The sequence below is a fragment of the Talpa europaea genome, assembly GCF_964194135.1.
Source record: "Talpa europaea genome assembly, chromosome: 10".
Lineage (NCBI taxonomy): Eukaryota > Metazoa > Chordata > Mammalia > Eulipotyphla > Talpidae > Talpa > Talpa europaea.
The window spans coordinates 30,129,069-30,361,044 of record NC_140077.1 but is presented as its reverse complement, the minus strand read 5'-3'; the positions used below and the strand labels follow the sequence as shown (position 1 = coordinate 30,361,044).

The following is a 231,976-nucleotide window of genomic DNA, read 5'->3' as shown; positions in this document are numbered from 1 at the left end:
GAAACCATGGTGAATGAGCCATCCCAAGTGCCAGCAGTGGGAAGGGAGATTAATCCAACCACTCTGCAGGGCATTTAGTAATATTTGTCAATACTGTAAATGTACGTTTCATTTGCAAACTCAACTGTGAGAAACTAACCTCATGGACATTTTTGCAGAGGCTTACCCAAGCTTATAAAAAAGATGCTCACTGTAGGGCAGTTTTTCCAGTAGTAAAAAACTGAAAGGCTTCAATCAAAGTATCCATCAATAGTGGACAGATAAGTAAGTTGAGGTTCACACACAATGGAAAATCAGCTACATATCTGTGCAAAGGAAGGAGGGTGATCTGTGTATGCTGATACTCATCACTCATCAAGAAAATATTCTAAAAAGCAAAAAATGTGAAATAGTTGTTATCCTCTAACTGTAAATAGGTGCAAAAAACTATATATAATTAGAACATAATGAAATAGATACTATATAAATATTAAATAAACATATTCACATAAAGCATTTATATAAATATTATAGAATGAACATATAATATATAGTAGTATGTATTATATATATATATATTTTAAAAGATTTATTTATTTATTTATAAAAGTACTGGGTACAGTCAGAAGCACGGGAGGGTGAGAGAATTCACCAGAGCCAGAGCGGGGAGCAGAGCAGGCAGAAGGACCGAAGTACACTGCTGAGGGGAGCAGCGGGCGGCAGGAGAGGTCTGCGCGCCATGTTGGACCCTCCTCCAGTGGCCGGGGAGCAGCAGGGGATTGAACCGGTGCTACAGAGGCTGAGGGCAACTTTGCAACCCAGCGCGCAACCGCTGCGCCACTGGGGAGGCCCTGTATTATATGTTTTTTATATTCTTTATCTAGAAGGAATCACAAGAAACTTAATAGTGGTTGCTTTGAGAAGAAAGTTTTAAATAGTTATTATTTAATCATCAGTTATTTTTATTTAGTCAGGGAAATTATTGTCCATTTGGGGGGGTTTTCCCCTCTCTACTATTGTTTTTTGAAAAAACTAATAAACTTTACATAATGTTTCACAAAATTTCTTTTTCCTGCTTAAAGCACTTGCAACCTACAATAGCTAACAATGCATTTTACAGTATTTGCATCAATCTAGTACTGTTTCACCTAAATCTGTCTCCTCATCAGATCCAAACTGGAACCTGATAAAATGTAAATTCCCCAGCAGCACTACAGAGCTGAACCTCATTCCCTGAGAGAGGGCCAGGGGCATCTTCACTTTAGCAAGTGCCTAGGTAATTTTCAAGTAGTAATTTGTTTATGATAATGGAAGAGTCCCAGACAGAGAAAGGGAACTCAGTCACGAGGCTGGCTCATAGCAGAACAGAGAGCAACACCTAAGTTACTAAACACAGCAAAGGCTGGTCTTCTTAAAGTAACCACCACCTTCACCTTTTTTTTTTTTAACAAATATTGGCACTCAGCAGCAACCCCCTTCTATACTTATCTCTGCTAAGATTTCATACATTCAAATTAAATTGAAGAAAAATCCTAATGCACTATTTCAATTTTTGAATTTGCATATTATTTTAAAATTCAATTGTTTCACTTTCAAAAGCCATGTTTATTCATATTTATTCCAGCTCTTGGAATCAGGATATATAATCAAGTGGAGTTAGGGCGGAGCAACATGGCGGCGAGGAGACGCTGCGAGTAAGATCTCCCATTAAAAAAAAAGTTAATAGGGAGGAAAAGCGGCAGGTCCCAGTGAGAACTGGGACACGGAAGATAAACGGACGACTCCAGCAAACTGCCCGAAGAAGAAAGTTGCCATAAAAGAGGACGAGAAGGGAGGGAAGCGCAGAACCCTGCTCCCCTCCCCCGCCCACAGAGGCGGCACTCTCCGACCGGCAGAGACAAGGGAAACAACAAACCAAAACGCCCAACAAGAAAAACGGATGCAGCAAGCGGGACTGTGAGTGGAAAGGAACTATTTCAGCCACCACACCCCGTGAACGGGAGCTGAGGCGAACCCTGCAGGATCCACCGCGGAGGTGAGCTCCATGCGCCATTGAAGAGAGCCCCGCCCACCAGGAGGAGACCAGCACCAGCACACAGCCCCGGCCGCCCGGTAAGCTTGCGCGCGGAAAGCTGCGCGGAGCCTGACCGGATCGCAGCTGCCCAGGTCCCCGCGCCTGCAACCTAGGCTTGCGGGGAGACGGCTGAGGCCCTCCCTGAGTGAGCAGGAACAAGGCGCCCAGGCAGGGGAGCGGGATTCAAAAGGCGCCATTCCCGCGCCACTGATCTGGGCTACAGCCCGCATCCTGGAACTGAGGGCTTTGGAACTGAGACCCGGGCGGAGGCCCTCCCTGAGTGAGCAGGAACAAGGCGCCCAGGCAGGGGAGCGGGATTCAAAAGGCGCCATTCCTGCGCCACTGATCTGGGCTACAGCCCGCGTCCTGGAACTGAGGGCTTTGGAACTGAGACCCAGGGCACGAAATTAGGGGCGTGGGTTCCCCACGACGGTGGGGCACAAGGCAGACACAGCACCCCAAAGCCGTTGAGGTGTACCCTACTATCCCCGCTCTGCTCCCTGTCCCACGGGGTGGAAAATCAGCTCCCCAAGGGCTCTAGGAGAGATCTCTGGTGCCACCTAGCGACTTGACCCCAGCACAGGCTACTGAAGGAGCTAGTGGCCAGCTGGGGAGTTAGCCCACACCGGGCCCCTTCTGAACAAGTAGTCTGAGCCCACAGGGAGAGCGAGCACCCACAGCCGGGGCAGACCAGGCGCGCAGAAGAGTGTGCCTGAGACCAGAAGCGCAGGGAGTGTGTCCCACATCACCATTTTAGAACAGGGACATTTCTTCAGTAAAGACTACCTGCAGAAGGCTTCCTCAGGAGCCAGAGGTGAGCAGGGGAAGTTCGCCCACGCCAGACCCCCTCTGGCCTGCAGTCCAAGCCCAGAGGGGAGCAGGAACCCACCGCCGGGGCAGACCAGGCGCACAGGGGAGTGTGTCCCCACATCGGCATTTTAGAACAGGGACCTTTCTCCAGTAAAGGCTGCTTGAAACTGACAGATGACTCCTGGAAGAACCAGAGGGGAACAGAGAAGCCCACCCAAGATGCCGGCAAGTCCCAACAACACAGTGTCCCAACGCATACGGCAAATTAGAAAACAGACAGTAGGGAGGAGAAGAACCACACGCAATCTAGCAACTCTCCAGAGAAAAAGCACACCACAAAAAGAAAGCCAGCCCCCAGATTGCAACGACAATAACTTGGAAGAATTTCTGAGCCTTCCAGAAAGAGAATTTAAAATTGCCGTGATTAAAAAACTGACAGAAGTCATAAAGGAAAACAATGATAAGGGAAAAATAATCAACGATCAGAAGAATGCAATTGAGTCCCTAGAGAGGGAAAACAATGGTCAGAAGAAAGAAATTGAGTCCCTAAAGAGGGAAGTAAAAGAAATGCAGGAGATCAAAGAATTAATGGAAGAACTAAAGAATTCTGGGAAAAGCAATGAAAGCAGAATAGATGAAATGGAAGAACGAATAAGTAATCTTGAAGACACAGAAATAAAAAGAACCAAAACAGAAAAGGAAAGAGAAGTACGAAGGAAAAAGAACGAAGAAAGACTTCGGGAACTATCTGACTCCATGAGGAAAGGAAATATAAGAGTTATAGGAATACCAGAAGGAGAGGAGAGAGATGTAGGAACAGAGAAAATATTCAAAGAGATAATTGAAGAGAACTTCCCAAATGTGAAGAAGGAGCTGAAAATTGATATACAAGAAGCAAGAAGAACACCAAACTTCCACGACGAAAGGAAAAATACAGCAAGACACATAATAGTAAAGCTCCCAAGAATCCAGGACAAGGAAAAAATAATGAAGCTGGCAAGAGGGAAGAAACAGATAACATTCAAAGGAAAACCAATCAGGCTGACATCAGACTTCTCCGAAGAAACACTACGGGCAAGGAGAGAGTGGAGGGACATAGTCAACAGACTCCAAGAAAACAGATGCCAACCAAGAATACTCTATCCCGCAAAGCTCTCCTTCCTCTTTGAAGAAAGAATATGGACCTTCCCAGACAAACAGAAACTCCGGAATTTCATTGCAACTAAACCCCCACTCCAAAAAATACTACAAGGAGTCCTAAAGCCAGAACCTCAGAGCGACGAATAACAATGAAAGAAGGCCAAAAAAAAAAAAAAGTTATTAAAAGAATAAATAAATAAAATCAAAGGAAAGACAAACACAATGGCAAATACAGATGTTAACATATCAATATTAACTCTAAATGTAAATGGACTAAACTCTTCAATAAAAAGACACAGAGTTGCAGCCTGGATTAAGAAACAAAACCCAACCTTTTGCTGTCTCCAGGAAACACATTTAGCTACAAAAGATAAAAATAGGCTCAAAGTTAAAGGATGGAAAACAATCCTACAAGCAAATGGACCAAAAAAGAAAGCAGGAACAGCTATACTCATATCAGATAAAACAGATTTCAAACTCAAAAAGATAAAAAGAGACCCCAATGGTCACTACATTATGATCAAGGGGACAATACTTCAAGAAGAAATAACACTCATTAACATATACTCACCAAACGAAGGAGCACCAAAATATATCAGACAACTGTTGTCCTCTCTGAAAACAGACATCAGAGAAAACACATACGTAGTGGGAGACTTCAACACACCACTATCAACAATGGATAGATCAACAAGACAAAAAATAAGTAAAGAAACCAAAGCTCTAAATAAAGACCTAGAGCAATTGGGCTTAACAGACATCTATAGAACACTAAACCCAAAAAAAATGGAGTACACATTTTTCTCAAGCGCACACGGATCATTCTCCAGGATCGATCACATACTGGGGCACAAGACAAACATCAACAGATACACCAAGATTGAAATCATATCAACCATCTTTTCTGACCATGAAGGCATCAAACTAGAAATAAACCATAAAAAGAAGGCAAGGAACTTTCCTACCTCATGGAGATTAAAAACCACACTACTGGAAGACCATTGGACTAATGAGGAGATCAAAGAAGAAATTAAAAAATTTTTTGAATTGAACGACAAGGAGGACACCAATATCCTAAATGTATGGGATGCAGCAAAAGCAGTAATAAGAGGAAAATATATAGCAATAGAAGCTCACATCAAGAAACAAGAAAGAACGCAAAGAAACAACCTAATCTCGAAGCTCAAAGATCTAGAAAAAGAACAACAAAAAAACCCCAAAACCAGTAGAAGAAAAGAAATAATAAAAACCAAAGCAGAAATAAATGAAATTGAAACTAAAAAAACCATCCAAAAGATCAATGAAACCAAGAGCTGGTTCTTTGAAAAAATCAATAAAATAGACAAACCCCTAGCTAGGCTCACAAAGGAAAAAAGGGAGAAAGCACAAATAAACAGGATCATCAATGAAAGAGGAGAAATCACAACGGACACAGCAGAAATCAAAAGAATAATCAGTAACTACTATGAACAGTTATATGGAAACAAGTTTAACAATCTAGAGGAGATGGACAAATTCCTACAACTCTACAATCACCCAAAGCTAGATAAAGAAGAAATAGAACACCTAAACAGACCAATTACAATTAGCGAAATTGAAATGGTAATCAAAAACCTCCCCAAAAACAAAAGCCCAGGACCTGATGGATTTACAAATGAATTCTACCAAACATTCAGAGACGAATTAGTGCCTATCCTTCACAAACTCTTCCAAAAAATTGAGAAGGAAGGGACAATACCAAACACGTTCTATGAAGCCAATATTACACTAATACCAAAACCGAATAAGGACAACACAAAAAAGGAAAACTACAGGCCAATCTCCCTAATGAACACTGATGCAAAAATCCTCAATAAAATTTTAGCTATCAGAATCCAACAATGTATCCATAAGATAATTCACCATGACCAAGTTGGATTCATTCCAGGGGCACAAGGATGGTTTAACATCCGAAAATCAATCAACGTTATCCAACACATCAACAAAAAGAAATATAAAAACCATATGATAATATCAATAGATGCTGAGAAAGCTTTCGACAAAGTGCAACACCCATTCATGATAAAAGCCCTTGAAATTCTTGGGATACAAGGAACATACCTCAACATCATAAAGGCCATCTATGACAAGCCAACAGCCAGTATCATTCTCAATGGTGAAAAGCTGAAAGCAATTCCATTAAGATCTGGAACAAGACAAGGATGTCCACTCTCACCATTGCTTTTCAATATAATACTGGAAGTCCTAGCCAGGGCAATAAGACAAGAGAAAGACATCCAAGGAATCCAAATAGGAAAAGAAGAAGTCAAACTATCACTATTTGCAGACGATATGATATTATACATAGAGAACCCCAAAAACTCCACAGAAAAGCTAATTCAACTCATCAATCAGTTCAGTAAAGTGGCAGGATACAAAATCAACACGCAAAAGTCAGTAGCCTTCCTATACACAAACAATAAATCTGAAGAAGAAGAAATCAAAAAGACCATCCCTTTTGTTATCGAAACAAAAAAAATCAAATATTTAGGAATAAATCTAACAAAAGAGGTAAAGGACCTATACAAAGAAAACTATAAAACACTGTTAAAAGAAATAGAAGAAGACACAAAGAAATGGAGAGACATCCCCTGCTCATGGATTGGAAGAATAAACATTATTAAAATGGCCATCCTTCCAAAAGCAATATACAGATTCAATGCTATTCCAATCAAAATTTCAATGTCATTCTTCAAAGAAATAGAACAATTATTGATGAAATTCATATGGAATCACAAAAAACCCCGAATAGCCAAAGCTCTCCTGAAAAAAAAAGAAGGGAATGGAGGCATCAGACTCCCAGACTTCAAACTATACTACAAAGCCATAATCATCAAAACCGCATGGTATTGGAACAAGAACAGACATACAGACCAATGGAATCGAATAGAAAATCCAGAAATAAACCCACAGGTTTATGGTCAACTAATCTTTGACAAAGGAGCAAAGACTATGCATTGGAGCAAAGAAAGTTTGTTCAATAAATGGTGCTGGGAAAACTGGGTTGCTACATGCAAAAGAATGAAGCTTGACCACCACCTCACACCATACACAAAAATCAGCTCAAAATGGATTAAAGAACTAGACATAAGACCTGAAACCATAAAATATATAGAAGGAAATATAGGCGAAACACTACGTGATTTGCACATCAAAGACATCTTTACAGACACATCACCCAAAGCAGTGATAGTGAAGGCAAAGATAAACAGCTGGGACTATATCAAATTAAAGAGCTTTTGCACAGCAAAAGAGACAATAACAAAAACAAAGAGAAACCCCACCAACTGGGAGAACATTTTTGCACCCAACACTAATGATAAAGGACTGATCACAAAAATCTGCAAAGAGCTGATGAGTCTCAACAACAACAAAGAAAATAATCCAGTCAAAAAATGGGCAGAAGAGCTTAAAAGAAACTTCTCTGAAGAGGAAATGCAAATGGCCAACAGGCATATGAAAAAATGTTCAACATCACTTGTCATCAGGGAAATGCAAATCAAAACTACCATGAGATACCATCTTACACCAGTGAGAATGGCACATATTAAAAAAACTAGCAACAACAAATGTTGGCGAGGGTGTGGAGAAAAAGGAACTCTTCTGCACTGTTGGTGGGAGTGCAAACTGGTCCAACCACTGTGGAAAGCTGTGTGGAGATTTCTGGACCTACTAAACATAGAGCTTCCATATGACCCAGCAATTCCACTCCTAGGTATTTACCCAAAGGACACAGAAACATCAATTCCAAAGAACACCTGCACCCCTATGTTTATAGCAGCACTGTTTACAATAGCTAAGCTTTGGAAACAACCCAAATGCCCAAAAATAGATGACTGGATCAAGAAGATGTGGTACATATATACCATGGAATATTACTCAGCATTCAAAAAAGATAAACACATGCAATTTGCTGCAACATGGATGGCGCTGGAAGGGATCATGCTCAGCGAAATAAGCCAAAAAGAAAAAGAAAAATACCGGATGGTCTCACTCATAGCAGGAATCTAGAAAACTTAAATAAGGGACCAGGAAAATGAATAACTATAAGAAAGTGAAAATCAAAATCAACAAAAAACTATGAACCAGAGACACTTTTAGGGGGGCGGGGGCGGGAGGGGAGGGATTGGGGTCAGAATGGGGGGCTGCAATTGTATGGGGAATATAACAATAAAATTTATAAAAAAAAAAAAAAAATCAAGTGGAGTTAAATATTAAAACAAAAAAAAATTCACCCCTTATTTTACACTTAAGGATATATCCAATGTCTAACTTGTCCTAAATTACAAATTCATTAAATCTAATATAATAGCTTTTTTATTTTAAGTAGAAGCCAGGACCTCTCATACATTGTTTCTGAGAACAGTAAAAATAGCACAGCTACTCTGGAAAACAGTTTGTCAGTTTCTTAAAAAACTAAACATATTTTTGCCAATATTTGAACTCCTAGGCATTTATCCCAGATAGTGGAGACGTCTGTCCACACAAAAACTTGTACGTGATTGTCAGTTTTATTGACAATAAAGTAAAAAACTGTTAACAATTAAAGTGTTACAGCAGGTGAATGGTGAAGCAAACTGTGGTACACTCATACCATGGAACCTACTTAGCAATAAAAATGAATGAACCATTGGTACCTATAACACTTGCATGGATCTCAAGGGTATTGTGCTGAGTGGAAAAAGCTAATCTCAAATGGTCACATATTGTATGACTATTTCTTGAAATGATGAAATTATAGTGATGTAAAACAGAGCAACAGTTGCCAGATCAGGAATAGTGGGTGAAAGGGTGGGTGGTCATAAAGGCAGAGCCCGAGGCAGATTTGTGATAGTGGAATTAAATCTGCATCTTACTTGAGGTGGTGGTGGCAACACAGTGGCATAGAACTCCGCACATGGGATGTACCAACATCAGATGTTTTGCTTTGATACTGCACTGCAGTTAGTTAAGATGTAAGCATCAGAAGAAACTGTGGGAAGGAGACATGGGGTCCTCTACACCACATTTGCATAATCATTACTTATTTCAAAAGTAAAAGTTACAGAACATATGGAAGAGAGGCTGTGTTCAAGAACACGTGGCCACTTAACTACACCCTTGCAGGATTGAAAGGCAGCAGCCCGAATATTGGCCCAATGGCCAGTCAACGTGTTCTGCCCTGTGGGATAGCAAAGATGACTGAGGCACTGCCCTGCCCTCCAGGGACTCCAATGCAGGTTCTTCTGGCGGAAGGATGACTGTGCTCCTATGATATCTTACTTATATGTAAATTCAAAAGATTCCTGACAAATCAGCAGGGACTGATTCCAAACTACACAGGGGAAAAGGCAAGACCTGGAAAACATTCCAGTCAGGAAATGTCCCAATGCTGCAGAAAGTAGGGGCAACTGGATTCAAATGTAGAATGCAAATATATGGCGCTACCCATCCCCAAATCCCTCATCTGACCCTATTTTGTGCAGCCTTAGCTCACCTGACTGCTTCCAGGGTCCAAGTGGCATCTTCTTTGCTCTTCTAATCACTTTTCTGAAATTGACAATTAAATCACTACCTGGCAACGTAAGCACTATGTGTCTACTGCAATTGCACTCACCCCTCGGCCTCTCGCCTATTTACCTGGGAAACCCCCACTCTGTATATATAGTTCTCCACCTACTGTACTCCTAAGTCCAAGCTACTGAAACAGGTTGAAGAATAGCACAATCCTGTGCAAACCGGTGCCACTCTCCACTCACAGTCACATATCTCAAGTAGATTTTACAATGCCCAATAATCCTGCTATATTTCCTTAGTCAAATGGCCTTCCACTCCACTAAGCCATAGTCACACCATCTCCTCCCTCTCCATGATCAGTCAATAGCCTCGGGCTTCACTGAGGAGAGAGAATCTGGCTGAGGGGAACCCCTCCATTGTTACAGCATATAATGTTTCAGTTTTCTGCTCTCCAGTCTAAGTTCTGAACAGGTTGTTTTCCAGACTGCCAAACCCAAAGATCAGGTCTCAGTGTTCATGTTACGTGATTTACAATAGCATTAGGTCAGTCCCTCTTCCTTGAAATACTTTATTCTCTTGGACTCCAAAATTAATACTGCTGACTTTCTTTAAACCTTGCAGGCAGATCACTTCTGCAATCTCCATGCTGCTTCCTCTCCCCCCACCCCTCCACTTCCACTGAGCTCTCTCTCTTTCTCAGTCCTCTTCTGTACTCATTTCCAGCATGGAATCTCAATTCCCATGTCTTCAACTACCATCTGCAGGCTGGTGAATCACAAATTCACATATATAAAGAGCCTCTTCTTCAACAATAAACTGGATTATTTGATCCAACTACCCATACATTTCCACTCTGAAGCCCAATGGGCAACTCAAACCTAAGCATATGTGAAAGAGGAATGTTAATTTCCAAGTTATCTTCTTCCTAAAAATAAACCTTCACTCCTCAGTCTAATTATGTCAATAAATGCCAGTAGCATCTATCCAATTGTCCTCCACATCTCACAACTAACGGATTGCAAACCCTACTTAGAATGTAGGATTTGTGTGCTCCATCCTCCCAGAAACCACCATAATCTGTCACCTGAACCACCGAAGTAGCTCCCTGACTGAGGGCGCTTCTCTCCCAGCAAATTCTGCACCCATCAGTTACAGCTGTCCATTTAAAAACAAAGGCAGATATTTTCATTTCCTTGATTAAGAATCTTCCTATGGATTCCCGTGAGACAGTAGCATAAAATCTGAATGTCTTAGCATGGTTCACAAAATTTCATCTGACCCTGGCTACATTCCCTCTCTCCTTTGATTTCTTACATTTTATTCATACAGGTTATTTTTGCCATTTTCTAAATTCCCCTTCCCTCTGCCTTCTTTAGGGCCCTGTATAGCAATTATCTTTTTTTTTAATTTAAAATTGTATGTGTATTGTGTATGTGTATTGACTTATTTTCTATCTCCCCACTGACAGATGTAAGCTATATGAGGACAGGGACATTATCCATCTTGCTTACTGTTTGCAGAATGTTTTCAGCTGCATGTGACAGGTGAAACTATAACAAGTGACTCAGACAATCAAGGACATCTGTTTTCTCACACAAATGTGCATTCAGCAGTTAATATCAGAACCTTGGGCTGACATCTCTCTGCTAACACTGAAGAATGGCTGCTGTGACTTCTTTTTTTCTTGTCCTGATCCAACCATGTCAGACAGGTGAGATCAGACTTTATTTCTCTTTGGGAATGTTTTCAGAATCCTAGCCAACTTCTCTGTTTATGTTATTGTCCAGATGCGGTCACGGACCCATCCCTAAGGTGGACGACAGTTCCTGCCCATCTTTCTAGATCACCTGCTCCTTGGCTTATGTACAAACTGGGGTTCTGAGACCCAGGAAGAAAGGGTAGTCTTTTTCTTAAGTGAAAAACCAAGAATGTTGGCTACAGTGCCTCACCTTCAGCACCAGGAACAGGGCCTGGATCAGAACAGGAGCTCAATAAACACCTTCTGATTGGATGATGGAATTTTGTAACTTTGCAGACACGGTGCGCGGGGGCGGGGGTGTGCGTGACAGCAACCACAATGACACTGTAGAAATGTGCTTTCTTTGGCCTAGTCTCACTTGCATCTCAAAACAACTCTGAGGTCAATGCCTTTTTATTATTTTTCAAAGAAGATTAGAATTCAGAGAAGCTAACTGAATTGGTCAAGTTCACCCATCTGGGACATAACAAGCTGATCAAACACATGGAGAACTTCCAAAGTGTCAGAAATTGCCTTCAAGAGCACGAATGAACATAAGTCTTACAGTGAGCAGGACCAGGAACCACTTGGTTTAACGAAGGCCTACTATCTGTCAAGTAGGCCTTCTACATATAGCATATGATTGTATATGCACACATATTAGGAGGTGGAAAATTTTGCAGATTAGGAAACTGAGGCTCAGAGAAGTCAAATAATTGCCCAAGGACACATGGCTAGAAAAAAATGATAGAGCTAAGATTTGAACCTAAAATAGCCAGACTTCAAAACCTGTGTTCCTTCCATTGAAAGAACCTATATAATGAAAATCTTTGGAGCAGTGGAGAGATGGTAGTTCTTTTATTTGCAGTAGAAAAGAGAGAGAAAGGATGAGTGAAAAAGGAATATGGGAATAATTTGAAAACTTTCATGTCAGGAAAGTAGCACTCAAAGTTATTTTGTATGATGAGGTCCAAACTTAAAAATGGAAATGACTGGGGTGAATACTAGGAAGTCTGAGATGGTGATCAATTTGAGAGGAACCATGAAGATGAGGAGCAGGACAATGCAGAGGTTTAAGAGTCGGGAAGGACAGAGGGAGGCCAGGGGAGGCAGAGAGTAACTGGGACAAGGCAGGGACCAATGCCAAAGATCTGCTCAGTGCCTGACACTGTATGTTTGGGGGGAGTTGGGGAGGAAGAGCATGGATTTTTTAAAGACTAGACACCCAGGCTTCAAATCTGGAGCAGATGGTGCCTGGTTAGTTTTGAAGAAGATTGAGCAGAAAGGAGGCTTTGTGTACCAAAAGAAAAAAGAAGAAAGAAAAGGATCCCACTAAATGTCAAAGAGGGGGCTGTTCCAGGGCCAGGCAGTGCTGAACAGGGCAGAGTCAGGCTGATCTGGATTTGTCTGTGACTAAAAGGATGTAGAGAACAGGAGGAAACAGAGCCAGGTTAGACTGGCAGACCAGCAGAAAATGTCAGGGCAGAGCCTGGGAACTGTCACTTCACTTAATGGCCTCAGGACTCCAGTTTCAAGTTCTGCCAGGATGACCTGACCGGTACATGGGCATCTGAAAAATGTTTGTGATTTGGAATGACTGTTTAGTTAGTATTGCTACTACCTGCTTAGATAAAATTTAGGCAATGTTTTGCTGTAAATAATAATTGAAAGAAAGGCACTGCCTTGACTAAGATTCCTGTGGTAAGCCCTTATGGTCCAACTCTGGAAGTCATAGGAGAAGGCTGAAAGAATGTCTTCATGACTCAAGCAAGACTACCTACCTCAGGGTCAGACCCTGTGGCTGGAGACACATTTCCCCTGCCAATGTCAACTGGGTGGCTCTCCTTTCAGGCGCAATGAGCTCAGTGGAATACTCTGGCCCAGGTGGAAAAGAAGACAAGTATGGGACTCAGAGACAAAGCAGCAGTGAGTTGTGGTCAGAATTCAGCTCTATAGACTGAGGAGGAGCAAACAAGGGTCCTGGGGATGCAGAGCATTTGGAGCTGGATATAGGTTAAGGCCACCAAAGTGAAGCTTGATGTCACTGAGCACATTACTTTCTTCTTATAGCAAATATTCCAATTGCTGGCAAGGTTCTAGGAAGAGACAAATGAACTCTTGAGTTCTCCATGGAAAAGGAAGTGTGAAATGCAGGAAAGAGACCTATTCTTTGATAATTTCTCTGCCATAACAAAGCGAGATTGGCCAGGAATATCCTTTGCTGTTGTTTCTTCCACATCCTAGGGAGCAAGAGACATCCTGGATTGCTCAGTAACAAAGGAGATGAACATACATCTTCTCACTGTTTCTTGCTCAAGTATTTTCCTTAATGAATGAGTCAGTTTTAATCTATATGTGGCCCACCATGGCTTTGGATCACATTCAAAGGTATTGTGTTACCACTTTGCTGAAATGCTTTCAGCCACACACACCGTTACACACCCCCACCCAAACACTCCTCCCCATGCCTTCAATAGCCCACTTATCTGGGAAAGAGAAATTCTGCCTCTCCTGGTCTTCCCTCAGCTCCTGCTATGGCCTCCATTCTGCCTATGATTTCATTCACAAACTAAGACCTGGCCTGACAAACATGACAATGATGAAACTTATCTCATTACTCATTCATCCATTCTATCCCACCACTCAATGGCCACAGGAACTTGAAGGAGTTACTTTACCTCTTGTTAAAGTGGCATGATCATGAGAATTAACTAAGCAGACATGGAAATCCCTGGTATAGTTTACATGCTTAATACAAGCTAATCAGTATTATTAGCATTGTTTATGTTATCATCATTATTATTATTTATGCAAACATTTGATGAAATCAATTCTGTGGCAGGTAGACTTTTACAGAGAGCAAAGAATAGAAAATGAGACTTGTGTTGAAATGGTTGAGTGGTAGAGAGATCTGCAACACCACCTCCCTGTATCTACCTTGATAATCCATTAACTGTAAAAATTTTTTAAATACAGCATTTCTTTTAGAAAGCTAGGAATGTTTTATATTCTCTTAGATTACGAACTCCCTATCAGTATGATTTCTTCCTCTGAACTAGAGGGTTCATCCACATGTGTGGAGGAGCCAATTCGAAAGAAAGAGTGATTTGAGTTTTCCGGGATATTTTTCTTTGCCCTTGACAAGTTGCTGAAAAGACTTTCCAAGAACAATGACAAGGCAGTCCCCATGTCAAACAATGCAGAGCCACCACCCATAGCTAACTGGTGACTCTGACACCTGCTGGTCATTACTGGAACTACATCCAGGTTCCTCAATCATGAATGCCACAGCTCTTTGTCAGGATGACCTTGAGGGCTGCTTGGTGAGCAATACTGCAGTCATTTAGAAATTAAAGAGAAAAACAACACAGTCCATGGAAGGCAGCATGTAGTGGTTATTACAGCCAGACCTGGGTTTCAACTCCAAACTCTTACCATTGAAGAGCTAGATGACCTTGAGCAGCCACTAAGCCTCTCTAAACCAATCTCTTCATTTGATAAGCGTCTTAATAGGGCTTGTCATACCACACAGTTGTTTGGGTGGCTTTTTCTCCTACTTCAGTTGGCCCCATGGAAATGAGTAGGTGCAAGTTAATACTCAGGATGGAGAAAGCAAATAATTTCAATACCAAAACTACCTTTATACTTTTTTTCCCTTCTTTACCTCTTTAGTTTCTTATTTCTGCCTCATTTTCTACAAGTATGTGTTGCTTGGACCCTATTTTCTCCTCCTACCCTTGAAGACAATAACATCTAAGCCAAGGGTACCAGCTCGATCATTCTGGAAACCTCCCTCCATCTGCCCAATAATTCACTTGACAGGGCCAAGGACTGAAAATGCCACAGTAGCCATAGTGATGGCAAAGAGACAATAGGTGTGGAGACGCTGGAAAGGAGAGGAATCATGCAAAAGAGAAGGTTTTTTAAAAGGTATTTAAGACACTTAGTTTGACAAGAGTGTTGGAGAGAAGGTAAAGAAAAATGCAAAGGACCCAAGATTAAGGTAAAACATGGGGTTCTAGTTCAATTAAGAATTTGATAAAGATTATATTAGCTCTCTAGGTTAATCTAGAGAGAACTAATGTTTGCAGTGGTGAGTCTTCCAATTCACAAACATAGCATATCTCTGTGTAGTTAGGTCTTTTCTTTAATGCCATTCAATCAAGTTTTATAATTTTTCCATAGTTACTTTTCACATAATTTGTTGGATTCATATCTGGGTACTTCATGTTCTTCGTGCTATTTTTAAATATCCCTAAATCATTGAGCATCTCTTTATTATCTGTTTGTTGCTGGTAATAACAGATATAATAACAATTTTTATATATTGTTATACAAATACATAGCTCACTTTGCTGTTAATTATATTGTTATACAAATATAGATAGATTGCTTAGTTTATTAATTATAACAACTCATTTGTAGAGTCATTTTGATTATCTACCTACATAAGCGTATAGTTTCTGAACAATGACAGCTTGAATAATTCATTTACTACACTTATAACTTTTACTTTTCGTCTTGCCTTACTATAATGGTTAAGGCATTTGATATTATGTTAAGTAGAAAAGGAAGAGGGCTTTCACATTTGGTTTCTAAATTCAGAGGGAAGGTTTTCAACATTTTGCCAATATATTATTTTCCTCCCATCCAATTCCCTTTAATCTCTTTCTCCAGCGGATAAACATGAGTATCTTCAATATCTGGGTGTGGATGAGAGAGGACAATTTAGTATAGGTACATCTAGTTTGCTGGAGGTGGTGGCATAATATTAGAAAAAAGAGACAATAATGAAAGAAATTGAAACACAAAGTGAGCTGGAAGGGATAGTGGGACAGATTGTCCTGTCAAGTTTACTCAATTTTTTTTTAAATAATAAATTTTATTTTTATATTCCCCATACAATTGCAACCCCCCCTTTCTGATCCCAATCCCTCCCCTCCCGCCCCCCACTCCCCCAAAAGTGTCTCTGTTTCATAGTTTTTTGTTGATTCTGATTTTCACTTTCTTATAGTTATTCATTCTCCTGGTCCCTTATTTAAGTTTTCTAGATTCCTGCTATGAGTGAGACCATCCGGTATTTTTCTTTTTCTTTTTGGCTTATTTCGCTGAGCATGATCCCTTCCAGCGCCATCCATGTTGCTGCAAATTGCATGTGCTTATCTTTTTTGAATGCTGAGTAATATTCCATGGTGTATATGTAACACATCTTCTTGATCCAGTCATCTATTTTTGGGCATTTGGGTTGTTTCCAAAGCTTAGCTATTGTATAGTTTACTCAGATTTTAAAGAACAGAAAATAAGTTGAATTTTAAGGCTGCTCTCAGTCTTGGCTGCACCTCAAAATCACCTGAGGGGTTTTGAAACAACTACAGAGATCTGAGTGCCAGAAGTGGAGCAAAGGTGTGAGTGGTTTTAAATGCTCCTAAGGTAATTCAAACAAACAAGTGAACTTGAGAGCAGGTGTCTTAGAACAGTGGTTCTCAAACTTGAGAGGGCACCAGGAATCCTCAAAGGGTTTGCTCAGCCCCTCATGCAAGGCTTCTAGTTCAGCATGCCTGGGTAAGTCTGAGATTTGCATTTCTAACAAGTTCCAGATAATGCTGATGTTGCTGGTCTGTGGCCCATAGTTTGAGAATCCCCACTATAGAGGAATAAATGATAGTTGTTTTTTTTTTTCCATGAGAATATGGGTGTGTAATTAATCTACAAGCTTGACTAGTTTGGTTATCTCTCTCGTGTGCACACTGAAGCCAGGGTGATGTGAGGGAAGTAGGATTAAAGGGAAGAAGGAAGTCTAAGGAAAGAGGTGGGTGCTATTAATCCTTCTAAAGTTCAAATCAGAGCCACTTTTACTTCCACTTTGTTCCATTCAAGTTGTGACTGATAAACAACCGTCATTTTTGGTCCTGTCTGACCCATGAGAAAATAAACCATAGTTCTACCAGTTGGAGAAGCCAATTTGCAATTTGAACATGAACACCTTTTGTAGGGTAAAGAAAATGTCAGGCTTTTCTGCCCTTCCGCCATCAGGATAGATGATGGATCCTTGTCCTGAATGCATGCCTGATGGCGGGCACCTGGAATAGGGTGTGGGCATAAGTAGATGAGATTCACCTGGGCTGAGACTGTGCTTTTAAGGGCGGCGTCACGGGGACGCCAGCAGCAGAAGTAGAAGCCGAAGCCAAAAGAGAAGCCGAGAAGCAGCAGAACGAACGCCAGAGAGCCCAGATAGAGTGAAGACTTGCTGGGGGCTGGGAGGCCTGCCAGCCTCCCAGCCCCCCAGCCAGCACCCCTGCCTGCCATATGCCTGGTGAACCCCAATAAAAAAACCTGCAAAACTACTAAGGACTCTGACTCCTCCTTTACCCGGCCTGCATGGGATCAGAGAACCTGCACTGTGTCCAGTCCTGCCTTTACACCTTTACCTTTTTATTTTATTTTATTTTTTTGTTAACCCCTCCTGCAACCAGGGCCTTAACTGCCCCCCTCTGGAGTGGGCAGGCTTTATACCTTGAAAAAGACTCAGAGCATTTGCATCAGGAGGTGGCTGACCAAGGTGCTGAACCTCTTGCCTCTTGTGGTTTGAGGGCTTGGTTGGGGAAACAGACTTGGAGGCTTGAAGGCAAGGCTAGAGGACAGTGGTAGAGGGGCTCAGGAGAGAGCATGTATTCTTGGTAATGCCCTTCTGCAGGCCTTAGAGCTAAACCCCCAATCCTCAATTCCTTGCTCTGGGATGACATCAGGGAACTAGGAAGTGAGATAAAGCCTCAACTTTTGGTTTCTGCTCTCTTAAAACAGCTTGGTGAGATATCTCAGCCAAAGGCCCAGTTCTATCACAATCTAGTATATATGTGTGATCTGAGGAGAGTGAGAAGGAAAGAGGTATCTGGACAGGTTACAACCTCTTCCTGACCATCACTCAGCATTCCAGCAGAGACTGGATTTAAGGGACCTATAGCTTTCCTGTCTCATCTTCCCCCATCCCAGCCTCAGAGAGACCCAGTCATGACATGTCCTTTAGACAACCCCTCTGAGGAAATAAGCCTGAATTCCTTAACATGTTCTCTTTTTCTGAGTTAAGCCTACTCAATAGGCTTGCAAGGATCCAAACAGGTTAACAAGAAACAATGCCATGAGAAGGAAGGAGGAGGCCCGGGGTCACATCTACGTTACAAAAATCATTTTGAATTTGCACAGTGCCAGAGATAATTACATTCAAACACAGGTAGTGAAATTCTTTCTGAAATTACACATGCACATTTACTAACATCTACAACAGGCAAATGTCCTTTCTGGATGTAGATAGTTGGAAGATGTAAGTGATTGACTAATGCTAAATAGGAAGTTTTCCATATTGAATGAAAGAGAAGCTGTTAATAGCATTACAGACCTAGGCATGGAACTTGGGAGCTCTGTTTTGGCAACACCCTACACTTCAAAACTGCTTTAATTATGTTATCTTTTGTTACCTCCAGGGTCTTTCGTTTTTCTAGTGAGCTGTAGGAGGTAACTGCCAATACTTCCACCCTTTCAACATAATTTTCTAATCAGTTGTATAAGATGTTTGTATCTTTTTGTACTGTGTGATTCATCAATATTTAGTGTCTGCATTCTTCATCTCCCATTCATTTCTCAGCCCTCTTTAATCTACTTCCAACTCTAGGTACTCTAGGGCTTCAAGCCCACTTTTATATTTGATATTATTCATCACTCCTTTCTTCGTAAATCCCTCACTCCTGTTTTTTCTTTACTTCCCTGTCAGCTCCTTCACAGGTTCTTCCTCCTCTCCATGACCATTCAATGCTGATGTTCTTCAAGACTGACTTCCAACTCTCTTCTCATTCCCTCTCCCTTCTTCCTCTGGCCTAGGTAATTTGTACATGTCCAAGGCTTTAAGTCATTATTAATCTGTCAGTGATTCATCTCTTATCCACCTGAGCCCAATTATGTCTATTTAACTTCCAACTTAATGACTCTTGTAGGCAGATCAAAAGCTTTGAAGACCCCACTCCTGCTCTCATGCCCCATTTTCTTCAAAGATTTCCATCTCAGTGAACCAGCACCAATATCCATCCTTGGTCATAAGCAGGAAACCTATGGGAGTTTTTCTGATGACTCTCTTTACTTCCTCCAGAAGTGGAGTCTATGTGTGTATAGTTTAAAAAAAGCTCCAACGGTGGTTTGAATGAGCAAGCAGACTTGGTGTCTTAGATGGTTCTCAAACCTGACTGGGCTTCAGAAATACTTGGTAAAAACACAGATTGCTGGGATTACCTAATTCATCACCAAGTTTTGTTTATTATATCTCCTAACTGTTCCCTTAGATCCTTCCTCTTACAGTTTTCATGACAACCACCCTACAACCAAGTCTCTGCCATTGGTTGTTGAGACAACTCCTACTTCCTCCTGGTCTCCTTCCAATAAGGAGTCTTTTCAAGATTTCATTTAGAGCATGTCACCCCTTCAAATGAAGCATGTCAGGGAGTCCCCGCTGCACTTAGGGATGGACAAAATTTCAACTAGGGTAACATGGCTGCACTAGATTTGGTCCCTTTCTAATCTTCCCAACTTTATCTCATAGTTTGTTCTTCCTTGTTCTTTCCTCTGCAATGGCCTGTCCTCAATTTCTCTAACTCATCCAGATCATTCTCATCACTTCACCCTTGCACACCTAACTACCTGTCTGAAATATTTTCTACCTAGTTAATTGTATTCTTAGCTCAAAAGGCAATTTTTCAAGTCTTTCCTGGATTTATTTATTCTATCAATTTGCTTCAGATACTGTGTATCTATATCATCTGCATTTTGTAGATATTATTTTATATTTGTTTATCGTTATTTCCATATTACAGTGATTAAAGTCTGTAACTTCCACCATACTGCAAGTGCTAACATAGTGCCTGGCAGGGAATCGGAATGCAATAAATATTAATTGGAGAAATAAAGGAAGGAATTAAAGAAGACTGAGGAGTGAGGGCATGGGAAGAAAAAAAATGAATGCTCACATTTACATTCCCTTTCAGAATCATTGGAACAGCTAGCCCAACACGGAAGAGTCTACCTAAATCCTTTCATTTATTCAACAAATATTTATATGTTCATAATTAAAGAAACCTATTTTTGAGTATGAACATAACTGTTCTATTCAGAAAGCACGGAAAAATACACTAAGTACAAAAGATAACAAAATCACCTCCACTCCACAGTCCAATGATAAATTACTATTAACATAATTTGGCATATTTCTTTCCAGTTTTTCCTATGCATATGCAGTAATGAAGTATGTTCATTAGATGTATAGTGTATCTTCTTCAGAAAGTTAAGAATTCCCAGAACACATGGCATTTAAATTGCTAAAATGTATGGATGTATGTTATTGAGACACCATTCCACATATTGTTGTATAATTAAGGGCTTGTCAATTTGTCACTTGAGCAGACACACGCACTGCAGAGCCCAGAGATAAAAAGGGTAATGCATTTATTACCCTATTTATTACTTATTACTGGCAGAAAGTGGATTTAGGGGAAACAGGAGGCAGCTTTCTCCAGGTGGCTGTAGAGCACACTTACTTGTTTGTGGTTTGCTGGGCCGGGGTCAGGTGTCCTCAGAAGGTAATTTACTTTTGGCCAAGGTGAGGAGCTCTTCAGTCAGGTGTGTGTCCTGCCAGCTGCGCGCTCCCGGGGCGGGTTTGGCTTCAGATCACCTGACTTTCCAACCCTTGGGCAAAGCGTTCTAGAGGCTTTGGCTCAGACTACGAGCCCGCCCCCAGTCAGACGCGGGGCGCTGGGGCCACGCGCCGACACGTGCCGGCGCAGGGCCCCGCCCCTCCCGCTCCGCGCCCCGCCCCTCGCGCGCGGCTCTCTGCGGCGCTCCCCGCAGCCCCGCCTCCAGACGACCTCCGCCAGCCGTCCCGGCCCCCGCGAGCAGCCCCGCCCCCGGCTGCGGGCCCCGCCCCCGCAATCCGGGCCCTGGGGCAGCCCCGCCCAGCGGGCCGCTCTCGAGGCGCGGGGGCGGGCCCTGCGCGATGACGTGGGCGGGCGTGCGCGGTGACGGCTCGCGTCCCTGTTACTCAGCGGAGCGCCGAGGCCGGACGACGCGGCCCGCAGCGCGGAGCCGCGAGCAGCCCTGGGTAACGGCCGCTGCAACCTCCCGGACGGCGCTGGTCCCGCCGGGGGGCTTTCCTGTCCGGGTTCGCTGCGCTGCGGGTGAGTGCGGCGAGCGCCTCAGGCCTGGGGCGGCGGGCGGCCCCGCCGTGTTTATGTTATTGTGCTGCTGCCGCCGCCTTCTCCTCAGCCGTGACCCCCTCCCGGGAGCGGGGGCGGGAGCTCGCGGCGGCGGGGGGCGCGCGGCGGGCGGGGGCGGCGCGGGAACAATAGCGGCCCGGGAGGCGGGCGCCGGCCGGGGGGCGTGGGGCGGCGGGGTCCCGGCGCCCCGCGGCCGCCCACCCGTCCGTGGCCCGCCGCCCCGGCTCTGCCGGGCTGCCCTCGCGCGGGTCCCGCGTCCGCGTCTGGAGAAAATGGAGCGGGGGGTGGGTGGCAAGTTCTGAAAGACTTCGGCGAAGGTCGGACGGCGGCGCCCTGGCGTGCCCGGCGCGGTGGTGAGGAGCCGCGGAGAGCGCGCCGTGCCCGGGTCCTCGGCGCCTGCTGGGACCGTGTTTTGTTTCTCGGTGGTTTCTTTGTGCTAAGGTCCTGAGCGAACGCAAGCCGAGGCGCCGAGGAAAGCTGGAACGGCCTTCAGCTGGCTGCGAGGGAGAGTCGGGGCCCAGGGCTGGGGCGGAAGGTGTCCATCAAGCCCGGCGGGAGCGTCAGTGGTCAGCGCACATTTCTCTGGAGGGTCACTCGGTGGTGACCTTTTGACTTTTTCACCCCACCCTCCAGTCTCTTTGTCTTGCACTTGTAATCCCAATCGTTCGATGGTGGAGTCAAGTCCATTTAAAGTATTGTGATGAGCACTTCCCATTTTAATTTCTCAAAGTTTCTCGTGAGATCCTTACTGTGAACTTAACGCGTTGATTGCAAGGTATCAGACAATGTCTGGGGCTTAACATTTTTACTCGGAAATTCGGTGATGTTTTCCACTAGAATTCTGTTCTGGCAGACCATTGTGTTTTGAAATTAGCATCCAGCAGGCACATCCTTGGCAATTAGAACATCTGTTTATTTCATTCATTCATTCAACAACTGTTAAGTATTGTACCCAAATGGAGAGTTTGGAGGTAATCAGAAAAAGCCTTTAATGGAAGATGATGCTTTGATTGAAATATAATGAAGGTATCTTTAAATGAGACGGGCACATAAGTGATGTGTGTTAAGTAGGTACAGTTAAATCATTGGTCATTTTATTGTTTTTTAGTAGTACATCTAGGACTATTTCTGTAATGTTATATTAGGCAGTAGAGTTAGATTTGGTTTAAATCTAAGCTTTTCTTATTTTCAATTTTTCAGTCTTAAGTCTAACAGTCATTTAAAATGTTTATCTTCGATTCCCCTGGTTTGAGTTAAACCCAGGAGGTCAGATGCTGTGCCTGACAAAAGCAATTAATCAAATTGGGACTTCCTGAAGGCAAGTGTCTCTTACATCTGTGTCTCTTAAACCTGATCTGGAATAGGTTTGTAAGTGCTCAATAAAAGTTAATCAAAAGTTCTTTACAATTAGTAATATTTAAAATCAAGTTTTGCATAAACTTCTAATGTTCTTTGTAAAGTTTTGAAAACCTCATGCAAACTCACTTCCAGGTGGCTAAATGATCATTTCATACATATATTATCTATCATGACCATAGCAGCATTTTAATCACTTCAGTATCTTTTTTTCTAATCTAAGCCATTCGTATCATAAAATAAAACCTTAGCTTGTCTTTTTAATGTGTGTTGTACTGTACAATGATCCTTGACAGGGTTCTACATTAATTGCATTTATCCTTTTGTGAACATAATTTGAAAAGTCTTTGGTGATTCCTTTAAGTGGAAAGAGAACAAAGGAATCAAGCTGAGTAAAAGTTTTATTGAAATGTTAAAAAGTTTTTCCTTGTGCCAATAATATTGATGCCGCTTATGGGCCTAAAACTGTTGATTTATCCAGGTTACATCTCCTCCATTTACTAGTTATAATATATTTTAGCATTTGTTTTTAAGTATGAATGAATCTGAGGTGAGTTTATTATTGACAGAGTAGAAATAAGAAAATGACACTTAACTAAGATAAAGATGAAAATCTTGAGGTACCAGATTGTTATTTACCTTAAGTTTATCACATTCCAATAAGGGTTGCTAATACAAGTTCTTTGGCAGGCCAAGTGTTGAAATAGTTTTTTTTTTTTCCCTCAATTTCATTGGTTTTCTTTCTTTCTTTTTTTTTTTTTAATAGAGGCATGTTTATTTATTTATTTATTTGTTTGTTTGTTTGTTTTTGTTTATACATGCACTGGGTACAGTCAGAAGCGCGGGAGGGTGAGAGAATTCACCAGAGCCAGAGCGGGGAGCAGAGCAGGCAGAAAGACCGAAGACCGAAGTACACTGCTGAGGGAAGCAGCGGGCTGCAGGAGAGGTCTGCGCGCCATGCGGGACCCTCCTCTGGTGGCCGGGGAGCAGCTGGGGATCGAACCAGCGCCGCAGAGGCCGTGGGCAGCTTCGCAACCCAGCGCTCAACCGCTGCGCCACTGGGGAGGCCCTCATTGGTTTTCTTAAATAACATCTTTATCAAAATATAATCCACATACTATAAAATTCACTCTTTAGAATGTGCATCTGTGTTTTCTGGTTATGTTTATAGGTTATGTGTTAATAACTATACCATCAGTGGTCACACCCCATACCCAATGGCAGTCCCTCCCATTCTACTCTAAATTATGTTTAAAGGAAGAGATAGTACTGATTCTGTTCGTAAGTATATATCATTAATGAATTTGAAAAGGACTCCCTTTAAATTTCTTGACAAGAAGGAAATTTTCTGCCTCATACTCCCTTTAAATTTTGGAAGAAATGCCACTTGGAAAAGAAATTTAAGAGTAAATTCTAGGGCCTCCCCGGTGGCGCAGTGGTTGAGCGCTGGATTGCGAAGCTGCCCGCGGCCTCTGCAGCGCCGGTTGATCCCTGGCCACTGGAGGAGGGTCCCACATGGCGCACAGACCTCTCCTGCCACCCGCTGCTCCTCTCAGCAGTGTACTTCGGTCCTTCTGCCTTCTCTGCTCCCCGCTCTGGCTCTGGTGAATTCTCTCACCCTCCCGTACTTCTGACTGTGCTTGTATAAATAAATAAATGAATCTTTAAAAAAAAAAAAAAAAGTAAATTCTACCCAAATCACTTAGATTAGATCTTAACTTTTTGTTCAATTTCTAGTTTTATAGAAATAACCTTGTGAAGATACTCAATGAAGATACCCAGTGAAACAATTGGAAGTGATTTGTTAAGTGGTAACTATCCTCGTGGTAATTAAGAAGTTGTTGAATAGAGAAGTCTGATTCTTGTTAGTCTACTTTGCCAGTGAGTTGAGTTTTAATATATTTGAGTCATCTGGATAGTTGAGATGCTTTTTGAACATGTAGAAGTTTAAAATAATGTCTGACATTAAGATGCCAGCTTTCTAGAGGTCTCATCAAGTCACTGGTGTAGGTAGTAGCCTTTCTGATTCATGTAATGTAGGGATGTCATTATAGCCACATACCTTTAGCTATGAATCATTTGTCTATTTCAGTGAACTGTGATGTTTATTGTCTTAGTCATGAACTATTTACCTCATCATTTAGGAGCTTTATTTTCGTGCTGTAATACAGATTAATTGGAGCTATGATTTCAGAAATGAGTTCAGAGTCAATAGATTTTGCTACCTAAAAGGTGTTAAAATGTTGAAATGAGTTGTCCTTATTCTGGATAGTAGGTGGAACTATAACTCGAGGAATCAGACTGTAGGGGCAGGAATGGACACGGTGCAGGTTTTCTAGGATCCCATGCAGACCGGGTAAAGGAGGAGTCAGAGTCCTCAGTGGTTTTTTGCGGGTCTTTTATTGGGGTTTAGTGGGTACATGGCAGGCAGGAGTGCTGGGGGTCCGGGAGGCTGGCAGTCCTCCCAGCCCCCAGCAAATCTTCACTCTATCGGGGCCCTCTGGTGTTCTCTGCTTCTTTCTCGGCTTCTGCTACTACTTTCTCGGCTTCTCTTTCGGCTTCTCCTTGGCTTCTGCTGGCATCACGGGGTGGCCCTTAAAAGCACAGTCTTAGCCCAGGAGAATCCCATCTACCTATGCCCACACCCTATTCCAGGTGCCCACCATCATGCATGCATTCAGGACCTCAAGGATCCATCATCCATCCTGATGGCGGGAGGGCAGAAAAGCCTGACATTTTTCCTTACCCTACACAGACCTAGGTTCACTTCTGAGTTATATCATCTGGATTTTGCCATCAAGTTCTAGAGCCTCAGACAAGTTGCTTCACCTTTTTGGTCTGTAAACTGAAGCCTGAAGCTAATGGAACTCTTTTATTTTTTTTCCCTCCTTCCATAGAAGGGTGGTTTCCTAGATAGGTCAGTCTTTAGAAAACATACTGGGGCAAAGGAGTTTTTAAGAGTCATATTTTCTGGGCCTCCCCAGTGGCACAGCGGTAGAGCACTGGGTTGCGAAGCTGCCCACAGCCTCTGCAGCGCCAGTTCTATCCCCGGCCACCAGGCGAGTGTCCCACATGGCGCGCAGACCTCTCCTGCTGCCCGCTGCTCCCCTCAGCAGTGTACTTCGTCAGTCTGCCTGTTCTGCTCCCTGCTCTGGCTCTGGTAAATTCTTTCACCCTCCAGTGCTTCTGACTGTACCCAGTGCTTGTATAAATAAATAAATAAAATCTTTAAAAAAAAAAAAGTCATATTTTCTGTAATAGACAAAAAATGCTTCACCGTAAGCTAAGACTAAGTTCTTTGAATGGTAGATTTTATTCATTTTATGGCACCGTGCTTACTATTGAGATGTGGTGCTCTCAGAGACTAAGTGGAAGGTGTGAAAATGTAGAGTTTAATAGACTCAAGAAGCCTACGTTAAGGCATATCTCAACAATGAGTCTCTGTTCTTTAAAAGATATGAGAGGGCCTCCCTGGTGGCGCAAGGGTTAAGCCCAACCTATGAAGCAATCTGCAGCCACTGCAGCACGAGTTCGATTCCTTGCCAGCTAGGGAGCAACCCACATGGCACAGCAGACCTCTCCTGACTTGCCCGCTGCTCCCCTCAGCAGTGCGTTTCATTCACTCTGCCTGTTCTGTTCCCCACTTTGTCTCTGGTGAATCCTCTCACCCCCCGCACCTCTGGTCTTGCGTGCATAAATACCCCAGCTCTTGTGTGCATAAATAAATAAATCTTTAAAAAAATATATGAGAGGACTTATTTCAGACAAACAAAGCCATACCCCATATCTCTGGGCAGGCCAGATTTATTGAAATCTAGTTTTTAATGGATTTTGTGTTAGTGTGTATGTAAGACCTTCTAGAAAACATTATCTGCCATTCGTTTTTCATGGTGGTGGGTTATATCACAACTATAGCACAAATAAACATCTGTGTCACCTGTTACCCTTTAGTAGTATGTTAGGTTTGGTTAAAATTACCGATTCTTTAGCAAGGTAAGGAGTTTAAGTGGTGGTTGCTAGCATGGGTTTTGGATCAGTCCTGAGTTCCAGTCTGCGCTCCAAATCTAAGTATTTGGCACAGGCTAGTTTAGGTGATATAACATTGTTGGGCCTCTTAGTATTTTTTAAGTGAGAAATTAATAATAGCACATAATCTCATAGGGCCAGGAGGTTTAAATAAGGTACTGCATATGATGTGGTTGACAATAGTGCGTTGCCTGGAATGCTAGATTTAAGTTCAGGAAATTTTAGCTATTGTTATCACTTATTTTTAACTTGGAACAAATGCAAAATGCCAAGTAAATTTAAACCAATTAGATGTACAATATACTTTCAGCTTCTTTAGAGTATGTCAGTTATTTCCCTTTGCATCTCAGGGGAGTTGATTATCTCTAAATTGACTGAAGTGACTTAACATTTGGACCAGTGATTCTGCCTTAAAATTTGGAAATGTTTTAAACACTTATTAAAGGGTAATTATTTGCCACATTCTCTGACACAAAATTGTTTTGGCCTGGTTACCTTTGCTATGGCAGAGAATTGCCTAAACTTTCTTAGGTTTATTCTGACAGATAATGTAAAGGAATTGGGAACCCAGAAACTGGGTATAGCTTTGTCATGTTTCCACATTTGAAGAAAATGGAATGCATTTGCATCTTTAAATTTAATCTTACTGGTATCTTTGGTTCTAGGTGAAGATTGCAAATTTGTCAGAGATCAGGTGTCCTCAGCAGTTCATGAAGCATTTTCTAGATTTATAGAAAAATGAGGGAGGTTATTTATAAGTGGCACCTGGAATTATCTTATGTTTAAGTTTGCTGTTTAGTGTTTGTATGATTACATTGGTACATCAAATTGCTTGCTTCTTTTTGAGGACAGCAACTATGAGGCGATACTGGTTTTGCAGTGTTTATTGAGAAGTCACTCTGTACCGACTTGGGGGTAATGTGGGGACCACGGGAAGGTAGAAGTCAGGCTCCACTTTCAGTGAGTATAACTTGTTGGAGATAAGGACAAGCATAAGTGCATTTATATAATAACACAAGAAACCAGATACTGTTAAGCATTTTATTTGGAATGTCTTTAGTCATCATGCTTGAGAACTGCACGTTGTGATATTTGGGAACATCCAAAACATAGATGCCCAGTTACTGTTGCCCAGTCTTTAAAATATAATGACTAAATAAGTCAGACAAAGGCAAATATTGTTTGAGTCCACTTATATGTGGAATTTAAAAAAAAAAACAAACAAAAAACCCAACAGAAAAAAGGGAACAAACTTGAAACCAGAGGCAGAGGATGGGATAGAATGATTAATTGGAGAAAGGTGGCCAAGTATGTACTTCACCAGTTATAAGATAATTAACTACTATAGATGTAATGTAGACCATAATGAGTATAGCTAACACTTCTATATGATATATAGGAGAGTTACTAAGAATAAATACCAAGAGTTCGCATAACAAGGAACTTTTTTCTTTTTGTTGTCTTTATATGAGAAGTGATACTATAGCTAAAGCGCTTGTAATTATTTCACAATGTACATAAATCACACCATCATGCTGTATGCTTAGACTTTAAAAATAATTTTTTTAAATACTGTCCTCTGCTGGACAATCTGTCAATCAAATAAAATATAATGAGTAGATAAACCACAAAAAGAAATCGTTATTACTAATTTCTTGTTAGAATTAAGAACATTGTACAAATCTAAATAATAAAAAAGGGCAAACCATAGTCAATCTAAGAATCTCTTTTTGGGTTTCTAGTAATCTTTTTTAAAGTTTTTTTTCATTTTATATATTTGTTTTTTGTTTTTCTTGCTGTTAGAAAGTTTATCTTTTAACTGATTTCTCATATAAAGAAAGCTTTATTTTTTGCATTTTAATATTTGTATATTAATAACTCCCCTATTTAAAATTCTATTGTTTGTAATATTTCAGTCCTAAAATTGAAATTTTAATTTTTTAGGCATAAATCATGTCCTTTTTTTTTCTTTCAATTTTTGCCTCCCCTGCCAAATTTTATCCCCTTAATGTTTTCTCTTACTGCATTGATAGCACTATTTTTTAAAACCATTCCTCCACAATGTGTTATACAAGAGCCAAGAGACATTTATATCTACAGATAATTTAAGGACTACATGAATAATAAGTGAAATTGGGGAGGACTATGGGAGTATTTGAGTAGTGTGAAATTTTCTCTAAAGTTAATATAAATGAATAAATGAATTGTGATTTTCAAAATGTCAAATAGACAAGTTAGTGATCATTTAACAGTTAGTGCAGAATTAGCAATTACCTTGTTATTTGAGTGTATATAAAGATTGCTTTCTACATGCAGAACACTCACAGGCAACTCCCATCCCAGAAATATAATATAGTCTGCTCTCTGGAAGCATATAGAGCATCAAGCTCTATAGAAATGAGAAGTGAATGGATGTGGAAAGGAAGGACTTAAGCTTAGAAAAATGATACTGAAAAAAATCTGCAAATGATGGAAATGTGGGAGTGTGTAAAGTAGTAGGAGGGACTGAGTTTGATTTGACTATTGGGTTTGAGGAAACTCACACCTGTGAAATTATGTGGTAGTTGATACTTGGCTAAAATTCAGTAGGAATCTCAGTGTCTAATGGAGATTTAATAATTTATTTGGTCTCCTCTCTCTCCCAACCTGAGGCAGTTTACTTAAGAACTCACAATATTAGATAAGTTAGAAATAAACCAAATCCAAGGGAAAACAATAATCCAGAATATTTTAATAGCTAATACTCAGTATTTACTGTGTACCAGCCACTGTTCTAGTGTGTTTTATGTTACATTGTGTAAACACCACACAATAACCCTAAGAATAGGCACTGTTATTCCCATTTATAATTAAGGAAGCAGGCAAAGAGATTATGTAGAAATAGAGCAGTTTTATTAAAGTGGAGAAAAATGACAAATTGAAGTCAGTTAAAAGATTAAATGAAAAGTTTTTAGAAAAAATGAATGAGAAGTGAGCAAGTGCAGGTTGTATGTGGACAATATTTTTTTTTTTAAAAGATTTATTTATTTATTTATTTATACAAGCACTGGGTATAGTCAGAAGCGCAGGAGGGTGAGAGAATTCACCAGAGCCAGAGCAGGGAACAGAACAGGCAGACGGACCGAAATACACTGCTGAGGGAAGCAGCGGGTGCTGCAAGAGAGGTCTGCGTGCCATGTGGGACCCTCACCTGGCGGCCAGGGATTGAACCGGCGCTGCAGAGGCTGAGGGCAGCTTCGCAGACCAGTGCTCAACCGCTGCACCACCAGGGGAGGCCCTGTATGTGGACAATTTTTTAAAGATTATCTATGAAGTGAAAATGGATTGGTAGATGCAAGAAAATGGAGGATCCAGTGAGTGCGAAGGAAAATATACAGGTAAGGGCATGGCGAACATGAGTGGAGAGATTTACCTTTATTAGAGAGCTGTCTTGCATCCAGCTTGAGGGAATGTATGCTAATTGTGTGCCCTTGCTAGGATGTTTGGTGATTGGAAAATGAGAGCATATCTTCCTGGTGTTTCATCTTCTCTGGTGGTTTCTGTTCTCTCAGTGAAGCATGAGATTGGTGTCTGGTATGGGCAGCGGGGAACAGGAGTGTGAGAAGTTTGAAGCAGTTTCTCAGAAGTATTGATTATTAATTTAAGCCTTGAAATCTTGCTTAAAGTGATTATCAGTCAGCCTGGTTTTGTGATTTCCTTCCCCTAGCCCCCAACTTTATAGCTGTTTAGATGCAAACCAGATAAGGTGACCCCATGGGGTCAGGTTTTGCCAGGTTTACAGAGTTCTCCAGAGAAACAGAATCAGCAGGAGATAGGTGTACCATGTACGTGTACATAAAGAAATTTCAAGCAATTTGCTTTCATGATTATGAATTCTGGCAAGTAGAAAGTCTGTAGGGCTGACAGGCAGGAAACTTGGGCAGGAGTTGATGCTGCAATCATGAAGCAACTCGTTCCTCCTCAGGAAAGCCTCAGTTTTTCTGTTAAGAACTTTCAATAAATTGGATGAGACCCCACTCACATTATTGAGGATAATCTTAGCTGATCATGGTTGTTAACCACATCTGTACATTCTCCCACATCTATAAAATACCAGCACAGCAACACTTAGTGTTTGATTGAATAACAATCTGATCATTTTGACACATAAAACTAACCATCACACTAGGTCAGTATAAAAGAAAGAAAAAGGGACAAAGAAACATGGATTTTTAAAGGCAGTGCTTGGAGGAGTGGTGACAAATCATGAAGTCTATCATGAACAAGAAAGGAAAGGACAGATGGTAAGGAAATGCACAATGCATTCTGAACTAAAATATAGATAATTGCCATTTACAAACAAAAAGTTTTATTTTTTACAATTCTGTATACCTTTTTTGTTTGCTTGCTTTGCAATAACTAGAACTTTGAGTGTGATATTGAATAGGACTAGTGAATTACAGTGTCCGGTTCTCATTACTAGGAATAATGTTAACTGCAGGTTTTTTGTTTGTTTTGGCACATGGTCTTTATCAAATTGAGAAACTCCCCCATTCCTAGTTTTCTGAGTGTTTTTGTCATTAATGGGTATATTTTATCAGCTGTTTTTTTTTTTTTTCTTTTTTCCTTTTCCATTGGTATGATTGTTTTCTTTGGCATTTTGATCTGTTGGGTTGCATTGATTTAAGAATCATCCTTGCATACCTGTAATAAATCCCATGGTTTTAGTGTAGAATTCCTTTTTAAACATTGCTGGATTTGATTGCTAATAATTTGTTGAAGATTTTGTATCTGTGTTTATAAGAGATTTTTCTGTAGATTTTCTTTCTTGTAATATCATTCTATGGTTTTGGTATAAGGATAATACTGCCATCATTGAATGAGCTAAGGAATGTTTCCTCTGTTTCTATTTTCTGGAAATGATTGTAGAGGATTGATAGCATTATTTTTCTTAAATATTTGGTAGATTGTACCAGTTAATGTATTTGGACTTGGTGCTTTCAGTTTTGGAAATTTAATAACTATTGATTCAGTTTCCTTAATAGATAAGGATTGCTCACTTTATTCCTAATTTCTAATTTTTTTTTTTAAGATTTATTATTTATACAAGCACTGGGTACAGTCAGAAGCGCGGGACAGTGAGAGAATTCACCAGAGCGGAGAATAGAACAGGCAGACTGACAAAATACACTGCTGAGGGGAGCAGTGGGCACTGCAGGAGAGGTCTGTCGCACCATGTGGGACCCTTGCCGGTGGCTTGGGATCAAACTGGCTCTGAGGCTGTGGGCAGCTTCGCAGCCCAGCACTCAACTGCTGTGCCACCAGGGGAGGCCCTCTAATTTATTTCTAATTGCATCTTTAACATAATTGGTTCATTTTATCTCTTGTCAAATTTGTGGGTGTGGAATTTTTCATAATATTCTTAATGTACTTGCAGTCAATAGTGATGATCCCTATTTCAGTATTTCCTTTTTTTTTTTTTTTTTTTTAAAGATTTATTTATTTATTTATACAAGCACTGGGTACAGTCAGAAGCGCAAGGAGGGTGAGGGAATTCACCAGAGCTGGGAGCAGCCTATAAGTAATTTGTGTCTTTTTTTCTTGCTTAGTCTGGCTAAAGGTTTATTAATTTTATTTATCTTTTTAACCAGCTTTTTTTAAATTGGATTTTCCTATTTTCAATTTCAATGTTTTGCTCCAGTTCTTTTTTTCTTTTTTTCCCCTGCTTGCTTTAGTTGTCATTCTTTTTGATGCTCAAATTGACTCAGATTTGGCTAGTGGGAATTTCTTGAGTTGACTGCTCTATCGTTTTGATCTGACCTGGTCGCTATTGAGTGTTTCCTTGTTTTCTGGCAGAACAAGATGTTTGCCTTCAGTCTGTACTTACACTGCCTTCACTTGGATATAACTTCATTTCTTTAGGAAATTGATTTAGTCTTGATTTTACATGAATGTTCATTTTTATTTTTTTAGATTCTTTTTTTTTTTTAAGATTTATTTTTATTTATTTATACAAGCACTGGGTACAGTCAGAAGGGCGAGTGGGTGAGAGAATTCACCAGCGCCAGAGCAGGGAGCAGAGCAGGCAGAAGGACCGAAGTACACTGCTGAGGGGAGCAGCGGGCGGCAGGAGAGGTCTGCGCGCCATGTGGGACCCTCCTCCAGAGGCTGAGGAGCAGCCGGGGAGCAGCCGGGGATCGAACCGGCGCTGCAGAGGCTGCGGGCAGCTTCGCAACCCAGCGCTCAACCGCTGCGCCACCTGGGAGGCCCATGATGATTGTTCATTTCTTTAAACCAAACTTCAAACAGATTTACCACATAAGATCAGCCTTTTTTTGCTCTTCTTTGGTAGTCTGCAGTACCAATGAGGCCTCTTCTCTATGCTAGTTTTTAATGTATTCTTCTTATTTCAAAAACAGAACATTCTCCTGTTCAGTTTATGTGGGTGCAGACTCCTTAAATTATATATGGGCAAACTTTTTTTTTATTATTCCTCAGAATTTTTTTTATTTATTTATTTTTCTTGTTTTAATTTAAATTTTATTTTTATATTCCCCATAAAATTACAACCCCTTATTTTTACCCCAAGCCCTCCTTTCCCTACCCCCCACCCCCCATAGAGTGTCTCTTGTTCATAGTTATTTGTTGATTTTGATATTTTCTTTCTTATAGTTATTCTTTTTCCTGGTCCCTTATTTAAGTTTTCTAGATTCCTGCTATGAGTGAGACCATCCGGTATTTTTCTTTTTCTTTCTGGCTTGTTTCGCTGAGCATGATCCCTTCCAGCGCCATCCATGTTGCTGCAAATGGCATGTGTTTATCTTTTTTGAATGCTGAGTAATATTCCATGGTGTATATGTACCACATCTTCTTGATCCAGTCGTCTATTTTTGGGCATTGAGTTGTTTCCAAATCTTAGCTATTGTAAATAGTGCTGCCATAAACATAGGCGTGTAGGTGCTCTTTGGAATTGATGTTTCTGTGTCCTCTGGGTAAATACCTAGGAGTGGAATTGCTGGATCATATGGAAGCTCTATGTTTAGTAGGTTGAGGAATCTCCACACAGCTCTCCATAGTGGTTGGACCAGTGTGCACTCCCACCAACAGTGCAGGAGAGTTCCTCTTTCTCTGAATCCTCGCCAACATTTGTTGTTGCTAGTTTTTTTAATATGTGCCATTCTCACTGGTGTAAGATGGTATCTCATGGGAGTTTTGATTTGCATTTCCCTGGTTACAAGTGATGTTGAACATTTTTTCATATGCCTGTTGGCCATTTGCATTTCCTTTTCAGAGAAGTTTCTTTTTAGCTCTTCTTATATGGGCAAACTTTTATATGAAGTTTTTGAAAGTGTCGTGTGCTTTCACAATGTGGATTTCTGCTTTGTTAAAAGACCATTGAGCACCATACTTTCATACCTTTTAAAAAAGCTAGGTAGGTGAATATACAGTATATGCTGAGTTCTCCAATTTGGCCTTTCTGCATTTCTCCAATTTTGTAATCATTTATTTTTAAAGTGTTTGAACTTCAAGTTCAGTGTTTTTTCCTTTAACAAATATTTACTATGAGCCAGCACTTTACAAATATTAACAAATTTAATCCTTTTAACAGCCTTATAAGTGATATTTATTATTCTGTTCTCTTTTCTAGATGAGGAAACTGTGGCAGAAGTTATTTCTTCAGGGTAATAGATTCTAAGTCCAAGCAGTTTATCCAGGGTCTGAGTTTTAACTACTGCTTGTGTTCCCTCTTTTTTGCTGGGTCAGTGGAAGGAAGAGATTCTGCATCATGTTCTCTCCCCTTAATTGGTGGCACTCAGACAGCCATAATGCGTGTTGTGTATTGCAGGCTCCAGTTATTTGAGCAGCAAAGCTTTGAGATCCCTAATTGGAAGAATTCTGAGTCTTATATATATTTCTTTGCTTTGCATTATTGGCTTTTGCTGCAATTCTTTTTTCCATGATAGACATTTTCATGAGTTGTGATAATCCAGTATCATTGGGGTCTTCTTCTAAAGAAAAGTTTGTTAAGTCCATTTAATACTGTATTCTCTGATGATATTAGATCAAATTCAGTGAAGTGAAAGTAGGCAAAAATACTTCATTAGGCACAAAGGGCTAAATATTTGTAACAAATTTATTGGTATACATAGTTCCTGCTGGCATTGTATAAGAAGGATTATTATTTTATGAGAAGAACCTATTTTGGAAATATTAGGTTCTTGGGTCAGAATTCTAAGGTCCACTTCTGTGCTATGTTGATTGGGGTAGATCTAACCTGCCTCTGTTTCCTGACCTCCTGTCTGCTGATATCATTCTCCTTAATCTCTGCCTCCTGTAGTTACTACGGCCTGCTCACTCCTTAAGGTCAGGGCTACACATCTGTTCAAAAGAATATCATCCAGTGCTAATGAGAGGAAGAGCATAGCAGGAAACTTTTTTCCTTGTATTAAAAAAAATTAAATGTAAAAACATAGAGAATATTGAAAAAAATAAATATAAAAAGATCAGAACTATCCATAATCCTGCTAGTAATATTTCCATATGTTTTGTGCATGCATGAGAGTTGAAATATATTGATATGCAGGGACTCGCATATACATGTGTATACATTTATAAGGTATCTAAAAATAACATTAGCATACATTATTTGAAGACTAGAGTTGTGATTGATATCTTTGGTTTGATTAGAGATAAAGCTTGAAATAGATTTTTCATAAATGTGTTCTTATAAAGTAAGATTTTTATAAAATAAAAATTTGCAATCTTGGTCTTTGTACCCTTCGGCTGCTAAAGTTTATTACCATCTTTTAACTTTACTCATGGAAGGGACTACAAGGGTTCCATGAAGTCAAAACTTTTCATAGTAATACTTAGATTTTATTTGCTTTTTTCATGCTTGTCCTCAAGAGTTATTTCGGAGGTCATATGACCTGACCTGTCATGTGGCAACAGAGTGAGTAAAAACTCGTAATAGAAGTTAACTGTCTCAAATTAAGCTAGACAGCAAAGGGAATTGTAGAAATGTAAAACAGGTACTATTCTCACTGGAGGTTTTTAGAGTTATTTTCCATCACAATGTTAGTTATATTAACATATAATAAGGTTTGTTATTTATAAATAATTTCTGCTGTTTTCAAGAGAAGGTGGTAGAAGACAGGAGGTCAGAAATAAAGGCAGCACACAGAAAAGAATGTGGTAGTAATAATAATTAAACAAATGTAAAAATATATAGAACTATGTGCAATAAATTTACCAGTTTACAAACGTGCATTTTTTGATATGTGGATTTGTAATACTTGACTCCAGAACAAATCACCCATTGAACAGAACATATTTCAGGTGTATCTCCAGTCTGTCCCTTTTAACTAGGATACATTTAAGGAAGGTAAATTAAGTAATTGGTAAAATAGATTGAACCAGAGTAAACAAAGATCACATGACATTTTCATTCTAATATAGGCTCCTTCAGTGACCACAAATAATGGAGAGGAATTATACTTGGTCACCTTTTAAAATTATCATATGTAAATGTGGTCCAGATGAAGTTTGGAAGCCGAGGGTAACAGATTTGCTTCTCTATATACACGTTTAAAACTGCACAGATTTTGTAGTTTTACTTTTGGATTTACAGATAGTGATACTGTTTATAACTCCCTATTGTCTTTATTCCTAAAGAGTTACCCTTGTTTAAGATTTTAGCTAGATTGGCCATCTGCTGTTGCTTCCTACTAGTCTTTAGTTTTTCTTCATGTAGTCAACCCAAAGCAATTCTTCTGTTCATTCCTGCTTTGGGAGTTTTACTTCAGGCCACTCGAAGAAACTGATTGAGTTTCTTCTCAGCATACATCTTAAACTACCAAACAGACTGCTTACTAAAAGCTCATTGTTGATAACAGTCTCTCCTGTCACAGTACTGCAAGATTAATTGTGCTGATTAATTTTAATTCCAGGTATATTTGTTAAATGTCTTCTCTCAGCAAGGCAGTGTACTAAATACTTTAGGAAACTTAAAAAAAAATAAGATAATAAAAATTTTAAATGTCTTCAGCCCATAGAAAGCATGTATGTAAATAGGCCAAAATCATGATATAGTTGCTATGAAACATGTAAAGTTAAAATGCAGGAATTCTGGGTAAGAGTATAATGTGATCACAATGTCTTTCTCTCTGCCCACTGAAATCCAGTTAGAAAACAAAATCTCAGTAGATGCTTTCTCAGAAAAATCACAAAGTGATGCACAAGATTAAAAGTTAAAAACAAATTCATGAATGTTCAAGAAAAAGATTATAAAATTGTAAAGGAAACCAATAATATTAGATGTAGAATTCAAGACAAACTTGTCAGGAACTTCCAGTTTCATGACTTGATCAACATTTCTGTGAATTCCCATCTTATTTCCTTATGTCATCTTTAACTACTAGGTGTCTTGTGGGTCAACCAGTATGCAAGTCTCAGGTTCTTTATTACTTTCTGTTAGAAAATTGATCCTAAAATTTTGTGAAAGAAGATTGCCAAGTACTTGTGGAGGTCCTTGGGAGCCATATGAATGGAATGAAGCAGAAACATTTCTTTGAGTCCATGATCTGATTCTTTTAAAACACACACACACACACACACACACACACACAGTACTCACACTCTCCAACAAACATAGCCTCTCCCTAAAAACTCTGGACATTATGTATAAAATAAATATAAAAATCTGAAAAGTAGGGAGAGGAAGTTAGTTCATCTTAGGCCTCAGAACCCAACTAATATGACAGGATAAAAAGAAGCCTGATTTTTCTTATTAACATATATATTCTACAGTGGGTGTAGGAGAAACTGGCAACCCAGAAATACAGAGCACAGACAAAAGCCTCAAGACAAGTCTATCTTCTTTAGCCAAGGACCAGGAAGGGATAGCCTACTGAGACAGAAAACTTTTAGATAATCACTATACTCCAGCCAAATACACAAAAAAAATCACCCTGATTTGCAAAAACCAAGTGGGGTCTTAGAACTTCGCCCTCCTCAAACACAACAAGGCAATGCCTCCCGATAAGATATAGGTGCAGGTGTTGTGGAAACAATAAAAAGGCACTCCTCCCAGCTATAGCTGTATCATTGAGGATCCTAGACTCCCACCTTAACCCAGTGTAACAAGGAATTCCCTCATCCTACCACCTGTGGTCAACAAAAACCTAGTAGGGTCCTGTACATTGACCTTTGACTGTGTCCATCTTTCCTCAGCAAAGCAGTATCAGAGGAAGCTTGCTGTAACAGAATATTTAAATAACATCCAGGCTTTTTAATATACCTCAAATAGCCATGTTTCTATTGAAAATATCTTGTATATTTCTGGCACAAGATATTTTCAATAGAAACGTGGATATTTGAAGTATATTAAAAGGCCAGAAAGAAAAAAAAAAATACCAGATGGTTTCACTTATAGGAGGAATGTAGGTGATCCAAATAAGGCCTCAGGAAAAATAAAAGTGATTATAATAAAGTAAAAATCAAATTCAACAGGCAACTATAAACAAGAGACATTCTGCAGGGGATGGGGGAGAGGAGATCAAGGGGTGAACTGGTGGTGGGAATTCATGGGGACTACACCTCAGATGATAAAGCATACATTGTATAAAAATGAAGAACGATGTAAAAACTATATAAAATAATAATAAAAAAATATCTTGTATCAAGAACCAGAAATGTTTCAACTTGAATTAGATAACACTGCTGTCAGAACCAATTATAAGCAAATTGAAACAAATGCAGAAATTTTCAACAAAATCTCACCTACTTTGATGATTTGGACCAATTAATTCCTTAAAAAACACATATCACAACTCACACAACATTGTATAGAGAATTTGAATAGCCCTATAACTTTTAAGAAAATTAAATTTGTAATTTTACTTTAAAAAAAAAAGATTTATTTATTTATTATTTATACAAGCACTGGGTACAGTCAGAAGCACGGGAAGGTGAGAGAATTCACCAGAGCCAGAGCGGGGAGCAGAGCAGGCTGAAGGACTGAAGTACACTGCTGAGGGGAACAGCTGGCGGCAGGTGAGGGCAGCAGGAGAGGTCTGTGCGCCATGTGGGACCCTCCTCCGGTGGCCAGGGAGCAGCTGGGAATCGAACCAGCGCTGCAGAGGCTGCGGGCAGCTTCGCAACCCAGCGCTCAACCACTGCCCCACCGGGGAGGCCCAAATTTGTAATTTTAAAATGAAAACCAGACCCAGTGGTTTCACTTGATACTTGTACCAAAGGAAGAATTTGCACTTTGTACGTAGTGTTGGCCAGAAAATACAAGATGAACTTTTCCTGTTTCATTTTATGAAACTAGTATTAAACTTGTTATCAAAATGCAGATCAAAACAGTACCCCCCCCAAAAAAAAAACACTACAGACCAAGATCTCATGAATAAAGATGGAAAAATTGCTTAAGTAAATATGACTTATATGTAACAATAGGTAAGCATTTTACAGAGTGACCCAGTGAACTTTGTCCAAAGTAGTCTTGAGTTATCACAAGAGTGTTAGAGCTTGAGTTAGAGTTCCCAGGCCACAGCAGTTGTGTTATATAATTCGCTATTATAGAACTGCCCATATCTAGCAGAGGTATTAACAGTATCACAGCAAACAATTATTGGGAGCTTCAGGACTGTTCAGTAGTAGAGGAGGAAGCTGGTTGGTAAAGATCCAAGGGTTACTTAAGCTGAATGTCCAAGGAACTCTGCATGGAGTGTGTTTATATAGGCAAAAGGATTTATGCAAATGAGGTTTTCATCAGTACAACTCTGGTTTGTCAAGTGGTGATTGGTCAAATTTCAATCCTGGGTGTGGCTTGCCAATGTGGTTTCATTTTCTTCCCTGCTGTGGACTTGCTGTGCATGCCTGGGCATGTCTCAACAAGCCAGGGGCACCTACAAGAGTAAAAAGTAGACAGTGGAAAGAGGAGAATACCCAGAACCACCCATCGCTATCACAGAACACCATTCAGGCCAGTATGGCTAGGGAAGATTTAGTAAATGGTGCCAGAACAATTGGATATACATATGAAAAATTAAAAATACTACAAATATCTGTTTCAGACTGAATAAAGACCTTTATTACATAACTTAAAGCTTTTAGAACATATGGTGTATGTATAACAAATGGTGTATGTTATATAATTGGGAAGGGAAGGGGTCTTAAGACACAGGAAGCATTGGTGAAGAAAATGATTAATCAGTTCCGCTAACATGCTGATCTCATTAATATTTAAAGAAATGCAAACTAAAACTGAGATACTGTTACTTTACATTAAAAAAATTCTGTTAATTCTAAGAGTTGGTGTTACCATTTTGGAAAATAGTTTGGCATTGTTTAGAAAAGTTGAACATGTGCTTATCCTATGACTCAGCCGTTCAGTGCCTAGGTAAATTCCCCAGAAAAGTATAAACATGTGTATGGAAGACATCTACAGGAATGTTGGTAGCAGCATATTTCATCATAACCCCAAATTGGAAGCAACCTAAATATCCATCAACAGTAGATTGGATAAACTGGCGTATGTTCATACAGTGGAGTATTGTAGCACAATCAACCCATACTGGGTAGGTTCATTACCGGTTCTAGCAGCTGTGTTGGTGTCTTCATGCTCTCCGCTGTAGCAAACAGTATATATCAAAATATAAGTTCAGTTCTCCTAAGGTCGGAAAGATAAAGAAGTTACTGGAACTGTTACGGAGCAGCCCCAATATAAAACGGGTTGCCTGGCTGTGGGTCCTCAACTGCACGCTTAAAAGGGACTTATTAATACTCCACTAGAGGCACACACAAAAGGTTAATAAAAGGTTTATTTACAAGGGAAAGGGAATTGAGGAAATGTACAACTCAGGGAGAAAATAGGGAAATAAAGTCTTTAATGCGTCCTACCTGTTTCGTCGATCTGGAAACCCAAGGCACTCTCAGAGCTGGCCGGAAGCTGTGAGCTGGTGGAGAGCCAAAAAAAGGGAATCCCCCAAAGCCCACGTGTCTGGTTTTATACCAAACCTGGCTGCTTAACCCCACCCTCAGGTTCCAGCCACCTTCCCTTTGGTGGTGACGGGATTTGTCTTTCCCAATGTCCTGATGGCTTTGGTCAGGAGTGGGGGTGGAGTCCACAAAGCCTGTATGGAATTAGCTTTAGGACATCCTTTTCCCCCTAACAGTACCAGCAACGGGAGATCCCTCCCATCTGGCAATATACACGCCATTTTTGTGTCTGAAGATAATATTGTAGCTGGCATCAGTGGCCTTCCAGGTTGTGAGTACCACACTCTCTTTGCCAGCGCAGAGGCATCAGAGGGCTGTACATGTAGCAAGAGTGGAGAGAGCTCATAATAGGTAACAAAGTCATCACAAATGTCCCCTTTAGGATTGCCTTCTGATCTGCCACCCCAGATCATGCATCCATGGCAGCCACTCTGCTGTCACGCATGGTGTTATTTGTAAATTGGCTTTCAGGCATGACCTCAAGGGGCTATCAGAGCCACCCAATGCATGTGGGGAGCCTTCACAGTCCAGGGCCATTTCCAGTCTACAGTCTGCTCTGGGTCCACTCCAGTCGGGGCTGGCAATAAAATGTTGCCCTGCTGTCCAAATCCAGGCTTTAATAAAATATCCGAAGTTTGTATCTGCAACTGGATGGGAGCAGCGGCACGATGCAGCAACACCTCCATTGGAGCCAGGGCTGCCCTTCCGGCTCCTCTCGTTTAGTGTTAATAGCACGTCCCACAGACGTGGGCTCCACCTGGCCAGCATCAGAACAGGGGCAGTAGCTCTCAGTCCTTGCTTTAGCAGGCCGTTATAACGCTCTATGATCCCTGCAGCTTGGGATTATAGGGAGCGTGAAACTTCCATTCAACACCCATGTCCGTGGCCCACTGCTGCACCTGGGCTCTTGTAAAATGAGTCCCTTGGTCGCTCTCCACTACCAGCAGATGTCCATATGCAGCACATAGGCATGCCAGTGCTGCCAAAACTGCCTTTTGGTCCACATGTGGAGCAGGGTAAGCTGCCAATAACCCGGTAGCAGTGTCCACACAGGTGACCACATACTATTGTCCAGCGGAGTGAGGTAGTGGTCCAATGATGTCAGTCTGCTAGCGTGTCAGGGGTACCTGCCTCCGCAACATCTGGCCTATGGATACAAAAGGTCTCCAGGGGTAAGTCCTGGAACACACTACACATTGTTCACAAATAGTCTGAAGCTCTTCTAAAGTTACAGGTAGACCCCGCGCATGTATAGTGGCCCACATTGTCTTTTGCCCTGCATGGAGCAAGCGTCTTTGCAGCCACTGTGCAGCATCCCGCCCCAGAGCAGTTTTAAGCCATCGAACCCGACTAGGGTGTCTGCTTCATTGTTGCCTGCTGAGGCCAATGGTGCATGTCCTGTGACATGATAAACAGTCACCTGCTTCTGATGCCCTAGATCCCATAGATCTTCCCATAGAGCCTGGCCCCACAATGGCCAATGCATAACTGTCCAGTCATTTAGATTCCACGTGGCAATCCAGCGTCAGGCCCCTGTACACAGCCCAACTGTCAGTACAAATTACTAGAGGGGAAGGCTCATGGGCCACCACCATCCATACTGCTCGCAGTTCAGCCCATTGGCTACTCTGTCATGTCCTGGTTTCAAACCAAATAGAGTCCGTTTCTGGGTGTACAGCCACAGCTGCCCAAGAGGCTGGCTGGCCCCCGCTGGAGCCTTCCGTAGACCAGGCCTCCGCCGGAATCGGTGCTCGTCCCTCCTTGTAGGGACTAACTTCAGGTCCGGCTTCCACACAGTTTCTGAAGTGGGTTCCATACTGACATGCATCCCCGGACCAAGAGCCTCCTGCAACTCCGCCCTGAGGGGGCTAGTTGACAGGGTGCAGCGCTGTTCTAGGCTGGCCCCCCGCTTTGCCAGGGTGGTCGTTTGACCAGTACCATTATGGGGCTTTGTCGTCCAGTTCCATACCTATCCGGCTTTTGGGTAGGTGGTCCTCACTAAGACAGGAGCTGTGGCAGTAATACTTCCAGTAGCTAGTAAGAATGCATATACCGCAACTTGCTGTTTTTCAATTAAGGAATACCTAATCTCAGCTCCCTTCCAGAGTTGGGACCAGAACCCAGTAGGCTATCATAGCCTCTCTGAGTTCTGCCAGAATCCCCACCCAAAGCCTTCCCGAGTCACATGCACATCTAGCTCACAGGGTCAGGCTGGGTCAAAAACCTGCAAGGCCTGAGCAGTCTTTATAGTTCATTTGGCTATGGCAAATGCTGCCTCAGCTGACCAATCCCACCTGGCCCCTTTACGTATCAACACATAACGGTGGGCGTAGGAGCTGGGCCATGTGAGGTATAAATGCCCTCCTGTAACCCAGCAGGCCCAGAAAGGCTTGCAGCTGCTTCACTATGGTTGGAGTGGGGAAAGCTTGTGCTTTATCTATTACAGCATCAGGGATAACCTTTGTCTTACCCAACCAAACAATTCCCAAGAACTTAACTGACAGTCCAGGCCCCTGCAGTTTGCTTTTGTTGATTGCCCAGCCACATGTTTTCAGGTGTGTCAATAAGAGAGGTATGCCTTTTCCAAATCTACAAGAGAGTCACTAGTCAATAAAATGTCTCAATGTAATGATACAAACACATTGAAGATGGCCTCTCCCACTGGGCCAGATCTGCTGCCACCAGCCCCTGGCACAGAGTAAGGCTGTTCAAGTATCCCTATGGGAGCACAGTAAATGTCCATTGCAGGCCTTCCCACGTGAAAGCAAACTGATCTTGACTCTCTGGAGCTATATCTATTGGGAAAAAAGCAGGGGAAGAAAAGCATTTGCCAGATAGGCTACAAAATGATACATGCCTAGCTCAAGGCTCAGATGATCCATCAAGTGTGCCACTGAAGGCACTGCAGCACGCAAGGGGGAAATTACCTCATTTAACTCACGATAATGCACCAGCTCTACTGTCATATGCCAAGAGCCACTTGACTTCTTCACCAGCCACACCGGTGAATTGTAGGGGCTGTGGGCAGTATGCACAATGCCCACTTCCTCCAATTCTGATATTGTGCCCGTAATTTCCTTGTGTCTTCCAGGCAACTGATATTGCTTGGTATTAGTCACTTGCCTAGGGACTGGCAGTTGTATGGGCAGATGTTTAGTGTGTCCTCGCACCACTGCCTTTTCCACATGCACTGTAAGGCAAAACTCTACAGCTGTGGTCTCTAGCCATAAGCCATGTAGTACATCCACCCCCAGGATGTACTCCAGGATGGGTGATACATATACTTTAGACTCTTTGAGGGGTAATCGCCCAATCCCCAGGGATAGTCTCACTGCTGTCACCTTGACACTCTGGTCTCCATAGCCATCAATGTAACAAGCAGACCCTTGAAATTTTTCTGGATTTCCATAGAGCAGAGTACAGTCTGCTCCTTTGTCTACCAAAGCCCAAACTCTGCACGTTAGCCGGGGACCAGTGGATGGCAAGCTCAACATGTGGCCTCCGGTCCCTGCCTGTCCCCTGTGAAATGCTTGTAGTTGTCAGGACCACGAGCATTCACGTTGAACATGGCCTGTTGCATCTCCAATTCCCGAAATACCTGTACCAGCTCGGCGTATGTCTGCCATCTGCTCACTGTTTCCGGCACGTCTCCTGCATCAGCCTATACTGTTCGTATGGCAGCCATTATCCATTCCAGCAGGGTATGATCTCCCTGGCCATACCACCACCTGTTCTGCAGCCTCTGTCTCAAGGATGGGTGTAAAGTTAATGAGGCCAGTCTCTCCATCTCTTGTGCCATACAGATAATCCCATCCACTCCCAGGTACCACAAACATAGCTGCTAGGCTGCCAAGGGTTCCCCTGGTTTCTGGTGGAACTGTTTGCCCAAGTCCCACCAGTTCCACTTGGGTGTATGGTGGGTACGTAGTAAATTCTGTCATTTGTGGTGGTCCAGCAGCCTCACCCCTGGGCAGGCCCAGAGCATGGGACCAGCCTTCTCCTCTCCAGAGGAGTCTGGCATCTCCGGAGTCACAGGTTGGTTTCCCACTACCGGCTGAGACTTGGGCAAGGGGCCAGCCTCCCTCTCCTCCTCTCCTGAGAAGGAGTCTGGCATCTCCGAAGTCGCAGGTTGGGTTGCCACCACAGGCTGCAATTCGGACAAAGGGCCAGCCTCCCTCTCCTCCTCTCCTGAGAAGGAGTCTGGTGACTTCAGAATGATGGGTTGGTTTCTCTGAACTTCTTCCTCCAGAATCCTCAAACGTTGTTGCAGTTTCTGCATCTCTTTCTGCATCTCACCCCTTACTTGCTGCATTCTGCATTGCTCTTTCTGACTAGATGCTCACAGAGCTGTGAGAAACACCCATCCCACAGCCCCTGCTGCCTCACAGGCACTGTATCTATCCAGGATCTTTTCTGTTTCGTATAGGGCCTGTTCCAACTGCACCGGGGATCCATCTACCTCTGACCATTCCTGGGGAAGTGCCCACTGGGAGTAGAGGCTGTCCACCCCGCAATCCCTCCCTAGGTTTCAAAGGGTTCCATATCTGTCTGCCACAAGTTGTCCTGCTTTGAACCATCCTGCCACCTACGCCAAATGTAGTACAACCAACCCATACCGGGTAGGTTCATTACCGGTTCTAGCAGCTTTGTTGGCGTCTTCATGCTCTCTGCTGTTCATACCTGCCCTCCGTCTCACTCTGCTGCACTCCGCCGCACTCCTGCACACCTCCATCCTCTCCACTGCACCTCACCACACCCCCGTGCCACGCCATGCATGCCACACCACACGGCCCCACGCCAAGTGTGCATGCATGGTGGGAGGGCAGGAGAGCTGAAGCTGATACTTCCCCCAAAAGTATCATTCTGTTGGGAGGAAAGGATGTCCTGAACAAACTCCACAAACAGGCTTAGTATATAACCAAACATATGAGCTTGGGGGTGCTTGGTTTTTCACAGGCTTTCAGTGTGTTATGGGGGTCTCAGCTCAGCAGAACTGGTAGGATGCGTTCACCAGTTTATCTCTCCCTCTCCCTGAGTTATTCCTTTCTTCATTTTCCCCTTGTTATAAAGAAACCCTTTATTAACCTTTTTTTGTGTGTGCCTGCCGTTGAGTCTCATCATAAGTCGCTTTTAAGGTCTTGGGTGAGAACCCACAGTCAGGCCAACCCATTTCACATTGGGGTTGCCCTGTAACAGTTCCATGGGGGTAACTAATGATCTACAGCTACACATATTGGTATCAGTTATTATATCAAAAGGCAAACCACATGAGATTATATGCACTGTGATTTATTTTATATGAAGTTCAGTAAGAAGCAGAACTGAAGAATATGACTAGGATAAATACCTCGATTTTGAAACTAAAGAAAGCAAGGGAATGATATTCACAGATTGTAGAATAAATAGTTACTTTCTGTGAATGAGAAAGGGAAATGGGTCTGGGGAGGGATTTAAGTAGTGGCAGTGGGTCGTGGCTACACTGGTGCTCACTTTGTATATCCTTTATACACCTTCGTTATTTGATAAATTTCAGAAGATGAGTTCTTTGCACTAGTAACTTTATTATCTTAATGAAATGGTTGACTTTTTTTAAAAAGGAAAATACAAATAACCAAATTGGACAAAAGGAGTAAAAGACCTGTATTACCAGTGTTATGGAAATGGTTTCAGGCTAGCTGCTACTAATATGTGAGTTGGAACCTGATACAGTTTTTAGAACTTCTGCATTTTCATAACTCTTAAACATGCCAACTGAACACATTACTGAGATCTCAAAATTGTCATGTCTGAAACTAGTCTTTTCATCTTTCTGTATTTCTATTATTACTAGTCTCACTAGTCTCTTTATTCTTTTTTTTAAGATTGATTTATTTACTTACGCATACAAGAGCTGGGGTACAGGCCAGATATGCAGGCAGTGGGGTGTGTGAGAGGACTCACCAGAGAAAGAGTGGGAACAGAACAGGCAAACTGATCGAAACACACTGCTGAGGGGCGCAGCGGGCAAGACAGGAGAGGTCTGCCACGCCATGTGGGTTGCTCCCTGGCCCTCCAGGAATCGAGCTCGTGCTGCAGAGGCTGCGGATTGCTTCATAGTGCAATGCTTAACCCCTTGCACCACCAGAGAGGCCCTATTCTCTTTATTCTTGATTGACTTCTTTTAGTTGATCTTTGATCATATTAAATAACATTTCCATTTCCCAAGCTGTCCTCCTTTTACTGCTCCACAGGACCTCGTGTCCTTTAACAATATCAAAATAGAGGTGACCAAACATGAATCTGTTCAACTTACCTTTCCTAGGCTTAAATGTTTCTGTATTATCACTTTCCCTCCTCTCTCAATTTTCAAGCCAGTATAATTTTTATCACTTCACACTGACCCTGCTCTCTTCTAATATGCTTCAAGTTTTTCTTCTTACCCTGATGACTCTTGTCATTATCTTCCATCATTCTTCCCACTTTTCCTCCTTCATCTTAAGGGAAACAACAACAAAAACCTTAAGTGTAGTTCTTCCCTAAGTGCTTTCCTTAAAATGTACCTTTCATCTTATCAATTAGTATGTAAAATGAGCATTTACATGACTTAGTATATTTTCTACTTAGGCTAATAATATTACTACCCTTTCAAACACAGAAAAAATTGGAATTTTTTCAATTTGAATGTATTGTTCCATGTATGTCCATGAGGTTAACAAATTCTGCTCATTTTTTTTAAAGATTTATTTATTTATATACACAAGCACTGGGTACAGTCAGAAGCGCAGGAGGGTGAGAGGATTCACCAGATCCAAAGCGGGGAACAGAACAGGCAGACGGACGAAATACACTGCTGAGGGGAGCAGCTGGCGTGGCAGGAGAGGTCTTCGCGCCATGTGGGACCCTTGCCAGCAGCCAGGGATTGAACCGGTGCTGCAGAGGCTGCGGGCAGCTTTGCAGCCCAGCGCTCAACCGCTGCGCCACCGGGGAGGCCCAAATTCTGCTCATTTTGCTCTCTAGTAATTCTCGTCTTCCCTCATTTCCATTGAGCTAGCAAGGACTTGCTTAAGAACTACAAATGGTACTTCATGGTCAGTGGTGCAAAAATAAATTCTTGGCTTCCTTGCTAGCTACATTTCCAGCAATAAATAGATCCATTATCTGTGAGACCTCTGTGCCCAACAAATGAACTATATTTTGCTATTTTTTGATAGTTGCCGAATTTGTTTCCCCTCCCCATTTACTCTTTACAAACATCCCCTCTCCCCTTCACCTCTTCTCCTTCCCTTAACAGTGAATCTCAGAAAAAAATTATACATAATGATAGATAAGCAAAAGTTGCCTGTTTCCAGGCTAAATTCTTATCTGCAAAGATTTCTGTAGCATTTCATGTGTATCTTTTATTACACTTGTTTCTGCGTAGCATTAAAATGAACTTGAATAAGTGTATTTCTACCAACTAGTGTTTGCTTATTGGGGTCAAGGAGTCATCTTTATTCCATCTTCGGAGTTTGGGGCATGATCTCTACTGTTAATGTGAATTAATGGGGAAAAAAATACAAACCAAAACAACACATTTTCTCTTCATTAACGTTTTTATTGGGGGTGTGGGGAGGAAGTACTAAAATTGAATTTTAGAATTAAAAATAGTCTTGCCAGTAATTTATTCCAAGATCATAGTTTTATGGATGGTAAAAATGTGCCTCCAAAATTTAACTGCCCAGTATTACACTGCTCAAATTGTTTGTGGCTTCTGAAACCTTTAGCTTTCATATTCTTTCAGAAGCAATGCTATTGATTTGAATACTTTTAAAAGTATTCATCCCTCCTTCACCCCTTAGGCCTGGGATGGTGGGAGGTGGGGAGGGAGATCCTAAAGTGTAGTTGCCACTACACTCATTGAATAGGAGTCCTTAAGCAGAGATGGCATCATTTTCTTCATATAGTCCCATAAAAATTCCTTCTGTTCTCATTTCCCTTTTCTTTCTAAGCAGAGTCTGCCCCCTTGTTCTTACTTTTTGCTGTTTTTCCTTAGTCCTTGTAGCTAGCAGGAAATCTTTCTTATTTATGCAATGTCTTTGTACATATTGTATAGTTTGATAGTTATTTGGGTTTAAGAAACTGTCATTAAGGAGGTGTGTTTGTCTTATATTTATCTTTATCCTTAAAATCTGATTTCCAAACAAATAAGTCTATAATTTACTATTCCCAAGGACATAATCTTTTTTATTGTTTTTGTAGTGGAAAATTAGAATGATAGGAAACTTTCCTTCTAACACTCAATTCACTCTTTTCTCTTATCCTCTAGATGGCTGAAGTGTAGACTTTGGTACCTCAAATTGACATTTGCCTGTTTTCCCTATGATTTGTGCTTTCTGAATACTACCAAATTGTCTGGATAAATACTTATCTGGACCATTTATTCTGATAATGCTTTACATGTATTGACAAGTTTCTCTACATTTTCTGATTACTTACTAACATCCGAAAAGCAGCTGAAGTGAATCTTATAAAAGTAGAGGGACCATATTACATTGTTTCAAAGATTTTTTTTTTCTTTCAAGAACTGTTTTGGACTTGAGTCCAGTTGCCAATAATCTGAATATAGATTCCCTCACACTGAACAGTTAATGACTCATCCTGTCCTTCCTTAGTCATTTTGGGTTACTTTGCAGAATACAATGGTACTTGAGTTTTTGAAACACATTAGTGACTGTGTGTTTCAGTTCAGTAGTAATATTTATTGATGTTTAGAATTATACTAGTCAGCAGGGAGAAATGCCAGGTGAAAAAACAGGACATGTTTGTGAGTAGGGCGTCTACTCCATTTTTTTCCTTTGAGTTTCTGAAGCCAAGTAATGGTTAGAATGAAATAACTGATGGAGATTATGTTTGTGTTTGTTGCATGAGGGTATTTTATCACTGGTTGACATTGTCCTATTGATACTGTTTGAACAATTTTTTTTATATCATTTAGAAATATTTTATGCTCATGGTTGGTGGTTTTAAATTATGAAGTAGAAAAATAAGTTTTGTCTAATGTTTATCTAGCATCCCTTTCTAAAATGCCTTTGGATTCTCTGTTGTTTAAGGATCCTGTAGTTCAACTGTGTAAAACAGGAAATACGGTTGTTATCTTTATTTGAAAGCCTCTTTATGTAAAGCTTCTTTAGGGAACTAGCCTGAAAATAAAACAAGCAATAGAAAGCTTAATTTTCTATAGCTTTGGTATCATTTTCTTTGACTCTGTAGTCTCTTCCTTTTTCATGACTCAGAAAATAGTTATTAGGTGCATATCCAAAATTTTTCAAGGTTGTTAATGTACTTTCACAATTATTAAAATAAAACAAAAAACCCCAATGACTCTGAACCCATTTATGTCATTTTGTGTCATCACATTTCAGTTAAACAATGTGATCTTCCTGTGACTGTAAATTTATCCCTATTATGTCACCTTTATAAATTATCCTACACACAGCTTAATTGTACTGACACATTCATTCCTTTTCATGTATTAAGTGTTGAAAGTGTTATTACCATATTAATAAAATGTTGCTTGCTATGAAAATTCCAAAACTTTGCCAAGCCTTAATAACCAAGATGATAAGGAGAGTCTTTGTCTATTTTTTGAGGGAAATGTAAAATCATTGATTTATCTGTAAAAAAAATCTTTCACAAAGGTATTTTTTTTTTAAAGATATTGAATTAACTTGCCCTTTTATTATTGACGATCCGTGCTTAATTCATCCTTTAGATTTGGAAAATTCTCAACTGTTATTTCCTTGAGTAGGGTCTCTGCTTCCTTCTCTCTCTCTTCACTTCTAAAATACACATTATCCTTATGCTTCCTCTTCTAGTTGTGTCTGATTTTCCTCAGAGTTTCCCCATTTTTACTGTATCTTGTTTCTTTCTAATTGGGTGATTTGTGCACTTGTGTCTTCTATTTCTGAACTACTTCTGCCAGTTTAATTCCATTTCAAGCACTTTATTTCTCTTCAGTTCATTCAGACTCCCTTTTTTGTATTCTTTGAATATTGTCATTCTCGTTGGTGGTGAACTCTGTTCCTGAATCGCCTTCCTAAGGTTTTGCACCTGCCTCTCTGCCTTTGACCTCCCAGTAGCTCATTTAGCATTTTTAGTATTGTTATTTTTTTTTTAAAGATTTTTTTTTATTATTATTCATTTATTTATACAAGCACTGGGTACAGTCAGAAGTGCGGGAGGGTGAGAGAATTCACCAGAGCCAGAGTGGGGAGCAGAGCAGGCAGAAGGACCGAAGTACACTGCTGAGGGGAGCAGCGGGCTGCAGGAGAGGTCTGCGCGCCATGTGGGACCCTCCTCCGGTGGCCGGGGAGCAGCCGGGGATCGAACCGGCGCTGCAGAGGCTGCGGGCAGCTTCGCAACCCAGCGCTCATCCGCTGCGCCACCGGGGAGGCCCCAGTATTGTTATTTTAAAGTGTTTTCTGATAGGTTTTCTGTTTCTCTATTCTATATATGTCCCAGAACTTCTGTTCTCACTTTGCCTCTCCATCTTGTGTTCACATTTTTTCCTTCCTTCCCAGGTAAGTGTGCAGCCTTATTTACTTCTTTATTATGGTTGGTCTGCTGCAGGTTTTGTTTGGTTTCTCTTTTTAGTTTACCTTGGAGTGAAGTGGGGGCGGTAGAGTGGGGGGCTTAAATACTTGATCTCAGTTTTGTTGAGTGGGGTTGGTCACATCTGCCTTCTCTCATATCAGGCTCTGTTTAGTGCTTCCGTTGTCCTTACTCCCATCCCAACTCCCTGTTGCTCCTCTCTGCAGTAGATTGTGATCTTTGAATCCTGAGTCGTGTGGTAAGCCTCAATCCTGAGGCTCTAGCTCTGGTACACAGTGCTCACACTCAGGGACTCAGGTGGGCCTGGTAAGCAGGATGCACCCAACGAGAAAGTGTGCCTGTTGCCCCATTATGGACATAGCCACCATGGCAGCTTCCACCCACACTGCCTCCTGCCGCGTAGGGACCTGGGCTGCAAGTGCTGCATGCCTGCTTGGTACTTTCCAAAAGAGCTGGTTAGTTCTCTCCCCGGGTCCTTCTCCATACTGTTGTTCCCTGTAGGGAGCCTCACGTGACTTTGCCTGGCAACTCTTTGATCTGTTCCTTCTGGGAGAAGAATGGAAGGAGAGCTTTCCTTGACCATGTTTGTTGGAGTTCCTAATGTCCTAGCTTACCCTCCCATCCACACGACTACACCCCCTTTCAAAAAAGCTCCTCCAGGAAAACTCACTGTGCCCTGGAGTTCCCTGTCAGTATGCTGTGGCTAGCCAGCCCTCAACCCATTCTGCTTCCACTGCTTGCCTTTGCCTCCTCTCTCTATTTCCCTGCAGCAAGACACCAACCTTAGTGTGTGCACTAAGTTGTCCTGGGGCTCTGCTGGGGAACTTAAGAATCTCTATGAGCAAATTTTTTTTATAGTTGTTTTTAGGGAAAACGGTAATCTCAGGCTCTATTTCACCATGAGTTAGGCAGCCATGTCATGTTTTTTGAAGTCGTCTTCCTGTCATTTGTCACATTAAGTCAGTTGACATTCAAGGTTCTTTTTCCTTCAAAGTAGTTCATTATGCTATGATTTAAAGTTGTTAAGAGTTCCTTTTGGAACAAATAAGTACTTTTAAGTTAGTTAACAGTTAACATTTATGAATCAAAAAATCCAAGCCATTTTATAACTTCTGTCACTCACTCAGCATGTTGGATTCCCATGTTATGTTTAAATTGTCTTCTAAGTGATTTCATGAGTTTTTTTCATGTGTAGGTGTTACCGAACTACTCCAGAAAGTAATAAATCTTTTGGGGAATGTGGAGTTGGAGAGGATTAGAGTATAAACACTTAAAATCTGCTACAGGTTTATGCAGGAAAGAAAAAACTACATTTTTAGTCTTTGACCGTTGTTGGTGGTAAAAAAAAAAAAAAAACCAAAGCTAGCTTTTTTAGCTCAAGTTTTGTTTTATTCCGTGTGCAGGGCAACTTGAAGATGAGTTAGAACTTAAAATTGAAACTGTTTCTGAATGATTGATTATAGGTTTGTAGCTGAACAATTAAGTCTTAAAGTTACATTTGTCATATCTAGTTACTGCTAGCAGATGGAAATTCTGTTTCTTTTCATCTTGCTGAGCTTTCAGATTGTGAAATGGTGTAATTTGCTCTGAAATTCGGTGATTTTTTTTTATCCCCTCTTGCTGGGAGCAGACACATTTAATTACAGAAAGCTGTTTGTCATAGAATTATTTTCTTCTAACACATCTCTAGCACTTTTAAAAATTCTGATCATAATTACATTGCTGGCAAGATAAACTGGTAGTAATTATATGCAGAATTAACTAATATGAGTAAAATCCTCTGTAAGATGCCTCTGAGACAATTCTCAATTGCTGTTCCTAATTTTTGATTTTAGGGTATATCTCTGGTGTTGGTTGAATGTGATCAATATTTCCTTCTTTTCTGAGCCTGAGAATCTTATTACAAAAAGACTTGGCAAAATTTATTATTAGAAAATGTCAGACATTTGAATATTTCTCAAGGAATGAGTTACTTTGTATCATCAGATTTTCAGATAACATGAGAGTTAACTTGGGTTATACACTGTAAAAAGTATGTCTAGATTTCTTGCATAAGAAATCATTAAAATTTCATAGGGATTTACTAGTGGGAATTTTTCTTAGCTTTAAGATGAAAATATCTTTTGAGTGCCTTAGGATGGTCTTTGTATAGCCTTACAAATTAGGTTACCTGTTTTTATAGAATTGAATGTCATTGAGAAAATATGCATTGCATTTTAGCCACTAACAATAATTTAGATACAGTTGGATGCCCAAAGCAAATTTTCTAATATTTTGAGATTTTTGCCAGAGAGACCATTTTTCATTCCTACTAGCAATGTATGAGAGTTGTAGCTGTTCCACATTCTTGTGATTGTCATTAAATTTTATGTAGTAGATGTATAGTGATATTTCTTTGTGTTTTACATTTGTATTTCCTCATTACTAATAATGTTTAGTTTCTTTCATAGGATTATACATTATTTATATATCTTTTGTTGGTTAAATAGCTGATTCTTAGTTCATTTAAAAATGTGATCATTGGTATGAGATTATGCTACTTATTTATACATACTGGATATACATGCTTTACCTGATGTTTTACAAATATTTTCTTCCAGTCTGTGACTTGACATTCCATTTTCTTAGCTGTGTTTATTAAAAAAAAAAAAAAGTTTACAGCAGCTCTCATCCCAAGACTGCTTGCCCACCTGTGACTGTGCAGGCAGTTCTTTTCACAAACCTTTTGTCTTTGCAAAGCAACAGCATCATCTGCTCCTGCCTGCTTGTGTCTATGCAGGCATCTTCTTCTCCTTTTCCCATTTTTTTTTAAATATAATAAACCTGTCCTTTTGGACATAAACAAGTAGTTTACATTAAAATAATTTTCCATTGACATAATTTTAGATTCACACAGAAGTTGCAAAAATTGTAAAGCATTTCTGGGTCTCCTTTACACTGCTTCACCCAGTGACAGCATTTGACATTTGTCATAATTATAGTATAATTTTCAAGTTCGGAAAGTTCCTATTGATACAACAGTTTTAACCAACAAGGAAACTGACATTATCACATAATTATTAACCAAACTACAAACTTTATTCTGATTTTACCAGTTTTATGTAAATTGTGTAGTTATATGTAAATTTATCACATGTAGTAGTGTAACCACCACAAGTATACAGAATTATTTCATCACCCCAGTGAAACGCCTTCATACTCTTTTATCTATTTAATCACACCCTCCCCGGCCATTGCGATCTGTTTCCTTTACTGTAACTTTTTTTTTTTTAAAGAAAATTATGTAAATAATATAACATGTAGTCTTTTGATTAAGCCTGCTTTCTAAGCAAATGAATAATGGTCATTAAAGTGACAGTTCTGTGTATTGTAGGTGCCATGAGGTTAGGCCAAACTAATGAAGTCAGACTACTTTCAGTAAAGAGTTTCTTTGCCTTCCATCTAAACCAAATCATTGTTCCAAAATTCATTGTTTATCATTGTTCCTTCTAAGTCCTCAGTTGGCCTCTTGAACAGCTCTCAGTTGTCATTATGTAAATGCATCTGTTCCATTTCCATGTATTTTTCACAGCTTATGTCCCAATTATATTTAAAGTAGAAATACATAGAAATACCACTGTGCACTAAGACCCACTCCAGCCTTAGTTGTCCACCATTTAACTGTGAAGTGAGAAGAGTGTAGCAATTTCTTACAAATTGTAACTTTGTATTATCAAAACTTATCAAAGTATATAGTTAAAATCTGTGAATTTCTTGGGGACTTTGGGCATATATTTCTTCTGTCTAAAAAGCTTTTGCTCCCTGCCTGATTAACTCATACTCAGTGTTCCTATCTTGTTCAGTGTAGTTAGTGTAGACTTGATTTCTAAAGCATTCTGCTGTTTTTTCTTTCATTCCTCTTATCACAGCCATAGATAATCAGGCAGGTACCAAACAATGTAAGATCTCCTTTGGCTCCTAACTGGGAGCTCTGTGAGGTGATTACTGTTGTGTTCAGGTGTGTCAGTAAATATTGTGTGACTAACTGTAAGTGACAGGAGTTCTCTGTCACCTTTTCATGAGAGTGGCAGCTGAGGCTTCAATGAAGAGGACCACTTACTAGTGGCTATCACTGTTTAGCCCCTGCCAGAGCTTCATTCAGATTTCTGTATGGGCACTATGGACCCCGCTCCTGCTGGTGGATCACCCTGTTCTGAGAATAGAGAAGGCTTGTTATTACTCCTTTAGCGGAAAGGGAAATCTGTCCTATATATGTTGCTAGAGCTATTCAACTTTTTCTTTGATTTCCAGCAAGTTAGAGAACTGAAAAACCTGTTAGCTAGCATGAAGCACCACAAAGTGCCCCTTTTTCTCCGGATTCTTCATCTTACCTCCTTCAAGTAAACTTTAGGAATTCTCATCTGCACACATAGTTCGACTACTTGAAATGTAGACACATTCAGCTCTGCACTCAGCCTCTGAGCCTATGTACAGATTATCAGAGACCATTAATAATATTGTTTCCGGGCCTCCCATGGTGGCACAGCAGTTGAGCACTGGGCTGCAAAGCTGCCCGCAGCCTCTGCAGCACCGGTTTTATCCCTGGCCACCGGTGAGGGTCCCACATGGCGCTACAGATCTCTCCTGCCACGCCCACTGCTCCCCTCAGCAGTGTGTTTCGTCAGTCTGCCTGTTCTATTCCTGGCTCTGGTGAATTCTCTCACGCTCCTGCGCTTCTGACTGTACCCAGTGCTTGTGTAAATGAATAAATAAATCTTTAAAAAAAAAATAATACTGTTTCCAAGCCCTGGGCAGTTTCCAGGATAAATATATAGAATATTTAAGAAAAGTCCTGATACCCAACACTTTCTGAAATTATTCTCTTCTCACTTCTGTTTCCCTACTCTGGTAGGAAATAGAGAATTCAAGTTAAAGTAGAAAATTAGTCTGTATTTCAGCATCCTATTAGTCTGTATTTCACCTGAGTGTTGCAGTCATTAGGAAATCTCTTTCCTTTAAACTATGGTCTGTCTACTTAGGCAGAATTTGTGAGACTTGTCATTTCAAATAGTGCTCTCCGGAGTGTTACAAGACTAATTTAGTTATTGATTTTGGAAATGTTTCTCCAGGCCTGCCTTTAATTCATTCAGATCATTTATTTAACTCAATTGCTTCAGATTTATTTATCTTCTCTTTTTAAATTACACTGTTGGAGTTCTGTTTATTTTTAACTCAACCCTAAGAATCCACATTAATTTTAATTGTATCTCTTTCATATAGGGTATTACAATAGCTGTCTAGTTTTCCTCTTCCAACTCTTATTGTCCCTCCTCTCATAGTATATAATCTTTGAGTAGCAGCCAGGGGTCTTACTCTCCATTGTGTGATGGCTTCCATTCAACTCTGTTCGAAGTCAGTTCATGAACCTCCAAATTATCCATCTGGTCCCAGGACACTATACAGTGCCTAACATACAGTAGGCACTTAAGATTTGTTGACTATTTGTTCATCAGATATTTTGCTGAATTATTTCTTTGCATTGTAATGTAAGTATTTTCAGGATTTTTGTTAATTGTGTTAGTGTTGTCTTACAACCACATATTCACACACACGAAACAGTAATTCTTTAGTCATGAATGGTTGGTTTATTGTGTGATGTCATGAGTAGATTGGAATTACCTTACCTGCTTTTTCGATAGGTCACTTTCATCTAGTAAGGATGGATAATAGATTTGTCAATAACCAAATCTCAAATGGGTAGGAAAAGCCTGCATTGGCTTTTAATCAGACATATAATAAAGAAATGTGATCAATCTGAGTTTATTTTTGATGTCCCCAATAGTTCAGAGCAGTGTTTTGTTTCATATCCTAATATACTAAATGCCTGTCTTATCTTTGTATTTTATATATATTTTTTAAAGATTTATTTATATAAGAACCGGGGTACAGGGCAGATGCGCAGGAGAGTGAGAGGATTCACCAGAGACAGAGTGGGTAACAGAACAGGCAGACTGACAAAATACACGGCTGAGGGGAGCAGCGGGTGAGACAGGAGAGGTCCGCCCCGCCATGTGGGATTCTCACTGGCCGGCAGGGATCAAACCCGCGCTGCAGAAGCTGCGGACAGCCCCACAGTGCGGCACTCAACTGCCTGCGCCACCAGGGAGGCCCTGTTTTATATAAATTTTTATATCTGTCGTGTATCGTCTTATTTTATTTTGCAAGAATATATGAGATATCCTGTTTCTCATCCTTTCAACCATTACAGCCTCAACATATGCATTATACCTGAATGTTACTGTTGGGGGTCAAAATGTTACAGCACTGATGCCCTGTGCTGCTCTGTATTTGTTAGGTAGGAGTGATTAAAGCCTATCAATTTGTTGCCCTTTCTTGTGCCACTAAACGCAGTTGTGAATTATTTTTGCATGAAAATTTATCTATTCCTAATACGAATTTAAGTTTTACTCTGTAAATAAACACATTAAAAGGACTGGCTTTAAATTTTAAGCTATGGAAGTGCCCTTTAAAACATTTTAGCTATACTTAATTTGCTTTTACTTTTTAGTCTTCCAGTAAGTGTGTATACTTATTAATACCATTGACTTCTAAATTAGAGAAACTATCCTAGTAAAAGTTTTTGTTTTTGTTTTGAACTATCGGTCATTTCCTTACATACAATGAAGGCCAATCAGGCTGTTTGGCTTTTTCTTCCTAATTGTGTTTTTTAATCAAGCAGTTGTTTAAACATGATCTAGCAGTCTGTGTTACTATCGTTTAACAGGGTGGTCACTCAGATTTTTAGGTTATAAGTAAATTCATTTTTTTAATCACATTTTTTTCCATTTTGCAGCACCTTGGTGATTTTTTGGATGAAGCCATTAAATTAGTTACTTGCCATCATGAGTAGAAGCAAGCGTGACAGCAATTTTTATAGTGTAGAGATTGGAGATTCTACATTCACAGTCCTGAAACGATATCAAAATTTAAAACCTATAGGCTCAGGAGCTCAAGGAATAGTATGGTAAGTTTTCACTTTCAAAGAATCATTAATTCTTCTCTCCTTTCAGTTTATCAACACCTTGGTAAATATTTAGCTTGCCTCAAAAAATTAAAGCTATAAAAATTACATTAAAGTTATAAATTTTTTACAATAGTGATCTTATTCATAAAACATTTTATAAATGAGTCATCTCTAAGTATAAATTATAGTTAAGTACTGGTCATAAACCATGTAAAGTCAGATATCTTTGGATATTTGGAATAAGTGGCATGCTTGTTAATTACATGTCTACAGCTATTCCCATAGCTTATTGTTTAATAAGAAGCTTCCCTTAATCGTCACTTTCATGTTATAATGAAACTCTGGAATTTCAAAAACCTTATTTTACACTGGGAAATGAAGTCAGCTAATATCTCCCTGTATGTTTTTCAAAATGTATATGTATCTTCTTTAGACTTGTGGCAGGCTTTGGGGCCTTGCTCTGGGCCAACCCCATTTGGATGGAGTTTTACCCACGAGGGGATGGGTAACTTTGGGTGCTTGATTTAGAAACTAGATTCTTTGCCTTTCCTGTATTGTTTCCAAATTGTATTAAAGTTCCTTCCCATTTAAAAAAAAAATGTATATGTATCTTTAAAACTGATTTACAAGCTAATTTCTACAAAAGGTGTACGTATGCTTTATTGATCAGTATATTTCTGTATAAACTGAAATGCAAAACAGTCCTTTGGACAGTTCTGCCAATGATTTCAGATTACTAAGTTAGCATAATCTAATGTTTTAGGGAATTCTAAGCCTCATTCAAGCATAATTATGTTTTATTACTTCTTAAACGAGATTTGTTTTGGAATACATTAAAAATCATAAATGTTTAGAACCCTGTAGTTCTCCCAGGTTTTAGAAAAATGTGCACATTTTCACAGAGATGCATTCTTTGCAGCACCACTTATAATAGCAAAAATTGGTAAAAGCATCAAATCTATCAATGGGAGAGTGAAAAAACTTGTTATATTCATGCAGTGAAATACTATACAACATTTAAAATGAACTTGAGCTGTATTTATCAACAGGAATAATCTCTGAAATGTGTTGTCTAAAAACAATGTGCAGAATATATATATGCATAATTTGTCATTTATATGTAGTTTAAAATGTGCAAAATAATACCATGTACTTAGGGATGTATACATATGTACAAAAGTATAAAAACATTCATAAACACCAAACTTGGAATACTGCTTACCTCTGAGAATAGAAGGAAGAGAATTAATCTATGGTAATTTTTTCCCCCCAATTCAGAAGAGTTATGGAAAATACTAAATTATAAACAAATTTGTATAATGGAACACTGCTGGCATTTTCTCTTTTCTGTATTTTGGAAGTAATTTATAATAGCAAGAATTACAGAGATGGAGTCATTTTACAAAGTATTATTGGCTTGACTGATTGTCATTTTAACCAACCACAAATTTAAATGTAAAGAAAATAGTGTAGTAAAGTCAATGTGAGAAAGATTCTGAAAGACTCTGGGTTCAGATTCTGGCTCTTTGACCTTCTAACTTTGTGACTCATAAAGTCACAAATTAACACTTCTAAGCCTGTTTTCTCACTTAATTTACAAGGTTGTTGTGAGAGAGTATATTTATAAAATACTTAGTAGTGGTTAAAGATTTATTAATGTTTTTGTACCATCATCTGTGAGTGTACTGTGAAATTTGTATGCCAGAATTTTTTTTAAAAGTTGCTCTGGAAGAAACCTGAAGCCCTCTTAATGAGTTCCTGATCTAAGGAATAAATATCTTTGTTTTGTTTATTCTGTCATAAAATATTATTACTATGATGCTGACAAATATTGAAGAAAAATTTAACACCTGTTAATGTTACTATCAGAGTCAACTGAATTTTTTCTTTAAAGGCATTATTTTGGGCACTAGTCCAGACAGTAGTAAGTAAATATTTATAGGGGGCTCTGAATCCCCATGTGTTTCTCATTTGTGCACATAGCAGTTAAAAATCTAATTTCCTTTGATACAAAATAGTGCAACCACTTTACATAACTTTGAACATTTTTAGAGTTTGAAATTTTACTTTGACTTAACTGATGAAAATTACTAGGAATGAGTTTAATTGTAAAAAATAAAGCAAACTTTATCTGAAATAATCAGAAATTCTATTAATTTTTTCATGACCCACAATGTTTTTTATTTATATTAACTTAAGAATTTAATTTGTAAATATGGCATTTAGTAAGTAAAGATTATAATTATGTGTATTTTGATTATATGTATACTGTATTTAGACAATAGTTTTATATATGTGATATATAGATAGATCATCCATTTATGCCATGCTAATTTTCCAAATACACATATTTCTACACCGTATGTGATAAGTGAGAGAGCCGCACAACAGCTCACATTTCAAGTGAATTTTAATAAATACTAGTTTCCAAATATTAGGTAAACAAATTTTTTTATAGTGTATTAGATGGTCTATTATGAAAAGGCCAATCTTCATGGCTTTGTTTTTAGCTTTCTAACTAACCTTGGGCAAAATACTCAACCTCTGGCGTTGTATCAGGTAGTGGTGAATCCAAATGATTTTATCTTTTTCAATCATAATATTATTTGATTTTAAGATACTTTATCTTAGTAGATAAAGTATCTTAGTAAGATACTTTAGTACCTTAGTTTCTTTGACCTGTCTAATATGAAAGGTGTTGTTTCATCAGTGTCATAAAGGAAGATATAAAGAGTAATGAGTATGTTGTTGCATTTCTAGAATTATAGGTGTTTCATTAACAGGTATGAAGCATTTTGTGATGACCTGAAATCTAGCATTCATATTTATAAACATTTTGATTTTTAATTCTTCCTCCAAAACAAAATTTTAAGGTCTTTTTACAATATAAAACAATCTTTTATATAGCCACTTCTCTATGTACCTTCCTCATTATAAATTCATTTTGTGTTGAAACATCCTAATGTAGAATTTTTCAGCACATATTTTTACTAGAATTTATGACCACGTGTGTTCTTTTTTCTGTTTTTCCTTGGTGAAGATGCAGGAAGAAGGACTCAGTTTAGACTTTATTGGACTTAAATACTTGTTACATACAGTTGTACATTTGAGTGTACATTGTATACTAGACAGATCTTGGAGGGTCCCCAATGAAGAAGCAGAATCTCTGTCTTCACTATCCATTGTCTCTTTGAATTCATTAGCGTTTTAAGAAACAGTTAACAATGCTTTACATTGAGGAATATGCTGAAATCGGTATAGATATAGAAGAAACATGTTGAACATCAAAGACTGGAAATTGATCCATTTGCATTTATTTTTGGAGAAAGTAAGAAAACTGCATTATGGTTTCATGAATTCGGTTTCAGAGATTTTTTTATTGAGTGTTTTTTTTTTTAAATTTCTTATTACAGTGCAGCTTATGATGCCATTCTTGAAAGAAATGTTGCAATCAAGAAGCTAAGTCGGCCATTTCAGAATCAGACTCATGCTAAGCGGGCTTACAGAGAACTAGTTCTTATGAAATGTGTTAATCACAAAAATGTAAGTGACCATTTTAGAAAATTCTAAGTGTAGATAAAATCAAGATTTTTTTCATGAATATATGAATAACAAAAACTTAAAATATTAGGGGTTTTAAATTGCAGAAGCATTGTAACATTGTCTAAAAGGTGTATGTTGGGCTGTTGGAAAAGTCATGATGCATTTTTGTTTGAAAAACCCAGAAAAAATACCTTATGACCTTCCTGACAACCCAGTATATTTACAATGTGAATTTTTCTCAACTTTATTAAAGTTATATAAAAATGATTTCTTTTAGATTGTATAATTTTCTAATACTGCATTTGCAAAAGGAGTTTTAAAGGGATAGGTGTTGTAGCAGAACTTTATTTGGACTTGATATCTCATATTATTTGTTTTCTGTCAGGCTAGCATGTCAGAAAATTATAGCCTTACCACAGAGATGAGAAGTTGCCATTATACTTGAACACTGGAACTTTAATAATATTGAATATAAAATTCAAATCACTGTTCCCTACCTCGCTTACACCTCTTTAAGTAATGCTATACTCACTGGTGACTTTATGTTGAATATGTATCATTTTAGCAGAAACTTAAAAAAATACCTAAGCAGAATTAGGAAAATATTCCTAATTCTAAATCTAAAAATTATAAAGATCTAAACATACAGCTTTCACTCACTTTGACAATAATTAGACTTTTTAAAACTTACATTAAGCCTACTGATAATTCAGGTTACCTAATGGAATGATTTCTCCAAAATAAAGTAGGAGTGAATTGTGGAAAGGATAGTTTTATGAAGTGGTATATTAAAAGCATCTGACTGCAGATGTTCATGGTATTTGTCCACAGGAGTTTATAAAATACACTTTCTGATTACAGATAACACAATCTACAATGTATTGAGAGCTCTGTGCAAGCATCCATGTATTTCTGTAAGCTTCTGGTGTTGTAGTTACTAATTAAGGGGAAAAATGCATGGATATTAAAGAGCAGGTTCCTTATTTAACGTATGTAGTAGCACAGGGAATGGAGGGAAGAGTTCAGCCAATAAAATGGGCAACTCTCTTAAATATTATAGTGCAAATTCTGAAAAAGGAGTCAAAAATCACTGAGCCTTATATTGCAATGAAGAAGGTACTCTGGGGCTTGGTGGCATAAGGAGTTAAGATACAGCACGGTGGAGCTGTCCACAGCTTCTGCAACATGGTTTCATTCCCTGGCCAGGGAGCTACCCACATGGTGTGGCAGACCTCTCCTGTCTTGCCTACTGCTCCCCTCAACAGTGTGTTTCAGTCAGTCTGCCTGTTCTGTTCCTCACTCTGTCTCCGGTGAATCCTCTCACCCCCTCCCCTGCGCCTCTGACCTGTACTCCGGTTCTTGTATGCATAAATAAATAAATCTTAAAAAAAAAAAAAAAAGAGTACCCTGGAAAATGAGTTTGGTAGGAATGATAATGAGTTCAATTTCATATTGTTTTTGAAGCTTCCATATGACATGGCAATGTATACTTGAGATTCATAAGCTTAGCAAGGACTTTTAATACACATTTAGAAATTACCCACATAAAGATATTCAGAGAAAAAGATACAGATAATATCACTCAGGAAAAGGCTACAGATCGAGAAAAAAGGAGAATTAAAGACAGAATGGTTGGCATACCTTTGAATGAACCAGTGGAATAAACTGGGAATGAGGAAAACTGGGGAAAAGCAGTATTATGAAAAGCTGGAGGACAAGGATTAATTAGAGATACTGAGTTGGGTAAGAGCTGGCAGAAGGTATTGAAGATTTGCTTACAAATTATGTACAGATAATATATTGTATAATGTTAGGTCCTTGATAATTGAGTGTTTATTAGTGGAATGGATTGTGTGGAACTCTTCTGTAATTGAGTTTTTTAGGACTTCAGAATTCACATAGAATCTCTTCTTCCCATAACACCCCCCCACCTCCACATGGGTTTACCCATTATCAATATCCCTCACCAGAGTAGTACATTTGTTATAATCAGTGAACCTACTTTGATGCATTGTAATCACCCAAAATCCTTAGTTCACATTAGGGTTCACTCTTGTACATTCTGTGGGTTTGGGCAATTGTTTAATGACGTGTATCTACCATCATAGTGCTATACAGAGTATTTTCACTGCCCTAAAAATATTTTGTACTCCACTTCCCTCTCTCCCCCACCAACCATTGGCCGTAAGTTTAAATATATGAAATAAGTAACTGGAGTCATAAGATTTGAAAGGTTTAAACTGGTGATGGATTTTTTTTAACCCATGTATTTATAGTTCTTCATTGAAAGTATTATGAACCAATTTCCAATTTTTTATCTCTGCTTCCACTATAGATTATTGGCCTGTTGAATGTTTTCACGCCACAGAAATCCCTAGAAGAATTTCAGGATGTGTAAGTATGATCATTAAAATTCTGTTGTTAGTACATTACTCTTAGATTGTTGCTATGCATTTAAGCTGTCATGTTTTTTCACCCTGAAGTTACATTGTCATGGAGCTCATGGATGCAAATCTTTGCCAAGTGATTCAAATGGAACTAGATCATGAAAGAATGTCATACCTTCTCTATCAGATGCTGTGTGGAATCAAGCACCTTCACTCTGCTGGAATTATTCATCGGGTTAGTAGGAAAAAAAATAAAAAATTTTCAATCATTGACGTGCTGCTTTCCTTTTAATGATCATAGCATAAACTTCCTTAAGATTGGGGTCATATATGGAAAATTCTTCACAGAATTATTTCGTTGCATCAACAAGTAATTTGATGGATTTGTAGCACCAAGATAATGGTGTCTTACCTCTATAGGCAGACAAAAATGTTATAAGTAAATTTGTGATTTCAGATGGGAAAATCAGTAATGGAAAAACTGGTAAATGTTTTGGTGCCTTAGAATTGAACTTCTACTCCTGCCAATTTGAAATGTCAGATAATATTTGCTTAAGATAGATATAGAATGACCTATTTTTGATTGGTAAATGCCAACTTAGGCCTCTTTTTCTTTTGCTGTAATAGTTTGCATGTGAACTTTGAGATGCCTTTCCAAATTGCACTTACTCTTATCAAAATTCTCTAGCTAATCATAATTGCTAAAAAATAAAGCATTACTGACTTCTTTAAAAACTGTATATATTCATAAATTTAAAATGTCATCAAGCTTATTTCTTAAGTTCATCTATTCTGATATCATTTCTCAAGTTCACCTATTTTGATGAATCTGGTATGGATGTCCCATTATAGAGAGAAAAATGAACAAGTAGATGAATTATTTTACAAGTGAACTTGTGAACTGTAAAATCTTTATCATAGCAGTCATTTTTTATCTTTATTTTTTGAAGGACTTAAAGCCCAGTAATATAGTAGTAAAATCAGACTGCACTTTGAAGATTCTTGACTTTGGACTGGCCAGGACTGCAGGAACTAGTTTTATGATGACACCTTATGTAGTGACTCGCTACTACAGAGCACCTGAGGTCATCCTAGGGATGGGCTACAAAGAAAACGGTCAGCAAACACTATTTACTTGAAATACTGTTCTGATTTATTTGTTTTTGTTTATTAGTTTTCTTATGTAATTACTTAGCTGATGTGCACAGAGTAAGATGTTTATCAATTTGAAACATTTTTCAAGAGTTTGAAAATAACTATAAATTTTGTCATAAATATTTGAAAAAACTTCAGGGTCCTTATTATTTCAATATGAATACATAACTGGTGGATAAGGAATTTTTTGTCCTTACTCCTGTAGCAGAATATATGCCATTTGCTTGCCTGTAACTTGAAAATATTGAGCTTTTTTAACTTGGGTTCAGGAAAGTATGTAGTGTCCTGACAATTTAGTAGTAATCTAATTTGCATTAGTAACCTTTGCACATATTTCTAAATCCATAATACTAAAGTTAATTAGCGGTAGCACTTACTGTAAACTTTAAGAGCTACAATATGGCCATTCTACAAAGCTAATGGATAATTAAGGTCACCTTTTGGAAGAAGCAGTTTTTTACAAAAGCCTTGTTTCAGCCTTAAATAGCATTGTTATGTATGGATATATTCAATTACATATATTAGTGTTAGAATCAAGATTGAAGAAAATTATCAGAAATGTAGTTCATGAATTAAAATTTTTATATAATGAAGAAATTTTATTGAAATCTCAGAATTTAGATATGTAGAATAAAATCTACACAAGATCTTACTGACTTTAACTATAATTTTTAAAATGTGGTAATTTTATCTAAAATACATATGACCTTTGATCACCATAGATGTTAATAATAGCTGCCATGCAGTTGAAAAACTTGAGTATAAGTTTTTTCTCCAGTATAACTGGAGAGAGAAACTGCTCATGGGGTGAGGATTAGCTTCAGTGTTTCCAGTGAATACTTGTAACAGTGCAGCTCACTGCAGTAGCAACCAGAGGTGGCTATGAATTATTACAGTAATAGAGTATGCACTGCTGGTAATTTTATGCAGCTGTGTTTTAACACTACATCATTATGTTTGCTTATATTTCTCTGGAATATAAATGCACTGCATTACATACAGTATGTTTGTGTTTAAGTCTTGATAATTTTAACTTTTTACAATAGATTTCTGTTTATTTTATAGTAGTAAATGATAAAATAACTATTTTTTGCCCCCAGCTACCCCTAAAATATAGACTATTATTTACTTACACGTATTTTATGCATTTACAACATAACTTTTTCATATTTCTAGACTGTTTGCTTCATATGAAAGTTTTTTCAAGTTGTGATAAATCTTAAAAATGTTTCTAATGTAGTTATTTAAAAAAATCCGAGTATAAATAGACGTGCACAGTTTAAACCTGTGTTGGTCAAGGGTCAACTATATTCTCCAGAATAGAACCTAGACATTTTTCCTAACAAGAAATCCGGAACAACAGTTCACAGTGAATCAGGAAACTGTGTTAAATCACCCTTCAGGATTCTTTCTGATAAAAGATAATAATGAATTAGGAATTCTAGCTTAATTTCCTTTCCTTTTCCAAGCTAATTAAAACAAATATTTTAAACTTTTACTGTTCTTTTCTTAAACATGCAGTTTTGTTTTCTTGCTCTCCACCTAAAATTGTCTTATACCTGTAGAATCCATTAAGTTGGATTTAGTGCTACTCTTTTTTTTTTTTTCTTTTGAGAATTGATACATCAACTGGCCAGCATGATTATTGCTTTTGCATTTGCTGTAAAGCCATTGATTCTCATAGACATTGTGTAATATGTCACACAGTATCCTATATATGTGATTTTGGGACAAGCTCCCTACCGTAAGTTAGCACCAAGTAAAACTGTCATATAAAGAATTAACATGCTTCCTGGTTCCACATAAGTAGCATGTAGCTCACCTTTTTGCCTTTTCCCCCCTAGGAAACCAAGTCAGATAATCAAGATAACTAGCCTACAAAGTTAAATTTAAGAACTTCCTTCTTTTAGTGACACTAACACACCACCCCTGCCAACCATCACTTGTTTTAACAACTTTGTTTTATCTGTCTTTTATGACAAACTACCTCAAAGCTGTTTGAAAAGTGTGATATAATGGGATATATTTTAACTGCCTACTAACTAAGCATTTAGACCCTATAAAGCTAGTTTGTCTATGGTTTAAGCTTAGCATGTTCTTAGAAAGTCTTCATTGACCCAATTACTATCTTTAAAGTATGTTTTTCTTAAGTTGCCTACATAAGCTGGTTATTTTAGAGGGAAAACTTACTGTAATATATTTTTGCTAAAGATGAAAACCCTGGAAAAATGTTTGCTGAATTGATTTGTGTATTAACATTTCTTCTAAATTTTACCCATGAAAATTGAATCATGCGATAAACATAAAAGAGCTTGTATGTGTTTTAATATGAAATTATAGATGAATTTTAGTTCCACAGGATTTCCAAAATTATTTCCTATTTAGCATCTCATATTTTGTAATGAACTGGCAGACTTCTTATTAAAAAAAAAAAGTGTATTAGAAAATACAGGCTTTAATTTCTTAAATCCTGCAATGTAGGTAAAAGGTATAGCTTTAATATCATTCCTCCCCTTTTCCTCTTTTGCTGTTTAAAAATTTGGGCCTTCAGGGCCTCCCCGGTGGCGCAGCGGTTGAGCGCTGGGTTGCGAAGCTGCCGAAGCCTCTGCGACGCCGGTTCGATCCCCGGCTGCTCCCCGGCCACCGGAGGAGGGTCCCACATGGCGCGCAGACCTCTCCTGCCGCCCGCTGCTCCCCTCGGCAGTGTACTTTGTCAGTCTGCCTGTTCTGCTCCCTGCTCTGGCTCTGGTGAATTCTCTCACCCTGCCGCACTTCTGACTGTAACCAGTGCAGGTATAAACAAAAAACAAACAAACAAACAAACAAACAAATAAATAAATAAAACATGCCTCTATTAAATAAATAAATAAATGGAATAAAAATTTGGGCCTTCAAACTTTAAAAACAAATGCAAGTTTCTAAGGCTTTTTTCCTTAAATCATGTATTTTTCCCTCTTCTGTTAAACTTAAGTACTTATTTTTTCCTCTTTTTATCTGACTTTTAAACCCAAAGATATAAAATGTCAGGATGTTTAGTTAGTTTGAATGTAATGGGTGAAGATCCCAAAATTGCCTGTTACTATATCTAGCAGATTCTTTTTGGCATTGATTGGCGCTTCTGTTTAAAGTTGATGAGGATCTGTAAGTCTAGGAGATTCTGTAGATAATAAATCTGTGGGAAATTTCATAATGTATCCAGGCAAAAGTAACTTCAAGCCAATAGCAGTTTGATTTTATGGGTTTGAAAATCTTTTAAATGGAAAATGTGCAATATACTTCTTTTTACTAAGTTTTCTTAGTTGATTTTCATTCTCTACACATTTGTTCCTTTTAGGATAGTTGAGTAAATGTAGTATGAAGTTGCCAAGAAAACAAATGACTTCCAATTCAAAATAAACATAGCACTTCTGAAATCAATTTATGAACCAGTTAGAAATTTTCTGAAGAGCTTTATATGAACTTTTTCACTATACTTATTCATAGAAATGCATTCTTTCTGTTAAATATTGTAATACACTAGATTATTTCTGCTCATGCTTTTTTTCTTTATTTGCCTTAAAGAGAGAGTACAATGCACAGTTGAACCAAAAAATGGTTATCAGGTTTGTTTGTTCTTTTTTTTGGCTACCTTGTATGAATTTTCAGACTTACTAACAAAGTCTGTGTTTATCTTATATTTTATAAACAAATTTTCAGTGAAATGTGTAGGTTTTTTAATTATGTGATTTCTGTGCATAGCTCTCACTTTAAAATTAGATATGTAGTAAAAGACCATACTCCATATTTGCTTTCATGAATCAAAACCTTTTGAAAAATAATTTGTTTTAAATATTCCATTAGCTAAAATTACAATCACTTTTTTCTTTTTGTGATGTTTTGCAGTTTTTATATAATGCAGTCATATTATGCTTCTTTGATTTTAACAACCTTTTGCTTTGCTTTTCCTTCTTTTGTGCTGCAAACATATAGTGGATTTATGGTCTGTGGGGTGCATTATGGGAGAAATGGTTTGCCACAAAATCCTCTTTCCAGGAAGGGACTGTATCCTTGTGCTGCTGCAGCAGTTTAATTAGTTAGGTGATGAGCTTCCTTATGTTTGCTAATGAAAATGAATATGGTACATTCATACATAAGGGTTTTTCTTAAATAGACAAAGTTTGTGGCTATTATAGTTCAAAAATTGTTGAGATAAGAAGCTGAAGTATTTGTAGGCTGCATCTGGCAGTAGGACATACAGTCTCTGCTGGTAGTTAGAGCACATTCACTGTCACTCATTTTTATTTTATACTGCTTTTTATAATTTTGAAGTATACATGGTGTGCGTGATTTTTTTTTTTTTTACTGTTTCTATATTTTTTTATTTTAACCAAAATCTTTATGTTAATGTCATTGCATTTTGTTTTCAGTTGACATTTGGTCAGTTGGGTGCATCATGGGAGAAATGATCAAAGGTGGTGTTTTGTTCCCAGGTACAGATCGTATCCTTATCTTTGGCCTAAAATGTAGTTTCTAAAGGTCAAAATGTATGATAGCACTTCAGCTTGGTCAGGTATAATGTATTTTGTCTCTCCCTAATAATAAAGTATTGCTAAATTACTTTTTCAAAATACCACCTACTATTTGACAGACTTTCCTTTCCCTCATTTATTGATTGTTTCATATGTTAATTCTGAAAACTGCTCAAGTACAACTATCTATAACTACTTGCTGGCTTTGAGTTGATTTATCTAACCTAAATCAAAAATCATGGCTTGCATTCAAATTTTTCTAATAATTATATACTTGAGTAAATCTATAAGTATTTAGGAATTAAATTTGAATTTTGGAACTGTCTTTTGCTTTTGACCATCCTTTTCTTTTGTTCTCCCTCCCTCTCCCTCCCCCTCATCATATCTTCATTTTTGTTTATGTTCCGTGCGTTTTGTGGTTTTTAGTTGTTCTCATTACTCAACATACTGATCTTTTTTTTCATCTGAGAACTTCAGCAGTAATAGTTTTATATAGTGATGAGTAGATTTGGGTTCATGCTTTTTGTTCTTCTGTTTTTAATATTTGTATTAGCAGTGATTTGTTACATGTTTGTCAATTTGTAATACTTAGAATTGTGTTATTAGAAGGAATAGGGAAGCCATATTCAGTAGATTTACAATACGAAGGTTTTTTAGGTCTTAGTCTGCAGGGAGTGCTATAGACTAGGAGAAAGGAGATTAGAGAATACGAACCTTAGAAGTATAAAACACCAAATCATTTTGTAAGTTTCAGAGCTTTAAAAAAATTTATTAACACAAGTTAAAAAAGAAAATGCCACTTTTATCAAAGCCATTTTCTGGAAAACTCAGAAAACCAGGACAGAGTATAAGAAGTATTTTTTTATCCTCTAGGAAATGCTTTCATATTTTTTGATAAGATTGATAAAAGGCAAAATGTTGTATTCTAGAATTGTGTGCAGTTTACATATAGAGTAACTGGATAGCAATTTTATTATTACTTGAGTTCCTTGTATTTAGAATTTGTGAGGTTAAGCTTTCATTTTTATGATAAAATCAGTGTTATTAGACACACACAATAAATAAGATTGGAAAGCTTGTTTATTGATCCTTTCTGTTCACCTAAGATCATAGCATTTTGCAAGGTGACTATAACCTATAAGATTTATAACTGCCACATTCTTTCTAGGGATTTTTCTTAAATTGCCATTTTCTTTTTACTCTAATTGGATATGACTAATGTGTTGAACATTAGATACAGAGTATTTTTCTTAGCTACTTGATAATAGATATTGATCAGTGGAATAAAGTTATTGAACAGCTTGGAACACCATGTCCTGAATTCATGAAGAAACTGCAACCAACAGTAAGGACTTATGTTGAAAACAGACCTAAATATGCTGGATATAGCTTTGAAAAGCTTTTCCCCGATGTACTTTTCCCAGCTGACTCAGAACACAACAAACTTAAAGGTACTTTTTATAAATATATATATTTAATCTGTGTGTGTGTGTGTGTGTGTGTGTGTATTCATTATTTTTATGGGACATGACCCAAAGTTATTGCTGGATGGTCGGATAAATCTCTTCTTTTTGAAACTTACATTTTTTGCTAAATGATAATTGCAAATTTCTGAAATATGTCGATAATTTAACAGCCTTTATGAGAATATATGTACATTAACATCATTATTTCTGCAGCCAGTCAGGCAAGGGATTTGTTATCCAAAATGCTGGTAATTGATGCATCTAAAAGAATCTCTGTAGATGAAGCTCTTCAGCACCCATATATCAATGTCTGGTATGATCCTTCTGAAGCAGAAGCTGTAAGTTCTTAATGCTTAAAGAATACATTGTACTTAATCTTAAGAGTTAGAATTAAAGTTAGATTTTGAAGGAAACCTTTTCATTTATTGTTGTCTTATGTTTTTCAGCCACCACCAAAAATACCTGATAAACAGTTAGATGAAAGGGAACACACAATAGAAGAATGGAAAGGTAATGTGCACTGGATTCCTTAGAGATGAAACAGAAATGGCTCCTGGCTTTTTATACTGATTTATTCATCACATTAGGAAAATTAAAGATATTTTCTGTCAGTCATGATATTTGGTAATATGATAATTTTCACCAAAGTAGAAGGTCTCCCTCCCTCCCTGAGTTAATCCTAATCTCTCATGCCCGCTCTCTCCCAGACACAGAAATATGAGCACTTTTTGGAACCTTTGTGTTCTTCCATATTCTCCAAACAGACAAATATGTGTGTTTGGTATCGCACCCTTCTCTTATCCTAGCTTGTTTTGATCATAAATGGCTGTATACTTTGTACACTTACTTTATTGATATATATGTGATTATATCTTAATACAAAGAAAACTCCTAGGAGATATGCCTGACCAATGGATATTTTACAATTATTCTCAAATTACTCTCCAAAGAAATTACAGCAGTTCACATTTCTATCAGCGTTGTATAAGCTATTTTACCCCTACCCTTGCCAACAGAGTGAGATTTTTTTTAATATTTGCAAATCTGTAATTTTATGAATGCAGGTGAATATTAATACCTTGATAGTCATGGAAATGTTAAAATTTTTCTTTCTTTGAAAGATGCAATGATGACATTTGGGCCAGGTAATACCTAGATCCAGTTTACCTTCATTTGTGTTGTTATCAATGTTCTTACCCCTTTTATGGTTACATGACTTTGGGTAAGTCATTTGACCTGCATTTCTTGCCTAATCTTAAAATGGAGACAGAAGACATATTACAAACAACTAAGAACCTGCGTAGTGGGAAGGTAAAAGGGACTAACAGGGAGGTATAGATCTGAACATACATACGCACACACATCTGTGTGTGCGTGTGTGTTTATAAATTATTTGGGAGGAGAGAAAAGAATATGATTCTTCTCAGGAGTTCCCAGAGATTAGTTTTCTACAAGTTGTCTTTGGAAGACACATATTTAGACTCTGTAGAGCCCACCAGAATGATGGAAATGGATAGAATGTATTGTAACAAGTAATATACAGGTAGAACTGTGGGCCAGAATATGTATTAATATCTACCTGATATTTGTATGTATCATTACATTTACAATAGACATTTATGGTATTTCATAGACTCATAATAGATCACCTATTGTAAAACACATGGTTATGTACCAGTAAGAAAGAGAAAACACTGCCAGTTGCACTGCACCCAATTTCAGAGATAGTAATCTATGAAAAAGTACAATTTATAATCATTGAAACGTAGTATTTTTGTTTGTATACAGCTATATCTAACATTTTTGATTACTTTAAGAATGTTTGCCTTTAGTCTACCTTTTTTTCCTACCCCCAAGTATAGTTCAGTACTACTTTTGTCAAGATCTGCTTGAGTTTTAGCATCATAGTAAAAATTTATTACCAAGGCCATTCATACACATTGCTTTTTCTAGTTCCAAGCCCAAGAAGGTTACCATAGCAGGCAAAATTAGGTGTCTCTAGCTCTTGTTTGTTACAATATATCCATTTGTTTAACCATTGACCAGCATAAATGTTGTCATATTCTGTAATCAGAGGCTCTTCATCCAAAATTTAAGAATTACAGATGGCTTAAAATTTTGTGGAACATTTTTTGCATGTATATTTTTTCAGAGGAGGATTTACTGCATTTATGCAAATCTCAGAGACTTCCATGACCCAAAGAAGAAGATGAAGAATGGTGTGGTAGCATTCACCAGAAAATTCTCCTTAAGTAGATATTCAGACTGACAAGGCAGATCACAGTTGACATCAAGATTACTTAAAAAAATACAGGACAGGAGTACACACAAGCAAGGCAGCATCTGTGGTGTATCTTTTTATTTGGAGCAGACCTCACAACAGTCTACCTACTGCCCAGACACCTAATAAAAGAATAAGATTTCCATGGAAAATCTTGACAGAGACAGTGTAGCTGCCTGCTTCTTTTCCCCTAGTAGGAATGTATTTATACTCCACTCTGATAAAAGCAACTTCCACACACTCTGATTTAAAATCTTAACAGGTATGTGGGCAAGCATCTACAGTGTACCAGGTACTATGCCAGGGATCAGGAAATAGAAGTGAATAAGACAAACATGGTTCTAGTTCTCACAGAGACAGAATTAAGCAAGTCTTTCAGTACACAATGATACGTGGTATGGTATAGTATGGTATATTACAAAGTTCTAGTGGAGTAAGAAAGATAAAACTTCTAAATTCAGCACTATTCTTAATCTAACTTTAGGAACATTAGTTAGGCAGAGATTTTGTTTCTTTCAAAATAATTTATGGTTAAGGATTGAGGAATTAACAACACCTTTGAATATTAGGCTAACACTTGCAGAACTTCTGCCATTGTAAGGACACCATTTAAAGTACTTAATGTGTGTAAATTTTTGCTTAAAACATCTTGTGAGCTTGGTTCTCAGGCTTTGAACAGTTTGTTTTTGTTAATGTCTTTTTCAGAATTAATATACAAGGAAGTTATGGACTTGGAGGAGCGAACCAAGAATGGAGTTATACGGGGGCAACCTTCTCCTTTAGGTTGGTTACAATATAAGCTTAGTTAAATCACATTTTGCTTCTTGTGTTGTGAGACCGTTAGTGACCTGAGACCTATAGCTCTTTCAGTATTTGCTGTCATCATTATTTAAAGTTTAATCATTATAATCATTATAAGAAGAACAATTTGGCAGTTAAATTTAAAGCACTGCTACACTGTTGTAACAATACATCATACCTAATATATTCATAAAGTGCATATCTTTTCTTTTTCTTTCATTGACATTCTACTGAAGAACAGAATTTTAAAACTTTTTTTGTATTCTTGTCATTAAAGAAGAAATTATAGCATAGAGCCTGTTAAATATATAAGTTGGTTTCAACAATTACCTACTATTTAGTTGTAAAAAAAGTTATAAATGTTTTACTAGCATGGTTAACTAATTGATTTTGTATTGATATATACTAGTAAAATTGAACTGTTCATGATAGGCTTGAGTAGGATTTGAAAAGTCCATTATTGAGGAGACCTTTATACTTCAGCATAATACCCTAGTGATGTCAAATGTTTGAGTAAACTCATTAATCTCATAAGATAGCAGAACAGTCATATTCTTAATTTATATGTGAAAAATTTAGATGTTGGTCAATACTTATCTATGGTTACAAAATAGGTAGTGGAAAGGACAGGACTACAGATTACTTGACATAGTCTGGATTCTCAATTAACAGCTTGCAAAGAAGTGTATTAGTAAATTAAGCTGTTATAAAAATACTCTGTTGTTGCTTATATACAAAAACATAGAATGGTCTTTGACAAATCAAATTACCAGATAATCACAATACCATTTTTACTTGATTTTTAAAAATGAAATATATTTATTTTCCCACTGAATTGCCTTCCTGTCTTTATTTTGGTTTGACTAATATTAATGTGAGTTTGCATGCTTTGAGTATGTGAAGACTTTAAGGAAATGACCCAGATACTGTAAATATTTGCCATATTATTGCCACTCAAATATTTAAGAATTTGTTTTAAAGTTCAGAAAACAAGTATTTTTTTTTTCCTTAGGTATTTAATTTTCACATTAAAGACCTAACTGGTTATACATTTAAAAGTTAATTTTTATCAGATTAAGAGATTTGAATTAAAAAAAGAGACATGAGGGCCTCCCCGGTGGCGCAGCAGTTGAGCGCTGGGTTGCGAAGCTGCCCAGAGCCTCTGCGGCGCCGGTTCGATCCCCGGCTGCTCCCCGGCCACCGGAGGAGGGTTCCACATGGCGCGCAGACCTCTCCTGCCGCCCGCTGCTCCTCTCAGCAGTGTACTTCGGTCCTTCTGCCTGCTCTGCTCCCACTCTGGCTCTGGTGAATTCTCTCACCCTCCCGCGCTTCTGACTGTACCCAGTGCATGTATAAGCAAACAAAGAAACAAACAAACAAATAAATAAATAAAACATGCCTCTATAAAAAAAAAAAAGAGAGAGACATGAAAATGTATATGTGGTAGAAGCCTTCATGATTTAAAAGTTTCAATACAAATCTTGAAAATTAACCATGATATTGAGTATCCTTCAGTCAGAAAAGTGCATTCTATAGTGTTGAATGGATTACATTGTTGAAAGTATAGTTTCTTCACTTTACCCTGACTGGGAACCTAACTGACCTTTCTTGGGTCTAGAAGGTTATCTTTTTTTTTTTTTTTCTTTTTTTTACTTCTGTCAGATCTGATGTACTAAATCTGCTTTCCTTTTCCATTTCACCTTCTATCACCTGCTCTGTCTCTCTCTGTTTTATTCCATTCTGTCTCCAAGTCCTCTCCACACCAACCTAAAGATTTGCTGTTCCTACTCACCTGGCTGTTTTCTTATTGCATGTGATGAAACCCTCTCAGAGGATCTTTCATATATGTGGTTTTTTGCTCATTATTTGACAGAATGGAGTTATAATCTCAAACACTGAGATGCTGGGTTCTGGACCAGTGGCTCAGCCTGTCTAGTTTCAGCATTTTGGGTGTCTGAAACTTCTCCTTAGTCCTCAACTTGGAAACTATTGCTTTTACTTCATCAATGTCTCCTTGGATAATCTCCATAAAATATTTTCATATTTGGGGTGACCTTTATTTAGTTATCATGTGATTGAAAAGTACCTTCTTAGTGTATGAATCACCTTTAGCATATTTCCCACCCCACAGTATCATTAACCTCTGCCCTCCCAACCCAACTCCCTTGAGAGGGTTTTTCTGTAGGATAAATATTCCTATTACTTTTTAAAATCCAGGAAATGCTTATTAGACAACTTTTGGCTAAGGAAACACTCCGTCCCTACTCTAACAAATTCATATTTACAGTTAGTAAATATTAGAATAGAAATAACATGACCCGAGTCTACCTAGCGAGGGCACTTGAATGACCCAAACAAGTCCAGTTAGCTCATGTAAACCAGGACAGTTGAATTAAGTTCATATCCAATGAAAATGATTTTATTATTTCTAATGATTTTTGCTTTAAAACAGGATGTACCAGAAATGTTGCTTGGACTTTACAGTACAAATATATCATCAGTCATTTTTTATAGGACAGTAGTTAGCTTTTTGAGTCATACATCTCTCTGAGATCCTCTCTCCAGCAAAATGTAATATAGGTGGTTTTTCAGGTGTTATCAGCATTATTCACAAACACTTTGAAGCACATTATCAATCTTACTGTAAGACCGTTTAAGGAGCCTCAGCTTAAATTCTTGTCTTGAACTGAAAAAAATTAGTAGAAAATCCAGGACTCCAAGTTTCCAGCCATTTTCAGAATTTTCTGCTGTAGAATATCGCTTGTACTTATCTTCAGCAAGCTTTCTAAACCTAAGAGAAAAATTATTTACCAGGTAGTATAGTACAAGTAAATTGGTCTGCAATTCTCTCTGCAACTGATTTGCTGTTTTGTTTCTCATAGCACAGGTGCAGCAGTGATCAGTGGCTCTCAGCATCCTTCGTCATCGTCATCTGTCAATGATGTGTCTTCAATGTCAACAGATCCGACTTTGGCTTCGGATACAGACAGCAGTCTAGAAGCATCAGCTGGACCTCTGGGCTGCTGTAGATGACTACTTGGGCCTTGGGGGGTGGGGGAGGTAGGAGGGATGGGGAATCGTTTAGTCATTGATAGAACTACTTTGAAAACAATTCAGTGGTCTTATTTTTGAGTGATTTTTCAAAAATGTAGAATTCATTTTGTAGTAAAGTAGTTTATTTTTTTTAATTTCAAGTGATGTAATTTAAAACTTATGTTGTGTTTTAAAACAGCAACAAAACTGTATTGTATTTTTGCTGTAATTAACTGTATAATGTAAACCTAATTATTTTATCATGGTTTAAAATTTTTGCATATTTGCTTTATCTTATGCTGCTGATTTTTTTTTTACTGATTTTGTAAGATTTTGTTTATCAAAGCAACTATTATGTGGTGACTTGCCTATATCATGAATTATTTAAGATTTTTATAGTTTTTTATTAGAATTTATTTCAAATGTTTTGTTCATGATGCTATCCTTCAGGGTTATGTGCTTATCAATGAAATTACCCCAGAGCAGTGAGGGAATAATATAACCTGTAGCCAGTCATATTCAGGAATAACTACTGTAAATGATGAACGTGTTAAAAGAAAACCTCCAATATTTGCCACTTGCCAATCTTAACATAGTTATTATAATTGGTAGGTTATCCTATATGAATTTTGGCAAAAAGCCCCATCGTCTAAGTGGCAGAATAATTTAGAATATGTCTTTGAAGATACTGTGTGTCTGCCACCACCTTCCTTCCCCTCTGTCCCCCCCAACATAAGTGAAAAGAATATGGTGTTTGCTGCAAATTTGTGGCATGCTTGAAACTTATGATCACATAAAGTCAAGAGGATACTTCATGAATAATGCATTTCAATACAAATAAACAGATGGTTCATTTCTACTAGCTATGAGCCTTTTTTTGTATACACTGAGTTAATCTGCTCAGGCTGTAAGTCCCAGCAATGATCTAGAGTCTGGTCTTTCCCTTTCCTGCAGCCTTAGATCCTTGGATCTTTCCAGTTTCCTATTAAAGTATCAGTCAGTTAAGCACCAGTTCGCATGGTGTTTTTGGCCATTTGATTCTACCTGTTTAGCATAATTATATTTGTACTAACTGTTGGGAGGTTCCAAAGCCTACTTAGATTTCTGTAGGTGTAATGTATCAAATGAGCAATATACCGTTCATCTGAAAATAGTAGCACACAGCCATATATAGGATATCATTTTCTAAGGACTGTTTCTTCACATTGAGCAGAGCAGGCTTAAGTGGTGATTATTTTGTCTTAGTGTTTCATTTTTTTATACCTGATTTTCAATAAAACATGCAATTTGGATGTTGAGTAGTGTAAGAATGGTGCTGCTCCTGACAAGTGTATGTTAACTGTTTACATTTTATATCTGCAGAATTATTTCTCTATAACTGAATTTTTCTTAAGTAAAATGTCATTGAAGTCTCATTATCTCAGAAATAGATTGTCTGTAATGCCCCAGGCCCCTTGTTTTTTTTTTGTTTTTGTTTATTTTGTTTGGAACAAGAAGGATTTCATGTAATGAACTGACTGGGAAATGCATAAGTGACAAGGTTCTAGGCAGAAAACGTATTGGTATTAATGACCACCAGGAGCAAGAACTGGGGCAGCTCAACATGCATTCTGTGAAAGTTCTATTAGCATGTTATTCATATATATAATGCAAAAATTCTTTTGAGTAAGGTATTTTATTTAGGTCATTGTTAATGTGCAATACTTAGGATTAAACTACATTAGCCTTTTTATATGTTTTGAAATAGCAACTTTGTTTTTGATGGTTTAAAGTTATGATTTCCAACCTCTTAAAACTTCTAACCTTTTCATCACAACATGGTGCATTAATTTTATTTGCCAAAGTAGAGTTTTGAGAGTATGATACCCTTTTAATTGTAGAAAGCGGTTTGGATTTAGGATTTCAGCAAAAAGTTGAACATGAGTGTGTTCTGTTAGTTTGACAGTTAGCTGTATTTTCTCTAAAATAGATTATTTCACTATTGCACTTTAACAACTGACATGCTGACAGAAGATTCCCATATTTTACGTTTGATTGCTGATAAAGCCATCTCTATTGATACAGATTTTGGTTAAGCAAGGAAAACCACATGATTTTACTGTGTCGTTTGTTGTAAATGCCAGCTACCACTTGCCAACCAGCATGTTTAAGTTGTTGCAGAGAAAACAGATCCTTATTAGTTAATATAGACTAAAATACTTAAGTTATATCCTGAAAACAAAATCTGTTTATTAAATGTTGTGTTTAGGTTTTTAAAATATCTAAATACAGCTTTCCCTCTTCTTTTCAATCTGTTGGGCTAAGGATGTTCTAGTTCTATTTATTTTAGAAGCTTTTTGAACCTTTAAAACATCTTAAATATATGTGGGATATTTTTAAGAGAACTTATAAATAAAACTTCTGTCAAGCAGTATTTATGTAAAGGAACCTTGCTTATCTTATCATTTTGGTTTTTCAGCTTTATATATTTAATATTCCCAACTTACTACCAGAAAATTATTTTGGCCAAGATTTATCATTCAACTTTATAGATTAGGAAAGGAACACTAATTTTTTTCTGCACGTCTTCCTGGTTACTGTTGTTACCCTTTGATGTATACTGACCATTGGTAAAATGATTGTGCTGTTGGGATTGCTTAATTACAATATATATATATCGATAGAACTGCTCAACTCTTTCATACTGTTTGCCCAACAGTTCTCATTTTGTCACACACTCTTGGCTGCTAGTTGTCCCTGGTATGCACTCTTTCAAGTTGGTAAGAGCATAGTGCATTCACACCAGACTTCCTAAGAGAAATGCCAACCTCTTAAATGAGAAGGCTGCCACATAACCCCTTTAGCAATACAGAGAAGTTTGGTTATATATAAAGCAGCAAGCTTTCCTGGAAGCCTTTTCATTATTCTCTTCCATGCTAATCCTGCTTTGTTGTCTTAAAAGATGAAGGTGAAGAAGAGGTCAGTGTCTGACAGTGATAGCAGCAGCAGGCAAGTGAAGCTTTTTTGGGGTTATAGATAAGACTTGGTTTATGTTATCGGCCAGTATGTGCTGCACATATGAAGACTTATAACTACTCAGTGTTGCCTAGGCACAAGCCTGCACAACATTTTGAGGTAAAAACAGTCTGTTTTCAAGATACTGTTGTAGTTTGTGAGTGTCGTTCATTAGTCATACATTAGCTGTAGAGTGACTGCATGAAGCCCCATGACCCCCAGTAAATTCTTAACAGTAGAAAAACCAATCACCACTATTTTGTCATTAGCAGGCCTCTTAAATGTTGCCGCTCCCTATCCTTTACATTTTAGTATACATTGTGTTTCTATTGATCTCTCTTAGGTTTTTCCTGATTCAGAGGAAAACAGTTTTTCCTTAATAGCAAGAAAGATGAAGAGGTAAAGGGCATTGAAGCAGAAATGTATAGTTTGGGGTATGATTAGAAAACTAATAAGGAAAACAAAAGTCCTAATTTCAAACTAACTGCTCTTAGTTAAGTGCTCTTAAGGAGAGTCTAGTAAGAGTAATACTTCTGGCCATTTCTGGTTTAGATTCTCTTCATTACTGAAACTTTTGAGAAATAATACCTGTGGATTAGTTTTGCACAATGTTCTATTCTCACAATTTACAAATTAAACTAGGTTTTTATTGAACTACCTCACACTAATTTTCTATGCTTTCCCAAGTAAGCTGTTGCCCTTGCTGTTAGATCTTTACTGAGTGTGAATTATAAATGTGTGTTAAATACTTTATAGCCAATGTCAACACAATACCAGTATGTAAAATATACCTTGCATCAGTAAGAGAGACTCACGTGTAAATTCTTTCACTGTGTATCTTGGAAAGTTGTGTTAGATGTGCTCGTTGGACATTATTACTCTCTGTTTTTGTAAGTGGAAACCTGCTCGTGATACCAGTCCATTCTTTACATTTTACAAAAGGAATAAATCTTAGTAAATTTTAAGAAGAAATAAATTACTTTTGTAGGCCCGATATTTGGTATATTTTTGAGAAGCTCTTAATCTTTTAGCTGAATGATGAAGTTAAACTAAACTAGCTGTCTACCTGGATTGTGACATCTATTTTCTCATTACAGATTATCCTGTTTAATAGGTTTTAAAACCTGAAAACTTAAGTATGATAATGAACATTTCCTTTTTTCCCTATATGATGCCATTCCTTCATTCCACTCCCTTCCCTGTGTTCCATTCCCTTTCCTCTCCTGTAGACAAAACAAAATGGGGCACTTTGTAGAGAATGCTGAGATAATTATTGTGGTTTTTAATCATTTATGCCCTAGTCATTAAACATGCACCACTGGAATGTAAACAATGTTATCTAGTATGTTAATTGGTTATAATATTTTAAATAAAAAAGAAAAAAGTGGTATGAAAATTATGAAATGAAGAGTTTTTTCATTGAAAGCAAGTTGTAAATATGTGGTAAAAAATTTTATGTGACAATTTTAAGACTTCCTGTAGATTGGGACAAAAGGGATAGTATTAGGGCAGCTTTCTGAGATCTGGATTTTATGCAGATTGTAAATAACCTAAAATATCCTGGTTTTCTCATTTATCAAGTCTTGTCTTTCTGCTGTTTGAAGTCACTGGGGAAACTATCTAAAAGGGAAATTGCTTCAATGCCCTTAACCTAGTTCTTGACAACTCTAGAGAGAGCAGCCATGATGGCCACTTGGCAAATACAACTACTGTTAACGGATCTATTTCGAAACCTGTAATTTTAGCTTTGACATACACTTATGCCATGCATATGTTCTCTTTGCATTTGGGGTAGGATGCTATGTAGGTACCAAGGTTGCTTGTTCCATGTACCCAGCATATTCTGTATGATTCTTGTCTTGCTCATCTCCTCAGTGAACCCTTGTATCCATGCTGTTGCAACATGTCTGTACTTACACTTCTCTGCTCTGAGGAAAGGACAGGATGGAGCACGTTTTTACCTGACTCACTTTGCTTCACCAGCTGACAAAGTTGCTGACTTGAAACATTTTGTTAGGCAAGTCATTAGAGAAGCTCCAGTGAGAGACTGAAAAGCAGTCATCAGAGTATGGAGTTAATTTCCACCCAGCCATATACCTGGTGACACCAAATAAGTAGTAATTCATCCTTGTTAATCTAGGAACTTTATTAAATAATGTTCCTTAAAAGACCCATTGACTAAGAGAAAATTGATTTGTACTTTGGGGTTTAAAAATTACTTTTAGCTTTTACAGCTGATATGTCATATCTTTGGACTTTTAAACTAAAAGATACTCCAAATATGCTTTGTAAATGTTAGGCATCTAGTATATTTTATTTAAATGCCTCAGTTAGTGAATGCATTAATGAGTCTTAGACCCTATGCTAAAAGCTGGGAATGAGGAGAGAGACAAAATGAATGATACTCAAACTCTAGTCAGGCTGACTGAAGTAAGTATTGTGTTAAGGAACAAGGTTCACCCTTGAAGGGACACAAGTAGGTGGAATTGATTGAAAATGAAGGGGGGTGCTTCCGTGGTGGCGCAAGGGGTTAAGGTGCAGTGAGCCACTGTGGCACAAGTTTGGTCCCCAGCCTGGGAGGTGGCCCACATGGCACGGATGACCTCTCCTGTCTCGCCTGCTGCTCCAGTGTGTTTCAGTAGATCCGCCTGTTCTGCTCCCCACTCTGGTGAATCCTCTCACCCCCTGCACCTCTGGCCTGTACCCCAGTTCTTGTATGCATAAATAAATCTTTAAAAGAAAATGAGGGTTTCACAGTGGATACGTATTTGGAAACGATATAGGAAGGGTATTTCCAGGTTCAGGGAAAGGCCCAGAGGCTTAAAAATGCATGCATAGACAAGGTATGAGAGATGGGTGTGGGTATATGAAGAGAGAATATAGTGGGCAATAAGACTGAAAAGGTGAAAACCATAACTGAAGCATTTTGGAGGAGTTATGTTCATTTTAAAAGCGGTAGGAGCTTGTCAGGGGAATAATACAACCATACCTTTGTATAGGCGGTTAAGAGTAAGTCTGGTTAGCCTAGAGTTATAGAGATTGGTGTCTGGAGAGTCAAAGATAGTCATTTGAGAGATTTGAGTCCTTTTTGTACAGTGGGATGGAAAAAGTGCCCTTTTGTTTTAATTCAAGGTGGTAGCAGGACATTCCTTGCTTTACTTCCAAGAGGAACAATTATCCAGAAGTGGGACATCAGTGAGAATTCCACAGCAAATTGGTGGGCTGAAGCATCTCCTGCACCACAGAGAACAACACAGACTGCATTAGGAGGGAAGTTGAGACTGACATAGCAGTGTGATAGAAGGTGGGTAGAGATGAACAGATGAGGCAGCTTGGGTGCACAGAGATGGCAGTGCTGTGACCCAGCCAGGGACCTTGGGGTGAAAAGAGCATAGGGGTTTGTGGAGGCACACACCCTAGGCCCAGGTAATGCCCAAAGCAGTCACTGGGATGCTCTACATAGGCAAGAAGGACAACAGGAAACTTTGTAGACTATTGTCCCTCTTCACTCCTTAGGATTTGTACTAGTGCAGTAAAGGGTACTGGCAGCAGATAGATTGCTGAGTGTCAGCTCTGGGATTCCCGCAAAGAGTGTTAGCAGTGGTGCCATCCACACAAACCAGGCTCCCTACTCCCATAGTTCATGACAGCAGCTGGTCCCCTATATACTTGCCCCACACTGCTGACATAGCAACAGTTAGTGACCTGAGCTTTTATAGCAGCCAGTAGTAACCAGAAAAATAAAGCCATAGCACCACCTTCTGGAAAATAACATGTCAGTTCTAAATTTACTAATCAGATTCCCAATAGGGAAAAAACAATCCAGGCAATGTAAAAATCTCAAGGTGATAAGACATCACCGATAGAGAATCACAGCTTTCCAGAAACCAAACTCAAAGACATGTAAGATTATATCCTCCTAATGGATACAGAATTTGAAATAGCAATCAAAGAAACTCAGAGATACCATAGAACTCAGAAAAGCAAGTCAAAAGATAAAATTCAGAAAAGCAACTCAACTCAAATAAAATTAATAAGAAAGGGGTAGAAACTTAAACTAACAGATTCAGTATGGGAAGAACTCAGTATACAAGATCAAGAATCTATAGAAAGAAATAGAAACAAAATAGACCTAATTGAGGAATAAAAGTGAGCTAGAAGGGAATACAAAGGACTTAAGCTATGGAGAAATGTTGGAGGAAGGGGGAATTGTGTGTGGTTTCACATCTGAGAACTGATCCCAAGACATCATGTCCATCACCACTAATTCCTCATTTTCATGCAGTTGGTAAGAAGAATTCCGCGTTTGAGAGAAATGCCTCAAAGTCATATTGAACTTTTATTTGAAAATTAGATCAGTTAAAACACAGTGTTTTAGCTCTTTCACATATTCCTGCCCTTTAGCCTATGTGAAGTGAGCTTCCTCCATGTCAGGTAACTTGCATCTTTGTGCACATGCTTTGGTTGGTTGTGCCTAATTTGCTTATTTTTAATCCTCATTGCTTAAAGCCCAGCTCAAATAATTCCTCCCCTGATAAAACTCTGCAATCACTTTTACTTTCACATATCCAGTTACTCACTCACTTCTCATTTTGCTCCACAGATGATGTAAGTTGGCAATTAGCTGTGTATGCTTCTGACAGTTACTCTGTGAGGGCATCCTGTGCGCCTATCTTCTGATATTTCGCTCTAGAATCTCTTGGATGGAAGAACATCTTACTCTAGTTAACAGTGCCTGGGAAGTAGGCATTCAGTAAGTACTGGGTTAGTAGCAAATGACTGTCCCTGCCTGGCTCCCTGTCCATCTCTCACCATGCTGACAAGAACACTGACACTCAGACTTAATTTTAGAAGTCTTCCCCTTTGGCTTGCAACTGTCTGGTTGCATGATTGGCACATCCTGTCCTACAGTCTCAATTCAAACATCACCCTTAGAGAGCACTTCCTCACCAGCATGTCTCACATACACCCCCAGGATCACCTTGTTCAGAACACTTACAAAATCTCATGTAGCCTGTTTATGTTTGCTTACTTCTGTCAGCAAAAGTAAAATTTGAAGATTTTATTCAATGATTCATATATTGGGCAGCATTGGATCTAGCAGATAAAAAAGGAACTTCAAGGCACCATACAAACTGAAAGACACTTATAGGCAGATGGGAGCGGGAAGAAGAAAATTATATTAGGCAAGTGAGTGAGTTGGTTATTGCAAAATTACTTTTCTTTAGTGGATAGCAGTGCTCTATCAGCCACATTACCTAACTAGGACAGGTACGGTGATTCCTGATTTGACTACTTTGATTCCATTTCTGGGAGAGCCAAAACCAAGTCTCAGCTTGGTGATACAGCATAAGTGACTCCATTTTGGGGCCTGCCTTATTTTTAACACTTCTTTATGTTATGTCTTATAACACTAGATTCTAAGTTGTACAAAAGCCATGGCCCATAGTCTTATTCCCTCTAGGCCCATATGGAGAGCCTGTGAATCTCTATGGTGGATATAATATGCCACAGGGGGGGAAGCTTGTCCTAAAACAAATGATTAACAGCATATCCCACCCTCCATGCTGGAGCCTTGCCCCCTTTTCTCTCCCTCCTTTCCCCTCTCTTCTCCTTCTTCCTCTCCCCTCCCTTTTCTCCTCTCCTCTCTCTCCCTTTCCCCCTCCTCCCCTCCCTCCCTCTCTCGTCCTCTCTCATCCACACACCCCTTATCTAGCTATACTCACATGCTTCATCATACAAAACTGAATTCAGGTGTCACATCATTCAGGGAGTCTCCTGTGACTCCTGCCCTGTCTGATCTAGAGGTATCTTTTATAGTACTCATTTTGCATCCTATGCACACCCTCCATCAAAGCGTGACTGGTCTGATAATGTTGTATAAAAGTATCAAGCCAGCATCTTTTCAACATGAGTGATAAGAGTTAAGTTCTGAAATTAAGACTCCTGAAGTTGAAGCTCATCTCCTCCACTGACCTTGTGTATGGTTGTGGGCCAGATCCTTAACTTTGCTGTGCTTCTAAGTCCTTCAGTGTGAAGTGGAAAGAATAATGTCAACTTTACCTTAAGGACTGAATGAAACATACATGCAATGTACTTAAAATAGCTGGCACAGGGCCTCCCCAGTGGCGCAGCGGTTGAGCGCTGGGCTGCAAAGCTGCCTGTAGCCTCTGCAGCGCCAGTTCGATCCCTGGCTGGCTGGCGAGGGTCCCACATGGCATGCAGACGTCTCCTGCCGTGCTTGCTGCTCCCCTCAGCAGTGTGTTTCTTCAGTCTGCCTGTTCTGTTCCCCGCTCTGTCTCGGGTGAATCCTCTCAACCTTCCCATGCTTCTGACTGTACCCAGTGTATTTATTTACTTGTGTAAATAAATAAATAAATCTTAAAAAAAATAGCTGGCACAACAATCACACTATGAGGTTACTCTCATATCAGTTTAATCTCCCCAAGATCTTATAGCTGCAGCAGAACTAGCCCAACTCCGCTCCATGCCAAAATGCTTTCCACAGCTGTTGCTCTCTGCTATCTCACAGACATACACCACGCAATTTTGGCATCTTACAGTTCAGTATCACAGGGATTGATGGAGCATGGAGAGAGAAGTGATGTGCCTAATAGAAAGGGCAGTAATTTCTTGCAAAGTTGTTGGTTCTTGGTGAATACAACAATAGAGAGGGGCGCAGCAGTAGCAGTGGGGGTAACGCATATCTACTTAGCTCTGAACTTCCTGTATACCAGATAGGACCCTTTGTGACAGAACCACTTCAGATACTGGGATAACTCTGCAGGGAGCTGGGGCCCTGCATTAAAAGGGAAGTCAGTGAAACATGTTGCTGCTGTTTCTGACTTCATTTATTACCCGCAGGCCAAGGAATGTGGATATACGGACTCCATGCTGAAGCCCTGTTCAGAATGAAATCGTTCTGAAGTGTGAAATGAATGAGATTCATGCCTGCTCCATCATTCAACACTCAGGTAAAATAGGGAATATCTTTCTGCCTCTATGATAAATGCACACATACACACACATACCCTTAAAATTGTATTTATCTTAAAAATGCAATTTTTTTAGTATGTTGATGGTGCTTTGTGTTTTTTAGTAAGAGATTTATAATTTCCAACTTTTTCTTTAAAGCCAAGTACAATTTTAATCTGAGAGCAGAATCCTAAAATTTTTTTTGCCAGTTTTCTACTCTTTTATGGTTGATTTATCTATATTTAATGTGACAATATTTTATTTTTTTAAGATTTATTTATTTATGCATACAAGAACTGGGGTACAGGCCAGAGGTGTGCAGGTGAGAAGATTTACCAGAGACAGAGTGGGGAACAGAACAGGTAGACTGACTGAAATTTCTACTGAATATTGCCAAATAATTTTTTTTAATTAATAAATTTTATTTTTATATTCCCCATACACTTGCAATCCCCCCATTCTGACCCCAATCCCTCCCCTCCCGCCCCCCACCCCCCAAAAAGTGTCTCTGGTTCATAGTTTTTGTTGATTTTGATTTTCACTTTCTTATAGTTATTCATTTTCCTGGTCCCTTATTTAAGTTTTCTAGATCCCTGCTATGAGTGAGACCATCCGGTATTTTTCTTTTTCTTTTTGGCTTATTTCACTGAGCATGATCCCTTCCAGCGTCATCCATGTTGCTGCAAATTGCATGTGTTTATCTTTTTTGAATGCTGAGTAATATTCCATGGTATATATGTACCACATCTTCTTGATCCAGTCATCTATTTTTGGGCATTTGGGCTGTTTCCAAAGCCAAATAATTTTTAAAGAAAATGTACACTTGCACATTGAGTTCTGCCAGCAGGTGGCAGATGTGGCTCATGAGTTAGTTTGGCCAAGGACTTGTCTAGAAGCTGAACCTTTGCCAACATTAGTGGATAAAAAGACAGACAACTTCTCTTTAGTTATGTGAACTCTCTTTGGTCTTTTCTGCTCCTTTGGTAGCCTGGTGGTATCTTTCTAGGTCAAAGTAGAATTCTGGAATGTGGCACAGGAACTTGAGCGCATAGGATTGCACTGGTGTTCCTGCCTTTCTTCTCTAAGTCTTAGTTTCCCTTCTGAATGGGGAGCATGGAACCTATTCCTATCACTGAGTTGTTTTGATGAACCAGTCACTTCACTTTTCTCATTTTCCTTAACTTAGAGGTGAATGCAAAATTTCACCTCCAGGTAAAGCTTATCACCTAGGTTGCCTGTTGTGATGATAGGGAATCTGAGAACCAATGCATGTGTTATTTCCACTGACTGCCCCCTCCCCTTCAGAGTTCCCCAACAGAGCTTTAAGAGTTGATGCTGCTGGGGCCCTCAGGCATCTGGCTTCCTGGTTGATGAGGCCATCAGTGGCTGGCAGGTGACCAGTGGTCAGCCTGCCTCCCCACGGAGGTTTTCTCAGCCAGCTTGGGCCTGTGGCTTTGCACTTCATGGTGTGGATCCAGCTCTTCCTAGAAACACATTGGCACAGTAGATTATACTTAATTCTATGGTGTGTAGGTCTGAATGACTTTTGGACACAGTGGTCAGAAATTAGGGCACTTTTGTAATCTATAAGAATGCCATGAGCAGCAGCAGGTGAAGGGACACTGGACCTGGCATTTCCTGTGCCCCAGAGGTCAGTCCTCTCTGCTCAGAGGCCATGGCCATCTCTTTGTTGCCCTCTAAGGTACCAAAGGGATCCTGTTCTAATGGAGTCTTGAAGTCTAAGGATGAATTGAAGGAGGAAGGTGAGTGGATATGGAAGGGAGGAGGAGGAGCAGTAGCTCAAGAGAAGACTGGAAGGAAGATGGGCAAAGCCTGAGGCATAGGTACTCAGAGGACAGAGAGTGGCACATCCCATATCCTTGGACCACCTCTCCTTCAGAAACATGCCTTGTCTCCCTGTGCAGACCAATGGTTCAGAAGCATAGAGTACAACACCCAGGCTAAACTCTGACGCTCTGGAGCAGAACTGGGCCAAGTACAAGAAAGCAGATTACGGTAGCAGACTGAAAACCATCTGCAGAGGCCCATCTGGCCCAGTGGCTAGAGGGAGAAAGGAGTGAGAAAAATTGTCCTTCCTTGAGTACAGGAATAATGAAACACAGATTTGCATAAACCTAGTTTCAGTGGCCATGACAATGCTGGGCGGCACTCAGGGTGTTTGACACTCTGCTTCTGAAGGGCCCACAACATTCCACCCATGGGGATAACTTGGGCACTTTCAAGTCTGCAAGAAATAGTAGAGGTCACTTGGTAACCCCTGTTTCACATGACCATAAAGGAGTCAGTCATCAGGCATCATGCTTCCAGAGCAAATTTAATAAAGAACGCAGAATGTTCCTGGTGTGCTATGGGGATCCCAGGTCCATCTGTTTTGGTGGGCACTGGACTATCTATCCCCTCTGACACCAGACCAGGCATGGTTGGAACAGAATGAGGTCCCGTGTGGGGTGAGGGCTCCTGGAAGTTCCCTGGGGTGTCAGGATATCTCTCTCCAGCTGGCTCTGGAGAACCTGTCACCACTGAGGCTGCCGGGGCTTCTGGCTCCTCAGGTGGCAGGTGGTCATCTCTGCTGAAGGGAGGGCAAGCGACTCAGCAGAAGCAAGCTCTTCCCATTCCTTTACTTTGGGGCCCTGGCACCTTTTGCTCCAGCAGTCAGGTTCCCCAGAGTTGAAAAAAACTCCTCCATTTCCTTCTGTAGCAGCTCATTCCTTTTCTCTGCGTCTTCCCGCGCCCGCTCTGAGTTCCTCAGCTTTATTTCCAACATCGTGTACTTTTTCTTCTCCTGGTCCAGTTCTTCTTCTAACTGTGACTTTTGTTTCCTCAGGTCAGCACTACTTTCTTCGAGTCTTAAAAATCAAGAGGAAAGACAGTGTTTTAGATTTTGGCTTGCTAGGTCTGGCATGCCTGTGTGTACCATAGTCGGGGATGGAGCTGGTCAGGTGGCTGCACAGGGAAAGATACTCAGCACCTTATTCTGGGCAAGACCCGACAGACCTCACCTATTCCTCACAGGATTTTGGTATTTTACCCATGAGCCAACAGGATCTCACCCCAGGAAAACTTCTTCCTCAGCCTGTGGTTCAGAGATGCCACTGGATTGGTACCTTCAGTACTCAAGACTTGGGGCCTCACTAAGTCCTTACTAAAATATTACCCTCCAGAGCAGCCAAACAGCCAATTGTCCCAGTGAGGGATGGACCCCAAGCTGTCAGAGAGCAGGACAGGTCCTTACATGGAGAGGGAAGCAGGAAACTGTCTCCCCACCTTTGCTCTTCTATAAGGCACCTGACATTCAGGCCTTTCTCCTGCTTCCCCATCCCCTCCATGGGGACACTGCAACTGCAGGAAACTCCATTTGGGTTGTCTCTTTCATTTCTATTCTTCTTTCATACCCAAGCTCAAAGGTCTTATCCTCAGTGAAGTGTCTCTGATCCTCTCCATTGTTGTTCCTGTAGGTCACCACAGAGCTACACCGTGTGCTTATGTGGAGGTTGACACACACTGTACAAAGATTGGCTCATTGTATTTTCTAGCAGATGACCTCCTGTAAGGTCTTAGGGATGTACTAAACCTGTGATTGTGGACAGGACACAAATTGCACTGAGCCCTGGTGTCCTCTTCTTAAAAGTGTAGGGGACAACCTTCCCTCAAGCACTACAGCTGTATGAGCAAAGAAGACTAGCACAGTGCAACACTGGAGCAAACATCAGTTCCCCATGCCATCCAGGATGAGGCCCAGGCCTCCACCTTAGATGTTCAACACAACATGGAGAAAGGAACAAACCTCCCTGTAACCCTACCCTCCACCTGTGAAGCTTGGAGCCCCCAGGTGAGTGGCAGCCAGGTTCCCCCTGACCCTTCTCACTCTTCCTCCTCTAATCAGAGCCCTTCTTTGCTGATTTCTTCCTTCCCTGGTGCTCTCCAGGAACACCCACGGGTGCTCAGCCTAGGCCTCCCCTCTATGCCACCTATGGCCTCATCCAGGCTCCAAACTTGAAGCACCATCTACATACGTACTGATTACCTCTCAATCTCAATCGCCCTCAGCACCACTCAGAAACTTCATAAACATCTCCAACTTAACAGGTCCACAGTTGAGCCCCTGACCTTTCTTCCTAACCACTCCTATAGTCTGGTCTTCCCCCTCAGCCCAGAACCTGAGACGCTATTTCATTGATCTTGTCTCCAGCCAGCTCTGCACAGTAATGCTTACCATGTACTCTATGGTTTTGTCTGTGAACTTACCTTTGCAGTAATGATTTCACTTTGCATCTTTACTAAATTCTAATCCCTGTGCTTATGTTTGTGGGTTTCCCCACAATTTTATATCTTGGCTTTCACTCATGCTTGTCCTTTCTCCTCCCTGCTCACCTTAAACCTATTAGTTCTTTAAGTCCTGGCCGAGGTATTGCCTGCTGCGACCTTCCCTAGCCAGGACCCCTACCATCAAAGCCCTTTCCCATAGTCTTCTGCCATAGGACACAGTTCCTGCCCATGCCTGACACTCACCGGGTACTTAGGAGGCACTGCCAACAAAACCAAAAGATCAACACTGCTGTTCCAGCTCCCTGTGAAATCCCAAGCTGAGAATTACAGGAATGCCTCCCACTTCCAGTCTCTGATGGAAAAAAGGAAGCTTTCAGAACTCACTGTTGCCTTCTGCTAACAAGTAGGATCTGGGCCCATGGGTCAGGTAGGGCCTGCAATGGGGCAAGGAGGTGAAGGGGTCTGAGATGCTGATGGAAGTATTATGTGAGGTACAATGTAAGCTCTGCTGATGAACTTCATGGAAACATTGGCTCCTTAGAGCTAGAAACACCTTCCTCACAGGGAAGCTACGAGAGCCAAACTAGAGCCCATTTGTGAACAAGCTTACAACCCTCAGACCAGAGCAGAAGGGAGGATTTGGCTCAGCACAGCCAACTCCATCCTTAGAGGAAGTCCAGTGCTCATCCTGAAAGAGTCCTCACTCCCCATCAAGCTGAGCAGGTCCATAACTTGGACCGCACATAGGCACTTCCCCATACTTGATGGCTGGCAGCACGCCTCTGTCCCCATGCTCACTGTGGGGGCCTGCCTCCTCCCTGAGCTCTAACTCATTTATTAAAGGTTGACAGCTCCTGTTTTCACACCTAGGACTCCTACTTCCCTCTATTCCCAACCCCTTTACTCGGGGCATTCTCCCAGAAAGGAAGCTGGGGACTAGCTGCTGGGAGTGCTGCTTCTAGGAAGCTGCCAGGACCTGGGGCTGGTGGGTGAGCTGCTGGCATGAGTGCTCTGCCTGGACAGAGGGGTTGCCGCCTGGCCACCCAGCAGACTGCATCACTTTACCTTTTCACGCTCGTCTGGTATTCAGTCCTCTGCCGACACAGCTCTGCCCTGAGCTCCGTGACCAGGCTATGAAGAGTCTCAGAGTGGCGGGCATGGTCCTGACGAGGGCTGCCTGGGTCACTGGGCTCACTGCTGCTGATGCAGGTGCCCACCTCATCGAGGCTGTGGCCCAAGTCTGGGGATCTGCGGTCATCACTGCTACTGGGGAAAGGGGAGGGCTCAAGGGGTCCCTCAGTGTGCAGGGAGCTGCAGGCTGATGAGTCACTGGCGCGGCAGGCAGTGCAGCTGCTGACTGAGCCCCCCATCGAGGGCTCACAGGATGAGGCGCCGGACCACCCAATGCTGGCCACACTGGGAGTGCTGGGGAAGAGGCCACAGGGGGGCACATTGTCGTAGGTGGAAAGTCTTTGCACAGAGCCGGAGTCCTTAAGCCGATCTCCAGAGGAGGCCCGACGGTGGCCACGCAGGGAAGACAGCCCATTCATGAGCCAGTTCCCGCCAGAGGAGATGATGGGCACCTCTAGGGATGAGCTGCCCACCTTAGGGCTCCCAGACCGGGACCCTGACTGCCGGAAGGAAGACTTCCAGTTGGGCAGAGTCTGCACCTTCTTCCCAGGACTAGCAGTGGCAGGGCTGCTTCGGCCACCCAGGCCTGAGGGAGAGGTCCTAGCGAGCGCCGCCACTGTGGCCCCGTCCAGAGAGGAGGTCCTGTGTGAGGGCAGACCTGGGGTGCTGGGGCTGCCAGGCGCTGCCTGGCTGTCCCTCGTGACCTCCTCAGAGTCCCATCCCACGGTGCACGATGGGGCTCCTCGTGGGGAAGCTGGCCCTTCGGTGGGCCTTGCAGTGAACAGCTGGCTATGCTTGCGGATCAGGATGGTCATCAGGTGCTGCACCAGGGAAGTGCCTGCCAGAGAAAGGGAACAAGAAAGGCTGACTGTGACAGTCTCCCAGCCCACTTTGCAGGGTGGGGGGTGCTAAGCTGGAGAGAACTATGCAAAAGCTTGCCATCCGTGGCCCAAAGGAAAGCATGGCAATCACATCTTTCAAGTCTAGGCAAGACGGAAGGATGATGCCCGAGAATCCCCTTCCTCTGACAGATGTAGGCGCTGTGCCTCCAAGCCCACTCCATCCAGCCGGTGGGAGGGAAGAAAGCAGATGCAAGTGACTGGTGAGTACTGGCTGGCCCCTGCGCTCCTTAGCTGGGACTGGTGGTGGGCGTCCTGTCGCGAACAGCATGACTGCGCACCAAACCCTCCAGGACAAACTCCCACAGAGCCCCCCAGTATGGGCTGTCATTTCCATGCCAGCCTGCACCTGTGCCCTTTGGCACATCTGCTCATGGACAGTCATCTGCCTTCAGTTTCTTCATCTATAAAATGGGGGCAATAACTGCAGCAAAGGCTGCTTGTTTAGATTAAAATGAAGTGATAGAAGTAAAGCATTTAGTAGAACACTGACTTACTGAAAATAGCTGCTATTTTTATCATTGTTATTATTGATTATAGAACAAATTCCCCAGGGTTTGCAAAAACTCTGACATCCAGGAGCCTGTGGCAATTACTTAAGCCAGAAACTGTGTTTATTTAAGGGCAGAGATGCTGACTTTTCTATGCCCTACCCCAGTCTCTCCTGCCATTCTAACTTCACCCAAAGACCCACTGTTGCCACTCTCAGGGCAAAGTTCCTTTTCCTGTTGTGTTATAGCTGAATCCCATTGGGGAGGGAGACCCCATTGGCAGGGAAGGAGGACACAGGGGGTTAGTGAGGAGGTCTAGAGAGGTTCCTGCTGAGTTCCCAGCGATGTAGCTGCTGGAGCCACCCCTTCCACGGGCCTGGGCCCGGGCTGTGCAGTGTAATGCCTCTGAGGACTTGCTGGGATCACTTTGATCCCAGTACCTTCCAGTACACCCAGTAACACCCAGTACCTTCCATGATGGTCACTGGGTCTTCTATCTGTGGCCGAAGTATGTTAGGTCCAAAAACAGTTGCCAGGTTCTGGACACTCATCTTGTTGACATTTGAGTGGGACTGAACTTCATCCAGAAATCTGTAAAGTAAGGAAGAGACAGTCGGCTAAGAAGTAAATCCTGATGCCAGGCCTCCATCCCTGCCCCGTCCACACCCACACATTTCCACAGTTGACAGGTACTGCTGGCTGCCTCTGCTAGACTTGGAAGATCCAGGATCTTCAAGGAATGTCGTCAGAAGCAAAGGCTGTGGGACAAGGTTCCATCATCAGCATGAAGGAGGACACGTGACTCTCCCACTTGCAGTAAGGCCCAGGAAGGTTCAAACTCCCCAGGCAAAAGACTGGGTATGGGGCACCCTACATGCCCAGGTCAAAGCCAGTGAGAAGACAGTGAAAGGCACCCAGAGACAACAGAAGACACAGGATGGTGTGTCCCTTTGTTTCAGAAGTGAGCCATTCAAGACTGCCTGTTGGCTTGATCAACACAGTGGCAAGTGTGGGGTCAGAGAATGACCCAAGTTCCCCCTGTGAAGAGCACAGAGCCAGGGCACAGGGAAGGAAGCTCTCCCAACCACTTACTTGCAGATATATCTGAGCAAATTGTAATTGGCCAGGGGAAGGCTGCTCACTTGTTTCGTCAACTCCAGAGTTCCCTTGGGATTGAGAGAGGAAAACAGCATTTCAAACACCAGCAATGAGGCCCTAGGCCCAGGATGCTTCTAGAGCGAGGGGTTGGGTGGAGGAAGGAGATGGGCAGGAGTTGGGGAGTGGAACCAGAGGCCAGAATTCCATCTGTGGCCATATGGCTCAGCCCCAGGTGACCAGAAGGTACCACCCCTCCATCTCCCTCCGAGTAGAGGCCAGGGCCAGGCTGGTGACCTAAGGAAACAGATTAGTTTCAGGGAGCTGCTATGAAGGGTGTGCCTCTGCAGAGCCACAGAGGAATGTCAAGGCCAGCACTCAGCTCACTTATCGAGGTACAAATATTTGCCAGATAAAGACCCTCATCTCCCACATGGCCACAGGGAGAGCAAACAGTTCTTTCCAAGCAGGAGCTGGACGGTGCTTTAGGCAGGCACCTGTGTGTGTGGTTGGGGGGCAGAGGGGGCTCTATACTGGGAGGACTCAAATTCTTTTCAGAGGAGACAGGATGTAGAAAGGCCTGGTTGAAAGGCCTTGTGAAAGGCCTGGTTGTTTTGAAGCCTGGGGCTGGCCTGGGTAGCAGGGTTGGGTAGAGGAGCAGGCAGTGAAGAGGACTGTCTACTAGGTGTCAACCTAAGCCAGACACTCTGCACTCTGTGATGGGAATGTGCCCGCCTAGGAGGTGCCTGCCCCTACCAGAGGAGGAGCCCACACACAGGGAGGGTCCTGCACAAAGAGGGGATGTTCCACTGCCCCCCCCCCACCTGAGACTCTCCACTCACAGCAGGATGCTCCAGTCTTACCCCTCCTTGCAGAGAGGGATGCTCCAGTCACTCTCCCATACACATTAGATCAAGATGCTTCAGGGCCCCCCCCAACATACAACATGCTCCAGCTAGTCCCCAAGAGTTTGTACTGATGATACATGGTACCCCTGCCCAATCTGGTGCCTGGCAGGCCCACCCCAGGGATGGATACCCAGGAGCTACTAACCTCCCCCTCGTCTTTGGTGAGCAGCTGGGCGCAGCTGAGGAAGTCCTCGTACCTGGCGAAGGGCACCACAGGCTCGGGGAGCTCCCGTAGGTAGAGCTTCAGCAGGGAGGCCACTGTGTGCACGTCTGTTGTGCTGCAGGTGAGGGAACATTCATAAGGCCTGGGCACCATGAGTGGCCCACCCTGCTAGGCGCAATTTCTGCTTTCAGCTTCTGGTGAGGGTGTGCCTGCAGGGATCTTCCTTTGCTACCTGGTCAGTGGCCCAGCTGCTTCCAGGAGCAATGGTTTGGGGTCAGAGAGGGTGGGGACCGGAGCTCCAACTTAGGCACAGCCCACCTGCTCAGAAGGCCTCATGTCTGTGTCAGTCCAAGGGGGCAGCAGCACTCCCTCACAGGGACTTAAGGGACTGAAGTTCATGCTGCTGCTGCTACCCTCACAGTGAATGCTCTGTGTAGGAGGAATCAAGCACAACCCAGGCTGTGCTTTAGACAGGTGAAGAGGTCCTGTGACGACTGGCCAAGAAATGAGTGGGAATGAAGTGTCCCTTTTGGGCCTGGAGGACATCCCCAGGGCCTTCTGAAGATGATGTGGGAGCTGCCCTGCTGTTCTTCGCCAGAGCCTGGGCTTGCTGACGCCAACCTGACTGGGGTCCCATGCCTGCCGTGCAGGCTGCTGAGCTACTTCAAAGAGTGGTTGTCCCCAGACACAGGGTAGCAGGGACCAGGCAGGTCAGACGTCAGGCCCTTTCTCTCTGGCTTCTGGGCATCTACTCAAACTATGAACACTTGGGCTCCCATGCTCATCGCTTCATTTCCAGTGCCCCAGCTGCCTCTGTAGGCCTTGGTCTCTAGCTCCCAGCTAAGAGCTACACAGGCTGAAGGGGGGGCCCTATAGTGGGTGAAAGCCCTGAACATGTTGGGCTCTGGGTTCAGGTCCTAGAATAGTCCTGGCACCTCCAAACTTGATTTCCAAGCTGGACCTGGCCCCTGGTATTTCATCTGCCTTTCTAGGCCCTGGATTTAAACTCTGGACCTCATGAGAAGTGCTCAGGAAAAATAAGCCTGTCACCTGTGGAATGAGGCTGTGCCAGTAAGCTGCCATCTGGTCCTGGCTATCCAAGGCTGGTCTCACTGAGCAAATTCCTGGAGTCCCTAATAGCTCTGGCATTTGGATTCTGAATATATGGGATTCCATATACTCACAGGCATCTCAAATTCACACACACAGGATACTGCTCATGTCTTCTGCCTTCTCCCCAGCCACCACCTCTGCCCACCCCTTCTACTGGGTGCCTACAGCCCCAGAAGGTTTCTAGGCTTTAGCCCAATGGTCCCTTCTCTCAAGGAGGCCAGTGGGTTTGGTGCCATGTGACTAGAGCCCTAGGAGGATGGAGGAGGGACAGGAAGCAGAGAAGACAGGCATGCTTGGCCTTTGGAAAGACATGCGCAGTGAAAGCAAAGTGGTGCGATCAACTGCTTGTTTTGAGGTCTCCTCTTGGTGGGGGTGGTGGAATTATTTCCATTCTGGAGAATTGGACAGAGAGCCCCCTCTACTCTGCAGATCTCATTGGCTACACACTGCCAGAACCCCCCTGGCTGCCCACAGATCACTGGACTGCTAGGCCTTGGAGGTCCAGCCCCCAGCCTGTGAGATGCCCTCCCTTCCCCCGCCTGTGAGGTGGCCCCAGTTCATCTGGCTCACAGGTCTCTGCTGCCCAGCCCTGCCCAGCTCCTTGGCCCACCGCTTGACTTTTGAATTCTCCTTCTTTCTACCTGGGAATGTACTTCATTACCATCTTCCACCCTACTAACCAATATTTCCCTGTCACAGCTGGTCAGAGCTTTTTCTAGGTGATTATTTTGAACTCCACTTCCTCCTCCCTCTCACACATACCTGTCTGAATCCAGGATCCCCAACCCTAACACCCAAGGAGGACATTTCATCCTGTCGCCCACAGCACTATGGGCACCCAGCCGCCTGCGAGCCCCTCCTGTACAGATGCACTGACCCTCTTCTTCCTTGAGGCTCACTGCATTTGTGGAGGGAGGCTGGGCAGTCACAGACGTGCGACCTGTGCTGGAGCCCAAATCAGCTTCTGCCCTCATGTCAGAGCAACCTGGACTGAGGCAAATAACCAAAAGCCTCAATTTCTCCATCTGGTAACACCTCCATTCCTTGACATCCCTTCATTTCCAAGGATCCCCCCAAGTCAGTATCAATTTCAGAACAGGGCCATAGTCTCCTGCCTGTCCCCTGCAATTCTCCACACAGGACCCTGGCCCATATTTCCTGCTCCTGATCCTCTGGTTGCCTCTTATCACCAGACTCCACTTTTCAGGAGTGGGGATGTACAAGTCACCAGGCTGCCTGCTGCAACGACCCTCTGGGAACCAGGAACACACCCTACTCTGTGCTTGTGCTTACGGGCCATGCAGGGTGGGGGTGGAGGGACCCAGTGATGATTCCCTGTGTGTGCTTACTTGTTTGTCATCTGTCCTGGCTATGTAGGGGCAGGACCTGGTCTTGGCAACTACATGATGGGGCTTCTACAGAGGACCTGGTAAGCACCAGTGATGGATCCAGGCAGGTGGAGGGGACTCCCTTCCTGTCCCGAAACCTGAGCGGATGTGGGGCTGAGCTACTGTTCCATGTTGCCACTGAAGGGGTGAGTCACAGGGAAGAAGCAATGCCAAGAGACAGACCCTGCTGAGGCCTGGGGTCCTGAATGGAGCCTGTGGAGGGGACCCTTTTCTTTTACTTGGATTGGGGCCTCATTTGTGGCAGCACCCATTCCTGACAGGAGACCCAGGGCTGCTGCGGTGATTTTGTGCCCATTGGGAGGTCTGGTTAAGCACACATGTACCAGTATAGGGGAACCATCCCACCCACCATCCTACTATCAAGCTTCCGAGATGTCAGCCCACTCCTGCCCACTGGAGCTGGCACCATGAGAGGATGGGCAGGGGGAAATGGGCAAGTGGCCCCATCTGTATCCCCTAGGAACTCACCTGTCAAATAGTGGCTTCTCCCCACAGTCGAAGGAATCCTGCAGGTCCCTCACCAGGTTGGCCTGGCCTGGCATGCGGAAGAGCCCTTCCTCAGTGAGCCCGCGTTCCCGAATGAAGTCCACACATTGTTCCACCAGCAGGGGGGCCAGGCGGGGGCCGTACTTCCGCTCATGGTGGACTGTGTCCTCTAGGCGCTGCCCAAAGATCCCTGGGCACAGAGAAGATCTGGTCACTCTCAACCATTCAGCTCAGTGGAGGGTGGGCACTTCAAATGATGGACAAGGGGTGCGATGAAGGACCAAAGATGGCTCCTCCTGGGGGAATAAATTGGAAACCAGGAGGGCACACACACCAGGCAGGGAGCAGGAAGGCATAGCAGACATGTGGCCTGTCCTGTCCAGGGAAGCTTGTCCAAGCCTGAGGAACCTTTCACGGAGGCCCTGGGAGCATGCATTATATACTTTATCTATTATTTATGCTACACTAACCTCTGTACCCAATGGAGTACTTTTTAAAAACCAAGGACTATATCCACCAAAAGATAGGCCCTCTATAATGTTATTAGTGGCACTCTTTGCAGTCCCTCCAAGCAGGCAGTCACCAAATGCCCACCAACAGATGTGGAACATGAGTCTCTTCACACTGGGGCACAGGACAGTAATGAGAATCAGTGAGGCACAGCTCAGGCAACAAGACAAAAAAATCGAACACAAAACTCCATGATTCAACAACCGCACTTCTGGGTATATACCCCAAAGATGTCAACGAGGATGTCAATGAGTTATCTGTATGCCCAAGTCATCGTACCACTGTTCACAACAACCCAAAAGTGGAAGCACCTACAGATGCATGGATAAACAAAATATGGTCTGTCCATACAGCAAGATATTATTCAGCCTTGAAAGGAAATTCTGACACACGCTATAGCCTTGAGGACATCGTCCAAAGTGAAAGAAGCCAGCCACAAAAGCACAAATTGTGTCCGATTCAACTTACATGAGTTTTGTAAGTAGATAAAAACAGAAACTAGGGCCTCCCTGGTGATGCAAGGAGTTAAGAAGCAACCTATGAATCTGTCCGCAGCCACTGCAGCACGAGTTTGATCCCCAGGTGGCCAGGGGGCTACCCACATGATGCAGCAGACCTCTCAACTTGCCCGCTGCTCCCCTCAGCAGTAACTGTCAGTCAACCTGCCTGTTCTGTTCCCCACTCTGTCTCTGGTGAATCCTCTCACCCCTCCCCGCCCCATGCCTCTGGCTTGTACACCAGTTCTTATATGAATAAATAAATCTTTAAAAAAAAAACAAAACAGAGAAGGTAGAAAGGGCCTGGAGTCCCCTGGAGTGGGGACTGGGGATTATTATTTAATGGGCATAGTTTAAAAGTTCTGGAGATGATGGTGATGACTGTTGCACATTATGATTGTGCTTAACGCCACTCAACTATACACTCAAAGATGGTTAAGATGTTCAATTTTATGTATGTTACGTCTATTTTACCAAAATAAAAACAAAAATAAGGACTCAGTTGTGAGCAGAAACCAACCCCAGAGCACACACTTCATGACTCCGTTTATATAAAGTGGAAAACAAGGTCAGGACATAACTACTTTGGTAGTTCAGTGACCAGAAGGTGGCTCGTAGGATGCTGGGAATACTCTGTTTCTGGATCTGGACACTGTTCGACCCAGCTGTGATCACTTTGAGAAAATCCATTTTTCATACTGTACACTTGTAATTTGTAGATTTTTCTGTGTGCTACATTCAATAACACTTGCAAAAAAAAAATCAGGAAGCAAAAAATCCAAAACTTTTAGTACAGGACATGAAAACAAATGAGGGATATTGGAAGAGAGAAAGTAGAGGAACGTTTGATGGAGAAACCTATGACAACAAATATACAGCTGGATTAAGAGGTTCCTGGTAGCCCAGGCAAAAAGCAGAGTTGAGATCACAGAGCTCTCTATTTTGCAGTGAGAGTAACATGAGAAACAGACTTCTCCCAGTCCCAAATTTCCCAAGGCCTTGGGAATGCCTTATGTCTTCCACATCCACAATGCTGAGCCTTTCGCAGCAGGGTGGATTTGGGTGTACCGGGGGCGCGATGTCAAGGTTCCCTTGCAGGCAGTGCTGTAGTCTCAGTGAAAGCAGCCCAGGCATGTGGCTTCCTGAGACCTGGATGGTGAGTCACCCAGAGAGAGGATCAACCCTCCCCTGCCAGTGAGCAGTAGGACTCTTGGCTTCCTGCACACAATGGCTGTTTAGAAAGATGACACATCAATCCCCAGTACAATGCCTGCCATAGAGCAGGACGCAGTAAAGGTTCCTTCTCACCCTCCTCAACCTAAAGGCAAAGTATACTTCTGTGTCTTCTAGGAAGGATGAAGACTTCGCCCGTGTGTTTTAGAAACCACACCCATGTGGAGTGTACCCAGTGATACCATCAGTGCTTTAGGGAGAAGCGTGTGTCTATGCATGTGTGGGTACTGTGCATGCATGCATGTGTGCAGGGGGCATATATACACACACACGTGTGTGTGTGTGTGTGTGTGTGTGTGTGTGTGTAAAGTGCTGAGTAGCCAACACCTGGCATTTGTGGTGTAGGTGTGACTCTACATATATCAGTGTATTCTCATATATTAGTACATTTCAGCTTCACGCAATAGTTAATTTAGGGATTTACTGTTATTGTTACATCCTCATCATCTTAGCTGGTCCTGGAGTCATGGACCCCACAGCTTTCTCAGTCAGGGCTCAAGTGCCTGTGCTCAAACTTGGGCCACAACTGCGCAAGATGTTCTTATTTGGCTAGTATGATGTTTGAAACATTTTTGGAGAGAGGTCAGGTCAGACTCCAGCCCTGAGTTGCTGCATTCAGCTGCTCATAGGTGACTGAAGGCCACAATCAGGCAAGAGGGACACTAGGGAAAAGAATTCTAAAATTTTCTGAGACCCACGAATCTTGGGTAATACCATGTAGCCTCCTCTAGGCTCCAGTCCCAGGACATCTACCATTCACCCACCCATCACTCTCCACTTGTGCCTGACGCTGTCCTGGGTATCAGAGAGCCTCAGAGGTACCCAGAGGAACAGGAACATGTAAATCCTATCAAAGCCACCTGGGCTGCCTCCCTGCCACCCCCCACCCCCGCCCCCAGGACAAACTCCAAACTTGATAGGCAGGCCCCCTTCCTCCACCAGCCTTAGAGTTGCAGAATGTGGGTCAGATGGAGGACAGCTATTTCATGCCAAGCTCAGCACAACCACTGCCACCTCCATGGAGCCCTGCTGACCCTCCCTCCTCCCTCCCCCTCCAAAATGGCTGTGAGAGTGGGACAGGGAAGTTCTCATGGTGCTGGGTGCTTCTACAGGGGCACTTCATGGAGGAAGTGACATAAGACCTAGGGTCTAAGAACGAGCAGAGGTCACAAGATAGGCTTGAGTGGGTATGTTTGAAGAGGCTGCATGTTTGAAGAGGTGGGGGCACATCAGTACCCTGCCCTGGTAAAGGACCATGGGCCATGTGAGCCCTCACCTGGAACATTGCTCAGGGGCTCTGAGAAATGACAAGACTCCCCCAGAGGCCCTCACAGTGCTGAGCCTGGTGAGAGTTTTGGGTTAGGGTGGGGACAAAGGCAGCAGGTGATGGTCAAAGCAGAGGGCCATAAAGACAGGGATTCTGAGCCTGTTTCTGCACTAATCTGGGTGCATGTCCTGGCTAAGCCACTGAGGAGTAGCTGGTCCCCTTTCTTGGGCCTCAGTTTCTTCATCTCTAAAGTGGGAATAATGACTCCTGTCTTTAGGGGCTTCCCTGAGGCCCTGCCCCCTGGGACTGAGCTGCCCATCAAGCCCTGGCACTGAGCCCACATTCCCAGCACAAGTACATGGAGCCTTGCCTGAGACCTTACACAGGCTTCAGGTGTAAGCTGCCCCCCCTACTACCCTTTGAGGGGAGACACCTCCATGAGCTCTATAGGAAAGCCTCCCTCCAGCTCAGCCTCCAGGGCTTCCTTCCCAGATGTCCTGTGAGAGGCACCCTCTACTCAGGCTACAGGCCTGGCCTCCATCTGCCTGGGGGCTCTGCCCACCACCTCCCACCAACCAGGACCTCTTCAACAGCCTGGCAGTGCTTGGAGGAGCGGTGCTGAACTTCCTCAGCCCTCCTGGCACGTTTGGAGGGAGAGCCTTGCCAAGAACCAGTTGCAGTAGGTTTGTCAGATCACTGGAAACCCAGCCAGCATGTGAGTTCCTCGAGGTCCCAGCCCACACTCTCACAAAGCACCGGCTCTGCCACCAGAGAGGAAACTGGCAGAGGCTGTCCTTCCTCTGGATGAACCTGCTGACAGGCTTAGGGCTGGGCCTCCTCCCCTGCCAGCTGCTCCCTGGCAAAGCCCGGTTCTTCCTGAATCCCATGCAGGAGCAGGAAGCCACAGGCTGAGGCATCAGCTGATTCAGATCTCTTTTGGCATAACCTGGGCACAGTCCTCAACTTCTTTGAGCCTCAGTCTCTGCCACTTTGTGGGACTGTGGACAGCCTTAGCAGAGCTGACCAGAGCAGACACACTCAAGCAGGGGCCTGATAAAGTGCTCTTCCGGCCCAGAGCTGGTCCCACGGGCCCAATGAGAAAGAGAGCTAGCCCGGATTCCCTCTTGGAGCTGATCCCTGGGCACAGACCTCACCTCACGCCTGCTCTGGCCATTCTGTGGTTCTCCCAGTTGGTGCAGGGGCAAAAGGGAGGCAGCCACAGTCAGGGAGACCAGGAAGCCACAGTCAGGGAACAGACACAAGGAGGAAAATGATTCTAACATTCTCTCCAGAGGTTCCCCAAGTTTAGGAAATTAATCCCTTCTGGGTCTCATCTCCACTCCCCAGGACACCTGCATCCTCTTGGGCGTGGGTGCCCTGGTTTGCAAATCCACACTTTCATTTTTCCCCACGCTGGTTCCCTCCACCTCCCCCCAAGTACAAGAGAGCCAGAGAGCTGCCCTGAGGGCTGTAAAAGACAAATCCCACCCGCTCTCCCAACGATACCCCTTCCCTGCCTCCTCCTGCCCATCCGGCCTCACCAACCAACAGGTTAAAGTCAGCGCAGGAAAAGGGGAAATACAGGCCGAGGTAAGCACGCTGTGGGGGTGGGGGCAGGGCACAGTGGTCACCGCCCTCCTGGTGGTGGCCAGCCCGGGGTCAGCCGGCCGGGGCAGCACAGACAGAGGCCTTCCGCGGTCCAGGGAGGCAGACGCGGTGAGCACGGGCTGGAGTCGGCAGCATCCCCCGTATCCTCTCAACAGCGGTGGGGACGACGAGGATCCTTTCCAAGGCCACCCCCAGCCTGCTTCAGTCTCCTTATCTCCGGCGCGGGACACGCACCCCCAGCGCAGGGGACAGAAGGAGGGTCCCGACCAATGTCTCCTCCCGCACACGCCGCCCCCAGCCCGGCGCGCAGCCCCTGCCGGCCCCCGACACTCCCCGGGCTCCCTCCGGGTCCCGTGCGCCGCTCGCCCAGCCCAGCGCTCTCCGTGCGCGCCGGCCGAGGTCCCAGCGCGCTCTCCCCGCGGACTCGCGGGGCGCCCGCACCCGGTCCCGCCCTACCTGGGGCGGCGGGCGCGCAGCAGGCGGGCAGGCGGCAGGGCGGCCGCGGGCAGGCGCGGCACCCGGAGAAGGCCCTCGCGGCCGGCATCAGGCCCATGGCTCGCCCGGGCGCGGCGGCGCAGCAGTGGCAGGAATGCCCGGCATGCGCGCAGGTAGCGTCTTGCCCGCCGCCCGCCCGGGGCCCGGACCCTGGAAGGAGGGAGGGCCTGGGACTTGTAAGTTCCTGAAATGCCACGCCTGGAGTTGGCCCCCGTGGAAGAGCGCCCGTCCCAAACTCCTAGCCCCCTTTTCCTTCATGCTATTAGCACCATAGAAATACTAGCCACTCCCAACGCGTCCCAGCACCCTTTACCGAAGCCTGGCGTTAGGAGCTCCGGTTGGGTCCTCAGACTAGAAAGCAGGCACTCCGGGTAGAGCTACGGGGGCTTAAGAGGCCAGGTAATTGGGTCTGAGTCACCCAACCTGGGGAGCATTTAAGCCCGGACCTACAGCTGGGCTGCTGCTGACTTCAGAGCTGGAGCTCAGGGCTTCCAGGCTCTGTCCTGCCTGGGGCAGGCGCTCTAGAGCCAGGGAGGGTGGCTGGGGCATAATGCCTAGTATCTTGCGCAGCCCTGTGTGGTAGGTATTAATGTCCCCATTTTACAGAAGAGCAGCTGAGGCTTCGGAGAATTTATGTAATTTGCCTCGGGTCACACAGTTGGTAGGTGACAGATCTTCAGACCTAAATTCTTCCCGCAAGGCCTATGTTCATCCCAGGGTAGGATTCTGTCCCTGTGAAAGGAGCCCACAATCCCACACTTGCAAAGTGTGAGCACCTGGCAGGCATGAGGGGCAGCCTCAGGACAGTCGGAAAAAGAAGCAAGAAGGGGGCCATGCAAGTAGAAGGAGGCCCCCAGGGTATGTGGACAGTGTTCTGTAAGGAAGAGCTTAGGGGGCCCTGGGGCTGGAGAGGTTGCTTATCCCAAAGCTCAGTGTGCAGGGCAGGGTCACTCTTGTTGCTCTTACTAATCAGGGCCTGGGCTAGGGGGAAGCAAGTGAGGCACTCACCACTGGTGCAAAATTTAAAGGACCGTCCCAAACTTCAGTAATCAAGATACTGAAGCTTTTAATATTGTTGGGGTCCCCTAGCAACCAGAAACACCCTGCTCACCTCTATGATTAAACCTCTGGGAAGGAAGAAAGTAGTGCCCCTCCCCCAAGTCCAGAACTTGGGAGGATTTCAGCCCCCACCCTACCCTACGCTAGTATCAGGCCCAGGACTAGAAAACTTCACCTGACCTGGGGCACAGTATTTGAAGGGGGCATTCCTTCAAAAACTGAAGGTTTTAATATTGTTGTCATGATGACAACAATATTAAAAAATGCACATTGATATAAAACATCCATGAGGTACAAGAAATAAAGACAGGCTCTAACCCTACAGTTATACAGATTTTTGAGATTGAGTGTCTCACCCTAATCCCACCCAGGGATCCTATATTTAAAATTTGGGCACTTTGTAACTAAATTAAGGATGGAGGATTATATTGGATTGTACCAGTGGGCCTTATCAGGGAGGCAGAAGGCAATTTGACTACAGAAGAGGAGGTTGCGTAAGGAGGGAAGCAGAAACTGGAGTGATCAGGCCACCACCAAGGAATGTGGGCAGAGGCAAGAACAGATTCTGCCCTGGGGCCCTCAGAAACAACCAGCCCTGCAGACACCTTGATTTTAGCCTCCTAAGTCTCATCCTGACACCTGACCTCTAAAACTGGGAAAAGAATAAACTTGTGCTTTAAGCTGCTAAATTCGAGGCAATTTGTCAGAGCAGTGATAGGAAATGAATTCCGTGGACTATCTGCATTGATTTTTATTTTAAAAATTAGAATATTTATCATGATTACTGAGTTTTGGGTGCCCCCTTAAAATACTGTGCCCCAGGTCAAGTGGTTTTCTAGTCCTGGGCCTGATATTAGTGTAGGGTGGGGGCTGAAATCCTCCCAAGTCCTGGATGTGGGGGAGGGGCACTACTTTCTCCCTTCCCAGAAGTTTAATCTTGGAGGTGAGCAGGGTGTTTCTGGTTGCTCGGGGACCCCAAGTCAAGGAGCTCCCTGCCCTAAATTGCTAATAAAAATAAAAGCCCGGGGCTCCCACAATTGGGAACCTACCAAGTCTGCCCAGTTCCATCCAGGTGTAGGGTAAGGAAAAATGTCAGGCTTTTCTGCCCTCCCGCCATCAGGATAGATGAGGGATCCTTGCGGTCCTGAATGCATGCCTGATGGCGGGCACCTGGAGTAGGGTGTGGGCATAGGTGGATGGGATTCACCTGGGCTGAGACTGGGCTTTTAAGGGCGGCGTCACGGGGACGCCAGGAGAAGCCGAAAGAGAAGCCGAGAGAGAAGCCAAGAAGCAGAAGCAGAGATCACTGGAGAGCCCAGATAGAGTGAAGACTTGCTGGGGGCTGGAAGGCCTGCCAGTCTCCCGGCCCCCCAGCACCCCTGCCTGCTGTGTACCTGGTAAATCCCAATAAAAGACCTGCAAAATCCACCGAGGACTCTAGGACTCCACCTTTACCTGGTCCGCTGGATCAGAAAACCTGCACTGTGTCCGTTCCTGACCCTACACCAGGTTAAAAAGAAGAGTCAGAGACTGAGTAGGGGCACCTACTTTGGAGGCAAGTGGGGCTCTCCCAGGTGGGCAGGTGGGCTCTGGAGCTGACCTGCTTTCTCTTCTTTGACCCTCGGTTTCCCCCATGTGGTCCCTGAGGTAGACCTGTCAGTCTCTGGAGAAGCCCTCCTACCCCTAACGAGATTCCCAGGGTGGAAGTCTACAGCTGCCCCCCATTTAGAAGGCGCTGGACTCTGGCGGACACTGCCATAATGGGCCCCAGGGTAAGCCCTGGTCAGGCTAACACCCTACCTTGGTGGGGGGTCAGTTGGGGCACGTATACAGAGGGTTTACTCTTCTTAGGGCAGGTCCCGGGAGGCCTTCATCCCTGAGATGTGTGTCCTAAAGGTCCAGGACCTCAAGGACTGTCCTCTGCCTTCATTGCCCCCCCCACACACACATACATGCGCACACACACACCTCTCTTGCTAGACAACTCAGATCCAGGAGGCTATGGCACTCTGACTCTTGCCTGGCAATGGAGAATCTCAAGATGGGCTCACGCTGCAGGCAGGCTGCCCCTGCTCCCAGCCCTGCTGTGTGCTCTTTGACAAATCGTTGACCCTCTCTGGGCCTCTCTACAACTCATACAACAAACTCCTGGCCAAGCATAAGATCCCTCCCCCTTTCCTCAGACTGTTGTAGGGGACCAAGGCTGCCTAGGAGGGGCCTGACACCACAGAACCTGAAGACCTCCGGGCATCATCCTCTCCAGAGTGAGCATCCACTATGGCAGCTTTGCGCTCCAGCTGGCCTGGGGTAGAACGCAGGCCTCCTGTTTACTTCTTTGTGAAGGGGGCAGATCACCTGAGCCTACCTGCTGCTCAGCCCATAGAAGGTGATGTAACAAAACTGATTTCATTGGCAAATGTGAAGGTGAATCAGAAGCCAGCTGGGCAGGGAAATGCAAAACAAATGTTAGCTGTTCTAGTGAGCAGCTCTCTCCACCCAGCTCTCCCCTCGTGGCTGGGGTCACTGGAGCATGCAGCAGGGTGGCTACACACTCACGCCGGCCCAGCTTGCAATGACCACAACAAACCCTTTTCTGACCCTGGCATATGAGCTTAGTACTTAGCAGGCCAAGCAGAGGGGTGCATCTTACCACTGCAGCTGGGAGGGAAGCAGACTCAACAACCCAGCAAGGAGGGTGGAAGGCAGTTGAAGAGCCAGCTGCCCTCGTTTCACAGGAAGCAGTGGTAAGCAGCCCCCTGCCCATCACCTGCTGGTTTGCCAGCCTGGCCCAAGATAAGGCAACTGCTTTCCTGGTAAACAGTCCCCGGCTTCCTGGCCATCCTGCCAGTGGGAGGTGTGGCTGGGGGCTATTTCCCCTGCCCAAGCTCACAGGCTCATGAGCTCTGTGGAGAAAGAGACCCAAGGGTGCTGTAACAACCCCTCTGCCAGGAAGAGGATGGACTTGCTCTTTAGAGTCTGGGGCTTGACCAGGGCTGAGGCTTGTGGAGGCATGTCCTCCTCAGGGCCCAGTAGGGTGGGCTGAGGGCACCAGAATCAGGTTTCCAGTGTCACTTCTGCTGGCTTTAGTGACTGGAAGTCCAGGCCAGGTCAGCGATGGCCTCTCTCTCACCTCTTGGAAAGGCTGTAGGGAAAGGCGTAGGGAATGCCCTGGGTAGGTTAACATTTAGAGGAGCGAGAACCAAGACTCTCCTTGAATCTCCCAGAAGATGCTGGAGCAATGGCTCTGAACAGAAGTGCTGCTCTAGGATCTCAGGCTCCCCACCCTGGGCTGGGGCCAGTGACCTTTCATTCTGAAACTGATTGTGTCTTAAAGGCTTCCTTTTAGACACGTCATTCCTGTCAATAATGACTCCTACCAGCTGGACTAACAAGGTTGCTTTGTGTCCCTACAAGTGGCCCGAGGCTGGGATTATCTCCATGTCAAGTGTCCTGCCCCATGGCCTCTGGGAACTGCCTTAGTGTCCCCTCCATCCTTCCCCCCATGATTTCTGCAGAACCCAGGGCAGGATTGTGGTTCCGGGACTCAGAGAAAAGTCTCCAGAGGCCTGTGAGAGCCACACATGGTTGGGGCAGTGAGGCTCTGATGTCCACTGCAGGCTGGCAGCCTGGCCCATGGTGTGCGTCCCCTGCACAGAACCGTCCCTCTGGGCAGGGACACCATTCCCAAGTGGGTCCCTTGCCCCAGGATTGTCCCTTTATAAGGTTGGGACAAACAGCTCCTGGGTTTTCTCAGCAGTCCCTGTTGGCCTGGTAGGTTGGCTGCCAAGCTACTAGTTATTGAGTTCTAACCCTCAGACTCACCTCTGCACCCACCTGTTCCCTCAGCATCTCCGCTGGGGGCATGACTCATAGGCATCCCAAATGTGTCCCAAGGCACAGCTCATTGCTGCCTGGCCCTCTTGATTCATGACAGCTCTGGCCTTGCAAGTGCTCAGCCACACCCCCTGGAGTGCACCCTCCCGCTCCCTTTCTTTCACACCCACATCCAGGAGATCTTTAGAGCCTACTTTCAAAATAGCCTTGGAAGGTTCCAAGCCTTTCACCACCATCCACCCTAGAGAAAGTGCCCCTTTCTCTTGCTTACATCACTGCAAATATTTCTCCAGGTGCCCCCAAGCCTGTCTGGTCAGCAGTCAGAGTGGGGCTTTGAAACTATCAGATCACATTTCTCTGTGACTCACTCCAGTGGCCCCCGTGTAGTTATGCTCACACTCCAATTCCCCTCCTCTCATGCTTTCTCACACCCGCCATTACCAGTTTCCCACACACACTCTGCCAGAACCACCCTTGTCCACGCCGTCAATGAACTGTGGTTCATGTCACTTCTCTTCCCGCTGACCGCACTACAGACCTTGGATACTGCCGTTGATCAGTGCCCCCCCCCCCCCCCCCCGTCTCTTAGATGGTTCCTTCCCTGGATTCTGGTGACCCACTCACCCCTGGCTCCCCTCCCTCACTGCCAGTCCTCTCAGGCCCCTTGGCTGGCTCTTCCTCTGCTCCTGGGCTTCTTACCTGGGAGCAGCTCAGAGCTCAGCCCTGGCCCTCTGCTGTGTGTACACATGCTCCCCAGTGTCTCGTGCAGCAGGTCTTCAACCCCCACCCTGTGCCGATGGCCCCACACTCTCTCTCCAACCCGGCCCTGCTCCTAATTTCTACATTTAAATGTCTACCTGCCTGCTTGACATCTAACCTGGAGCCTCTAATAGAAATCTCAAACTAGCCCCAAAGTGAACTCTTCATCTTCCTTCCAAACAATTGCACTTCCTGTGTTCTTTCTCATCTGAGTTAATAACTAACCTATTCTTCCAGTTGCTTAGATAAAGCAGCTTGAAATTACCCTTGAATTCTGTCTTGTTCTCTTGCACGCGTCATTACAGCAGGGAACTACTACTTGCTTTACCTTCAAATCCCACCAATCCCACCAATACCAATACCACCGGGGTCAGGCTACCATCATCTCTCACCTGCATTTTCATGCAATGAACTCTGGACATTTTTCATGCAATGGTCTGCCTGTTTCTGGCCTTGTCTTCTTTCATCTACTCTCAAAATGGGCAGCCAGAGGGATCCCATCAGAACCTGACTGAGGCTCCGCCACTCCTCTGTTCAAAACCCAACATTGGTGCCACTCACTCGGAGGGAAAGCCAGCATGGTCTCCACAGACCAAGTGAACCCACCTACCACCCCATTACTTGTCTGGCCTGTCTTCTCCTCCCTCCTTCACAGACTCTGTTCCAGCCACACTGGCTCCCTCCTCATTAGTCTTCCAACATGGGCACTGCTGCCTCTGCGTCCAAAACTTCTGCCTTTTTCTCAAATGTCACAAAACTCCAACTCCCTGGCTTCCCTGCCTCATTGTTCTCTGCTGAGCTCACCGCCATCAACCCTGCCATGGGATCACTGTCTGCTATCCACTCTTCTACCAGGACGTGCACTACCTGTGGGCAGGGGCCGCATCTGGATCCCCAGTCTTTAGAACAAACATGCAAGTGAATGAATGGCTGGCTGACTGAGTGGATGAACGCCCAGGCAAGAGGAGTTCCAGTCAGGGCCACCCCGGGGCAGGCCATCAGCACAAACAAGCTGCCATGACCAGCTGGCCTGTCCCAGTTTCCCCATTGGGCATGGCCTGCCAGGCTCTCCCCTGACTTTAGCACACTGCCATTCATGTCTGTCTGAGGGGCTGTTCTCTGCCAGAACAAACATGCTTAAAAAGACCCAGGGTTCCGTTATTAAACAGTGAAAGAAGGCCTGATCCTCTAAGCCTCCTTTCCAGGGGAACCCAAGCTAATAACAGCTTTACTAGGAAACCTTCAGAGGCTGGCTGAGCCCACCTGGGAGTGCCCATGCTTGCCCAGACATGTCCGCTCTTACTAACCCCTGGGATTTCTGCATTTCCTCTATGCTCCTGGAGAGGAGATAAGCGCCTTTGATGAAGTTTCTTGTTTTAATTCTTGTAAGTTCTTGCGCAGAGAGCCTGAGAAGGCTGATAGACTCGGGGGCCTGGAGGAGGGCCAAATCCAGGCTCTACTGGGATTGTGGAAATGGTCCCAGTGCTGGGCAAGGATAGTGGGGTGAGGGAGAGGAGGGTGAGAGAGAGCATGCACACTCACCTGGGGACCAGCAAAGGAAGACATCCTATGACAGCTCCCAGCTAGGCTGGGACAAAGCATTGTCTTTGGGGTCAGAACATCTATCACCTTCGTTTCTTAGTTCTGCTCCCTGACTAGCCTCATTGCCTTGGGCCAATTACTTAGCCTTTTTGATGCTTAGTTCTCTTCTTTTATCACTTGCTCCTTTATACAGTGAAATATGCACATATGCAGAGAAGTATTTAAAGCCTACATGTACAGATGAACCCACAGTGTAAAATGAGCACCTGTGATTACTATCCTGACTTTCACACCATTCATTTCCTTGCTTTTCTTTATATTTTTGCTGGATAATTGTCCATAAATAATATGGTTGACTTTTGCCCTATTTTTTAAACTTTATATACACTGTATAAAACACACACAGCATGCTACAGTTGTGTCTGTTCTTCCCTAGCCCTGCAGTATGTTTTTAGGATTCACGCAGGAGGCTGGGCGGAGCTGGAGTTAATTCTCACTTTGGAGCTTTCCTTTGTGAGAATCTATCCATTGTGTTATAGCTGAACACTGGGTTAGTGTCGGGCCATCATAAATAAGGCTGCCGTCACATCTGCCGTGTGCACGTCTCCAGGCATGCCTGTGTGCACACTTTGGTTTGGGACATGCACAGCCCTGGAATGGCTGGGACACAGGTGGGCAGAGCTACTGCTTTTGGAAGTAGCAAAACGGCCTAACAATTTCCCTAGCAATATATACAAATGTCTGTGTCTCTCTATCCATGTCACCACTGGGAACCACCTGTCCTCATTTAGTCATTCTGGTGGGTGAGTAGAAGTAGCCCTTTGTGGTCTAATTTGCATTCCCTGATTACTAATGAGGCTGAACACCATGGCCTCATTGGTCAACAGGATTTCTTCTTTTGCAAAGTAGCTGTGCAAGTCTCTTGCCTGTGTGTCTTCTGGCTCATCTGTCTTTGCCTTACTGGTTTGTAGGGCTTTGAGGATTAAGTTGTTTGATGGTGCTATGTGTGGCAAATACATTCTCCCAACTACGGGTTGAATTGTTATTAATCTATCTTTTACAGAACAGATGTTCTTCATTATATGTGGTATAACTTCTTAAGTCTTTTCCTAAAAGATTAAAGCTTTTCATAACTCATTTAAAAAATCTTTCTCTGCCCCAAGATCATGAAAAATGTTATAATTTCCTCCAGGATGCAAAGCGCTTCTTGTCATAAATCATAGTCCAGCTGCCCAGTTGGTTTCCCAGCTCCCTTCTGTCCCACTGGCTCACTTTCAACCACCTTGCCCTGGGGAAGTCCCTGGAGACTGCAGACACCCTGGATGGGCTGAGGTCTTCTCAGGCCATTAACTGTGGGCCAATCAGTGCAATCGGTGGGGGGCAGGGTGGCCATGACTCATGAGGAAGGCCAGAGTTTTGACTTTCAAAGTTGTTACACTCTTCTACATGAGGGCTTTGTGGTTCTGTGAGAGGTGCTCAGGCCAGCCGCAGCCAGGGAGGGGAGAGGAGAGCTGGTCAGGTGAGAGGTGAAGGGAGGGGCTCCGCCTGTGGGGCATGCAAGATCTAAGGATGCGCCCCCAAAGGTGAAGGTCTGCCAGGCTCATGTACTAAAGAACACTGTGCAATGAGACAGAGCACAGCCAGGGCTCCCGTGCCAGGGCCCTGCGAGCCCGAAGGCCCCAGACTCTGATCCTCAGGGCAGCCAGGAAGCGCTGCTGAAAGCTCTTTCGTGGTGATTTCATATGGACACCAACCTGCAGAGACAGCAACTGCCCGGCTGGGAGTCACCTTTCCTTTCCCTCACAGGCCGTGTCCAGGTCATGGGCAAGACCTGGATGCAGATCGCTGGAGCGTCATCACCATTACTTCTGTTCCCATCCGAGCTCTTGTCCCTGTCACCTCCAGTCTGTCTGATGACTGTCCCTGCCGGCTGCCCACTCTTATCTTTCCAGAGTCTGCCCCTCACATGGTGGCTACTTTTATATATCCCAAATCAGGTCTGTCTCCTGCTCAGAGCCCTCCTGGTGCCTCCACTGATTTACAACAAAGCAAAACATGAACTCCCCACCATGTCCCCAAGACCTCGGTGACCTCTGGCCTCAGGTCCTCCTTGCTTCCACCCTCACTCCATCAGGGCACGTGGCCTCTCTGAGATTGCTCAGGTTCCATCACTTATTCCTACCCCAGGGCCTTTGCACTTGCTGGTCCTGCTGCCTGAACACTCTCCCCCCAGCATTCCCTTGGCCCTTCTCTTGGTGGCTTCATTAAGCTGGCGGGGCCAGAATGGCTCACATAATGCCCCCGTGTCCTCTCACTCAGCTTTTCTCTGCTTGTGTGTTTCTCACTATGGATATCACATGACCCATCAAGTATGATCATCTGATTCCTGCAGGCCAGTGGAAGGGAGGGGTGGGGCATAAGAACTGAGTTTACCCCTGAATTTTTAGTGCCTGGAATACAACCTGATACATTTTGGGAACCTAGTATCTTGAATAAAGATGGGAGTAAATGGCAGCTGTTTTCAGATGAGGTTAGAGAACAGGATTCATGAGCAGCTCAGGATTCATGAGCAGCTCCAGGCCCAGCAGAGACAATGGCACCGCATCCGGACATCCACTATGATCCTGCCACTGCCCACTTCTGGGGTATATGCAGGCCACATCACACCCACTTAGCGTCCAGCAGGGGCCTGATGGCTCCTCAATTTACAGCAAAACAAAATCTGAAATCCCCAAGACCTCAATGGAACAAACAGACAGAAGCCACAGGACTCTGGTTGGAGGAGGGCATGCTTTTGAGAAATGGCCCTGATTTCGCCACCAGAGCCTGCTTGGTGCCCCAGAGGGTGACTCCTGAGGGCCGGCAGCAGAAGAGGACAACACTGCCCACCTGTCGTAAGAAGCGCAGGGTGCAGCCTGCAAGTGCCGAGTGAGACAGATCTTGCAGGCTCAGTGAGGTACAAAGAGGCTTCATTACCTGGAGGCAAGGGTTCTAGAGGGTGAGCATGCGAGCTACGGGCAGTACCTCCACCAAGTGGGGCCCAGATGACCCGGCGGATGGCCTGTACCCAGTCCTCCATGTCCCGCTGGGAGCTGGCCATGAGCAGGAGCGCCTCGGGGTTGGTCGGCACCTTCTCCCGCTCCCCGGCACCACCTGCAAGACAGGGAGACACAGCTTACTGCAGGGAGCCCTGCGCAGCATTGCCAGGGTGCTCGCCCCCAGTGCTCCCGCCATCTGGCAAATCCTTTCCGCAGCAGCTGGACTGTTGGGCTCTATTTTCATAGCACATCCCTTTCACACCTAACACATCTGTCTTTGGCCCTTTGGGGTTTTTTCTTTTTCTCCTTTAGTCTTTTTTATTTTCCTATATCAAAATAAAAATCATTCAAAGCGTCTTGGGATGCTATCAGAAAAAGAGAGATTTAAGTCAGCTCAGAGAAGTCTGGCGCCCAGAGTAGCCTCACTATTCTGTTTAATCCACTTTACACAGCTTAAGTGCACACTCACTGTCCCTCCCAGCCCGAAGATAAGCATTAATGTTACAGAAGTCTGAGTGTAACCCAGGATGAGCACATGACTCAGGATTCCCCACCTGCCCCCCTCACAGCTACACACAGGCTCATTATCCAAAGGCAGAGGGATGGGGAAGTCCAGACTGTTGTTTGTGAACTGATTCTGTCCCCTACAAGTAGTTCCACTGGTCTTGTCTTCAAAGATCAGTAAGCAAACTGATCTTTGACATATACAATAAACTCTACTGAACTTTATGGGCAATGTAAGGGGTTTTTCAAGAATGACCTTGCCTTTCTGTATTCCCCCTACCACATCCCACAATATGTAACTTATCTGTGTACTTGCAGGGCCACCTGTGGGTGGGGTGAGTCCCAGAGACAGTGGGATGGGGTGGGGAGGTAGTTGGGATGACGAACCGTGAGCGATCCTTGCTGGAGCCTGCAGCCCAGGGATGGAGGCCAGACAGTGGCAAGGGTTCACAGAGCTCTTGGCACCTGCCTGGGGCCCTTCTAGAAGCTGCAGATGCTTAAATGAACAAAGCTGATAGACGTGCCTTCCCTCCTAGGATTCCTTCTTCACAATGACTTGGGAACAAGGGACTGTCACTTGCTGTATTTTCCAGATAAGGAAACTAAGGGATAGTGTGATTACAGAATTTGCCTAAATGCACACAACAAAGTCATGGTAGAGCCAGGGAGTCAAAGTCCCCAGCTCTGAGCTCTGACTCACCCCATGCTTCCATCACTCTTCAAGAATGAGCAGCCTTGACAGGGTTGTGCTCTCATAGCACAGCTGGACATGGGACCATCTCTCGACAGGGTCGACCACTCATAGCAATGTGGTCGAGGACTGGGGAAACTAAGGCAGCTGCTCTGAGTGCTGGAACACGGGAAGGTTGTGACCTTGCGGAGGGGGTGCCATGAGCAAGGTGTGGAGATTGGGTAGAAGGGAAGCAGGCTAGAGAGGCCTGTGGGGCCTGAGCTCCGAAGGGCGGGGAGCAAAAAAAGACAAGACTGTCAGGGTCCTAGGATGCCTTCTGGAGCCTCCTGCTACACACACAGGCCCTGCTGCTTGAGCCCACGCAGTTTACCGGGCAGCAGAGGGAGGGAGCTTAAGGCCGATGGCAGAGCTGCAGAGGGCAGAGTGGACCTGCTACCACCAAAGGCTGTCCGCACTGCTTGCTCGGCTGCTGTGGTCAGGCATAGGGGAACAGGAGATGCCACTGAGGTGGGGACGGCATTCGGGCCCCGTCAGGGCCCCCATACCACGTGGGCCATGAGGCCTGGAATGGATGAGTGCTCCAGGCCACTCTTTTGAAAAAGTAAGTCAAGATGACTTAGAAGAAAGAGACCTGGAGATCCTTGGCTCCAAGGATTTGTGGTCACTTGCTTGTCCTAAGTAAATGCTCATGTTTATAACTAATTTGAAATTCTCCAGTTTACGTTTTCCTAAAGAGGGCCACCCAAGTCATATAAACTTCATCTAAGTTTCCCACCAAAGTTGGATCCACTCTGCCCAGAGGCTGGCAGGCGGTCTCATGGACAGCTGGGCTCCTGTGTAGGGTCCTGCCCTCCTGGTACGAGCAGCCTGTGTGCTTCACCTTTCGTGTATTTTCATGTATGTATTATATCCTTATATAAGTGTTTTCAACTTTTAAGAAACTGCCACAAACAGTTTTCCCAAGTGATTGCTCCACTTTGCATTCCCACCTGCAGGGTATGAGAGTTCTAGTTCCTCTACTTTCTAAGCAACACTAGGCTGGTCCATTTTTTTACTTTTAATCGTTTCCTTGCATGTGTGTTTAGCATTGTTTGAATTTGCATTCCCAACTGACAAGGGATGTCAGACAACTGTTTACGTACTTACGTACTTAATTGACCTCTGTATATCTTCTTGGTGAGATAGCTGTTGAAACCATTTAATAATTTTTGATATGGACTCATTTAGTTTTTCATTATTGAGTTCTAAGAGTTTATTACATAGTCTAGTTACAAATCCCTTATCAGATATATGTTTTGTAGATTTTTCTCCCAGTCTGTGACTTTTCTTTTCATTCTATTAACAGTGTATTTTCAAGTATATTATCAAATTATTTTTATTGGCCTTGTGGCTAAAAAAAAATCATTTATTCCAAGATGTAAGTTTTCTTCTAGAAGTTTCAAAGTTTTAGGATTTACAATTAGGTCTATGAGTTAATGTATGCTCTAAAGTTACTCTTTTACGTACGGATGGTGTTCAGATACTTAACATTTCAATGTTAAGTAAACACTTCACATGTAAAGGGACACAAGATACTTCAGCACATTTCATTCTCATGAGCCCTCTAGAAGGACTGTTATTGATCCCATTTTATAGATGCAGAAACAGAGACTTGAGGAAGTTAAACAAATAGAGGATCCAGGATTTAAGCCCAGATTTGTTTAGCTATAAACATGTTCTCTTTTCTGCAACAGGAAACTTCCTCTATGGAAGAGACAGGAAGAATGCAATGAAAATAAAATAAGTCACCAAAACAAAATGTGGAATTTTTCTAAAGCATTTCATTGTTTATGCTTACTTTTTTATCTGTTACAGAAGATTAGTATTAGATTTAAAGAAAAAATTATAGTAGCGATGATCTCAGAAAGAAATGCATCATGAAAGATGAGGGGCTCTTGTGACTATTTCTGGCTTTTTACTGTACCTAAGTGACACTGGGTTTCCATCCCATCTGCCGCCTCTCGCAGGTATTTCAGGGCCTCTGGAGCAGCTCAGAGCTCAAGCTGGGCTTGGCCCTCAGTGCCAGCAGCTGGAGCTCTGTGACTTGACTTGGTTTTCCCATGTCAGAGTCACTCCCTTAGGGTGATGGAAGGAACGAAGGCGGCAGCCGGGAGAATGAAATGAGATATTCTCTGCTTAGGACCGGACACCAAGCAAACACTCTCTACATATTTGCTTTCACTGCCACATTCAATTAAATACCATACAGAGCAGAGTTTCTTGGCCTTACCACTTTTGAATCAGATAATTCTTCACTGTTATGTGGGGAGGAGATGTTTAGCAAACATGCTGGCCTCTACCCTGAGATGCCAGGAGCAGCCTCTCCCTGCTTCCCAGGATGTGACAAATATCCTTTAGGAGGCAAAACTGTCCCCAGTTTAGAAGCACTGATACGGAGCAAATAGACCTATAGTGCCCACAAGTCTAAGTGACTTGCACAACTGAAGAGCTGTGTGCTGTCCACAGGTACAACGTGGTGTGTCTGAAAGTTATCACCGCCTCCTGCCAAACCAGCTTCCTCCTGTGTTTCAACCTCAGACCTGGAGAACCAGGGGCCCAAGGCTGAAAGGTGGGAGTCACCTGACCTCTTCCCCCACTCTGTCGTCCCCACATCGATCTGCCCTCCTCTGGTGAGCTCATCCAACCCTTGGCTTTAAATGCCATCCCTGTGCCGACGACTTCCACTATCACTGCTCCCCTGTCACTGCCTCCAATGTCACTGCTCCCAGGCCACTGCCCGTCCGACGGTGCCAATGAGATGTCTCCAGGCATCTCCGTCTTAGCAAATATGAAATCCATCTGGATTTGCCCTCCCCGGTCTGTCTCAGATGAGGGCAACTCCATCTCCTGCTTAAGTTGAAACCAGACTTAGCTCCACTGTCACATCTCACAGCCATTCCCATCAGTAAATTCTATAGGTCCCACCTTGAAAATACATTCAAAATCTGACCACTTTTTATCGTTATATCTGGTCTAAGCTTCCATCCTTTCTCATCGTGAGTATCGGTATTGTCTCTCCATCCCCCCTGGTTCCCTAAAGTCTATGATCAATAGGCTGGCCATGTGACTCAGGCAGAGCGGCTCACAGGCTCCATTCCCCACATGGTCCCTCTCAGCAAAGCCCTGGCAATGACCTTCCAGGCCTCTTACCTGCCACTATTCTGACTTCATAACTGCTCTCTGCTTTGCGTTTTCTCCCACAGCTAGGCATGCCCTTGTACTGTCCACATTGTTCTCCCCTCACTCTTCCAGATCTTTCCTCAAATGTCCCCTTCCTGGGGAACCCTTCCTGACCACCTTACTTACACTTCACCCTGCCTGATTGGCCTCCCTCTTCTCTCATTTCTCTGGACTCACTTGGAGCCACTAAAGTTACTTGCCTTCAGGGTTAATTATCTCCTGGTCTGGTGTTCCTGCTGCCCACTTTTGACCCCACCTGCCCACTTACCCCAGGGTAGATGCCTGCTCCTCTTCAGACGCCTGGTGGGGCAGAAGGGCATGATGCTGGAAGCAGTGGGGCTGAGGCAGGGAATGGCCACCAGGCACACAACAGAGGCTGTGACCACCCCTGCATCTGCCCACAGTTGCTGGGCCAGGCCTTTTTGTCTCTTCCGGGGAACTTTTGCACTTCTCAGGGCCCCACGGTAGGGACTGTCCAGGGCGGGATCCACAGGAGCACACCTACTGGTGCAGAATCTGCCCTTTTTTCCTACAAGGGAACTCCCAGTGCAGTCCCTTATACCTGCCACCAGGCATGTTCCCTCCCCTGCCTTCTCTGGCCCTGAAAGCAGGAAGTAGGAAATTGCCCCCACTATTTTGGGTTCATCCCTTCTCCCCACTTGCAAGAGGCTGAGAACATAGAGCTGACCCCCAGCCCCACCAATTGTGTGCCATGAAGTCTTGCTCTACAAGCGGAGACATCATGGGCATGGTGGGCATGAAATACACAGGAGAAGCCTAGTAAAGGTAAGTGCTTATAGGTTACATGGTCAGGAACCAGTGACATAATCTATGCTTCCATTTCTTCATCAGCAAAATGGCCCTGCCTCCTGAGGGTCTGGAAAGGGCTGAATGAGACACAGGAGCTAAGGCTGGGCTGCCGCCTACACGTGCCATCACACCTTCCGCAGTCATTGTGCTCGGGAGCTTCCAGTGGCGCAGCACCAGCCCCCTGGGAAATGCCACAGCTAGGACTTGAACTTGAAAGCTTTGGATCTTCTACATGAAGTCAGCTGCCACCTCTATGTTACCTAGGCACGCCTTGGCCTAGCCCTGAGACAGACAGCCTGAGCCAGTTCCCTTGCCCCCTCAGCCATCTCGCCTCCCACGTCACTCCCTCCTACCAGAACATGGTGCCAGGAGCATGGATAGCTCTGAAGAGACTTCATATAGATGGGGCAAGTAGCAGCCACCAAACTCTGGGGTGAGTACCGCGTGAGAGGCTACGCTACCTATTTATCTGTGCATCCCCTCATCTGTCCATCCATCCAACCCTTCAATATAGAAGGCAGTCAATTAGGAGCAAAACACATCTGCTTAAAACTCTTCAGGGGACCTATTGTTCTTGGAATAAAATCAAACTCCAATGTGACCTTGTCCTCCAAGTCCCTGTCATATCTCCTCCCAGGTGTCCACTCTCACTGCCTTGGTCTCTCATAGTAAAGAGCCCTGTACAGAGTGCAAGGTACCTGCTGGTCTCTAGGTCTCTGGATGCTCCACATGAGGGACCTCACTGGTCACCCCTTGTCCTGAGGCCTGGATATCACCAGCACGCTGAAAAAATACACCCTGGTTCTGGAGCAGTTAGAGTTCCCCCCGCCCCAAGAGCCCACAGTGTGCCCACAGCATTCTCCCCACGGCCCTGCACCCTGTAGTGTGTAGGGTCCAGGGTCTGGCACCCTGCTCTGGGCCTTCAATAGCCCTTCTGATGAAGTGGAACCAAATGTAAGATTCTTGCCGGCCTGAGAAAGGAAGTGGCCACAGAGTGCCCGCTGAATATTTCAGAACCCCAGAATTGAAAAAAGCAACAACAAAACTGAGTAAACTATCAGAAGCAAGAAATGTCCAAAACAGGGGAATGACAAACAGTGGGGTAGATAAATGTGGTAGAGTCATATGTAATAAGCATTTTAAAAAGCAAGTGCTTTAAGAATTAAATTAAAAAATTTTTAAGATTTATTTATTTATGCATACAAGAACTGGGGTACAGGCCAGAGGTGCCGGGGGTGAGAGGATTCACCAGAGACAGAGTGGGGAACAGAACAGGCAAACTGACTAAAATACACTGCTGAAGGGAGCAGTGGGTGAGACAGGAGAGGTTTGGTGGGCCATGTGGGTAGCTCCCTGACCGGGGATGGAACTCATGCAGTGGTGGCTGAAGACAATCTATGAAGACACCTTCATAGGTTGTACCACCAGGGAGGCCCAAGAATTAAATAAATTTTTTTAGGGGAATGAAAAATAATTACATTTTGCTGGCCACCCTAAGCCTGAGACCCACGGAGGTCCTGGGAGGGGCTTCTGAGAGAGGCTTCCTGACTTCTAAGACAGCTGCCTCATGTCCTGCCTGGGACACCTGGTGGTCATGCCATGACCAGGCTGGCCAGGACGCAGTCGACAGGACTGCTAGGCTATGGGGGTGAGGGAGCCCACGTGCTTGGTTTTGTAGAACTCACGAATCACTGACCCAGGAGCTCCATTTCTCGGTCTGTGAGAATGACATACCCACCTTGATTTAAGCTGCTAAGGTAGGCCTTTCTGCTTCCCACAGCTGAAGCATCTCAGTACAGAGACTGGCCAGCTGCCAGGCAGCCCTTCAATGCTGTGCCAGCTCCCCAGGACCTGGCAGTGTGGGGCAGGCCTTCAGAGCTCGCTGGGGCACTCTGGTAGACCCGTGGCCCTGTCTAAGGAAAAACCTTGGAGGGCACTTGGCAACGTCTGACATCCATTTTGATAAAAGCTCTACATTAACAAGGAATAGACGGATGCTTCTTCAACATGGGTGAACGCAAGGCCAGCAACACTTTTCGTGGCAAGACACTGGTGGCCTTCCCATGGAAGGGATGCCTGTGACAATACCAGCATCATCACCGTTATTTACATTTTCCTGTAATGGAAGGAGTCTTCATGCAATTAGATTAGGGAGAGAATATAAAACTGTAAAAGCTGAAGGGGAGGAGATGGTGGTCTGTTCACATCTACTTGGAAAACCAAAGTCAATGAACTGGAAACCACTATAAGCAATAGGAGTATTCAGTAAGGTTGCCAGACACAAAATTAATATACTGAAATCACAATCTACTCATAAATTAGAAGAAACAGAAATGCATGCCACTCACACGAGTGGGAAAATAATGTAATGGAGGAGTCAATTTCCCCAAATTTAACCCATTCATGGAACACACAGCATTTCTCTTTAGACAAGTTGTTTCTAAAATTCAGAAGCAAAAGTGGCAACTGCATTTCAGACAAAAAAATAATAAAGTCAGAGTAGTCCTACCAATTGTAAAGAGAGTACACAGCTTCAATAATTAAAATAGTTGGCACTACATCACGTGACCAGAGATAGGCCAAGCACATGTCAGGGTTGAAATACTATAATTAAGGCATTATTTTACATGGGTGGGTAAAAGATGGATTATTTAATAATTTAATAAACAGAATAGGGATAGATAGATAGCCACTTGGAAAAAATTATCAATGTGAATCCTTATACCACACTTTACTACAAAATAAAAATTCATGATGCACCAAAGGTTGAAAGATGGAAGTGAAACCAGAAAAGTACCAGGACACACCAGAGCAAGAGATTTTATATACTCTCTACATGGGGAAGGCCTTTCTAAAGTTCATGCAAAAACCAGAATCCACAAAAGAATTTTTTTTTTTTTGCTACACAAGTTAAAAATACTTACATGGTAAAGAAAAGGACGCAGATGGCACTGGGGGCACAGGCTTTTCTGGACAGAGAAGTGATTAGCTAGAGGCAGAAGGCACAGGGAGACTGGCTTTTGGCCTTTTGTTAACTATTTTTAAAACCAAATGAAAATAGAATATAAAAGGGCAAGAGAAATACACCTTCTCACAGCACATGTGGGTGGCAGGCATACTGGCACCTGGGAGTGGCAGTCAGGTGGCCGGCTCCCCTGGGGGATGGAAGGGTTCCAATTGGAGGTATGCACCCAAGGGGTGAGGAAAGTAGACAGTCCTTATTTGTGTTGGTAGCAGATTTTTGTACCACCTCTTTGTGCAATATAATTTGACATTTTTTATCAGAAAATTAAATGACCCAGTGGTCCATTTCTGGGGAGTTTACAATGCAGATCATTTTGCACAGGGGCATCAAGAGACAGTAGGAATAAACTGGAAACAACTTAACCATGCAGCAAGATAAATACATAACATACTGGTTAAATAAATTACATACAGCCAAAAAAAACAACAACAACAAATTTTATTTTTGTTTTAATTATTGGTGCTGCGTATTCTCTTAGCAACTAGTAAGACTACTCTGACTTCATTATTTTTTTGCCTGAAATGCATTTGCCATTTTCGCTTATGAATTTTAGAAACAACTTGTCTAATTTAAAGAGAAATGCTATGTGTTCCATGAATGGGTTAAATTTGGGTGGTGGAACACTGTGCAATGTGGAATCAAGCAAACATCAGCATGAAGAACGTGCTGCCCTTGTGCAAAAGCGCCATGTACACACTCCCTGTGGCTGTGCATGCCTGTTTCTGCAAGGACCTCCGCTGGCCTTGGGGGCGGAGGCTTACTTCTCACTGCACTTTCAGGGAGAAAGACTGTTTCTTTTCACTCTAGAGAGGAGGTAGCATGTGCTGGCCCTGCAGTACTTAGACCTGCTCTGTGCTGCCTGTACTTTTCATTTAGGAAAATGCCCCAGATGTCCTCCAGATGGTTTCAGCTCCAAATTCCCCTTTTGTCAAGTCAACCCCATCACAGTTTCATTTCTCCAAAGCAGCATCTCCCTGGGAACTCTACTTTTGTGGTTCTGGGGATGTTTGGGTTTTTAGGGAATCCGTTGACCTTGCCCTGGGCAGCACCCATGGGAGACTGAGGGTTTTAATTTTTCTCACAGGACAATTGCAGAAGTGAAGGAAGAATGGGGAATGCCTGGGCGGGGTCATGCTGGGTATTTCTAACACTCAAGTCAGATCTCCCCCCTTCCCTGTAAAGAATTCCACACAACTGGGCCTCCCCTGGTGGCGCAGCAGTTGAGCACTAGGCTGTGAAGCTCCCTGCAGCCTCTGCAGCGCCCGCTCAATCCCCGGCCACTGGCGAGGGTCCCACATGGCACGACAGACCTCTTCTGCAGCGCCTGCTGCTCCCCTCAGCAGTGTGCTTCGTCAGTCTGCCTGTTCTGCTCCCCGCTCTGGCTCTGGTGAATTATCTGACCCTCCTGTGCTTCTGACTGTACCCAGTGCTTGTATAAATAAATAAATCTTAAAAAAAAAAAAAAAAAGAATTCCACACAACCACCTCCTGGGCCTTCAGAATATATCCCAGTTCACTGTTTCCCATGGGGACTCCTCCATGATCACTGAAGGGTAGCTTTCCAGCCCAGTCAGATACTCCCCAATCTCACTGGGCACCGCAGGCACTCTGCCCTACTTCTTGCTCCAGGGAGACACTGTGCACTTCAAGTCTCACTGTCTTTGCACATGCTGTTCCCTCTTCTGAGGATGCCTTTCCTCCTCATTCATCAACTATCCCCACTTCTCCTTTACCTTTCTCCATTGCTCCCCCTCACCCACTCCCAGCTTGCCTTATCCCATTCTCCTTTCCACAAATATTTGTTGAAGATCTGCCAAGGGCTGGAGACCCAGAGTAACAAAACCAAGAGTCCCCGCCTCCTGGAGAATGCAGCCCTGTGGGGAGACAGCCCCGAACCATCCTCAAATAAACACAAACTGCAACTTCAAGTACTAGCAAGGATTCTGTCTGGGGGTGGAGGCTGACACCCCTTTTGGAGAAAAGCATCCTCAAGGCCACTGCCCACCACCAGCTCAGGCTCCCCAGGCTTTGGGTCTGGCCTGCTGAGGCCCAGCCTGTGGTCTCCAACCTCGAGGACAGGCCTCAGCAGTAACACACATGGCGGAGACTTCCGATTGTAAAGCCAGGGCCCCTCTGCCCTCCCCCAGGCTAAAAATAACTTGTGTAGGAGAATTAAGTTAAAAATAGCACATATAAAATGGAACATGCCAATTGTCAGATGAACACCAGATTCTGAAATGTTTAAGAGGGGGCTTTGGGGGAAGAGAGGAGGATCTGGCATTTAGAATTTTAAAAAATGCGACTTAACGCTGAGTGACTTGGAGGGAATAATGACCTAATTCATTATTCTAGGAGGAAAAGGGACCTGACCTTTATGAAGCGCCTACTCAGTGCCAGCTGCCTTGCAAATGGTCAGATTCACTCTCCAGTGACTCTGTGCACCGGGTATTTACAACGTTACAAACTCTGTCAGCTGCAGAGAGGTAACAAGGTACCCTCCCCCCAGGCTGTCTCACTGTTCCTACAGCCCCCCACTGCTATCCTGGTTGGCAGACCAGCAAGGAGGAGCATTTTGCTGTGCTAACTACCTCACAGTAGGTTTTATAACCAGCTTGCACTCCTCTGGGCAACTCCAAGACTGAGGTTGCATCTTATTACAAATCCCCTAAGTGCTCAGCTGAGGCTACAGGTAGGTTTTGAGACTGGGGGCCTTGCATTCAACGCCCCTCCTCAGGCTACGCCCAGGACCCACTCCTCCCGGGCCAGGTCTCCCCCTGCAAAGTTTCTTGAGTTATGAGAAGTATGCAGGCATCTCTTCTGACACCCATCAGGGTGCTTTGGTCCAGGTGAGGGTGTCATCAACATCTGTTAAATGAATGACTAAAAGCACTTGTAGCTGTTATTAACCAGAGCTGCTATTAATCACAGATTAACAGTCCTTTGCTACTTCAGATGGGTTATTATTATTTATTATCATTTTACCATTAACACTGCATGTCTTAGCCTGGGTTCCCCAAAATCAAAACCCTACACAAAGGATTCTGTGCAGTTTGTGCGTTCTGGAAACTATCCTAGGTACAGCTGCCGGACTGGGAATGAAACAGGGAAGGAGGGTGCACACACAGAATGCAGTATCTGCTTTGGGGGCCTGGGGTTCTCATGCTGCTGGCATGGTCTATGTAGCCTTATGAAATGTGTATCAGAATTCCCCTGGGACAAAGGGGGAGAGGTGTGCTTTGGCTCCAGACACCCAAAGGTCAAGGGTGGTCCTGGGAGCTTTAATTTCCTCCTCCCAAGCCCTCTCTTCCCCTGCATCTGCTCCAATTTGACCAGCGTGGGAGACTTCCTGCAGGCTGGCTCTGCTTTCCAAGCATGTGGAGGAAAGTTCTTTCTTTTAATGAGGCAGTGGACACGAGAGGCCCTGCCGTGTATACCTGCACCTGTTCAGCACACGAGTGAGGTGAAGGGATGCGTGGATGAATAAATCTAGCAAGGCCCAGCCCTCCTGGAGATTCCTCCTCCACAGGCAGGATGGCAGAATTAGCTCAGGACATCCTATTGTAACAGGGTGGTCCCCAGGAAAGGGGGAGGTTCCCTGCCCCACCCAAGGGAGGGTGGAGCTGAGCAGGAAGAGGAGAAGCTGCAGAAGAGACTGAGGAAGGAAGGAAGCAGGATGGAGCCAGGAGACCTGGAGGAGGCGCATGGAGCCTAGAGACACGTGAAGAAATGGCGCTTGTCTTTTGGTTGTGGACTGGGTGACACAGATGTGGGTGAGACCCGTGGGGAGGTGACAATGGCAGCTTTTATCTTGATGTTGATTTTGCTCTTTTCCTTCCGGGCTTGTCTGGTTGTTTCTGGCCCTTTTCTGTGGGTCCCCACTGGAAGATGCTTTAGTCTTGTGGCAGGCTTTGGGGCCTTGCTCTGGGCCAATCCCATTTGGATGGACTTTTACCCACAAGGGGACGGGTAACTTTGGGTGCTTCATTTAGAAACTAGACTCCGCCTTACCTGTATTGTTTCCTAGTTGTATTAAAGTTCCTTCCCATTAAAGTCTCCTATGTTTTGTGTTGATGCGGCGGATGGCAGAACCCATTTAGAATAGGCAGGTTTGCGGGGTTTGGGCTGCCCCTCTCCCTGTCCTATAACACTTTCTCCCTAACAGAGCCACTACCTAAGCAAGGGGTCAGGAAAAGCTAGTTTCTGGAGGGGATCCTTGAGCTGAGAACAAAGTGACAGCAACTGCTGTCCTTCCGGACCTGACCAGGCACAGAGGGGTGCAGGGGCAGAGGACAGCAACCGCAAGGGCCCCAAGGTAGGAGAAGTCCTGAGGACTTTCCTGTGGATCAGGGCCCTGAGGAGGGTGCAAGCAGGTCAGGAAGGAGACAGAAGGTTCTGGCAGGTACATGTGGATGTGTAGCGGGAGCAGTGGCTTCAGTCAGGCAAAGCAGGGTAGGGGGTGACAGTGCCTGGCTTTCAGGATCTGTCTTTGTCTTTGACCCAAAAGCTGATTCATAAATAGGGGGTGGATGGGGTTGCAGAAGGAAGGGTCCTGATGGTCATCCAGAGAAAGTGCAAGAACAAGGATCAGCTTTGGGGTGTTGAGCCCCAGCCCCAGGCATGAGTAGAGGCTAGGCATGTAACAGGCAGGCCCAATGCTGGTGGGAGAAGGCCATCCCAAGTGTCACCACACCCTGCTAACTTTGTCTCCAGAAACTGCATATTTTAGACTAAACAGAATAAATTTCGCTTTGTACTATCAATTTTTAAAATGCTGGTGTTGTCCCCTTTCAGTCCCCCCTCCACATCAATCCTCACTTTGGGCTCAAACTCAAATGCCTGAAAAGAACAGGCCCTGTGACACAAGGATCCCTGGCCTGACTCTGTTTTCCTGACTGCTGGCTCCCGATCCCAGGCACCCCCAGCCTGGCATCATGGGGATGGCCTGGGGTGAGGGGCGGAGGCTGACTATCACCCAAGGACCCAGACTAGGTGCTTATCATGGACCCCTGGAGATGGCTACTTCTGCATTTGTCCCTTTAGGAGGCAGTTCTTATTTGCCCCTGTGGCTGGATGCAGCTCCTCCCAAATGTTTGAGAGCACTTGAGGACATTCTCTGATAGGAACTGGGGACACAAAACTGAAGCAGACCTGGCCAAGGCTCTTAGGGAGCCAAGGGCAAGTGGGGTCAACCACAGACTGGGAAGCAACCCAACAGGCCAAATTTGCAACAGCAAAGACATCTGCTTGTTACTCCAGACTGCAGAAGATGAACTTGGAGTGGCAGCCCAAGCTCTGTCTCCTTGCTCTTTGTTAAGGAGATTGCTTAAGCCGCTGACCAATTCTGCATCACAAAACCTAGGCCTCACAGGAACTCTCTGAGGAGGGGGAGTCAGAAAACCTGGCTGGCAGCTTGGGGCTCCCTCCTGCAGGCCTGAGGACTGGGGGGAGGAGGCAATCCTAGGGTCAATATTTTCCACCTTCCCGAGAGATGGAGTTCAGGCCCCTGCCCCAGGTGAGCATAGAGAGGTAAAGCAATCCTGAGGGCTTCCTGGAGGAGGCTGCAGGCAGAAGACACAGCCTAAGGATAGTAAGGCCATTTGGCTGATGGGAGAGTAGGACTGAGTGAAGACACTAGGCTTGGGAAAGCAATTTCCTAAATGGCAGAGGCCTGTGGGACTCCACTGTAATCACCCAGCACTGCACACTACCCCCAACCTCTCCAGTGCCTTTCTGCCTACTCTATCTGGTCATGTGGACATTTGTTGAGCCACAAATTCTATGCTGTGCAAATAAATTCCCTTAATAATGGACACCATGGCTCTCTCACTGATACTCTTTGCATGGGTTCTGGTAATGTCAGGCCAAGAGGGCCCCGCCTCCAGCAGGTGTTTGGGACCTCAGGGCTTTAGCTACTGTCCTTTCCCACACTTTTTTCATCTAAATTCTTCACGTTCTTAAAAAGATAACATCCTGTTTTTATAAGTTGCCTCCTTCCTGGAGGCCAGATATAGACAACCAGATAAGTAAGTCTTGCTAATGTCAGGATGAACGTTTAATATGTTCAGTGTTAACTGGCATGATTTTCTAGCTGGCTTCCAGGAGGCCGTCATTTACCTTCTAGTTTTAATGAATGCGAACCCCAGAGGGTGACATTTACTTTGTAATTTCAAGTGCTGTGAGATGGGGGGAGGGGGCAAAGCAACCATTCTCATTGTAGTCTAAACGACTGGCGCCCTCTGGGGGCACCAATTCACATTGTAGTTTATGTGGGTCCTTTATGCACCTGGTGGCCTCTAGGTTGTCACATTACAACCTCAAGACAACCTTGAAGATGATCTTTCCATTTTCTACAGAAGAAGACTGCCCAAGGTCTCCTACTATGAGGGTCAGAGCTGAGATTTCAGGCCTGGTTTGATGCAGCACTGGTAGGACTCAGGGACAAAACCCCAACTCCTCTAACCCCTCAGGGTCTCCTGCCTACCTCAGTCCCAACTGCAAGATGGAGTTTCTAGTGGTGCTGACCTTGGAAAACACTTTGTTCTCTATCATGTGTATCCCTTTAACCTTCCTGCACAGCCAGAGAAGCTGCCAGAGCCAGGGTGACTGCCTGCCCCTCCTCTCATGGGACATTACAGAAACACCTTGTTTATCCAGAAGTCACATATCTGGCAACCTCTAGAGTGTGGAGACAAACAAAACAATGACTGGGAAGCCAAAGAAGGCTTTAAAACCTAAGAGCTAAACAACCGACTCTCCAGGGCCTTACTCAGGGCTTCCCCATTCCTATTTTACACACTCTTCTAACATGCATGGCGTGCTGGCCCCACAGTACCCAGTAGGTTAGAACAGGTAGTTTAAACACAGATTGGAAGAGCTGATAAGGCAGTCATTTGACAACAACGGGAAGTGACAGAAGACATAAAACGTAGCATTCAGAAGGCTTTGCCTTTTGGGCAAAGGATGAACAGCTACAAAATCAACTGTTCCAGCACATTCCCAATAAAAACCCAGTCTCCTCCTCCCCCACCATTTGTGCACCAGACCCTCCCCACAAAGCAACAACTCAGAGTGGCTGCTAACCTCTCCCTGTAGGACAGCCCTCCATGTCCATGAGGGTGTGCTGGGGATACCAGGCTGACAAGCAGTCCGCTCCTGTTCCCAGCTCACAGCCTCTGGTGGGGGGTGGGTGAACGCTACAGAAACTGCAGAAGTCCTATTTCTTCGGTAATTCACATAGAGATAGATGGCACCATTAATGAAGGCCCCGCACAGCCAGGAGCCGTACTTGTGCCAGCTCCTCTCATCCCACAGCAATCCCCAAAGGGGGCCGTATGGATTCCATTTCAGTGATAAGGAAACTGAGGCAGGGGAATGCCAAGTTCCTGTGCCTGACGTCTAGCACCCGGTAAGTGACATGTGTCTGCCTGTCTCAGAGGGCCTGCTCCCTGGGGCCATCCTGGCTTCCACCAGGATAGGGAGATTCCAGCCTAGGTGCCAGGGACCCAACAGTGGGGTGTTCTCACTGAGTTAATGCTCTTTACTCGAGAATCCCAAAACCATCCCTGGGCTGTGGTCTTTCATGGGATCCCTGCCCCAGACAAATGTGCACTGCCAGGCGGGGCCCTTGTCGAGGTTCATACTTCCTGCTGCAGTCGTGACACCCCACCACTGGGGACCTGTTGATGTTTCAAAACCCACTGTGGGCACCTGAGATTTGGGTCCTGGCTGGCACAGCTGCTCAGGAGGGAGTGATGGGTCCTGACTGCCAAGCTTTTTGGGCAGTGAGGGGCTGCTGTGGGCCACTGCCAGACACACAGAAAGGCCCACCGAAGGCTCTTGGCCTCAGGCACTGTTGGGACACAGGTTTAGCCTAGCCAACTAAGTTGCCTCTTTGGGGAGGAATGTCTGATTTTCTAGGAATACATGGTTAGTTACCAGAGAGAGAAAGACAAAAATTAGGAAATCATCAGAGGAAGTCTGGGGTTCCTGCCTGACCTTCCTGGGCCCCCTTCAGGATGGCAGGGCTGAGGATGATGGAGACTTGGCCACCCTGAATGGCATAATCTCACAGAGCTGAGTGCGATCCTGAATGCCCTCCTCGAGGCCAGCCCAGTCCAAGGTATTCCAGGCTGGTGTGGGGGACCAGATTCCGTGCTGGACCGCATGCGGCCTTCCTCAGGAGCACTCGGGACAGGAGGACACCAACACCCCCCACCCATCGTGGACCAAAGGGGGATCCCTCAGGCAGAGGCCAGAAAGGGATGCTGAGCACAGCGCAGCTTTGTTCCAACCCAGCCGTCGATGGCCCTGCAGACGCTCTGTGAATGGCACTGTTGTGGTATTTTAAGAAGATTCTACAAATAGCACTAACTCAGAATGGGCCTTAGCCAGCTCATGAATGCTGCAGTGGGGAGGGCTGGCCAGCCTGGGAGCTGGAGCCAGGACAATGGGGCCTCACAGGGGAGGCAGGGCAGGATGCTGGGTGACCCAGGCCTTTTCCGGGGCTCCACAGCCTCATTTCCTCCAGATTCCCCCTCTTGCGCACACCCCCCACTATCCAAATCTGATCAAGAGGCTTCCTAGGAGCTTACGGGGGAAGGAGCAGCTCCCCAGCCTCTCTGAATAAAAGGAGGGGACAGTGACATTCTTTCAGTGTCTGCTATTACCAATGTCCAGGATTTCCAAGCTCTGACTATGTCTTGTGGGTCACAGAGGGAGGGGGCACAGGAAGGAAGGATGTCCTTAGTTTTTTATCAGCAATCATTTTATTAGGTAGCCAGAGAAACCTCAAAGACCCATAGTCCTAGCCGCCAAGGACTATCAACTGGAACTTTTCCAAAAGAATCCATTATTGAGACTTGAAAGACAGCCGAGGAAAGAGAAAAAGAACTCAGATTTTGGAATCATTCAAGGCTGGATTCAAACTTAGCTCAACCAGCGACATCTGGGTGGCCTAGGGAGATTGTTTATCTCTCAGAGCCTCAATGTCTTCATCTCCAAAACAAACAGTACTGTATCCCCTCGTGGGGAAGGGTGAGATGCGGCATGTGCCGCACTTGGCATAATAAGGCGCTCAGCAAGAGTCCTCCCCTCTTCCTTTCCAAATGGAAGACTTCTGACTTCATGCACGAGTGCATTCCATGCATAAAACGCTACTGAGCTATGACTGAGAAACATGGCAGGCATAAAGGGAACCCCTTTTGACACAGTGAATCTACAAAGACTTTTAGGCTGTAGAGTCAATGCAAATGAGCAAGACAGAACAAAGCAGAGAAGCTTATGCCCAAGCCCTTTCTGTCCCTTCTGATACTTGGAAAATGTCAAGATAACAGGGGAAGGATCCTTTCTGACAGAGCTGCCCTGATCCCCCAGAATATTCTGAGCAGGGGTCATGGCCAACAAGCTGACTGCCCAACCAGCTGTCAGATGTGCCATGATAAGGGATTCCCCCACACCCAGCAGCTTTGAATAATTCTTATAGGTCCTGCCCGTCCCTCCTGTGAAGTGTTTTGAAGTAAAGCAGGTGTAACACCTGTTCTGTAAGTGGCCCGGCATAGTTCTGTGCACCGAGCCTGCCCTCAATTCCTGCAGGCTAGACTCAAATGAAACTGATGGCCTAGTTCAGAACCAAGAGCACAAGGATCTTAGACTCCAGAGAGCATGGTATGGTCTCAGGCAAGTCCCTTCCTTTCTTCTGAACTCTAAGGAGAACTCATCTGGAAAATGAGAAGGTGAACTAGGCGATGCCTGAAGACCCCTCTGCGCAGCCCCTCTGAGCCCATATGTTACATGTCTAAGAACTCACAATTCCATCATTAGCACGATGGCATCCAGTGTGAATGGTGGCTGCTCTCCTTAACCCTCTCCTGGGAACTCATCACCGGAAAAAGAGCTTGCTTGTTCCCTGATCTGCATAGGGGCAGCTAGGTAGCAGGCAGGTGGCCCTGGACATGGCTGCTGAGGCCTCGCTAAGTGAGAAGGTGCTAGTGTCTCCCAGAGGCCCTCAGTTGCCTCAACTGTCCCAGGCAGGGCAGTGCTTGGTGTTGGTGGGCACTTGTACTATACAAGTGCTTTTCTGCATCTGTTAACTGGATGGGTTTCTTCCAGTCAGTGAGACCCAGAGCTCAGAAGTACGCCCAGAAGCGAACAGGTCAAAATGGAGAGTCAGGGTCCGAGCACAGGGCAGCCTGACTCCAAGGCCTTTCATGCGTTCCCCTTACTCTGCATCCCCAATTGTATGGAACTCATGCTCTGTCCAAAGAGCTGTGTGCTCTTGGAGTGACAGAGGTCCTGTTGGGTCTGATTCGAGGAAGTAGAAACGATGGTCTTTTCTTTCTCCCCAAAGTCAGGGGCTCTCTGCCTGGAGGTCAGAAGAGGAGGCTGGAAGGCAGGGCAGAGGGAGTCATAGCCCCTCTGGTTTTGCACCTCATGCTCTACACTTGCAGTCACGCAGAAGGCAGTGGCCGCTGAGATATTGTAGAGCAACCCCGATACACATCATTTCCCCCTGACAATATCACTGAGTGTGGCAGGATCTGCTGGAGTCCTAAAAGACCTGAAACGTACCCACGGTGAAGCCTGCACCCACACAGCCCTGGTGTGACGCAGAACCAGCTACCAACATCCTCTCCTGTGGTGCGGTCAGTGGGGGGAGCTGTGAGAGGGGCGGAAGCATAGGTCACAGGCCCTTAGACTGTCCAGAGTCTGAGTAGGTTCAGGGGGACTGCTTGACCCCCTCCCCCCTTCCCAAAGAGGAACGCCAAGGGCAGGTCCTATGTGTGACTGATCCTCAGAGAGGAACCTGGAGCAGCTGAAGCCACAAAGGAGAAGCTGCTGGTTTGTGATTGACACTTGCCTCTTTCTAAACTGGATGAGACGAGTGATTGTCCAGAGCTTCTGTTCAAAGTTCATGAGTAAAGGGCGTAGGCTGCTTTGCATTTTATCCTCAATTTAGTGTTCTCACTGCTTGTCAAAGCCAATACCTGGCTTGAAGTTGTGTGATTAAAATGAAATGAACAGAGTACAGACTATGGGGGCAGGTAATCAGGTTGGAATCCAGATTTTGAGTCACTGGGCAGGAAACCCATGTCTCAGTTTCCTCATCTCTAAAAGGCCTAATAGAATCCACTGGAGGGTTATTGCGAGGATTACATGAATTCCTACATAAAGTGCTTAGGACAGGTGACTGTTATGTTTTATGAGTGCTTCTATTTCAACAGAACAACACAGACCTCATCATTTTTTAGAGTACTTTCCTAAGCCTCAAGCCAAATAATGCACATTTCCATTACTGAACATTTTGTGTGCCAGCCACCTTTTATACTGAGGTTTCCCTTAACGCAACCTGGTAAGGTTGTTGGTATCCCAATGTATAGACAAAGGCATCGCTCTCTTTACCTCAGAGAAATAACTTGTCCCCAAGGCTACACAGACAGTTGGTTTTAGAACAAGGTCTTTCCAACTCCCAGCTTCATGAATCTCCAACATTTCATATGACCTTCTTTAGACCCAGCCCTCAGGCACCTTAAGTCACCTCCAAGTCACCACTTGGCATTTAGGGAAAGTTCAGGTCAGAGGACAAAGCCTTGACTGGGGAAGACCTAAAGTATCTGCTCACCTATGAATTAGCATCTCAGAAAGTCCCATGCCCAGAGCATTGTCACAGTTGGACCTGTCCTGCTGCATCCTGAAAAAGCCCCATTTACAGAGCATTGTCATATTTGACCTGACTCACTCTGGAAAAGCCCTACGTCAAGGACTTTTGTCTAAAGCAATTGGGGGTAATTCCTTAACACAGGTGCCTACAGCTGTGAGACCAATTGCAGCAAAGAAGAGCTGGTGAAAGGGCAAATCTGGGAAAGGAGAAATATATTGGGGACTCGGAAAAGCTCTGAGATATTTCTGGACATCTAAGAGATCTTTTACATGTGTAGAGTGGTACCTATACACAGGAAAGCCCAGAAAGGTCTCCAATCTCTCACCAATGGCTGACTTGAGTCCCTGCACAAACAGAAGTGAAGACTAACTCAGAGTGAAAACCTGGCTAAGCATTGAGTGTGTGGATGATGTATTGTTTTCAAGGCATTTAATAATTCTAACAAATTATTAGCTAACCACGAAACTAATCAGAGACTTTATTTTATAGATTTAGTTTAGGAAAATTACTAACAGTTACAAAACAACAGTAAAACTTGAGGAGGGAAGGGAAACCTGATTTGGGAATCAACCACATACACGTCACATCATACCACAACACGCACTTTTTAGCAAGAGATTATTAGAAAACTAAGAAAGAATGATGCATACACAAGACAGAGAAAAGCAGTCAAAAGCTGACTTTTGGCTTTGGTTCTGTATCTTAGCAGACCTAGAATATATGAAATTCTAAGGGAGCCCTTCAGGTGGAATGAAAGGGCATTAGATGGGCACTGTATTCCACATTAATAAAGAGCACAAAATAGGAAAACGTGTTTCTGTAACTCTTTCCTTCTATCTCATTTAACAGACAGCTGCATAAAGCAATGCTTATAAAATGGCACTGATGGATTACAATGCATAAAGATGTAACTAGGATGACAATATGACACAAAGGAGGATGAGGGAACAGAATTCTGTTGGAGAGAAGTTTCTGCATACCGTAGAAGTTGAGGTAGCATAAACGTGAACTAGATCATTTAAAATTTTAATTATAGGGGGACCTCCTTAGTGGCACAGGGGTTAAAATCTCAGTGCTATCAAGCTATCCCCAGGCACAGGGACATGAGTTTGATCCCCTGGCCAGAGAGTTAATCCACATGGCACAGCAGACCTCTTCTGTCTTGCCTGCTTTTCCCCTTAGCAGTGTATTTCAGTGGGCTCCACCTGTTCTGCTCCCCACTCTGTCTCTGGTGAATCTTCTCACCCCTCCCCCAGCACCTCTGGACTACTCCCCAGTTCTTATATGCATAAATAAAAATAAATCTTTAAAAAAATTTTAATTACATTAAGATTAGAATTAAGCTAAATTGAGAAACATATTATAATCCCTAGAACAATCACTAAGAAAATAACTTAAACAATATTGTAAAGAAACATTAAGGAAATTAAAATGGTATAATAGAAAATATTTAACACAGAAAGAAAGCATAAAAGAGGAATAGAAGAGGGCCTCCCCTGGTGGCGCAGCGGTTGAGCGCTGGGCTGCGAAGCTGTCCGCAGCCTCTGCAGCACAGGTTTGATCCCCGGCCACCAGCAAGGGTCCCACATGGTGCCCAGACCTCTCCTGCAGCCCCCTGCTCCCCTTAGCAGTATATTTCGTCAGTCTGCCTGTTCTGTTCCCTGCTCTGGATCTGGTGAATTCTCTCACCCTCCTACACTTCTGACTGTACCCAGTGCTTGTATTAATAAATAAATAAATCTTAAAAAAAAAAAAAGAGGAATAAAAGAAAAAAGGCATGCGACATAAAGGCAACAAATAGCAAAACAGCTGACTTAAATTATACCATATCAGTAATTGTAAATGCATTAAATACTCTTAACAAAAAAGCAAAGACTGACTGATGGAATGGAATTTTAAAACATCAATTAAATACGGTCTACAAAGACACATTTAGATTTAAAACACAAACAGGTTGGAAGCAAAACAATGAGAAAAAAATGTACCGTGCAAACAATATCCAAAAGAGAGTCGGAATAATTGCAAAAATATTGACCAAAACAGACTTCAAGACAGAAAAGTTACTAGAGACACAGAGAAACATTTTATAATGACAAAATAGTCAATACAGAAGATAAAATAATGATAAACATTTGCCCCAACAATGAATTTTTATAATTCATGAAGCAAAAATGAATAGAAATTTAAGATTCAACAATGATTGTTGGAAACTTTAAGATACCTCTTTCAAGAATGGGTAAAAAAATTAGGCAGAAAATCAATAAGGAAACAGAAGACTTGAACAACATGAGGAACCAAGCAGTCCTTGTACAGCTACTAGCCATTCCACCCAACAGCAGCAACCTAAACATTTTTCTCAAATGTAGTGAGACCACTTTCCATGATAGGCCTCATGCTAAGTCATACAACAAGAAAGCCTTAAAATCTAAAAAATTAAGCAAAATAAATTATGAAAATTTATTTACTGACTACAGAAAAATGACATTAGTAATAAATCCAAAAAGGAAATTTGGAAAATTCATCAATATATGGAAATCAAACAACTAACTTCTAAATAACCAAGAAGAAATCACACAGAAATTAAACACACACTTTGAGATGAATGGAAATGAAAACACAACATATGAAAATTATGAAAATATGTTTTTCAGAGGAAACATAGCCTACTTAGAGGAACACGTGTAATTGTAAATGCCTACATCATAAAGAAAAAAGATCTTAAGGCCCTAACTTAAGCTTATATTTTTATGTCACCGGCCTTCAGAAAGTAGGGGAAAAAACACCAAATTTAAACCCAAATCAAACAGGTGACAGGAAATAAGAAATAAGAGAGTGGAAATAAACAAAATAGTGAATGGAAAACAACAGTGAAAGTCAATAAAAGCAAAAGTTTGAAAAGATCACCACATTTGACAAACTTTAGCTAGACCAAAGGAAAAAAAGGACTTGAATTACTGAAATCAGGAATGCAAAAGTACACCTCACTGCCAACATTACAGAAACAAGAAGGATTTTAAAGGAGTTATATGAACAAGCGTTGCCAGCAAATGAGATAACTTAGATGAACTAAATTCCTAGAAAGATAAACTACCAATGAAGAAAATCTAAATAAACCTTTAATAAGAAACTGAATAATTTAGGCATTCCCCAAAATGTTTCACTGACGAATTCTACCAATAACGTATAGGAGAATTAATATCAGATAGTTTCACTGGTGAATTACCAAACACTTAAAGAATTAATATCAATTGTTTAGAAACTCTTCCAAAAAATAGAGGAGGGAATGGTCCCAACCTCCCTCAGAGCCACGATTCCACTGATAACAAAAGACATGGCAAGAAAACTATAGACAAATATCCCTTATGAATACAAACACAAAAATCCTCAACTAAATCCTAGCAAAATCCAATCCAAATGCTCATCAATTAGTGAACAGGTAAATGTGGTTTACTCATGCTATGCCTATATTCTTAAAAAGGAATGAAGAAATGATAGGAACGACAACATGAATGTGGACGAATGTTGAGAAGATGCCAACTTAAAGACATCAATCACAAAAGATCACATACTGTATGAAAGTAGTTTAGTGGTTGCCTGGGATTGCAGGACAATGGGGAACGCTGGCTCAGGAATGGGAAGTGACTGCTAATGGCCGTGGGGTAATGAAAATGTTCTAAAATAAGATGATGGCAATGGTTGCCTAACTGCGAACACACTGAAAACTGAGTTGTACACACAATGATTGAATTCTGTGATGTGTGAATTTCAATAAAACTGTTAAAAAAAAAAAAAAGTCTGGTGACTGAGGAGTTTAGGGGATGAGCCTAGCAAAAGATGGAATTCATGTAGGATGTGCATTAGCTACATAGTCAAGTTGTGGCAGGTAGGATAAGGAGAACTATTTTAGGGGTTTGTGTCATTTGGATGCTCCCCCATTTGACCCCAGCATTCCTGTACAGGTGCAAGGACGTGCAGGCTAGTGAGAGGTGACCACACGCCGGGCATTTCCTTTCCCTCTCTCTCAAGGAGTTCAGCATTTGAGCTCTCAGGAAGGTCTGCTGCTTTAATGTCCAAGGTCAGGGACATCAGGTTTCCCCAGGATCGGCTCCTCTTTAGGGCCATAAGTCCAGGACCTGCCCACCCCAAGAGGTCAGCTGTGTTGACAAGTGACTACATGTTGGTTAAACAGACCTGCTCATAAACTTTGTACCAGGGTGAGGGGGCTGCTGACCTACCACATACCCCTTGCCGGCTGACCACTGACTGAACCCCGCTCTAAGCAGGTGGGAAAAGGCACTTGGCCTACTGTCCCACTGACAGGATCACACAGCAGTTCTCTTTCTCCTCAAAGAAATCATTTGAGGTTCAGCCTGACATCCAGTCTTGCCCATTGTCCCACTTGGCAGATGAGGAAACAGCTGGAAAGAGTGGAACTGGGACCATCACAGGCCTTCTGAGGTTGGTGTGCCAGTCTCCACTTACAGATGAGGATGCGGAGAATCAGAGGTGACAGACAGTCTGGGTGGCCCTGGCTAGGAAATGAAACCAAACACATTGCCAGAGGCCAGTTCCCTTTTTTGAAAAATTCACAGGACTGCTACCCACACACTAGAATGGGGAAGAGAAATAAGAGACACTTTGAGAAACAGAGCAAGACTGGTACAAACCCAAGCTCCAGGAGGATGGGAGGCCTGAAGGTTCTGGCCCAGGAGCGAGGGGCCCCAGGAGCATGCAGCACTGGCGTTCAGAAGCGTCCTTCTGTTTATCCCTGTCAGCACCCACCACCTTCAGGGCCAACTCAGACACAAGTGCCCCCACACAGCCTGACTCTGCCAGTCCTCCCCGAGGAAAGCGAAAGACAGAGCCTGTCCTACCTTCAGGGAGCTTCTGGTTCACTTGGCAAGGGGACAGATTTAGCAAATGGACACAGGCTTTTACACATTGTGGTAAGTTATGGGAAGGCAAGTCAGCAAGTAACAGGAGCCAGGGGAGGTCTCTCAGGAAATGGAGACATTTAGATCCAGATAAATGTTGGGGTTCTCATGTCAAGATCAGGGGTGAGCAGAGAATATCACAGCATATCGTGCCCTGAAAAGTGCCTGTAGCAGTCACCACCCCAGGTCTACTCTGCCTATCTGCAGCTCCACAATTAGCAGGTGTCCCCGAAGGAAAGTGCCAGACTTTGGATCTTAAAGGTACAATGGCTAGATCCACTATGGTGACTAGCACATGGTGTACTTTTGCTGCTTCTTGTGGCATTTATTGATTGAGCCTTTCTATTTTATCAAGTGTACTTTTATACAGAACAATATGGTCAAGTATTCTTTTGTGAAACACTTGATTCAGAAAGACCCAAAAATGAAATTGATAACTGTTGTTTTCTTAGGAAAATGTAAATTATATGAATGACAAAATAATTCTCTTTCGATCTTAAGAAATATATTTCTAGCCTGGAAATTCAGAAAGTTCCTTAAACAGGTAGCTTGAAACGGTTTAAGTCCGGACAGGGCAGGGGTCATCTGGCACAACAGTGGCCTCCTCCCTCCCCCATTCACCCAGACTTGGCCAGCTTTGCTAATTTACATGAGCTCCAAGATCTCCTGGGCCCTTCAGACTGGGTCCCTGCTCCCAGGCTGCGAGGCCTTGGGAGGGTGAGGTCAAGCTGGAAAACTCTTACACCAGGCCTGGAATGGGGGATCCTCAGTCCCAGAAGACAAACCTAGCCAAAGATGCTGCTGGTTGAGTGTGTAACCATCCCTACCCTCAACCACTGCCTTGCAAATCTGCCCATGCTTCTGGGACTCAGGTTTGCTCTATCCCCAGCCCTGTTTACTGAGGAAGGGTCAGGAAAGGCCAAACTGCTCTAACTTGCCATCCTCCACTGAAATCCTTCCTGTTCTGCAGTGGGCTCTAGCTTATCCTCAGCCAACAGGCAGTAAGGACCTAACCCCCAGGCTGTCCAGGCTGCTGGAATGGCCCAGACATGCTTGTTCCCTGCAAACATGAAGTCCTTTAAGCAAAATTCTTTTTTCTTTTTTAAATCCAATGCTAAGAAAACTGTTTCTCTGGGGCAATGAGAACCATGCAACTATTCAAATTTTCCATTCGGTTTTGGCTGCAAAAAGGTTCAACTGCAGATACTATCTTACGGCTGGATTAACTAGGCTATTTTCTCTCTTTGCTTTATATATCCTATTTAAATGTAGGGTCCCATTTAATTTCTTATATTTACTATACATGTTGTAAACTGACTCAAACCCTTTGTGAAACAAACGTGACACCATTTTTAGCACCTGGACAAGAGTCCTGCAAGCTCTCAATACTTTCACAGTTTTTCTTTATCCGGATCCAGACTACGCTTTTCAAGGAACTGGAACCTGGGGCCCATTCTGCTAAAATCAGCGCAGACCCAGCTCACTTGTGTTCAAGCCGTCCTTAAGCACGGTTTCACGACACTTCCCTAGCCCCTATGCACCGGGGCCAGGGTGGATCCAGGAACCTGCATGTTTAATAATCCCAGCAGGTGAGTTTGGGGAACTCCGCAGTTAAAGAAGGCACCACTGTTTCCACAATCACCAGGGATCATTTCGGTCAATCAAGGGTTAAGTCAGAAGGGCTACTACCCCGAGGAGGCCAGACCTCAACCTCGCCAACGTCCTCAGCAAATTTCTGGGCTGGAAGCCCTTGCCAAGCCGGCTGCATTCCACAAGCAGCAACCCTCACAGGTTCTGCCGCGACTTTTGGAAAGCTCTGAGTCAGGGCGGCTGGGTCCAAGTTTGTGACAGGAGAGCAAGGAGAATGAATGGTCCCTCTCGCCGACGGTTAAGCCGCAGAGACGGCGCCGGACGTTCGTCGGGCTCCCTCTGCAGAGGGCCAGCGGGCCAGGCCCTCCGGCCCAGGGGGGACTTGGCAGATCTGTAGACCGCGCCACGGTCCGCCCTGGACCCCGGAGGCCGGGCGCTCCCCTCCCGCCGTAGGGACGGACCTTAGGAGCCCAGCGCCGAGTGCACAGGGTCAGAGCTACCCCCTGGACGCGCACTCCCAAAGTTCGGAGATGCCGGGGAAGTTGCAGCTACACCTGAACCCCTTTCAAGTCCGAGGCAGGTGTCGGCAGCCCAGGAGAACTGGCCGACAAATCCCCGGGAAGGGGCTGGCAACCGCCGGGAGCCGCAGGAGGGGGTGGGCGGTGCGCGCTCCGCGCCCGAGCGCAGAGGTCCCAAGCCCGCGGCGCACGTGCGCGCACGAACATTACCTTTGGGTGCTCGCAGGTGTCGCCTCCAGTCCTTGCAGCAGCACAACCCCATGGCAGCTGCCCGCGCCCGCCGCGTCTCCACCGATCGGCTCCGCTGAGCCGCTGTCTGCGCCCCGGGGCGGCGCGGCCGAGGTCCCGGCCGGGGACAGCGCCCGGGTGCGCGCGGGGCTGCACGCGGGGCGGCCAACTCCGCCGCTCCCAGGCCCTCACGCGCCGTTCCGGCCCCGGGCCGCGGGCATCCCGGCCTCCGGGCAGACCCTGCTAATCAATAGGAGAACTAGCAGATCGCGCCGGCCGCGCAGCCAGACGGCTTTTATCTCCGCTCGCCGGGGCGGCCCGCGCCGCTCCCTGCCCTCGCCGGCGCCCTCCCTACGGCCCGTTACTCTCCGGGGGCGCCGCGCTGCTCGCGCGCCGAGGGGCCGCCAGGGGGCGCGGTGCGACCCGAGGGGCCCAGGCTCCCTCCTGGGCTCCAGGGGACCAAGACTGCCCTGACCTAAGGGGAGGGCGACCGGGAAAGAGAGGTGCCCAACCCTGCCGGCACATCCTCTAAGGGGGAGGGGGGCGTGTACCAGGGCTGTCTGCTCTCATTTTCCCAGCTCACCTGCTCGCTGCAACTGCAGCAGCTGGAAAAAAAAAGTTTGTCTTGGCAACCTGGCTGGGCTACCTATGGGCTATGTGAGTGTGAGTCAAGTCCTCTGATTGCTGCTTCACCCAGAAAGAGAAGGAAAGGATCGTTTCTGTATCAGTGCTCCCCAGTTAAATGTTTGTTGCTATCCAGCTATTTAAAGACGTTGTGCTCAGTCTCTCCGTGTATATAAGACTGAGAGACTAGAATTGCTTCATCGGATCCTTCTGAGGATTAAATGAACTGATATATATAGATATATATCTCAGCTGGTTGGGGTGGGGGATATTTTGGTGCAATCACTTTGAAAGGTAACATGAAAGCTGCTTTTTTTTTTTTTTTGGTCTTATGATAGCATCTTTATTCATCAAAAACCCGACAAAGTGGTGTAATGATTATTTCTCTATGTATGTGCCTTTTAAATCAGATATGAATAAAAAACATTACAAGGGCCTCCCCGGTGGCGCAGCGGTTGAGCGCTGGGTTGCAAAGCTGCCCCGCAGCCTCTGCGGCGCCGGTTCGATCCCCGGCTGCTCCCCGGCCACCGGAGGAGGGTCCCGCATGGCATGGCGCGCAGACCTCTCCTGCCACCCGCTGCTCCCCTCAGCAGTGTACTTCGGTCCTTCTGCCTGCTCTGCTCCCCGCTCTGGCTCTGGTGAATTCTCTCACCTTCCCGCGCTTCTGACTGTACCCAGTGCATGTATAAATGAACAAACAAACAAATAAATATATAAAAAACATGCCTCTATAAAAAAAGAAAAGAAATTTAAAAAAATTACAAATAAAAATGCATTTGCTCTTTTATGTTTACCACTGTAGTTACCTTTACTAGAGAGAAAGCTGCTTATTAAAAAGAAAAATGCTAATGCCCTAGGACCAAGCAGTTGCATTTCTCAGTATGCACCCCACAGAAATGCTTGCCCACACAACTAGGAGCAGGTTATTCATTGCAGCCTCATTTGTAATTACAAAAACTGGAACCAACAAAATGTTCATCATTAAAGGGATTATCAAATACACTGGAATTTTCATAAAATGAAGTACTATACCAAAGAAGGGAGCTGGAGCTGAATGTTCGAGGTCTGTGGGTTTGCAGCACTTACGTAAAACATGCCATGCAGAATATTACACTAGTGCTCACTCTGTGCCTGGCACCATTCTAGGTTCTTGGGCCACACTAAAAATATGGCAGGAAAACAGGAAACCAAGAGAACTTCTTCCCTTTGGGCAGAGGGTAAGTGAGAAGAATGGACTGAAGGTGTGTTGTTATAGTAGTCCCATTCTTAAAAGGAAGTCATATTTATATATTATTGTATAATTAAACAATAAATAGAAATTATTTCAAGTGGCTTGTACAGGGTAGGGCTCTCAGTACCAGATTCTTATCCATCCCTCCAGGGCCTAGGACCTGTTCTTGCCTCTGAAACGGAGCTGTGGTCAGCCTCTGATGGCCATGGGTTAACTGGAGTTTTCTTCCCCACTCTACGTCCACTCCATCTTGGGAAAAACAGAGGTGGTCCACGGGAAGAGCAGAGGCTGCCAGCAGCATGGAGCAGAAGAGTTAAAGGGGGAGGGTGGAGGAAGGGCAGAAAGAAAGACTTTGAGCAGGGAAGAGGTTTTCCCAGGAGTTAAGTCTCATTCAAAGGAGAGATTAACAACAGCAGGGCAGATTTCTGCCTCCCTCTTCTTTAGCTCTCCAGAAAGACCAGGGTGAGGCTTCTTGGGGGAGAGAAGAGGGCTGTCCTGCACTAGATCCGGAAAGAAAGATGTTTTCACTTCGTGACATGTAGGCGGGGGTTACAAAGAGGGAGTAACTGAGAAAAAGCAGAGAGACCTGACTTCTGGTTGCTGCCAAGTCATTTTTAAACAGTTTTAGCACCAGGCTAGATCACTTAGTCACAGCGGGCTTAATGAGGTCCCAGGAATTCCAAGCTAGAGCTCCCTGCATTCAGGGAGAGCATGTGCAGGGAGCGAGCACCGGGGTGATTGTCCAACGGCCAAGTGCTACATTTGGAAAGCAAGATTTAAAGGAAAACATCACAGCGGCCATTGTGGGCTGCTTGTTTATCTTTCTAAGAGGAAGTAGCAAAGCGGGATCATTTCAAATGAGCCTATTATAGAGGATCAGCAAACCCATTGAACTGTTCAAATATATTTTGGGATATTCAACTTTTCAAAGTGATTTTAAATATCAACTCCCGAGACAGTTTAAGAGACAGTAAGGAAAGAGCCTCTATTATTATTGCCTTTGGATTCACACTTTTCTTCCTGATTATACAGTATCTTTTTCTGCTCTTCTAGTTGTGTGTCTATTCATCAAGAGGGAAGGAAAATAACATTCACTATGTGCTTCCCACCATGAGGCAGGCAGTTCACAAGTGTTACTGTCTCAGTCAACCACAGGACAGCCCACGAGACAGATGCACATGAAGAGACTTGCTCGAGACCACTGAAGCATCAAGATGGATGGGTGGATGGGTGGGTAGGTGGATGGCTAGATGGGGGATGGTGGATGGATGGACACGTGAATAGATGGATAAATGGCATTTCCCCAGTTAGGTGTTGAGTCATGGGCTGGAACCGGAAGAGTGCACACTGAGCATGGAACTTGCCTGGAAAATCAAACTCCAGAATTGATCGTGACCCTTTCATGAATTGAGCCAAAATGTCAGGGTCAGTCAGTGCTACAAGGCTCCAACTGACCTCAAGTCCCCACTCCCACTCCAGGAGAGATACCAGGGAGTTGGGGGACTCAGACACTGAGTTGCTGAGTTACAAGGAGAATATCCTGCACAACCCAGGGAAGCAAAACTAGAACCGGAAGGTGCCTATCCCATGAGGCCAATGGGCCCTGGGAGGAGGGCTGGTGCCAGTTCCGGGGGACAAAGGCTCTGTGGGGCAGGGGCTGGCACTACCCATCCAAAGGTCTGCATCATGCTGCTTTATTCCATTTCTCTGGGAGACCCAGAGCTTGGTAGTGAGGACATGAGGTTGTTTCTAGGGAGGCTGCAGCTCCTGGAATCCTGGCCTTGTGCAGCCTTAATCCAGGGTCCTGCCCCAAGCCACTCAGGGCTTTGTTTAGGAGACTCAGACCCTGGTCTGACATCTTTGCCACAGGTATAGCTTTGGGGGCCTATGATGATCACTCATCCCTTCATTTATTCACCAGTGTACCAAAGGTAACTAGGCCTCTGGGGCAGGGGGGCTTTGGGAGCCCAGGGTGGGGGGTGACTGTATGCTGAGGGTGGTCAGGGAAGGCTTGACAGCAGAGGTCTGAGGGTGGTCAGGGAAGACTTGACAGGAGAGGTCTTTGAGGTAAGAGTTGAGACTTGAGTTGAGTACCAACTGGATGGTGTCAGAATGGTCCTATGCTGACAAGGAGCAGGGAGGAGAGGAGCAGTATATTTAGGGAAGGGCTCTCTGGGGCTCTCCCTCTTGCCACTGAACTCCATCGCACTCCACCACAAGGTCCTCTGCTGCACTCTCTCTGCTGTGATGCCACCTTCGTATGCTTGTCTCTAGGCTCAGAAGCGCCTGCTCACGCATGCCCACACCACTCCAGGCATCCACCATCAGGTACGCACACCCTGAGACCATGCCCCCTAGTGCCTCCTGCATTCAAGGCCACAGGTGATAGCCACAGAGGTCAAAGGAGCAAAACCCTGAGCAATCTTCATTTAACCTACAATCAGGGTTTTTTGCTGTACAACACAAGTTTCCTTTGGCAAATGTGGAACACTGCAGCCATGATCCACAAAAGTAAACAGAATGCAATTGAATATAGCAATGCAACAAAAATACAACAGAATATAACTAAGCCCCAGTAGGCCACCAACCTTTGGCAAAAAGACAAGATGTTTATTGGCGCCAGCAGGTGATCCACCAAATTTGTTGCCCAAGGCACTGCTCATTCGAGGTAGAGAACCACTATTCTCTCTCAGCAACTGCCATCACATGCCAGGAGCCATTAGGCTTCCTGGCCTTCTGTGGTTGTGGTCACAGCCACAAGCCATACACCGCATCCACCCCCAGGATGCACTCGCTCAGATTGGTGACACCAATTTTGGGGGGTAATCACACAGACCCCTGGGGTACTCACTGCTGTCACTCCAACACTCGGCCTGCATAGCCAGCACTGTGACACGCAGACCCCTGCACCAAGGCCAAGCCTTTGCACGTGCACATGGGGCGGGGACCTGTGGATAGTGAGCTCCACATGTGGCCTCTCTCAGGTCCCCTCTTTGGCTGTGGTCCCCAACACAAGCCACTTTCCCCCACCTGTTCCCTGAGGACAAGTTCCTCAGCACCTTACCCTTATTCGAAAGTGAAGAGCGCATTACCAAGAAGTGATTTTCAGAGGCTCACCTGCCTTCTTTCACATCCCTGGCTGCTTAACTCCTCAGGGCTTCCCAACCTTGGCATCAGCTTTTGCCTTATCTAAGTTGGCTTTTTTGATACATCTCCTCTGCCTGGCTCCAAGGAACCTCACACAAGGCTGCTTTAGGCAGCCTTAATTTTAGGCACCCCTTAATTTTCATCTCCTGGGTGTATAAATAATCTCATCCACCCCAGGGTCCCATGAACATAACTACCACCAAAAGTTCTCCTGCCTTCTGGTGGAAATTTTAGTCCAAGTCCATCAGTTTTATCCTTGTGTCAGCACTGGGTGTTCTGAGTGACGGATCGTGATGCTTTCTTCCTGACAAGTCTGCTACCTCAGGAGTCGAGGGCTGGTCCTCAAGGGCCATCTCCTCCTCCACATGAGGTCTTGTCCTGCAGCTCCCAGACCTTGTCCACCTCTTGTGCTCCTGCAGTGCCTTTAGCTCCTCCCACAACTCCTGGACTTTGGTCACTCCCTGTGCTACCATGGCACCTCCAGCGTTGTCCTTGACTCCACCTGCAGAGCTGTGAGAGAACACTCAACCCCCAGCCCTGCCTCCAAGTAGCACCATGTCTGTCCAATGCCTTCCCCACCGTGTGCAGAGTCCTGCAGGGGGACTCAGGAAGCACCTACAGGGAGGAAGCTGGCCACGGAGCACTGCATACTCACGGCCCGCCACCCCTTGATCCCTCCCTAGGTCTTTGGAGGGTTCCATGCTCATCTGCATTGAATCATCCTGCTGACCTATGCCAGTTGTAGTGGCAGGAAGGCACGGGACAAGTTGGGGGGCCAGAAGCTGGCAGGCCTCCCAGACTCTGGCAAAACTTTAGGCTCTCTGGGGTCTCTCTGCTGGTCTCTACCACTCTCCCCTGCATTCCACCACATGGTCCTCTGCCACACTCCATCCTCTGTGACACTGCCCTTAGATACTCAGCCTCCAGGCTCAGGTGTGCCACTTACACATGGCCACACCACTCCAGCTGTCCACCAACAGGTATTCATACCCCAAGCCCATGCTCCCTAGCACCTCCTGCATTCAAGGCCACAGATGATAGCCACAGAGGCCAAAGGCACAAAACCCTGGGCAATCTTCATTTACCCTATGTTAATTTTCACAACAGCCCTGTGAGGGTAATATGTGGTCACACTCATTCTACATGTAAGAATATGGTTATGTGAGCTCTGAAAGTCACAGTGGGCAGATGCAGATGGGAGAGCTTGTACTTGAACCTGTGCTGAACCAGTTCACCTTCTGAGTGACCATGCCCTCCTGCCCCTGGAGGTGAAGGTCTCCATCTGGACCTGCTTTCCCTTATTCATCCTCTCCTCCCGTCATAGTTCTGATCTGTACTAGGAGTTAGGCCAAAATCCAGTGCACACACTGGATTTTGATCAAAGATTCAGACATACTGGAATGGGAAGGGACTCTGCCTTTTAATACTTCCTCATTTTTCATAAGACATCTGAGTTCCAAAGAGGCGTTATTCTACATCAAGCATTTACTGTGGGCCTACTATGTGCCAGGTACTAAAAAGTGAGTTAGTGACAAGTTGCAGCTACCCCTAGGCAACTTCAGCTTTTGCTCTGAAACAGAGCTACAGAAGCAATCAGCAGGAAGGAGGACTCTCACACCCTGTCCCTCAAAGTATGCTTTGTTCATTTGTACCATAGTGGACTGAAGTCAACAGATTTGGACTTAGATATCTGGTTAAACATGTTAACTAGTAATCTTTCCCCCCATATAATCCCTCATTTCCAACATTGTTGTTGTTATTCACTTTCTAGACTCATTGTTCTGGTTTCTTTCTTTCTTTTTAATGAAGTATGTTATTCTGAAGGAGAAGGAGATTTAGAATCTGGTTGGAACCGACACTGCTTTGTGCTAGGAAAGACTTTGGGTCCCCTAAGGACTGTATGCTTTTACCTTTTCCTTAATGAAACTCAAGTCTCATTTCTCTTTTTTCTTTGACTGCCAGGAAGTTCAAGGAAAATTTACGGTTTGGCTTTGTCAAGTATGACGATCTTAAGGTAAACCTTCACATTTGCACTGTGTTTCCTGATTTTACTTTTGACTTTTATTTGCCTTTTTTCAGTTCCTTAGATTTTGTAGTATTACTACTGTATTATCTTTATTTGATTGTAAGTAATCTCATTAGGAGCCATTTCAAATCCTTTGTGAAATAATATAGACATGTAAGTGAATGTAATATTGTTATTTATAAGAAATATGTATTTGTTCATTCAGATGACCAAAATAGTATTTCTCATACATATTTGTTTTTTGTTTTGTTTTGTTTTGTTTTTTTTTGTTTTTTTTTTTTTTAATAGAGGCATGCTTTATTTATTTGTTTGCTGGTTTGTTTGTTTGTTTTGTTTATACATGCACTGGGTACAGTCAGAAGCGCGGGAGGGAGGGTGAGAGAATTCACCAGAGCCAGAGCGGGGAGCAGAGCAGGCAGAAGGACCGAAGTACACTGCTGAGGGGAGCAGCGGGCGGCAGGAGAGGTCTGCGCGCCATGTGGGACCCTCCTCCGGTGGCCGGGGAGCAGCCGGGGATTGAACCGGCGCCGCAGAGGCCGCGCGCAGTTTCGCAACCCAGCGCTCAACTGCTGCGCCACCGGGGAGGCCCTCTCATACATATTTGATCTTTATCCATAGTTCCTGGCTCATAGCTCCTAAAATTCTTGGAATCTCCTAAGTCTTGACAGTGCAAAAGCTGTCTCTTATATTAATAAAGGTAACTTTTGGAAAACACCTGAGGTTCCTTGTGGAGAGCAATGAGTTAACCAATGTGGAGTGCACAAAACAGTGTTTGACAAGAGGTAGGTGCACAATGTGTGCAACTCCTATGACTGAAGCAAGTGTCCTGAAGAGTGGCTCCTGTCTCCCACTCCTAGCATGGTGACCTCTGATACCAGGGTCGCTGCCAGGAAGGGCCTGGCCTGGGGCACCAAGCACATGTTGGAAGTTAGGAGTTTTCAGTTACACAGTCTGATTTCTGGGGAGAGTTGTTGAGGGGCTGGAAGTTGAATCAATTGCTATTGATCAATGAGCTAATCCATTTTGTCTATGTAATAAAGCCCTCTAGGAAAACCCAGGTGGAGGGGGATTCAGAGAGCTTCCAAGTTGGTAATCATGTAGAGATTTAGGGAGAAGTGTGCACCCGGAGAGGGTAAGGAAGCTATGTGTCCTTCCCCCATACCTTGCCTTATGAATCTCTTCCATCTGACTGTTCCTGAGTTATTGCCTTTGTAATATATTGGTGATCTAGTGAGTAACATGTCTGTCAGCCATGCTAGTAAATTAATCAAACCTAAGGAGGAGATTCTGGGATTCTCTGGTCCATAGCCAATCAGTCAGAAGCACAGGTAACAACTTGGGCTTATACCTAGCATCTGAAGTCTACAGAGGCAGTTGTGGGAAGCTCTGATTTGTAGTGGTTGGCCAGAAGCACAGATAATAACCTGGGCTTGCAACTGGCATCTGAAGAAGAAGGTGATCTTGAAAGACTGGGCAATATACGCGTGATCTGATGGTATCTTCAGGTAGATAGTAGCAGAATTGAGTTGAATTCTTGGGTACCCTGCTGGTATCTGAGAATTGATTGTTGGTTTGGGGAAGCTCCACACACTCATAATACAATTGAGTACAGGAAACCTTCACAAATACTTTTTCTTTCTTTTTTTTTTTTTTTAGATTTATTTATTTATTTATACAAGCACTGGGTACAGTCAGAAGCACGGGAGGGTGAGAGAATTCACCAGAGCCAGAACAGGGATCAGAACAGACAGACTGATGAAATACACTGCTGAGGGGAGCAGCCGGCGGCAGGAGAGGTCTGCGCACCATGTGGGACCCTCACCCGGTGGCCAGGGATCTGTTAGGGGGAAAGGATGTCTTGAGCTAATTCCATACAGGCTTTGTGGACTCCACCCCCACTCCAGACCAAAGCCATCAGGACATTGGGAAAGACAAATCCCGTCACCACCAAAGGGAAGGTGGCTGGGACCTGAGGGTGGAGTTAAGCAGCCAGGTTGGGTATAAAAACTAGACACGTGGGTGGGCCTTGGGGGGCTCGCTCTCTTGCTCGCCTCCTGGCTTCAGGGCTCCTGGCTCGCGGCCAGCTCTCAGAGCGCCATTTGGGATTCCAGATCTGGGGATCGGGTAGACACATTTAAAACTTTGTCTCCCACTTTTCTCCCTGAGCTGTACATTTCCTCATTTGCCCTTCCCTTGTAAATAAACCTTTTGTTAACCTTTCGTGTGTGCCTGCAGTAGAGCATTGATAAGTCCTTTTAAGCGCGCGGGTGAGGACCCACAGTCAGGCACCCCGTTTTGTATTGGGGCTGCCCTATAACAGTTCGAACCAGCGCTGCAGAGGCTACAGGCAGCTTCACAACCCAGCACTCAACTGTTGTGCCACAGGGAAGGCCCCCCCCTTTTTTTTTTAGATTTTATTCCCCTTATTATTTTTATTAGCTAAATGGGTATAAAGTTATATCAGATACTTTTTTATTATTTCTTTAAATTTTATATATTTTTTACATCATTTTTCATTTTTGCACAATGTATGCATTTTCATCTTGGTTATAATCCCCATACAATTCTCACCCCCCTTGTTTTGATCCTACTCCTTCCTCCCCCACCCCCCGTAGTGTGTCTCTGGTTTATAGCTGCTTGTTGATTTTGATTTTTATTTTATTATAATTAGTCTTTTTCCTGGTCCCTTATTTAGGTTTTCTAAATTCACAAATACTTTCTATTTTAGGAGTCAATAAACTAGGAGTCAATAAATTCTACCAAGGAGCAGACAGTAGGTAAATTTCCATAAAAGAGGGAGGGTCTGTGTTCCCTGCCTCCATTTACATACAGTACCCTTGGACTACAGGTCCTGCCTAGGGGGAGAGAGAAAGAGAAGGCAGAGCTGAGTGGCCAAGTGAAGCCACTTTGAAGGAGGCCACAGCTCTTGCTTCTGCAGCCTGACTTGCACTGGTACTGCTGGGAAGGAGACCTGGAAGGAGACATGTGGAGGAGATACATGTAGAGATACTTGGAAGAGACACATTAGTGAGAGACACGTGGGAAGGCTGATGAAAGCAACTGTTATCTTGATGTAGTGTCTCCTTATGTCCCAGTTTTCTGGGACCTACTTCAGAACCCCTTTCCTATGGTTTCTGCCGGAAGGTGCCTTAGATTTATGGCAAGATTTCAGGTATTTACACCCTACTTTTGGCCAACTCTGTTTGGCTGGGCATTTGCCTACAAGGAGATGGGTAATTTGGGGTGTTTTATTGGGAAATTCTTATTAGGAACTTTCTTCCATCTCTCTGCATACTAATGCTATTAAAGTTCTTTCACACCAGGGCCTCCCCTGGTGGCGCAGCGGTTGAGCGCTGGGCTGCGAGGCTGCCCGCAGCCTCTGCAGCGCAGGTTCGTTCCCCGGCCACCGGCCAGGGTCCCACAAAAAAAAAAAGAAAAAGTTCTTTCACACCAAGAATCTTTGTGTGCTTCGTCTTTGTGTGCACAGATTGCCAAACCCCTTTAGTTTGGGGGCTTCTGGGTATTCCTGGGTATTCCTCAGCCACATGCTAACAGGTGTATTTAAGCTTTGTGTGCCATATGGTCTCTGTGGCAACTACCCTACACTTGTACTGCGAAATCTACCCTTGTACTGTGAAATCAGCCATAGACAATAAATCAATAAATGTCTGTGTTTTAATAAAATTTTATTTGCAAAAATAGGTGGTAAGTCAGATTTGGTTTCTGTTTTGAATGAAATGTTGACTATTGGGTAATTGTTTCCTCTTAAGTTGGGAAGTCCAGTTTCCACTTATGGGTGACAAACTGGGGGGAGGGGGAAACCCCAGCTGTACAAACTGTCTGGACAGTTGGTACTCAAGAGGGGCCCTGGTACTTGGGAGGGCCAGTCCCTGACAGAGCAGCCTCTGAGGTCTGTCAATGAGTGTCCATTATCTCTCACATTCGGCCTGCCCACTCCTCAGGGAGGGGGCACTGGAGGCAGGGCTTTAGAGATACACGGCCAGCTGGGCTCCCCAGCTCAGACCAATGGGCCTGTGGCTGCTATGGACGTTGTTCACTGTAGGAATGTGTCTGCAGTTCCAAATTCCCACAGAGAAAGACAAGGGGAATAGTTGGGGAGAAATTCCTGGGCCACATTTTTCTAGCTGTTCATGTGGCCTGAAGCCATTGAACTTGGCCAGACTGCCCAGAAAGGGATTTTATAAAGCCCATTGTCCTTTCTCCAAGTCTCACCCCATCCCTGCTCCCACCTGCTTCTGCCTTTCTTTCTCTCTTCCCAGCCCCAGGGTGGGAAAGAGCAGGAGGCACAGCCATGGCGCAAGCAGCAGCTCCCCATGGGGCAGGGCCCTTCCTGGCAGCGTCCCTGGTATCAGACGTCACCATGCTAGGAGTGGGAGACAGAAGCCACTCTGCAGGACATTTGCTTCAGTCACAGGAGTTGCACACATTGAGCACCTACCTCATGTCAAACACTGTTTTGTGCACTCCAAATTAGTTAACTCATTGCTCTCCACAAGGAACCTGTTACAATCCCCATTTTACTGACAGGAAAGATGTCACACAGAATTCCTACCTGGAGTCCCACAGCTTGAAAATGGAAGAGACAGGATTTGAACTGAGGAGTCTAGCCCCAGTGTCTCACTTTCAGTACACATGACACCCTCAGCTCAGCATCCCCCTTACACACACTTCCCTGCACGTCTCTGCAGTTACAACAAACATTCAGAAATGAAGCATTTGCATAGACAGTGCCTGCAAACTTTGAAGTCTCCCAGGATTCCCAGGGTCATGGAAAATGAGTCTTCAACTATGGACTAGGCCCACCTGATGCCTGGCCTGCTTATCTGGGGGCACAGCACTGTACTGGGATTAGGTAGTCTTCTTTGCTGCTGTCAAGCAGAGGAGGAACCTCAGTGCCCATGTCTTCAAGTGTCTTTGCCATGTGCCAACCCTTAGGTTTGTTGGTTTATGTATATTATATGTTACTGACCCCACAAACCTGAACAGAGTGTTACTAACCCCATACCACAGATAAGGAAACCAGCACATTAATCCTACAATTACTGCTCAGTGTTGTAGCAGACAACTATAAACTCTCAGGATCTCTTAAAAAGATCCTGTTTTGCTCAGTTACCACCTCCTCTATGTCAGCATGAAAGGGGGCAGGGCGGCGCTCTAGTCCATGTGGTCACTCAGGGATCTGGGCTCTGTCTAGCAAGCACAGTGTCCTCCTCTTGATCTTCCCTGTCTGCTTGTCAGATGTGGGAAGAAGGATCAGAGCCATCTCAGAGAGTTTTAGAGGGCTCAGGGGATTTCAAGCAGCATACATTGGCATTCCCACTCACTGCCATTGTCCAGAGTTCATTCATGTGACCCGCCTTACTGTGGGTGAAGTAGGGAAACTGCATAGATACAGGGTTTGGCTTCCACCCTGGAGTTCAGAGGGGTGAGGTGCTGTGAGGGGCAGTGCAGGCAAGCTGGTGTTTCCTCACCATTCTGCCTTGATTGAAACTGATGCCAAAGCTGTCTAAATTGAATTCCAGCTTCCAACATCTTGAAAGACGTTCACATCTTCAAAGGGCAATGAATGGGGTTGAAGGACTGTGAGGATTAAATGGGATGTGAGGAAAAGAGCTTGGTACAAGGTAAGTGCACTTTCTTAGTGGAGCTGCAGCCAGGGAAGCTCCACAGGCAGGCAGAGAGGCCAGGCTGGGAGAATTGCAGCCCTGAGGAGAGAGGCAAGGACTGCAGATTCCACAGGAAGGCTTCAAGCCCGGTGCTGTTGCTGCCAGCTAGAAGGAGAGTGCAGGACAGCCTGGCTTTGCATCACTGGTTCTGGCGGGCAGGTGTCCAGCACTTCTCTCTTATCCTGATGCCCAGCAGGCTGTTGAGCAGAATCTGGCCTTGACCAGGTATGAAGCATAGATGCTGGGATGGATGAAGACCCTTTTCCCTGGGGTTTTCTGTGGACAAAAAAAGCTTCTCTAGGGTGTTTGGTCAAAGTCTCAGCATTCTGCTTAGTCTAGGGAGTTCCTTACACTAAAGGACCTCTGGGGCATGACTGTGCATTCCCAGGGTAGTGGGCCTGGTCTGAACCCTCCCCAAGGCATTCTTGGTGGTGGCAGTGAGATTATAGTTGTGTGGGGCAACAAAATGCCCCCACAGGAGGGAGAAACCTGCCAAGTCTCCCCAGAGACACCCAGGACCTCTGACACATGATCTTCTGCTTAGAGAGAGGGTCCTTAAGCCTGGTGTGCCTCTCTATCAGATCACACAGAAACACAGATGCAAAAGCAGACATGTACACACAGACATGCATTTTCCAGGGGTGAGTTGGCCTCCGAAGGCCAGGTCAGACCTAGTTCTAGTATCTGATAACTCCCAAAGACCACCATTCCTCACTTCCTGAGTGCTCAGTACCACGTGGGGCTCAGCAACACCCAAAACTTCTGTTTTCGTGGCTTGGGCGCCCTTCCGGCAGCCAGGCCTGGGGCCAGCCCATAGCTCTGCTGAACACCAGATCCCAAGAAGCATTTTCCAGCTATGGACTCCAACTCATAAGGGGGCCATGAAATCAAAGCAGGTTTTTAAAAAATGAGATCTAATCACATAGAACAGAAAACACCAACAGGCACCCCATGTAGGCACAGCACTGTTCCATGAAACCCTGGCTTTAGTAGGTGTCTGGACCCTGGGGTGCGATGTAAGCTTCATTTCTTGTTGTCAAAAAAGTGTGAAAACACTGTGTTGGTGTGTCTGTCTTATGCCCAGAAAACTGGGGCTTTTTATGCAAATTAGTTCACAAATGTATCCTCCTCCAACAACTCTTCTCTGCTACATGCCAAAGGCGGGCACTAACTTTGCCAGTCACTCAAAAATAAAAAAATAGAAGCCACCACCATCAGCCACAAAAGGTCTAAGACGCCAGGATCCCAGGAGGCTGCTGCTTATTTGTCTTGCATTTGCATATCTAAGAGCGCCACTTAAGCTACCCTTCACAGAACTAAAAAGATCAGCTTTTCTCAATTAAAAAAGAAAGGAAAAGCCTCTGCTCTGCACATTCCCTCCCTGCGGGCTCTGGCACCGTGGGCGGGTCTCCAGCACTCTGACACATCTGGTGGATTGTTCTTCCTGCTTCGTAACTCCTGCCACAGTTATTTGTGAAGCACCGCTCTGTGCCAGACACGGACAACCACAGACCAGAGGCCTCTGCCCTGAGCCTCTTCTCAGCCCCGTACCTGTGTGTGTGATGATGAGGAGGACAGACGGCTTCCAAATCCCTGGCCTCTTCCTCCCAGAGGGAGTGTCTGGCTGCCGTGAGTCCCAGCCCCAACGCACACACTCCAGCTCCGTCCCAGGCCCACCAGGAAATCTGACTATTCTTACACTGGGTGGAGAGGAGAGTTTCTGACTATGTTACCTGGCTCTGCTGTCTCCTGCAAGTCCTTCCAAGACCCCTCAAGGTCATTATTGTCACCATCCAATGAAGCTCAGGGAGATGAGACTTTCCAAGGCAGTGCACACAGCCAGGAAGAAGCTGGCTCTTCCCCAGGCCTCTAGCACTCCTGCAGCTGTTCTTCCCACTGGACCACAGCCAGCACCTAGAGGTCACCAAGTGGCGACTGCTTTAGCAGGAGCAGCATGCCGCTTGTATTGGAGGGGCTAGCAGAAGGGGTGCAGGAAGATGGTTGAACCCCCAGTTAGGAGGGGAGGGAGATGATTCAGGAAATTTGGGTTTCAGTCTCTGAAAGTATCTGTTGGATTTCCCAGGTCCAGAGAAATCCGGGTCCAGCTGTGAAGGGCTTGTGCTCTGGAGACTTTACTTTCAGGCTCATGACTGTGTTCGTTCCTGGGTCTGCCTTAATAAATGACCACAAACTAGGTGGTTTACTGCAACAGAAAACTGTTCTGTTCTTTCCGAGTTCTGGAGGTTAGAAGTTCTAAATCAAGTGTTAACAGGGCCATGCTCCTTCTGAAGGTTCTAGTATCTATTCAGGCTTCTCTCTTAGCTTCTGGTGTTGCTGGAAATCCTTGGTGTTTCGGGGCTTGCAGCTGATTCACCCCAATCTCTGTCTCTATGTTCACATGACCTCTCTGTGTGTCTGTGTGCCCAAATTTCCCTCTTATAAGGACACCAGTGATACAATTCAGAGCCCACCCTAGTCCTTATTTTAACTAATTGCATTAACTTATTTGCATTTCCAAATAAGGTCTCATTCTGAGGTTCCCAGTGAACATGAATTTTTGAGGGACAGTGACTTCCCTCTTTTCCCAATGTCAGCCCCTCAGCAGTTTCCTCCTACTCAAGTCAGCGAAATAGCATCATGGAGGACTGGGCACTCGGGGTCCAAGAAGGTGACACATACCTTCAGAAGAACTGCCAATTCTGATGTTTTTCAGTGATTTAGTGACAGGACCTCTTGGACCTAGACCTTGCTTGGTTAATATACCTGTTTGGAGCCTCCAGGCTAATAGGAAATCAATCACCAGTAAGAAACAGTTCCTCGATCCTGCTTGCTGCTTTTGGGTGATGGTGGAAACCTAATGGTGCACAGACACAGACAACAGAAGACCTGACCTGGAGATGACCTGGACTCATTGGCATGCTAAAATGCACACCCCAAGTGCAGACTTGCCATGTACAAAGAAGCATGTAACCCGGCTATGCATGCCCCAATGTAGCCCAGCCTAAAATATGTCACGATGCTGTTCCCTGCTGCCTTGTCCTGGTAACTGCCCATAAAACAGGACTCCCTCTACTCTCAGGTTAAGAGTGTGGCTCTTGCAAAATTTGTAAGAAATTAATTGGTCAAAGTCAGACAAAGATCCTTAGGAATCTGTAACAATTACAACCCAGTTTTTAATATTTAATGTGCTCTTTAAAAAATGCTTAACTACAGGCATATTTTTGCATTACATATTTTAAAAATCTTAATTTACAATCAAGGATAGGTTGCAGGAGAAGTTAAAGAAAGCTTGTTGAGAAAGCAGTTTTTTATTCCTCCATAATCTACAGGGGTGGAAGAGAACCAAGGTGCCTCTGTAGTAACCTAAATCCTTATTCTGGCTCAAAGACTTTCCAAACAGTGCCATTCAAACACAACAGCCCAGAAATTGCTCCCGGCCACCCACGGACTCACCGGGATCTCCAGCTAAACCCAGAAGAACAGAGAGAAGATGAAGACAAAACAAAAACTTTCTATGAAATAAAACTAGAGCTCATAATCAATTAAAAGGAGCTAAAAAGGGAAAGTACTCTAAAGTATCAAATAAGAAATAGGGCTATTTGAAGATGAAGAACTCAAAGGCTAATATTTGGAGTTAGCCTGAAATTTAGCTTAGAACCACCAGTGCCTCAGCCACTGTAAATTTACAGTTTTACAGCCACTGGAAAAATGGGCACAAAAATATGCTGGTGATTCAAAAATAACATCAAATAGAATTATTTCCTTTCAAGTATATTATTATTAAATTTACTTTATAGAATTTGGTTTGTTATTTGTGAATAATATTTTATTAATTTCATCGGCCATTAAATTTTTCTAGAAGGTGTGACACTGTGACTTATAAAAAGAAACATATATTTGATCTTTGTCCCCCTTTCTGGCACAGAGCCCCTAAAGCCCTTGGAATTTCCTGAGAGCTAAATAATGGTGTCTTTTGTTATGTGACTGGGGTGACTTTTGGGCCATACCTCAGAATAGGGGCTGATAGTCAAGAGAACCAACCATGTAATTGGAGAATTGGAACATTCTGTTCTACCCTAGGTTCTCTGGGTGAGAGGCTGGAGATTGAGTTCAATCACCAATGGCAATGATTTAATCAATCATGGCGTATATAACATAGTTTCCATAAAACCCTAAAAAGACAGGATCCAGACAACTCCCAGGTTGGTAGACACATGCTTAATGAAGAGACTGGTATGCTGGGACCAGGCAGGGGCGCTTCAAGCCCTGTCCCCACACCTGCCCTGTGCATCTCTTCCATCTGATTGTACCTGAGTTATAATATCCTTCTATAATAAACTGGTGATCTATGGGCCTCCCCTGGTGGCGCAGCGGTTGAGCGCTGGGTTGCGAAGCTGCCCGCAGCCTCTGCAGCGCTGGTTCGATCCCCGGTCACCGACGAGGGTCCCATGTGGTGCGCAGACCTCTCCTGCAGTGCCCGCTGCTCCCCTCAGCAGTGTATTTCGTCACTCTGCCTGTTCTGTTCCCGGCTCTGGCTCTGGTGAATTCTCTCACTCTCCCGTGCTTCTGACTGTACCCAGTGCTTGTATAAATAAATAAATAAGTCTTAAATAAATAAATAAACTGGTGATCTAGTAAATAAAATGTTCCTCTGAGCTCTATGTGTCACTACAAATTAATTGTACCCAAATTAATTTGGAATTGTGATTACCTGGAATGGGAGGTAGGGAGTGGGCATTTGGGGGGACAGTCTTTAGGACTGAGCAGCTGACCCTGGGATCTGATGCCTTCTCCAAGTAGATAGTATCAGAATTCACTTGAATTGTAGGACACTTAGCTGGTGTCTAAGAATGGCTTTTGTGGTATGGGGAACCCCCACAACCCCTACAATAGATGGCTGGCCAGAGTCTTTGAAGGCTAATATTTTTATTTATTTATTTATTTATTTATTTATTTATTTATTGAAGGCTAATATTTTTAATGTTTATATTTCATAGGTTTGTGTTTTCACTTAATGCTTTTAATATTTATACATTTTTAATTTGAGATGTAAAACATATTTAGTGGCAACAAATTTACAATTTTTATGTGTTTTGCACACCTTTTGATACAAGATATTAATAACGTTGACAATTCAAAAGCAAAGGGAATAAATACCTGTATTCCTATGTGTTACTTTGCTTTGGCAATGACAACTAATGTTTTTTTATTAATTAATTATTGCTAAATGGCTATAAATTGCTAATTTTTAGCCACTCAGCATCTGCTAACCATGTGTCCTGCACCATCATAAGGCTCTACAGCAAGCTGCTTTTATAGAGGCCATTTTATGAGTGATGAGTCTGAAGCTTACGAGATTATGTAACTAGCTCAGAACTCCAGTCTCAGGGAGAGGGTGAACCAGAATTGAAACTCAGATAGTGACTGAACACCTCACCTAAATATCAACCCCACATGGCAACAAGGAGTATCAAATGATTTAGAAATACACAATAACTAGTCATCTTTTAATTTTGAGGGGTTATGCTATCTATACCAGAGAACAAACTCAAACCCTTACAAAAAAATCAGGAAGATAAGATGAACTGAAAATGCAAGTGGAAATGGTGATGGTAATGTGGGTGTTAAGGAGTGGTGGGGGTCCTGGCTAACTGGAGAACACCCAAACTCTGTGTGAAAGGAAAGCTGTGATTGAGCTCCTGCCAATTGTTTATATGGAGAGAGCAAATCCAAATTCACCCTACAGAAACGTTAATTTTTTATAGGTAAAATCTTTTACTTTGAAAAATATTTCATGAGTGAGACAAAATGTCTGTAGGAACAAATCAGCTGATGTGATCAGCCTTGCTCTGCAATTCAGTTTGCAGCCTAAGAACTGAATTTGATTCCTTGTTGTTGTTTGCCTCTCTTTACTTTCAGCTTTCTTCCTGCTTTTGAATTATTGTGCATTCATTAGTTTGATCTGAACACTGAGGCACTGAGGGTAACTTGTCCAAAGTCATACAGCCAGGTCCTAGGCTTGAGTGCACACATGTGATCCCCTCCTGCAGGGTTGGGTAGCACTGACATTGCTTTGCTCCTTTCATTCGCATAAGCACATGCATCACCCAGGACATATCGCTGTAACACAAATTTTGTTTCAGTAGGGCAGAGGGGCACTAAGGTCTGTATCTCCAATAAGTTCCCAAGTAAAACTGATGCAGCAGGTCTGTGGATCACATTTGAGTACGAAAAACCAAAGAACTGCTTTGTGTCTGAGAGAGTTCCTAAGCGGTAGATTCCAGTTGGAGGAGCCTCTGTACCTGGGCTTAGCTTCCCAGAGGTGACCTGGGTTGTCCAGCCCCCTACTCACTAATCCCCTGCCACATTCCTCCCCACATCCTAATTCATCTAGAGATTTAGTCTGGCTGAGATCACTCATGAAGAATTTTATCTATATCTTTGTTCTGAGCTGGCACTGAGCAAGCTCCCTCCTGCTCATCACCCTTTTCCGGTCCGGTGCACGTATCTCTATCTGAAGAATGACTGTCTGCGCCTCCCTGTGTCTCAGAGCTGTGGTGCCCAGTTTGCCTGGGCTTCTGCTGGCAGCCTGCTAGGAGTGATGCCCTGGAGAGGCACTCGCCTGGGTGAACTCTGGGCTTCACCTTATACTAGCTGTATGACTTTGGACAAGTTACCCTCAGTGATTATGTGTTCACATCTGTAGATCCGGAGTGTAATTCCACTCACTGAGTGCCAGGAAGATTTAGCCAATCCATTCTAGGGTGCTCTTCCCACTTCCTCTTCAAAAAATGTAATTCAACAAATCACATAATAATCTCACTTGTGTTCAGCAGAAAATATTCATGTAGAGCACTCGTCTCTATTGCGGCCCCAGGTAAACGACCAATTGCATTTGAGGAGATAGGAGGTTTTCCTTGATGAGTGATCTTTCATTTTGTCAGAAAATGTAGTTGTACCTGGTCTGGATTGGGATGTGTGAAGGGCAAGTCATACAGAAGGCATGCAGATGTGTGACCAATCACCAGAGCTGGATAAGTACTACAGCAGGTGTCTGCGAAGTCCGGAATTATAAAATAAGCTGTGAAATAGCACATTTGCCAAGTTGTCAAATCACAATTTTCAAAGTATTTTCAGATAAAACACCTCAAAGAAACAATGGACCTAGCTGTCAATCCCCAAATACAGAGTGTCTAAAAAAGTCCTTATATTAAGAGACAGTACTATACTTGTTATACTTTGTAAAAGATTAACAACTACATCCATTGTTCTGACCTTATAGGCATTTTATCTGAAAAGGTGTCTGGAGGTTGAAGAAAAGCATAATGAACATATTATTTGAAAAGCTTACTAATATCTAACAGTCTTTGAAAATAAGTTTATCCTGTTTCCTGATTTTGCAGACACCCTGCAGTAAGACTTGCTAAATTTTACTGAGTACTTAACACTGGGTATTATCCTAAGATGTACCCCAGCACAAAGGGTAGGAATTAAAAATAAACTTTTTTATTTTTGAGTAATTCTAAATTCATAGATGTTGCAAAGGAGGGTACAGAGTACTCTTCACCCTGCCTCTCCCAAAGTTAACATCTCACATAATCATAGCACAATATCAAAACCTGGAAGCTGACCTTTCTCTCTCTCTTTTTTTTTTTTTTTTTTTTTTTTTTTTTTTTTTTTTTTTTTTTTTTTTTTAATAGAGGCATGTTTTTTTTTTTTTTTATTTATTTATTTATTTGTTTGTTTGTTTGCTTGTTCGTTTATACATGCACTGGGTACAGTCAGAAGCGCGGGAGGGTGAGAGAATTCACCAGAGCCAGAGCAGGGAGCAGAGCAGGCAGAAGGACCGAAGTACACTGCTGAGGGGAGCAGCGGGCGGCAGGAGAGGTCTGCGCACCATGTGGGACCCTCCTCTGGTGGCCGGGGAGCAGCCGGAGATCGAACTGGCGCCGCAGAGGTCGCGGGCAGCTTCGCAACCCAGCGCTCAACCGCTGTGCCACCGGGGAGGCCCTCTTTTTTTTTTTTAAAGATTTATTTTTATTTATTTATACTAGCACTGGGTGTAGTCAGAAGCGCGGGAGTGTGAGAGAATTCACCAGAGCCAGAGCGGGGAGCAGAGCAGGCAGAAGGACGAAGTACACTGCTGAGGGGAGCAGCGGGCGGCAGGAGAGGTCTGCACGCCATGTGGGACCCTCCTCCGGTGGCCCGGGAGCAGCCGGGGATCGAACCGGCGCTGCAGAGGCTGCGGGCAGCTTCGCAACCCAGCGCTCAACCGCTGCGCCACCGGGGAGGCCCGTGGAAGCTGACCTTGATACCACTCACAGGCCTGACTCAGAAGGCAGATTTTACCACTTATACATGAACTCATGTGTGTGTGTGTGTTTAGAGTTGTAGCTTCACAAAACCATCACCACAATCAAGATATTTGTCATCACCTCAATTCTTTATCTCACCCCTAAACTAAAGTACAGCTACTTCTGTAAGAGGACCAGTGTGAGCCCGTCGCAGCCAACTCAATGGTAGAAGGTGCAGTTTTCCCGACTCCACCTCCTGAGTGGAGGCTGATGAGAATGAGGGGCAGAGCTGGGGCTTTGGCTGTTAAGCTGCTGGGGTTTCAGCACTCAAAATGGCTGGCGTCTGGGCAGGTAAACCACTGGGGAGCAGGAGTGACAGCGGAGAAGCCACCAGCTTGCTACATGCAGCTTCAGCTTGGACCTCAGTCTCTGGGGCAGGACAGATGGCATTGGCTAAATGCCATTCTATAAATTCTCTCTCTCTCTCCCTCCATCTCACTCAATTCTCCCTTTCTCACACCCTATGGGAATACATCCTGTTACTTTTTTTTTTTTTTCTGTGTATTTGCTTTTGGATCGTGTCATACATTCTTAAGCACACAGGTCAGGACCCACCAACGGGGTCAAGCCAGTTCCCCAGGGTTTGCTCCATTTCATTTTAATCATCCTCATTTTATGTATAGGAAACTAAGCTACAGAGAAGTTATCAACTTAAACAGTCAGTAAGTGCTGGGTCTGAGCTTTGAACTCTTCATCATTAAGAGACATTGTGAGGAAGGGATTGGGGGAACTATGCGGGGGTGGAGCCTGGAAAGGCTTCCTGATCATTAAACTTGGTCTTGAAAGGAGGAAAAAAAAAACATTTATAACTGGGGAGTATTGGAACACTGGACCTCATGGGAGTGAAACTCAGGGCTGGACAAGCCCTGCTCTCCGTTGGACTGAATCCAAGTTGTCACAGTTCCTAGCCTGGGCTTCTATGACCTCACAATGACCCAGCCATGTGTATCCCCAAACTGCTTCTCCTCCGGTATATTCTTTCTTTGTTGCCTAGCAACCTGGCAGTCATCCTGGATTGCACCTCAGCATCCGGTCCCTCCCTCACTGGGTCTGGCAGTTCTGCCTCCCAGCTATCCCCTGCTTGATTCCAGCTTGTCAGTATCTGGCACCTGCTGATATATTAGAGCAGCTTCACAATTGGTTGCCTGACCCGCCATGCCCAATCCTGTTTTCTCATTGCTGCTAAATATGATCACACCTGTCCTCTGTTTATGAGCCTTCAGTGGCTCCTCTTTGCTGATGTCTGTCCAGTGCCTGAGTCTGAAGCACAAGGTCTTCAGGACCCGATCCCAGCTGACTGCAGCTAATCTGGCCATATTCTCCTCCCACCTGGCACTGCACATACAGTGCCACACAGACAGGTTCCGAGAATTTAAGTGATTGATCCAAGTTCTTGCAACCAATGAGTGGCAGAATCTAGGAGTATCTCACTCCAAAGCCTAGACTTTCTTCCCACAGTCACTTCCTCCTCCTCCCTTTCATTTTAAGAGCACTTGTGAGTGTAGATTCTGGGTCAGGCAGGCACCGCAAGGACTCCTCCCCCGGCATGTGTGGGGCAGTACAGCTCCAACAGACACTGATGGCTGGAAGAAGTGTGGCTAGCAAAGCTGAGCAGCAGGATTAGCAATATCATTACACATGTAGCCCTCATTATATTTCTATTAAACAGCACTGCTCCAGAACATGATTTTGGCCAAAGGAATGAATCTTTTCAAGGGCAACTATTTTCAGAGCCATCAGTGGGTGTTTCCCACACCTGGTCCTGTGTTTAGTTGACAGAAGTGAGGTCAAGACAGGAAGGCCAGACCACCACGCTGGGAAGTTCAAGCAATCACTCTCCCATTTGCTGATGCTCCTACTCTCGGGGTGGAGAGCTTTTGAGAACTTCTCATCTAATTCCATTTCAGTCATTACCCATCGTCTGGTGCTCTGCAGGCTCTCTGTGGGGCCACGTGAGGTCAAGCTGATAGGCAGGCGGGCTGGTACCAGGTGCCAAGATAGGCTGAGCTCGGCATCCCACTCAGGAGGCTAATGAGATGAGCAATGCTGGGTGGATGTCAGGAGCACGGTATCAGTCTGCTTCTATGCAGTAATCTGTGTGCTGGCTTCGCTTCAAGGTCAAGCCTCAGAGATAGCAGGCAGCAGTTTTCCTATCAGCTTCAAGCTGCAGGCCTGATAAGGGCAGGCAGCTTCAAGCTCAGAGCTCGAGGGTAGCTTCAGTGACCAGTGTAGCCAGAAGCAATCACTGGGATCCAATGTCTTTGGAAAGCATGGCCATGGGGTGCCTACAGGTGTCACTCAGTTAGGGCAGGTGGACACCTTGAAGGTCACAAAAGTCTGAATTCTTACAGCCAGGGAAACTGAGACCTAAAGATGGGCAGAAATCTGGTTGCTCCCTGGTAATTTAGGGATGAAGTTGGGTCAGGAACCCAACTCAACAGGCACCAAAGGAAGAGGTGTGCATGATCAGGGTCTCCTTATAATTACACAGAAAGGACCAGAACTTGACTCAAAATGGCCAGTTTCCGAGTTGCCCCCATAGGGCCCTGCAAGTGTTTTGGCAGCCCCCCTCACGCCCCCATCTTGTTCCTCTCATGGCAGAGAAATCTTCTCTGTGGATACTTGCAGGGGCAAAGCATAGATGGTGGCACAGAAGAGGGGCCATTCCCTCGCCTCACCTCACCTCCTGTTGGGTCACACAGTCCTTCCATCCTACCTCAGCGGTCTTTCCAGCACATGGTTTTAATTTTAAACATCCCTCCCTCCAGCTGAAGACCTGCAATGGCTAAAACCCAAGATTTTTTTTTTTTTTGCTTTTTAAATTTATTTAAATTTTATTTTTATATTCCCCATACAATTACAACCCCCTTATTCTGACCCCAAGCCCTCCTTTCCCCGCCCCCCACCCCCCATAGTATGTCTCTGGTTCATCGTTGTTTGTTGATTTTGATATTTTCTTTCTTATAGTTATTCTTTTTCCTGGTCTCTTATTTAAGTTTTCTAGATTCCTGCTATGAGTGAGACCATCCGGTATTTTTCTTTTTCTTTCTGGCTTATTTCACTGAGCATGATCCCTTCTAGCGCCATCCATGTTGCTGCAAATGGCATGTGTTTATCTTTTTTGAATGCTGAGGAATATTCCATGGTGTATATGTACCACATCTTCTTGATCCAGTCATCTATTTTTGGGCATTTGGTAAAACCCAAGATTCTTGATCCAGCACCTAAGGCCAGCCAAGGCCCCTGCCCATGCTTCTACCTTGGCCCTCTGCTCCCAAGTCCCCTCTGTGCCTCTGTGAACTCCATCACCACTTCTGGACCAATCTGAGAATGTCCTCCTGTTTGCCCATCTGGATAGTTTTTGCTTTCTATCAATGTTTAGTTTGAGAGAAACCTTCTCTGACCACCCAGGTGAGCCGCCTCCCACTCCTGACTCTGGGCAGAGGGCCCGGGACACCTCCGTCAAAGCACTAGCATAGGCGCTGGGGTTGTTTACTGACAGGTTATAGCTAGGCAGGAGCTGTGTGTTGTTACTATAGTGCTGATAAGCCATTAGAGCACTTGCAGGGAAGAAGAGGAAATAGCAGGCACCTACGATGAGCCAGCCCCTGGGCTTTCATGGCATCCTCACCAACCCCAAGGCACTTGGCTCCATTATTATCCCCCTTTACAAGTGGTGAGAAGAGGCGTGGGGCCATGCAGTCACTTGTCCAAAACCACACAGGTCCTGGGCGGCAGGCTGGCCGTCTATTCAGTTCTCCCTACTCTCAGGAGATGGGCACTCAGGAGCTGACTACAGCGACAGGCTGAGGATGTGCATGCCCTGCGGGGGAGCGCAGATAGAAGGTGCCAACAGGGAGATGATGCCTGGGCTTGGCCTCTGGCTCTTCCCTGAAACGTCCTTTCAGTGGCAGACTCCAGCCTGCCCTGCGGAGCATCTGCCTCCTTGGAGTGCTTGAGTCCAGTCACCCCATCTCCACAACTTCCTCAGGGGCCATTGCTCATTTTGCTGGTACCTCAGTCCCCAACACTTGTTGGAGCTGAAAACTCAAGACTCAGAGCCACCCCCACCCAGACCTGCTGCCCACAGGATGCTGAAGGATGTCTGGGAAGCGGGAGGGAGGCAGCCAGGAACTCTTTGGGAGAACAGAGCGCCTGCCAGGCTTCTGAACTGCTTGGCTTCCACCAGAATCTGCTGTGCTTTTTCTTGAGAAATAAGGTCTGCGGGGCCCAAGCAGCCAGGCGTTGTGTACAGGGACCTGGACCCAGACTCCAGAGCACTCAGAGTCCTCCTTGGGAAGATGACGTCTTCCTGCCCTTCTCTTCCCTGCCATTCAGAGAAGGCTTTTGTGTCTCCCTAGGTTTTCTCCTCAGAACTGCACACTGGGCATAACACTCTCAGGAAATGAACCCAGAAAAGTACTCCATCCTGGGGCCCCAGTGTGGCCCTACAGGGAGGGCCAAGGCCAGCTATGTGACACTCAAGGATTGCCTGGAGTGCACGCGTGAAGGAAACTGCCACTTGTTACTTTCTCACCTTTCCTGAAGGCACCCGAGTTCTTTTGGGGTTCCTTGCTCCCATCATGTGAAACCTTGGTGGGTGGGTGGGTCCAGTCACATAGTGACTGGAGGCCAGTTCAGAAGTGTGGCCTGGCTGGAATGGGCAGGGTGATGGTGGGGTAGGGGGTGGACCCAAGAGCATGCAGGGACTGTCTCAAAATTGGCAGGTCTGTCCACTAGATGGCACTCACAGCATAATTTTTCTGCATATTTTAGATTCTATCTTGAGAAAATTGAGATTTTTTTAAATGTTGTTAAAGAACACAACTAGAACTATAACTTAACATTTATGTAGTTGATCTTACGTGTCACCATTCTTGGGTTTCCATCACATTTCCAAGAGTTGTCAAGTGTCCCCCTCTAGGGTATTGGGTGAGGCAGACAGGTCCAGAATGATGCTTCCAGTGAAGGGGATTGTACCCCAAAGGCTGACTAGATCCCCCAATGCCCACCACTCTGAGCAGCCTCACTGCTCCCCTTCTGACCCCTGGCCTTCAGGAATGCCTGTGGACGCAAAGGCAACTGGGCAGATGGGCTGCTTCTGGGACCTGTATGAATCCAGCGCGGTACCCCTGGACCCAGGTGGGGAAGATGCTAGAAGCATATATGGTGTTCATGTGGAGGGCAGCTTAAGTGTGTGATTTTGCAAGTCAGACTGCCTTGGGTTTAAATCTTGACCCTACTGCTATGTTGCTATGTGTCCTTGGCAAGTCACCTGTCCTTTCTAACACACCCGTGTCCTTATTTATAAAACAGGCATAAAAGTCCCCCCAGCTTTAGAGGGATGCTTTGAGTGCTCGCTTCGGCAGCACATATACTAAAATATAGAGGGATGCTTTGAGTGTTGTGATAGGCAGCAAAATGACCCTTCAAGGCTGGCCACATCCCAATCCCCAGAACCTGCGAAAATGCACCTTACAAGGCTACAGAGCCTACTGTACCCTCAGAATCAAAGAAACCCTCATAACCAGCTCTGACCCAGATAATGAGCATGGACACTGGTGACTTTTTCCAGCGAGTCCTTGAAGCAGAGGCTCAGTGCCTATCAGAATTTATGGCTGGGCTACATACCTCAACCTTTCACTTCTGGTCTCCTTTCACTGTTCCCCAACTTCCAGGCCCAGGAACCCTGGCCCCTCCCACAGCCCATCTGTTCAGTGCCCAGCTTCCCCTTGCTTCAGATGGCAGGGGTCTGTCTACCTCACTGTCCTTCACTTTTTTCTCTATCACCTTCGTGGAAACCTTTTCTCTTGTTCCATAGTTAACCAAACCTCTATTTTCCACTCCTTACTTTGAGATTTCTCTTGTTACCTTCTAATGTGCAGTTTCAATACTAAAATTTTTGCAGTAAATTAAATGTACAGGTAGGAAATACCCCAGTGAAACCATGAGTGCTTGACTTTTACATATGGCGTATGCAATTGGGAGGGTCCCTGGGGACTCCACCTTTGGCCTTTGCCCCCTGGAATTCCAATGGTGAAGGCAATGGTTCTGAGAAGGGGTGCTACTCCTCTGAGATTGTAAACTTCCTGACTCAGTCCCAGGGCGGCACTTGGATACTCAGCTCACTGCCACCACTTCCCAGAAGGAAGTCTCAATTCAGAACACACACTGCTTGGACCTGATGACTTGCTGTATGGGCTCAATGGAGACTCTTGGGGACCTGTCCAGACCTTCTGGGAATTTTTTCTGTCCCCAGCTATACCAATGGTGGCTTTGTGTGTACCTGCAACTCTCCCTGATGGTCTCACCTGCTTGGAACTGTTTCATGCATTGGGTGGGCCAGAAATTCCAGAGTTAGCTCCCCAGGGAGCAGCTCTCCATTAATGGCAGTTGGGAGCTGGGGGGTACAAGTCCTACCTACTTACTTCTAGGGCAAGATGCCTCTGTTCCCATGGTCTCCAGAAGCCCCCTTTGGAACTGAATGCACTGCAGCAGCCGGCTCCCTTGCACGCCTCAGTTGACTTTGCTCCCTTCTCCAGTCTTTTTGGGAATCTCCTCCCAATAAACTGGGAGAGATTTGTCTCAGGCTTTGCTTCTGGGGGAGTTCAAGCTAAATAAAATAGCCCCAGACTACAGAACCCCACCCTTCTACAAACAGAACTGCTCATCTGCAAGACGCACTTACTTAGTTCCATAGCAATCAAATTTTATTTCTTTCTTAATTGAGGTAACTTCGGTCTATATTGTTATTTGTATTTTAGAGGTATAGCATTTTAAAACTGGGAACATTAAAAAATCGTTTTCTGACTGCTAATGTGAGGGCAGGTCTTTGGGTTAAATAATTTCCCTTCCTCCTACTACACCCAAGTCCTCTGTTTTGGGAATCATGGTAAGGCTTATTTTAACGTGCTGAATCTGTGCTAGTGTTTTCCTCTGGACTTATTTGCACATAACCTAGATGTTCTGTTTGGACCTTCACCCTAAGATGTCCCTACTGATTGGTTTCTTCCTGTGCACTTACTGTGATTTTCAAAATCCACATTTTTATTCACCCAAAAGCTAATTACCCAGATATTTGATTGCACTTTCTAACTTCCTCCCAAATTTGTATTATCCACCAGACTTGGCGCAAATTTCCAAGTTTTTTTTTTTGGAGCCAGTGTTGGCATGCCTGCAGGGAGGAGCACTGTGAAGGGCATGTGCTCTTTCCGGGCTAGAGGTGACTGCCACGCGAGCCACGAGGGTGAGCCCCAGCATAGAGCTAAAAGGTGCATAGGCCTACCTGGACTGATCTCAAACAGGTGCTTCCCCAGGTCCTCGGGGCCAGGAAGAAGTTCAGTCACCTGGGTCCCTTGTAGAGAAATAAATCCCTAAAATGGAGAGAAACACAAACAAAGGGACCATGAGATGACTGGGAAAGACCAATCGGGTCAGCTCTAGGAGAGCAGAGAGCGGGGTCTTGGATCAGGGGCCCAGTCCTCTAGGCCGTGGCTGGGCAGGTTGGAGGGTGGGAGAGTGCAGGCCTCCACTCTGCAGCAGGGGCCAGAACTGATGAGGCCCTGCATGGGGCCCCTGGTGGGGTAGGGCAGCCCTACCATCTGCACACATGGGTGGAGGGGCTCTGCCCCCCAAGACTGCAGCACCAGGACTGCCTGGAATTGTTACTCTCCTGACTAAGACATGGGAACGCAAATCAGGAGCAGAGAGGAAGGCTCCCACCATCTGGGCCCCCTTGTGCCAGTGCACCCATCTGTAACTTTGCTGGGGTGGGAGTCTGAGACTGCAGAGGGTCGGGGAGAGGAGACTGGCATACTGGGGCTGGCTTCGCCCATCTAACTTGTCCCTCGGGTGACATGAGGAAAAGGATGAACAGATCTGTGTGAGTCCCTCTCTTTCCCCTGCTGGCTGGGCGAGATTTCATTCTTTGCCTGTTCAATGGCGGTTAGTGGCCACTCAGGAGATAGCCAGCACGGAAAGTGTCCGGTACCTGCTATGCCTATGTGTACATTACAGGGGACCACCCTATCCCCACCCTGCTTAGGGAGCTGAAATCTGGCAGCCTGCCTGAAAGATGCAGGCAAAGAGCATGGGTATAGGGGCGGGTAGGCTGGGTTTGAGTGCCTGCTCTGCCAAGGACATTCAGGCTGTGTGACCTCGTGCAAACCATTTAACTTCTCTGAACTCCAGTTTCCACAGCTGTACAATGGGACAGCAACGCCCACTTGCCAGGGATGTTGAGACACCAGATCCTTATCTTCTGCTCTAGGTAAAGGGCTGTCATAACCACCCTTCCTCCAGGCAGGACCTCCCTGCTGTGACCAACTCTGTTAGCGACTGACCTCAGCAGAGGCCCTTCTTCTTTTCCTTACTTTCTTCTTTTCCTTAACTCAGACTGAGTGTGGCTTTGACTACCCATTTTTGGCTCTTGCCTGGGAAACCCATTTCAAACTCCATCCCTACAGCCCGACTGCCTGGGCTCAAATCCTGGAGCACCTACTTACTGGCTGTGATCTCAAGGCAAGTTACTTAATTTCTTTGTGCAACCAAATATTCTGATCTGTGAAGTGGGAAGAATGATAGTGCTTTGTGGGGCTGTTGTGTTAGATAAATGAATACTTGGGATGTCCTTACAGCAGTCCGTGGCATACAGTGAAAGCTGCTGGTTTGCTGAATAAACCCAGGTATGACTGTGTCAGGGGTGGCCACACAGAGCCCCCATGTCTGCACGTGCCCAGGTGAGGAGTATGTTCATCTGCTTTACCCAGGTCACTTCCTGCCCCTAACACCTGTGGGTGCTCAGAGTGCTCCTCACTCACCCCCATCTTTTCCAGGTAATTCCTGGCTTTCACAGGGTAGCTGCTAGAGTCTTGCTCAGCAAGAGCACATGGAAATGCCTCTTCTCATTTAAGCTCCATGAAGGCGGAACAAGGTCTCCACCCGCAGATGCTTGCTTTAGAGGAATTACAGCAATAAACCAGAGAACCAGCCGTTAATCGTTGTAACTGAATTAACAGTTACTTTCTTGCTAGGGACCCTGGAGCTACTGGGAATAAATTAGGACCGCAGCCCCAGGCTGAGGAAGTGCACTCAGTGGAGGGTGTGGGTGAGATCCATCACTGACTAATGAGGTGGGTCTCTGGTATTTGCTGTTTCAGTAACTGTCTCTGTAATTCTGGGCACTTCACTTTTTTATTCTCTGTGCCTCAATATCTGTCACCTATAAAATGGGAGTAACAATATTGCCAATGACATTACTTTCTACTCTAGCTAAATGGAAAGGCAGTAATGGCTACTGCTTATGGAGTTGTACAGTATTCTTGGCTCTTTGTCTAAATTATTGGATCTAATCTTTCCAGAATCCCCCCTGGGGGTAGGCAGCACTATTCCCATCCTCGTGGATGAGCAGATGGAGGTAGAGCTATAAGGCAGTCAGCCCCCTTGTCCTACTGCTAGCAGGGGGAGCGGGACTCGAAGCCAGGTATGGTATGTCTGATGCAGCACTTTGCCTCCCCACATCTATGATAGCAGCTGTCAGCTGACTTGGTGGGTGGGGAGTCATCCCGGGGTGCAGGCTGTGTCTGGGGGACCCACATCTCACCTCTCACTCAAGTGAGCCCCAGTGTGGCCCCCATCATTGCAAGGGGCCTCAGAACTGATCTTTGGCTGCCCAGAGCTCTCCCACCTCCCAATGGTACAGCTTTGACATTTGTTAACACTGTGAGAAGACACATAAGGAGTCAGTATGAAGGATCCAGGTGAAGCTTTCAGGGAAGGTCTCAACCTTGAATGCCATTGGAATCACCCCAGGGCTTATTAAATCACAGAGAACTGGGCCCAGGGGTGTCTTGCTAAATGTTTAGGAACAGCTCTCTGGAGACAATAAGGATCCCTGATTTGTCGTGTTTGCCAACATCTGTGATATAAACACCTGCAAGGCTCACTTTCATGACAACAGCCCAGTGTTTCTACCACACAGACACAGCAGAGGCCGAGAACCCCAGGAGCACAGGTAGCATACCTTAGTTTCTTCAAATATAAAATGAGGATTTGCATCATGAGGTTGTTAAGAAGACTGAATCACTCGATATTTGCCTACTGCCCTTGGAGAGCTAGGTCTTGCCTGAGTTGTTCTGCTTTCAATGAGAACAGGTTACAGGAAAAGGGGTACTTACCCCTACACCCCTAGACTAGAGAGTCCAACGTCCCCCTGAGGCACCCAAAGTGAGACACTCCTCCTTTGGAGGAGACCAGTGGGCCTTACCGCAGTGTCTGCTCTGAGGATTTCATCAGCTAATGTCTTTAGAGGCCTGGGTTCAGTGCCTGTTGTTGTGACTTATGAATCATCACATAGGCAAGGAGTGGGGTCTGTTTATAATCATTTTATGGGAACTGCTGTATACACACACACTTGTATACACATATGTACACCTGTACATATACACATACATAAACATTTAAAAATAACTATAGGGGTTTGTAATTATTGTGACTTTGACACTTAGGTGGGATTCAGACAGCCCCTTTCATGGGCTGAGACCTGGTTTTCTTACCTGTAAAACTGAGGAAATAAACCTCTGACCATATTCACCTAGGCTGTCTCAGCTAGTGCTCTGAGAGCATTGAAGACTGAATGAATATGAGCACTTGTCATAGCTATGATTTTAAACCCTATTTTGGCCACTCAGCTTATTTGCATTGTTTCTAGGAAAATCCCCCTCTTCCAATAATACCACAGCTCAGGCTACAAAATAAGGTCTGATGAAGACTCAGGAGCCCCAGAATGTGAGGGGCACATTCAGTTTGCACATTGGGGACCTCCTGCAGAGTCGGGGATGTGGCACCTCTCCCACTTGTCTAAGTTTTGGAGCTCACAGTCGTTCTGAGATCTTCCCTCTCTACTTTAGTTCTCTCTCCAACCTGATCAAAGGTTATTTCTCTGGGAAATCCTTACATTTCATCTTGTCCAGGGGGAGACTGTCTGAAGAACCAGCTTCTGAAATGCTTCTTAGGGAGAGCATGATAAGATTTTTCCAGCGGCAGCATCTTAGAAAATTGCAGACACATTTGTAAAAGCATTCACTCAGGGTTCCTTATCTCCTATTATTCTGATTGTGGCCTCAGATCAATCTTAAAAAGCTTTAGCCATCTGACACCCAACCAGGAACTGAACCACTCCAAATTTTAAATAAATAACACAGATCAGAATGATGGTCAGTGCCAAGTAGGGTAACATCCTCCTCCTTCCTTATCACACAGGCCTGAAACCATGGTCCATTACTGTCTAAACTGCAGATGTTAAAAAAAGCACCCTAAAAGTTGGAGACAAATTGCTTCTTGGTTGACACACCTTCCCTCCCAAAGGAGTTGAGATGAGTCACTTGTTCAGCCTCTTTCTTTGCTCAGAACTTTGTCCTGAAGCTTCTCCCAACAGATTCCAGAGTGATGTTGCCTCCCTCACACTCCAGATGCACATGGTGTGTCCACATGTCATATCCATGTGTCTCTATGTCTGCTTCACCACTGTGCATCTGGCTATACCTGGTCTCCCTCAAGAGCCTGTTACTACGTGAGGCTTGTTCTGAGGGGCAGAATGTTGGAGGGTTAGCACTGTGCTTTGCAGGAAGCAGGAGCTTAGGGGATCTGAACACCAGTTCCCTGAAACTGCCTGCACCTGCCCAGTCATGCTACAGCTCCCGAAGCTCTCACTGCAGGACTGCCCAGCCTGGGGCCAGAGCCCACAAAAGTCCATCTGGGGTCCAAGGATGAGTCTAGGGGCAGGACCCTGGGGCAGACTTGCAGCTCGAAGCTTGGGGTATGAGCAGAAGCCTCAGGAACCCAAATCCCTCAGAGTTAATAGGCTCTCCCAGCCCCTGAGAGTGGCTTTTCCAGGGTGGTTGGTTCTACTCCAGGTCCTGGTTTTCCCTCCAGTTAGTTCTGTGCCACTCCATGATCCTGATCTAAACTCTACTCCGTATCACGTACCCCTGAACTGCCCGAGTCATTCCTGGAGACCACCCCTTCAGGTAGGGACGTCTCACTGAATTCCTAAGCTTGTAGAAGATCATGTGTTAGGCTGATCCTGGCACTGTGAAACCTTGGGCTCCCCTGGGCAAGTGGTCCCAAATGAACCCTTGGGTTCAGCCTCTCTCCCCCTGGTGCCCTCCTTGTGAATTATAAAGCCTGTGGCCATGAGGATGAGATGTGATGCACATGGGGAAGTGTGCAAAGTAGCTCAGTGGATTTGGTATCCTGCCTCACTATGTCCCAGTGGCATGGCCTGTGTGGGTGGGCCCCCAGGGGTACAGGGGAACTAGTGGGAGGGAAAGGCATAAGAGATCAGGCCCATCTACTTGTGCTATGGGGTGGGGAGGGGCATGGGGGAGCTGCCTGGCCTTCATGGTCAGCTCTGCTGAGCAGGGCATGGCAGATGGTCTGGATTCTGGCCTTGAGCTGTGATGGCCATGGAGTAGCCTTTCCTGCCTGACCATGAAGACCAAGCTGTCCCAAGGTTGGTCCTGCCTGCTCAGCTGACCTGATATGCCTCTGAAGTTTGTTTCTGCCTGCAACACTCACTGTTGGGACATGTCAATGTTGGGCACAAGGGTTGGAAACAGTTCAGTTCTGTCTCATTGCTGAGAGGCCCTGAGCTAGTGTCATGCTCTGGGGTATAAGGTGACTCTGGGCAGAGGGGCCACCATGCTATTCAGTTAAGAACAGGATAGTCTGAGAAACTCATACAGAATCTTTTGCCTTGACCTGTGTCAGGCTGACCTGCTGAGCTGACATGCTGCATTCTGTATAGGATGCGCACGCTTCAACCCAATGCTCTGCAAAAGCCGCAGGTGAGTCAGGAAACACACCCATAATCCTCGGCAGATCGATCAAGACAGGATGCCTCTTTAGAGCCCTACCCAAGTCATCTTGGTTCTGCTGATTAACAGTAGCTTGCATTCTACAGATGTATGGAAGAGCTAGGATACCCCAAATACAATTACAAGTAAGCCATGTCCATCTTGACAATGAATAAAATGTTTTCCATGCTGTCTCAATGTCATTTGACTAATTTCTCTGCCTAGTAATTGACATAACTAATAATTTACTGATCTGTCTTCCAGCTATTCCTGTAAATTAACTGGGTTCAATTGAAAGCCAAAGGATTGATCTATTATAAGTGGGAGATAGTTAAGTACAGTAAGCTAATATTTCTGCTGACTTAAATTAGCAGACCCTGAGAGAAGCTCATTACATTTGCATGAATAGCCCACAGTACTGAAGGAAACACAGATGTCATTTTTAGAAGATGAAGATCCATTCTGTAGACAGCCTCATTCTGAGTGCTAACGAATGCAGGGGCAGCTAAGACACTTGGTCACTTGTGATTTATACACTCCTGAACATGTCATCAGGCTTTTAATAACTTGATTTTCTTTCCCTACAACAAGGGCAAAATACTAGCATATGAATACTAATTTAGGTACTCATAAGGTATTGCTGATAGTATCAGCCCAGGGGCTGATAGTATCATTCTAGGAGAACCTTTGGTAAATGGTATAATATAAGCTTTAAAATAAATATTTTGGAATGCAGAAAAATTTGTTTTAGCTAGATATTATTTACAAATAAGTTGGCAGCTACTGTCATTTGAATTTAGTTCATAAATTTTGATTCAATTTAAAATAACTTGATTGGAATTTTCACTTTTGTCTAATATTGGTGAGTTATATTTCTCAAATAGCTGACAAAATAGAAAGCATCCCTTAAAAAACAAATTATGATATCTGAACTTAAATAAATGATGACGCTCTCTTTTCATAAGACTCCAGTGAATAATTCTTCAAAAAAAGCAGCATTTGAAGTTGTCCCCATGGACATTTTAAACAAGAAAACATTTATTGTTGAATTTTTCTTCTGCAGCACTAATGACAATGCTAATAAGTCCTCAATTAGCTCGCGGTGAGTCCTAATACACACACTCCGCAGACGCAGCCCCTGAGCTGTCCTGAGTGGCAAGCGGGCCTGTGTGGTGCTTCGGTGCATTTCTCTCACATTTGTGTGGATTCACGTGTGTTCACTCTGCCCACAGAGGGGGCCTGGAATTTACTGTGCCAAGATCGGTGGCAGCAGCAAGGGAGGTGATGAGACTCTTAGCTCTTCTTGAACAGAGGCTTTCAGGTGGGAAATGTGAAGGAGGAAGTGAAGTCAAACTTTTCAGACTTCTCAGAAGTCAGGGGCAAACGGGCCAATTGGAGACACCAGCTGCACAGGCCCAGGGGCACCAGGGTCTGTCCCCATCAGCAATCTTGCCACCAGCTGTACCCCCACAAAGATCTTCCTGGGGTGCCACAGTTGAGCTCCACATAAAATGACCACTTACATCTGAGAGTGGGCCAACAGCAGGAATTCTGGGATGCCCGCTGGCCCTGCTCTGGCCAAACTCCTAGAGCTTGTCTGCCTCTTCAGCTTTGTGCTTTACTCATCCGGAATGGAACCTCTGAAAACCACTATGGTTTGGCTGACTCTTCTTATCGTTCCTCTGTTCCTCCTTGTCTTAAACCGTCTCCACTGACTTTTAGCTATTAGAGCTGAAAGGGCCCTTGGAGATCATCTCTGGCTAACTTTTCACCCAATGATCAACTTTTCTAGAAGGTACTTAACCAAGGCATGGTTTGCCCTCGGCCTGCTGAGCACCAGGATGGGAGCTTACCACTGCCCAGCCAATCACCCCCTTGGACAGAGTGCTTTTCATGTATGGGGGGACTGGTCACCTCTGTGCAATTCCATCTCTCCTGACCACAGCTTCTGGAAGTTCACAGAATAAACTAGTCTTGTTCTCATGAGGCTGCAGTGTTTGATTTGATGCCCTCCCTTAGATTTCTCTTCTCCAGATAAGTTAGTCAGGTGTTTAGACGCCTCACACCCTGGCTGCCTGCTCCTGCCATGCCAGAAGCGCAGAGCTGGGAAGGGAGGCTCTGCCTCCAGGTGTGAGCTGTGACCACGGCAGTACTCAGGGGGCTTCCCTCCTTTGTTCTGACTTCTGTGCATCTCAGTACAACCCATGGTTCTCACTGTTAAGCTATACTGACCTTACAACTAATTAAAACTCTGCTTTATTTGACCTATTCTTTAAGTCTCTCCATTCTGTGAAATTGAGTGTTTTCCAAACCAAATGGAGGACTTTATGTTTTAGATTAATAATTTCCCATGAAACCAGTCTATCAAGACTATTTTGAGTTCATGCTGTTTTTCACCTTTGTTGTTCCTTCCAGCTCTGTAAAGTCACTAAGAATGTATTTGGCTTTTTTAATGTCATCAAAAACAACACACAGGAGCCCACTGATTAAGAGAGTAGGTTCCAGAATCAGACTGTTTAGTTTGGGATCTTGGCCCTAGCACTTAATGACTTTATGTTAATTCAAACAAATCACTAAACTCCTCTGTGCTTCAGTGTCCTTATTTGGAAAGTGGGGATAGTAGTTACTCCTAAGTTGTTTCAGCCAAAACTTAGTTGTTTAAAAACAGTGATGTTGTTCATCCCATAACCTAGAATTCAGGCAGAGCTCAGGCAGGCGTTGTTTCCACCTCACGGGCATTCTGGCAGTGGAATGGTCCAGAAGGTCCAAGAAGACCTCGCGGATCTATCAGGCTATTGTGGTCACTTCTCCACACTTCCTCATCACTGCATGGTCCCACAAGCACCCTACAGCATTGGCAGTGGCTTTCTAGAGCAAACGCTAGAGCTGCCGGACTTCACCAAGGCCAAACCCAGAAGTCACACAGTGTCACTTCTGTCTCATACAATTGGTCAAATGGTGACAAGGACAGCTCAGGGGCAGAGGAGGGGAGTGTACTCCACTGCTTGGGGTGTGTGCATAGGGAGGCAGGAATGGATGGAGGTCACCCTTGGACACAATCTAACATACACCTCATAAGGCTGTTGTGAGAATTAGAGCAAGTTAATGCATGTGAAGCATTGAGAGCTGTGCCTGGTTCATAATGCAAATAAATGTTAGTTTTTATTTAGCTCCAAACCCACGAAGTAAAGCAGAGCCAAAAAGTAAAGAGAGTTTGACTTCACTGCTTACTAACTAGTAATTAGAGAAGGTATTTTTCTCTCTGAGCCTCAGTTTCCTCTTGATGAGAAGAACCAAAGTAAAGAGAGCCACAGCAGGACTTCCTGAATTGAATAAACTGAATTGAATAAACTGCTTGAATAAACTGAATGACTTGCTCGTCCTTCACTGGGCACGGCTCTGCCTGGGAACAAGGCCACCGCCAAGCTGTTCCCTACAAGTTTCATCTTACCCTCACAGCAGTCTTCTAAAGTAGGCATGGATCTTCTCAGTAAGAGGAAACTGAGGCTCAGAGAGAAAAATACCTTTTCAAGTGACTAGTTAGTAAGCAGTGAAGCCAAGCTCCTGAAATATGACATTTTTCTCAACCATATGGGATTTGGTAAAATGACATGTTGAGTCCCAGACACCCACAAACCCAGGTTTCTCACTGAAAAAGGCAATGCAGACCATGTGCATCATGGCCTACCACAATGCCTGCCACCAAGGAGCCCTAGGAGTTTAGGTGATCCCATTTGTCACCTGCTTTCACATTTCATTTTTGAAATCTTTTTTCCTATTTTTGCTTCTTGGAGGTGTTCTATTTGAGATCCTATTCTAAGGATTATATTAATCTTGTATCTGAAAGTTGAGGCAACACTGACACCACATCCTCAGCTTCCATTTTTCTAACACTTAGTCCAGCTGGGTCTCTAAAACATCACAAGGGAGCAATAGAGGCTTCAGTGCTCTGATCACACATAATACTCTTTGTGGATAAATGGGATTTGAACCTCAGTTCGCTGATTCCAAAAATTTCCCCCCATTACAGTATGTGACTTTTGATTCAATCTTTCCGAGCATCACTTTATCTGTGCAACAGAAATTCATTGCATTTACCCTTTTAAAGTTGCTCTGAGGCTCAAAGAAAATGCCAAAAAACCAAAAGGTATTTATTGAGCTTCTACTATGTGCCAGGCACTGTTCTAGACAGTGAGGACACAGAAGTAAACAAAGCGAATTCCTGATTTTGATCAGTTGACAATTTATAGGGGAAGGCAATCAATAAGCCCCTTGTCAAACATCAGGCACTTTATGAAAACAATGATCTATTTTCCCACTAAGGATCTAACACAACATTGGGTCCGAGTGCTCACTCATTCATTCAATTTATTTATTTATTTATTCATTCAATTATTCATGTAAGCATCAAATATTACTATCAATCTATCAATTATGTGTCATGCACTGAGTGAGGTGGTGGGAAAAGTGGAAAGACAGACTGAGGCTGTGCTTGAATGGACTGTCTAGTCTAGAATGGGGAAGAGAGGTAACTGTCATCTTAGAAAGAGGAAAGAGGAGAGTCCATGCTCCCTGCCCCACCTAATGAAGGGTGGAGCAGAGAAGCAGTGAGGGGAAGCTAAAAAGGACTTGGGAGAGAGGACTGAGGGAGAAGGCTTGGGGGAGAAAGGTAGAGCAGAGAGACATGTGAAGAAAAAGCTGCATTTGTTTCTCAGCCTTGGACTTGCACCAGGGACTTGAGGGACATGGAAGGAGACACTTGGAAGAGACATGGGTGAGAAACCCAGGGGGAGGCTGACAATGGCAGCCTTTATGTTGACTTGTACTTTGATTTTGCTCTTTTCCTTCCAGAGTTGCCTGACCCCTTGTGCCCCTTTCCTATGGGTTCCCCACCAGAAGGGGCCTTAGACATGTGGCAAGCTTTCCTGCTTCAGTGATCTTGCTTTGGACAAATCCTGTTTGGCTGGGCATTTACCCATGAGGGGATGGGTAACTTTGGGTGTGCTATGGGAGAGCTATTATTATCCTTTCTCTCCTCGCTATGCCATGCACATTAATTCTATTAAAGGTCTTTTCTATTAAAGGTCTTATGCACTAAGAGTATGTTTTGTCTTTATGCAGTGGCAGAACCCATTTAGAACATGCAAGTTTGAGGCTCTTGGGGTGCCACTGTGTTAGTCTGCTCCTAACACAGACATTAAACTAAGAAAGTGCTATAAAAAATAAGCAATATTAACAGGATCAGTAGTAATAATCATGACCTCTTGGCTGGTGAGTGGCAGTTTACAACTTACAAGGGATGCTCAGTTGGCATCTGCTAAGTCAAATTCAGCTAAGCTCACTTGATGAAGACTAGAGGTGAAGGGACCTTGATACGTTGGTTGCCCTGGGACTTGTTGTGAGCATGGGATGGGCCCTGGCCAGCCTGAAAGCATCTTTATTACATCCCCAGATCATGCTGAGATAAAGGCCATGATGGGTGGAGTCTTAAACAGCTGAAGTTGTGAGGTCCTGCAGGGAGACATTGAACAGCCCGGGACAGCTGCTTCCCAGCAGCCCATTGCACCTCTGTCAGACACCAGGCGCCAAGGGCTAGAGTACCCATTAACTTAGGCCTGGTGCCGCCTTCCAGTTCCCTCATCCATAAAATGGAGACAATCCAGGTACCTCCTTCAGGGGTGAGGACCCAAGGAACCAATTCATGACAGCACCACTTTTTGTTTGATGTTCGAGTCTGGTAAACAAGTGAGGAATGGCTGCTTGCTGGAACATTCCCTGTGACCTTTAAGCTCTGGGGTCAGGTAGCCTCTCTTTTCTCTCTGAGGTTTCCTCTTTCTTAAAGATTTCTGGTTTCTGATTGTCCAATATTAATGTTCACTCCAGAAGACCATCTGCTTTCCCATCCATCTTGTCTCTCCTCCCAATTCCAAGCTTTTACTCTAAATTAAATCAAAATTTAAATCAATCTTCTCTTTCACTGCAGAGCTTCCATCGTTTATTCTCCTGGAAAACATACACACACACACACACACACACACAAGAACCAGCCTGCTGTCAAAGTGATTTTTAAATTGCTCTGCCAGAACCTACAGCTGCATCAGCCACACAGGCATAGAATCAAATCAGCGTCACCTCCCACGCTTTGTGCCCCACTGCTTCCAAGGCCCCACACCCTTGCTCGAGTATGTAGCAGTTTTCTTGGTTACACAGGATGTTAGGGATGTGTGGCCAACAGCTAGCCATGATGGACGTACGCTCTATGACTGTGCAGTTGAGGGGTGACTTTCCTCCTGGAGCTCAGTCCCAGACCTTCACAGCTCCCCAATACAGCCAGTAGAACAAGGACTCAACCCAGGGGAAGGTAGTAGAGGGGGTGGCAATCAAGCCCAGCCACGTTCAACTTCCTGTCCCATGTCTGTAATTTGTGTTTTGGGTAATGGGATAAGACTCAGGCCCTACACTTCTGGGTGCCCCCTCAGGTGTGAGTTGGTGGGCACACAACACCCCACCAGGTTCATTTTCACCTCCAAAGTGCCAGGCCAGCTCTGCAGAACCAGGCTCCTGGACTCTGGATGAGGGAGTCCTTTGTCCACCCTACTTGATTGCCTTTCTGGTTACCTGAAGAACACTCTAGGGCTGTGGCCCTGTGTCATTCTTGTTTGATTGTAGTTTTTCATTTCTTATTTATACTTTTTTAAAATTTGTACTTGACTAAAGTTTCACTGTGAGAAATTAAAATAATATAAACTTCAAATTTACTAGTACCTCACTGTCCATGCCCTCCTCACAGCTTTGACTTGTCATACTTCTATTCAGAAAATTGCCCAAGTAAATTATTTCAGTTTTGCCTCCCCGGTGGCGCAGTGGGTTAGCACAGTGCTGTGAGGCTGTCCACAGCCCCTGCAGTGCGGGTTCGATTCCCAGCTGGCCAGGGAGATACCCACATGGTGAAGCAGATCTCTCCTGTCTCGCCCGCTGCTCCCCTCAGTAGTGTATTTCAGTCATTCTGCCTGTTCTGCTCCCTGCTCTGTCTCTGATGAATCCTCTCACCTTCCTGTGCCTCTGGCCTATACCCCAGCTCTTGTATAAAAATAAATAAATCTTTAAAAAAATTATTTCAGTTTTACTACACTTAAAAAAAAAACAGTGAGGGGCCTCCCCGGTGGCGCAGCGGTTGAGCGCTGGGTTGCGAAGCTGCCCGCGGACTCTCTGGCGCCGGTTCGATCCCCGGCTGCTCCCCGGCCACCAGAGGAGGGTCCCACATGTCGCGCAGACCTCTCCTGCGTTGCCCGCTGCTCCCCTCAGCAGTGTACTTCGGTCCTTCTGCCTGCTCTGCTCCCCGCTCTGGCTCTGGTGAATTCTCTCACCCTCCCGCGCTTCTGACTGTGCCCAGTGCATGTATAAACAAAACAAACAAACAAACAAATAAAATAAAATAAAACATGCCTCTATTAAAAAAAAAAAACAGTGAAAGTTCTATCTGAACGAAGTTTAAAGAATCACAGTTCTCTCAGTCACTACTTTCAGCTCTTTTAGATGAGTTCTTTTTCTTTTTTTCCCCTGTTTATTTCTAAATAACATGCTCACATATGCTATTTCTTGATTGGAAATTTTAGGTATTACCTATGGAGCACCTGGAAGGTTGAGATTTTGCTTTTCACCCCTCCCCTCTCCAAAATGGGGCTCCTCCCTCCCCTTTGGGTAACAAGGTCAGAGTTTACACTCCCATTCTGGGAAATTTCATCAACAGAAGTATTTCTCTAAGGATTTCTTTCCCATCCTTTCCCTTTTCTCCCTTTCTAGAATTTCTCTTCTGCAGACACTGGGTTGTCTCTCCTTCTGTTATCTTTCTCTTCTTTCTGGGAGATGATAACAAGTTTTTCACCCAACCTTCCTTTTAAGTTGCTGTTTTTGAGATCTCAGTTCTTAATTTTTGGGAGAAGGTGGGTTCTCTGCCTGTCCACTTTATTTTTTTATTTATTTATTTATTTTTTTAAAATGAGCTATTTTTTTTTATAGAGGCATGTTTTTTATTTATTTATTTATTTGCTTGCTTGTTTGTTTGTTTTGTTTTATACATGCACTGGGTACAGTCAGAAGCGCGGGAGGGTGAGAGAATTCACCAGAGCCAGAGCGGGGAGCAGAGCAGGCAGAAGGACCGAAGTACACTGCTGAGGGGAGCAGCGGGCGGCAGGAGAGGTCTGCGCGCCATGCGGGACCCTCCTCCGGTGGCCGGGGAGCGGCCAGGGATCGAACCCGCGCCGCAGAGGCCGCGGGCAGCTTCGCAACCCAGCGCTCAACCGCTGCGCCACCGGGGAGGCCCTGCCTGTCCACTTTAATCGTCTGTGAGAATGTGAATAGTCATTTTATAGAAAAGTTTCCTTCCTCCTGTATAGTTTGGGTTTTGCTTTGTGTGTGTTTGTGTGAGACAGAGAGAGAGACAGAGAGAGAGACAGAGAGAGAGAGAGAGAGAGAGAGAGAGAGAGAGACAGAGAGAATGGGCTGCCAGGGTTGTTTCACTTGGAGAACCCCTGCTGTCACTATATTTTGTTTCTTTCTTCTTGGTCTGTCACATTGTTCACTGAAAATTCTTCATTTCCTTCCTGAGGACTCTCCCTGACTGCTGGACCTGAGAGCCAAATGTGGGATGAGACGGGAAGGGCTAAGTAACTGGTCTGCACGTGAACTTGAACTAAGCCCTCCAGTTCCAGCGTGGTAGTCCCACCAATGACAGGCACATGTCCTCAGTCTGAAGTGTCTCTCTCACTATCACTTTGCTCTTAACTTCTATGTCTTTTTTTTTTTCTTTTGCACTATTGTCAGTGTTCTTGGTCTCTATAATTTCATTTTTTAAAATAAATGGAGAATAATGAGTATTTTCTTTGTTTATATATGTTGCTAGGAGTTCATAGCTGCTCTATTTTCTTGGTAGCTTATTACTTATATTATTGTGAAATATTTATCTGCTCTCTTTATTCTTATCAACCTGAATTCTATTTTATTGAATTTGTTTTATTTTATTTTTGTTTGATTTTGCTAAGTCCACATTTGCTGGTTTATAGTTTTTTCTGTTGTTTTGTTTTTCAATCTTTTTGTATATTGCTCTCTCATTCTGAAAACTTAGTCATTTAACTTCTGTCTTTTAAGTGACCTATAAATGTGATCTAGGGCCTCCCCGGTGGCTCAGCGGTTGAGTGCTGGGTTGCGAAGCTGCTCACAGCCTCTGCAGCGCCGGTTCGATTCCCGCTCACCGGGTGAGGGTCCCACATGGTGTGCAGACCTCTCCTGCTGCCCGCTGCTCCCCTCAGCAGTGTACTTCCTCACTCTGCTTGCTCTGCTCTCCGCTCTGGCTCTGGTGAGTTCTCTCGCCCTCCCGCGCTTCTGACTGTACCCAGTGCTTGTATGAATAAATAAATAAATCTTTAAAAAAGTAAATAAATAAATGTGATCTATTCACATTTATTATGACAACCTGAATGTTTGCACTAATTCCTTGACATCTTATTGATTTAATTTTTGTTTTTCATTTATATTTCTCTCGTCTATCCCCCAGCTCCCATTTTCTTCTCATTTGTTGAATCGCTTAATTTGTCACTTTTTTTTTCTTTGTTATGTTTTGGAAGTTATTCTTTCCACTTCTATTTGATCTCACTTCTATTCAAAGCCAAGAAACCCACAAGTAAAGGACTGGAATAATTAGGCTTAAAGTAAGTTTTCAAACAGTGGAAATGGACCAACCTGATCAACAAAGGATAGGGAAGGAGTTTTCATAGCCCAAGAAATATTTTAAGCAGAAGCTAAAACCACTAAGATGAAAAAAAAAAAACCAGAATCTTCTATCAGTGAAACTGCAGCATCTGTCTGCTAGAAACTATTAGGGCACAAGTACTGGGAAATGCTAGAGGGACAGGGCACACTTTCAAGTTCTGCTTTAAAGCATCTTTGCCTCATGTTTCCCTCTGAGCTTGTGCAGGCACTTCCCCTTCCTCCTTGCATTTCCCCCAACTCCATGCTCCATGTCCTCTGCTGACCCTCCTTCCAGTGAGGAGGGGAGAGGAGAAGAGATAGGGCTCTGGAGAGAGAACAAGAATGTGGTTGGGAGTGATCCTCACCCTGTGTCATGCACTCTGGGCAGCATCAAGGGTAGCTGGCCATCCCTGTTCTTGACAATTACATCTGCTAGACAGATGACAGGCCGCCTGTCAGGAGGCTGCTCAGCGCCTGGGCACTTCTGTCATTGTTAACAGTGAGCAGGGCACGTTTTTCCAGGAACCAGATATTAAAATTATATCTAGCTCATGCAATTAACTGGAAATTTGTGAGCTATTTTGCCAGCAGGCATGCAGGTTTATGATCATGTGGCAAATGCTAAATGAGCCCAAGTTGACCAACAATTTCTTTGAAATTGGGAATGTGTGCAGTGGGGCTGGTAAGCAGTCAGATTCTGCAGGAAGAGGAATTATGGAAGGAATAAGAGCCCAAGGATTTGGGTGTGTCAGCCAGGCCTAGAGAGGCCAAAGGAGGGGCCTGGTAAGATGCTGGCATCTCCAGAGATGCTGGCTCCGTTAGGAATCCGCTGGCTCCCTGGCCTCGAATATCCTTTTGCAGTTTGGGTTGGGCCCGAGGACTCCTCCTGTGTCCAGAGTGCTGATTGGGATGTCAATACCTCCATTTTATTAGCTGTTTCCACCAGAAACCAATAATGTCTGGGAAAGGTGGTAGGGAAATAAGACGAATGGCCCGTTTGGGAGATCTGGGATAGAGGTTTCTTATGGAACTGCAACTAATAGGTAAGGGCCACCCCAGGGCTCACCCTGCAGGAAGCCTATGCAGTTCCACATGATGCCTGGTTACTCTGTGTACACACTAATTCACTAGGCTCACTTGGTGTCACAATGCAGCCCTCCTAGGAGATGATGCTGTGGGCTGGGCCAGGAGGAAGACTACAGTAAGGTCAGAGGTCATAGGCAAGGTTCTGAGAGACTGGGGACCCCTGGAAACTCTGGCCACAGTCATGTTAGCCAGGAAAGTCAAGACATTGCTGAAGGGCCAATGCTGGTCTTCAACATAAATGCCACACTATGAAGTGTGCAGTGAAGTGGGTAGTTCTGGGCTTTAATAACATTGGTCTTGCTATGTAACACCTTTTGCTTTGAATTAGATTTGTCTTAGAAAGGGGAACTCGCCATACTACCATGGATGAAAACCAGTACTCCATTCCAGAAACAGAAGGAACCATCAGAAAGAATGCACTGAAGATAGAAGCTAATTATGTTGCCACTGAGCCCTGTCGTGAGGCCTCCTCCTTCCTGAGTCAAGACTCCATCTTCTTCAAGGAAGGACCCCACATGGTGGAGAAATGTTAAAGACATACTTCTACCAAACTGACACTTCCTCCTTGATATACTCAGAAGAATTGAAAGAGGGGTTGAAAGACTCAGTTTCTTTGTGTGGGGCAACATGATCCCACACTGCAGTAACTACTCACACCTGGCAGGGCACCCAATCTTTCCAGGCCCCACATCCACACTGGGGTGTGCTGAGGTGTGCTCATGCTCCACCCTCCATGGCTCTGGGGCCACTGACCCTGGGTAGGGTCTCCTCTTTCTTTCTGACTTAGAGCAATGACTAGGAGCATCCTTTGGGACATCATTTACATACTGCTTCCAGGGGACACAGGTGCATATTACTTCCATTGTCCAGGGAATGGGCACCCAGACAATTCTAACCTCTGGCTGAAGTCCAGCTCATGTGAAACCCATGTGTCAGAAGCCTCAGTCAGAGGCTGCATCCTTTACATTCTCATCCCTATTTTTCCCAAGAGAAATGAGGCTATCTGCTAAGTATCCCCTCTCTCTGAATCCTACAACCAGGGGAGATCACCAGCCCTGTAGCCAGCTGCCTTGCACTGCAGAACACAGTGCAGACCATGAGGACATGAAGTCCAGGAGTGAGTGGGCCACACCGAGGCGGGATGAGGCAATGCACTGCTCCGAGTGAGGGGACTTAGTGTAATCTGCGGGGGAAGGCAGATGAGTTAGGCACCTGAAATAGCTGTTTCCACTGTTGGCGAGAAACAGAAGCAGCCACAGACTGAAGCTTCTGACACATGGGTTTCACATGAGCTGGACTTCAGCCAGAGGTTAGAATTGTCTGCGTGTTGATTTCCCTGGACAATGGAATTAATATGCACCTATGTTCCCTTGGAAGTACCGAAAGCCTAAAAAGAAGGGATGCTCTCTAGCAACATTCTAAGAAAACATTTTCATTACTGAAGCTGTAGATGTGTTTTGGTCAAATAAGCTATGCGACCAAAAATGTGGGGGCTGAGAATATAAATCACTTTGGAAGTCCTGGTGGAATGTCCTTCTGAGTGCAGTCAGTAGCTTGGGTTCTTAAAGATGGTCTCTCTGCTTTCCTGAAACCCCTGGGCATAGTTTGCCCTCCTGGGAGCCCTGCCCTGATGCCCATCAGACACAGGATATATGCTTCTTACCTGGGGCTTGGTCTCATCTTTGTCCTTGTAGTAGAAAAGCTGATCTCCACGCAGCACAAACCAGCGCTGCTGCCAGTTCTTCATGATGCTTCTCTGCTTCTTCAGCCAGCCAGCCTTCACCACAGGGCCTAGCCTGCGGGGGCAGGGCGGCCGCCCGGGGCTCCGGCTCTGCTCCCCCATCACCAGGCTCTTGGAGCGGGCTGGAAACCAAGAACACACACAGTGAGCGTAAAGAATGGCATGCCTGTTGCCAGTCCCTGCCCCATCCTGGCATCCCAGCTGCTCTGTGACCAGGGCATAGTGGCTGAGGCCAGCAGGGCATGATCATGTTTATTATACTGCCCCCTGGGCATCAAAAGGCCTTGAGTTGGAGCACCTCACCAGCAGCAGCCCAAGGTTACCACCTGATATAGGTGTACAGCCTGCCTGCCTGGTTAGTTTTGGCTATGTCATGAAGAAAAAAAACCAAGGAGGATATCCCATGGGTCTTACTCTAGGCGATTGGGTCACTGACAGCAGAGAGATCAAGGGCAGGCATCATCTCTTCTTCCTGCCACCATGAGCAGCTGTGATGGCTCTGTGGGTACCAGCTGTCACTCGAGTCAGACCATGTAGGTCCACATTTGCTGGACCTTGATTCCCTGCTGCCAGCCCTGGGCCATTGGTGTTGCATGTCCCAGCCTTGCCTCTGTTGTGCTTTGATCCAGAGAGGGTGAGGGCCGCTCTCCGCTGTGCCCCATTGCACTGAAGGGAGACTGGGCATCCTGAGAGCAGCAAGTTCTTTCCAGAGATCGAAGGGAAAGCAAATCAGAAGAGTCAAGCCTGGATGGCATGGACAGGCTCCTCCTTCTGGCCTCTGAAGCCTGAGGCTGACCTGACTGCTAATCTACACCTCTGCTCCTCTCTCTGATGGGCCTGGCCCCCGGGCATAGTGACATGCACCAGATGAAAGGGTACCTCCCTCCTTTATTTCTATGACCCTTTACTATTCCTGTGAGTTATCTACCCACTGTTGGGCACTTGAATTCTTTCCAGTTTTAGTTAATTAAAGAGGCAATGGAGTCCAGGTGAAGAAATATGGAGTCAGGTTTGGGTCCCTGCCAGCTCTGTGAATTCTCTGGGGCTCAGTGTGTTGAAGCAGAACTGTTTCATGAGTGTGCATTCCAGCTCAGCTCATGGGGAGAAAGGCTAGACCTTTCTATGGCGTTAGGTCCTTTCAGTGGTATTACATACTTCCTTCTAAAATTGGTGTGTGGTGGGCCTTTCTGGTGGTATAGGGATAAAGTATCAGCATTATGGCTGTGACAGCCTGAGTTCGCTCCCAGTCAGGGAGCTAACCCACATATGGCACAGCAGACCTCTCCTGTCTCTCCACTGCTCCCCTCAGCAGGGTATTTCAGTAGATCTGTCTGTTCTGCTCCCCACTCTGTCTCTGCTGCATCCACTCACCCCCTGCATCTCTGGCCTATACCCCAGTTCTTGTATGCGTAAATAAATAAAAATAAATCTTTAAAAAAATGAATAAATATGGTGTGTGAACATGTAACACCACACAGTTATACTAGTCTACCAATTTCTCTATAGCCAGCAGTGGGAAATACGATAATATGAATAGTCTTACTCCGTAATTTAGTAGTAAAAAAAAAAAAAAAAAAACAAAAATCAGGGAGAGTTAAATCAGTTTTACTAACTGCAAACTCAGCAGTCTCCCATGGAGGAAGAAATGTGCTGCTAGCTGAGGCTGGGCCAAGCTTCTGGCGGAAAGTCGGGGGCTGAGCAGACAGAATCCGATGGTGACAGGAAGAGCCTTTCCTCCTAGGCCTTTCTTTTATCCCTCCTCCCTTCAGCTGTTGAGGGATAGAGCAGGACTACATTCATCAGACACTGATTCCTTTCAGGCTCTGAGGCTGTGTGGGGCCCAGAGACATGCTAGACATGAGGATTACATCATCCAGGTTTTCTGGTGGAGGAACCCACTTCATGGCATGTCCTAGTACCACATGCCTTGTTCTGTCTCTTGTCTTCTGTTATGATGGGTCTGATGCTGTCTCCTTTGACAAGATCATGATGCTGTTAGGACCAGAGGGAACCTGCCCTAGCTGCACAGGCTCAGCATACAGTAGCAAAAACTCAGTGACTCATCAGTGCATCCCAACACTGAAGAGAGCAGAAGGCCCGAGTGCTGTGCTGGATGGTAACTGAGGAAGTGCTTTCTGTCCAGGTGTGTCTGGCCAGAAAGGCTAAGGTCTTGGTGTAAGGACCCAGGGAGCAGGTGGTCAGGATACTTGTGTGGTAAATAACCACAGGTATGACTGCCCCTCAGCTCCTCGATGCAGCAAGACAAAGTAGCAAGAGGGGTTTCTTGCCCTCCTTTCTAAGCTCTGGGCATCTGCTCTCCAAAGGGCTGCAGGCATGAAGAGAACAGACAAGGGGAGACCTGTTCACCAGGGAAGGGGGCTGGACCCACTTAGGGCAGGAAGCTATGGCTGGTGGGTCTGTTTCAGCAGAGGCGGCCTCCCTGAGGGCCTAGCCCCTTCACCCCCACCCCAGCTCTTGCTCCCTCAGCTCACAAGGGAGGTTTTCCTGCAGATGTTACTTAAGCTGCCAAACTAGCCCAGGTTTTCCCTCAGCTGATCAATCACGCAGATACTACTTACAAGGCCGATTGAGCATCTTGAAAGGAAAATAATCGTTGTCATGACTTATTAATAACCACTGTTCCTGTCCTCAGCATTTCCTTGAATCAACTTATTCAGTTCTGTAAATATTTAAACCAAGGTTTCAAGATGAATACGGTTGATATTTGAAGTTCCAGAACTGACGGGTCTTTCTAGAAAGGACCCATGAGCGACCCAAGGGAAGCCCTCACCTGGGAAAGAGTGGAGGGTGCCGTCTGCCCTCCTCAAAGTAGGGGCTCTTCTGCCCACAGGCACATAATTCATTCAGTCATTCACTCACTCACTCACTCACTCACTCACTGCCATCTTCCAAATCCATACAACTCCTCCAGGTACTGTACAGAACCTTGAGTTGTTCATGTTCCCTGGGAACACCCAGTCTGGCAGGGGAAATAAACCACAAAGAACAACCACACAGGCATGAAAGAGCCATAAGCCAAGTAGACAGGCAAAGGCTGTAGATGCTTAGGTGAAGGTGTGGATCTTTCCACAGAGCCACAGAGGAGAGCCCTGAGCTGAATCCTGGAGAGAATTTGGGTCTACCTCTAGGCAGGAGGGGCTCTGACTTGAGAAGAAGGAGCTAGTGGACAGAAGGCAAGGCACAAGTGTCTGAGAGGTGAGAGTTGAAACCAGGTGGCTACCATCAATAACGCCTCTTATTCCTCAGAATAACCCTGCAATCACCCCAACTTTGTGTGAGCTCTGATTGAGACTCAGGAAGGAAGCAGCTTACTCAAGGTCACACGACACTGTTACATAGTGGAGCCAGGAGTTAAATCCTGCTGGGTCCTGGTCACCATGAATGTTACGATTCTTCCATAGCAGGGCCGAGTCCAAGTGGGCACTAAGAGCTTAAGGGCAGAGCTGCCATGGAGAGAGAAAAGGCAGCCTAAACAGGAGGGTTTTCTCAAGATGGACAGCTTGGTTCCATCCATCCAGGGCCTATTCAGGATGAAAACACAAATCAACTCAAACCCAAGAGGTTGGAGTCCCAGGTGGAGGAAATGGAATTCAAGGACCAAAAGGTACATTCATCAAAGAAGGGCAAAGGCTGCGTAGCATCAGGGTGCTGCCAGAGCAACATGAGGTGCAGGGCCCGCAGACCAGCCACTGGCCCAAGCTGTTTTCCTGTCAAGGAGATGGGGACCTTTGGTTTCTCAGGGTTGAAAAATTAAAGAAACATACAGACAAGGAAATACAGGTGGGCCAATAAAGCGGTAGCTCTAGAGATGCCAATGTCCATGGCAGTCAGGGACCTGCAAGGCACAGCCACAATGGGATGCAGCACTGTGGATCCTTTAGTGAGGCACCAGGCTAGAAGTTTAGTAGCACCATGTATCGGTGAGGCTGTGAGTAGATGGAGAACATGTACCTCTCCCCCACCGGAAGAGCTGCAGTGCACAGGGATAACTCTGACAGGCTCTGTCATCTTCCCAAATGCAAATGCCCCAAATTCCCAACAACAACAACATGGCCACAAAAGCTATGCTTACACGATGGGACACTTTGCAGAAAGAAGACGAATGTGTATGAGCCAACAGGATTAGCTCCCCTTTAACAAACACCTCAGAAGCGATGTCTTCATTTCCTTTCTCTAATTCTTCTTCCATTTTCTGTATTTTATCATAGCAAAATACACATAACCTAAATATTACCAGTTTAATCACTCTGAAGTGTTCCATGCTATGGGGTTAAGTACAGTCATGTTATTATGTAACCATCATGACCAACCATTTCCAGCACTTTCCATTCTCCCATGATTTCTTGTTCCAATCAGGCTTCCTTTACTCTGTCCCACCAAAGCTGCTCTTATCAGGGCTCCCAGTGACCCTCACATTGCTCAGTCCTAACACTGGGCAGGTTGGTTCATTCTTTCCTTTTTAGCATTTGACCTAATTGGTCTTCCAGGACCATTTCTACCCCTGGGTTCCAAGCTCACTCTCTTCTCTCCCCTCTGTTGCTGGCTGCCATTCAGTCTCACTATCCTCACATCTTGGCATCCAGTGCCCAGGGTAGTGCTTGGGCCGAATTTCTATCCAGGCTCGCTGTCTGGGTGGTCTCCCGTCTCATGGATTTCAAAACCATCGATGTGCTAATGTCACTGGCCAGAGCAGAACGTGTGGTCTTTCCCTGCCTGAAACCTCCCACACGAGCCCCCTCAGTCAGTGGAAATGCTGTCCTTAGGTCGCCAGTTCCCAGCTGCTACCATTTCCCACCCCAAATTGCTGCTACAGCATTTTCTTTTCTCCTGCTCTGCCCTCCCCACTGCTGTCATCTCTGAGCAGAGCATTAGAGAGCTTTTAAAGATGGGAGTTGGAGCACACTGCTCCCACATGGGGCTCCCCTTCTCAGTCAGGTAGTCGGAGCCACCATTACAGTCTACCGGGGTGCTCAGGGCCTGGCACGTGGCCCTCCCTCTGCTTCCCCAGTCCTGCCACACTGGTTTCTGCTGTTTCTCAAATAGAGGGGGCTGTGTGCCTGTCGCCCAGATCTGTACCTGGTATCCTCTGTCCCTGCAGTGTCCTTCTCTGTCCCTGCCCTATGGCTCCCTGTCCCTGGAGGGTGTCCCTCCAGCCTCTTCTTTTTTTCCCCCAGCCTCTTTTAACAGGCAGACTGACGAAATACTCTGCTGAGGGGAGCAGCGGGCGGCAGGAGAGGTCTGCGCGCCATGTGGGACCCTCACCGGCAGCCGGGGATCGAACCAGTGCTGCAGAGGCTGCGGGCAGATTCGCAGCCCAGCGCTCAACCACTGCGCCACCAGGGGAGGCCCTGATTATCCTTTCAACAAATGTATGTCCAACCCTCCCATCTCTCTTCCTGCTTTAACATGTACCTATATTTATTGTAGTGACAGATGAAAACAAGGTATAGAATAATACATAAAGTAGAAGACTATTTTTAAAGTCAGAAAAACATAATCCCCAATCAACAGACAGCACAGTGATGTCTTTTCAGTGCATACATGTATTTGCAGAGAAAGAATATGTCACACCTATAGCAGAGATGGTTTGGGAATGCCATGACACTGTGCATTTTATATGAGGAATGAACATAGAAAGAGCTTTAGTTGGATCCCCACAGGAGATCTAAAATAGCAATTAAAATATCACTAGTTTGATAAATGTTTATGAGTATTTATCTGTGACAATCACTGCACTAGGCTGTGGACCACAAGACAAACAAGTGAGGCCTTGCCTCTGCCTTCTGGGGCTTCCAGACTGGAGAGCTACTCACACACGCCAGCACTCAGCAAACACAGTGTCTTGTGGAACAAGGCCAGGCCTAGCTGTGGCTCTTCCAGAGACCCCACAGGTAGGCAAGCCCCTCCATGTGGCTCACCTGTCTGCTCCATTCTGTCTGCTCCACCCATTTCCCACTTAGAAAAGGCACCACGAGGGAGTGCAGGTCATTCACCCACGCTGGGGTACAAGGACCGGGGCACCTGGTAGTGGCTGAAGCCGAGACATTGCTGAGAACACATCAAAAGACACCTTAGTGGGCTGTGTTGGAGCTCTGCCGAAATTTCCCAGGTTCCCTTTTTCCTGCTTCTATGTCCCTCCTAAACTCTTGGTCAAAGACTCCTAGGTGTGGGAGCCTGAATGTCCCTGTAGCCTGGTTTCCAGCTGGAAACCATTCAAAGGGGTAAAGAGGTATAATTCACACTTCAAATTTCCTGGGGTCCTTGCACCTCAGCTTTGTCTTTCCCCTGCCCTGCCTCCCCTATCCACAGTGGTGTTCTGGGACAGGGAGGGGGCCTCTTTAATAAATTACTAATGAGCATTTTCATCCCAGGGTCTTCACCTTTCCCCACTTAACACACCAGCATACTTTCAGGGTCTTTCAACTAGGCCTGGGTAGCACTGGCCTTGGCTGCTGCTGGGGTGTCTGTGCCCACATGCTGCTCCCTGGGCCCTGTAACCCTGAAGCTGGTCAGGGGTGTTTTTCCATCTGCAGCTCTGTAAGTGCATCTCTGAGCGCTTGGAGGAGTGGCTGCGCATGAGCGAAGACACAATTGATTTATACAAGTCAATGGGATTTTAAAGCTGGGCTGGGGAAAGAGCAAGATGGCTCTGGGAGCTGAATTGATTTAAAGGGTAAGTATGGAGGCCGAAGATTGATGGAGAAGAGAGAGGTGAGGTAATGGTAAGGACACTCTGGAGGGAGCCGGGCAGGACAATTTCATAAAGTTAATGTAATTTGCAGTCAAGGGCGAGGGGCGCCTGGTGAGGTTCCCAGGCTGTCTTAGGAACACTGCATGAGCCTCAGATGATTTATTACAGGATGGTTCCCGATTGCCCCCTATTTTTTTTTTTTAACTTGCTACCTACCTTCTTTCTGGGCTCCATTTGGCCATCTGTCCTTCACTATGTTTCTCACCCCAGGGGCTAAAGAACCAGCCAACCCTTCCTCATGGGATGGAAGACAACAAGAGGCACAACCGACTCCCCCATAAGCAAAAAGTTCTAATTCAAAATAGTGCTGAGTAGTCCAGAAAGTCTGGATTTTTTTTTAATGATCATTAAAAAAATTCAACATAAAAGATGACATTCTTAAAAGTTCTTTTTATTGGCTCTCCCTAAGGTCTGCCTTCTGGCTCAGCTGGTGCTGCTCCTGATTACAGGGTGCAGGAGGCAGGACAACACCCAACCTGCTTGATCTATAATTCTCTGCAATGTGCACCCCCAGATTCAATTGGATTCAGCTTTCATTGAGCTATTCATGGTGGTTCTGGGGTCTCCTGTGTCTTTCTTGTCCTCCCCCCAATGCTGGTTGCTTGGGGTGTGGAGATGAAGAATAAACACACACCTGCCCTCACAGAGGTAACAGGGGGACAGCGACCCAAATGTGACTCATCATGGCACATATAAAGGGGAGTGTGACGGCAGTGCTGGGGAAGCCAGGCCTCACTCTCCAAACCAGTCACAGGTCTCCATGAGCACCTTTCTGCCAAACCTCTGTCCCCCTGTGCGTGCTGGCTTAAGGATCCCCGATTCACTCTTAAAGCACCAGTGCCTCTCTCCCCTACAAGGGAATCTCCTCTGGTAGATTCTCAAGACAGCGGGGTTCACTTCCATCCACATTGCCACCCCTGCACTGTGCACACCCCTCCCGGTGGACCTGGGTCTCCCTATGCTGTAATGATTTGAGTTCCTTATGGCCAGGACGGGCGCCCTTCTCACACTCGAATCCTGGAATGCAGTACAGAGCATCCCCAACATGTTTGCTGGGTGCATGCGTGAACACAAGACACAAAACCTCCAATTCAACAAAGATGGAAAGATCAAATCCAAGAGACCTTGTGCCTCCTGAGGTGATTTGATTGGGTTTGGAAGGAAACTGCGAGCATGATTTCTCCTACGCGTAGTCTGTTTTTACCATGACGAAAATGTTAAAGGGCACAAGGTGGTGGATGGTTGATTTCGTTCCTGCCATCTGAGAAGCAGCAAGCAGGATGCTGGCAACACAAAACTGAAGTTTTCCTACCTTTCTGAGGTTGGCGGTGGTTGTGGAAAGGTCCCACAAGGTCACAGAAGGACACAGGATCTGGGGGCCTAGGGCCCAGGTTTCCATCTCTAAGATGGGAGCAAAGTCAAGTTCTCCCTAATCTCTAGACTATGGAGAGGAGAAAATGAACAAGAGTCTGAAAGTGCTTTGCACATGGAGAAGCGCTGATGAATGGTAGTTACTACTGTTCCTTCTTGCTGCAGGCTGAGCCCCTGGGAACCCTCTCTCCCCTCTCTGGATCGTGTTGGGGAACAGCGTGTCTGGGCTTGCTCTCCCCACTCGTGTTCAGATTAGTAGGCCATTCACCAGGAGCCTGAGATCCGTGGAGTCAATGTAATTCAATATCGATTATAAATTTCATTTCTGCCTGCCTATGAGCCATTAGCTTAGATCAATACCTCCTGCACCGCTGGCTAAGTAATCTTTGAGACTATTGACGATTTTAGCAGTCAGGGCAGGTCTCTGGCTATTTTAGTGGGAGGGCCCAAGTCAGCCTCCTAGTCTAGGCCTACCCTGGCTGCCAGCTCTCTAGTTCTCTGGAAGTCCAAGCCAGCATCTGGTCCTGCCATCTGTCCCGAGTGGCTAAGAGTGCTGCTGTTACAAACTCTGGGCACCTTCCATGTCGAGAAGAGCTCAGTTTCCCCATCAGCTGGTGTCTGGAAAGGAGAGGCAGGAGGAAGGAGGTGACTTGGGTTGGCAATGCACTTCTCCAGGGTGCAACAGCCCTGGGGGCCTCGGGTAATAGCAGAGGGACTGGTGCCTGGGGCTGAGGAGTATCCTGAAGCAGAGGTGCTCTGACAAGGGCTCTTGCAGACAGCAGGTGGGAAACACCATTGTTCCCAGCACACTTACTGGCCATTTGCTCTCTCCCGGTCTGCAGGGTTGCTCTCTGAAGACCTACTGCCCACCTCGCTGCCCGAGTCACTAATACTCTGTCCAGCCACATCACTCCCCATTTAAAGCCATACAGGACATGGGACAGGTCTGTTTCTCCAGTCACCCCACTTTGTCCTCCCACTGCCTTCCGGCATCACAGCCACACCCAGGGGTTCAAAGTTTGCCCAGAGCATGTGCCTCTGGGGCTTAACACATAAGGGCCAGCTTTCCCCTCCAGCTGCCTGAGTTAAGCCTGGTGAATACATAGTATGTTTAAGAGTATCAGGTTTCGGACCCAACACTGCAACTCTGACTGGGTGCCTGTCCTGGCTGGTAACTTCTTTCATTTCTCTGGGACTTAGTTTCTGCATCTGAAATATGGATTTCTTTCTAAATATGGGTCTTTTGAAGGTTAACAGAAATAATACACATGGCAGGTGTAACAGGACATTAAAACAGAAGTTTTCACGGGACTCTAAGACACAAGAGATGTGACAATCTAATATGAGGACCAGGCCAAGAAGAAGCAAGTTTTCAAAGAGGAGGTTGAAAAATCAGTTATAGTCCTGGGGTGGACCTGGAAATACTGAAGTGATCTGATATTTTGGTATAAAAGTGACGGAAGTCATTTCATTTTCCATGAGTGCCCAGAGTTGTCACAGACCCTTGCCAGGCAGGGGCAGGGGAAGGCCTGGGCCTCCCGGGAGACAGGGGAGGGCACAGATAAAGCTGCCTCATGAATTGTGCTTGTTCCACAGCATGATGACATAAGTTCAATAGGTATGTGCTATTATTAAATATTTGGTGAGTGCATAAGAGGCGTAATAAGTCTGACTGCTAATGCAAGTAGGGAGATGAAGGTATCTGAGTCTGCAATATCTGAGTTCGTTAATTTGTCATAAATATGGAGAACAGAATCAAAATAGAAGCTAAAGCTGGGATTCCTCAGCATCAGGCCCATCTGAAGCCACCACGCATCCCAGAACCCACATCCAGCATTGCTGGCACTCCCAAGGGTGGCTACCTCCTCCAGATAGCCACCCTCAATGTCCCATCCGATCCTGACTCCCTGCCCTTTCCTGCCATCTGCTGCTTGGCTGGGCTGCCTTTCAGCCAAGACAGGCCAGGATAGAGTGGGGGATGTAACTTTCACTTTTTATTTTTGCCCCTACTCCTGGAGAAGAAAGTCTGCCCATGGCATAGAGGTGCCGGGAGGGATCACAGTTGCTCAGCGACCTCAGCCACCACCATCCACCAGGCTCTGGGGAAGGAGGCTTCTCAGACCTTAGAGCCTATGATCAAGCTGCCTCTGGTCTGAGTAGTGGTGCAGTTTTGAGCTAAAATTTTACTTAAATTATTCTGCCTCTGCTTTCCCCCTTGTCTCCCGGGGTTGGTGTAAGGACAACAATGGGTTGTTTGTATATAAATGGAAGGTCCAACACACATCTGTCATTCTAAACACTCAACATGTGTTTTCTCACTTTCCTGTCTTCCCTAAAGAAGAAGGCAGAAGGACTTTCTGTGCCATGGCCTTTAATGTGTTAATAATGAGAGAGACATACCCTATGAGTCCATTCATAGGACAGTTCAGAATAGGCAGAACTAGCCCCCGGTGACAAGAAATCAGAAGAATGGCTGTGAGGATGGCTGTGAGAAGTGACTTGGAAAGAGACAAGGGAATTTTCTGGAGTTAAAGGAAATGTTCATTATTTTAATATCTTTGGTGGTCATTAAGCTCTACAATTATGATGTGAACATTTTACTGTATGTAAATTATTCTTTAATTTAAAAAGTAAAAATAAATTAATTACAGATGGGCAATGGAAATCCTAGAATAAACAATGTTTAAAAGATTAGGTTACAGGGCCTCCCCGGTGGCACAGTGGGTTGAGCGCCGCGCTGTGAAGCTGTCCACAGCCCCTGCAGTGTGGGTTCGATCCCGGCCGGCCAGCAAGAATCCCACGTGGTGCGGCAGACCTCTCCTGTCTCACCTGCTGCTCCCCTCAGCAGTGTATTTCTGTCAACTGCCTGTTCTGCTCCCTGTTCTGCCTCTGGTGAATCCTCTCACCCTCCCACGCCACTGGCCTGTACCCCAGCTCTTGTATAAAAATAAATAAAATCTTAAAAAAAATAAATAAAAGGTTAGGTTACAATGTATTTCGAGGCTGCTGTTTTCAGAGACCTAAATCCAGAATTTATATTTCCTCTAATTAGGTTTCGAGGACTTATCCTACACCTTTTCCTGGTCTGAGGACCTCTGCACCTTCATTTCAGTTCGAGCAACTTCTGGAAGGGACAGAGAGGAGAGAGCACAGTCCTCTTAAAGATGTCCAAGTTTGGACACCACACTCAGCAGGAAAGGGATTAGCTCCAAGCAGAGGACACTGGGTGAGACTCTGTGACCCTCCTTCACCACAGGCGCCAGTGAGCCCTCCTGTCCTGGTTGAGCTCTGGTTCTACCCTCTGTCCTCATCTACCGCCTCCCTGGAATAGCTTGATGAGCCCTCTCCTAGCTGTGGATCTTCTCTCTGCATCACCTAGTTAGGTGACGTCCCTCAGCAGTCCTCAGGGTGCCTGACAAGCCTGGGCAGGGTCAGCGTGGACCCTGCCATATCCCTGCCATACGTCCCATGGCCATATCTCAGAAAGCCACACCTTCAGAGCCAAGCAGAGGAAACTTGAGAAACCTATGGTCACCCCTTAAAAGCAGAAACTTTCCTCTGAACCGCCCCCCAGGCTATCGCTTCTCAACCACATCTTGGTTAGTCCTCCAAGTGCTAGGGCAAAACCTGGCAGTTTCCTGCCCTTCCACACCCACCTCTACTCCCCCACCCCCAGAAGCAGTCATTACTTTTGAGCTAGTTCCTTTGGTGTTTACCTTCACATTTCTAAATAACTTTCCATTTATTGCCATTTTTTTTCTTGATTCCCCTGTCTAGTTAATCAATACATCCATTATGTTACATATTTCTCTCTTATTGTGAGAACATTGAAGTTCTATTCTCTCAGAGAGTTTTAACTATATAATACAGTTATCAACTATAGTCTCATTTTTTTTTAAATATTTATTTATTTTTTTATTTATACAAGCACTGGGTACAGTCAGAAGCGCGGGAGGGTGAGAGAATTCACCAGAGCCAGAGCAGGGAGCAGAGCAGGCAGAAGGACCGAAGTACACTGCTGAGGGGAGCAGCGGGCGGCAGGAGAGGTCTGCGCGCCATGTGGGACCCTCCTCCGGTGGCCGGGGAGCAGCCGGGGATCGAACCGGCGCCTCAGAGGCTGCGGGCAGCTTCGCAACCCAGCGCTCAACTGCTGCGCCACCAGGGAGGCCCTATAGTGTCATTCTTTACATGAGTCTCAGAACTTATTCATCCCATAGCTGGAAGTTTTACTCTTTTACCAACCTCTCCCTAATCTCCTCCCCTGCTCCACCTCCGCCATCCCCATTCCCAGCTTCTGGCAATTCCTTTTCTCTTTTCCATTTCCATGAATTTGCCTTTTTAAAAAAATACATATTCCACATATGACTATTTTTAGATTCCACATGCAAGATTTGTTTTTCTCTGGTTTGTTTCACTCAGCATAATGCACTCAAGGTCCATCTATGTTGTCACAAATGTCAGGACTTCCTTCTTTCTCATGGCTGAATAATACTGGATTGTGTATATATATCACATCTTTTTTTAAATTTATTTAAATTTTATTTTTATATTCCCCATATAATTACAACCCCCTTATTTTGACCCCAACCCCTCCTTTCCCCGCCCCCCACTCCTCTATACCACATCTTCTTAATCCACTTTCCTGTTGATGGGCATTTGGGTTGCTTCCACACCTTGGCAATTGTGGATAATGCTGGAGTGTACATAGGAGTACACCTTGTATCTTCAGATCCTGTTTGTATTTCCTTTGGATATATATTGAAAAGTGGGATTGCTGGATTATATGGTAGTTCTATTTTCAATTTTTGAGAAAACTCCACACTGTTTTTCATAGTGGCTACAATCCAAATTTCCACCCACAGGGTACAAGGGATCATTTTCTGCACATCTTCACAGTAACTATTACCTCTTGTCTTTTTCGATGGTAGTCATTCTAATAGGTATGAAATAAAATCTCATGGTTTTGATTTGCAATTAGTTCTTTGATGATTAGTGATGTTGAACAGCATTTCAAGTAGCTGTTGGCCATCTGGATGTCTTTGCAAAAATGTCTATTTAGATCTTCTGTCCATTTTTTAATCAAATTGTTTTTGAGTTGTACAAGTTCTTTATATATTTTGGATGTTAGACATATAATTTGCAAATATTTTCTCCCATCCTGTATGTTGCTTCTTTATTTGCTGTCAGTTTCCTTTGCTGTGTAGAAGCTTTCAAAGTTTTGATGTAGTTCCACTTGTTTGCTTTTGGTGTCCAGTCCAAAAATAAAAAAAAATATATATTGCCAAAACATGCCAAGTATCTTGGCATGTTCTCTTCTAAAGTTTTCCGGTTTCAGGCTTTACATTCAAGTCTTTGATGCATTTTGAGTTAATTTTTGCATTTAGATAGTGTAAGAATGTGGTCCAGTTTCACTTTTTTGTGGCTGTTCTGTTTTACCAACACCATTTCTTGAAGAGACTTCCTTTCTCTACTGTATTTTCTTGGCTTCTTTGTCATAAATTAATTGTGCATTTCTTTCTGGACTCTATTCTGTTCCATTGATCTATGTGTCTTGATTTTATGCCAAGTCACTTAAGTTTTCCCATTTAAGTTAGAATCTCACTATGAAAAGTGAGGGTCACTTCTTTCTTTCCCTTCCTGCTCCCTCCACATACTTGCACACATCCCTTCTTCCCAATATAGTTATATTACACCTTTGGTTAGGTCAACACACAGATGTTACAGTATCAGTACTGTATAACTGCTAGTCCCATTTGAGCTATAAAGTGTTAAGTTTCCTTTCCTGCATTGCTTTGTTTTCCCTGATGCTCATAACTGCCTTTTCCCTTTCAGTTGCTTAGTTGTCTACTACATATCAATGATTAAACCTTAACTATTCCAACAGTTGTCCAAATCTAATCTCCATGGGTGCATACCCTGTGAACATCTTCTTAAAAACATCACTGCATTTTACTCCTCAGAGGATCTGTGGTTCCCATGGAGACATGCAGGCTACCTGGCATTGTCTTAGGAAAGTGCCCACTGTAGGGATTACAGTGGTCAGCACTGGTCAGACATGATGTGAATGCCCCTACTTGTCGGGAGGGCACCCATGATTCTCCTTCCATATCCATTTAAATGGGAATAATAATGCCTCATCATAGTGTGCTCATGAGATTTAAATAGTACAATAGAAATGCCTGGAACCTGGAGAGCACACAATAAAAGTTGGTTTACTTTATTGTGGGAAAGCCAAGAATGAAAAGGCCACTGAAAGTACTTCATCTCACTCCTAGAGTGTTGTCTCTCTAACCCCAAAATACTGAGCAGGCTCTGTGCATTTTTCAAGGTGTCTGATATACTGCTACCTCTGCTAAGGGAGATAACTAAAGTGCTTGTAGCTTTGCTCTTCAGCCTAGTGATTTCCTCCAAAAAGGAAATCTTTTAGATTTTCTAAACAGCAATATTAATTTTACTTAACACATTCTACACACAAGCAAAAACTTTAAAAGATAATATTGATAAATTGGTAACATAAAAAAATGAAAATTTTATGAACCTCTGGGGGTAAAAATCTAATATAAAAGTAAAGGGCAAGCCATAAATTCAGGAAATATTGGCAACATATGTCAGTCAAGGGAGGGGCTGACTTTCCTAAGGTCCTGGAACAGTTAAGGCACAGACCGTGCTTCAGCATGCAGACTAATGCTTTCCTTGCCACCCACTCATTTATGTAGACATTTGTTCATTCATTCATTTAACATATATGTACTAAGTGCCTAATGGGTGCCTGGCATTGGGATATAATGATATTAGAAAACAGAAATAGTCCCTGCCCTCATGGCGTTCCCAGTCTAGTAATAGTTATTCACAAAATAATCACACTCAGGAATGTACAACTACAGTTACTGGTAAGTGCTATAAAGAAAAAGAGAAAAGAGTATGGAGCAGAGGACCCAGTTTAGACTGGAGCATGTGGGAGGACTTTCTTGGTTGGCAACACTTGAGCTGAGAGCTGGAGTTAAGGAGTGTGTGTGTGTGTGCGTGTGTGTGTGTGTGTATGCATGCATGTGCTGGGGGGGAGGTACATTCTAGGTAAGAGAAACTGAATGTGCAAAGGCCCTGTGGTAGGAGGCTCATGGAACAATAAGGAATGGGCAGAAGGTAGAAGCCCAGTGTGTCTGGGGCTTGGAGAGTGAAGGAGGCCAGAGTGTGGATTGTAAGAAGAGTCTTGTGGGTCATGGTAAGAGCTTTGGGTTTAATTTTATTTTATTTTATTTTAAATATATTTTTAAAGAGGCATGTATTTTTATTTATTTGTTTGTTTGTTTGTTTGTTAATTTATACATGCACTGGGTACAGTCAGAAGCACGGGAGGGTGAGAGAATTCACCAGAGCCAGAGCGGGGAGCAGAACAGGCAGAAGGACCGAAGGACACTGCTGAGGGGAGCAGCGGGCGGCAGGAGAGGTCTGTGCACCATGTGGGACCCTCCTCAGGTGGCCGGGGCGCAGCCAGGGATCGAACCGGCACCGCAGAGGCTACGGGCAGCTTCGCAACCCAGCGCTCAACCGCTGCGCCACCGGGGAGGCCCAGAGCTTTGGATTTTAACTCAGAGAGCAGCAGGGAAGCCACTGATGGATTCCAGGTTGTGAGCAGAGTGGGGCAGGTCAGTCATTCCTGGTTCCAAATGGCCTGGCTGGCTATGGCAGGCCCAGACTATTGAGGATAATTCTGAACTGGCAATGCCATGTGAGAATCACATACTACATTAAAGGTCAGTTTGAGCTGGTTTGAACTCATATGTACAGGTTTCAAACAATCTGCACCACTCTCCTGAAATCACCTTGAATTTCCTGATGCATTTTAAATCAAGTGCACTGCTTGAATTGACCATCCTATTTTGAGCTATTTCCAGCTGGTTTGGTGACCCTACACTTTTTTATTTAGCTATTTATTTATCATCAAATGATATGCAAAATTCACTAAGTACATAAGAACAAAATATGGGGAATATATTTATGAAAACAGTAAATGTTTAAGAAAAAAACTTATTCACATTTCACATAATCTTTTTTAAATTTTTACAAATCTGCACTTTATTTTATTTTTAAATTTAAGGTCATTCTTTCGTTCAAAGTCGAATCTGTAAATTTTTGTGCTATTGGAACCTGAAGTGCTTGCTTCCCTGTAATCCATTTCAGTTCTCTATTTTAGCAATTTAAAAAAATTGTATTGTGTAACACTGGTTTGCAACACCGTATACGATTCTGGGGGAACAGGTTCACATTTCTATAAGTGTATATACCATACCACACCCACCACCAAAGCACCTATAATCACCCACCATAATCCACTGGGCACCTCCTCCCTTTGTTGCCAAACACCCATACTTCATCCTCCAGTAGCCTCAATACCACCCAATACCACCGTTAGATTTCAAGTGCTTGTGTTAGTTTTATCTGTGCCTTTGTTTCTTTATATTCCACATGAATAAAATAATCCAATTTTGTTTTTTTCCTTCTGACTTAATTTAATTTAGCAAAATCCATTCCAGTTTCATCCATGTTGTTGAAAATGGTAATATTTCATCTTTTTTATATATAAAACTGAGTAGTATACCTTAATCCACTTTTCTGTCCTTAGGCATTTAGGCTGTTTCCATCACTTGGCTATCGTAAATAGCCACAGGAGTGCACATATCCCTTTAAAATAGTGTCTTCGCACCCTTCAGGTAGACACTTAGGAGTGGAATTGCTGGATCATATGGTAGATCTGTTTTTTAATGTTTTGAGTAACCCACATACTGCTTTCCATAGGGGCTGGATCAGTCTGTATTCCCAACACTGTACAAGGGCTCCCTTTTCACACACCCTCACTAACACATTGTTTCTAGTCTTTTCTGAATGGACCATTCTCACTGGTGTGAGGTGGTATTTTATTGTGGTTTTGATTTGTGTTTCCCTGATTAAAAGTGATGATGGGCATTTCTTCCTCTGTATTTTTAAAAATTATTATTGTCCATGTATGTGCGTAGGGATGGGTGGGGGTGATTTGACAACATCTATCTCATCTGCCTCTAACTACCTTTTGGAAGTTGAGCTCAACAGGGTATGACATTGTCGAAACTTAGATCTATGTGCTTGCAGGAAAAGAAGTTAACAGTAGGGTTTCCCCTAGGAAGTTCTCAATCCCGACGTCTCCATTTCTCTGGGAAGGAGATGAGAATGGCTATCAGGGTGATGGCAGTCTTTGCCCAACCGCTCAAGGCAGACCTGGATGAGGACCTGCCAGACGCTAACAGCCAAGAGGATGAGGGAAACGCCCCAAGAAGCCAGGGAATCTGCAGAGCAGAATTGCAGCCAGAAACCAGAGGCTTCAGAGCCAGATGACTGAGGCTAGTTTCATAAACTATCCCAGAAAATGACTCTGGTCTTTTTCATACAACTCACTGTATCTGCATAGTGGTAAAATCCAGAAATTGTGTATCTGGAATATGTATAGTTCAGAGCAATTTGGACAAGGCAGTATTTGAATACCAGAGGCTATGATTTGCATACTATGATTTGCTGTGTTTCTTGTCCTGCCCATCTCCTAAAAGGTTCATTGGGTGGATGAATTTTGATGAAAGTTCTTCCTTCTACCAGATCCCCCAATTTTTTGAGACACACACACACATACACACAATTTTGATCTATATTTCTCCAGGTATGTCCCTAAGAAAAGATATTCCTTAACAAGCTACAAGCCTGATCTGACTCCTGACCTGGTCTTCAGCTTCTTGCTATACCTGTTGTACCTCCCTGCCCCTGTTCCAGTCTCCTGGCCCCCTGTGCCCCTCTCCTTCCTCCTGTGACATCTTCCCTGGCTGTTCCCTGCTTGAACTCGGCTTTCTCCTTGCACCACCCTTAGCCTGTTAGCTCCCTGTCCTTCTTCAGCTTACAGCTCAAGTACCACTTACTTCCTCTGGAAGCTTCACATGTGGTATATGCTCTCAGAATGCTTCTTGTCATGGTTTATGATCTTACATTTGTATGAGTGATTATCTTATTAATATCTGATGAGTAGCATTATAAACTTCATCTCTTAACATATCTTTCCCGATATTACCTAAGGGTTTCTTAGCCTGGCTTGAGAACTATTGACTAGAAGAAATGTTTGTAAGAAGTTTGGGATTTCTTAGGCAGGCTTCCTAAAAGCCTCTTTGCTAAGGTACTGGTCTCTTCCTAGAGCAGGACCACCCAACAGAAATATAATGGAGCCACTTATGTAGTTGTAAATGTTCTAGTGGCTGCAGTAAAAAAAAAAAGCCAAAGAAAAAAGAGGTGAAATTAATATAAATATCAGCCTACTGAACCCATATATTCAAAACATTGTCATTTCAGCATGTTATCAATATAAAATAATTATTGTGAGATGTTTTATGTCATTTTTTTCCTACTCAGTCATCAAAATCTTTGTGTGTTTTTCTCATTTTGGACCAGTCACATGTCAGTGCTCAACACCCACATGTGGCCTGTGGCTAGTGAGTTAGACAGGAGCGGGTGGGGAGACCTAAACTTAAAAGTCTTGGCCTGGCCCATCTCTTGGTTCATCACCAGATTGCACACCAACCCCACCCCTCAGAAGAGCCCTGAATGGCCCTCCTTTGTCCATCTCAAGCACCCACAATGGGATCCTGACAGCTCTGACCACACTCTGAAAGGGTCAGCCGACCTGGGATAGTCATCCAAGTGCCAGCATGCTAATGAGAAGGGTGTGTGTGCTGCCTGTGAGCTCACAGGAAGCTGGAGGTTCCCACTGCAAACACCTGGTGAGACACACGGTTTCCAAGCTCCCCCAGGCAGAAGCTCCAAACTCCCTGTCCTCAGACTCATTGCTCATAAGGGAGGGGCCCAGCCCTCCACAAACACTAGATACCTGAAAAGACATTTCCTAATCTCTTAAAAGACAAATGTTCTCATCCAAGAATGACACTTGCTGTGACCAAGAAGTTGCTGTCAATGAGATGCTATTCCTAGACCTGAATAGCCACAGGCTGGCTGGGGCACTACCCCAGTTTGGCAGGATCATCCCTGTGAGGCCCTCCTGGCTCCCCTCTTTTTTGCCTCTGATCTGCAGCCCTGGCACTCTCACCTCCAGGCTCTGCAGCTTCCTGGGAATTCTCCTGGTGGGAGCACCTGCCTGCCTGCCTAAGGAATCGCTTCCTGCAGCCCAGCCTTGGCTGCTCCTGCAGGCTCCCGTTGGAGTGAGGACCCTCTTGGCCCCAGCTGTCTCGAGCAGCAGGGTACTGCCCTTCTAGAGAGGGACACTTTTGTCTTGTCTGCTGGGGCAAATTTGAGCATTAAGCATATCCCTCTTAGTAAAGGAATAAAGTTTTCCCAAAGTTGTCACCTGATCATTTTGGCTCTTATAAGGCAACCCACAGGCATCGTAGAACAGGGACATTGTAAAACAGGAGTGAAGCCTGCATACCCAGTGGGGCACCAAGAGAGTCACTGCCGTTTTGCAATCTTAGATCTGATCCCCACAGAGCCCAGGACCCTGATCAGGATGGGACATCAGTCCCAAAGCTGCCTCCAGGACGTCTGCCCCATCTGACCCCCAGCTTGGCAGCCGGCTAAGTGTCAGCACGCGGCTGCGTGTCTGCAAGCTGCAGCCAAGAGACGCACACTGCCCAGATCCGCCCCGGGAAGTTGGACTTACCCCTCCTGGCTTGCCTGATCTTTGGGCTCAGCATGTTCCCGCAGCTGCCCGGCCAGAGTTGCTGGGCCGATCATGCTGTCATCCACTTCCCTTTTCCCCTCCTTTCGTCCAGTCTCCCCTCAAGCCCCGCGTGGGCCCCCATGGCTGCTGGCGTCACCGGAGAGGCTCCCTCGGCTCCCTCTCCTGGCTCCGGACGGACGGCTTTCCTTGGACTACATGAGCCTCAATGCATTATTTATCCATCCCAGAATTAATTCCCATCCAAGCGAACCATTAAGAGGCTCAGTAACCGCTGCTGATCAATCACTGGGCCAGGGAACACGCGGCGCTGTCCATCCCGAGCCCAGCGGGCGGCCGGGGCGGGTCCGGGGGAGGCGGGGCAGCCGGAGCCGGGCGGAGCGCGAGTCCCGGCAGCGCCGCGCGAACCCACATCCCGGCGGGCGGGCGGGCGGGCGCCTGGGCTCGGACCCGCCCTCTGCGTGGGGAGGGCTAGCGGGGGAGCGCCGCGGTGGACAGACAAGACGCCGTAGGAAGAGCACGGGCTGCCGCCGCCTGGGGTCCACACGCCTTGCCAACCCGCTCCTGGGAGGCGGGGTTCGGGGGGCTAGGGGGGGGACCCCAAGCGGGGACCGCTGTAGGTGAGAGTGTGGCCGAGACTCCTCCAGGCCCCGGACTCCTCCAGGCCCCGGACTCCTCCAGCGCCCATCCAGGAGACCCGCCTGCCTGCCGGTTCCTGCCGACAGCCCAGGAGGCACTTTACAAGCGCACAGTTCCCAGAGTTAAAGACAGGTGTGTCTTAGAAGGAGCAGAGTCTAGGTAGCGTTCAGAATTGGGGGGGTGGGAGGGTGACTAGCAGGGAGGTGCCTATTGGGGATGTTAACTTCTTCTGCCGCCTTAATCAGGTGACAGGAATAAGAAGGCAAGGTGTGTGAAGCAATTAGTTGAGGGCCCACACATAGTAGGGTTTCAGAAACACTTCACTGGGTAGGGAATCCCTGCTAACTGCCATGTACCTGATTACTACCAGCACATACTATTGACACATTGTAAAAAGTGTATTGTGGGGTTTTGAGGGAGTTCAGCTGCAAGGTCCTAAAAATTGTGCAAGAAATGCAACCACAGGAATAGCTATTATTTATTTGGCACCTACTATGTGTCTGGCATTGACACTGGTGCTTTAGATACAATATCTCATTTAATTCTCAAATTCCCTGGGGCAGGACTTTTCAGATGAAGAAAATAAGGTACAGAAATATTTAATAATGCCCAAAGTGATACAATAGTGTCACAAAAAAATACCATGGGACTCTGAACCTAGGACTGTTTCTACAGTTCCTGCTTTCCTATGATGCTAGTTTCTCTAAATAGCTTAATGCCATCATGTGAACAGTTCCTGCTAGAGAGCCTTCAATAAACTTGGTGGATAGAAAAAAATTCCCCCTCTCCCCCAAGCCATGTGCCTGGTTAGGGATTTGCCTCTGGGGCTGTTTTCTCCTACCCTGGGTCCTGTGTGAACTTCTTAGTAGTTGAAAGATGAGAGATTTGAACAAAGACCCCTTTGCTTTGAATAGCATGCTTTCTCCCAATCCTCACAGTAGCCCCGTGCCCACTGATCCCCAGATGTCATATTGATGCACAATCAACTCTAGCAACTGATAGGGAGAGGAGGAGAGGGCAGTAGGGGGCTGAAGACTCACCGGGATGTGCGGGATCAAATGGGCAGGTGGAAGGGAGCGAGCATAGTCCATGGAGACAAGTCCATCTTATTCAGCATTGAGTCACCTCTTCTGGCCACTTCTCAGAAGGGATGAATAAGTATCTTGACATAAAATTCAAGGCCCTTCATGGCATTGTCCCTGACTTCCTCTGTGACCCATCTCTTGCTAATGCTGCATACCACTGTGCCTTTGCACATGCTATTCTTTCTCTCTGGAATGGCCTGTCCCATACTATTTCAGTAACATAAGCCTGATCATGCCGAGCAAGTTGCCTGTGAAACTGTCCTGATTTTACCATTAGAAGGTGCCTCTGAGCACTCCCCCAGGGCTCTTCCCAGTGTCCCATGGACTGCCCAGTGTCCTCCTACAACCCCAGCCTGAGCCTCAGGCTCAGCTCAGACCTGAGGTCCCAAAAGTGTTAGGCAGATCCAGTGAATACCACTGAATGACATCATCACCACTCTTTTCATTAGAGCTGGGTAGAGGTCTGTCAGGCCAGAATAGAGGCTACCCAGGAGGAATGGGGAGGATACATGGCTGGAAAATTTCATGTGGACTTCAGGGTCATGGGGTGAGGTCCCGCGGCCAGTGACTCTGTCTTGAGCAATCATGAAGCCCTGTGAGTAATGTAGCCTGGACCACTTCCTCCAAGCCAGAGGCAGGAAAATGCCCTGAAGACTTACATTGGGTCCACTCACACTTTTGGTTAAGAAACCACCCCCAGGGGTGTTTTTCCTGTGCAGCTGTTTCCCCCTATGACATTAAGTCACTGCGTTCACACGCCCACTTTTCCAGGGATGAGCTTGGAATTGGACAAAACTACAGAGGCTCTGGGCTCAAACCCAGAAGTAAATCTGGGAAAAGGGCAGGAGTTAGTCAAGACTCTGCACCAGAGAATGGTGGAGGGTGGGGCGGCAAAGGAGTTCTTTCCTTTTTTCTGCCCCCAAATTCTGGATGAAGGCATCCATGGGGTCTGACTGGAAGACCCTAGTCTTCCCTTGCAGCACTGCTGCCTTGCAGAAGTTTACAAACCCTGCTCTGCAGGGTCCTGGAGCCTTCCACATGCCTCAGGGGATGCTGGGAGAATGGGGTGAAAGAGCTGGGCAAGGGGATCTGCTGACATGACAGCCTCCTGCATAAGCTTCTATTTGAAGGGCCTCCCTTACTCCCTTCATTTACAGACAGGAACCCTAGACCAAGGAGGAAGACACAGGTCTCACTCAGCACCGAGACAGAAAGGTGGCGCTACCCCCCTACCCCCCAGCCCAGGTTTTGCCCAGCCCAGCAGCCATCCATCCTGGGTCTCCCTTCACAGGTTTCTTGCCTTGTGTCATTTCGATAATTTTCTCTAGGCCAGACCCTGGTAGGTGTTGAAAGGTGGCACAAGATACTCAAGAGGACAGAACTCTCTAGAAGGCGGATCCACCCCCTGGTGAGATGTCAATATCATTATCTCATAGCCAGAAAGGTTTCAAATCAGTAATTCTCAACCTTGGCTACACATCTGGGAGTTCTGAAAATGAATGTCTTGTCCAGCCCCCAACGGTTCTGGTTTAACTAGCCGGCATGTAAAGGGTCATCGCTGTAAAAGCGCCTCTGGTGAGCCACCGTGTGGCCAGGATTGAGAACCACTTCTTTAAAAGAAAACTGCAGATTCTTGAGCCTGGGCCACCAGAGGCAAGTTTTGCCTGCTGTCACCCCCAGGGACACTGCTTCTGCGCGGGGTGGGGTGGGGGGCGGCGCACATTTGTCATCCAGTCTCCCAGTCAGAAAGTGGTAGGAAGTGAAATCAACCAGACATCTTTCTCCATGGCTTCAACGATGGAGCTCAAGCAAAGTTTCAAGATACAGCTGAAATGGACTTGTGAAGAAGCTGCATCGGGGCCTCCCTGGTGGCACAGGGGTTTTAACCTAAAGTCTCAGTGCTATCCAGCTATGGGCAGCCATTGCGGCATGAGTTCTATGCCCAATCAGGGAGCTAACCCACATGGCGCAGCAGACCTCTCCTGGCTCACCCGCTGCTCCCCTCAGCAGTGTATTTCAGTGGATCTGCCTGTTCTTTTCCCCACTCTGTCTCTGTTGAATCCTTTCACCCCCACACCTCTGGCCTACACCCCAGTTCTTATATGCAAAAATAAATAAAAAAATCTTAAACAAAAAGAAGCTGCATCAACAACAGCAACAAAAGCTGCCTCTAGACAAACTAGTAACCTTTTTTTCCCTCAAACTAGTAACTTTAAGGAAAGACAGAATTCAAGGTTTATGGCACTGCTAGAACTCCCAGTTCCCAGAAAATAAGGCTCCTCATAGGGAAAATTTTACAAGGTGTAGATAACATCAGATAAATACATTAACTGGACTCCTACCCAAATTTTCTTTGTCTCTACAGAAATCCTTGAAATAACTGTATAAATCTCAGTGAGAAGCTCAGGATTCGGGCAGCTTTCCCAGAGCTATCTGGAGGCTGTTTCCAGGCTCAAGTCTTCGCTTTTGGTTCTTTAATAAACTCACTTAATTTTTTTGCCTCGATTTATTTTTAGTTGACAGTAATAAGGGGCATTTATCCCAAGAATCTACTGGTGACAGCTCCATTCTCTGCAAAGTTACAGGTATGGCAGTCTGCCTTTATCCAAGGGGATAAGTGCCAAGACCCCTGTGGATGCCTGAAACCCTATACATACTCTGCTTTTGCCTGTCATGGATAGGCATGTATCTGATGTATGCATACCAGTGATAAAGCTTAATTTATAAATTAGGCACAGAAAGAGCTTAACAACTACAATAACAAAATAGAACCATTATAACAATATTCTGCAATGAAAGTTATGTGAATATGGGCTCTCTCTCTCTTTCAAAATATTGTATGAACCTTGGTTGACCTCTGGTAACTGAAACCACACAAAGCAAAGCCACAGATAAGGGAGGGATTGCTCTATGGTTGTATATAGGCAGTGCACTGCACAAAGGTATCCAGCAGATGGGGACTGGGGCTGGCTCTAGGCTCAGCTGGCAAAGTCACTCCTTCTAGCATGGTGGAGGGGAGCTGTCTCCAGGACGGTGAATCTTTCTCTACTTTTCACAGAAGTGCCATATAGATAAGAGCCCTGCTTTCCTGTTCTAGAGTTGGAAAAGAGCAGAGTAAATTCTTCCAGAGACAGAGGGGGAAAACTCTGCTACCCTTACACAGGGGTCACAGGATGAGGGTCTCCTGATTTCCTGCTCAGCAGGGCCAGGCAGCTGATGCTCCGGCTCACTAGCATTTTGCTTCTCTATACCCCACTGGTGTGCTGGTCCAGCCAGCTGGTACTAGTTGCTGTGAGACCTAATTGTTAAATTTTCAGGAATTTTGCAAGCCAGTTTAACACAGATGTCACTAGAAATTAAATTACAGAAACTTACAATTCAATAAGTTATATTAAAAATGGTAATACATATTCCACAGTCATTACTTCCTAATCATTTTACCTCATTACTACTGCCTACATTATTAAGACAATTTACATCCAGCCTATCTGTATGGTGAAAATGTCATTATGATGGTGGATTCCACGTATTGTCTTGTCTGGGTCATGGGGTGCCCAAACATTTGGTTAAGCAATATCCTGGGTGTGACTATGAGGGTGCTTCTGGATGAAATTAACATCTGAAGATGTTGACTGAATGGCAGCAGAATGCCCTTCCTGATGGGAGTGTGCCTTGCACAGTCAGTTTCCGGCCTACATCTGACTACCTAGAGCTTTAGGTTTGGTTCCTGTTTTTCAACTAGAACTGAAAATTGGCTCTTAGGTTTCCAACCTGCTGGCCTTCAAATTATAAGTACACCATCGGCTCTCTTAGGTCTCCAGCTTGCCCACTGCAGATCTCTCTATGTATTAGTAAATAAACAGATAGAAATATTAAATACACATGGAGACATACATTTATTCTCCTATTGGTTCTTTTTCCCTGAAGAACCCTCATACAACTATCCTTTAGTCTGCAGATGGCTTACCAACTCCTTAGTTTGGTGATCATACTGGTAATTTGAAACTGATCATGGTGGCAGTTTTTATACCAAGAAAATAAGCAAATGTTATCAATCAGAACTTAAAATGGTTTTCCTTTTGCTAACACAACTCAGCTCATTCCCTACCACTATCAACTCCCCACGTTGGGCAGACAGTGCTAGCTCTCCACCCACATCTTTTCTCCCCTTCTCTTGGGCACCTCCAGATGCTCTACAGACATGATGTGGCTTTATCTCCACACAGTCCACCTTGCTTGATGCCCTTTCTGGTGATCTGGCGTGGGAACAGCTTGGAAGTCCCATGTAGAAGATGGCAGAGGCCCTGCAGTCTGGGTCTCTGAGTGGCGTCGAGCCCCTCTGTCAACCTGTGATATCTCCATGGTCATGAAACTGAGAGTCACCATGTCGTTGGTCCTCTTCGACACTCTAGCCAGTCTTCCCACTGGAAACATACTCTACCTGCCTATCTTTGCCTGCCAGACTTTGCCACATTCTTCTAGACTCTAATCTACTCAGTAGAACATACTCCGCCTGCTCAGTACCTCTTGGTTATATCTCCCTGATCACCTATACCTGAGGCCACCCACAGGAACCTTCTAAAAGGCCTCCTACCAAGTCCTATTAAGACCTTACTCATACTTTAAATATATAACATTTAAATTACCTATAATTATTACCCATAATTTTAAAATTAAGTCATAATTTAAAACCCATGAATTGAATTAAAACTATAAATTACACTTACACTGAATTTCAAATATTCTTTCCAGATTTTTAAAAAGCGAAATTGTGTGAGAGTCATCAAAGGTGATCTTCTCTGCCACTCTGGTGACCTTGCTGCTGGTGCTCTGAGCTTATCCTCAGTGTGGGGCATGTAGGTGTTGTAAGCTGCTGTCCAGATGGCAGGGCCTCTCTCTGTCCTACTGCACTGTTCCTGACCTCAGTCTGGTTGCCTTGGGCCCAACGTCTGTCTCTGTCCTTTGACCCAATGTCTCCTTCAGGCACTGAGCATGGTTTTTCATTTGTTTTGTCCACACACTGCAATCCACTGCAGCCATTCCATATATAGCCCAGGCTGCCAGAAGGGTCTAGAACCCTGGACTCCTGTTTTTCTGAACTCAAATTTAATATCCCGGGGTTCTGGGCAAAGTCCTAAGGACAAAGATGTAGAATCCAGATTAGAATCCTGGATCTACATCTTTGGGTGGAAAATCACCCAGACACATCAGAGTTCACAGAAGAATTCAGAGACTGCTTGGCAAGTCCCTTAGAAGTGACATGTTGCCTGGGGCATGTCCAAGGGGATACGTGGCTTAGGGAATCTGAGCTGGGTTAGATGAATGAGTGGCGACCAGCGGGGTTCTCTAGTGATAGATACAGAGATGAGAGTTTTATTAGGAATTAAACTGCTCTTTAGGAAGTGAGGGAGAAGAAGGGGAATGGATGGGAGGAGAGTGTCAGAGGGCCACACACCTTACAGTGCCCTTCCAGGCCCCCTGGGAGCTCTGGAGTCAATGGTCCAGTAGAAGGGTTTAGCTTTGGATGGAGGTGGTTAGGTCAATGAACTATTGCCCTTTGGAGTCATTGGCTAGGGGCCTTCTCAAGAAGAGTGTGACCTTGACCATCACTCCCTTGTGTAGTCATTGACTGGGGACTACCCAAGAAGAGTGTGAAGTTGGCTTGAAAGCTGAGACTGACCCTAAAAGAGCTAACAGCTGGTGACTGTCAGCTGACCTCACTCTCTGCAGCTGGGGCCCTGAGCAGCCCAGCTGTGTCTACCATAGGTTGTACGGCCGCATTTTTTAAGACTTGTAAATGTTGGTTTTGGACAAACGCTACTCACCTAAAAATCTTTGCTCCATTTGGTCAACAATCTGGGCTGCCTACCTAATTGGGCAGTTTTCAGATTAAGATTTTATTCAACTGCAAAGTCTCACTGAAGAGACTTTGACAGGTAAAGCTACCATTAGAGAGTATATGGAGCCCACACTTGGGCAGGTACTACTGTGAGAATATGGGTTCCCCCAGAGCACAATGGGAGTAGGCAAGGACCCCAACTCAGAGGCCTGACATCCTGGATCAGGCAGGGTCCCTTGATGAGTTCCTATTTCTGGCAGTCAGAAGCTGAGAGAAAAGGGAAGTGTGACCTCATTAGTGGGTCCTGGGAATGTGATGTACTAAGCCAAGGAGCCGTTACTCTTCCCCTGAAGCAGGGGGCAGAGAAACCATTGGGTGTGAGCTGGGTGGGGAGGGGGGTTACCCAGTGTAGCCTGCCTGGGCTCAAATGGCAACACCTGTCCTTATGAGGGTCCAAAAAGGAAGCAGGTCTGAAATCTCATAAGAAGCAGATTTTAGAAAATGATGAATCACTTCTTTGGTCAGTTTAGACTTATTGAAAAACAAGTCTTCTCCCTCGTGAAAACACCTGCTTGTTATGGGAAGGCAGAGATTGGAACAGATGCATAGAACGGAAATTTTGCAGGCACTTCCTTGCTCCACTCACACCTCTCCCCAAGGTCAAGATTCCTCCTCAGCTCTACCACCCCCTCCCCTGGGCACATGACCTCCATCTGCTCTTCTAATCATTCCCCCTCCTTTTGCATCATTCATCTCTCCCTTCCTCTTCGGCTCTTTTCTCATCTCTCTTACTCTCAATATTATACCTTCCCTTCCCTTCGTTTGTTGCAGTGGAACAGAACTTGTTTTGGGTTTTACAACATCGAGTCCCTTCCTGTTCTGGAGGAATCCCTCACCTTCTTCTTGGGAAGCTCTGTCCCTGCAGGTTGTGTGGCCTAGGCTCAGGCTAGACGTTGCTGGAGTTTTGATTTAATCTTGAATGTGTCATGAAAACACTGACAGGTATTAGGGTTAGCTTTTCAGTACTGGAGGCAGTGACAATGTGCTGCTGTGAGTATGGGACCTTCTAGCACAGTGGATCTCCTGGCCATTTTATTCCTGCCAGGAGATCATCCTTGTGCTTCTTGTTTTGAGGCTCTTTGGAGTCACGATCATTCTTGTTTATTTCCCAAGACTGATTCTCCAGCCCCCAAAAGATATTTAAATCTCTGAAATCCTTCCAATAAATTCCCCTTTTCTGGCTTTAGCTGGCTTGGATTGCCTTGCTGTGATTTGTAACCTGGAGAATTCTAACTGATGCCCATATCATGCCTCTTAGCCCATGTTTTTCACATTCCTCTTCTCCTCTCTCACTTCGTAATCTTCCTAACTCAGTGCAGATGGTGCAGTCTCCCACTCGTCCATTCTCTCACAGAGAGCATTTCCTTCCTTATTTCCCCAGTTATGTCACCAAGCTAATCATTGCATGTCTCAGTCTGGAAACCACAGGCGATCCTTTCAGTCCATGGGCAGAAGAGTAGAAGGCCTTCTACTCCCTGTCTTAATACTTCCTGGCTGAGTTTCCTGTTGGTCATGAACTATAGGAATCTCAGTTCACCCAGAGGTATGACTGGATGAGGCCCTCCTACTTCTGACAAACACCTCTTTCTTTACTGCCTTTCTTTCATCCTCATTTGTTTAAAAATTCAACCCCTGCCTGGGTGTACACTTCTACTTTTGCTTTGTGCATGTCTGGTCCTGACATACTGCCTTACTTTAGCCTGCAGTGGGGTGATATATTCAGTATGCTAAAAGCAAAACTGCTGAAGAGGAATTTAGTCTCTGGCAACACTAATTTTCAAAAATGAAAAGCAATAAACACATTCTCAGATAAACAAAAATTGAGATAATTAATTGTTAGTAGACCTGCACTACAAGAAATATTAGAGGGACCCTTTCAGGCTGAAGTGAAAGAACATGAGAAAATAACTCAAATATTCAAGACAGTGTTAACACATTTTTCTTTATAATTTCCTTTTTTATTATCTGATTTAAAAGATAACTACATAAAACAATAATTACAAACCTAAGTTTATATGCATACAACAGGTTATATAACTATATAAGTGGGGAAATGAAGACATATAGTATAAGTTTTGTATACTATTGATATTGTTAGTAATCCAAACTAGATTGTCATAAATTAAAACATAACATAATCCCCAAGGCAACCACTAAGAAAACAACCCAAGGATACAGAGTAAGAGAAATGACAAGGGCAATAAAAAAGTATGACAAAATAAATAACAACTATGCAGCATGAAATAAGTCAGTAATTAAGGCTGTGAGGAACAACATAGATATGATACATAGAAAAAAATTAGCAAAATAGCAGGAGTATCACTTATCACTAATTACTAATTACACTAAATATAAATGGGTTATCCTCTCCATATTAAAAGATGAAAGTAGGCACAATAGATAAAAAATGAAATGATCCAGCAATATGCTGTCTAAAGAGTGTTAATTTGGATTCAAAGACACAAATAAGTTGAAAGTGAAAGAAATGAAAATGATATTCCTTGTAAATAATAATTTTTGAAAAGCTGGTGTGGATGTGCTAAAACCAGGCAAAACAGACTTTAAGACAAACATTATTATAAGAGAAAAGGACAATACGTATTAATCAAAAGATTAATTCATCAAAAAGATATAGCAATGTAGATATTCACCTAACATAACAGCACCAAAATCCATGAAGCAAACCTACACAGACTTGGATTTAAAAGATACAACAATAATTTGAAAGGTCAACATCCCATTTTCAATAAGAAATAAAACATTAATAAGGGAATAGAGAACTTGAAAAATACTATAAACCAAGTAGACCTAAGAGACATAATAGAACATTTTACCCAACAATAGCAGAATATACATTCTTCTTAGATGCACATGGAACATTCTCCAACACAGACTAAATGCAGGGCCACAAAACAAGTCTCAATAGATTTAAAAGGGTATCTACCTTTATCATTTGTTGCAGCATTATACTGGAGGTTATAGGCAACTAGGCAAGAAAAAGAAATCAAGGCATACAGACTGGAAAGGAAGAAGTAATAGTAAGTATTTTAGCCCAAACAACTCTGAGTTAGAAGTGATCATGACCTCCTGTGTAGTTGAGGGGATAAGGTGCAGCCTAATGGAGGTTACACAGAATTAGAGAGAGGCTGAAATTTGAATCCAGGTTCATCTGCCTCTAGGACATTCATCCTAATCACACATGACACTGCCACCATGACACCTTGCAGCTGATGAAATGATTTCAAAAGCATGCACTTGATATTTAAAATACACTCAAATCAAGAGTGATTCCTTCTGGTACTGCTATTTTGCATTTCCACTGTGAAGCACTTTCTTAGCTTGCCTTCTGCCTAAAGATGGCTGATTCTAGCAGAAAATAAACCAGATGGCACTCAAGTGGCCCCCTTTTGCAAAGGAGGTCTCTTGCCAACACTCTCACACCTGCTTTCCTTCTGGCCCAATTCAAGCTCAGGGAAGAGAAGATCTGTTGGTATCTCAGCACCAGGGTTCCCAGAAGACAGTCTCTACCCCACACACATCTATATTCAGCCACCCCAGATGCTGACGAAGGAGCAAATTGATCTACACTCATGGTGTCTCCTAGAGCAAAAATTATTCCCCAAATGCTTAGCTCACCATGAGGAAATGCAGCTCCAAGACAGACCTGGCAATTCTAAAAAGCAGCTGGATCCCTCCTATGGTAGATTGATTGCAAAACCTCCCAAATTCCTCACCCCTTTCTGGATCCAAGAGAGACATGTGGTTCTATCAACTCAGTGTTTGCCCTAGCTGACAGCCAGTAACCCTAACAAGTGTGAGTGAGGCCTCACTAACCAGCGCCCCCACACCCTTGGACATGCCAGTCAAATGCATAAGACTGTGAGCTCAGGGGAGTTTTACTCACAGACCCATCAGCACGAATACTTGTTCACTGTTTGAAGCTGCTGAGTTCTATGGAGGTGTGTCATACCGCAATAATGGGCCTCACCCCACTGTCAAGGCTGATGCAGTTTTAAGAGCTGCACCAGCCATACTTTCTTGGTTTAATCTGCCCCTTCTCCTGATTCCAGTCCAGGAGCTCTGCATGGAGACTGGAAAGTAAGTTGGCAAGAAACAGGCTGAGTTTGAATTCTGTTGCCTAGGGTCCTAATCATTCCTAACATTAACCTCATCAGACTAACAACATCCACCCTTTGGGGAACAATGTGAAGACTTATGAAAAAATAGATGGAGATTCTAAATGGTCTAAAGGGAGTAGAATTTCAATAAATAATGGCTGCTAAGACATGCTACATTGATATTTGTTAAATTTCTGCCTTCAGAATTGAAGTGCTGCTCCAAATCTCTGGTCACATGATTAGGGCTCCATGGGAGGTGCTGGGTACCTAGGCCCTTCCTCTCCATTCAGGTTTGTGAATAACCAGAACCCGGCACTTGGCACTGTGGAAGGCTCCAAAGTGTGAGAAAGTGTCTCTCGGACACTCACACTGAGGGTGTGTGTGATGGAGAATATACTTCAATTTTGCCCCTGGCCCAGAGCTCCTCCAACTCTTGGAATCTCCCAAGCAATAGGATTATCTTTCATTGTGCATAACAAGCCCTTTCATTCATATCTGAGTTTATTATAACAATGAAGTGACATAAGAGCTTCAGAAAGGGAACCTACCCCCAGAAAGACCGAGGCATGATTAGAGGGTTGGAACTTTAAGCCCCACCTCTAGTCTCATTCCCCAAGCTCGAGTTCAAGTACTAAGGTGAATGACTTGGTCAATCACGCCTATAAAATGACCGTGGCACGAAACCTTGACTTACAGGATTCAAATTGCTTTTGGGTTGGTGACTATGTGAAGGTGCTAAGAGGAAGCTGCACCCAAGATAGGGTATGGAAGCTCTTAGTCCTCCTCCACTCCCCATATCTTATTCTATGCATCTCTTCTATTTGGCTGTTTGTGAGTTGTATCTTTTAGAATAAATCAGCAATAGGAAGTAAAATGTTTTCCTATGTTCTGTGGGCCATTATAGCAAATTATGGAAACTGAGGAAGATCCAGGAACTATCAAATTTGTAGCCAAGTTGGATAGAATGTGGTTACCCCAGGTACCCTGGGCACCCCACTTGCATCCAGTGTCTGAGACAGCCTTGTGGGACTGAGCACTTTTCTTATGGGATCTTCCCTTATCACAGAGAGTAGAGTTGCCTTGTGGATGCCCAGTTGGTGTCAGAGAATCAAAGAAGGTAAACAGACATCCAGGGCAGCCTGTCCTTCTGTGTGTGAGTCCTCAAGGACAGGGCCTGTTCCATTCTCCTGGGGGCTTGTGCCCAAGAAGGGGTTTGGACAGAAAAGAGCACAAGGGACTGTGGAGGGTCCCTGGTCTGTCCCAGGGCAGGGTGATGGGGACCGTTGGACCTACTCCCATAGCAACTTCTTCATTTTTTTCAGTGTTCAGTGTTGAATTTTACTCTCTACCAACATCCCTAGGAATTTATGAAAGCCCTCAACCCAATAATTTTAAGCACACACTGTGTGAGGGTCTCTGAGTAAGGCTGGGTATCTGGGACCCTGCCCATGTGTGCCTGGCTGAAGGGGTTCGAGGGGATTCATCAGGTGGTCTCTGCTCAGCAAGTCAAAGCGCCTGTGCTAGTCATCCAAAAAAAAGCGGCATCTTGGTGATTTTCAGAAAGGCTCTGTGTAGACTCAGGGCCTTGGTCCTGAACGTGAGTTGCTTGAGAATCAGTCCAAGGAAAAGGCTTGAACACAGTACTCTGGGATTCAAAGACCGGGGCAATGGCCAGGGCTAGCACTGTGGGACTGACATCAAGTCTATTTCTCTATTTCTCTATCAGGTCTATTGCAGTGGGTACATGCATCAGGCCCTGGGGGTCTCCAAGGTGCCAGACCAGCCACCTGTCAGTTCAGAATGGCCTTGCTTCTCATTCTTGCACTCACACAGTCTCAGAACCAGCCCTGATGTGGCAAAGGACACACTATGCCCAGGGGCAGCGTCTCCCCCAGTGCACTTGCCAAAATCATTATTTCAGCAGTTACCCTTGCTCAGCACCCACATGTGCCAGGCCCTGTTGTCATGGTTCACACACATCACTGCCCAAAAGCGTTTTATTTATTTTAAATTTATTTTTAATATTTTATTTTATATAATTCTTACATCATTTTTCATTTTTTCACAGTGTATGCATTTTCATTTTGTTTTATTGATTCCCAGTTTAAGAGGAAAGTGAAGCCCAGAGGTGGTGAGTGATGTGTGCCAGGTCACCAGTTGGAGGGGGCTGAGCTGGTATCTCAACTTTCCAGGGTGTGTAATGCCAGGTGGCTCTTATTTGTTTCCATAGTGAAGATGTGGGCACAGGTATCTACCATATGGTACCTGTGTGATGAAGCAGACTGCCTGGATAGATAGATCTCTTTAGAAATTGTTTTTGTGGTTGCCCTCAAGTTTACAAAATATATTTGCAATTAATCTAAGTTTGCCCCCTTTAGGGGCAAGGATAAGTTCTCTACTACACAGTCATTGATTTTTGAAAATTCTCAGGCAATATTACTTGCAATATTTTTTCCATTATTTTCTCTCTCTTGTCCTCTGGTATTCCAATGACGTGTTTACAACACCTTCCAATGTACCTCCTAGACGCCCATGATCCACATGGAAGATTTCAGAGAATACTTCCTTCAGATACCTCCATTTTTCTTAAAAAAAAAAAAAAAAAATTCCAAAGTCAACAGTTCACAACCAGAGACCAACAGTAGGAGTCAGTGGTTTGTCTGGAAGGGAGTTCCTGTCCTTTCAGGATTCCCTCTATTCCCTTCCTTGAATTCTGCTTTTTATTATGTATTGAATCCTTATAACAATACTGTGAGACATGGCCTGTCAGGCCCTCCCTTTTACAGTGAGTATCGCATTTTGGCTCATATTAGCTGAGGACGATCATGAACTAAGTCTTTTTATAACACCCAGGATCTATACCCAGGCCTGGCTTTCTCTGAAGACTGTTCTTATCTTTTCAGAACTGGCAAAATGATGTGCTGGTAGGAAAGGCTGACTTTCCTTGTGCATTTAAAAGTTAACAGGTTATGCTGGGAGCTAAGAGGAAAAGTGAACAGTGGTCTGGGCAGAGGAAGTGGGATTATCTATCTATCTATCTATCTATCTATCTATCTATCTATCTATCTATCTATCTATCTATGTATCTATCTATCTATCTATCTATCTATCTATCTATCTATCTATCTATCTATCTATCTATCTATCTATCTATCTATCTATCCAAGCACTGGGTACAGTCAGATGCACGGGAGGGTGAGAGAACCCACGAGAGCAGAACGGGGAACGGAACAGACAGACTGACGAAGTACACTGCTGAGGGGAGCAGCGGGCAGCAGGAGAGGACTGTCGCCCCATGTGGGACCCTCGCCAGTGGCCAGGGATCGAACTGGTGCTGCAAAGGCTGCGGGCAGCTTTGCAGCCCAGCACTCAACCATTGCGCCACCGGGGAGGCCCCATTTCTTAACTGAACAATGGGCTGAGCTGGTCTTCAGACTCTTGGATGGCAGCTAGGGCAGGCATCTGAAAGCTAATGCCACGGCATCTAGGTGCCCTTGTTTATCGTTACCTTACTCGTAAGCCACCAGGATGCTTCTTCCTCCCATGCTTGTTTCTATGGTAATTGGCTTACGGTATTATTACCTGGCAGCCATCTAACATATTGAGAAAAGCCAATCTTTATTGCTAACAGGATCATTCTGTGGGGAGCCTAATAGAAATATTCCAGATTCGAGTTGGCAGTGGGGGGGGGGGTGCACAGTTGATGGCTGTGGTAGTCAAGTCCCTAAAGGCAGAGCTACACATGAGTACTAGAGATGGGTCAGCTCAGATCTGGGCCAAGTCCTGCTCTGCTGCTCACTAGCTGTGCATCATGAGAGTCAGTGAACTTTCTGAGGCTCATATTCCTTATCCATCCAACAGGAGAGCTGCCCTGGTCCCACAGAGCTAGGCAGCAGAAAGATGGCAAGGGAGGGTGCTGCAGAGAACAGAACTGGGAACCCTCGCCCAGGGCTGCCATTTCGCAACCATTCTCAGGGTCAAGTCATTTCTCCTACATGTGCAGGAACAGAAATCTTCAAAGGAAACTGGTTTTCTAAGGAAAGCTCCTGACTCAGCACCTACTAGGTTCAGTTGCTGTGGTGGGTAAATGTGGGTTTCCGTTGGCCTTCCTGGAGAACAGTGCATCTGGCAGAGTTTCTGTCTAGACACTCACTGAGAGCTCTGCCAGGCCTTTCCCCAGCCTCCCTGGTCTAGAGGCCCACATGCCTCGCTGCTTCCCAGGACCCAGGAAATCAACAGGGCTCTCCTCTTTGCTATGGGCTGAGCTGTGTCACCCCACAAATTCATATGTTAAAGCCTCAACCCACAGAATGTGACTGTATTTGGAGACATGGATTTAAAGAGGTAACTAAGTGAAAAGAGGCCATTAGGGTGGACCCTGATCCAACATGCATGGTGCCCTATAAAAAGAGGAGATTAGCACATAGGACACAGAGCAAAGACCATGTGAAGACACAGGCCATCTGCAAGCCAAGGAGAGAGGCCTCAAGAAACCAAACCTGCAACAACTTGATCCTACACGTCTAACCTCCAGAACCACAAGAAGATACATTTCTGTTGTTTAAACCACCTCGCCCGTGGCGTGCTGTTATGACACCCAGTCTGACGGACACGCCTGCCCTTGCTCCTCACTGTGAGTGGAGAATTTCAGCTCCCTTGGGGATACTTCACCTTGTTACTGGTCCTCCCCAGCTCTCCTTGCTCCCACCCCACCTCTGCACTTGTGTTTCCTAGTGTTTCATGTCCCCAGACATGTCCAGCTAGCACATCTCCCAGTCTGGGCAGGGAGAACTATTTGGGGTATATGTTATAGCTTGTAGCCCAGCTTTGGGTGCCCCATGTCCCATCCCAGCTCTGATTTCAGCCATAGGTGTTGGAAGGAGTTTCCACCTGCTGATGGCCCCCCATCCAAGCTCTCAGTCTCGGGAGATGGGGGAAAGCTTCCCCGAATTCACAGAGACTCTGTGGCTCCTGTGCAAATGAACAAAGTGTAGAAGTGCTCTGTGCCACACCTCCAGGGGCAGCTTTTATAGTTGAGGGAGAAAAGGAGCAGATTAATTCCCCAGTCTTTTTCCTTCTGGGTGCAGCCGGGGACACGTCACACTTTCCTCAGTTCCTGAAAGTCAGCCTTCTGCTTCCTGGTATCACCTCCCAAAGAAACCCCTGCACCCAAACCCTTGTCTTAGGCTGTTTTGGGCAGAACCCAAACTTGGAAACAGCTTCACCAGTTCCTGGCTGAGTGAGCAGGACCAAGTGACTTCACTCTCCCCATCTGTAAAATGGGAACCTTAATATCTCAGGCTGGTTACAGGGGTTAGGTGAAATTGCCTGGTTGAACTAAGTTGTAAACTTCAAGGTGCTCTCAATCTATTAGCTGTTATTCCTAGTTATCTGGTGCCTTAGGTCCTTCCTCCTTGCTCTTTTCATCACAAAAAAAGAAGATCCTACCTTCCATCTCATTTCCTGCATGTCTTATGCTGCCAGGCACAGGGGATATTCACTTAGTTTTTTTTTTTAATTAAAATTTTATTTTTACTTTCCCCATACAATTACAACCCCCTTATTTTGACCCCAAGCCCTCCTTTCCCCGCCCCGCACCCCCCATAGAGTGTCTCTGGTTCATAGTTATTTGTTGATTTTGATATTTTCTTTCTTATAGTTATTCATTTTCCTGGTCCCTTATTTAAGTTTTCTAGATTCCTGCTGTGAGTGAGACCATCCGGTATTTTTCTTTTTCTTTCTGGCTTATTTCGCCGAGCATGATCCCTTCCAGCACCATCCATGTTGCTGCAAATTGCATGTGTTTATCTTTTTTGAATGCTGAGTAATATTCCATGGTGTATATGTACCACATCTTCTTGATCCAGTCATCTATTTTTGGGCATTTGGGTTGTTTCCAAATCTTAGCTATTGTAAATAGTGCTGCTACTACATGACATGCACATCAAAGACATCTTTACAGACACATCACCCAAAGCAGTGATAGTGAAGGCAAAGATAAACAGCTGGGACTACATCAAATTAAAGAGCTTCTGCACAGCAAAAGAGACAATAACAAAAACAAAGAGAAACCCCACCGACTGGGAGGAAATTTTTGCACACAACACTAATGATATTCACTTAGTTTTGAGGCCAGAGTAGTAGCTGGGACAACCAGAAAAGCTTCCTCCACTCTTTATCCACCTTTCCTACCAGGTGAGTCCCTTAGAAGTGATCTCCTAGAAACCAACCCAGCCTCAGGATGAAGGTTCCAAGAGTTCCCTGCCCTAGGGACCCAGAAGTTCTGAGGCTAGAGATGGAAACAGGCCACTGTGTGGTATGTGTGGTGCTGGATGGGGGCAGGTGCTGAGATCATTTCTTGTGTGAAGCTGGGAAGTGGGTACCACCCAGGGCAGCCCACGGGGGATGCAAGGGAGATGGACAGATGGACGGATGGATAGATGGATTGGGGAGAGGGGATAGAGAGGACAGAGCATGCTGGGTGGCTTAGTCAGAAAGGGCACCAAGCAGTCCCTTTCACATCTGTCCCTCTTCCTGTGTCCTCCTTCCAAACAAAGGCCCTTCTGCCCTCCTAGCTGCCCAAACTGGAAGGCTGGGCTTCACTGTCCTCCTTCCTGCGCCCCCTTCCACACGCAGCCAGCCACCGAGACCTGTGCACTCACTTTAGTGAATAGTGCAGACTTAATCCTGTTTCTACCACTCCTGTTTGGTGCAGCTTCTCACCAGTCCTTCCCGGGGCTGTTGAAATGGCATCTTACCTCACAAGTCACCCTGTCTAAGTTCCTTGTGCCCCACCCATCAGCCACCTTCCCCAGAGATTTGCTGCTAGAATCTCTGAAAGTCTTCCAACCTTCCACTGGCTTCTCACAGCCCAAAGCAGGGAGGAGGTTCTGTAATGACTGTAATGCGAGGCTGGGTGCTTCCTGGAATTCCCTTTCTTGTATGTTTCCCGTTGTGCTGGGTCACAGTGAGATTCTGGGGAGCTGGGAGGGAGCAGCAGCCATTTTGCAGCTTGCACATGTTGCTGCTATTCCAGGGCAGCCTGATTTACCTCACCAGCATGAAGAAGCAACTGGGTTTGCTGCTGCTCCACCTTCCCACGGAGCTTCCTTCAACTTCTACTACTGGGCCAGCGGTGTGTGTGTGCGTGTGTGTTTTTATCTCTATGATGAAGGGCCTGGTTTCTGCAGGATTACTTTACACCACCAAACCGAGTATCCTGCTACCCAGATGGAAACCCCAGACACCCTCACACACCCCTGTGCAACACTGCCAAGCATCGCCCATATTTCTCCCCAGTATCTCTTGAAATTGCTGTCCCCTTTCCATTTTTACTGATTCAGGTTCTCAAAAGTCCACCTGACTTTCATTAATCCTCGCTCCATGCCTTTCATTCATTCATTCAATAGCCATTAAACATATACTAGGTGTCAGGCATATTTGGAGCACTGTGCAGATGTCTTCAACCTGAGCTTTCACCCCTCCCCTACTAATTCTAAGTGGTGCATGAATAACAACCAATCGTGGTGGCAATAAAGCCTGCAGCACAGTGTCGATATCTTAATGGGAGAGGGAAGACAGGGCAAGTCTGACTGTGGCTGAAAGCCTCTTCTCCAAATGCAACTGTAAATCTAGACAAAATTGATAAAAACAACCATTTCCATACCCTGGAAATTGATCATAAGCATGCAGCAATCCAAAAAGCACTTATGGTCCCAAAACTGATGTACTTTAGGTAAGAGCAGGGAGAGTCCATGGCGTTCTTGCCTAGAGGTGCGCCCATCACACTTCTCCCAGCTCAAAGGTTCTGTAATGGCGGCCACGTTATGACTCATAGGCGGCCAGCGGAAGTCTCAAAAGAAGGTGACATTAGGGTAAAAGGCTGAAGAAGGTGATTTTGTGAGCCATATGGATAGTTGGGGGCAAGGAGCTCCAGAGAGAGGACAGCACAAGCAAAGACACAAGCGAGGCACAGCAAGGAGGGTGGTGTTGGTGCCAAGTGGGTGGGGGCACACGAAAAGAGATGATGTGATGGTGATGATGGGCCAGATGGAGAAGTGACAGTGGGTATCCACTGGGGTGTGTTAATCAGATTTAGGTTTAAGGAGCTGTGCTCTAGCTACTTATGGAGAGGAGATGGAGGAGCCAAGGGCAGAACCAGCAGCACCAATGAGAAGGTGACCCCCAGTTGACAGCTGACTTCACATCCTGCTCAGGTCACTCCTCCTATTCAACAATTTTGATCTGATTAGCCCTATGCTTGCAACTTCCAACAGCTCCCTACAGTCCATGAGAAAGAGGCCAAGTTTCACTCCTCTTTATGCCCCACTGCTCCCCTTCCTATGACTTCATCTCCTGTCCTCTGAGTCTCTTATTCTAGCAGGACACACTCTTGCCTCCCTACCTAGGTTCTTGTTGCCCCCTAATATCCCTACCATCTATAGCAGGGAGGGGAGAGGGTATACCCTAGAGAAAGGCCCAGTGGGCAAAGCCAAAGAGTTGAGGAGGCCTAAGGGAGGGATGCAATGAAGGATGCCCATCCCAGCGGCTCCCTGGTCTTGGTTCTGAAGATGAGCTATGGGCCTGGTTGTTGGGGGCCTGTAGAAATGGTTGGAGTCAGAGCTGGGTCCTTCTCTCTGGATACCCGGGTTGGTTTGGGCAGACACCACTATCTCTCTTCCCACTGTGATTCAGATGTGCAGTGGGCAGTGCCCAACAAGAAGTCATCTATCCAGGGCAAGTACTGGGAAGACCAATGATGAGGAGTTTGGGAAGTTGGTGAGCAAAGAGGCTGAGCTGGTTTGAGTTGGCAGGATGGGGCCACAGGCACAGCTTATAGTGGAGGAGCCAAGGATGGCATCCATTTATGTGTGAAAGCATCAGGGCAGGTCTCCCTGCAGGAGGGACACAGACTGGACTGCCTGGCTCCGGCTTCTTGCTATAGGGCAGATCCTCGATGTGGCAAAATCAAACGCATATTAAGGAAGTGAAGTAAAGCATCACAATCCACTCCCAAAGAACCTTCTCTTACCCTGAAAATTTCAGCTAAAAGAAAGCTTAGATTCCCTAATAATCTCCTCCATAATCTACGGGGTGAGAGATGGAGGGAGAAGAGGCAGTGAAGACAGAGAGACAGAGAAACACAGAGACAGAGCTAGAGGGAGACAAAGACAGATTCAAACATGGAGAGATGGGACATGAGAGACCTAGGATAGCGGGAGGACCTGCCTCCCGGTGCTGCTCTCTCCTTCCAAAGCCTCCCCAGATTGGCATTGTTGGTCCTTCTCTTTCTTTTTTTTTTTTTCTTTTACAAAGTTGTCAAACAGTTTCTGGTCACGTGATGATTTAAAAATTAATGCAATCTAAAGGGATGAAACACTGATGCATGCTACCATGGCAATGGGCCGCAGAAGAAACATGACTACATGAAAGAGGCCAGTCACAAAGGACACATGTGTGATTCCATTTCTCTGAAACAGACAGAAGAGGTCAGTCCACGGAGATGCAAAGCAGAGTGACTGCCGGGAGTGGGGTGGGGAGGCAGGGCTGCAGGGAACTCTGCTTAAGGGGAGTGAGGTTTTCTTGTGGGGCAGTGAAAACGTTGAAGACTGGAGGGGGGTGGTTGCACACCATAAATGGACCACCTGCCACTGAATTCACTGTATTTTGTCATGTGCACTTCAGTGCAGTTCAAAATCAGTCCCGTCATGTTCTTTAAATTAGGATCTCTTGAGCAGTATCTCATTTCACCTTCTCTCAAAGACTAGTATCTGTATGTCGTCTACACCATGGAAATCTCGTGACTGGAAATTTCCACAAGAGCAGGTAACTTTTCCTTTCAATCCAAAGAAAATATCAAAGAAAATAACTGAAGATTTCACAGACCGTCTTCCCCCCCCTCAATGCATTAGGCATTAGAGACCAATCTCAACTGCTCCCCACCCGTTACTGCAGACAGTGATATTCAGAGGCCGGCTCCATGAGGTGTGTCCCTAGCATGTGCCCGGCCCAGCATGGGATCCAGGCCACCTGGATTTGTGATCACAGAACTGGATCTTTGTCCCTGCAAATACCCACTCATCATCTGAGGGTGCCCAGGCCCAGAGACAATGGCATGTCACTGGACAACCTCCCAGCCAGCTCCTGTGCAATGCACCCACCCAGCCAGCCCCTGTGAGACACCCCATAGATGGCACCTGTGTGACCCACCTATCTGATCACCCAGAAGGTGGACCTACTTTGCCTGAATTACCTCCCAGGCACTTTTCTGGGGCTACTGAACCATCTTCCTCGCTTCTGAATTAACTGCCTGACTAAACTGTCTACAAGTAGGTACAGAGTAGCCATGAGTCACAGTTCTCCCTGGGAAGGACGTGCCTCCCACGTCCTCAGTCCGTGGTTCTCACAGACCCTGAATGCCATCAGAAGCCCGAGTCACTCATCAAGGCCCCCAGCAATCACGAGCATAAGGAAGGCTGCTTATCCAAGCAGATGTGGAATAGCTCCCTAGTTGAGGGGTGAGAGCTGTGCCAGGCTCTGACCACAGATGCCCCTAGGTGCTCTCAGCCCATACGATCAAGACAGCCCCTCTGGGTGCCCTTGGGTGGCCCCACCCCTCAAGAAAGAAGCCAAAAGCAAAGGTAGTCACATCCCACATAGAATAAAATAAAATTCTTACTGAAATAGCTGGCTGCAAATGCTCTTCTTCTGCTGGAAGCCGTTGGCAGCATAATGAAGCTGGCCGTCTACACGCAAATTTCTTGTATATCCTTTTTATAAAGAACCAACCACATCCTCAAGCAGACAAGCTAATTCCTGTTTTCCAGTAACAGGAGATCAGCATCTATAGAAAAGAAATATATTTAGAATGCCCTTTATCTGGTGTTTCTTGGATCTCAAACTAGAAGCCTTGTTGTGAAGAATTAGCCCCCTAAATGCAAATGTACCCAGAGATATTGGAACAGCCTCAAACAAGTCATGGGGCCTAAGGTATCAGTTCCTCAAGTCTGGAAAATGAGAACAAGAATGACAACTACCTCTCAGAGAGAACGAAGGATCGAGGAGTCAGTGGGTAGAAAATAGCAAAGCAAGCAACACATGCCAGATGCTGTTTGATCTTTGTAATCAGCCGACCTGGATTTAAGAGGAGCTTTATTTCCCAGAGATCCTTGAAAATGGGTACAAACAGCACCTGCAAACCTGCGCATGGCTTTTAGATGCTATTGTGTCTCTCGTACGTCAGTGAGGAGGTGGAGGTTATGTGGTGTAGGTGAAGTAAGGGACAAA

The 231,976-nt window shown here is 44.7% G+C and overlaps 2 protein-coding genes across 12 annotated transcripts; one reads left to right on the top strand and one right to left on the bottom strand.

The window, feature by feature from the left end:
• Positions 1-58,344: 58,344 nt before the first annotated feature.
• MAPK8 (mitogen-activated protein kinase 8) lies at positions 58,345-77,640 on the top strand (the record flags this gene model as incomplete). Of its 6 annotated transcripts, none has more annotated exons than XM_084245881.1 (11): positions 58,345-58,466; positions 61,880-62,009; positions 64,345-64,403; positions 64,493-64,631; positions 65,347-65,512; positions 69,958-70,029; positions 71,328-71,510; positions 71,739-71,863; positions 71,972-72,035; positions 74,512-74,589; positions 77,504-77,640. In XM_084245881.1, 11 exons carry the CDS (start codon positions 58,345-58,347, stop codon positions 77,638-77,640), a joined length of 1,275 nt encoding a protein of 424 aa, XP_084102007.1. The 6 variants fall into 6 exon arrangements, with proteins under 6 accessions (XP_084102007.1, XP_084102006.1, XP_084102008.1 ...); XM_084245880.1 differs by having other exon boundaries at positions 77,495-77,640; XM_084245882.1 differs by lacking the exon at positions 69,958-70,029 and adding an exon at positions 69,521-69,592.
• A 12,409-nt stretch (positions 77,641-90,049) lies between these two features.
• On the bottom strand, positions 90,050-231,420 carry ARHGAP22 (Rho GTPase activating protein 22; the record flags this gene model as incomplete). Of its 6 annotated transcripts, none has more annotated exons than XM_084244415.1 (10): positions 90,050-90,476; positions 92,962-93,865; positions 94,887-95,008; positions 95,510-95,583; positions 96,566-96,698; positions 99,574-99,781; positions 115,372-115,548; positions 170,963-171,050; positions 189,028-189,227; positions 231,369-231,420. In XM_084244415.1, 10 exons carry the CDS (start codon positions 231,418-231,420, stop codon positions 90,248-90,250), a joined length of 2,187 nt encoding a protein of 728 aa, XP_084100541.1. In that variant the 3' UTR covers positions 90,050-90,247. The 6 variants fall into 6 exon arrangements, with proteins under 6 accessions (XP_084100541.1, XP_084100543.1, XP_084100546.1 ...); XM_084244417.1 differs by having other exon boundaries at positions 115,420-115,548; XM_084244420.1 differs by lacking the exon at positions 231,369-231,420 and adding an exon at positions 208,932-208,990 and having other exon boundaries at positions 115,420-115,548.
• Between the last annotated feature and the right edge of the window lie 556 nt (positions 231,421-231,976).